Source organism: Drosophila bipectinata, chromosome 3R, assembly GCF_030179905.1.
Source record: "Drosophila bipectinata strain 14024-0381.07 chromosome 3R, DbipHiC1v2, whole genome shotgun sequence".
NCBI classification, from domain to species: Eukaryota; Metazoa; Arthropoda; class Insecta; order Diptera; family Drosophilidae; genus Drosophila; species Drosophila bipectinata.
The window spans coordinates 2,756,784-3,039,812 of NC_091739.1; the positions used below are offsets into that span (position 1 = coordinate 2,756,784).

At 44.0% G+C, this 283,029-nt stretch overlaps 19 protein-coding genes across 43 annotated transcripts; 9 read left to right on the top strand and 10 right to left on the bottom strand.

Moving 5' to 3' along the window:
• Positions 1-14,857: 14,857 nt before the first annotated feature.
• On the top strand, positions 14,858-18,897 carry EndoA (SH3 domain containing GRB2 like, endophilin-A). 4 transcript variants are annotated; one of them, XM_070281058.1, is made up of 4 exons: positions 14,858-15,050; positions 15,109-15,180; positions 15,242-15,391; positions 15,531-18,897. In XM_070281058.1, exon 4 carries the CDS (start codon positions 15,633-15,635, stop codon positions 16,740-16,742), a length of 1,110 nt encoding a protein of 369 aa, XP_070137159.1. In that variant the 5' UTR covers positions 14,858-15,050; positions 15,109-15,180; positions 15,242-15,391; positions 15,531-15,632; the 3' UTR covers positions 16,743-18,897. The 4 variants fall into 4 exon arrangements, with proteins under 4 accessions (XP_070137159.1, XP_070137158.1, XP_017107854.1 ...); XM_070281057.1 differs by having other exon boundaries at positions 14,858-15,180; XM_017252365.3 differs by having other exon boundaries at positions 15,109-15,391.
• Positions 18,898-19,925: 1,028 nt separating this feature from the next.
• On the bottom strand, positions 19,926-21,717 carry Sgsh (N-sulfoglucosamine sulfohydrolase). Its single transcript, XM_017233685.3, has one exon. The coding sequence runs from the start codon at positions 21,600-21,602 to the stop codon at positions 20,025-20,027; it is 1,578 nt and encodes a 525-aa protein (XP_017089174.2). The 5' UTR covers positions 21,603-21,717; the 3' UTR covers positions 19,926-20,024.
• A 2,594-nt stretch (positions 21,718-24,311) lies between these two features.
• Xrp1 lies at positions 24,312-36,689 on the top strand. 3 transcript variants are annotated; one of them, XM_070282040.1, is made up of 4 exons: positions 24,312-25,271; positions 28,872-28,961; positions 29,776-30,658; positions 34,748-34,886. In XM_070282040.1, the coding sequence occupies exon 3, from the start codon at positions 29,787-29,789 to the stop codon at positions 30,627-30,629; it is 843 nt and encodes a 280-aa protein (XP_070138141.1). In that variant the 5' UTR covers positions 24,312-25,271; positions 28,872-28,961; positions 29,776-29,786; the 3' UTR covers positions 30,630-30,658; positions 34,748-34,886. The 3 variants fall into 3 exon arrangements, with proteins under 3 accessions (XP_070138141.1, XP_070138140.1, XP_070138139.1); XM_070282039.1 differs by lacking the exon at positions 24,312-25,271 and adding an exon at positions 27,644-28,066; XM_070282038.1 differs by lacking the exons at positions 24,312-25,271; positions 28,872-28,961; positions 29,776-30,658 and adding exons at positions 33,523-33,615; positions 35,521-36,689 and having other exon boundaries at positions 34,748-35,454.
• A 76-nt stretch (positions 36,690-36,765) lies between these two features.
• Mpc1 (mitochondrial pyruvate carrier) lies at positions 36,766-38,064 on the bottom strand. Of its 2 annotated transcripts, none has more exons than XM_017233689.3 (4): positions 37,877-38,064; positions 37,683-37,807; positions 37,520-37,620; positions 36,766-37,279 (listed from the first exon to the last, which is right to left on the bottom strand). In XM_017233689.3, exons 2-4 carry the CDS (start codon positions 37,742-37,744, stop codon positions 37,119-37,121), a joined length of 324 nt encoding a protein of 107 aa, XP_017089178.1. In that variant the 5' UTR covers positions 37,745-37,807; positions 37,877-38,064; the 3' UTR covers positions 36,766-37,118. The 2 variants fall into 2 exon arrangements, with proteins under 2 accessions (XP_017089178.1, XP_017089177.1); XM_017233688.3 differs by having other exon boundaries at positions 37,683-37,810.
• A 9,037-nt stretch (positions 38,065-47,101) lies between these two features.
• Positions 47,102-89,293, top strand: LOC108128145 (cubilin). Of its 10 annotated transcripts, none has more exons than XR_001773474.3 (19): positions 47,102-47,209; positions 52,015-52,077; positions 55,771-56,550; positions 76,317-76,343; positions 79,934-80,038; positions 80,754-80,931; positions 80,999-81,025; positions 81,094-81,302; positions 81,395-81,608; positions 81,877-82,094; positions 82,551-82,677; positions 82,752-82,853; positions 83,054-83,482; positions 83,544-83,947; positions 84,013-84,182; positions 84,242-84,426; positions 86,255-86,434; positions 86,507-86,545; positions 86,651-86,784. XR_001773474.3 is itself a non-coding variant. In XM_043212318.2 (19 exons), exons 3-18 carry the CDS (start codon positions 55,779-55,781, stop codon positions 86,515-86,517), a joined length of 3,351 nt encoding a protein of 1,116 aa, XP_043068253.1. In that variant the 5' UTR covers positions 47,102-47,209; positions 52,015-52,077; positions 55,771-55,778; the 3' UTR covers positions 86,518-86,545; positions 86,651-86,784. The 10 variants fall into 10 exon arrangements, 7 of the variants coding, with proteins under 7 accessions (XP_043068253.1, XP_043068251.1, XP_017101037.2 ...); XM_043212318.2 differs by having other exon boundaries at positions 84,242-84,419; XR_001773473.3 differs by lacking the exon at positions 86,507-86,545 and having other exon boundaries at positions 86,651-86,744.
• On the top strand, positions 58,698-80,867 carry LOC108128147 (uncharacterized). Of its 2 annotated transcripts, none has more exons than XM_070280934.1 (3): positions 58,698-59,058; positions 70,677-72,211; positions 80,754-80,867. In XM_070280934.1, exon 2 carries the CDS (start codon positions 70,739-70,741, stop codon positions 70,847-70,849), a length of 111 nt encoding a protein of 36 aa, XP_070137035.1. In that variant the 5' UTR covers positions 58,698-59,058; positions 70,677-70,738; the 3' UTR covers positions 70,850-72,211; positions 80,754-80,867. The 2 variants fall into 2 exon arrangements, with proteins under 2 accessions (XP_070137035.1, XP_070137036.1); XM_070280935.1 differs by having other exon boundaries at positions 70,681-72,211.
• A 256-nt stretch (positions 89,294-89,549) lies between the features above and the next one.
• euc (eucalyptus) lies at positions 89,550-90,169 on the bottom strand. Of its 2 annotated transcripts, none has more exons than XM_017245725.3 (2): positions 89,944-90,169; positions 89,550-89,872 (listed from the first exon to the last, which is right to left on the bottom strand). In XM_017245725.3, the coding sequence occupies exons 1-2, from the start codon at positions 90,071-90,073 to the stop codon at positions 89,679-89,681; spliced, it is 324 nt and encodes a 107-aa protein (XP_017101214.2). In that variant the 5' UTR covers positions 90,074-90,169; the 3' UTR covers positions 89,550-89,678. The 2 variants fall into 2 exon arrangements, with proteins under 2 accessions (XP_017101214.2, XP_017101213.2); XM_017245724.3 differs by having other exon boundaries at positions 89,550-89,887.
• Positions 90,170-90,289: 120 nt separating this feature from the next.
• Positions 90,290-92,264, bottom strand: Smu1 (Smu1 spliceosomal factor). The gene is made up of 5 exons (XM_017245723.3): positions 92,119-92,264; positions 91,992-92,058; positions 91,679-91,937; positions 90,542-91,620; positions 90,290-90,481 (listed from the first exon to the last, which is right to left on the bottom strand). Exons 1-5 carry the CDS (start codon positions 92,142-92,144, stop codon positions 90,383-90,385), a joined length of 1,530 nt encoding a protein of 509 aa, XP_017101212.1. The 5' UTR covers positions 92,145-92,264; the 3' UTR covers positions 90,290-90,382.
• A 224-nt stretch (positions 92,265-92,488) lies between these two features.
• On the top strand, positions 92,489-94,097 carry dnk (deoxynucleoside kinase). The gene is made up of 4 exons (XM_043212162.2): positions 92,489-92,653; positions 92,970-93,318; positions 93,373-93,643; positions 93,705-94,097. Exons 1-4 carry the CDS (start codon positions 92,602-92,604, stop codon positions 93,852-93,854), a joined length of 822 nt encoding a protein of 273 aa, XP_043068097.2. The 5' UTR covers positions 92,489-92,601; the 3' UTR covers positions 93,855-94,097.
• Positions 94,098-94,219: 122 nt separating this feature from the next.
• snRNP-U1-C (small ribonucleoprotein particle U1 subunit C) lies at positions 94,220-94,861 on the bottom strand. The gene has a single exon (XM_017245722.3). It carries the CDS (start codon positions 94,759-94,761, stop codon positions 94,321-94,323), a length of 441 nt encoding a protein of 146 aa, XP_017101211.1. The 5' UTR covers positions 94,762-94,861; the 3' UTR covers positions 94,220-94,320.
• Positions 94,862-95,024: 163 nt separating this feature from the next.
• On the top strand, positions 95,025-129,986 carry gukh (NHS actin remodeling regulator GUK-holder). Of its 2 annotated transcripts, XM_017245436.3 has the most exons (6): positions 95,025-96,162; positions 116,206-116,573; positions 119,059-119,405; positions 120,478-120,756; positions 123,306-126,046; positions 128,381-129,986. In XM_017245436.3, exons 1-6 carry the CDS (start codon positions 95,529-95,531, stop codon positions 129,523-129,525), a joined length of 5,514 nt encoding a protein of 1,837 aa, XP_017100925.2. In that variant the 5' UTR covers positions 95,025-95,528; the 3' UTR covers positions 129,526-129,986. The 2 variants fall into 2 exon arrangements, with proteins under 2 accessions (XP_017100925.2, XP_017100926.2); XM_017245437.3 differs by lacking the exon at positions 123,306-126,046 and having other exon boundaries at positions 128,381-128,534.
• Positions 129,962-131,491, bottom strand: LOC108128070 (WD repeat-containing protein 91). The gene is made up of 3 exons (XM_017245438.3): positions 131,170-131,491; positions 130,969-131,109; positions 129,962-130,902 (listed from the first exon to the last, which is right to left on the bottom strand). The coding sequence occupies exons 1-3, from the start codon at positions 131,411-131,413 to the stop codon at positions 130,319-130,321; spliced, it is 969 nt and encodes a 322-aa protein (XP_017100927.1). The 5' UTR covers positions 131,414-131,491; the 3' UTR covers positions 129,962-130,318.
• A 621-nt stretch (positions 131,492-132,112) lies between these two features.
• On the top strand, positions 132,113-175,214 carry eIF4EHP (eukaryotic translation initiation factor 4E homologous protein). 3 transcript variants are annotated; one of them, XM_070281289.1, is made up of 4 exons: positions 132,116-132,635; positions 133,944-134,403; positions 173,975-174,123; positions 174,266-174,458. In XM_070281289.1, the coding sequence occupies exons 1-4, from the start codon at positions 132,598-132,600 to the stop codon at positions 174,342-174,344; spliced, it is 726 nt and encodes a 241-aa protein (XP_070137390.1). In that variant the 5' UTR covers positions 132,116-132,597; the 3' UTR covers positions 174,345-174,458. The 3 variants fall into 3 exon arrangements, with proteins under 3 accessions (XP_070137391.1, XP_070137390.1, XP_017100910.3); XM_017245421.3 differs by lacking the exon at positions 174,266-174,458 and adding an exon at positions 174,478-175,214 and having other exon boundaries at positions 132,118-132,635; XM_070281290.1 differs by lacking the exons at positions 173,975-174,123; positions 174,266-174,458 and adding an exon at positions 170,207-171,672 and having other exon boundaries at positions 132,113-132,635.
• LOC108128055 (UV excision repair protein RAD23 homolog B) lies at positions 132,731-134,557 on the bottom strand. Its single transcript, XM_017245416.3, has 2 exons — positions 134,539-134,557; positions 132,731-133,761 (listed from the first exon to the last, which is right to left on the bottom strand). Exon 2 carries the CDS (start codon positions 133,752-133,754, stop codon positions 132,783-132,785), a length of 972 nt encoding a protein of 323 aa, XP_017100905.1. The 5' UTR covers positions 133,755-133,761; positions 134,539-134,557; the 3' UTR covers positions 132,731-132,782.
• Positions 136,644-171,672, top strand: Syx1A (Syntaxin 1A). Its single transcript, XM_017245419.3, has 3 exons — positions 136,644-137,924; positions 139,272-139,962; positions 170,207-171,672. The coding sequence occupies exons 1-2, from the start codon at positions 137,053-137,055 to the stop codon at positions 139,291-139,293; spliced, it is 894 nt and encodes a 297-aa protein (XP_017100908.1). The 5' UTR covers positions 136,644-137,052; the 3' UTR covers positions 139,294-139,962; positions 170,207-171,672.
• Positions 175,215-175,350: 136 nt separating the features above from the next.
• Positions 175,351-179,961, bottom strand: SMC1 (structural maintenance of chromosomes 1). 2 transcript variants are annotated; one of them, XM_017245415.3, is made up of 11 exons: positions 179,450-179,960; positions 179,245-179,393; positions 179,021-179,189; positions 177,942-178,964; positions 177,311-177,880; positions 176,992-177,247; positions 176,635-176,939; positions 176,484-176,578; positions 175,907-176,410; positions 175,665-175,842; positions 175,351-175,603 (listed from the first exon to the last, which is right to left on the bottom strand). In XM_017245415.3, exons 1-11 carry the CDS (start codon positions 179,846-179,848, stop codon positions 175,541-175,543), a joined length of 3,711 nt encoding a protein of 1,236 aa, XP_017100904.2. In that variant the 5' UTR covers positions 179,849-179,960; the 3' UTR covers positions 175,351-175,540. The 2 variants fall into 2 exon arrangements, with proteins under 2 accessions (XP_017100904.2, XP_070137389.1); XM_070281288.1 differs by lacking the exons at positions 175,351-175,603; positions 175,665-175,842; positions 175,907-176,410; positions 176,484-176,578 and having other exon boundaries at positions 176,815-176,937; positions 179,450-179,961.
• Positions 179,962-181,894: 1,933 nt separating this feature from the next.
• Positions 181,895-217,224, bottom strand: Octbeta3R (Octopamine beta3 receptor). 3 transcript variants are annotated; one of them, XM_017245605.3, is made up of 9 exons: positions 217,026-217,224; positions 191,395-192,379; positions 190,108-190,308; positions 188,631-188,906; positions 188,377-188,554; positions 186,217-188,116; positions 184,757-185,173; positions 182,701-182,809; positions 181,895-182,577 (listed from the first exon to the last, which is right to left on the bottom strand). In XM_017245605.3, the coding sequence occupies exons 2-9, from the start codon at positions 192,021-192,023 to the stop codon at positions 182,367-182,369; spliced, it is 3,921 nt and encodes a 1,306-aa protein (XP_017101094.2). In that variant the 5' UTR covers positions 192,024-192,379; positions 217,026-217,224; the 3' UTR covers positions 181,895-182,366. The 3 variants fall into 3 exon arrangements, with proteins under 3 accessions (XP_017101094.2, XP_017101093.2, XP_017101095.2); XM_017245604.3 differs by lacking the exon at positions 217,026-217,224 and adding an exon at positions 216,341-216,392; XM_017245606.3 differs by lacking the exons at positions 184,757-185,173; positions 217,026-217,224 and adding an exon at positions 216,341-216,392 and having other exon boundaries at positions 181,899-182,577.
• Positions 195,782-198,016, top strand: Hug (protein hugin). The gene is made up of 3 exons (XM_017245607.2): positions 195,782-195,959; positions 196,774-197,092; positions 197,455-198,016. Exons 1-3 carry the CDS (start codon positions 195,876-195,878, stop codon positions 197,712-197,714), a joined length of 663 nt encoding a protein of 220 aa, XP_017101096.1. The 5' UTR covers positions 195,782-195,875; the 3' UTR covers positions 197,715-198,016.
• Positions 217,225-219,593: 2,369 nt separating the features above from the next.
• Positions 219,594-231,376, bottom strand: Octbeta2R (Octopamine beta2 receptor). 2 transcript variants are annotated; one of them, XM_043211889.2, is made up of 6 exons: positions 230,025-231,376; positions 226,512-226,610; positions 223,923-224,021; positions 223,486-223,844; positions 222,777-222,954; positions 219,594-222,316 (listed from the first exon to the last, which is right to left on the bottom strand). In XM_043211889.2, the coding sequence occupies exons 1-6, from the start codon at positions 230,600-230,602 to the stop codon at positions 221,995-221,997; spliced, it is 1,635 nt and encodes a 544-aa protein (XP_043067824.1). In that variant the 5' UTR covers positions 230,603-231,376; the 3' UTR covers positions 219,594-221,994. The 2 variants fall into 2 exon arrangements, with proteins under 2 accessions (XP_043067824.1, XP_043067825.1); XM_043211890.2 differs by lacking the exon at positions 226,512-226,610.
• Positions 231,377-283,029: the final 51,653 nt, after the last annotated feature.

Below are 283,029 nucleotides of genomic sequence, written 5' to 3' on the forward strand. Positions count from 1 at the left end.
ATATACATACATATACATAAATACATACATACATACATACATATACATACAGTCGGCAAAAAAAATAATTTGGACACTGAAAAAAAAATTTTTTTTTAACTATTCTAAATTTAAGGGAAAAAAAGAAATTTTTTTATGTTAATGACAAATGAAATTTCATGTTATAAATTTTATATTAACTAATTAATTAATATGAAATTTATAATATGTTTTGAAAAATCAGTTTTTAATAGAAAAACATAAAAACACTGCCAGGAATTTCATTTTTTCCCAGAAATAAGCCTTTAGTATAAGTATATTTCAGTGTCCGAATAATTTCTGTGCTGACTGTATGTATGTATGCATATTTTTAATATGCATCTTTCTACGCAATATATTAACACCCTTTTTTCCTTTGCAGATATATAAAGTTATATGCCGATCCAGTGGCGATCGAAATGATGATTCTGACATCGAGGAGTTACTCGAATCGCCCAAGCGCAGACCTGTTACAAAACCACCCAAACCCAAAGCCGTGGCGAAACCAGGTAAGCCGCAGACTGAGGCAGACCAACCGTCTACGTCTCAGTCTGGGCCGGACCTGGATGAGCTATTTAGGGGGCGGCCATAGGTGGTGGAGCGGGTGGCAAAGAAAAAGCCTTCCCTGAAGAACGTAAGTATGAAAGTGAAAAGTAAGCCAGTGCCGCCGGTTCGGGAACCTATTAATATCGTGTCGAATATTCCCACCCGTCAACTTAACATTGATATGCAGAAAGGTGCCATTTCCACTTGGCATGCAGATGCCAATGGCGTGATATGGGCGACAAAGGGGCCACAATGCCCTTATTGTTTCCGCCTTTTCAGATCGAATAATCAGCTTGAGAGGCATTTCTTAACTTGCTTAACAACTCCCAAATTATACCACTGTGATTTCTGCCCCTACTCCAAAGAATTGCCGAATTTCGGCATGCATTTGTACCACAAACAATGTTCGGGGGTGAAGGGCAAGCGATACCAGCCGGCAGGAGTTATGTTATACATACAGGCGCAATGGGATAGACTATACCGCAACAGAGGGGTCACCACACCCTCTGGCCCATCAACCTCCGCTGCTGGTATCTGCAACCCCTTCACCCAAGAAACTTTTGTGTAGGTTACGAATCATGTTGGAGTTCGGCAATTCCTTAGAGTAGACTCTACTCTACTCAGTAGAGTATTAAACTTGGCTTTGTGATATAATTTGGGTTTTGTGATGCAATTTTTGAAATGCTTCTCAAGAAGATTTTTTGGTTAAATTTAGGGTCATTGTCGTCCCGTTGTCGTCCATGCTACGTTATTGGCTCTTGTTTCTTTTTAATGCCAGGTGGAAATGTCACCTTTTTGTATATTTTAAGTTCATTTGCCAGGTTGGGAAATTGGACACGATGGTCATAAGTTCCCCCACCGGCTGCACTGGCGCACCTTTGACTTCGTTCTCGGCCACACGCCCCGCCCCGCCCCGACCATTCAGAATTTTCTTCCAGGACAGTTGGTTTCCTTCAAATCAGTCGACACCGTAATGAACCAGGATGACGTAGTCAACTATCCCACTGAGTTTTTAAATTCACTGGAATTGCCTGGATTACCACCTCACAATTTGCAGTTAAAAGTGGGATCAGTTGTCATCATGCTGCGTAACATTAATCAACCTCGACTATGCAATGGAACAAGACTGGCTGTGAAAAGACTGATGAATAACGTCATTGAGGCGACAATCATAAAAGGAAAATACAAAGGAGAGGATGTCTTGATCCCGCGGATACCGATGATTCCAACGAACTTACCATTCGATTTTAAACGGTTACAATTTCCAGTGCGTCTGGCCTTTGCGATGACCATAAATAAATCGCAAGGACAGTCGTTAGAAGTTTGTGGAATCAACTTGGAGTTTCCCTGTTTCGCGCATGGACAATTATACGTCGCGTGTTCGCGCGTCGGAAAACCGTCTTCTTTGTTTATTTACGCACCACAAAACAAAACAAAAAATATAGTTTATGAGAAAGCTTTAAATTAATTAACAGACTGTATTTTAACAGTGTGTGTCTGTGAATATCAAATTTAAACCTTATAAATAGCCAGTATTTCAGGAAAACTCTGTTTTGTAAGTAAGCAACATGTAAGTAAGATGTATCGAAAATAATATAATAATGCTTTTTTATTAAATACGGATTCGATTTGTTTGTTTTAAAATCATTTTATACAAAAGATTAGGTCTTTTATTTATCGATGAGGCAGTACGAAGTCTGCCGGGTCAGCTAGTACAAAATAAAAAACAAATTGCAAAAAAAGTTGCGCCAAAATCAAAATCAAAACAAAATTATAAACAAGGTTGCCAAATACGTAAATATTCGGTCATTAAAGGGTTGCCAACGTGGCAATTATTCTTTTAAAAAAAATTCATCGATTGCAAGTATCGTATCGAGTATCGAGTAAGTGAATTAAATTATATTAAATTAAAAAGTGAATTAAATTGAAAAGTGAATTAAAAAATCAACATGATTAAAATAATAAAGTTTGGTGTAAGTATTTCATAAGTATTTTAGTAAGTAATTTAACTGTTTTTTTTTTTAGTTTTTTGCCAGAAAATCAATGTTTATAACAAGAATATTTACATGTATGTATTTACTTGCTTATATTTAAGATTAATCATTTGAATTGAAATCAAATGAAAAGATTAATCAAATGAAAAGAAAATCAAAATTGCAAGTATCGATTCATCGATTGCAAGTATCGATGTATCAAAACATTCAAAGTTGAAATCAATAGAAAACATAACCTTAAAAAGAAACTTTTGAGCATAAAGGTTAGAAACATAAAGGTTTTGAGCATAAGGTTGAATCATGATTCAAATTTTTAACTTTGGTGTAAGTATTATTTTAGTATTAGTTTATTAAATAATTTAACAGTCTTTTTTCGCAGAATATGACTGTGTACAACAAGGACGAGTCGACGGGAAAAACTGCCGACAACCATATCAAAATCACCAAGGAGGAGGCAGTGCCCCCGCCCCCACCAGTTTCGATGACGCCCCCGCCCCCACCAGTTTCGATGACGCCTCCGCCCCCACCAGTTTCGATGCCGCCCCCGCCCCCGCGCCCGTTGATGTTGCTAGTGCCCGCTCGCGAATTAAACTTAAATCTCAGCGGTGCCGCCATGCCCACCTGGCACAACGACGGGCAAGGGGGCATCTGGACAAGTACAGAGAAGCAATGCCCCTATTGCTACAGGGAGTTTAGGAGCTTGAGGGCCCTAAAAACGCATTTCGAGGGGTGCCTCAATGAGGGCAAGGGGTACCATTACAAAAGATAAGGCAAATTTTGCAATGCACATTAAATTTAAATGTAAAGGCAGGGTGGGTGTGCCATATGTCCCCGGCCCCAGGATGAGGGAGTTGTGGGCCCGGTGGGATGGGCTCATCAATCCTCCTAATCCTCCTCCTAATACTCCTACTCCTAATACTGCCTATTCCCAGCCCGATTATAATTAATTTATATTTAATTTATAAGAGTAATAGTATTAGTAATAGTAATTATTTATTTTGTTTTTCATTTATAATAGTAATAGTAATAGTAATTAATTGTAAATATATAGATAATATTTTTCCAAAATTTCCTTTCATATTTTAATTTTCAGCACCCAAGAAATTCAATTCAAATTTTTTCCAACATTTCTTTTCAGTGAGAACATTTAATTTCTCGTTGTCCGGAGAATTTCTCTCTCTCGTTGTCGGGAGAATTTTTTTCAAATTTTTTTTTTTAACCGTCAACCTTATTTATATATGTATAATATTTAAAATATGTTGATTTTTCAAACCCCCATAAAAAATAAAGAAATAATTCAACTACCAATTCAAATGCCAAAAGTAACAGGTGGTAGCTGGTGTTCCAGGGCATAAAGATCATTTCTTGTTTTTTATTTTTAAAATATTTTATTAAAATAAAAAAAAAAAATAAATAACTATATAAGAACATATTTAAAAGTTAAAATGAAAATTCAAAAATAAATTATCATTCTGGGAGCTGATGTTAGCCGCAAGGCTCACAACCAACTGACCAGAAAACGATTGCTTGGTCTATTTATATGCAAGTTCTTCTACACTAGAGGATATATCGATGTTTACCGATGTATAGATGTTTGGAAACGAATACCCATCGATATTAATATCGAATAGGAGGAGCGACAACACGATAAGTACCAATAATAATAATAAGCACTATTGCCAGTGGTGCCCCTTTACAAAGGAGAAGCCTTCTCAATGCATCTTAAATTTAAAAAATGTTGCGGCAAGGTGGGTGTGCGATACATTCCCGGCCCCAAGATGAGGGAGTTGTGGGCCCTGTGGGAAGGGCTCCTCAATCCTCCTCCTAATCCTCCCGCTAATCCTCCTCCTAATCCTCCTCCTAATACTCCTCCTACTCCTAATACTGCCTATTCCCAGCCCGATTATAATTAATTTATATTTAATTTATAATAGTAATAGTATTAGTAATAGTATTTATTTTGTATTTCATTTAAAAGTAATAGTAATTAATTGTAAATATATAGATACTATTTTTCTAAAATTTGTTTCCTTTCATATTTCAATTTTCAGCACCCAAGAAATTCAATTCAAATTTTTTCCAACATTTCTTTTCAGTGAGAACATTTAATTTCTTGTTGTCCGGAGAATTTCTCTCTCTCGTTGTCGGGAGAATTTTTTTCAATTTTTTCCGTTTTTCATGTGTTTGTTTTCGCCGCAACGCTTCACATGCACAAAAGACTTTTTGAATCGTCGATCGCGAGCAAACGGTCCGAGAATGAGCAGAGCAAACGAAAACAGAAAAAACTGTTCTTCGGCTGATCCCGAGCAAAATTTGTATACGAGCAATTCAATCGGTTGCTCTCAGACTTTTTGCTCAAAGTCTCAGTGACGAACACTTATTTTGAGACCGCACGAATCGGTTAACAGTTATTTGCAAGCTATGCTTCCAACTAATTATTCGCATGCCGAATGACTTTTGACTACAAACTAGAGGTGGGCGCGGGCTTGTATTTTAAGGCCCGGGCCCGCACGAAAAAAAAATCTTTTTGGAGAGGCCCGGCCCGGCCGCACACCAAACTTTTTCACCAAGGCCCGGGCCCGGCCCGGACCGGCACGCCAACTTACTTACGACCAACTTATTTACACACATAAGGAAATTTTAAAGACATGTTATTTATGTATACATATCGGCTATTCCGGCGGATGGTCAACCAGGATGGTCTTTTTTTAAAAAAAGACCAAAAAATGAAAAAATGTAATTTTCACCCTTTTTTTTTACTTTTAAAGACATTTTTATGTTTATTTATTTCTCAAGAAAAACATATGATGTGTTTGCTCTTTTTGTACTAAATCGCTTAATAACAATCTAATAAGACGAGAAAAATTCAAAGAGAGCGAAAAAATGTTTAATTACTTCTTAATTTGTATTTTGATTCTTATCTATGTTCTAGTCGTATGTTCGTGACCCAAAACATAATTTTATTTTAATTGCTTCGCATTAAGTGAAAGCAGGTGGATAAAACTTCATGTGTTGTCATTTTAGTGTAAACTATTGAAATTAAAAAAAAATCACTTCTTCAAGAATTTTTTGTTATATTGAATTTTAATTCAATAGTAATTAATTCAATTCAATAATTCAATTCAAAGTATAATAATTCAAAGTATATTTCAGTGTCCGAATAATTTCTGTGCTGACTGTATGTATGTATGCATATTTTTAATATGCATCTTTCTACGCAATATATTAACACCCTTTTTTCCTTTGCAGATATATAAAGTTATATGCCGATCCAGTGGCGATCGAAATGATGATTCTGACATCGAGGAGTTACTCGAATCGCCCAAGCGCAGACCTGTTACAAAACCACCCAAACCCAAAGCCGTGGCGAAACCAGGTAAGCCGCAGACTGAGGCAGACCAACCGTCTACGTCTCAGTCTGGGCCGGACCTGGATGAGCTATTTAGGGGGCGGCCATAGGTGGTGGAGCGGGTGGCAAAGAAAAAGCCTTCCCTGAAGAACGTAAGTATGAAAGTGAAAAGTAAGCCAGTGCCGCCGGTTCGGGAACCTATTAATATCGTGTCGAATATTCCCACCCGTCAACTTAACATTGATATGCAAAAAGGTGCCATTTCCACTTGGCATGCAGATGCCAATGGCGTGATATGGGCGACAAAGGGGCCACAATGCCCTTATTGTTTCCGCCTTTTCAGATCGAATAATCAGCTTGAGAGGCATTTCTTAACTTGCTTAACAACTCCCAAATTATACCACTGTGATTTCTGCCCCTACTCCAAAGAATTGCGGAATTTCGGCATGCATTTGTACCACAAACGATGTTCGGGGGTGAAGGGCAAGCGATACCAGCCGGCAGGAGTTATGTTATACATACGGGCGCAATGGGATAGACTACACCGCAACAGAGGGGTCACCACACCCTCTGGCCCATCAACCTCCGCTGCTGGTATCTGCAACCCCTTCACCCAAGAAACTTTTGTATACGCAATATATTAACACCCTTTTTTCCTTTGCAGATCTATAAAATTATATGCCGATCAAATGCAAAGGATGAAGATTCCGACATTGAGGAGTTGCTGTCGGACACCGAATCGCCCAAGCGAAAAACTGTGGCGAAACCACCGAAACCCAAAGCCGTGGCGAAACCAGGTAAGCCGCAGACTGAGGCAGACCAACCGTCTACGTCTCAGTCTGGGCCGGACCTGGATGAGCTATTTAAGGGGCGGCCATTGGTGGTGGAGCGGGTGGCGAAGAAAAAGCCTTCGTTGAAAAATGTCATGAAGGTAAGAAGTAAGCCAGTGCCGCCGGTTCGGGAACCTGTAAATATCGTGTCCAATGTTTCCACCCGTTAACTAAACATTAATATGCAGAAAGGTGCCATTTCCACTTGGCATGCAGATGCCAATGGCGTGATATGGGCGACAAAGGGGCCACAATGCCCTTATTGTTTCCGCCTTTTCAGATCGAATAATCAGCTTGAGAGGCATTTCTTAACTTGCTTAACAACTCCCAAATTATACCACTGTGATTTCTGCCCCTACTCCAAAGAATTGCCGAATTTCGGCATGCATTTGTACCACAAACAATGTTCGGGGGTGAAGGGCAAGCGATACCAGCCGGCAGGAGTTATGTTATACATACAGGCGCAATGGGATAGACTATACCGCAACAGAGGGGTCACCACACCCTCTGGCCCATCAACCTCCGCTGCTGGTATCTGCAACCCCTTCACCCAAGAAACTTTTGTGTAGGTTACGAATCATGTTGGAGTTCGGCAATTCCTTAGAGTAGACTCTACTCTACTCAGTAGAGTATTAAACTTGGCTTTGTGATATAATTTGGGTTTTGTGATGCAATTTTTGAAATGCTTCTCAAGAAGATTTTTTGGTTAAATTTAGGGTCATTGTCGTCCCGTTGTCGTCCATGCTACGTTATTGGCTCTTGTTTCTTTTTAATGCCAGGTGGAAATGTCACCTTTTTGTATATTTTAAGTTCATTTGCCAGGTTGGGAAATTGGACACGATGGTCATAAGTTCCCCCACCGGCTGCACTGGCGCACCTTTGACTTCGTTCTCGGCCACACGCCCCGCCCCGCCCCGACCATTCAGAATTTTCTTCCAGGACAGTTGGTTTCCTTCAAATCAGTCGACACCGTAATGAACCAGGATGACTTAGTCAACTATCCCACTGAGTTTTTAAATTCACTGGAATTGCCTGGATTACCACCTCACAATTTGCAGTTAAAAGTGGGATCAGTTGTCATCATGCTGCGTAACATTAATCAACCTCGACTATGCAATGGAACAAGACTGGCTGTGAAAAGACTGATGAATAACGTCATTGAGGCGACAATCATAAAAGGAAAATACAAAGGAGAGGATGTCTTGATCCCGCGGATACCGATGATTCCAACGAACTTACCATTCGATTTTAAACGGTTACAATTTCCAGTGCGTCTGGCCTTTGCGATGACCATAAATAAATCGCAAGGACAGTCGTTAGAAGTTTGTGGAATCAACTTGGAGTTTCCCTGTTTCGCGCATGGACAATTATACGTCGCGTGTTCGCGCGTCGGAAAACCGTCTTCTTTGTTTATTTACGCACCACAAAACAAAACAAAAAATATAGTTTATGAGAAAGCTTTAAATTAATTAACAGACTGTATTTTAACAGTGTGTGTCTGTGAATATCAAATTTAAACCTTATAAATAGCCAGTATTTCAGGAAAACTCTGTTTTGTAAGTAAGCAACATGTAAGTAAGATGTATCGAAAATAATATAATAATGCTTTTTTATTAAATACGGATTCGATTTGTTTGTTTTAAAATCATTTTATACAAAAGATTAGGTCTTTTATTTATCGATGAGGCAGTACGAAGTCTGCCGGGTCAGCTAGTACAAAATAAAAAACAAATTGCAAAAAAAGTTGCGCCAAAATCAAAATCAAAACAAAATTATAAACAAGGTTGCCAAATACGTAAATATTCGGTCATTAAAGGGTTGCCAACGTGGCAATTATTCTTTTAAAAAAAATTCATCGATTGCAAGTATCGTATCGAGTATCGAGTAAGTGAATTAAATTATATTAAATTAAAAAGTGAATTAAATTGAAAAGTGAATTAAAAAATCAACATGATTAAAATAATAAAGTTTGGTGTAAGTATTTCATAAGTATTTTAGTAAGTAATTTAACTGTTTTTTTTTTTAGTTTTTTGCCAGAAAATCAATGTTTATAACAAGAATATTTACATGTATGTATTTACTTGCTTATATTTAAGATTAATCATTTGAATTGAAATCAAATGAAAAGATTAATCAAATGAAAAGAAAATCAAAATTGCAAGTATCGATTCATCGATTGCAAGTATCGATGTATCAAAACATTCAAAGTTGAAATCAATAGAAAACATAACCTTAAAAAGAAACTTTTGAGCATAAAGGTTAGAAACATAAAGGTTTTGAGCATAAGGTTGAATCATGATTCAAATTTTTAACTTTGGTGTAAGTATTATTTTAGTATTAGTTTATTAAATAATTTAACAGTCTTTTTTCGCAGAATATGACTGTGTACAACAAGGACGAGTCGACGGGAAAAACTGCCGACAACCATATCAAAATCACCAAGGAGGAGGCAGTGCCCCCGCCCCCACCAGTTTCGATGACGCCCCCGCCCCCACCAGTTTCGATGACGCCTCCGCCCCCACCAGTTTCGATGCCGCCCCCGCCCCCGCGCCCGTTGATGTTGCTAGTGCCCGCTCGCGAATTAAACTTAAATCTCAGCGGTGCCGCCATGCCCACCTGGCACAACGACGGGCAAGGGGGCATCTGGACAAGTACAGAGAAGCAATGCCCCTATTGCTACAGGGAGTTTAGGAGCTTGAGGGCCCTAAAAACGCATTTCGAGGGGTGCCTCAATGAGGGCAAGGGGTACCATTGCCCGTGGTGCCCATACACAAAAGATAAGGCAAATTTTGCAATGCACATTAAATTTAAATGTAAAGGCAGGGTGGGTGTGCCATATGTCCCCGGCCCCAGGATGAGGGAGTTGTGGGCCCGGTGGGATGGGCTCATCAATCCTCCTAATCCTCCTCCTAATACTCCTACTCCTAATACTGCCTATTCCCAGCCCGATTATAATTAATTTATATTTAATTTATAAGAGTAATAGTATTAGTAATAGTAATTATTTATTTTGTTTTTCATTTATAATAGTAATAGTAATAGTAATTAATTGTAAATATATAGATAATATTTTTCCAAAATTTCCTTTCATATTTTAATTTTCAGCACCCAAGAAATTCAATTCAAATTTTTTCCAACATTTCTTTTCAGTGAGAACATTTAATTTCTCGTTGTCCGGAGAATTTCTCTCTCTCGTTGTCGGGAGAATTTTTTTCAAATTTTTTTTTTTAACCGTCAACCTTATTTATATATGTATAATATTTAAAATATGTTGATTTTTCAAACCCCCATAAAAAATAAAGAAATAATTCAACTACCAATTCAAATGCCAAAAGTAACAGGTGGTAGCTGGTGTTCCAGGGCATAAAGATCATTTCTTGTTTTTTATTTTTAAAATATTTTATTAAAATAAAAAAAAAAAATAAATAACTATATAAGAACATATTTAAAAGTTAAAATGAAAATTCAAAAATAAATTATCATTCTGGGAGCTGATGTTAGCCGCAAGGCTCACAACCAACTGACCAGAAAACGATTGCTTGGTCTATTTATATGCAAGTTCTTCTACACTAGAGGATATATCGATGTTTACCGATGTATAGATGTTTGGAAACGAATACCCATCGATATTAATATCGAATAGGAGGAGCGACAACACGATAAGTACCAATAATAATAATAAGCACTATTGCCAGTGGTGCCCCTTTACAAAGGAGAAGCCTTCTCAATGCATCTTAAATTTAAAAAATGTTGCGGCAAGGTGGGTGTGCGATACATTCCCGGCCCCAAGATGAGGGAGTTGTGGGCCCTGTGGGAAGGGCTCCTCAATCCTCCTCCTAATCCTCCCGCTAATCCTCCTCCTAATCCTCCTCCTAATACTCCTCCTACTCCTAATACTGCCTATTCCCAGCCCGATTATAATTAATTTATATTTAATTTATAATAGTAATAGTATTAGTAATAGTATTTATTTTGTATTTCATTTAAAAGTAATAGTAATTAATTGTAAATATATAGATACTATTTTTCTAAAATTTGTTTCCTTTCATATTTCAATTTTCAGCACCCAAGAAATTCAATTCAAATTTTTTCCAACATTTCTTTTCAGTGAGAACATTTAATTTCTTGTTGTCCGGAGAATTTCTCTCTCTCGTTGTCGGGAGAATTTTTTTCAATTTTTTCCGTTTTTCATGTGTTTGTTTTCGCCGCAACGCTTCACATGCACAAAAGACTTTTTGAATCGTCGATCGCGAGCAAACGGTCCGAGAATGAGCAGAGCAAACGAAAACAGAAAAAACTGTTCTTCGGCTGATCCCGAGCAAAATTTGTATACGAGCAATTCAATCGGTTGCTCTCAGACTTTTTGCTCAAAGTCTCAGTGACGAACACTTATTTTGAGACCGCACGAATCGGTTAACAGTTATTTGCAAGCTATGCTTCCAACTAATTATTCGCATGCCGAATGACTTTTGACTACAAACTAGAGGTGGGCGCGGGCTTGTATTTTAAGGCCCGGGCCCGCACGAAAAAAAAATCTTTTTGGAGAGGCCCGGCCCGGCCGCACACCAAACTTTTTCACCAAGGCCCGGGCCCGGCCCGGACCGGCACGCCAACTTACTTACGACCAACTTATTTACACACATAAGGAAATTTTAAAGACATGTTATTTATGTATACATATCGGCTATTCCGGCGGATGGTCAACCAGGATGGTCTTTTTTTAAAAAAAGACCAAAAAATGAAAAAATGTAATTTTCACCCTTTTTTTTTACTTTTAAAGACATTTTTATGTTTATTTATTTCTCAAGAAAAACATATGATGTGTTTGCTCTTTTTGTACTAAATCGCTTAATAACAATCTAATAAGACGAGAAAAATTCAAAGAGAGCGAAAAAATGTTTAATTACTTCTTAATTTGTATTTTGATTCTTATCTATGTTCTAGTCGTATGTTCGTGACCCAAAACATAATTTTATTTTAATTGCTTCGCATTAAGTGAAAGCAGGTGGATAAAACTTCATGTGTTGTCATTTTAGTGTAAACTATTGAAATTAAAAAAAAATCACTTCTTCAAGAATTTTTTGTTATATTGAATTTTAAAGTGGCGTACGTTAGCGACCATATGTACTGACGTACGTATAAAAAATAATATTATTTAAAAAAATTTTTAATTTTAATTTTAATTTTTTTTTTTGTTTAACAAGCTTAATATTTTTAGATGGATAAAAGAAGTGACAATTGAAATTAAATGAAATTAAAATTAAAAATAAAATTAAAATTAATTTTTAATTAAAAAAAAAAAAAAATTTGGTGAAACATGATTTTTTAAGAAAATATAAATTTGTTTATAAAAAAAAGAGGTAAACCAAAAAAAAAAAAATGTTATATGTGGAAAATCTTTACGTTCGCGACCCGTACTTAATTTAATTTAAAAAAAAACTAATGGAGATATTTAATATGGAATAGACTTGATTGAAAGCTACATGCCTCTTTTTGAAAAGTAAAGTTGTTGCATTAAGGCACCTTATCACCTTGTGGGGTCAAAAAGTGCTCTTTTTTTAGGAATTTTTTTTGAGAAAACGGTTAAAGATACAGCGCTGAAATTTTCGTCAGAATATAAACATATATTTATTCAAAGAATACAAATTTTGAACTTGAAAAAATCCAAAAAGGGGGGGGAGGGGGCGCCCATTGGTGGCGGCATGCATTTTGCTCCCGTGCAGGATTGGCTGAGAACCCGTGATCTGAAACAAAAAAACCGAACACATTCTTAATTAGTATCGTATCATCTATCAAATGACCCTCTATCATGAAAAAAAAATCAAAATTCCAAAAGTTATGAGGTTTTGAAAAAAAAATGTCAATTTTCGCATTTTTTTCTGTACTGATTATTTTTTTAAATAAACAATTTCCAATATTTTTGGCTGGTCACGGGTCATTTGTTAGAAAAAACCCTAAGGAACATTTTTAAAAAAATTTGGTGACGATTGGTTCATTGTAGCGTCTTTAATCCTGCACGTAAGGTCCAAAAACATGGTTCTGAGAAAAACGCGTTTAAAGTTTTGGCTTCAAAAAGAAATGAACAAATATCGTAAAAAATGATGGAATGACATGAAAATTTACATTCTGGGGTTTTTCAGGTCGCTGATCACGAATCCGGCGTTATTTTTGCAAAATTAGTTTGTTTAAACAATTTTTTAAAACAATTTGACGTATAAAATGAAAAAAATTTTTTTTCATTTTTTTTTAATTTCTTCACTTACGTTTAATCTGCAATACCAGGGCCGTACAATCCACCTTCCTCCTCTTCAAGAAACTCGTTCAGGGCCGACCGTTCCATTCTTCGTGACAGTCTCTCCTCTTTTGATGCGGCGGTGTGCGCGATTTCCGCCTGCTGCACACGAACGTGGTCCCTCGCATCGGCAGCTGCTTTTGCTTGGGGGCCGATCACGACGCCCATAACTTCCATCACTCGCAGTATAGACGTCCATCCATCGTTGAAAATGATAACACTCAGAAATGCCGCCAACTCAATAGTCTGTTTCACCGCGGGAGAGCGCCAAAGCGCGCTCGGCAGGTGCTCGACAGTGCTCTATGTAACGGGCTATAACTTTCGAAATTTTTCAGATTTCGATCTGAAACTTTTACAGCACATTTTTGGAACATATATCTACACGATAAGACAAAAAAAAAAAATCGATTTTTTGGACCCCACAAGGTGATAAGGTGCCTTAAAATATTCCATTCCAATTCGCAGATTTTTTGATTTTGCTAGAGCAAGCCAAAACCGACTTCCATTTCGCGTACGTTCGCGACCTCATGTTTTTTGACAATATATTATAAATGAAAAATCCATTAGAATCATAATTTACACTAAGAAAAGAACTCACTAAATGCTATCGGAAACAAAAAAAAAAAGTATCAGAAAATGTTTTTTTCTTTAATTTTTTGGCACTAATTGCGTACGAACGTACGTTCGCGACCTTAGGAAATGCCCATATATTTATGTATATTATACACGTATACATATTTATACATACATATAATTTCATATTTATTAAACCTAAGTCATGTTTTTATTTAAAAATACATTTTTTTCTAAATTTTTGCTTTTTAGCGTAGTGCGTTTTTATGTAACACATGGCCCGATGTAGAAAAAAGCCTTTCGCTCGTAGACGAACTGGCTGGAAAAGCCACAATGGTTCTAGCTAATTTAAGAAGGTATTGTAAGTCCCTTGCATATCTCCAAAATTCTAAAATATGTGTACCAGGAGCTACTGGATAGGCCAAATATTTTTCAAACTCTATGTCGATATCGTTTTTCTCAACTTTTCTTTTTTTTACATAACTTAGATCTTAAAATTCAACAAACATTCCATTTTCGGAATTTTTTGAGCCTATGTTATTAGTTAGGTTATCAAAACTACTTTTTTCATGATTTATAAATTAGCAGAGCATTGCTTTTACCGTAGCTATCACATTTTCCTTTTTTTCCTCTGAGAGGAAATTCATCTCTCCATAAGAAGGGTTCAAGAAAAGTCCAACCAATTGCCGGAAGGCAACTGACTGGTTGTAATTCGAAAAAACCAAAACAATCGCGCGATAAAATCAAAATTGTTTTCAGGTCTATTTCGGGCTTTTACGGGCCTAGTCCGGGTTTCGAATTTTCATTTTAAGGCCCGGGCCTGTGTAAGCTCGCGGACCACGAAAAAAAGCCCGGCCCGTGCCCACCTCTACTACAAACTCACCACTCGCGCCAACTTAGTATTAGTGTGCCCGATTAATTCATAGGGGCACAATACCAAACGATCAGAAAATACTAAGCTAAACAATTGGAATCTTATTCGACCCTTATTCGATATTTATTATTTCGTATGTTTAAATTTAAAAAAAGGTATATCACATTCAGACACTGCGTCCTGTAAAATTACATATGAATGTATGTATAAAAATTGAAATATTACAGAAATAAATTTATGGTGCCTTCATGGCTGTTGATGTAGACTCAAAAGCAGCAAAGGTATATTTAAAATTGTAGTCATATGTATATGTTGAACTTCAGTATTTCGGCAAAAATATCATGTTTTAGAGTGACGTTCCTTTCAAATTTTAAATTGCGCCAAAACAGGGTGCCCATAACGCAACAAATAATAATGTACAGTGTGGCCGTTCAACACTCATAAGAAAATACTTTCACTTTCGGGGGGAGGGAGCACGCCCACTAAATTGTTGTACACAGTCGAGATATTGATTTTGCAGGCAGCCGAGAGGAAAACCAGCAACCGAGCACCCCCGCGCGCGCGCCACTCTTACGTATGTACATATAGTAGTAGTAACGCGACGGTCCTTCAAACATTACGCATCGCCCAAGGTTCTGGAAGAAAAAATCGAAGATTGCCGTGCAGCTGAAACGCCAAAAGGCAGAACGTGCGGAGCAAGCGAAGCGAGTGAAAGTGCCAGCGAAGAAGTAGAATTGGAGCACTAATTTTCCATTTGTGCCACAGCTACCCCGTGACACTAAACACCAAAGAAGTAGCGTAACCCGCGCAGGGCAGCAGCAGCGCACCCCCAGAGGAGCACCCCCGCAGTAGCAGCAGCACCATCAGAGGAGCACCCCCACGCAGCAGCAGCAGCAGAGGAAAAGTGCACGCCGCGTAAGTCTTCCAAACGTTAAAAATAGAAACGCAACGCCATCGTCGTCAATTGATATTGACATTGAAAATCGGTGGAAAAAAAGAAACCCAAACCGAGTCTTGATTGGCAAGTCAACTAACTCAACCAACCCGTTCACAGCAAACGCGTCGCGGCACCACCCAGGCACCACCACCCGACACCACCAACACCACCTCCTTAATTCATTCACGTTAATTGGAGTAGGAAAGATTCAGCATCACCATGGCTTTCGCTGGTCTGAAAAAGCAAATCAACAAGGCCAACCAGTACATGACCGAGAAGATGGGCGGTGCTGAGGGCACCAAGCTGGACATGGACTTCATGGAGATGGAGAGGAAGACGGATGTGACCGTGGAGCTGGTGGAGGAACTGCAACTGAAGACAAAGGAGTTCCTGCAACCGAATCCCACGGCCAGGGCTAAAATGGCAGCTGTGAAGGGCATATCGAAGCTGAGCGGGCAGGCCAAGTCGAATACATATCCGCAGCCGGAGGGCCTTCTGGCGGAGTGCATGCTGACTTATGGGAAGAAGCTCGGCGAGGACAACAGCGTGTTCGCGCAGGCGCTCGTCGAGTTCGGCGAGGCGCTAAAACAGATGGCCGACGTCAAGTATTCGCTGGACGACAACATCAAGCAGAACTTTTTGGAGCCACTGCATCATATGCAGACCAAAGACCTCAAGGAGGTAATGCATCATCGCAAGAAGCTGCAGGGCCGGCGTTTGGACTTTGACTGCAAGCGTCGCCGGCAGGCCAAGGACGATGAGATTCGTGGTGCCGAGGACAAATTTGGCGAGTCCTTGCAATTAGCGCAGGTCGGCATGTTTAACCTTCTGGAGAACGACACCGAGCATGTGTCCCAGTTGGTCACCTTCGCCGAGGCACTATACGATTTTCACTCGCAGTGCGCCGATGTGCTGCGCGGCCTGCAGGAGACGCTGCAGGAGAAGCGCTCCGAGGCGGAGAGCCGGCCACGCAACGAGTTCGTGCCCAAGACGCTGCTCGATCTGAACTTGGACGGCGGTGGCGGCGGCCTCAACGAAGACGGCACGCCGTCTCACATCAGCTCGAGCGCCTCGCCGTTGCCCTCGCCGATGCGTTCGCCCGCCAAGTCGATGCAGCAGGCCGTGACCCCTCAGCGCCAACAGCAGCCCTGCTGTCAGGCGCTCTACGACTTCGAGCCAGAGAATCCTGGAGAGCTGGGCTTCAAGGAGAACGACATCATAACGCTGTTGAATCGAGTGGATGACAATTGGTATGAGGGCTCCGTGAATGGCCGCACCGGCTACTTCCCGCAGTCCTACGTCCAGGTGCAGGTTCCGCTGCCCAACTAAGCTAATCCCGATCCGGTCTCCCAATGCTACCCCCTATCCCACGTCCCCCAGACCCATATATCCCATATAAAAATCGTATCGTACTGGCTGAAGAATGAGATATGTAGTAGTAGTAGATCGCAGATTGGAGAACAATAACCTTACATGTTGGTTTCGCCATCAGAGGCGCAGTTGGACAGCAGCAGCATATGCAAATATATAAATATATATATAGTTGAATTAGAGGCGGGTTACTACGGTTACGGATTGCGGATTGCGGAAAAAAAGATATTACGGCTTAGCTAGCTAGCACAGCAGCACGACAGAAGATTGATTCATGGTGGCCATAGAAGCATAAAGCAAGCTAACTAAATTTTATGTGCGAAAATTTTACCAGTTGGCAAAACAATAATTAACAAATTAATTACGAGTTAAATTAATGTACGTACGTATAACTAACTAAATTTACAAAATGTTACGCGCGCAATGCAATGCGACACTTCCTTGCGTTTCCAATTTTAATTCTAAAACGTCAGCGTTCGAAGCAACCTCTTAGTGCTAAACTGAAAACTAATTCAAGGCAAGAAGTTATATATATTTAATTCAGAATCAGCAATAGGTCGGCAGAAGCAGCTCTAGCGTTCTTGCACATGTATTAAAAATAAAAAGCAAAAAAAAAACAAAAGATACAGAAGCTAAACTCTCTAGTTAATTAAACAATTACCCCCCCTACAGGCTCACCCACGGGAAGTGCGTATTTTTTAGCCGTCTTTTGCCATTTGTTGTACCTTCTTTTCCAACGCCTACTCCTACTCCCAACTTTAATCCTGCCTTTGACTTTTATCCGGTCTCATCGTTGTGTATTCAAACCCTACCTAAACCTACCTTAGTGGGCTCTCTATAGGATAATTGCTACAATACCTATCCACGTCACTCGCCCACATATACATCATATATATTTATTGTATACCCGAATAAGAATACCTACTCTACCTACGTATATTTGTGCAAAAACAATACTCCCACACTCTATTTCAAAATGGCACTCGAAAGTGTGCCGTTCTCGATGTTCGTTCGTTGTAAAATGTAAAGATACTTCAGGATTCAAGGATAAGCAGGCGACGAAGCGCGATTTGTATCCTACTTTTGCTCCTTTTTATGTGTGTTGTTTTTTTGTTAATTATATACATAACAACTATATATATACGAAAAAGAAGAAATCAAATATATATAAATATATTTATTAAGCGTATTATCTACATGTATATTTATTATTATGTATTTATTATAAATTATACTGAGCAGCAACGTATAACAATATATTAACGTATTGAAAACGATGATAAACCAGAACTAGCGGCAAGTAAAGTAACAGAATCCTCCTAAACAATACCAACAAGCATAAACTAGTTAAACGATTTCCAGAAAACATGTTGATAATAATTGATAAACTGTAAACTCTATACTGTAAGATGCAAAGCCAGTCAAGTCAATCGAAGCATAGCAGCTCTTGGAAAACAAATGAAACCTACTAACTAAAGCGTTTACTAACCACAAACTCTAGATCAAATATTATGTATTCAAAGAGGAACCCAAAACGAAACACAAATAAATAAACAAGAAACAAATAAACGATTAAAATAGTCTCATGTTGGCATATAACGGAACAGCTATGCAATATATATACGATTGTATATATTTTATGGCAAAAGATATATACAATAATAACAAATAATATGTATTTACGTATGAAGCGAACCCCAATTCAGATCCATGCAATTTGTGTTGATAATAAATTAATTTAAAAATCGAAAAGAAAGAAAAAAATTTACAAAATTATATTCGCGACCGAAGATAAAAAACATTTGCCTCGTGGATGGACACAGAACAGAAATACAGTCCCGAACATTTCCAGAGGGCCTGCCCTCAGTATCTATCGGCTGTACTATCTATTTATCTTTAAACACACACATTTCGACTCATCGGCGAGGAAGAGAATTGTTAACAATAATAATTGTAATTATGCATTTGTGTGGGCGGAACTTAAATAATATACATTATTAACTATACACATATATAATACAATTACGCTAAAACTGATGAACCTAATTTATGCAAACCAAATTAATAAATTTAATTTTTAATGTGTCTTTCGTTCAAAGTCATAAATGAGAAATCTTGCGTTTTACTCTCTGGTATTTGCACGCTGACCTTAAATAGTTATTTACACTTACCTTCCAGTGTCCCCCACTTCGTTCAACAGCCTTGGCCTCGCCGTTTGGTCTGTGTTTCGTAACACACTGACTGGGATGCTGCAAGACCTTGGGGAGTTGGGCTTAGCAGCGGCGCCACCAATAAACCCGAGAAGCATTGAAATTTTCGATTTTCCGCCCAGCCACACACACTTACAGGAGCCACTAAAGCGAGAGCCACCCCCAAGCCAGCGGCAGCTTCCCCCTCTTTGTGTCCCCAATGGGCATGACATTGAAACGTGACGCATCCACCCCAAGGATTCCACCCCAAAAGTGGCTGAGGTCATGCTGTGCCAGGACATGGGAAAGTGATGCTCTGGCTGATGCAATTGTTGTGCGAATTTGTCATAATTTCCGTCAATGTTTTCAAAAGGCATTATATGAAAATGCATTCAAATAAATATAGCAAGGCAATGCAAAACACTACCGCTGTTCAATTTTTTATATTTAAAACTTTAGAAATCTTGATGGATCAGTTAGCTAATACCTGAATATCTGAAAGCCTTTAGATAATCATAAAAAGAGATCTGGAGTGAAGGATATACAGACATATGTAAACTGCTGGTCTTAGGTCTCAGGATACATCCACCAAAGTTATTTTTTAATAAATTGTTATAATTTTAATTAGCCTTAATCTTATTTTCCAAAGTGCTCTTCTATTTATATTGACATAGTTTTATAAGTTCGCCAAAAACTCACCCTCAAAAAGTTAGATTTCCAAAAGACTTTATCTTTTTTAAATTCTAACATACATACATATGTATGTTCAGAGTTCATCAACTTGGTTCACTGTAGAAAGTACCCAAGTAATAAGTACCTCACCGCCAACTAAAGTAATTCAGGGATAGTCTTATTTTTTGCACACTTGAAGAACCTGACCCTACTACCTACAAGGCTCCTATATTTGCGCCCAGAATTGTAATCAATAGGGAAATGAATAACAAAGAAATACTTGTGTTATCAGCACTTAAGGGTGTTTTTTATTGAAGGTGCGATAAGACAGTAGCACTCATTATCTCTAGAATACTTTAGCAGAACTAGGATAGGAAGCCTAGACCAGCACATACTCCTCATACTGACTTAGAATCCTAGGGTGCTTTTGGTACGTCTTCAGAGCTTCGTGCCCCAAAGTGAGGCAGACAGGCTGCTCCTTGAACACGCCCTGCTCCTGGAGCACAGCGTGCGGGGCACAACGCCAAGGATCCTTGGTGGCCACCTGCCAGTCGAAGAGCTGTTGTCGCAGCTGCTTCAAGGCTCCACTGTACTTGGGCTTATCGGCCAGATTGTTGCGTTCCAGAGGATCCACCTTGATGTCGTAGAGCTCCCATTCGGGGCGCTGGTAGTACTGCAACAGAGAGCGGTACCAGGGGATCGGTGTCTTATTGATGGTGGCATTTAATATCTGCTGGAAAGTGGGCGAGGTGTAGAAGTCCTGATCGATGGGGAAGTCCGCCCAGTAGTTGAGATTGTGTATCAGCTTATATCGCCTATTCCGCACCATTCTCATTGGATAGGCCATGGTCACCTCGTGGTAGTTGTGGCTCCCGAAGACTGCATCGCCCTCCTTTACAGGAGGCTCTTCCTTCAAGACAGGCAGGACGGATTTTCCAAAGACCTTTGTGTCATTTGGTTGCGCTATCCCCAGGGCGTCCAACACACTCGGGTATATATCCAGGAGACTTACCATGGCGGCTGTGGTTTCATGTCGACGATCCTCTGCTTGCGGGGAACTGACAATCAAAGGCGATCGAATTCCATGCTCGTAGAGGTTGGTTCGACCTCCGGGGAAAGGTGGACCATTGTCGGATGTGTAGATCACGAGCGTATCGCCAGCCAGGCCGGCCTGTTCCAGTTCCTTAAGCATCACACCCACACCCTGATCCAGCCGGGAAATGGTCATGTACTGAGCAGCCAGTTCCTGGCGCACGACATCAGTGTCCGGCAGCCAAGGTGGCACCTCCAGGTTCCTCCAATCGTAGTAGATCGGATGCCAGTCGGGAATGCTTCCCATCCCCTCCTCACCACTGCCCCAACGCTCGCAGAATTCCCCGAATTGTGGTGTTATGTGACCACAGCGGTGGGGGTCATGGAAGCCCACCAGGAGGAAGAAGGGCTTTTGCTCATCTTTGGCTTGCTTGAGGAACTGTCGGGCGTACTCCTTCATTCGGGTGATATTCCGGCCGATCTGATTGATCGAGTGCTGCTCCTCGGTTTGCTCGAAATCGAAGCGGAAGTTGTTCGCCGCGCCCACATGTTTCTTGCCAATGATGCCGGTCAGGATGCGGCCGCCACTTTGGTCGCGGAGCCAGTTGGGCAATGACCCGGTGTCCGGTAGAACATTAAAGTTGTGAACGCCCTGGTGGAGTCCGTACATGCCGCTGGAGTGACTGGCCTGGCCGGTCAGCAGCTGAGCGCGGCTGGGACTGCAGCTGCTCACCGAGGTGAAGGCGTTGTTGAAGAGCAATCCGCGTTTGGCCAGAGCATCTAGATTCGGGGTCTGACAGAATTTGTTCAGATAGGCACCCGCCTCGAAGCCCGCATCGTCTGCCAGGAGGAGGAGTACATTCCGGGGCGTAGAGTGGGCTGCTCCAATTGCCAGAAGCGGTATCAGGCACGAAAGCAACCCCATCCTCAGTAAATAAATTATCCAAGAAATCCAATTCAAATACACACGAACCCGAGCTGGAACCAGAGTACCAGGCAATTCCTCTCGACGTCGTCACCGCACTGAAGTCTGGCTTAGGTGAGTCCAATTCTGTTTAAGTAAACCCAGGCCGTGTCTCTCATTTCTCCGCTTCAGCTTAAGTCGCACTCAGTTCCATTTCCAGTTTTATTCCGACGCTCTCACCTCAATAATGGCTCAGCGGGAGCGCGGTTTAGGTACACATTCACTTTAAGCGACTTTCTATGCAAGAGACTTGGCTACAGGAGAAACCCGATATAGGTGCCACATTGCAGTACACGGAAATATTTGTAATTGAGCGTTTGTTATCGTTTGGGATCGTCATTCAAATGCAGGTTTGAGAATTTATTTTCTTATGTTTATTATATTTTTATTTTTTCAGCCCACCTACAAGCGAATCGAATTAGTTTTTGGTTTAAATTAAAATCATTATAGAAGGATGGACTATAGATATTTATGAACATACCTTCAGTAAATAAAAAAAATCTTCAAAGTCAAAGTTAATGTACCCTTGAAATTAAGATGTAAATTATTTCGGATCGGATAATTAGACGATCCTTATGAGAATTTTATTATCAAAACAATATTTTATGTAATAAATTCTTCAAAAAAGTCCCAAGCTTCTATCTTTAAAAATATGATATAATTTCAGTTATATGGCGGTTATGGGATAAAGCCGATCGATCCTAATGGAATTGAGCTAAAAAAAATTCTTACCTTCTAAGTTAAGAAACAGCAAAGTTATGGCATTTCCGATGCCAGCTATAGAATATAGTCGGCCGATCTCTGCGTTAAAAGGAAACAAGGATTTGTGCATAATTTTAAGTCGGTAGCTTTATAACTGAGAGACTAGTTGACGTAGAAACTGGCACGTATAATATCCTATGCAAGCTATGGTCTTTCGATGAATACTTTAAACGACAAAATCTTGGCTTTATATATTAAATATTTTAGTATTTTTTTAAAATCAAATAACACCATTTATAGTAGATGGTAAAACTTGGTAATAACCCTTTCCAAATCTGAATTAAAACTTCTGAGTTCTTCTTATTCGAAATCTTAACTTATGCTTAGGGTACCAAGGTTGTAATTTATCTAAATGTGGTCCTTTAAAATCCTATTTTAAAGCCTATTTGTTTTGACAAGCTTCCATAACATATCATATGTGCATTAAAATTAAATATTGCTGTCATTGGCCATTAGCAGATCAACACGTTGCCTTTCAGATGATATCGTGCCACCACAGAAAAGATAAAAGCAGGCCCAGTGCCCAGTGCAAACACGTCATTCTCTGTTCCTACGCCAATCCCAAAGTGCGATACTACATGTGCATATAAAGTGTATCTGTTTGTATAGGATGTGCCTTTCGTATACTCTGTATGGCATTATGTGGAATAATGGCAAAGCTCCAGCGTTAGAGCATTATGTAAGCGGACAACCCCTCGAAATGAATCATGCACCGACTAATTTTAGCCGGCTCAGTTACGCTAAGGCTCTGACCCCTTCGTGCCACCCATTTCTTGTTGACATTTGCTTGGGTAACTTTGCCAGAACATTCGGTGGAAAATGAAATCTTTGGCAACATGTTGTGGATTTTCCTACACTTTCCTCAGCAGCACGTGACATACAGATTGGCAACATGTTGCCAAGAGATTTCCTCTTACTTTGCCGCGAATCAGCTGTTGCAATACGTGGCAGGTGTTGCATCAGCCAATTTGCGGAGAGAGTGAGAGTAGCAACGAGTTCAGAAAAGAGAGAAACAGCTGCGAATGCTGCACGCCGATTGTTGTTGCTGTTATTGCCTCCCTCGGCAAGCCGCCAAACAAGTTCCCTACACATTTCAGGTCGGATATAGGCGACTTCATCATCTCGCCATCGTTCGTTAAACTCTCCAGATTATCAGCCATTTTCTGAAAGCAAAACAAGTTCGGGGTAATTTACAAATATTGCACAGATATTTGCAAAATCCACAATATGAAGGCGTCTTTAATCTTTTTTTTAGAGCCTCTTATCTGGATTGTTTTTGGCGGAACTTGATAAGACTCAGTGTGGCCAAAACGTTATCTATGCCTTTATTCCGTACCGCCTGAGGCACGAGCCAGGGCAGTGTTTAGGGTTAGGAATAATTTTACAGTGATATTCACACTATGTTATGATCATTATAAACATATAAGGTATATATTTAAATAAACTTTGTTTTTGGGTTATATAAATATAGAATAATTTATATATTATATAAATATTTTAAATATACAAAGATGACTATATTTTTATTTAGGTATGAATAAGTGTAAAAAATTCGTGAGTTAACTATTAATAGGATAGGATTTTTTACGCCTCTCTCTGTCACTTAAAACTAAATGAAGCCAGTTTACATTTCAATTTCAAATAACCTAAAAAGGTGCCTGATTATGTTCATGTGGCCTACTCCTTAAAATCAAAAATAGGAAAAGAATCCCATGTTTTGGGGGCACGGCCACTGAAAAGACTCGGCAGCTGTGAGAGACCGACCCACTGGTCCATAGACCAAGAGAAGGGTATATAGAAAAGAGGGGTGCTAGAGTAGAGAAACCAAAACGACGTCAGCAAATTTTTATATCAGCCCCGGACAGACGACAATCGTCCAGAGCTCTCACTGTCGAGTCAGTTAGTAACAATACTTCGGCCGCCACGAACAGAACAACACATTTTGAGTCAGTCAGTCCAATCGAAATCCGAAAGCCTCTTCGTGTTTGCAAATCAGCGTGGAATTTGTGAAATAGTGCGTTTCCAAATTAAATCGACAAAAAACATCAAAAACCCAACCAAACCTAATGATTCTTAATGGCATCTAAAGCTGAACATCGTTATAAAGATTTCTTATTCATAGAACAATAATTTCCACTCGTTCCGGAAATTATCAAAACTCCATTTTGAGTGCAAAGTGCGAAGCGAAAAATTGCCCAGAGTCGCAATAAATCATTCGTGAAAAAACAATCCATTTCTATATACTTTTATACCAGTATCTGAGATAAGAGTTGTATCTAGATGCTGTATAGATAAGCGTGTGTTTAACATTTGCGAATCTTAACAAAAACATTGTAGCTACACCCGGTTGTGCTATCGTGCTAATAATATTAGTTTCAAAGGCTCGTTGCCGAATATTATGTTCGCTGTGTCTGCGGTACCAAAAACCACAACAATAACAGCGAGGAAGGAGAAAAACTGTCTCACCGTGCTGCGCCCCGTCATGCAAGATTCGCCTGTCGTCTCCCCCATGTGTGTGCAACAGTCGCAGCAGCAGGTTCCCATGCTCAATAATTTGATGTGTATGCGTATGCGTCGCTGGCATAACAATAAGATTCACTGCACCAATTGCTTCACTACCACCTCGACCCTCGGGACAGGTACTACAAGTACGAAGATCCTCAAGCTAAAGCTGAAGCGCTCCAAGTTGCTACGGAAGAAGCGCGACGACATTATTCGGGGCACCATTTATCGCCACCGCTGTGGTTTTTATCGTTTTTGAGGTAGTCGCCGAAAAAGAGGAGCCACCAACTAGAGTGTACATCAAGGAGCAGTGAATTTTAGTCTCATCAGTGGAACCTGCTTACCAGGGCAGCACCATGATGGAGGGTAAGCACCAAAATATACCTATATAGCCTATAGATTATCTTTCAGTTACCAATGTTGAGATACTATTTGTCTAGCCTAGCAACACTTACACTAGCAACTTGTTGCCCACAGTGTCATTGACATTGGCCCCACATTTTTACAAATTACATTGAGGCCTATCACCCACTGACGAGCCCTCTTTATGAGGCCTATTAGGCTTACACTTTGATAGGGCAAGGTAGGGCGAGATTTGAGGTACATTACTTAAATTAAACAAATTATTGTTTTTGTTCATAGTGGTGTGTTTCAATTTAATAATTAACAAACTTAGATAAATGCAATAATTCTATGTAATTTAATATTTTTTTTTATACAATTTTAATTCAAAACTTTTTCAAAATGTTAAGTATATTTTTGTTTGTATATATATGTACATAGCTAGTAGTTATTCTGAGGGACATACATTATTTTTAACCGTTTCTAAGCTCAAAAAATTCTTAAGCAGCCTTTAGTAACGAGAGCACCAATATGGTATCAAATAAATACCATATATGGAATAAGCGTATATTAGTCATTAAAAAAATTACACACTCTTAGTCATATATTTTAAATTGCATACATACATATGTACATACATATATGTTGAAGGAGCCTATGGCATATAGAAACCCTAAAGATTAGATAGCAAAATCGAACAAGGAAGACGCTTTATGCGCCGATAACTTAGCTATACATATGAGCACTATCTGATCAAACCTTTTGGGGTCTAATCTGCGCAGTCATTGTGAAAAGGCTAAAAGGCGTTTGCCTTCACCTCGTATTCCCACCTTCGGCTAGCAATTTGGTCATCTGCACAAATACACCATAGAGTATATTTTTTGGTAATTTGCCAACTTAGACCGGCCATGGTTGGCGTGGGTCTTCGAATCCAAGATCTCGTGCCAGCCTGTGCTAGCTCGGCGCCAGAAGATTAGCATTTGAAAGTCTGCGTGTGGCTGCGCGTTTTGGGGGGAAATTTTCCACGAATTTTTAGACCCACGTATGTGTGTATTTATAAAATGGCAATTAGGCCGCTTAGCTTTGGCGGATTTAACTCATACGTGGCCCAAACATGAAAAACCCACGCCGGGTACCTGTTGTCGGTATTTTGGGGCCCATTACAAATATCACATGATGGCAGTTTGTTCGCCAACTGCTCCAAGCTGAAGCTCTTTTTGCACTTTGGTGATTTCTGTTTTTCAGCATGACTCATGAATTTCTTTAATTATCAATCCGAAAGCTCGTGTATGTATGAACAGATGGTTGAAATATTCGTAAATATATATTATTCCAAGAATTTACCGAGCTTTTATCTGAGCTTTTTACGCAACTCATACATTGACAGGAAAGCTCCGGCTTTTGGTTGTGTGGGAATGCAGTTTTTCACTAAACAGAGATGGAGATACAAAAAATCCCCTTTTCGAATTCACAACGTATTTTAAATTGTCTTTGGATTTATATGACTTTCCTTAATGAAACAAAGTTATTCAAATAAAGGGGTTGCCAGTTGATACATACATCTATCAAAGTCAGAAGTCACCCCCTCAGCAAACCAGGAATTAAAGTTTCAAGAAACAAAAAGATTCTCAAGAACACATTTTTGAGACGAGGGAAACAAAAAATTTAAAAAATAAATACATATGCTTAAATGAGTTTCAATATTTCTACGTATGTATTATACTTATATATAATCATGATTTATAAAGACAAATTATGTTACAAAGTCTATAAATAATGTCATAATTTAAAGTTTTTGAGCGAGATATCACTTTATGAGTCAGATTTATTAAATCTTTTTAAAAACTTGCCACTATTTTATTTAAAAATTAAAGTTGGCAACTTCTTTACTTTACATGAAAAGTTTTAAAGTTTATGCATATTTATCTTTATTTTTGTTTGGATATCTAGATCTCCTCTATCTCTTCCCTTAATTAATTTTGTCCTAGGTCAGTTAACAAGTATCTATTCCTCCGTAATTTTTATTTTTATAAACCCAAACAAGCGGTGACTCATGTCGAAGAGACCAACAATAGAATATGAATATTCCTCAAAATAAAATTAAATACAAATTCCTACACTATGTAGAACTTTGACAAGGTTTTTTCTAAAAAGAAACACCGGCCGGCGCTGCCGAGACCTTCAACTTGTGAAGACATTTCAAAAAGAGGCCAGCTGGCCCAGGGAAATTATGCTCGCCATCCTGCTCTACAGCAAAAGTATCTGGATGTGCTTGTATCTGTGAGGTTGTGTGTAGAAAGCTCGACACACCGATAAGCAAAAGTATCTGGCTATGGCAAACCGGTTCTGGGGTGCTTTTTGAATTTCACAACAAATGAAATTCACTTTGGGTCTGGTATCGCACAGTTTCGATTCTGTTTGTAGCTTGTAGGTTGCAGACGTCGGTTTAGGTATTTCAATTCGTAGTGACTTCTACAAGCGGTCGGTTGACTCACTCAGTGAACTCAGTTTCTGCCACCCAAGTGCCCATATAGTATTGGGACTCAACCACAATAGTAAAGCGAATATTCCTGCCGACAGGAATTTCAGTGAACAGAACATTTTGCAATCGTTGTTGTTCTTTACGGAGCAACAACTGGACATTTGTCAGTGCGGAAAAGTATCCATCAGATCCGAGCAACGGCCGGACGTGACCAAATAACCAAGTGGTGGTGCGAGGAACCACCCAACCTATTGCGTAGCAAGAAATACAAGTGAACTTTGGTCGGGTTTTCTAAAAACCAGACCACCGCGCTTGAAGACACATTCACTAAGTTTATGTAAGTAGTCAAAAACCAATCGAGTCGAGTTAAAATCATACAGAATAGTACCCAAAGTGCATATAGTATAGGTTTCACAAAAGAGCTTTTTCTTCGAAAAACCGCCATATTGAATCGCTTAGTTCGTTGCTGACGTCACACCTCAGACACAGATACAAATGCAAAAAGAAATCTACGGTTTGCACTTGCCCATCGGCTACAAGGGGGTTTTTATTGTTTTTTTAATCATTTAATTATATGCCGGATGTCAGTGTGTGTGTCGTGTGACATTTATTAGTGTGTAATTAGCCGAAGCTCGCGTGTGCTTTTTGGGGGGAATTTTCCATCAAGCCGGTAATTGCTTTCTGGTGTTGTTTTTAGCGACCACCCGATTTTCTGATATTCGAGGCAGATAAGGCAGTGACACGAGCCGAGGGCTCAATTATCTAAATGCGACAACCGCGATATAAGGGCGCGGTGGGGTGCGGGGCAGTTGCCAACCACTGATTGCCGCCCCCCAGCCCCAAACCCTGACGCCGAGACCTATTGATGGGGCTTCCATTTTGTTGTTGCTGCCTCTGCCGCGGCCTGTTGTGAAATTCAGAAAAGCTTTCGGGCGGCAAGAGCAAGAACGAAAAACAACAATTTGGTGAAGCCTTTCGGGGCTCTTATCAAACAGCCCTATCGAATAGGGAAGCAACTTTTTGGGTAGCGAAAAATAGCATTATCTCTAATTGTAACTGAAGAGCACTTATAAATCATTTTTTACGATAAACCAGCTGTGGGGCCTATAAGTAATGCGCCTTCTCCAATTCTTTGCTTACAGCTTAAAGGGAACTTGTGTCGACGACTCTTTTAGAGCTTGTTTAGAGGGACCCTAACAATTTCATTGTTTCTTTCTAACGGTCAATTGAAAGTGAGTATAACAGATCCTTTTCATGGTCATGCCTTCTAGTCCTTGCACTCCACAACCTAGCCTCTAAGAATGTTTTATAAAAAAAGAAAAAAAAAAAAAAAAAAAAAAAACGAAAACAGGAGTAATTCCATCTAAAAAAGGAGCAATTCCAACTAAAAAAGGAGTAAATCCAATCAAAAAAGGAGTATTCCATTCAAAAAAGGAGAAATTCCAAACAAAAAAAGAAAAATTACAAACGAAAAAAGGAGTAATCCATGTAAAATACTAAAAAAAAAAAAGAAACTAACAAAAAAGAAAAAAAGATTTTAAAAACACAGAAAAAATGGGAAAAATTATGGTGGAAAGGCCCAAAAATATAAAAGAAACTAAAAATAACGGCCTAAAAAAACATTATTCACCAACAAAAAAAAACAACCACAGCTCACCTAACCATAACCAAACACTGCATCAAGCTAAGCTGTTCAAATGTCGCTTAAAATAGGGGCCCCCAAGGGGATCCTTGATATCCCCCTCACAGCGGGGCCCCTCGCCAGAACATGTACATTTGCTAACCCACCAAATGAATCCTTGAGACCGGAGCCTCGTGCTCCTGGCCCGTCCGTCGATCTGTGTAATAACAAAATCTTTTTTCTTTTGTCTATTTTCTTTCACATAAAATCAAAAACAAATATTACGAAAACTCTTAACTGCGCTTGCTCCACTCATCCAACGAAATCCTGTGCCGATTCAAAAACCTGCCCGAAACCGATTGAAAACGAACCGTACACCTGAATTGCCAACTTGCCAATATTGCCACGTCTTCGAAACACAACAGCCACGTTCAAAATGGCATTCTCTGTCGAAGCCCATACCAGCCAAGCCCGGCCCAAGAGCGAATCAAACAGCAGCAACGCAACCCCACAAGAGCAGTGCAACTCCAGCACCCCCAAGAACACCCCCAAGAGCAACAACCACTCCGATCGTATTTGCGGCGAGAACTCGAACCAATCCTACTCCGAGAAGAACCGAAAATCTCAGAGATATAATATTGACGATCCGGGAGCCAGCACGAGTAGAGCAGCAGGAGCAAGTGGAGCACCGAACATTACAGTCCCAGGATCAGACGGCTGGCGCGACAAATTATTGGCCCAATTGCTGTTGCTCTCAGAGGAGAACAACGCTAACGGCGCCTACGACGGATTCGCATACGTCCACAACGATCACCACAATACCGATTGTGATAAACAGCCATCCCAATCCCAGAATCCTGCTGATCAGGGTGGCCACAAGCAGCAACAGCAACAACAGAAGCAACAAGAGTCCAAGCGGGACAGAGCACAGGGCGCCTCGAACTCGCGTTATCAGAATACCCTTTTTACCAGGGTCGGTACCAACTCGTCCGCCAGCCAACCAGGCTCCGCCTTCGACGAGCTCTTTAGTAAATCCGATAGATTCGGTGACGCCAACCACTATCTCAACTTACTCAATGACTGGGACTGCAACATCCCAGCCAGTATCCCGAGTGGCAGCAGGTTTACCGACTACGGCAATGGTGAACCAAACGGTCCCGGTTTCGAGCGCGCCTCCGACACAGACCCTGGCCTCCATGGCCGGTCTGCAGCTGGCAGGTGCGGACGAGCCGCCATCCCGCCAGGATTTGAGTGGGGCAATGCCTTCTGCCACAGTTGAAGAGATAGACGTTCCGGTGTTCATTGATGGTGAGTACTGTGTTTTGTGTGTGTGTTGCCTAAGTACCCAGCACTCTCTCATTACTGTTCGAAAACGGGAAGAAAGCAAATGCAATCAGTTGGAGAAAGAGTCAGATAGCAGGCATGGAGCGCGGCCAGGATCCCGGCAGTCCACCCACTCCCGGGGACCTGTGCCGGCGCTCTGCCAAGGACGTCGAGGTACATTCACCGCTTGGCGGTCGATGGGCGAAAGATCACAGTGCAATGACCCATTGAAGAAACGAGTGGAAAACTTGAGGGGGGCGTGGTGGTGGTCTATGGTCCCAGAACACAGCCTCGCCCCCCGTTGTTGGTAAATGGCTACGTAATAATCCGTATGTCCGATATCTGATCGATATTTGATCTATGTACTTCCCATTTATCGACCTCTTTTTTCCAAAATGTTTCCCTAAAACTTTGTATTATAGTTCAGTATAAGATATAATTCAACATAGTATACTTGGTTTCATAATTGTTACAAGCCTTTTAGGGTAATTTCCTCAAGTATCTATAGCAAAATCGATAAAGCCAGTCTGTTGTCACTTTTTTTAAAACAAATCTTTTGATTTTATTAGCTCTCCAATCTACTATTTTTCGCTTATTCCTTTATGATTCCCATATTTATGTGTCTGATATCTTTTATCAGAAGCATACATTTCTAGTATAGATACTTTAGCCCAACCTCGGAAGGTTGTTTTATGAAGCTCCCCCTTTTTCTGGACAATTTTTTTCATATATTTCAAATTAAAGATATACTTATTAAAGAAAATTTCCTTCTTTATTCCTGGACAAAAATAGACAGCCTATTATATTTTTTAATCCTATCAAATTCCAAGCCTTTATCCGATGGATATCTTTTTAAAATGTGTAGATACAAACTATCTTGTAGAATTTTCACCCCTTAAGATTGATTTGCTTTATTAAAGTTATACTCTTTTATTAAAATGACTCTCGGTGCTGTGATTATGAATCATTGTGAAATGGCACCATCTTCTAAATTAATTGCGCAGTTTCAACTTTATTTTTTAACATTTACATGCATATAATCGCTACCAGGCTAAATTTGCGATAAGCGCAAGAACTATATATGTACATATATAGTGCACATATAATATCTTTGTATCTGTTAGCTTTCAATGACCAATCAGAGGGAGTTCAAATCACCCCATTTATTGTTTTCATACCGTTGTAATTGGCCCACCTATGGGTTAACTCTCGATGATCTCATCGTTTCAATCTTGGAAGCCTTTGTCTTGAAAAAGAAATGGAACGTCAAGCTCTTCTATAGAGTTGGGAGATATTGAATAATACATGCCTGTCTATGTACATATGTACTTACAAATGCACATAACTAAAGTTATATGAAGGTCGTCACATGATTAAAAAAAGTCTAAGATAAATACGTATCTTAATGTATACGGACAATATAAATATGCACTTTCTTGCAATATCCAGCAACAATCTCTATATTTCAGTGTCTGAATCTTTAATTTACAAAAATCACAAGTGCAGTTTAGTTCTTTTAAGGCCATTTTTATGATTTTTAGAGAAAAAGTCAGCTTATAAAAATGAATAATAGCATGTTAAATAACGACCATTTCGTAGTTCTCAATAAACTCTATATTTCCCTAGATGGGCATTTTTTTATATGCGATTTAACGGGTGTCTCGGCAGTGTAAAGGTTATTGCTATTTTCGCACAAGTTTGTTAAGATTTTGTATCAAGAGGGTGGGAGCGGCGCAATTCGCTTTATTCGAGAGAGACAGGCCCCTCAGCTGATTCATGACCTAAATCCCAATAGCACGTGTTGCTAGCCGGCAGTTGCAAGTTTAACTATCCAATGCTGCGTATGTACCAGCATATACTATATGATAGACTGTTTACCATTAAACTTATTAAATATTTTTCTTAAATATTAATGTGAAATATGGCCGCCCAGTTTAACTTTACATTATTTATCTGTTATGTTACCGGCGAAGCATTGCCACGGTCATATTATTTTGTTTGTTGTGAAATTCAATAAGAATGATCTGCAGAAAATTGAGAGAGAACTCTTGAGAGAGAGAGATCCACACATGTGGAGTAGTGTGCCCCCCACACACAAATACCTGCACATTCGATGCGCGAGCTCTCATCTCTCATTTCCGCTTTAAAAAGCGGGTGCGGGAAAAAGATAGCAACTTACCGGTGTTTCACTAACACAAGAGCCAGCGAGTTTCGACTCCTCCACTCTCACACATACACGCATAACATAAGTTTCCGTCTCTTTGCAAAAATGCATCGCGTATACGCAGTGTTGCGGTTAAAAATTTGTTAGATTTTTTAATTTTTAGAATTACATATCATTTTTGTTTTTGTTGACAGTAGTTTTCATAGTTTTAATTTTTTTAACTTTCGTTTTAAAGAAAAAAATTGGTATTATTACACTTTTTCGATAAATTTTTTGTTTGGGATCCTATGGTGCATCCCTTACTAGCCAAACACACTTCAGGCCGACTGCCAAATAAGGTTACAGTTTTTCTTCGCGAAGCTTCTTCGTTCTGGTGAAATTATTGTGACATTGGTGTTGGTGCATTCCAAACATTTAACTTATTTTCGACGGCCTATGGGCGGTCAAAAATCTATGTAATTGGCAAAAGGAATAAATCGTTTGCGCACAGTCTCACCAACACAGAAACATGCACATACGTGTACAGTGGGGGCAGAGAGAATAGCCTCTCGCTCTCTCCACCGGCGTCAGCTCATGTGTGTAAGCGAGATGGCAAGACGACGCGATCACTTGTTGTGCAGTCAGCTGTTGGTAGGGCCGGCTCGGCTATGAAACAACACTGGCCCTCTAAGTCGCTCACAGTTAGTTTGAAGCCGTCGCCGTGGTAAGAAGTGCATCTTCAGATCAAAAATCATAGCGGATAAACCGAATTGATAGCGCGGCAAACAACCAGCGGAAGGTGAATATTTTCTGCTTAAAAGCATTGTAGCAGTAACATAAATTCTATAAAATTCAGAAATTGTTTTTTCTATTTTTTTTGTTTCTTCCATTATTTAGATGTTTTTTTTTTTTTCAATTCTATAATTATATTTATGTTATACTTATACTTTTGTCTCTAAACATCCCCTAACTTGGCTCACACACGAATACGCACATTTGGATGAGAACTCGAACACGATCGTTCTTGTTCAAATTTCCTACGTGTTTGTTGTTGGAAGTCAGCCGGTGGGGCGAATGCGTCATTCTGGTTCTGATGTCGGAAAATAATACGTTTTCTACGTTAGTGTGTGTTTGGGGGAAAACTGAAAGGGATGTCAAATTGTCCAAATCTTAAAAGGGATAACAATTTATTTTATGTTTAGAATTTTATTGGCAATAAATAACATTTTTTTTTAAATTAAATTTATAAATTATATTTTTATTTATATACATATATGTATATGTATATATATACACATATATTTTTTTTTAGCTTTATTTGGCATACACGGCCAAATATATTTTTGGTTTGTTTTTTCTTGTCAGAGAATATGTATTCAATTGAATTCCTTAGTGTTATTTAAGCCGGCTAGACACATTTTCCTCATTATTTTTATTCCATTATTCCTTTTCCTCTCCTGATTTTTATTTTCTTGTTGCGGTTTCACTTTTCGTTGTTTTTAATTTCACAACAAATGGTGGTGTGTAGTTCCGAAAACAAACTACATGCGATACATACAAGCGTGTAGAAAAGTAATAGCGTGTAAAGCAGATCATGTCGAGTAAAATTAGCGAGTGGCAACACCGTTTACTGAGTGTGGCGTCGAGTAACGTTGTTAGGTAAAGTAAATATGGTGTAGATAACAGTTGTGTAAATACCTGTGAATAATTTCACACAAAGTATGGTTATTTGAAACTGATTGTATTAATTAAATTCCAATTATCATCAAATAATTTTGAACAATTGGTTAAAAAAATAAACACTAAAACACAAATATTAAAAAAAAAAAAAAAAAATGGGTACCTAGAATTAAATAAATCTTAACACACACTCATCTAACAATTTTAAAACTTTAATATTTCCTTACTAATAATGCCTTTTTTTGCCACAGAATACCTGCAAGATATAGAAGCAACGTCATCGACTTGCCCCAGCGAAAACGGAAAGGAGATTTTTACTGAAACGGATATACTTGACTTTGATATAAACATGTTTGCCGGGGATCAACTTGAACTTCTTGAGGAGAAGAAGATGGATCCCTTTAACTCGGCGATGGACGAGATGAACAACGACAACGTATACGACGACACACAACTTATGGATGACTTCCAGCAACTGGCTGGCGAGGAGGAGACTCTGGATATGGCGGAAATGTGCGGCGTTGACTTCAACCACGAGGAGCTCGACCTCGCCAGCTTTCTCACCAGTTCTCAGGACCCCATGCTGGGCACATGCTTTTCCCAGTCCCAGCCCATTGCATCATCATCCTCATTCAGCCAGACCAAGTACATCACGGAGGAGCCTCTGATCTCCGAGGAGACCAGCTACGCCAGCAGCCATTATGGCTGCAGCCAAGAGTCTCTCGGCTTCGGCCTGGAGGAGGACGTCAAGCCCAGCGGCAGCCATGCTGTTGCTTGCGGTGACGTCGCCGTGGCCATCCCTGTTCACATCCCCATCGGTGTTAAGCGCTCGGCCCCGGCGGTCGACTCGGTTGCCCAAAAGCGCAGCCGACTGGTACTCAAGATCAGCCAAGAATCCAGCCACTCAGCGGCCATCAACACGCCTGAAATCATTGAGCAAGTTTTGAACTTTGATTCGGTAAGTCAATATTTATACAAGGCCCATTCAACATGTACCAATCAGGATACTCTTTGGACCTTACAGTTGGAGACCGCCACTCCGAGCATCAGCACCAACTCCACCTTCACCACCCTAACCAGCACCAGCATCAGCCATGAAAACATCATTGAGGATCTACGCAGCGCCGAAGAGGACACCACCACCGACTTCTCGGCGCCCAACACACCGCACAGCAACTACTCAGCGAGCTCCAGCAGCGTGGCGCCCACCTGTCACTCCAGTTTCGGTGGAATCCTCACTGCCCCCGCCTCACCTGCCTTCTCCGTGGCCAGCACCTCCCAGTTCAGCACATCGGCCACCGGCAACAGCGGCAAGCGGAAACGCGGCCGCCCTGCCAAGGAGCATGCCGACGGACCCGATCCGGAGCTGATGTCGCGCATGAGCAGCGACGAGCTGAAGGCCTACCAGGACAGGATTAAGAACAACGAGGCCAGCCGCATCTCGCGCCGGAAGACGAAGAAGCGCGAGGAGGAGGAGAAGCAGGCGGAGGACGAGCTGTTGGCCGAGAATCAGCAGCTGCACGAGCATCACGCCCAGGTGATGATGGCGGAACGCAAGTTCAAGAAGTACCTGATGGAGCGCCAGCGAAAGAACAGCACCTACGTCAAGAAGGAGCAGCACTGAGATTCTCACAGCCACATAGCCATATAATTTAGATCAACTGTCGTTACACACTACTACCAATTGTCGCATATTGCGGTGCATAGCCTTAGTCTGAGGACACACATCCCTCGTCATCCATTCGTTAGTCATCTAAGTTGTCGTTGAAGAAGTCGAGAAGAAGATCCAATTTCCAGTACTTGGAGATCAATCCTGCACGATTGATGTAAAACATAAAACAATTTAAGCCACGTTCTAGGCATAGAAAGGAGGGCGCCTTACAGAGCGCGAGACGTTTAACTTTAAGTGTATTTTTTATTATGTTTGAGAAAACTTAAAAATTTCTACATGGTTTTTACCCAACTTATATGTTTTGTCCTAAGTGTAATATCAGAAAAACAAGAAAAGCACACAAAAAAAACTTATGTAATGATTACGATTTTGTATTGTTTTAACCCCTTATTGAAAACAAAAAAGTTATAAAAATGTCAACAAAAAAATCATATTTGTTAAGGAGCATTGATATGAATGTATCATATAACCGTAATCGTTTTAATAAAACACATGTTCCAAGGAGCATGAAAAAATCAAAACACGAGTCGTTTCTTATTCTTCACAGTTTTTTGTATTTTTACTTTAATGTTTAAACCATATCCACATACAGGCCAATTTTATAAAAAATATTTTATTCGTAATTAACGATTACATTGCACCAAAACTTCAAATTTTGATCAGCTGCCGAGGGAAATTATTTTACAAGTGGGAGGGCTGTTGGGGGTTAGACTCTTTTGGAATAGGGTACAGCAGACCAGCAGAAACGATGACGTTGCTTCGCAATTCGAGATTCAGCCGATTGTGCGTGTGTGGTTTACGGCAATTACCCCACCACATTGTCTTTCGGGTGCTATCGGGGCAGTGCAATTTGCTAGATTTTCGTCGCGTGTGGTGGCGGTAAATTGCTGTCGCTGCTGTTGGGTAAATATTTGAAGTAACATCGCGCGCCGATCCCAGGGAGTGGAGGATTACGTCGATTGCTCCTTTTCGCCATAGGTGTAGTGCAGGAAGCGGAGCCCCTGAATTGATTGCGCGGTAGCGTTGGTAGCGTGGCAGGCAAAGAGCAGCCAGTTTCGGGGCTGGACCTTGTAGGCGAAGCGCATAAAGACACACGAATACAGGGTCAGTGCTGGAAGAGAAAACAATAAATTATTAGAATCTGGGGCTAAAGAAATGCTGCACACATTCATTTCCTCGGCGAGGTCTTATCGGCAGCCGCTTCGACAGTTTCCGTATCTGGCTTATCAGGCAGTAGTCGGGAGTGATTTGCTTTAAAACCATATCACAGTGGCTTTGATTACGACATCTCCGACGGAAACTTTCGATGCTAGCCCCATTTTTTGTAGATTGTTTTAGAGATATCCCTTACCTAGTGTCATTTTACCCGAAATGAACTTGGGACTCTTCTGTGTGTCGGCCAGAGCAGCTAGTGGAATACCCCAATTGGCGGCAGGTCCCCAGAAATGAGTGCTGAGGGATACAAAATATTTTAAATTTACTTAATTATCCAAAACCATAAGCTATTTACGAACCTCATGAAGTAATCCCTCCACTCTTTGCTGGCCACAGATGACATTCCACGGCGGATCGACATGATGCTTTATTAACTTCTAATTGAAAAAACCAACAGGAATACTAATTAAGAGCGCGACAACACCTGCTGGAATAATTTAGATTAGATTGTCTGTCGCTCATCCAATCCGAAAAAATCCCCTCAAGGTCTTACAGGTTGTTTGTGTTATCCAGCTGTTGTTGTTATTTTGTTTCTAGTTCTGCGGTGCCACTTCAGCACTGGCTAACCTTGCTCCAACCACAGCGAATTTTGAAACTTTAGCCAAACGGTCGTCCTCTAAAAAACGCTGCAAAATTTTAATATTTTTAAAGACTTTGATTTGTTTATGTGTGGGGACTGACACTCACAAAGTTATATAAATTTAGGAAACGAGAAATACGCAATAGACCAGTGTGGCAGTGCTTGCGAAAATCGAAAGAAAATGTATATTCGTATTTTTTGGTATTTTTATCCAAAATGTTTGTTGCCAGTGCCCGGTCACACTCAAAGATAGCCGCAACATTTAAAAAAACATTACTATATTGTTTAAATTTTGATTTGGTTTTTATTTAAAGTATTTTATATTTAAATTTATTCACATCAAAACAATGAGCTTTTGGATTTTTTCATTGTTTACCAATTACTAGTTTTTTGCTACTATGGCTTGCTAATATATTATCGATGAGGAATTAAAACTCGACTTGTTTGATAATTATGTTTTGATTGTTTCTTTTTTATTTGATTATTGATAAGTAAACGTATTATGTATATGATAAATAAATATTTGGAGTTTTTTGTTCTTTTGTCAAAAAACTTTTTACTTTCACGTTGTTTTTTCTTGGATTTTAAAAAAGTTAGGTTCTTTCAAATTGACTAGAATAGTGGCTGGAACAAAGGATTACTTGTTCTGGAGAATAATTCGTTATCAAAGCCAATCTTTCCTTAATAAAACATTTTTTAATATATATGTATGTGGGTATAAAGAAGCTATATTTTTTTACATTTTAAAGCTTTAGATTTCAATATACTATAGTACAATTACAGTAATAATAATGATTTAATATTTATATACAAAGTGGAATCATTAAAAAAAAAATATTTAAAAAGTACCCTAATTGGTTAAACTATATCGTTTTCCGCCATCAAGTTGGAAAATATTTCGCATATAACTTGAGTAGGTAATTCAAAAACGCACTCCTTGATTTGCGTACTAAGCTGGCCAATTAAACGTAATTTTAATGTGCATTTAGAACACATTTGCTGAAGTGCGGCGCCACGGTTTTCAAGTGTTTAATCCACCACGCGAGTCCGCTGGGCGCTCTTCAACGCCGGACAAAGAGAATTGGGGACGACGGTTTCTGCGCCGATGTCCTGCGCCGCCGCTTCGAGTCCTTGGCCGCTGTGGCAGCAGCATCAGCAGCAGCATCCGAGTCGCCCGAGGACCACAACTCCGGCTCCGGCTCAGTGTGAATTTGCGACTCGAGAGCGACGGCGGCTCAAAGGGACTTGGCTCGGTAACTGCTCCCAATTCGACAAAAACAAAACCAACAACAAAAACAGCAAACACCAGAGCTAAAGTAGCGGAATAGGCAAATGGAAATGGTCATGCTAGCTGTCGCTGCCTCAGCCAGCATGTAATCCCCGTGTGCGTGTGGCTGTATGTGTTGGTGTGCGTGCGAGCGAGTGTTTATGTGTGGTCAGTGTGTCATTTTGCGAGCATTTTCCATTTTCCATGTGCGGTCTACCAAATATCCAATGAAATTTCGAGAAAGGGCTTAAAAACAAAGAAAGAATTTTCCCAAAGAAAGAATAAACACCAGTAAAAAATGTAACCCCCAGCATGTCATCATTTTCCGCTTACTTCCTCGCCGGAAAATCAGAAAAATCAATCCCCGAAAAATGTGGGAGTAGTGCTTTTGTTGGGTATCCTCCCCCACAATTTAGTTTCTATTAGAAAAGGCGTGAAATTTTTGTAGGTTTTTCCAAAATAAAAAATCAAGTGAACCACGAAAAGCAGCACTTTTCTTGGCGAGAAGAAAAAAGAAAAACATTTAAGAGAAAAGGCAAATGAGCCGCTCCCAAAAAATCCCAAATTACCAACAACAACAAGAGCAGGAGACAAGAAGAAGAATGTGGCCACAAAGAAAGAGCAACCACAACAACAGACAAAGAAACAGGAATAAAAGTCCTTCCAAACAAAAAATATATTAAAACAAAAGGAGTTTTATAAAATATACTATTTTTTAATTTATTTTTATCATAAATAGTTGCGTTTAATTTTTGTTTGTTTCTCAATAAGGCCTTATTCATAATTAATATTTGATATCATAAAATGTGAGGTATTTAAATTGTAATAAAAAACAAATAATGAGTTCCTTAACTTGGAAAATTATTAGCTTTTTATAAATGTTTACCATATTCGTTAACAAGAATAAAATAATTATACATACATATAGAATATATAGAATATATGTAAGACGACCTAGTTCCCTTGAAGGTCTTTGTCATTAGCTGGACCTGCTTTCTGGCCAATAGTAATTACTCGCTCCTGGTGGTGCAGCGCAAAAATGTCCCCAAATGTAACGGCTCAATTGAATAAGTGGCAAATAGAGCAAATAGCTCCTCACTTAAGCGCACTAATCCGGGGCGACTAGTTAAAGTGTCCGAGTCCTAAACTAAATCTGTTCACTTGTTTGCTGTTGATTCAATCAAGCGAACACAAACACAGACACCAAATGCCCAAACACACACACAATGACAAGTGTCTCAATGCAAATTGAGTTTATTGTTCGGTCAATTGAGGAAAATTTGCTTTGCTTAGGTGCTCGGCACTCGTAAGACATTTTACGGCCCGCCAGCAGATGAGGTGATTTGCTTTTAGTTGGTCGGTCGAGTTGGCCGTGCGGAGGAGATTTCCAAATCCGATAAATAATCAAGTGCGAAATCCTTTAATTCTTTAAACCCCACCCGCCCTCAACCAGGAAAGTGTCTCGAGTGCGAACAAACAAAAGCCCAAAGAGTGCAAAGAGTTGAGTTTAAATTTGCCAACAAGCTGGATAAATAAAGTACGAAAATAAGCACAAGTGTTCAGCAACAAACAAGCCTCACAGGATCGGAGGAGACAAGGAGCCAGACTTGCAGCCTAGGCAGTCCACATACACAGATACGGATACAGTTACAGCCGCAGATGCAGCCCTAAGTAAGTACGAGACTAACTACAATTAGCATTTGCATAGCCACTAAGTCGGCCGCCGAGTGTTCCCAAGCCAGTCAGCTTTTCCGTCCAAAAGGGCGTGTGTTGTATCTTTGTCTCTCAGCATCTCTTTTGTATATATATTGAGTGCTTGTGTGTGTGTGCGTGTGCTTCGCACTTTCTCTCCTTCGCAGTTTTGTTGTTGTTTTTGCCTTTGGCGTTTTTCATTGATGTTGATGGCCTGGTACATCATCAACTTGCTGCTCGGCTGCGCCTCTTTATTTTGTGTGTAATAAAATTGATGATAAAATAAAAATGGATAATGGGCGATTTTCGGTCTTCGTCTTTGAGAGTTCCCCACCATCGCGAGAGAGCCATTTCCACAGCGAGAAGTCAAGAGTCTGTTGTTTACCGTCTCTCACTTTTCACTTTTGTGGTAATTCGCCAACGCACACACTAACACACTTGCGTCGGCCCGCTTTCTCTTCTGCCTCTTTTGGTTTCTAAATTCCGACATTAAAATCCTTCTCTTTGATGCTCTCTCTTTGTGGGGCGCTGTGCTTGTGTGGGTAGCGCCTGAGGGGCAAGACAGTGGGTGGTGGGCGTGGGCGTGGGTGCGAGTAGTGGGGGTGCATCCTGTGGCTGATAAGAGCGCTGCACAGTTGTTAATGGGCTTGGAAGCTGGCGATGACTTGCCTTAAAATTGCAACATTTTAATCGCAAAAGTGCGGAAAGTCGATAAAAAATAAACAGGACACACCCAAACATACATCCATGATAACATGGTGAAAAAACTTAAATTTTGTTTGTAATAAGAGTTGTATTAAAACGTTTATACGTGACATTTTATTTTTATTAACGATGATTACTGCTTATATGGTGATAAAAAATTAAAAGATAACTTAATGGAGTTAACTTAATCAACTTAATACTTAACAAGAAAAAGTGGAAATACATAGCATCCTTAACTTTAAATTAAAAACAGGCCCTTTGACTTCTTATCTAAGCTTTGAAGATTACATCTGACTTCAGCCATATCTTGAAATATTTCTTTGCGAGTCCTTAGCATGATTTTTTTTAAAGATTAATGTAAAAAATAATACATTTCCCTCCAGTAAGTCCCACTTTGTTCACGAACGTTTTTGCCGAAACTGGATGCTCATTATAACGAATAGATAGTGTAGTTGCTATTTAATAAGGGAGATACATAGGTTAAGATAAATACGTGGAATTACTGAGAGATTGGGGCCGGGGTGGCCCTGCCCTCCGGGCCGAGCTCGTCAGGTCCTGTGCCTAGGACATTAAGGGAGCACACGTTTCGTCTTGGCCTGGGCCTGGCATAATTTGGCCGTCGTATCGTATTTAGCCGGGTTAATTACCGAACATTGTGTTGATGGCTTAAGCGTTTCATGGGGCGCCATAATGTGGTCGGCGTGTCCTGGAGGAGCTTTTTTAAACATCGCCAATTGTTGTCCTGCGAGGCATTGTTGTTGCTGCTGGCAATTGCAGAGCAAGAAGGCTTCAATGGCTTCTTGGCCGCATTGAGACTTCCTCCTCGTCGCCGTGGAAATGACTGCGATAAGGTTAAATATTTAATAGGTTTTCCGGTTTCTTCAACTCTTCCTCTCCGCCTTTCAAAAAATTTCACCAGCGACAACTGTCTGTCTGTCAGTCTATCTGTCTGTCTGTCTCGGTCTCTTTCTACTCCTATTCTTGCCGTCTCTGTCATTGCTGCGACACACTTTGGGAAACTTTTTCAGCTGTCTTGCCTTTTGTTTTTTGTTTTCCCCCTTGACTATTGTGGAGGGCAGCATTTTAGAAATAAATTAAAATTTCATTTAAGTGCCTTTCAGCTGAAAACTTTCTTAATTACAAATGTTTTGTTGTCTGTTTCCGGCCATGTCCTTGCTCTCCACGATCCCCCAGATGCCTGTCAATCGATGGGCGTTAAATGCCTTTTATTCGGACTATTTTTTTGGCCATTCAAGGTTGATGTGAGGCCCATTACGTTGTCGTGTTTCGATCTGTTAAATGTGTCAAGGTGGCGTGGCTTGTGGTGGTGGTCGGTGAAAGGCCCGAGGATATGCAGCAGCGTTTTGGGCCAAAACCGCACTTGAGATAAATTGCCTGCAAATGGCCCGGACTGGCTTGGCCTGGTCTCATATTAAAATACCCGAGAATATAGACAAAGGACTCGCTGACATCTCTTAGTCATGGGCCAGGTGCTCCTGCTCCCCCGACTGACATGCAAAAATAATCAAGCGCAAATGGCACAGCATCCCGCAGCAACAAGCCATGCACTCAGCCCCACAAACGCACACATACTCACATGTACGTACAACCAGAAAACCAGAAAAACAAAAAACAAAAAGAAAACAGACCAACTGACAAACACACTAGGGAAATGGGGAAAGAAAGAACTTTTGGAGCGCTCTTCGCATGCACTTAGAGAAAAACGACGGCACCAGCAGCGTCCACAACAAAGAGCAGTGGAAACAACGGGTCGAGTAATGACAGCGGCACCCGCCCAACAACAGCTGCAACAACAGCAACAATGGCCAACAGCCACCAGAGCTGGCCACGCCCCTCACATGCTGGCTTGTCTGGCTGCCACTGGCGATTCAGGGATTCATTCATCCATTCATGCGCTCTGGACGAGGAGGACGACGTCGCCGGATGTGTGGGAGTCTCACCAGGGGGTGTCTTACACAGGGAAAAGTTCAGAAAGTGCACCATCCCAACAAGTTGTAGTTTTACTTTTAATTTTATAAAACTTTCTTATGTTTATATAATATTTAATAGGTTTTAATCAAATTACAATTTGATTGTAACAATTTGACAATTTAATAGGTTTAATCAAATTACATTATTTATTTGACTGGAATTGGACATTAATTGCATCAAGTGGAGAACACAATTATTATAACTTATTACTTTGCTTAAAAAATCATTATAGCATTTCTTAAAAGCTTGTTTTTGAAATCTTAACTTTTGACTTTATTCCTTTTTATTTCAAATGTTGACAGTTTTAATCTGTATTAATCTTAATCTGTATCACCCATAATTAAAAACACACTATATCTACTTAATATATTAGTTATAAACATATATTTCTTCCTGTGTAAGGCTTGCATCTTTGCCACATCGTTGTTGCCACTGATGATGCTGGCTCGGCTGCTGTGCTTGTTGTTTTTGCTTTTGCTGGGAGAACACACTTAAGTGGTCGTTTAGAGTGTACCGCGCTGTTGTTGCTTGTTTATGAATAAAAAATAGTTTATTTGCAAAACGTTTAGCCCAAAAGGGTGCGTTGGGTGGGGGATGACTAGGAGGGGCCGGCGGTGGTCAATTAGAGAGTTTCATCGAGTTAAGCTTCCGTTGGTAGCTAATGGACTAGAATCCTTGGGTCCAAGGAGTTGCTACATAATTGAAAAACTTTTCAATAAGGCATACAGTATAATGTGAGGTCTCTAAGCCATAATGTGACATATGTGGGGGTGGGGGAAGGGGAGGTGTGTGTGTCTGTGGCAATTTCAATTGGCAACCTCAGGCTGCAGTAAGCGCACCCATGAGTGCCATAAGCATGCGTCCAAAGATAATTGTTACGTCATTAAGTGACTGCCAGTAAAAGGCTCAGAACAGCAAACAAAATAAATAAATAAAAGACAATCACACACGCACACACACTTCTGCAACACAAGCAAGCACACACACGAGTCTCACACAAAACGAACACTCATACGCACTGTGGGCTTGGTAAGCAGAAATTATCGTTGCCTACTTTTGTGCGCAGTTCACAATTAAATACATTGGCAGCGACATATGCGGCAAAGCGTAAACAACAAGCCAGGCCAAAAACAGAAAAAAAAAACAGAAAAGAAAAGATTCCCCCAAAAAAAGGGCGGCTCAGCGTTGGAGAGGAAAATATAAGTGGAAACGGAAAATCCTTTCTCTGCGTGTCTATCCCAGCGACTCTTATTCATTGTTGAACGCCACCAGGCGCAGGCGTGATCTCTCTCTCTCTTTCCCATAAACTCTCTTACCCGCTCACACACACACTTGAAGAACAGTCACCCACACACAGAAAGGGACAAAGAACGGTGGGCAATGTCAATGTAACTTTTATCCAGCTGCCGCTTCACTGGTTTCCTTTGGCTGCAGCCAGGGCTCGACGGGATTGTGTCCTGTGTGTTAGGGTGTGTGTTTATGCTCTGATTTGAATGCCACTGATAAGGTGGCATTACGCATTAGGGGCGGGTGGTGCGGCGGTGGAGCTGTTTTTGCATTATAATTTGATCTGCCTTGGTCACAATGCCTCTGCTAAAGTATGCTGCGACCACTTCACAGGCCCAGAAAATATAAAATATGATTTTGGCAGTTGCAGGGTTTGCTTTTACAAACTCTGGTTATACCCTGTAATGGTAGAGTACACAAGGATATATTGTATTCGTGATGGATTCGGGTGATGGATTCATCTCTAAATCCCATAAAGTATATATCGAGTCCATTGCGTTATAAAATTTCTGTGACATAACCAACCAAATATTATAGATACTAATTCTAAAAAACTTCACTCAAGAAAATCTTCTATTGCAAAGATCTATCTTTGCGTTGAATGCGTTGATATATTTTAGATCTGTTCCTAATACCTAATCCTAAGAAAGGTTTAATATAAAATTCTGCCAAATCAGACGATTTTATAGATATAAAATAAAAAAGTCATTTATTGTACTTTTATAGTGTTTTGTTTCAGTGGTTTATTCCAACGCAGCCAAAGTATGTTTCCAAAATAAGCTTGAGAATCTATATCTATCTATTTTATTGAAGATATTATATCTATCTATTGAAGAAGTGAAGAACCTTTGTTGAAGAGAAGGATCGAAATATGTTATGTATGTTAACATCACATTTCAAAGGTTACTTCAAAAAATAACCTTCATGTATATAGTGTATATAGTCAAGAATAAATAATGTTATGTCCTTTTATAATGCAAAAGGATAAGCAATAAATTCAATGTTATATCTAAAGAATCCATATTTAGAGTTTGTGAAACCAAAAAACATACCGTTCATGTCAGTAACTAATTTGCTTAAGTGGTAATGTTTACAATAAATTTCGATTTGCTATGTTGTCATTTATTTGTGAGTACACTCTTCCACTGTTTCTGTTGAATAATTTTCTTGCCGTGTGCCAATAGTTGTAGATTGTAAGTGAGCCTGCCTTTGGGCGCGCAAGTTTACAATTGACTTTTAACGATACGACTGGCACACACACTCCGGCACATGCGGCTCGCAACAAGACAAACTTGTGTGTGCGAATTTATGTGTTATCATTTATTGTGTCTTTTGTGTGAAAACGTGCGCTTGGCACAGATAGAAGCCGATATAGCCCTGCCACGCCCAGAAGAAGCCGCACCGCCCCCTGCCAGCGCCAGTTTGTGATAATATGCTGCGCCTTTTGTTTTCGCAGCAATAAAAATTGGTTGTAATTTAGTTGCCTCCCTATTCCTGTGCGCCTCTGGTTTGTATCTGTATCTGTGCCTGTTTTTGTATCTGTATCTGGCTGTGTGCTTTGTTGTGATTGATACGGAGCCTGTGGGAGGGCTTTGTTTGCTTTCTGGCCCCGTTTTCCTTTGCCATTTCCTTTCGGTTTTTCTACTAGCTTTCCAATTAACTTTCGTTGATGCGTGTTTCATTTTAATGCCATTTGCGGTTCAACTATTTGTATGCCACACTCTGCGGCTGGTCGCAATTTGCATAGTCATAGGCCAATTATGGACACATATACACAAGTTTACGTGAGCCGCATAATTGGCATTCGTACGGGCCAAGTCGGAGCTAATGTTTTATGGATTACTGCACGTGGAGTCCACATACCCGGGAATGCAGTGCCCGAGTCCCATCAAAATTGCAAATACATAATTGATGATGTTTGAAGGTAGCCGCGGCGCAAAACAAACAACAAATAATTGTTTATTAAAATAAGTATTATATAGTCTTAGCAATGTTTTTTAATAAAAATTAAATTTTCATCTCAATATTTTCTGTATGAATGCAGTTCCCTCTTATTCCTCTTTTTTAATTATTTTGAGCCCAACATCCGCTTAAAATATGATTTCCTACGAGTGCAATTACTTATGAAAAACACCGGCTTAGAACTCAGTAACCTCATTCCCGCTTTCTATGGTTTCGTTGCAGCGCTGAGAAGAGAATCTCGTCATCGTCGCCCAGCTGAAGCAATTAACTGAAAATGTAGCCGGGGAAAGAACATGGCCCAACTGGAACAGCAAATGCCATGCGATGCAACTAGCATAAACGTGAGTACAGAAACAAAAACCAAGAAAATGTTAAAATGCTAAAATGCGAATGCGAACGAGGAATGTAAGACCATTCCACTCCAGCGCCATTGAGGGAATGGAGAACTAAAATGGGGTCTGGGTGTCGCGGCTAATTGCTCGAGTCGGGATCTTGGCTTTTGTAAGGTTCCGTTCTACGTTCTCCGTCCTTCGGCCTCGGTCCTGGCGTTTCATTTGCTTTCAATTTGGCTGCCATCTAATTGCTTGGCACTAATTTGGCGTCTCACATTTCATTTGCAGTCTGTCCGCCATCCGTCCCTCCATCCGACCATCCTGTCCCGGACATTATTAAAGTTTCTCCTTGGCAGCGTCCCCATTGTGCTCGCTTTTCCCACTTTCCCGCCACCACTAATCAACTGATATGAAATGCAGCTCAGACTTGCCAAATAGCCGGAGGACTCGCAGAGGCTCGTAGAGAAAAAAAGCTTATTGAATCGGCAGCAAATAGAATCTTGGCACAAAGGAATTGGCCATATTTGCCTGGCCCAAAAATGGTAATTTGATGGCCGAAACGGCAGGAGCGGCAGTGCATCGATCCAAGTGCCAAAAACTAGATTGATTTATAGGCACCTTTGCACTGCTCTCCTCTGGTTGTGTAACCCCATGAATCAGAGTGTTTAATCATCAAATCCTGACGAATCCTCTGACGCGTCAATAGCTGTCATAGTTTTCTCTCAATCAGGCAGGATTAAAAGTTTTCTGGGAGCCATCAGGAGATATCATTTTCATGTCATCTCCAAGCACCTTAAATTTTAAGCTGGAATTTGATTTGATTTTTAATATCCTTGTGCCCTGTCGTGTCAATCTCTATGTGTGTTCATATGTATGTGCCTTGGCCAAAATCAGTTTTACAACTTTTATGTGAATCCTTCACCTGCTTTATTGTTGGCGTTGTCGTCGTCCTTTGCCGTTGCTGCTGCCGTTGCCTCCGAGGAGTATAAAAAGCCGTGTAACATTACCGGGGACAACGGCAAAATGGCAATGACAGCGGCAACAACAGCGCCGATAGTTAAACTCAAGCGGGCTCCCAAGTACAAGATTGTTAGCATAGCACAGGACCCAGCAGGAGCGAGGACAGCGCTGAGCAGCGCCACAAAGCCAAACACAAATGCACAACATTCTTTACTGGTTGCACTGTCAGAAAGTTGGGGAAATATTTAATTTAGAAGAACCCTAACTTAAAATTGTTTATCCTTTGGATATCTTTGACTTAATCCTTTACTCATGCATAAAAAACAATTTCCTCATGTTTTTATTTCATTTTTTTTGGAAGTGTACTGTGATAAAGACGGGAACGTATAGCTTAGCCCGCTGGGCATCATGTTGGCCAGGCGCAATGAGGATGGCAAATGCGGTGGCCTCGACTCCTGTGGCTCCTTTCAGATCCTTTTAGGTGATGTTGCTGCATCTGAAATGTGGGGAAATGATGCATTTAATCGAGACGAGGCAAGGGGCGGTCTAGGGACTAGAGACCAACAAACGAAGGTGCGGCACCTGGGCGTGGTCACACCCGTCCTGGAAGTTGACACAAAAGCATTGGCCACCTCTCCGCTGCAGGATGCTGCAGGCTGGGGCGTCTTGAGCGGTAACGAGTCCAGGGGCGTGTATGGGTGTCACCTGCTTTGCATGTGACACACGCCCCCAACGTGCCATGGATACCTGAACATGAGGAAGCCGTGCAGTTTCCAGACACTGCAAACAAAAACCGCATGAAACGAAAGAGAAAACATTTTGACAAGTTTCTTAAATTTGAAGGTGCAGTGGGGATATCCTATTTTGAATATGTTGACAGGAGACTTAGATATAAATTACCTCTTAAGGGTTATCATCGTCAGGAAAAACCTATTTGGGTTTCAGTGCAAACAACACAGGAAATATCAGCCACCAGGCACCTCTCCGAGCGAGAAGCACTTCTTCTGAAAGGTTTTGGGTATTCCCTTTCATATCGCACGACACGTAAATTCGTAATAAATTTGGAATTATGTGCACATTCCGTGCCACAGGCTGAAGGCCAAGCAATTTGCAACCTGCACTTTGATAATTTATGTTGCAGGCGCGGTGGCAACGGTGGCCAACAGCATATATCACTCGTGCCTTCGTCCTTTGCTCAGGATTCCGGTGTCATCCAGCCGGCGGAGGGAATAGTGCAAACTACTATTCTTTTTCTTTCATTTTTCAATTTTCACGAATGCTCGGCACAAAGGACATGGTGTCAGGATGGAATGGATTGATTATGCCGACTGTCAAGGACAGACAAGCACACAGGACATGCACACAAACCCATATGTCACTTGCACACACACAAGGCAGCACGCACTTGTCTTTACGGGGCTTCAGTTTCATTTTCAATTGGACATCGCCTGTCATACGCTCTGTCAGCTGACCAAGGACGAAATAAAAAACAATGAAATCAGGATGCGTAGGGAATCGGGACTATAGGCAGCTTTTTGCCCTAATCGCCCGTATAAATCGATGGTCAATGGGAGTGACACTGCCGCCCAAATAACGCTCATTACGGGGCTTCATTTATCATTCGCTGCCACATTGCATGTGCCACTTGCCACTCCCTGCTTGTCCGGCAGCTGCTGCAACTGAAAGCTGCAATCGATATGCATTTGGCTCTTGATTCGGGATTTGATTTACATATTGCTACGGGGCTAGGTGTAGCTTTGTTTTTGTTTCATTAGCCTGACAGGTAGCTGCCAAAGGGTGTCAATTAGGACCATCTCTTTGGTTGCTCTACAGGACATTTCACATAATTCAGTGATTTATCAAATCATTTCTATTAATTAGCTGGCCAGGATTCCGTATTGAATACCCAGAAGCTGCCGTGTATAGTTGCGCAAAAAGTTGATTCAATTCGCTGACTTCGCATTGGATTCATTAGTCCTGGCAGCGGGTAATTGCCTCGTCCTGGCGGTAAATCGAGTTCGGATTCGGTTGGGTTTCGGTTTTGGTTGTGGGGCACTGCAGCATATGCATATTTTATGTGCAGTCAACTTCGTCATTATTATTCCACGAGCAGGGCGAATCGAAAAACTGTTTCGGGTTCTGACCCGTCCAGGCCCAGGAACGGGTCCAGGTCCATCCAACAGCCACTTCCGCTGAGCCATTGATTTTTGCATGGCAATGGAATTACGTTGGTATTTGGCTTTCCACTTTTTGGCTTTTCATACCCAGTGAACTTGTGAAGGTTCAGAGGTATTATAGGTTATAGGTTAACAAGGTGCATAGTATTTTAAATAATGAGTAAGAGTTTCTGATGTTTAATCATGTATAACGTCAATAATGTGGTTCTCTTCGTTGTTTTCTTTTAAAATATTTAATTTGAACTGAAAATCTGGGAAATATTTCCAAGGGGTATTACAAAAGGCAACTCCCGAAAATAAACTTCATGGGTTTGTGCTGCAACAACAGTGGCAATCGTAAACAATTTGATTTTGACACACAGGACTACAGGGCAATGGATGGAAAGGGGATTAGGGGATGGACGGAAAAGTTAGGGGCAACCGGAGGGGCTATGCAGGAATTCTAATCGGATTTCGCTGCAGCTGCGGCCGGGACTGGCAGAGAAACAAAGCTTTGCCAGGAAATTGATATCGAAAGCAATTTGGCACTGCTGCCCTCTGCGGATGAGAGATACGGGCTTACTCGGGATGGTTGTGGGCGTTGCGGGGGAATGGATGGGCTGGCTGGGTGGATTACGGTCCTCTATGGTTGACATTCAATTCAATTTTCAGAGCGTCGGTACACGGTGCGTATGCGCAATTGCAGGCGAGAACATAATCTTTGCCACTTCAATTTGATCGCCAGGCATTTGTAACGTCTTCGACGCCAGCTGAAGTCCTGCTCCTTGGCTCCTGGCTGCTCCTTACGGCTTCTAACTGCTCCTTGCACTGAGGCCAACACTAGCACTGACGTTGATGAATATTGCTACAGCGATAAATTCAATTACAAGAGCCGAGTGGGGCCAAGTCGAGCGCTATAACTCAACTGACAGCGGCAGAAGCCGGGCCGTCTTTGCCGCCTTCGCCACTTTATCCACTCGACTTGGCTCTTAAAGTGCCTGCCTCGCCGAAAAGGGCTACGGGCTGGGAAGAGGGGCTAGGACGCTAGAAGCCAGCGGCAGGGCGAACAGTTAAAAGTAAACAAAAAGGAAACGACCAAAAAATACGTAACGCACAAAAACAACATAAAATAAATGTAATAAATTTTAAACATAGAGATGATAAATTGCTCTGGGACTCGACTCAAGGCGCTGCCAATGCCTTGCTTTTCTCTCAACATTTTTTTACAATTTGTTTGCGGCTTCGCTTGTCTTGTCTTGTTGTTGCCACTCCCCCTTGCCCCGGGCGTCGTGCCACACCACCCCTTTTGGCACGTGTGTTTGGCATTTTTATCTATTTGGCAGCTGCTTTTGCTTGTCGTTGTTTAATTTAGTTTGCTTCGAAATTGATTTGCTGCAAAGTTCCCTCTGCTGCTTCTGTTTTTTACTCCTTTTTTATTGGGTGTGTACTTTGCAATCTTTCTGACACGCCCACGCCACGGAGGCAAAGTTTGCAACTTTCTGTTGAAGTCGCATTAATGCTGCAGTTGCAAATGTAAGGCCCGTAACTTTTGCCTAAGTCCGCCCGGCTTTTGGTTGTGTTCCTTTCAGGAAAAATAAAGAACTGCATGCCAGAAACGAAACTAGTCTAAACTAAAACCCAAGTCCCACCCGTCTGTCACCATGTAAGTAACATTTCCCAACGCTCTTCCCGTTGCAGAAACTCAGAAGATTTCGTGATTAGGACGTGTTGTACCCTAACGCTCTAAATGCAGACGATATGGTAAGTTAAGGGACCCTTAATAGAATTTAAGATGCATAAAATGCTTAAATCCTTTAGTATTAAGATTCTGTGGCAAGCCAATTTATCGCCTCATAAGCAAAAACCACTTTTGTTTGCCATAGAGCTTAGCTCAACAAGTTTGGCTCACGGCTGATTAATTTCAAATGCATCTTTCTGTTTAGGATTTCACACATATCCCCGTACGTGTGTGTTTGCCCGCACACACATACACACATAGTCGGAAATGCGCATAAATCATTCATTGCGTATACGCCGCATATGCCCAGAACTATTAACAAGCGCATTGCATATTCATGGAATGATTTTGATGCGCTGGAGAGCACGCTGCAGTGCTACTTGCTGCACTCGAGAGGGTAGCAGAAATAGACACAGACGAGCTAAGTTTTCTAATTAAAAACTACAAATAATTGTGACTCGTAATGAGCACACGCACCCACACCCTTTAAGCTCGGTGCACCATCAAAAGCCGAATTTAAATTGCAATTTGTCACTGCGGTTGCACCGAGCCAAGGTTCTATCTCTGGTACTCGCTCTGGCTCTAGCTCGGGCTCTGGCTGTGGCTGCGGGTGTGGGGCTGGCTAATTTCCATTCCACCAGCTGCGCTGCGTTGACGTTGGGGCCACAACGATGATGAAGTTCCCTTGCCACAACACCCCTCCCCCCCAACTAAAGGCAAAGGCTCGCCGCGCCCCACAAAATATGCAACAAAATGCATGAGCACAGAACGTGCGACAGCGCCTTTGTTGGTGCTTTTGACATATTTACACAAAAAACTTTAAAAATTAAACTCAAACAGAGTGTTAATCAACCCAGTGAATGCATCTTGTTGTAGTCCCATGGAGGCTTTTGTACATTTTGTATCTGGAGTAGAGAGTTGCAGATACAAAATACTCGAAAGGCGAAATTTATGCAACCGACTCGTGGCATTCAAGTGCCTTTTTTCTGCTGCCTCTGCCTTTGATGATGACGATGCCACTGCTGGGGATGGGAGCTTTTTGCGCTGCTGTTGCAAGCGCCATTTGTTTCAGCCACCCATTTGGCGGTTGTGGCCCTTGGCGAGGGCCTAATAACTATTGTGGAGTTTTTGGAGCTTCCCTAAAATAGCTGAATTTAGAAAATATTAAATTTGAAATACCAAGTCTGAAAACTTGTAAAAACCATCAATATTATTAAAGTTATTATAAACTATTGTATGGGAATCCTGCCACGAAAGAGTTCTAATAGGTGGCATGCCCTTTGATATACTCTCCGCAAAATATCCCGAAAGACCATCGCTGCTAAATAGAAGGGCTGTCTCGTTGCGGCTGTCCTCTTTTTATTTTCCACTTTTGCCATTTTTTGCCCACTTTGAAGTGGTTCCTGCTCTTTAGTTGCTTCTAATTGGCTTCGGCTGGCTTTTAATTTTTTCTCGGCTTTATTATTTTCGCATTCGCTGTCTTTTGAACTGAAAGCAGAGACCGGAGAGAGTAGCTCACTCATTAAACTGCCCGGCCAAGTGCACAATTACCAGGACCGCAAGGATACGGGTCAAAGTATCCCGAGACCGAACAAACTGACTAATTGCGAGAAAAACAGAAACAGGTCAACCGCAGCCACAATTACACAGGTGTCTGTACGTGAAAATAGAGAAAACTATTTGAATAAACATTACCTAGCACCCGAAGACAAAGGCAGAAAAAACAAGTTGCAATTTGGCCATGTTTGTTACTGTTGCGGTGACCCATTACTTTTGACTGCAATTAGCATTTTATAGTTGTGTCATGGTGCAGCAAATAATTTCCAATTATGTGGCCACCCATCCATGGTTCTGCATTCGCATTCGTATTCGCAACGTTGACAACTCAGCGAAGTTCCACCAGGCAGGCAGTCGAGGCAGCTGAGTCAGCCAACCAGCCAGTCTCCTTAATTATTCAGCAGGATACACACACACACACACATGAGCACACATCCTTTGCTGCCAGCTGCCCGGAATTAATGGATACAGCTGAAACGTAACAGAAAACACCACTCAGCCAGCCGGTTATCCCATTCCCTCGGTTATCCCCCTCGGCCGGAAGAGTTCGGCCATCCAACTCCGGTAGCTTCCGCACTCGACATTCACCTAGTTACGCATACGCCCTGATGACATTAGTGCAGCATTGCAGACAATTTTCGTTGGCGAAATGGGAAAGCCACCGACCAGCGGCCAGTTTACGGCACAGCCACCGGTGACCGAAATTCGGTTAGGGGCCAGACACTGAAAAAAAATGTTTCCAAAATGATAAGACAGTATTGGGTAATAATAATTTTAGGTGCAATTATATTACTTTTTTTTACCAACATAACCTTTTGCATTCAACATAAGATTTCCATTTTACTCCTTAAATTTTTCTCAGTGCATTGGAGAGTCGAAACGTGTGTGCGTGCGTCGCAGTTTCACGTTGATTACGAGCACTTTATGGCTCAGTGCTACGTGTGGGCGTTGCTCGCCTGTCCTGCCGACTGCCAGAGACATGATGCCTATGCGTTCATTGTTGCAATTTTTACTTTATTATCAGCGTCTGTAATCACTACAGCAACAACAATGATAGAAGCCGAAACAACAAGGCCAGCAAAAGCAACAGAGCAGCCCCTTCAGTCGGCGTCTGTTTTTGCGGCCAAAAAAACAATTCGAGTGGCGGAAATTTGATAAATGCCCGGCCTGACCCAATGGGCGTGGCATTTGTGCCAAGCGCTTATCTAGTGTACTTGTTAGGTTATTTATGATTATGCCACAAATTTTTATGGCTTGCAAATGAGGAATGTGTTTTGGGCACAGACCAAGAGGCTCATCCTCTAAGGATTAAAGGGATCCGCCTGTGTTTCCTTTAACTAAAAAAGTGTTACATATTAGAAAAAGTAAAGAACTTGTTATCATTTCTTGTTATGAGAGTTTATCCTTTTTGGTATGTACACTGGACTGTATCCTGAGATGCTTTTTACTTACATTTACATTTACATGGATGTAAGAGCTTTCCTTTTCCCGTTACAGTAAAGTTACGTATACGCAATGTAGGGCTTACAATCCTGCCGTAAGCTTCAGTTTCAAAGCTTTCCCTGCTTTACAAGATACAACAAAAAATAAAAGCTCTAAAGGGTTTGCTATAAAATATATGTACGTTACATGCCATAATACACGGCGTATACTTAATATGAGAACTACATGGCCCTATTAGTCAAAACAAATTGTTTATACTTTTGTTTATAGAATACTAAGAAACAAATAGTCTATTTGTTTAAAACTTTAACTGTTTATGTTAACTGTTGACTTCTTTTACGAAAAATGAACTAATTTCGAGAAACCTTGAAGAGAAAAAACCAACTATAGGGACCCTTTTGAAAAAAAAAGGGGTTGGGGATTTGTTTGTAGCTTGAAAAAACGAAACCCAAAAAAAAGGACTGTCCGCTGGCAGAGGCATTAACAGAATGGGAGTGCCAGTGGAAATTGATTAAAACGACAAGAACCCGAAATGGTTCGCAATGTTTTTTGTTTCCTGTGGCGTGTAATCCTTCGAAATCGATAATCAAAGCGATTGGATTATCCGAACTGGTCAACTCTATCCTTTGTGTCCTTTTCAATTTGACATCACCATAAACTTATTGCATTTTAATGTTTGTTTTACGTCCTTCTTGGCTTTTGAAATCTCATTTTAGGGCACAACATGGCCTCAGCACAGATACGACATTTCTATAACACACCAACAACAATTTCTTCAACAACAACAACGACACGCCAACTTTTACAACAACAACAGAAGCACACAAACAACAAGCGGAAGCAATTTCAAAACGATACGTTTCTGTGGCACACACAAACACAAAGCGAATCGGTGGCAGCAACAACAACCGGAGCAGTCGGAGGAGGAGCAACAGCATGGCCCGAAACAACAACTGGAGCAGCGGCAGCAACGCCAGCAACAGCCGCTGCAGCAACATCAACAGCAGCAGCAACATCAAAACCAGCAACAGATGATGCACCAGCGAGTGCAACAACAAAATGGCCAAGAAGGACCACAGATGAGATCGCTACCAAGCACCCAAGGATGCAACATCCATTGGCATACAGCAGTGCTGCTGCAACCTGCAATGCTGCTGCTGCTACTGCTACTGAGCAACAGCAATGCATTGCTTCTACTGTTGCTGCTACTACAGGGATTTCGGAGCAGGATTGCCGCCACACCACGAGCACTTGCCTATCACGTCTATCTTCCAAAGTCAGCCAAGACTCTACCAATCAACAAAAACAGCAACAGCCACAACCAAAACAACAACAAGCGCAACGAAGACTCCTTCAACAACAAGGTGCCGCAAGGGACTCTGATGCTTTCACTTCAACGACTTCGGGAGTCGGCATCTTCACGGATATGCAAAAGTTTGCACGCTCTATATTTCCGCTGGTTATCATCTTCAATCTGCTGCCTTTGTTCTATGCAGGTGAGTTTATATTTGTTACTTTTAATACAAAATTAAAAAATATATTGATGCAAGTAATGGATGTAGTGATGGAGAAAAAAAAGATAGAATTGTGTTTCCGGAAGACAAGTCTTAGTGTGTAGTGGATTTTTATGAAAAAAAATAACGAATATCCAAGGCTAGGCTATAGTCTAGTGAACGATTAACTAGCCCATCCTTGTGGTTACCATTTAAATACTCAAAATATATATCAAATCAACTAACAAAACATTGAACTTTACATATTTAATTGAATAGTAGTCCCAACTGTATCTTGTATCTGAGTATCTTTATCTTGTAAATAACACAAAGCACTGCTTTATCCTGAACAGAAGCTCTAGTAGTAACTCGAGCATAGCCACTCACCTTTAGCGCTAATTGGCTCAGTCTGAAGGGTTCCGCTCTATCCTGCACGAGGGCTTACTGTACTCCCATCGGGTTGGTAAATAAATAATTGAAACTGTCGAAGAACATTCGCAAATCTGGGCAACAACTGAGCTCATTATTTATGTACGCTACAAAATATGTATTGACTGCCAAAGGCGATGGGAAAAAAATTTAATGACCATCCTCCGGCAGGAAGGAAACAATCCGGCACCCAGCCACACCCCCTGACTGCCGGGTTTTCCTCTTTTTATTTGTTCTCCTTTTTTCCTTTGCAACTCTTTGTGTGACAGTTTTTTAAATATTTTCTTTGAGACTCGGGTTTTGCATTTTCCGATGCTCATTTTTCAAAAGCCAAATTATTAAAAAGTTTTAGGGTCAAGCGAGGTTGAGTTCGTGGAAGACAATGTCTTAATTGCTTCGGAGCAACAACAATGACAGATTCTGGGCAGCCCCTTCTGCAGGCCAAGTCACTGGGCCTGTCCTTTGTTATGGCTGCAAACTTATTAATTAAATGCGCCCATAATTGTTTGGGACAATCTGGCGACGCCGGAGCAAACTCAATTTGTGATCATGGGCCGATAACCAGGAGCCAGGAGTTGCAGTAATCAGCGGGAAATTGGGGAAGCCTCGTTGCTGCTCAGCTGCCTAATGTGGCAGAAGCGAAGGCAAACAAAAGCGGCGCCATTTCAAAAGAAATCAATGACAATTCGTTAAAGGTCCCCCAGCTAGCTCCACCCGCCCCAGGACATGCCACCTCGGTCCCCTGCTGCCCCGGCCAGGACATCATCATCGACGTTTGAGCAGCGATTAAAGACAATTGAAGCCACAGATGCAGGCAGCGGCACGTCCTTATCAGTTCAGCCAACAGATTGGAACTTTCACTCTCTTCTCGCGAAAGCTCGCGCCTGCGCTCCTCCCTGTTGGCCATGTTATCACTTTGGCCAAAAGAACAGCTCTTATCAGCCCGCAAGAGTGCGAGGCAAATGTTCACTGGGTTATGGGGCTATCCGGCTATTGTTTGGCCCCAAATAAATCGCTGACTTGGGGATATATCAATGGAGGGGGCCCGAGACGGAAAGAAGTCGAAAGCCAGTGCCCGGGGCACAGGTCAAAGCATCTCCGAGCCCATTCGCACATTTATCTTGTCAAGTCGCGTTGCTCTAATGAGATTTTCGCCAAATTAAATGAAATCGAAAATTAAGCACCCCGAAGTTTAGGGCAATTTAAATTAGCAAACAGGCGGGCCCGGTAATTATCCTTCCAAGGAGCAAACAAATTTTTGGGTTACAACTGCCAGACAGCCGGGCTGGCGGCATAATGAGCGGAAGCCAAAGTCAAACAAGATTCTCACCTGTCAGCTTTTGGCTTCCATCTGCCAACTGCCATCCACCGTCTTCCAGCTGCCACCTGGCGGCAGGTGTCTCGAGTGCCTCAAGGTGGCCACTCGAACAAACAGAACAGAGTCTGCGGCCCAATGAGCCGCGTTATCCGAATCGAAATGAAATCCTCCGCCCACTACTCCAAGGAGGCACCTCAGAATAAATCCAAGAAAAAAAACAGGAATAATATGAAAAGGAAAAAACAGAAATCATAAATTCAATTTGATTTATTTCACTTGTATTGCCGCCTCAAGACCTCGAGCTGATAAGTTAGGGAAAAGCTTTCTCTCCCAAATTTTCCCGAGCCGGAGCAGATTTTCTCTTAAAAGTGCCGTGCCACTGGCCGAGTCCGTTCAGTCGATTTCTGTCGGCCGTGCCGCCCTCACGCAGTTCGCTTTGCAGCCAGCAGTTTTTAGCCAACTTTCTTCAGAATCAGCCAGCTTCTACAGTCGAATCGCGTCCTTAATCGCATCGTGTGCCAGGCCCCCAAACATACTTTCCCAGCAACGCGCGCACTTTTCCGGATAGCTCTGATTACGGCTTTGTGTTTCCGCTTTATCGCTTCGATTCGGTGCTTTTAGTTTTGAATATTTACTTTTGCTTAAGCATCTCGTTTCGGTGTCAAAAGGTTACTCCCAGCTCCCAGTCCCGGCGATAAGCGGGAATTGTACGACAAGAGTGAATTACAAATCAATTGAGAGATAGCCCTGTCTGGCAGCAAGACGTAAATATTCAAATGGAACTCGATTTGCATATTCTTTGAAATTGCCGCAGCTCTGGTTGTGCACACTTGAGATATTTGGGTTGTATTTAAAGATAAATTTCTGGGTTGTTTAAAAGTCAAAGAGAGGGTAATCGACTTGGGGACTTGATTGATAATGAAAAAACCAGGGAGTGATTCAAGTTGCAGTGCTTCAAAGAATTGTATTTTTGTTCATGAACCATCTATAGTTTCTGGAATTTACCACAAAATAAGTTTTTCTGAAAAGCAGAGATTATTTGCATTGGATGAAAAACATAAAAATTTTTTTTTTTTTTTTTTTTTTTTGTAATAGCAGGGTAATGTTTATTTAAAACTGTCCATTAGGGACAACCTTTAAATTTTATCACGTAAACTTCACGTATAGATATTTTTAAATATTAATATGGTAGAAAAAAAAAAATTAGAGTAGTAAGGGGAGGTCCAGCGGGTGTGTCCTTTTAAGTCTTCTGGGTTGCTCGCTGCTGTCCAGCAGGGAGCTGGCCAACCGGTTCGGGTGATTATGAAGCCTCTGCATGTAACGTGCGCTGCTTCTTTGTATCTCGTCCTTGACCCAAGGGAAATTGAGAACCTCGTGGATAGTGCGATTGTCATGATAGACGTGGGCCCCAGTGGCGATTCGAAGGACTCTATTTTCAAAAGCTTGCATAGTTCGGACATTCGTCTTGCTCGCAGTTCCCCAGAGCTGTATGCCGTACGTCCAGATAGGGCGTATTATTGCCTTGTAAATGAGGAGTTTAGTGGAAGTTCTCAGCTTCGATCTCCTACCCATAAGCCAGTTGAAGGATCGAAGTCTTTGAATAGCCTGTTTCCTCTTCTTAATCAGATGGGGCTTCCAGGTGAGCCTCCTGTCTAGGGTGAATCCCAGGTACCTGGGATTGTCTACCTGTGGGATTGGAGAGCCGTTAAGGTTAACTGGAGGGCAGTTGCCTTTGCAGAGAGAAAATGTGGAGGCAGTGGACTTCTCGTTATTGACGGCAATGTTCCATCGCTTTTGCCAGTCGCTGAGCAAGTCAAGTTGCAATTGCATCGTATCGGCTGCCCCCAATGCGCTATCGGCGGTGGTAAGGAAGGCGGTGTCGTCTGCATAGGTTGCTGCGAGCAGGTCAGGCCTCTGAAGAACAGGGAGGTCGGCCGTGTAAGCATTGTACATCAACGGGCCAAGAACGCTGCCTTGGGGTACACCAGCGTGAGCTTCTCTAATACCGGAGATGGCCTCGCCACATCTAACAGCAAATTTACGGTCTTCCAAGAACGACTTTAGGAACTGGAAGTATGGTCGGGGTAGGCCAGTCTTTAATTTATATAGAAGACCGGGATGCCAGACTCGGTCAAACGCCTGCTTCACGTCCAGCATGACGGCCATGCAGTACTTCTTGGTTTCAAACGCGTCCAGGATGCACTGCACTACCCGATGGCACTGCTCTGGCGTACCGTGTCGCCGCCTGAAGCCAAACTGGTGGTCAGGGATCAGTCCAGCCTCGTCAAATACTGGCAGTGCTCTGCTTAAAAACACTCGTTCAAGTATTTTGGAGAGCGTTGGTAACAAACTTATTGGTCGGTAGGACGAAAGGTTTGCTTCGGGTTTCCCGGGCTTAGGTATCATAGTTACCTGGGCACGTTTCCATGTGGACGGGAAGTACCCTATCTCCAAGCATCTATTATAGATCCTCGTAATTAGCTGAATGCTTGGAGGTGGTAACATTTTTAATGCAATTGCATTGATACCATCATCGCCCGGGGCCTTGTTGTTGCTCATGATGGTTATAAGCTCAGCTGTTTCCTCCTCAGTCACTGGTGGTATTGGATCGGCGTCCCTAGAAGGCTCGGCTAGCAGACGGGCAGTTTCAGCAGCATCCTCCGGTGAGCAGCGATCGAAAGGCGTAAAGACACCTTCGAGGTGTTCGGCGAAAGCGTTGGCCCTGTCCATCTCCGATCTGCACCAGCTGCCGTCGGTTCTTTGTACAGGTGGGATCCTTTTCAGCGGCTGTCTGATAGATTTGGTGACTCGCCATAAGTTATGTTGAGGGTCGCCTGGCTCGAGTTGTTCGACGAACCCGTCAAAGGCCTGCTTCCTTAGTCTTGCCAGAGTTTCTGTCAGACATTTGGTCGCTCTATTGAAGGCGGTTTTGTCCAAAGGATTCCTTGAGAGCATCCACACTCTTCGGAGTCGTCGCTTTTCAAGTTTGAGTTCTTCGACTTCTGGGCTCCAAAAATGGATGTCCCTGTCAGTGGCTCTTGGGCGGTTGGAGGGCCTTGGTGCTGCTTCAGAAGCTGCCGCCTGAATATGGGCTGTTAACTCTTCTACAACGGTGTCGATGTCAACCGGGGAGTCAAGTGTCGGGCTGGGGTCGGTAACGTTGTTCAGGTAGGATTGGTACTTGTCAACGTCTGTTGTCTTGTAGATCAGCTTTTTGCGGGCTGACCTGAGCAAGGCTGGGGTGAAAAGTGACACGGCAAAGGCGCTGTGGTCCGAGAAGAGGTCTTCTACTTCTCTCGCTTGAATTCCGGCAGAATCCAGTCCTCCGGAGATGGCGAAGTCTAGCACATCAGGGATTTTGTGGGGATCCGTAGGCCAGTATGTGGGTGCACCGGTTGCGTGACAGCTCAAGATTCGGGACTGAATCTGCCTGTATAGGGCCGAGCCCTTTGGGTTTGTAATCCTGGAGCCCCACCAGGGGTGTTTAGCATTAAAGTCCCCTCCGATTATGAACTTGGGGCCGAGGCAATCCAGTAGCAAGCCGAATTCCTGTTCGTGGATGTTGTGCCTGGGGGGGCAATATGCTGCGGCGATTGTTATGTCACCGTTGGTAGTGGAGATTTTAATTTGGGCACATTGTACCCAGTCTTCGCACATGGCTGGAAGTGCCTCATACTTGATGCAGCTGCGAATAAGGATGGCCGCGCCCCCGCGACCTCTACCGTTCGGGTGGTTAGCGGCAATGAGGTCGTATCCTCTAATAGTCAAGTATGATCTGTTGGTAAAATGCGTTTCTGATATGAGGAGAACGTCTGCTTGGAGGGTCTTGCAATATAGCTCGACCTCTGGCCTTCTTTTTACCAGGCCGTTAGCATTCCATATGGTTATATTTAATTGCGTATGCACAAGGATTTGCAAACGGTGGCCATCATTTGGGCTATTTGGCTCAAGACCTTCTCCATCATGCGCTCAAACATAGATTCCATCCTAGCCGTTAGGGCGTCCATTGGATTACTTGAAAGACTGGGATCGGGATTGGGGTTGGAGTCAAACTGTGGTGCTCCGTTTTTGACTGCGCTAGCATAGCTGATGTTAGGGTTAATTTTGCTGAATTGAGGTTGCTGGCGTCTTGGGGCAGCCTGTTTGGGGGCGAACGTGCTCTTTGCCTTTTTGTAGGCTGGACAGCCCTTGTAAGAGGCCGCATGTGATCCGTCGCAGTGGAGGCAGACTGCTGGTTCACTGGCAATTTTGGTGCATTCGGACGATGGGTGCCTATCTCCACACTTTACGCATCTGTACTCCAGATGGCAGTACCGTTTCGTGTGACCGAAGCCCTGGCAGCGATGGCATTGGGGCACATCGTCGAATTTTTTTGGTGGCTCAACCGTAACCATCGTGCTGCATAGCCGCTTGACTTGAAAGGCCTCCTTGTTGTTTTTGGCTGGCTCGAGGTTAATAAAGAAAATGTTTAGTGGCTTCTTTGTACCTTTTTGCATAGGATTGTGTATATCCCTGACTTTGTGTCCATGGCTGCTGAAACCCACCTTAATATCCTCCGGGTCGGTGGAGAAGTGGAGGCCTTTAACGACGATCCGATAAGCGCGCTCGTCTCGGGGCTGGAATGTGTGGTATCGATGGTTATTTTCGCTCAGGAACTTTTTCAGAGTTGAGTAAGTATCCTTATCTGGAGTCATGACGCGAATTGTGTTGTTAGTGCTTGCTTTGTAGGTCACTTCAACATCCCCGCCTAAGAGGTGGGAAATGTCTTTGGAAAGGCCCTTGATGCTGGATACGTCCGGGATAAAAATTGGGGGCGGTTTGATGATTTTCGCCGTTTTTACCGCAGATTGCTTGGTTTTCTTATCATCTTTTTTCTTCATAACGTCAACCTCCATGTCGCTGACACGATCTTCATCGTCTAAATCAGAAAGAATTGCATAATAATTTTTTTCAATATTAGCTTTAAGTGCAGCTCTGGCTGCTTCGCTGGTGGTAGGTTCGTCTTCCATAATGGGTTTTTTAGCAGACTTCCGCTTCATTTCTCCATGCTCGGAGTCGCTGGAATCGACATCTTGAAAATTAGAATAGGCTTTCTTTTTCGAAGGCGGCTTGATTTTGATGGAACTGGGAGGGTTTTGCCAGCCCATTAAGTTGGTTTTGCCCGAGAATGGCCGCAAGATTAGGTAAATAAGAGTGGTTTTATATTTTTTTGGTGGTTGGAAAAAAAAAAAAATTTAAATTTTTCTTTTTATTTTTTTAACAAACAATAAAACGATGCTTTCAGTTCAAAGCCTACCTCTCAAACATAAAAATGAATTCACATTCATTCGCCGCCCCTTTGATATAGATGCGTTATTAGTTTTCCACCCACAGCATCTACAATTTCCTAATCGCTGACCCTGAATGCTTTTCCTTGGAACGTCCTTCCACAGGACACATGATAACATTCTGTGTGTGCTGCGAAAGGTTGCAAAACGAATCGGAGACAGGCAATTGTTGAGGGATTTACAACCTGCTCTCCCTCGAATTGTTTGCATTGCTGCAATAAAAGCCCGCCTACACACACTCCCTATAGTTACTGGAAAAAATGGGAGGAGGGGAGGCCTAAGAAAGGCCGAGATTGTGAAAGATAGATGTGTCCATGGCAGTTATGACAAAAGGGTGCTCAGCTGCTCCTCAACTAAATTGGAGTCAATGTCGGGACCAACTTTCCAATTTCCGTACTTGCAACACTTCTGTCGCTGACAAGTGTCAACTTTGAGAAAGGTCCACCCTCCATTTACCTCCGGAACAAGCTTTGAAAAATTTTGGGATTATTATAAATATTAGTTTGCTTGAGATGTTTAAAAAGGGGATAAAAAAAAGCTTGAGGTTAAGGAGTAGAAGTCAACTTTGCAATGGTTGCTTTATTGGGAAACAAAAATATCCGAGGAAATAGTAATCAAACAACCACCCAGGTACCTATAATAGGTATTAATAGTAATAGTACTTCTAGTAATACTATCTGAAGTTCAACACATAATTAAATTTTATTCCTTATAAAGATAAATATCCATTAGGAACCCATTATGTCCCCAGGAAAGTATGCTATTTATGTTTCATCTGCAGAATATTTACCCATTAAGTCTTTGAAAACGTTGCTGGTTTGTTTTCTGATACATCTGCAGGTTATCACTTTTCTCGCAAAGGTGGGCGTCATAAAGAAAACTCGAATAAATTAACAATACGATACCCCTTGCAATCTGCATGCAGTTGAGCTATTTTTGCGAGATTGAATCGTGCCAAATGTGCAAACATTGAGCCAGCAATCGTTTTCCACTTTGTTTGCGAGAGCAACCAGGTGATAAGCAAACAGAACCCAGCGGACTAGCAAGTCAGGGGTTGTGCTACGGCTTCTCAACCCTTTTCTCCTTGCTGGGCCACCACTATGGTGGCCCCTAAATCAGGCCCCACTGCCAGGTAATAGAGAGATAAAATTTGCTACGTGTGGAAAATGTGTAAAAAAAATGAAATAAAATAAAAGCGAAAGGAGCTGAGTAAACTCGCAAATAATGTGGTCCTCTGCTCCCTGACGGCAGCCACTCGAGTGTTTAGGACCCTCACGCATAAATTATTTATTCATTTGCCGTTGCCGGGTTTTTATATGCATCATTAAAATTTCTTTCTGGGCCTCAAAGTGAATTTTTCGAGACCGATTCGGGCACCTTTGACCCGTTCGCTCCTTTCCCGAAAACAGGACTTTTTTTGGATAAACTTTGGCTATTTTATAATGAGCTGCACTGACTTCCCGGCCAAGAAAACCCTTTGGCTCACTCACACGGGGCTTTTCCTAGCTCCATTGTTCGGCTTTTCCTCCTCGCTTTTCCGGCGGTGGCAGGGAGAACTAAGACGGGCGGAAGGCGTGGCAGCTTTCCGCTGAAAGTGTTTATTTATTTTTTGTTTGTATTATTTCCTGAGCGTTGGGCCTTTGTGTCGGCATTCGGCAAAAAAACCTCTCATTTCTATTTAGCTGTTTCCGTTTTCAGGCAGTTTGCTTCGAAAATTATAATAATACCCCATGGTCGCAAACCAACGTTGCGTATATTCCGAGTTTTTTTTTGTATATAGTACGTATATATTTTTTATTTAGATTCCAACTCGAAACTAATTAGCGCCCTGTGCAGAAGTGCTCGTTGTTTTGAAGGCTTTACGCTTTTTGCGTGTCCACGTCATGTGATATGAGATGGGAAATATTGTAGAGAAACGCTGCAACTTTTTCATTACATCAACTTGACGGCTGCCGAGTGAAAAGTTTTCACCCAGCAGCCGGCTGGAAAAGGGGGAAAAGCGGGCCCTACCAGCTGTGGATGCTGTTTCTTTAATTTGTATTTAGTTAGCGGACGATGCTAATGAGTTTGCTGATTAAAAAAAGGACTGCGCCTTTTGATGTCCGACGACCTCTGCGTTGTGTTGAAATTCCGTTTCCAAAGGGGACTTATTAGCCTGGCCACTAATTAGGCCGGACTCTTACCGCTCTAAACTTGACACAAATTGGCCAAGTCAATCAATTACCACATAGTGGAAGTCATTTTCGTTTCATCCATCAATCGCCTAATCAATCTGGGCAGAGCAAATAGCCAGGGAAAAACTTTTGCCTCTGAATTATGAATTTATGGAGAAAGCCATGCGAAAACTGTGCCGATTTCAATAAAAATCATTAACCGAGCACTCAAAGAGGTTCTAAAACCACTCGCATTCGGCACGGAGTGGGAAAAGTTTCCGATACATTAAATATGAATGAGATGTTGGGGTAATTAAGCTAAACAGATCCAGAAACAATAACGAAACTCGAAATAAATATCTTGGATAAACAAACCGCAAAATGGGCAGTCATAAAATGGAACGAGGTGGCGCCTCCACTGCCGTGAACTTCTTTTTGGCAAAAACACATTTCCAATCGAATTTAAATAAACAGCGCCCGCCGTAATCAAAATAAACCTCAACAGGAAGCCAATTCAAATAGCTCACGAATTGCTAATGTACTCTTCGTAGTAGGTACAATAAATGACAAACAGAACAGTATGCCTGCCATTATGGCTGATTACCCAATTTGAATTTTCAATATTTCCGGGAAATTTCATTTCGGCCTGACGAAATTCGCAAAATATGCATTCCTAGTAATGGCAGGGTTTTTTGGCTTTCGTTCTGCGCAACAAATTGTGAATCATTGTGGAACAAGCTGAATTCACTTACCCGAAAAAGACGACTCTTTAAGACTGGAATTTCATTAATCTCTGTCGCACGTTCTTGGGCATATTAAAATATGTCTTTTGTGGCGAAACGTGAATATAAAAAGACCAGAAGCGACAGGCGAATAAACATCTTTGTGTAAGCTTTAAAAACCTTTCTCGTAAAAGTCAAACGAGAAGCATGCAACAAGCTGGGCCAGGAAGCGGGCCAGGGAGAAGGTCAACCCAGTGGCTTCTGTGTCGAGGTTGCACCCACCCGCACACGCACACCCAAACACACACTTGCTATAAATCTTCCATTCATGTGGGGCAACAATGAGGCCCAGACGCTTTCTTGTCCCACAACTAAGACAAAAGATACACAGAAATCAAGTTTAAGTGCAGTTGAAGGCGGAAACACGATGCTCGCTCTAGGCAGGAATACACTAGGGGAAAAGCTTTCATAGGAAAAAGTATTTTGAAAACGTTAAAAAAGGGTATTATTTAAGATTTTACAAGCTTGATAGGTTTTTATATAGTTATCTATTATCTATACTATTTTATTTAGTTATATTGTTATTAGTTTTATAAAAACTTTGACTTAAAGCTTTGAAGTACTTAGAAGGAATTCTCCACAACTCGTTAATCCTTTACTTATATGAATTAGTTTTGACAGTTGTGGTTTGTGCTAAAGCATCTCTTATTTTATCGAACATGACCAATGACATGAAAACAGTTTTATAAATGTTAAATAACCAATTCCATTTTGGACTCAAATTAATGTTGGGATTTGTGCTTGTCATGTTATATCCCATATTTTTTGTTAGTGTTTAAAAAGCGGAGCTTCACCTGACTTGGTATTGGTACGCGATTATAAATCACAAATGTTGGCTGGCATTGGCCGTGTGCCTCCTAAACAAGTGCAATTATTTTAATGCACTTTTGACTTTTGACATTGCAAGGCAGTGTGGCAGAGGCTTAAAGCACTGTTGAAGCATTTATGCTGTCATTGTCTCAACATACACACACACCGACACAACCAAAGGCAGGTTGCACTTGGCGGAAGAGAAGACTCCTTGAGTCGCATCACGTCCAAGGTCATCCAGTTGAACTTGACAAAGGATTCATGCGTTTTCGTTTTGGCTTTCGCCATGGCGGTTGCTTTAATTTTGCATGCAATTTCATATAAACGTTTTTCCTCGCCATTCTGCCCCTGCTCCTTGAGCTTTGAGGCCAGCAGCAATTTTCCATATTTTTCCCCGCCAAGTTAACCCTTCAACGTTTCTTTCTGCTGGCGAAACAAATTGAATTTATGTTTCAGCGCACAGCGATCGCAGGGAAAGCAAAATGTTGCCAACGTCATTGTGGCGCGTTGGTGGATGCCTACGCACTCCGGGGGGCCATTTGAATACTCAACCGAACCCATCCCCTGGGCTTTCCCCTTTTTTCGGAATGGTGGCCACGTCATGGCCCATTTGTTCTATGACCTCTCACACCGCCCGCCGCCGACATCACAGCATAAACAAATTTTGCAAATGTGCGCATAAAACTTACGAAATTGCAAAAATTTATTTTATTTCACAGCACCACACACCACACACGACGTGGCAGTGACAAGCTCCTTTCCTTGGCGTTTCCTTTGTTTTGTTTTCAACACAATCTCTGTGTTGGGGCTGTTGTATGAGTGTTGCTGGTATCCTGTCATCTCGGCTTTCCGTTTATCTGTGTTCGTGGCCCGTCGCCTTCTGGCGCTAATTTAATTAAGCTTCATAGACCGAGCCAGAGGACTGTCTGACGAGCCGGCAATATGTGTCAGTGCAATGTGTTGTAAATCTATTCAAGTGACTCACCCGCCCACTCACTTCGAATATTTTCGAAGGCAGAACAATAAACAAATATAAAATATCGTTTCGGCCTTCTCGGCCTGTGCGCCTTTTATGGCCATATAGCCATAAAACACAAGCACACGCAATCGAGTCAAGTAAAGTGACTCTCTCGGCCACAGCGTTGCGTATACGACGCGTTGGCTGCATTTCATTTAATTTTACGCCTGCCGCTCGGCAAACATAATTTGATTGATGCCCCCGCGGCTGTGGCTTACATGTGTAAGCCAAAAATAAAACTGATAAATTGACTTATTACAACTTAATTCGCCAACCAACCGCCGCAGGGCCACATTTTAAGTTCTGTTTCTGTTTGTGGGCTTACCAAAATTTGCAGACGTATGTGGAGCGCCAGGAACTCAAAAGGGAAGCATAATTTATTCCTGGGGCCAGGTAAAATGCTTATGAGCGTAAAGGAGGAGGGCGGCATTTCATTAATATTAATTGACCAATTCAAAGGGACAGGACCGGCCAACAAAGAACAATTGAGTCACGAAAATGAACTGGCAATAAAGGCCGCAAGAGCAAGCCAAAAGCCAGTTAGTTGCCGGCTTATTTATAACCTTTCAACCGCGCGCGGAGACACAGCCCAGACAAATGGACCCAAATAAATAAAGATAAATATTTAAATAGCCAAGCTGTTAAAAAGAGCTCGCAGCGGGAGAGCAAAATCAAACGGAAAAATGGAAACTGTCACAAACATTGACAAGGCCTGGCCGTAATGCCACCGAAAAAAGGGCAACAGATATTTTTCGTGAGCCGCATAATTAAAAGGCTTCTGCTTGAGAACCTTTCGGGTATATAAAATAATAAGTGCTAGCTTAAAGCACTTCCATATTTATGTTCCGAGTCTTTTCCGAAGTCCTTTCAATTTTTGTTGCCTTTCTATTGATAATGTCGATGAACAGCAGCTGTGGCCATTTGTGCGAGACCCACTGGGGGCGTCTGCATTAGTTTTTATATTCAATTCCGTTCACCTTCCATTTGGCACTGCAAAAACTTATCAAAAGTTTCCCGTCTGGTTCCTGTTTTCTTTATTTTTTTGGCCAGCAATGTCAGCAGCGATTCAATGGGCAAAGCCATTTTCACTTTTGCAAAAAAATAAAAGAAAATTCATTTGACGATTTTATTTCATACTCTTTCAAAAAGCTACAGAAAATATTTCTGCTAGTCACAGAGTTGGTATAAAAATAAAAAAATTGTCGTTGTCATCTACTTTGTCATTGTTGTAACCTTAGGCGAAGGCGAATTTTGGTTGTCATTAAAGCTGAATTTATTTTGTCATTCTTGTCAAATATATTTTAGGGATTGCTACTATTTTCAGAGGGGTTTTGGGACAGATTCTATCATAGATTTTGTTAATAATGAGAATTATACAAGTATTTTGATTCTTTCAACTAGATTGAAAGATTTTTAAAGAGTAATAATAAATTGTATTCCAACAACAATATACTTTTCAGAGCATTTTGTTGTCGACTTTGATGCTCAAAGTTCTTTGGAAATCACTTTATTATTTTTGTATGGTTTATTTTCGTTTTTCATTGAATCGAACCGATGTTTCGACGGCTTGTCGAGCTTTGTTTCGATGTAATTGAATTTTCTTCAGCCCACGACCACGGGGCGGATGAACAGCACCGCCGATAATTAAGTATACGTGTCGTGCGCCAGCCTGCCATGTCAGGACTCATAATGCACTGGCAATTATCGGCAGAGCGACAAGAGGGCAGTAGATGAGCGGCAGCCGGACTATTAGACAGGATAATAGACACTTGAAATTGCATTCAGCTCCGAGACACACTGTCGGAGGGCTACAAGATCCTCGATGGCAGGAAGTGCAAGGCCCACACTCCGGCGGACAGCATTAATCATCTGTCAGTGGCAGACAAAAGGCCCGGGTCCTTATTGGTTGTGATTTTTGGGCAAATTCCCACTCGAGGGACACTTTCTGATGAAGTGAGTGCCACGGGACTGGGGCTGTTTGTGTGGGTGGTTTATGGCCGGGTTTCGAGTGTCACACACTCGCACACAATGCGGCAGAGGCGACAAGTTTTGGGCTGTCCACAGGCTGTCGGGCATTTCATGCACAGTCGAGCGACTGATAGGCAGCCCTCGCAATTTATGGCAGGCAATTTGTATTGGTGGGTGGTGGGAGTTCGGCTGAATGGCTGAAAGGGCATTTGTCAGTGTCGGGGGGACAAGTGACGGCCCAGTGGATAGACCGATAATCTCAACTGTGCACTACAGAGACGGCAATATGTAAATTCCCACATTCACACCTTTCTTCTCAACCAGACAGACTCGCAGTTGAAAAGTGAATCAGTAGTTCGCACGAAAACTTTATAAAAACAGCCCGCATGAGTAACAGCGCCATGGTGGCTGTGGCCATTTGCTGCATCCTCGTCCTGCTGGCCGTCTTCATTGTGATCATCATAGTGGTGGGCCAGACGATCGAGGAGCCCAAGTGAGACATGCTCCAGCTGGGACCTGGCAACTTCCCAGATGGATAACAGAGGCCTCAAAATTGTTAGTTGCCGCCACCCCGAGCCTCCATCATCATGACCTTGGCGATATCATCGAAATTTACCGACACACAAGGAGGTGACAGGAACAAAGAAAGTGACAAAGGAACAGGAACAGGAAGGGGAAGCCGAGGGAGAGGAGGAGAAACAGGAACCAAAGGAGCAAGAAGCCGGAACAGTGGCAGAAGGAAATGCGTCCCATCGTCAGTATCCATTGGCTGTGATGTGAAATTTTTAGAATTTGTGAAGCAAAAATATAAATAGAATCAATCGAGAAATCAACACAAACACGGATCGACTAAATTTCGGAACATTCCGCATCCCGAACATCTTCATGTAGCATCTTTCCGACTACTAAGTGTTGTTAATATAAATGTATATACACGCATTCAAATTATATATATGAATATGAATATATTATATGAATATCTGAATATATTATATACATACGTACCGTTTAACAAGCAAGAAATATGTGTAACCCAACCGTCGTAACGTTGCGTTCTTTTTTATAAAAGTGTTGTTAACAAAACCGATTTTTATTAATGTTTTATTGATGTTGAATATAACGTATACACACTCACACACCAGTGGAATAAGTTTACATTAAATGTCCAGAGATGTCAAAATTGATGAGCAGAGATCCCAAAAGAAATCCGAAAAGAAAAAGGATTATTCGAAGGACAGAACAGAAGCAGGACAATAGGCAGGCAACCGGAGAGCTCAATTGTTTAATATATATACGATATATACCTTTAGATCATATCAGGAGCGGAAAGCAGTCAGCAATTGCACTTGTTAATTGCACAGGAGGAGAGCAGGCGAAGCAGGAGCTGGAGGACTTAAGTAGTTAAATATATCTACGTATACATAGGAGATATGAATTATATAGCGGAGATATGCATTTTATATATCAAACAAAACAAAACAAAACAACTTTTTGGATAAGTTTTATGTGTGCGTGTACCTAGACCGTAGCTAACTCTTGTGTATACAAAAAACAAATGATAAGGCCGTTATCAAAAATGGACATAACCAAATATATTCGATATGAGAACTTAAATAACCGATTGAATGTAGTTAAACAAATTTCGAGCCCCGAAACCCAAGTCCCAAATTAAATCAATGCAAAACGTACGTGCGCTGTAATGAAAAGAACCGACTTTCACTCAATTAAATATGATTATTCAATGCAAATGCGAAAATCAGAGAACCCAGCACTCGTGTGCACCATAAATTAATAAATAAATTAATTAAATATAAATATCAACAACAATGGCTGGCAGCAATACAGAAACGGAGAGAAAGGTAAGCTTAAAGGATGTTCTTGGTGATTTCCTGGAATATTCCCCACTTTCACTTCAGTTGCAGTCCAGGGAGGGAAACACAATAAAATTCAATTTGAATGCCCAAGAACCCTTCAAGTCTGAAAAGCAGTTACAAATCGTCGCCTATCGACATTATTTCCCAGTTTTTTGTAGCCTGCGAGAGTGGGTAATAAAGTTATATTGGTGCAGGCGCCTGTCAACTTGATTAAAATTGATATGGCCACTTTTGCCGGTTGTCCGAGTTACCGAGTGTGAGGATAAGAGCGGAGCTCCCTGGGGGCCTTGGACCACATTTGGTTGCAAACGAAATCCAGACTACTGAATGCAGAAGCCAGAGCGGCAAACAAAAGTCAACTTGATGAATTTCTCCAAGTAATCATAAAGTGATGGAAATTCAATTTACACAGCATTAAGTATGGCAGAATGGGGGAACTCGGCTGTCCTTCACACGGGTGTGTGCTTGTGTGGTTTATTATTATGCAGATTAGGGCAAGTTGCCTTAGCTTTAGATATGCCGTACCTTTGGCTCTACTGTTGCCTTACTTTCACCTGAGCCCCATGATTTCTGGCATTCAACGAGCAGACTCGTGTGAGTGAGTGTGCATAAAACGCCGCCCCTAGCTCCCTGTATGCAAATTACATTTCATTTTGAATTTTCGCTACCTTTTTGGCACGCACACACACTCGTATAGAGGCAACCTTTATGGGCATTCAATGCCTTGGCCAAATTGAAGCTGACGGCAAATGTCACGTTTTATGACTGCGTTTGCATATCAACATGTATGGCCCCTTCGAGTGGGTCGAGGTGTGTGCTGGAGTGCGATTGTGCCCGAGTGTGAGTGTGAGCTGCATCCGCCCAGCACGCTCGAGTGCTCATCTAGCTCCTCACTTAGTCAGCATTATGCAAATGCCCCATCGCCTGCCAGACGCTCTTTGCAATTTCAATTTGTTTGTTTATGAATTGCTACTAACACAAATTAATTGCCCAATTCCAGGGCAAGCATATTGTTTGTTTGCGATTAGTGGGCGGCTGGGGCGGGTGATTGGTGGGCGCGGCAATCACCGTAAGGGAAATAATTCTGATTCGGACTCGGATTCTGATTCTGTATCGGAATGTGAGTGCGAATGCGAATCCGAAACAGAATCAGCAACGGAATCCGAATCAAATCCAAATGCGAAATCCGTCAGTGCGCAAAAGCAATTATCTAAAGGAAATTGCTCAATTAGAAAGTCCAAATCGAAAGCCAACTAAAATACACAAAAAGGATAACAGAACAGATGGAAGAAGAGAAGGCCATCTGAGGATATATCAGCATAAGTAGGATTAAGGCAGAGAAACAAACCCATAAAGAAGCTAATCTTAAATAAGGAGAATCAATCTGAATGAGAATGGAAGAGTGGAAAGTACAATTTTAAAATGTTAAAATTCTTGTAGAATTTAAAAGCCATTCTCTCATCCTTCGATGATTGTGCATAAGTAGAAGTAGCTTTTTTATTATTCCTCCTAACATTTGCATTATGAACGCCCCACAATGGCTGCGAGATGGGAGATAGCTTCGAGAATTGCAGTCAGCGATGTGTAAAGCCCAGATAGAAGATGTCCAGCCAATGTTGGCAATAGTCAGAAATCAGAAGGACATTAGAGGCAGCGGAAGGCTCTGTCCGGGCAGAGGCGGCAGTTAGAAAAGTAAACTGCCTGCCTAATGACTCGAAATTTAATGCAGTTTTGCGAATATTGACCGCATTCCCACCAGTCATGCCAGAAACGCAAACTGGACTGCTGACTCAACTGTCAATTAATCAATTTAGCCAGCCCTCCAGCCGGTTCCAGGCCCTCAAATTAATGTGGCCACGTTAAGAACACAAAAACAGGATGCGTTGGTGTAACAAATGTTGGCGTTTTTAAAACCAAATTACATTCCATGGAAATGGTTCGACAACAAACAGAGATTCTGTCCTGAGCCGTGGCATATTTTTCATTTGTGGCATTTGTGTGCCTGAGCCGAGCTACTTTTTGTGGCACTTCCTGCTCCCATGTTTTTGTTGTTCTCGGCCTCCCGATTCGGCCGTGTCGCTACGCATTTTAATGCCGCCAACGAGTCGGTCCACAGATTTATGGCCATTTATTGAGCATAAGTGTTGGCAATTTATGAACCAGCCGCGCCCAGTTCCCCCACTCTAAAATGGCATTTTAATAAGCGACTAAGAGTCTGTGTGTGCCGGAGTGTGTGTTGGTGTTTGTCTTTGAGCTTGTGTGTGTGATGTGGTGAGGTCTTTGTGCTGAAATGAAGATTTATAAACCCGGGCCCGGCCCAGGCCCCAGGCTCCAAGCAGCTTCGTCAACTCCCAAAATGGCACAAGTTGTTAGTGCGGGTTCAGAGTACCCATAAATCTCCCACAGAATCTTGTTTAGTTTATTGAATTATCAAACGGGTCGGATGTGTGCGGAGTATGACATTGTCTGACATAAAACTAAAAGAAATATCAAACACGTGCGGCAGTCACAGGGCACTTATGTAAATACACTCCCCCCAGCAGCCACCCATCTATATTTATAGTTTTATTTGTCTAAGGTTTGCTGGAGCGGCATTAAAATGTGGCCCGATTCGACTTATCTACATCTCGCGTATTTTCCTCATTTCCCAAAACCCAAACTCACACACCCACGTGCCACACGCATTTCCACTTAATTTTCCTGACTCATTTAAATAAATTTGTTTGGTTTCTGTGGACTTTTGGCATGCGGAACACGTTTTTGGGCAGAAATCTGAGAAAAATAATTTTTGTAGCATATTTTTTGGGCGGAGGAGGAGGGCCTAGGAGCACATCGACTTGCCATTATGGAAATGTGCGTTTAAATTTATTAATTTCTGCTCTGGAAGTCCTAGAAGAGCCCCCCGCAATAGCTCCGACTTTCTTCCATGAGAGTTCCTCGAAAACAAACATTGATAATGCCGCAGAAACCTCAAGACCACATACAGGTGAATGAGAATCCCATGAAGTGCTGCTGCATTTTGAACAACGAAAGCCAAAAAGTAAACTTTCCACCTACAGGAAGGAAGGAAAACAACAAATTACAACTTTAAGCTTCAGGGCGCCACAAAAGAATAATTTCAATGTCTAAAATCTTAACATTGACAGCAGATGCTGGCAACAAAGTGTGGCAGTGTGTTGCAGCAGAAAAGGGCCACTAGATCAGGGTTACAAGCCAGCGCAGGCACTTCAGAAGCAGAGTGCACACCCCCGTTCCCAACGCCTCCCTGGCCACGCCTCCTCGAACACCCCTTTCTATGCATCATCGTTGTGCACTTGGCATCAATCAATAATTGCCCATTGAGAGCAGCTGCTGGAAGAGGACTCTGCTGAACCAGACACTGCACTGGGAATCCCAAATAGTGTGATTTACATAACAGACATCCCAATTCTTAGACTATAAGCTTTATTAAAGATGTATATAGTCCTCAATAGATCTATTTCTCTTATATTATTATATCTTATAAGGTATTAAAAGGTTGAAGGTTCTACATTTTGGTTACTGTGTACCTGGCCAACCGATGCCAGTGCCATGATTGATTAGCAGCATGCAACACGAGGTGCTTCAGCTGAAACCCGACTAGACAGCATAATATGGCGCTTATTGAATTGAGTCCTTTGGCTGCCTTTTGCCTCTGCTTGGCTGCCTTCCTCTACTGCCTGCCTTTCCTTGGCATTTTTGCTGCATTTTCCGTGCCATGGCCACCAACAGAGCACTGGCTGTTAATGATATTGCATTGTATCTTTGGAATCGCCGTGCCTTTCCGAAGGCAAGCAGGGCGCTCGAGAAGGCAGCTCGAGTGGTGGCAGTCGGTGTTTTTATCCACTCTCCTTTCAATCTCTTTGACTGCCGCCAGCATTCTCGTTTCCATTATGTCAATTTAACCCAGCGCCTCCCCCAGACCACTGCCGATCTGCAATTTAATTGCCACCCCTTATTAACCCCTGTCGACCGACAGCCAAGATGCATTCAGCGCCTTACCCGTCTACTTTGAGTGCAAAATAACGTTTAAATCATATTGACATTTCTGCGCTTCTCTTTCTCGTTGCAGGTACGTTCACAAGAGTCGGCCACAATCGTGAGTAGCTGCCACAGCCAATTTTATTATTTTGCCACTTATCGATAAATATAAAAAGTTCTTGGTTCAATATAGTTAAAAGTTCAAAGTTGAGAAGGGCGCTTCAACTGCAGTTCTGGGTCTTTTTCTGGGCGAAGTGCATAAATAAATGCAAAATAGCTTAGGTCGAAAGCAGAACTCTCCAGTAAAAAGTCAAAGAGGATTCTGAAAGGCAATATGAATTACAAACTTCTTAACTGGCCGGAACTGAGTGTCCGTGGGGGCGTATACGTGATCTTTATTATAAACATAACCCCTCTCAGGCCAGTCAGGCTATTAATGAGCTATAAGTATAAACAGTTGAATTTAATAGCCCTGGTAATTGGCAATATATTAGACTCAATTTACCTGATGGCTAACACAAATATGCACTTAAGACCCTGCAACATAATATGCATAATTATGCCTGCCACCCAATCCCCCAACCACCCAGCCAGCCGACCGGCCAAACTAACCCGAAACCAAACGAACCGGTGCTCAGGCAGCAGCTGTGCCTAAGATGCCTATCCATAGATCCGCAAGGACTCATCATCTTCCTGCCACATCCGTGTCGCCCACCTGCCATCGTCTTAATCAACGCATTTTATCGCCATGATTTTATTTTCCGGGCCAGAATAAACTATTAGGAAAACTCATTTTCATGAAAATCCACTTTAATTGCTGTTACCGTTGCTGAGATGTTGTTTTTCCCCATCTGGGTGCCTGTGGTTATGGCATTTAGGCAGGCAGTGGTAATACACTGACAAAAATAGCAACTTTCTGATAAATAAATTTCGAGCTACAACCTAAGATGGTAGGGCCCTGACAGCCATGTATTCTTTTAAGTGCTCTACCCACCAAATATCTGGTGTCGGCTGTTTCTGAACGGCATGCCAGCCACCAATAAAGCAACGCAAGGCGTTGCGCCGTCTCTGGTTTTGGGCCTGGCATTTGGCGAGCGGTGTTACTTGTAAATTTAACGCAAATTGTCTGTAACATGAGCTCCCCACGACAGGTGTCTACGGCAGCGAGGGGAGTGCTGTGGTTGGGTTGAGCTTTTTGGTGGCCGGGAGCGCAGCGGGTGGTGGTGCCAGTGTAAGTGCCAACAGCAGTGGCAGCCATTAAATTTTCAAGAAGTGTGTGTACTCGAGCAGGAAACCCAGACCTGGCAGACATCTTAAGGATGGAGAAAGAGTGCTGTCGACAGACAGACAGAGCCACTAAAGATTATGGGTACTGGAGGGCGACAAAAGTGTCGCATTGGTAACACAAACTAGGCGAAAATTTGATTTCGGAAGCGTAGTTATTGCTAGTTGGCTTATAACTTATAAATGAAACTAAAAGTCTCTAAAACTTTCACCCAACAATCTGGCTAAAGTTCATATAGATGGTTTAAAGTTTGAGTTTGAGTTTGAGGGCGAAAGTATGTAAAGTTTAAATAAAACAAACTAAGTGAATAGTTAAGTAGAGCGATCATAAGTTCTAAGGACTATCAAAGGATTTCAAAATGTTTTTTTGAATATTCTTCTGTGTAGTTTATTAGAGAAATTACGTTACGTGTGTCTTGGGGACTATCGCGGGCATCTTGGCATCGTTACGCGTCTCGGTTTCAGTTTCACTGGAAGTTTCTGGTTACGGTCGGGGAGCATTTAGTGGCAGGCCTCCCCGGGGTGCCGTTACAGGTGATGCTGCCACAATTACACCTGTTCGCAGAGCGGTAAACACGTTTAGCAGGCAGCTTGTTTCCCCCAATGGAAATTCTGTCATTTAGCAGCCATTTTATTGCATCCATTTTGTTTTACGAAGCCGCAATTAAAATGCTGCTGCATTTTTGCAGGCATTGTTCCGAGCTCCCTTGGCATTGAAAATACAAAAGGTGTAAATTAACATAATGACGGGGCCTGAGTGGGCCAGAAAAACAAATGCCGGAGCAAAACAGCAAACGCCGTCGTGCTTCATGGCCCAACAAAAATATTTACGGCAATGCAAATGGCGTCTGCATAAAATTTATTGACACTTTACTGCGCATTGTCATTGCGGTGGCGAAACGGGAGTGGTGCAGGTGCAGGTGCATGGTGGGTGGGTGTGGCGGCTGACATTGTTACGCACCCCACTCGAGTGTGTGTGCGAGCTTGTAGCTGCGTCCATGTGTGTGTCATGCAAATCCGTTCTCATTTTAATGAGCAAACTTTTCTCGGGCGCCATTTATTTGCTGTTTAGTAAACTGCATTTCAGATAAAGCGCTTGCCTCTGCCTGTCAGAGTGTGTGTGTGCCTGTGTGGGCGTGTTAGCGGGGTTTTCGGAAAATTAATTTAAAATACCCAACAAAAGCGACAAACGGGGATAATCGCTCGGATCGCTTGCCTAAAGGGATTCTATTCTGGCTGCGTGAATAATTAAGTGGAAATTATGTAAACGGCTTAGTTGGGGCTTTTGGCTAACACAAAATGTTGACAGGGAATTTTGGTGTGTAACATCATAAAATCAATATAGACGGCATAGAGACCGAGGCATTCATTTGCCCGAATTTGATTTCCGCTGCCGCACCATGCCCCGAAAAACACAAACTACAGTTACAGCAACTTTAGACCGCAGCTGCAGCTGCGTGGCTGCCACAAAAGCCAACACAAAGCATGCCCTCCCCCAAAGCCCTCTGACCCCTTTTTCCTTCAGGCCCTCACCACCCCCCTCCCAAGAATCCTGGCCAACATCAAACACATCTTGGCCGGCTCATTTATTATGTACCAGAAATGAATTTAATTAGAGACAAAGCCGCAAGGCATTGGTAAATTTTCAGCCAAAGTGGCGAGCATTTATGCGTATTTTAAAGTTCCAGATGGAAATAACTATCCATCAATGGAGCATAAAGTATTAAATTTTTCATAGGATTTTCAATTGCCCTTCATTTTATAAACTGATCATTAAAGAGGAACTTCTAGAACCTCTCCAGAGATACATTTTTATTTAAAAAAATCAATCCCTTTGATAGAGAAAGTAATTAAAGGATTAAAGCCAGAAGAGAGTACACAAGTGGAAGCCGCTTCCACTGAAATCACCTTGAACAATGCCTCGGTGTGGGTATGCTGTGTGTTCTGATGTGTGTGTCTAGAAAAGCTCTTAATAATTTCCGCTGGCTTTGGCGCACACGTTGCGTATACGCCATGGCTGCCGGCACGAGTCGAGTACAGTACATGGATTTCCTTTTTGAGTTGCACTGGATCAGTGGGATATGGAGCTCCCATATCGCCAGGCCCCCACCCAGAGCCGAACCTTGGATGATAGATAGACGTAAACGAAAACGAAAACGAAAGCGAAAGCTTGTGAGCAGCTAAACGTAAACGTTATAAATGGACAGACGGACAGACAGCTTGTCATAAAGTCGGGGGAAGCGCATTTCCTTGTTATCGTGTTGTGACTTAAATAGAGCTGCAGGAACTACAGAGCTACATGCAAATCAAAATCATTAACACTGTGTATTTGTCTTCCCCCTCACATTTCTACCCCCGAACAACCTGCTCACCCCACCCACCAAACCTCTAACCACGCCCCCAATCACCCCCAACCCAATTCAGGGGCAGGCGCTGCTCATTTAAAGTCGCCCGGCGCAGATGGGGAGCCTTGGATGCAGCCGGTGGTGGCCTATTTGGAGGTGTCGTCGCGACCCACAAAATCGCCAAGTAGGTGGCGCCTCTTCCTCTATTCTCTCTCTCTCTCTGTCTCTCTACCTATATTTCTCCTACACACACTCACACAATGTCACCACCACCAGTACCACCACCACGCCTCCGCCCACGCTCTCGATGTGTATCGTTGTGTATGTGTGTGCGTTCGATCGCCTTGGGCCGCGTGTGTGTATTTGTTTTAATTGGTGTGCGTGGTGTGCCCGTTCAGCGCGCCCGTAGTTAACAGTTACATTTTAGTGTCCACCCGTAGTACCTAGTTCGAGTTGCCCCAGTAGACAAAACAAAAACTCAAACGCTTAATAGATGTACATAAATATTGCGAAAACAGAACAGCAACCAGAAAACACGAGCACAGAGAAGAAACTAAATCAAAGACGGGTATAAACCTTTTAAATAGGTTATTGCATGTTCAATTAAAGAATTTAATAACGATCCGTTTTCAAAAAGAATTCACTGAAACCCCAAAAATTGATGGAAATTTCTCTCTGTACACCCCACACTTTCACACACACTTGCCAGATTGCGAGATGCCTTGTTGAAAGCTCTTGTTTCGATGCTACGTTCTGTTTATGTGTTCTTTATTGTTATGTGTGTCTATGTCTTATCCTATTGGCAAAATGAAGTATCCTTTGACTTATCATGCCCAACCGCAATGCAAACCCTTGCGTTTGTGCTGCTTTCTCCCCATCCTTCCACCCGTTTTTTGCAGAGTGTGATCAGACCTTCGTGTCGCGGATCGGCGGACCCCAGAATGGCAGCTTCTCGGCCCCGCTGCTGCATAACCATCGCAATCATTCGCGCCAATGCCTCTACACTTTCCTAGCAGGACCTGGACAGCGCGTCGAAGTAGTTTTTAAATCATTTAATTTAAGAGGAAGTCCACCAGAGTAAGTAACATTTAGAGCTTCATAAATAATCGACTATCATTCCTTGTTTCTCGTAATATTTTTGCAGTGGTTCGGCCGTCGGTGAATTACCAAGGTAAGCGATCTTTACTCTTTACTTATTTGTCGAATCAAATATATATATTATTTACTGATGTGTTGTAGCTGTGTTCATGAGTACATGGATATCTACTCGGAGGTGCAGTCGTCGGAGCCAGCGGAACTGATCAATTCGCCATTCGGGGGTCGCTACTGCGGCACAATACCGCCGCGTCGTCGCATTTCCATGTACCGGGCAGTTGCGATTTCATTTTTTAGCAACAAGAACGTGTCTACGGATCTGTTCGAGGGCACTTTTAGGTTTATAAATGCATGTAAGTAGCCTTATAACGTGAAAAAGATCCAGCTGCTGCCATATAGTAAGATGAATGATTAACCATTTTATAATTTTTATTCAATCCAAAAGCGGAATATGAAATTGGCATTCCCATTGCGGGATCGCCATGTTCCTACACGATAACGCCAAGCATGAGCGTCAACAAAACTGGTGCGCTCATATCGCCAACCTATCCAGGTGCCTATCCGAAGGATATGTCATGCACATATCAGTTTCTTGGTGAATCGAATCAGAGAGTTAGATTAGAGTTTCGTGATTTTGATCTGTTTTTTGGTGGACCACAGTGAGTACCTCTAATGCTGCACAGTTGAAACAAACACAAAACATACACATGCGAATACTGACATAACCGGTAACAAGTCAAGATCAAAGCAAGTTTGGCAAAAATTTGCTCTGATTGGCAGCACCCTCATCCACACACACACATACGATATACACTCTTATTCTGTAATCTTTCTGACAAAACAAAACCAATTCTTCTCTACCCAAAAATCTGCTATCCCATCTGCAAAATTTCAACAACTACAATAACCACACTGAAATATAAACAGCTGCCCATTTGACTATGTGAAGGTGTACGATGGTCCCGATAATTCGTCAGCATTAATCGGTACATATTGCGGGCAGCAAAGAAACTTAGTTTTGTATTCGAGCGAGTCGAGCCTTTTTGTTCATTTTTATACGTTACCGCGCACCGCAAATACCCAAAATCGTGGCTTTAAAGGAATTTATGAATTTAGCGAGAGTTTTGTTAAATTAGATTTTATACGTAAGTACTGTGAATTGTTGTCTACAAATGTTCGTTTGTCGTTTCAGTTGTTGACCATGTTACAAACGCATCAACAACCATTTTGTGGCCCATCCATCCAAAAAATGTTGGCCAAAAGCATTGCCTACCTTTGAGCGCCATAAAATGGTTGTCCTTGCGAATAGCATTTGAAAGCTAATTGTATGTGCTTGAACCAACCCATCCACTGGCTTTGTTGATTTTTGATGCAATTTTATTTTCCACCCAACTGTTCCAACTTTTTCTAACCACATCATACAAATTATAACCTCTCGACACTCTCTCTATTTACTTCACAACGAACCAAATCACAAAAAATACACTTTTCTGCGCTATCTGGTGATACTACTATCTGGCCCATCTGATCCGACTGTTCTATCGAAATTACCCACTAACCTCGCAATTTGCAACAACAACAACAAACCCTTGCCCCATCAGGTGAAAATGATGGCATTCACATACGTGGCTCAGAATGTGATCAAAAGATTTTATCGAAGAAGGAGTCTACTGGCTTTGTGCTCTCACCCAACTATCCCTATCCCTATATACCAAAAACTGTGTGTAGGTGAGTACCATTTCAAAGAAAAATAACTCTAATCTGTATATCATCAAATTTAATGTTAATATTCAAACATTTAGATATTTCATCTATGGCATGCAGGATGCCCAGCATCTGGAGCGTGTGCGTCTCGAGTTTAATGCTTTCAATATTCCAAAAGTAGAGCACAAGGACAAGAGCGAGTAAGTAACATTTTTTGATATAACAATTTTTAGATATAGAAAGAAAGAAATAAAAATTTTACAATTAAAACAATTAATTTACCTAATTTATAGTAAGTTACTCTACCCTTTCGGAAATATGGTCTTCAACTATAAGACTATACTATATTGTTAAACTTTTACCTTAATATTAAGCATAATTAATTTTTGTATTACCCAAGGTCCAACTGTACGGACGGCTATCTGAAGATCTATCTGAAGGGCCAGGAGACGGCCGATGCCTACGACAAGTTCGACTACGAACTGTGTGGCAACGAAACCCAACGCGTGATCAGCGAGGGGCCCCGGTTGGCCATGGTCTTCAGTTCCGGTGAGCTGCAAGGTCGGGGCTTCAAGGGCAAGTACACATTTGAGACCGAGTACAAGATCCCGGGCACGGCGGCTCCGGACGGCACCTGCAGCTTCACCTACGTGAGCAGCTCTAAGAAACGCGGCGAACTGAACAGTCCGCGATACCCCTCCAACTATCCGTCGGACACGAACTGCTCCTACCTGTTCCTGGGCGAGGCCAATGAGCAGGTGACCATCGTGTTCGATCACTTCAAGATCAAGGCTGATAACAATGTGAATGCCACAGCGGGATCATATGGGTAAGATTTTATAAGGGATTATCCTTTTATACTATATTTTTATACTACACTAATTTTATAGCTCCGGCGCCTGTTTCGAGGACTGGCTAGAGATGTATGTTGTCTATCGGGACAATAACGATCGCCTACTGGGACGCTACTGCGGGCAAACCGCCCCCGGACCCGTCGAGAGCCCGCGGGGAGCAGTGGGGCTGCGCATCACCCTGCACACGGACCAGGAGAGCGTGGCCAGCGGCTTCAAGGCCCGCTATTTCTTCGAGTCGGCCAAATCGGATGCCGGTGACTGTGGCGGCAACTTCAGCAATCAGGACTCGGGTATCATCACCTCGCCCAACTGGCCGGCTGGCTATAAGGCTCCGGGTCGGGGCATGGCCTCCAACGCCTGCAACTGGGTGATGACCGCCCGACCAGGCTATAAGCTGTCCATTCACTTTGAGCAGTTCGGTCTGGAAGGAGATCCAGCAAGTAAGTACTCTTAGAGCTGTTCTTTGGTTTTGAAGAAAACTTAACTGTTGTGTAAACCCAAATAGGTCGCGGCTGTCCTGCTGCAGTGCTGCGTCTGTGGATGAATGTGGACTCAGACCAGCCACCATTGGAGCTGTGTGGAGAGAAACCACCCGTGGAGCACTGGCACTACACGTCCACCGGCCAGACGGCGCGGATCAGCTTCACGACCAGCGACAAGACAGTGGGCGCTCAGGTAAGGATTCCAATGTGCTACACACTCAACACTTCCTAATTATTTCTCCACCATTACAGGGCTTCCGCATTGTGTGGACCGAGATACAAGACTCCGGTCCGGGCCCGCCGTCCGTGGGCCTGCACTGCGAGTCCACGTACCACTTCCAGTGCGGAGCCGGATACTGCATCTCGGACAAGCTGAGATGCGACGGCGTCAAGAACTGTGGGCCCGGCGACGATACTGACGAATTGCACTGTGAGTCGTGAGTGAGTCGAACGGTTCAGTTCAATTTTTATTTTCCTTCTTTTCGATTAAGTTTTTAATGTCTAACTCTTACTGAATACTGTTAAGTTTTTTCGTGTTTGTGTTTCCAGTGCGCAGCGTCCGCTGTGGGGCAAGCAATTCACATTTTCCACTTTCATTTTCTTGGTTTTGTTGGTATTCCTGAGTTGATCAGCGATCATTACATTCTTATTTGAAAACTTGAACCCGACGAAACACTTGCAAACCGTTAATCATTAAATATATCGATAAACTATTCTAATAATCCATACTAACCTAAAGAACCAACTAAAAAGGGTGAACCTGAATAAATATCTCTTTCTAAGTCTTTTTGCACCTTACAAGTACTCGTATGTTGTCCTCTAGATGTTCTTTTATCGTTTTTCTTCTTCATTTCGATGGCCAGACATCCTTTTTGTACATACCTTCTTCGATAGTCTAACGATAGGGAACATCCCGTGATCCCCATTCCCTGCTGATCCTGTTGATCCCCACCAATGCATTCTGCATACGTCTACTCCTCTCACTCTCACCTCGAATGGCATTAAACAGCACACTGCCACAGATTCAGAATCAGATTCAGATCAAACGCATATATCCTGTATCCAGTCTCGGGGACTTCTCCGCCAGCCACTCATCTTAACTCATCTTTCTCTCTTTCTCTCTCTTACTTGTCTAATTCTCCCTCTATTTCTCTCTGTTCTTTCTTTTGTCTCCACTTACTACAACTACTCGACTGTGAAACTGTAAAAACATTACAAACTATATAAACCCCCTCCTCGAATCTGATATATCGAACACCCCCAAACCCCATGGCACAGGTGACGCAAACTCCACGCATTTGCCCACATTTCTACAGACACTTGTTTTAGCAATTACGGCATTAGTGTTAAATACGTACAACTAAATCACATGACGAGAGTCACGAGAGATCAAAGCTCGAAAAATCAAAATTTTTAAATCGGAATTGGAATTGCCACGAGAATCAAAACGAAAGAAACCCAAGTTATAAGCGAGAAGCACTTCTAAGTAAACATGTTAACATAAATGAAACATTCTAATAGCGAGAATTTGTACTCATTTTTCTAAACAACAACGCCAAGCAACAAAACAAAACTAAATCTATTAACTCTAATACTTAAGTAACTAAAAACAAAACTCTTTGGTCACAATAAACACGTGAGTCCTGCATAAAGCTTGTCTACAATCGTTCAATACTCCACGCCACCACGCCCACTCGCTCATGACATGCACAGCGATCACCTCAGACACAGTGTCACCCCAAAGTCTAGACAACTCAAGCCCCCAGCCCCAGTAGCTTGAACAACAAATCTCAGTCAAATAAATAATACCTTTTGAGACTTATCTTACGTTGCATCTCTAAGTTTTAAGTGCATTTTGAGAGTTGATTTGAAAAGCATGCCTCAGTTTTTGGTTCTGGCTTCTTTATGTTCTTGCACCTTTCCCCTCCACCACTACCTGTCATGTGCACCACATCTCCAAGATGTCTAGTTCACATATTTATGTAAATGTATACCTTCCCGGTGCCTTTAAAAAACTCAACTGAAAATGTCTACCCTTAATCTATTGTAATGCTAAAATAGGTATAAAAAGTCCCGAAAACGGAAACCACAGCACACACACAAAACCAGAACATTAAGTTTAGACTCACCCACATGAGATCAGCTAACAACCGTCCAAAGATCAACACTCACTCCTAACTAAAATCGATTATTTAACTTTCCACTTTAGCTACAAGTTGTTAACGAATGCCCATTCTATTTCCCGATTAACTCAAATCAAAACAGGTACCACGGAAGCGGCCGAGGAGGATCACGACGTTCTAATTATAATAACACTCTTCGTCGCCTCGTCCCTAATCTGTCTCCTATGCATACTCTGTCACTCCAGAAGAAGCCGTAGGAACCATGTCCGCCAGTTGGGTCTCCATCGGAATGCGCATTACGACTCCCAGACCAGTGCAACGGGTAATTATATTCAATTTTTAGTAGACTTCAAGTCCTGTAACATTAAACTTTTTTGTTTGAAACTTATTTTAGGTTTCCTTTGATTTTAGTTTCCTTTTTGATTTTTTAAAGGTAATTTGTTACTTATTTTAAGACTTCTGAGATCTACAGATCCAAATAACAAAAAAATGTATACTTTTATCAAAAATATGAATTTTAACACTTTTCTTATCTCAGCGGGTCTCAGCTCCAGTCGGAGGCATCTGCAGAGTGGCGGGGCCAGTATTGCGGGCAGCCTGCATGGAATCAACAGTGGCACCCTGATCATACCGCCCGCTCCCTTGCCGCCCACTAGTGTGCCGCCACCGCCCCACATCTGCATCGCCGGGGTGGACATGGGACACGGACTGATGTCCAACGGGGAGGACGACGACGAGGACGACCTGGAGCTGGACGAGGACCAGCTGGACGCGGACATTTTCATCAACGATGTGCATTTCGATGAGGACAACATCGATCATGTCAACCAAATGGCGAACGTCTAACAAAGGTTAAGAGCAGTTTTAGGCACTTTTATCGCAAACTTCAGTTTCGGTTTTAAAACGCATTTAGAGTAAGGCTAAGGCTAAAACTAGGTAATGGCGAAAACAGAGCCACTTTGCAGGGCAAATGCAGTAGAATACACTCACACACGCACACAGAGGACACACGCGACCCACACAGATACAGAAGAAACTGACAGATACAGAACAAGATGGTGGAAGAGGCGATACAAGAGCAGAAACAGAAATTCAAAAGTTAACAATACCTAAAAGACAAGAAATTATGCAAAAATGCGAATTGATTAAGACATAAATTTAATAGAATCGAAGGGGCTGGGTAGTAGCACTTAGAGTTGATAGAACGGGATGGGAGAGCGTAAGCAAAGCTAAATAGGTACAGTAGGGCGTGCATATTGTAGTTGCGATAACACGACGAGGCAGAAGCGCTTCGCGTGGGCAGGAATGGGCAGAACGCTGCAGCAGAGGGCTGCAATAAGAAACAAATAATAGCTACATTTAATAAACTATATTATACACATAGCGAAATACGTATGGCGGGAGGGCAGCGTAAAAACACAGGGCACTAGGCGAATGTGTAATAAAAAGCGAATGTGAGGCCGTGCAGCCGAGCGGCCAAAGCGGAAACGGAAGCCAGCCGATAGTGCGGGCGGAAGTAAGAAGGAATCATTTTCGTAGCCACAAGAGACCGCAGACAAGACGATGAAATAAAACAAAGTTGTTGATTTTTATATTTGATACGAGTAATATTTAGGGGAAGCGTAAATTGAATTAATTATACAACAGGAGGAGGAAGGACGAAGCGTAAATAAAACAATACACCCATTCGCAGAAACCGACAGATAAACCGATAACGGATAACCGATTAACGGCAGACACACACTAAAGGGCATAAAACAATAATAATTACTACCTTTACATACGCGCATGACTTTTTATTTACACATTTTGTACAAACTAAATGAAAGAGAAGCATCCTCGATCCTCGAAGCTACACAAATCAAACGTAAAACAACAAATGGCAAAGGAGGCGAAGGACGAATAATGCATAATAAAAGAATTAGTGACTATCAAAACTGTATCTTCCAGCAAAGAATAAAAGCAAGAGTTAATGACGCTAAATCGAAAAGTTTATATGAGAGTAAAAAGGAAATTCAATAAATTAGAGGCCCCTAAAAACGGAAATGAAAGCGAGAAATGGAAACGGAATAATTCAAAGATTTTTGTCTATTTAAGCACATTTTTATAAACATTTAAGGCGAAAAAAAAATATTTATAAAAATGTATACGCTAAAGGGAACGATAATAATAAAGTAAATTATACAAGAAACTAAAAGCAAGAATCTAAACACAAGGAACCGAATATTTAATTCAAATTTTGTTGTGCCAAGTCGTATTTGGTGGTCCTGTGTATCAAATATGAGTTTTTGTTATTTTAACTACCTTGTTATCGACCTAAACCTATTGTAATTTCAATAACGATTTTAGTTCATATCAGTTTCCTCCGTGTTGGAGTTGGACGATGAATTTTTCCAAATTTCGTAAAACAAATAATAATTATTGGTTTCATAGCGCACGTACGTTTTGCAAAAGAAAATTGAGAAATTAAAATATACGGCTTAAATCAGCGAAGGAAACTTAAACCCGTTTAACGTAAAAACCATTTATAATAAACGTATGTAGGTGTTACAAAAATGCTAAATTAATTAAATAAAATAAAAACAAAAGATAAATAAAGCAAAATAAATACAATTACATTGATGAAGTAAAACGTTGTTAAATTGTTGCATAAAAAAGCATACTGATCAAGTAACTCCTAAGAATTAATTCATAAAAATAAACCTTAGTTTAAGTGTACAAATTTTGTTGTTGTATTACATTAAAACCAAAACCAAAAACAAAATGAAAATCAGATGCAAACAATTCAATTAGTTAATAAAACTCGGAATTTGTGTTCTAGCAATAAAAAAATTAAATATAAATTTAAAGCGAAAACAAAATAGTACTAAAATGTTCGACAAAAAGCGATTCCCCCACAAAACCCTACCCCAATAACCAAAAATGTTCTAAACTAACAAGCGTTTACTAAAGTAACACAAAGTTAAATTTAAAACACCCCAAAAAGAGCAAATGTTAAAAATACAATTAAACCTATGAATAAGCCACGCGACGGAGAGTCAAAAAACACGTTTGAATTGAGAAACGTTTTTCGAAAAATTGAAGAAGAAATCCAGAAACAGAGTCGAAAGAAAAGCGAATCTCGGGCGCACTAATTGGCACACGACTCGTCGCCGTTTGCCAAAAGGGAAGATAATGAAATCCGAATAACAAAATAGTTGAATAATAAAATGCAAAACAAAATTTCAAATTAAAAGGAAACACCTACAAAAACAATTCCATGTTAACATTAAATATAAATAAAGGTAATTAAATAAATGAATACTAAAACCAAATTAAATAGAATACATTTAAATCACAGCTAAATAAAGGGGCGCATAATCACTTTAATTTAATTTTAAATTTATATTCATATTCTTTGAAACATTTATTTTTCCTATCCCTTGAAACTCACATAGTTCTTTTCTTAATACATTTTTATTTGTTTCAAAAGCAGTCATTAAAGGGTTTCTAAAAGCAAAAATAAATCAACTTGTTTAAATCGTCAAAGAATAAACACGTCTTTAAAGGACACTCAACCATGCATGCTAGTTCTGAGTATTTATGCGAAATTTTTCAAGCATTTTGTTAATTGCCTCTTCGTCGCCATCGACTTTGGCCTTGTCTTGCTGTAGAATCTCCTGGAAAGTTTTCTGCTTGGTGCCCACCAGGTAGAAATCCTCATCGGAAATGGTGACCTGCCCATCGGCGCCAGAAGCACTGCCCTCGTAGATGTCCAGCGCTTTGAAATCAAAGACTACGATGAGACGGTCAACGACGGGGAGACCAACAGTAGGTCCAACTCCCACTCACCCATGCTTTTTATGAGTTTTCCATCGGCGTCGGTGAAGTTGAACTGAAAGGTGTTGACAACAGTGCGCCGGGCAGGATCCGACTCTTTCAACTTGCTGCGTATCTTCTCGATGATCTCGTCGCTCTTCATGGCTTCTCGAGTTGCAAGTGTACCGGCCGAGTGTCGTTGTTCGACTAATTTAAGCTCTGATCCCGCAATTGAGGCAAACTCTGCGGATTAGCGCTCTGAGAGGCTGGGGCGCTTTGCATAATGCTTAATTAAAGTCAATTTGTTTTATATAGGGACATGATTGAAGCTATTGATGTGAGGAATGGGTGAGGGCATGAGAAAACCCAAGAGTGCAAATCTTTGGGGGCATACTATATTTTGGTAGTAAAACCAAAGCCTATCAACTAAAACTAGGAGGGTGAAAGTCAATTACTTAAATATTGCTTAGATCTAGGGTTTCCAAAGCTTCAGGAGGCCATCTTCGCTGTAGCTGGCCAGCAGATTCTGATGTGGGTGATGCGTCAGTCCGATGACATCCTTTTCGTGAACCTAAAGAATCCAATTTTGTGAAAGACACATTCAAAAGAAGGACAAGCATCCAAAACTTACGTTCAAAGTACGCTCCAGTTTTCCTGAGGATACGGAGAAACAGTACAGCACCTGATCCTCCCCAGCACAATAGATGAACTCACCGCGGGGCGACAGAGTGGCGGATATAAAGGCTCCTCCTTCTCGCTTACCCGAAGAAAATGATCTTACTATCTGGCCCTGCATGTTCATGATAACCACCGTGTTGGACCTATTGCAGACAATAAAATGCTCTGGATTCTTGGGCAGGATGAGAACAGTGTTTACGGCGAGCTCGTTGCCCAGCGGTTTGTATGTGGCCACGCACTCTGTAGTTTTCAGGGACCAAACCTTCACTGTGCCATCCGAAGAGGCACTTAGAACACTGTGGCCGTCTGGCGTAAAGGTGGCTTCATTCACAAACGATGAATGGCCTTTAAATTCCTTTAGCATCTTTCCGGACTTGAGGCCGTGCAGACGCACTGTAAAATCGAAGGAGGCACTTAGTACCTGGCTGTTATCACGTGAGAACTGAAGACAGGTTATGCCTTTGGTGTGAGCCTTTTCAAACTTGCGCAGACATTGGCCGGTGATGATCCGCCACACCTTAATCTGACCATCCTGGGCGCCGGAAGCCACCATTTCGGAGTCTCGAGAAAAGTTTAGTGCCAGTACGGGTTGTTCCATCATCATAAACATGTCCTGTGCCTGGTACTTTAAATCCTTTCGCACCTTGCCGGTTGTAAAGTTCCATACTTCCAAGAAGCCATCGACACTTCCTGTAATCAGGTATTGACCGTCGGGCGAGAACTGGGCACACTCCACGTGCGATTTTTGGCCAAACTTAATCTGGCGGAACAGTTGCGTGGGGTACATTTCCTCCTCCTGATCCTTCATAGCAGCCTTGCCTCGGAACAAATCAATGGTGGTGCCAGGTGGTAGGAGACCCTGATGCTGTTGCCATTTCAGGGCCTGTCCTAGCAAAGCCAGTAACCTGGACGAAGGGACAACATGCACTTCTCCGCTGAGTTCCTGGGCAATGGCAGTGCGACGCTTTTCCTTGCTGCTTCCCTCCGCATAAGCTTCTCTTGGGTCGAAATAGGCGCGTTGCAACATGTTTTCTTCAATTTAAGGTACTATATAAGATATACATATATGTAAATGAGCATAATAGTTTACCCAAGTGGATGTATCTTTCTGGCTCCTGCTGTTTCAGCATGCTCATGGGATCTGTTTGTCTCAGCAATGACCTAGCGGCACCCAATTCACGGAGTTCTATTAATTCCAGGACGATCTGCTCGTAAAGATTGAGCAGTTTCTTATCCGGCAGCTTTAACGACTGCGTTACTTTTAGGACAGTGTCCCAGTGGCCATTGGATATATCCTGCACGAAGCCATCCACACTGTCGACTGTGTTAAGGGACACACCCGTTTCCTCCTAAAAAGGAATAATATAGAATAAATGCTACTGAGATGAACTCCAGTAACTCACCTGTAGTGTCTGCAGGGTCTTCATCAAATTCGACTCCTTGAGGTATTGCTGGATGAGCCGAATAACACTTTGGAAGGGTCGGATATTAGTCTCCTGACTCAACTATGGCCTAATTCTATTTACTTACTCGGCAGATTCAATTTCTATAGACATATTTATTCACGTTTTGCTTAAAAGGTATGCTTAAAATATATTTTATTTATGTTTTTAATAAAGTAGGGAAATCTTCCTGAAGTCCCAGCCGGTCCAGAGTTGCATTTACAATAGAGATGGGAAATGTTCGTGTTTGTAAAATAAAAATGTAAGGTATTTTTATATGAAACTAGCAATGATATATTAAATGATTCATTTTTATTAAATTAAATGGATAAAATATATCCAGAAAAATGTTTCTTTTAAGATTTTAAATGTTAATCGCTCAGTAGAAAAATATCGCTCTATCACGATATTTATCGGCCTGTGTCGCCCGCAACAGCTGATCGAACCTCATATAACGCGTTTTTGTGAAATTCGAAGAAAAATAAAAGAATAATATTACCCACTCGATCAATAAAGTTTGTGAGGGGAATTATTTGATATTTTTCCTAATTACAATGCATTTTAAATATCCATGACCGAAGACACCCATTTAATCATGAGAAGGAATATAGTCTCGTTTATTGGTAATTCAAACTGGAATCTATATGTGTTTGGTATATACGTACATATGTACATTACCTGATCATTCCGATGACAAATACATATGTACAAAATGTTGCCGGTCAGCTGGCCGAAAAAAACAAACAACACAAAGCAGTTCCCGCTCTTTTTCCGTTTCGGCGGCAAAATACGGTCGCTCCATTGCTCTTCGTGGGGTGGTTCATTTTAAGTTTATCCATCTCCATGTACAGTTCTCCTCCAGCTCATCGGGAGTTCGAAATCTGACAACTGTTTGACTGTACTTGGCACTTAATCCGCTCTTTCAATCTTCACACGCAGACCGCAGCTTGGCCAATCTAATGGCGGCAGCAGCATCCAGTGCCCGGCAGGGACGAAAATACGCCGAGGGCACCCAGCCCTTCACCGTGCTGATCGAGGGAAACATTGGCAGCGGCAAGACCACGTACCTGAAGTACTTTGAGAAGTTCAACGACGTCTGCCTGCTGACCGAACCCGTGGAAAAGTGGCGCAATGTAAATGGAGTGAATCTCCTCGAGCTGATGTACAAGGACCCCAAGAAGTGGGCCATGCCCTTTCAGAGTTATGTCACGCTCACCATGCTGCAGTCCCACACTGCACCCACGGACAAGAAGCTAAAAATAATGGAGCGTTCCATTTTTAGCGCACGGTGAGTGTGCGAAAAACTCGTTTAGTCAGATCATTATTGTGCACCCTCTTTCAGCTATTGCTTTGTGGAGAACATGCGCCGCAACGGCTCCCTGGAGGACGGCATGTACAACACACTGACGGAGTGGTACAAGTTCATTGACGAATCCATTCACATCCAGGCAGACTTGATAATTTACCTGCGAACCTCCCCGGAGGTGGCCCACGAACGGATTCGTGAGCGGGCGCGCTCTGAGGAGAGCTGTGTCCCGCTGCAGTACCTCCAGGAGCTGCACGAGTTGCACGAGGACTGGCTAATATATAAGAGACGTCCGCAGGCCTGCAAGGTACGACTTCCATTGGTCCTAAATGTCTAAAACTAATACCATTTTCTCTCGGGATCTCAAGGTTATTGTACTTGACGCCGATCTGAATCTGGAGAACATTGGCTCGGAGTACCAGCGATCGGAAAGCAGCATCTTTGACGCCATCTCGGGAAATCATCAACCATCACCAGTCCTGGTCTCGCCCAGCAAGCGCGAACGGATGTCCAGATAACCGCCACTGCTGACGAACAACTTTTCCTGTCGTACCTAATTGTGTTTAGTAACAGACCTAAAATATAATGTAATCGTAGGAGCTCCTAGCTGAGCGGGCGGGGGACTACCCACTAACACTTCAATACCACTATGAAACGCATTCTAATTTTAACAATTATAATCCCAATTATATTCTCTTATCACAAACTAGATTGTAAGCGAATAATTGTAATAAAAACTGTGAGTGTTTATGTTAAAGGCATGCATTGAGTTTTGTTTGAAAGAAATGTATATTTTTAAAGGAAAACATGTGTTTCATTAAGACCAAGCGTGGAAGGTGAAAGTGCACTCAACCCCCCTTAAATACTACAATTTATAGGACGATTTACGTTTTATATAAATTTATATAATTGGTTTGGTAGAAATTGAAGTTACTTAGGTGATACAGCTTAACTAGGACATCCTATTAGGTGCACGTCGTTCTGTCACTTGGGTCCGTTCATGATTGGCGGACGGACACCGGGAATGGTGCCCAATGGCGGTGGCGGACCCATCATGGCCATGGGGTTGAGGATGGGTGGCGGACGCATGCCCGTCATCATGGGATTCATCATCGGCGGCATATACGGCATTCCGGGCATGCCCGGTCGTGGCGGAGCGCCCAGATTCGGTGGTGGGATGGACACGCCCGCTGGCTTCGGAGGCGCCGCCGCGGGACCTCCGGCGAAGGGATTGTTTGTGATCTTGCCAGCTTTGAAGGCGGCGGTGGTGGCGTCAATCAAGTGCTGAGCCTGCTCCTCCATCCACTTCTGGTAGTAGAACTTGACATTGTCGCGGTGCTTGCGGCCGGTGCAGTGCGTCTTTCTCACCGAGGGCGAGTCGTGGGTCAAGTAGGTGTCGCAGTAGTCGCAATAGTACTTTGGCATTGTACTATTTTATTTAATTTTACGGAGAATCGAAAATATTTTGACTTTGTTTTATTTTCCGCAACCAATGTGACCCCCCGTTGAAATAATATTTTGAGTAGGTGAACACTGGCGATATCAAAACTTATCGGTTGGTGTCATTGCTTAGGTGAATCGAATAGACTGGTAGTGTGGCCAGCTATCGTTTGGCGCAGCACGGCACAATTTCGAAATTCGAAACAAGTCAAAGGGCAACACCTCCAGCTGGCGCGGCTTTTCGAAATTTCAAATTTTTTTTGACCGGCGAACGAGAAAGACGTGTGCGCGGACGTCGGCTCTTCGTACCGGCAAAACACACCTTCGAATCGAAGCTCGAACGACGTAACGACGGCCAAGCCGGCACCCCGAAGTCGAGTGCGGCGTGCTAATTGTGCAAGGGCGAAAAAATTAAAATTAAAATAATAATAATAGTAGTTCTGAGCCAAAGAGCAGAGCCCGATAAACCAGTTCATCTAAACTAGTTTGTGTATGTGCGTGTGGGAATAGCCAAAAATATACAGAAGAGGAAAGGAATTTGGGCCGACAAGCAGACAATAGCTAGGAGGCTGCGGCAGCGCGAGGATTCAACTCCAGAAGTTGCTCGACCAGTTTTCGGAGTCGTCATTGTGTGCGTTCGTGTGTCGCGGCTTAGTCTGTTTTGTGTTTTTATTACCCGTGCCGAGGGAGCGCAGGAGGGGCATGAGGAGGAGCAGCTAGTGACCACCAGATAGAGCGAGAGAGCCAGCGCGATGCCCTTCATCCAGCGCGTGGTGCAGCCGGTGAACGTGGCCCAGGCCACCGCAGCCAGTCTGGGCCATGCCGGCGGCCGTTTCCACTGCACGCCGGGCAAGTGCCGGAACAACAACTGCATCAACAAGCAGTCCCCGGATGCGGAGGCCGCCACCACCGCCCTGGGGTCGCCCACCTCCCTCACCCGGGCCCTGGTCCACAACCACCACAACGGGATGGACGACGCGGAGGAGCCCCAGCCGCCGGCCGCCGCGCCCATGAAGAAGCTGAAACAACACGTCGAGTTCCTCTCCACTTCGCCCACTCGCGTCCAGTCGCAGTCGCTGCCCAACTCGCGCCACCCCAGCCAGCAAAGGCCGGCGCTGGCCAGGATCGCCAGCGCCCCCCAGTCGCCCACCGCCGGCGGAGCCTCCTCCAAGGTGATATCCGGGCACGAGTTCGACTCGATCAGCAACATCACCCTGAGCAACGCCCTGCGCCAGCTGGCCAGCCTGGTGCTCATCGCCAGCGACATCTTCGACGACCTGCAGCGGGACCTGCAGGCGGTGGGCGAGCGGGCGGGCCGCGTCCAGCGCAAGATAGCGGCGGTGGAGCGACGCGTCTGTGCCTTTGACCCGAAAACGGTCACAGTTCGTAAGTACCACCCACTTCCTAGCGCCAAAATGCATAATGAGAGCCGAGAGTGGGGTCCGCATTACACATTCCCCTGGCAAGTCAAGTGCCTTATCGGCAGGGCTTATCTCCGTCATCTTCCGCGCTTTGTATGCGCGGAGCTTCTGTGTGGGTAGGTGGGGCTGTGGCCCACGAGGCGGCCGCGAATGCGAATGCGAACGTGCTCCAATCTTATCTGCCTTTTCGCGACTGCCAGCTCTTGCGGGGGAATTCAATTTGCGGAGGCGCGCAGGGGACGAGGCGGATAAGAGTGAATGGAGAGATACCCTAACCAAATAGAAGGGTTGATTAATTAACTTAATAAGTAATCTTAAGAATTACAAACTTAATCAGGCCTGCTTGGGTGATAACTTTCCACCAATGTCACACTAGCATATGTACATATCTAGTCTAATATAGGCCATGTATTATTTGGACTATTTAGCTAAAATGGCAGTAGTTTCCTAAATGATTAGTTTATTTTTATAAAAGTACTTTTGTTTACTATTTATTTCTCTACTTACTGACCTTAAAAGTACAATTTCTTACGAACCACTCTAGTAATTCCCCGAACATCTCTTTCTTGTAAACTCCAACTCAAGGCCTGTAACTTTTCAAGCAAGCTCTTCTAAGGAAACTGTGTTTTAATGTGTACCTTAAGTACTCTAATTCGAGTATAAAAAACCTTGAGCTTTAATTAAAATTTTAGGCAAACAAACCCATCTCCCCAAGCCACATACCCTCCACTGCCCTCAGCCTGGAAGGGAAGCGAGTGGGACTCTCAGCGTGGCAGTGAAAATTAACACCTTGTTTACTTTGTCGCCTACCCGCCCTGTGGACTCTGGACCTCTTTCATACTTTTCCCGGCCAGGAGGGGGCTGAAAGGGCCTGTTCACACAATTAGCTCCTTGGCCGAGACTCTCCTACAATTACGGCTGGGGCGTCTGAGCTTAGATAAGCGGGCTAAAGTCGTTTGGCCCATTGTGTTCGCGGCCTTGTGTTAAATAGCGGAATGGCCAACACGAATGGCCGTTTATGTGGCAAGTGCCGGAGTGTCGGGGGCCATTGCAACAGCAACAGGTTGTAGCCAGTGGCTGTCAAACCGCTCGGATTTTCGCTGGCCAGCCAGGTTTCGAGTTTTTCGCCAGAAAAGCTCAATATTCTTGTGCCAACAATTATTATTATTTTTCTTGCTGCGCTGTGCACTTAGCCGCTGCCATTTCTGAACAAGAGGCACCGAACGTGGCAACTCATTGTCAGCTGTCATTTCGCAAGAGCTGACTCTGTTTACTTCCCTGCTCCTTGGCAGCTGCCCAAGAGCCGAAGCGGCAGCAGCTGCTGGTATTTTCAGAGGACGTCGCTCACTAATTGCTCAGGTACTGAGGCCCGGGAGGAACCCGGGAGCAAGCTGCCAGGAACTAGAGCGCCGGCCCAGGGCTCGTACATGGGCTGTTAATTTTGCAATTGGCAGCCCCCGGCCTCGCCGAGCCCCGCTCACCTGTGGCCAGGGCCATTAATGCGTGCCCATATTAGAAAATGCCATTACATCGCGCCATTTGCGGGCAAAATGCTAACCAAACCACCATAGAGTGCTGCGAGTGCAGCCGAGCGTGAGGAGGGTTAATATTCCTATTCCAAGTCCGATTCCATGTCTGTTACCGTTCGCTGGGCTACGCCGAGTTACGCGGGTTGCTCCGCTCCGATCGATCGGCCATGTTGCCACCGAGCAACGTGCAACGTGACTGGCATGGAGAGCAGCAGGAAAATATGTTACTTTTCCATGGATTTTGGAAGCAGTGGGCGCAGTAGGCACAGCAGGCGCTTTTCGCGAAAGAGGAGTCCACTTTGAAGAGTCCGACAGTCCGAAGAAGGACTGTCCACTTAGGAGGCACTTGCCCGCTGGACACTCTTGATCCCGGCCCAGTCGGAGGACACATGTGCGTGGGCATCCCACAGATACGCAGATACAAACGAAGCGCACACATGCCCGGAGATTGTTTTCTGCAGGAAACGGGCATTTGTAATTACGGCCACAGTGGGGCATAAATAACGCGAGATGGTACTACGACCATGTATGTACGTACGTACAGACACTCGTAAGACCCAGAGATATGGCCCGCATCCAAAAAACAACAAAAAACGAAGCCAAAAACCTGTTCCCACCTGCAACATTGCGTGTCCGTGTCTCGTTCTGTGCGAGTGTGAGTGTGCCGCCTCGAAAACTAAACAAACAAGCCAACGAAAAATACAGCCAGCCACAGAATGCCTCGTCTACACAGCCAACCGAAAAAAGATACATACTGGTACTCGCAGGGAACCGACAGATACAGATACAGATACTGTGCCGCGTTGTGCGTCTGTCTTTGGGCCTTAAACAGCAACGCATTATTTTCAAGTGCGCTGATGAGCATTTGATTGTGCTGCAGCCAAAGTTGGCCCAGGGGCCCCACTCTTCTTTTTTTTGGGGCCAATCCACTCCACTTCACTTTTGCTTTGGGCTGCGGTCGGAATTCTTACTGGCTGGACGGGTGGATGGATGGATGGCTGGCTGGTTGGCTCCTTTTGTTTATTTTCCCAACATTTTTCTCTCACTTGAAGCGCAAAACCGAAATGTAAACCAACTAAGCAACCAGTCCTCCAGCCATCCAGCCATCCAGCCAGCCAGCCATCCAGCCAGATACAGATAAATAGATGCGTCTGTCATCGTTAGCAAGTAAACAGCTCGGCGCGAACCCGAACCCGAACCCAGACGCGATCTCAGCAAGAATCCCAGTTCTTGTTACTGAGAGATGGCAAATAATGCTGCCTTTATTTTCCTTAAATTTCAATTAAAATAAAGCAAAAATAGTCGTAGTCTCCTCCTGAAGTAATACCTTGTATCTCAACTTCTCAGTATCTCAGATACGGGCCACAAGCTATGCAAAATGGCCATTGCGTGCCTCCTCTGGAGTCTGCCACTGGCGGGCCATTGCTAGATGCGTCTGCTGGGCGGCTGGAATCTGGGGATTGATTGCCGATCGCTGCCGGGCGCTGTTTATGCCGCATTGTTGCACGTTTGGCCAGCGAGTGCAGAGAACCAAAACCACAGCCGAATGGCCAATATAAATGGGTTGCGAGTCAAAGTTGCTGACGGATTCCTAAGCAACAGCACACAGAAAACACAACGAGAACACACAAATATGTGTTTTCCAATAAAAAACAATCAAATTAAATAAACCAATACCCCAAGTAAACAAAACCAAGGAAGTACCTTATCAATTTTTAAACCAATAATAAAAGAAAATATCTACAAACAAAAAGCTAGAGCTTTTACGAGTTAGTTCAGTTTTCGATAAATATTTTCCATCTATAAAGTATCTTTTAGTTCTAGGATTTGTGTTTTCGGAATATCCAAGTTCTAGATGGTTAAACCCCAAGGAGCTAAGCTTTTTCTCACTGTGTACTGCACGACAGCCGCAGTCAGAACAACAACGCACCTTCAGTCATTGAACTTTAAGCTATGCGTTCGACGACTGGAGTGGAGAGGCCCCTCCACCGCCTCCGCCCTGGCCTGGTCTGGCCTGGCTCCACTCCACCGTTGCTTGCCCCCCCTTTCCACTTTGGGGCCCATCGGTGGGCTGGAAACTCAACAGATCGAAGACGATCGGCTAGCTTCGGATTTGAAGCGCAGCGCTTTTCAATTTTCGATTCTCAGCCGCCAGCAGAATGGGATGGACTTCACATTAATGGGTCTGTCTGGGCTTTGTCTGTCCACCTCATATACCTTTTACAGATATAGTGTTTATGTGCGAGGCCGTGGGCAGGTAATTCTTGGTGTTTTTTTGGTAACGATTGTGTCGCCGAGGTGCAGCGGATGCGATTCGAGGGGCCTTGATTAATAGCCCCAGGGCCTCGTGGAAGCCTCTTTCGGTTTTCAAGTTCACCGGCCGAGTCGTAAACACCTTTTGGTAACGCTGCACCCGCATTTCGACTTTTATTACTATGGTTCTCCACCCAGCTCCCAAGTGGTTCTCATCGAGCACGACTTTCTAATCTCCACGTGAATGGAGGAGGCCCAGGGCCCCTGGCTCCCCTCACAATCTCCTACATATTAAATGGCATTTAAATTTAATTTCCCGGCCAGAGAAACGTGTTTGCAAATACCAGACTCCGCAGACCCGGCCAGACAGATGTGAGTGCCATGCCGAGTGGATAAACGTGGGCGTTAGAACAAAAGCAACCCAAAGCAGGGAAAGCGAAAATGCGTCGGGAAATTCCATCCACAAACTGCAGGAAAACACAGGGCCAGGGCCAGGTCCAGTCCATTCGCCAGAGTCCGGAGTCAGCGTGTGATATGAGTTTATAGATTCGTTCCACAAACCTGTACAGCATCAGCACCATCACCAGCCAGTCCCCGGTGCAGGTAAACAGCGGCACTAATCAAGCACGAACTGCAGGAGCGGCGAGAGAGGCAGGAGGCGGTCGGGCCAGGAACCCTGGGAAGACCAGGGCCCATTACCTTGCATTACCATCGGAATTTCTCAGCAGCAACTTGTTTCTTGGAATTCTCAGCCCAAGAACTTCAAGTGTGCAGGGCTGCTGCCTCCATTCCTCTGGTATTTTTCATTATATTCTGCCCTTTCTCGTTTTGGGCAGCTTTAAGGTCTCGCGAGGAGGAGTCCGGGAGCCAGGGCACCGGGGGCCCAGAGGTCCGGACTCCGGACATTACGTAAAGCGAGTGTGTTTGCCGCAAACACAAATTGCACAAAGCGGGGAACTGGAAACAGTTTGTCGCCCATTGCGGGTCTCATAATGCGGCCTTAATATCCGCCTGTCTGACTGTCTGACTGTCTCGCCTGGAAGTCTTCCCTTTTCTTTGACTGCCTGTCTGAGCTGATTTCCGGACGACTGATTGCAACAGCGCGTGTTTCATTCATCAGGCAAACATCACGCAACACCGGGCGACAGATGAGGACCAGGACCGCTTTGGGCCTCGTTGCCGGGCCCAGGTAGGCATTTCGTTCCGGCCATCGTAAACCGCAAACTGTGAGCAAATGGTCCTGCCAAAATGTGCTCCTCGCTGCCAGGCTATGCTGCAATGCTGCCGCGTTGCATGCAACCCGTTGTTCCACCCTTAAAGCGGTCTGCATTCATAATTTACCCCTTTTAGGGCCGGCCGGGGTGAATACCACTCACCTGGATGGCTGAAAGAAGCGTCAGTGCGAAAATTGCTTTGTTTGTGGCACAAAAACAAGTTATGTTCGGGCTGGGCAGGGGAAGTAAATAAAGGGGAAGGGCTGCCGGGAAAAAGGCTACAAACAGGGACATGGGAAGGGGCAGGAACAGGCACCACAGCTGATGCGGTGATCAGATCCAGCTCATGTCGTATGCAAATTAATCAAAACTGGGTGTGTTCCCAGGCCTATAAATGCGATTGGGATTGAGCAGCTGCCTCCTGACCTTAGATTCCTCCATCGGATTCCCTGGTACTAGACCGGGTGACATAATAAGTGCGCGTTCTTGGCAGCGTTCCAGATAGCGTTCTTATCGGGGCCACTTGTTTGCACACACCTCCGATAGGGCCGCAGCCAAGGTGCTATGGTGGACTGACGTTTTGTAATACCTGGTACTAGGCACGGGTCTAAAAATACTGTCCACTGGCTCAGCGTATTGATTTCAAGTGTAGGCCGAATAATTTCAAATGGCTTTGGGTCTATCTATAGATCCCCGTTCCCAAAGAGATTTCAGGCCATTGATAGGCCCTGCAACACTCGAAATCCATTTATTAATCGCTTATTTAAGCAGGCCAGCGGATACAATGTGATCGGTTAGGGGTGCCTCCTTTGTGTTGTCACCTCCGAAGCAGGAAATCCTGCGTAGAGCCCTAGATGCATCCCCTAGATACATTCCCGCGCTCCGCAGAACAATCGCGTGATCTAATTCGTCGGTTTCTATGTTTTATTCATAGAGCGCTTGCCACCTCCGTGGCAGTTAGTGCGCTAAACGATGGCGGCAGGAGGAGAAACTCTTGCAACAGAGGCAGAGGCAACTCCAACAATGGAAGTCGCAATTCATTAGATGGAAAACACGTTGCTCTGATTGCCGTTCATGTAACATCTGAAACTACTAAGGGCTTCAGAGCTTTGCCAGCAGCTTCGCTTTCGGTCTTCGGTCTCTGTGTCGGTTCTGTCTGTTTTTTGTTGAATAAGTTTTTACACGACTCTGTCAAGAGCATGTTTGGGGGAATGCGTGGAGATTGAGATGGAAAAGGGCAGGCCGGCAGATACAGATACAGATACTGGCAGGCAGGCAGGCTGACTGACATGCTTTCCGATGTTTATCTCTTCATGTTAACAACTGTGGCGAGATGAGCCGGAATACGACATGAGGGATAGGCCGTTCTAATCCAGGAATGGGCTACGGGTCAAGAGCTATTTTCGCCTCTTAGCCTGGCTTGGACCCATTCCAAGGCTAGAGTTCTATTCTTCCGAGTGCGTTGACCCACGTCGGTGCCAATAAAGGAATATACATTCTTTTGCTGAGATAACTTGTTGCTGCTTTCACTTGATTTGCATTTAAACAGAAACCAAAGTGCCTGCAACGGTAAAAATCATTTTCCATAACCGTGGAAAACCTGAAACGCGACAGAGAATTGGGGATTTCGAGTGGACTGGGATGGTGGGGGAACTTGCGCAAGACAAGGCCCGAAAGCCGGAGACAGAGCCTCTTATGCAGCCGCCTCTCGTAATGGCCAATTAAGCCGCGTCATGCAGTCAACCGACCAGCCAGCCAGTCAGTCAGTCAGTCAGTCATTCCCTCAGTTAGTTAGTCAGTGGAGGCTGCAGTGGATCGGCTCTGGAAAAGTGCGTGGGACCCCACCATTTTCAGCTCGGATGCCGAGTCATGGCTGCCCCATTTGAAGCCGGAATCGGAGCTGAATTCCCGGGAGTGGGAGGCCACGCACTGCGATTTGTTGCAAGCTTCTCCCAAAAAAGAAAACAAACTGCCGGGGAAAGGCAGGTGGAACGAACGAAGGTGTGGGCGGCGCTTTCCACTCTTTGTTCGGTGGAGTCGCGGCAGGAACTTGCCCGGCCCGGGATTAATTAGGCACATGTGCGAGTGTGTGCCTCCGGGCTATCATTTACGCCGAATGCACACTGGAAACAGTAATTAGATTGTCTATGCCCGAAAATCCAGAAGTTGAGAGTTGAGCTGCGAGTTGCGGCAGCTGGAGGCTCGCTTAGGGGCGCTGCGCCATTAGGGGTTGGAATCTATAGTCTAGCTGCTTTAATGCGCTTAAGCCGAGGGCCAGATAGAACTACACTTCAAGTAGCAGATACAGATACTTATGCTCCGCACGTGGTACTGCGTACATCTGACAGATGTGAGCTCTGAATCGGAGAGATCCGAGAGACTCGATAGGCCGCAATAGGCATATGTTGCGGTTTCGAGCCACATTCCGGTCCGAGTTCATTCAAGGTTCCATAAACTTCACGAAAACCGAACCAATCTCCATCCCAAGCGATTAAAACCAAAGCTGGCAGATTGAAATCTAGTACGAGAGACACTGAATCCGACTCCGACTCCGACGGCCACCAAAGATGCCGACGCTTAGATACTGGCCACGTTGTGGGGCCATTGTATCGCACAGACACAGATACAACTACACAGCAACCACAAAGCAAAAAAGAACACAAAAAATAAAGCTCCCAAGCTGGAAATCGTGTTTGGGATGCTGGAGCAGTCCCTCTTATTTCTTGTGCCTTTGCGGAGTCTGATGTCTGCGGTGTAGGACCAGAAGTTCAGCACGAAATGCAATTACAATGCCCTGACATTAGGGCCGAATCGAAAAGCCCGGCTCAGAGCTGACTGGCAGGCGGAAGAGACGTAAATTATGTTATAACCAACAGCGGATATGGCGACGAGAGACAGGCCGGAGACGGAGATGCAAGTCTTCGGGGGGAATGCGATTATTTATCTGAGAGATACACACCACTAGTCGGCTGGGTGCAGCCTCGCAGAGTAACAGTTAAGAGACCATTCGGGCCGTTCAATTGGGTCAAATTCCTGGTGATGGCTATTGTGAGATTTAATTTGGAGGGGAATCTGCAGAACCGCCGTGAAACAGCTGTGTGGTTGCGCGGTGGCAGGGGAGAAATGCCTCATAATTGCTCAACAATGCGTCGCAGCACAATAATCAATTGCAACTCCTAATACCTCATCCATCAACCCTCCGAGACTCGAGTGCAGTTGCCCTAATTTTTGTTTAGCATCGAATATTGTTTAGAGTTTCCCTCGGATTTCAACGAGTCCCTGCCCACTTGGCACATCCGGCGGCGCTTGGTGCTTCAATTGGAAATAAGGCAGAACTGTCACAACCGGAAATGCAACCTGGCGCGTTTCGTTTCAATTCGACTCGACTCGAAATCGAAGTGCGCACAATGCCAGTCTAATGAGCAGTTTAGCCTCCCATTTATGGGCCGAAACATAAAAAACAGAGTCGAGCCACGGCGAGGGGTCAGTAAACATCGGAGGCAGCAGAATAAGTGCGTGCACTGCATTAATGAAGCCATTCCCCGCCCAGTTTGCTGCTCAAGCAGTCCAAACGCAACAAATTGTGGCAATAAACGAACGCCAGAGATCAGCGAAAGTTCACGGCTTCAATTTTAATGAGCCCGCTGACCCATTTCTGGCCGCTCGGAGGGGGCGGCCGGGCAGTTTGCATTGTTTTGCAATTTCGAGTGCCGGGCTGGGGGAGTGCGTCCGGGAGTTCAATAAACCCACCGCACCAGAAGTGCTCCCCAGAAATCTCCGCAGATGGGCCAGCTGTTGTAGCGCTTCAGCGGCATCTGCGTGGACTCCTGCACTGTGAGAAATCCGTTGAAACTTTATTCAAATATATTTTAAAAAGTCATATCATCTTTTAAACTTGATTCTTGCATAGTCCAATGCTTTGTTAATCATTAAAAAGAATTAAACACTTTTCCGCCCAGTGTACACATCCATCGAACACTCCCATTTGATCTGTGGGCTGCTGCCACCGCCCCCGTTCCGCCTGCTTGTTTGTCGCCTTTTTTATGTGCGATACTAAATGCATCTCACATCCACAATAAATAAATTCCCGGAGCCCCAAACATGTCAAGTCCACAAGAAACACACTCACCGCCCCCACCCACCCAGCAAGCTCCTCCCGAAAACAAAAATCAAACCATATAGAAGTCCTCCCTCGGCGGCGTTTGAAAGTGTAAATGAATTTGTTCTTAATTATTATGAGACTGCTCCGAAAGCCCATTGGCAATTTGGTGGCTATGGCCGGAAAAGACCAAGAAGACGTCCGAGAGTCGTTGGCATTGATTTACGGGCAGAGGAGGAGGAGAGCCCAGGCCAGCCAAAGGGTGAGGCAGCCTCCGCCTCGCGGAGATGCATGGTCTGCTTTTTATGTGGCGGCAAAAATTTGTAAAGGCAAACAGGGAAACGCACCAACTGGGAACCTAGGAGGGGGAAACATGCTGGAAATTTGTTCGTCGAGTTATCCAACGCCCTGGGAAAATGTTTCTTTGATGCCCGCTCTAGACTCTAGACTCTAGACACAATGCCGAATGATGGATTTGTTGGATTTCGACATTGAAGAGCGACGTGAGAACTGCCCTGAGACTAGCGACTAGCGGAGAAATTCGAGACTATTTGAGAGGCCGAAGAATGCCGGATTTGAGAGAATCCCATTTGTGTATAACTAAGCATAATTGGCACCAATTGACCCACTTGGCCCAAGACTCTAATACCGCGGAGTGGAGAGTATCCCGCGGATACCTAATGGCGTCTTGGGCAAGCCTGCCCAGCTGGATTAGCCCCAAATTTCTCAATTTTCATTAATTATCGCATCAACTCGATTTACATTTTCCTCTGTTTGGGGGTCTTCGCCCAGAATTTATGGTCCACTCGCTAATGTTTGTTTTATTGCTAATAGATTGTTCGTTTTATCTGCAGCACTCGGTTTCCCTGGGTTTTCTTTATTGATTTTCCCCAGAAAGCGCTCCTCTCCCCTGATTTATGCGCCTGGAAATTGATTTAGAATTGGAGATGCCCGATGGGAAAGCCATTAAATGGGACATTAGGGTCGGTTTCGAGTGTCCTTATCAACGCTGGTCCAGCCACTCCACCCGAACACTTCCAACAGTATGTCCTGTGTGTCGAGTCGTAAATTCAAAGACTGTTCACTGATATGACAAGTGACTGGAAATGTTTTATGGACATGTGTTGCCTAATTTATGTTTCAATAACTCGCGCCTCTCACTCCAGACCCACTCCAGTCCCACTCGAATCTCTCCGGGGACATAAAAATGTCATAATATCCAATGAAAACGCAGTCCAACAAATAATTAATTGAAAGAAATGGGGGGCTCTGGGCAGTGCAACTGTTTCCCCCATTAAAGCAACGGAAATTAGGGAAAGTAATCGACTTGACTGAAAGCTTATGCTGGTAGCCATGTTTGGGCCAATAAATCAAAATTAATTTCTCCATTGACTGCAGTTCTATCTTGTTGACAGAAGAGCTTTGTTCTATTTGCCTTGGAAATCGGCAATCCCCGCTCGGGACTGGGTGTGTGGTCTGATCGGCGCTTTGATCGCCACTTGATTCGGTCACCGGTGCAGGTGATAATAAACGCTGAACAAATCGCCGACAATAACAGGTTTCAGCTGCGAACCGGGTCTCTGAGCCAGCCAGCCACTTCCATGCCACACAGGCCCACAGTAAACCACGCCTAATGCAGCCATCAACTCGCTCTTATCGGCTCGAAAGCATATTTTAAAAGCCATTACAACTTTTTCGGCTTAATTTCGATTTTGTTTTCAATATTTTATGGGATGCGGCCGGTTTATCAGCTTATTGTTTGTTTGTTTCCCGTCCGAGTGGCTGCCATGGCTGTGATGGGAAAGGAAAATTGTCACAGTGCTGACAGCCCTCGCTGACAGAAGAAAAAACCGAAATAAAATCGAAAATGTATGTGTCGGAGCCAAAGATTATGCAGCCAGAGATACAGATACTGGCTGACTGCCTAGCTGGCTGACTGGCAAGTTGGGGCACAAATATTTGCGCTTGGCGCAGTCGAAATGTTTACAATTTATTTACAATTTCATTATTAACGCGGCTGTGTCGGCCCTCCATCGGATGCGCGTTGTTTGCCGAAGACATTAACGACACCATCGTCGCATAATGAGGCAATAATTATGTTTGAGATAGCGCTCCGCCTCGGAGACAAAGGCTTGTCTTGCCGCAGATAGTCGACCGCATCGCAGCTCATCCGAGGGCTTTGGGAAGAGCTTGCCGCAAAATGGAGCTCGTCTCAAGGACCCGACACTCGTGTGGCAGTCAGACGTGGCTGGGAAGGAGTTGTGCTGAACGAGATTAGCGCTAAAGACCGGGACTCCACTGGAAAAATTTACCAAAAGGCATAAGCTTCAGTTACTCTGATTTGGATCTTTTTCTTTCTCTGTATAGAACCATCTCGCCTGTCAACGCACCTTAACTGCAGATCTTTAGCACTTGATAGAGGCGTCTGGGGAGCCTCGGCACTCGTGGCTTCCTGCTGTCGCTCCTCTGGAACGCTTAGGATCTCCAGCCATCCCCCCATGCCGTCTGCCTGCCGTTTATCTCCGACATTGTCGTCTGCATTTAATGGCAACGATAAACATTCGCTTCATGGCCTTTCCCCGTCCTCTGACCTCCCGATAGTTTCCCTATGCAAATGGAAATCAAAGCCGTTTCACATTCTCGGACAAATTTCTGTGCTCCTCTCGGGAAAGTTGACACAGTTTGAACCCCACTGACTCTGAGACAAATAACATGGCTGGCTTTCGGGGCTAAAACCGTGAGCAGTGCCTTGCCTTTCACTTGGCCAGGAGCTGGGTATCTGGCCTGGAGGCTGAAACGGCCAACACCTTGCCAGTTGGCCAGATTCGGCTAATCGTCGCCCGGCCATCTGCGGAGGAGTCCTCCATGGCCACAATCTCGACACATTGCTCCTTGGAGTGTCTTTCCAGGCGGGGCGGGGGCGCGATGCGGAAAAACAACTTTCGCAAAGAGATTCTGGCCGAGAAGTGGGCTATCAGATATTCTGAACTACATACTGGGGCTCTTGCTGTTGCTGGATTTGAAAATAATTAAGTTGGATTCGGTTCTCGTGGCTTGGTTGGAGGAGGACTCTAATGACTTTCCTTCACGGAGGCCATGGAGGCCTCTTGGCGGGAAACTTTCTAATAAACAAATTGTCGGCGATGTCGCGCTTTGGTTTCATTCGACAGCCCGCTCCTCGGACGTTAATTAACCGCAACAGCTGCCGGCTGCTTACTGCCTGCTGCCGGCGAGGAGGAGTCCGCAAAAAGTGGCACATTGCCACATCGAGTGGCGGGGGAGGGTAACCAGATCCGCTGCGGTTTCTCTGTTAGACGCTCGACTAACTTTATAGCGCTTGTCGATTGTCACCTGATCGGATCATATCTCCGGAGGCCGCAAAGGTTCACAAGTTCACAGCGTGAGCAGAGCAGAGCCACTTTCTAAAACCAAAGAAGAGATATATTTGAGGAAACAGTTTCTTTGGCAATCACCAATTAGCATGGCAGTGCCCCCATCTCCCCAAGGATGCGCTCCTGCGAATGCAAATATTTATTCCAGCCCCTCAAGGGCTGACATTGACGCCGAGGACAGTAAGGATATGCCTGCCCCTCCTCCGGGCAGCGGCAGAGTACAGTAAGTGTGTAATTCAATCGCCTGCAAGGCTTCATCTTCCTCGACTCGAACGACTCGGAGCGTCTTCAAGGGTCGCAGGAAACCATAAAAATCCACATGAGAAATGAATGATGATGTGAGGAAAGGAATGCCTTGGATTTCATTCACAGGAATACATACATGCTCACGTTCCCAGGTCCCAGGCAGAAAGGACTCGGGACTGGGGGTAGCTCGGTATCTCGTGTGTTGTTTGCCGAAGGACTCCGCAGTTCCTCTGTTCCTCTGTTCCTGTCGTGTACCTGCCTGGGAAATATTGCCGGTTTTTGTTTCCACAGGATTTTGTCCATTCCCCCCCTTCTTTATTTTTTTGCTGTTGTTTATTTTGCTCTTAGCGGAGGTCCTGCTCCTGTTCTTTGCGTCGTCCTGCACCTTTGGCAGCGGCGGTTCATCGAGCAAAGTGTTGCCAAAATGTTCTGCAGCATTTCCTGTTGTCTGCCCGTGGAAAGTTCCTCCTTTAACTTTTTAGCACGTGTCAGGGAGTCAGGAAAAAATGCAGAACTCTTTCGAACAGAATAACTCGAAGAAACTGCGAACAGAAGCCTGAATTTAATACCCTCGGAGCCCACCCCTCGCCAGTCGGGCTAAAGTGTCCCTGTAGGCCCTCTCGGCCCGGCCCGGGCCGGCATTGTTGCCAGTGGAAAAATGTTAATGCAAAATGCATTACGCCGCCTGCTTGAACCCTGGCTGCCAGACAGCCCGGAGTCGGCCCGCGGGAGTTGGATGGAAGCCACTTCTGGCCAAGTGCTGGCGCATAATAGAAGCCAGGACATTCGAGGCTCAAGTCACACCGACTAAGCATTTAATTAGTTTTTTTAGGACTAGGAGTGGATGTGGAGCTTCCTCGCATAAATTCAGATGCAAATGGGAGTCGGGCATCAATCGCTGAAGTTGGTAACCCTATACATCCATTCAGGAGTGTCTGGCCAATTAGCGGGGCCAGAGTTAGTGGCCAAAACAGGCCTAGGGGGAAGAGGCCCCACTGCGGAGTAATAAACTTTATATAGAAGCCATTAAAGCCCCAAAGTAGGTGCATAAACGGCTGGGAAAGTGTTAATAACATAAACTACAAAACACTTGGGCAGGCTAAGTAATCGCTTCGGGGAAGAGAACTCTAACATAAAAGTGAGGTGGTGCGGAGGTGGGCTACACAGGGAAAAATTACTGAGCTACAAGAGCTGAGCCCAAGAGCCACGTTCTCAAGCTCCAGCAGAGTCCAGAGCCACAGTTCAAGGTTGGCAGCCCATATGTAAGTCCGCCTTTCGCTCCGCAATGATTTCCAATGAATAGCAAATAGGAAACCAAGCCAAACTCCGATCGACGGGGGGCACTTGGGAGAAGGAGGAGGCCCTTGACTCAAGACTCAAGACTCTTCCACGAAATGGCGAAACCCGTTTTGGGTCTCAGCCTCTTTCGGACCCTGGCCGGAGTGTCGTTCAATTGTATTCAATGCTAACTCAATTGCTCGGCATGGCTCTGTCTCTGGCCCCGGGCTGGCCCTAACCGTTTCCACTTACATCTGGCAATTGGCAGGGCAATTGAGGCACCCGCTCCGAGATCTCGGGGCGGAGGGCCATTTGTTTTCCTGGCCCGATTTGTAGATCTCGCAATCGGACAGAAAGTCAGAGGGAATCGAAAAGAGCAAACGACTTAGTTAGCGTCTCGGGCCTGGGAGTGGGAATGGGAATGGGATAGGTCCAGGACTGGAGCCTAAACCGGATGCGGCGCATCTTTCGGCTTTCACTTCCTCCCTTTCAGTTTTTTATTTCAAAATCAAGTCAAACATTGGCCATAATCTCCCAGCGTCAGCTGCGCCACTTTTTATTTGAATAAAAACCACAAAAGGAGCAGTCACTGGCAATGGCAGTGGCCTGAGGGGAAATCTCTGAAAATAAAAGGTGCCAGCGCTAAATGAGCTGTTAAAAATAAGGGAAATGCCGTGGAAAGCCGGAAAATGTCGCAGCGTGGGAGTGAGGGAAGCGGAGAGCAGAGGATCCCTACCCTCCATCCAATATCTAAAGTGGTTGAGCGAAGAGTTCCTCCACATGTGGACGGGCGGGGAGGGACGCGTGAAAAATTGTCGGGCCTCTGAGCATTTTTGGGCATCGACTTTAATTTTAGACACAAAACCCAATAAAATTTTGGGTGCCGAGGCTGCTGGCTGGGCTGGGTGCCTTTATTTTTAACTTCCGCAGCACTACCACCGCCCGGCCTGTCTGAGGATGTGGCTCTGTGGAGTTCCCTTAATGATATCAGTCGCGCTGATCGCGGGTTCCTCTTCGGGAAGCCCCCACCCCACGCCCTGTGAATAACCCCTAGGAATTTTAAGTTAACTTATCCCGCGGGTACTCGCTGAAAAACGCATGTCACTTAAATTTATTGGCCGCAGCAGCAACAACAACGGGCCCAGCCACTGGCAACTGGCAGCCATCAGCCAGCAGTTGCCCCGGGCGGCAGTTGGTGAGATGCATTTTTCATTCAATTTCCAGCCGGGCCAGGCCAGGGCTGGCTGCGTTTTATGTTCGCCCAGGGGCTGTAAAATCGATTGATAGACACGGCTCATGATTGAAATTGAACGGCAAGGGGCAGCAACATACCGGCAGCGGGGGCGGCCCTCAAATGTTTAGCAGCAAATTTTACGTTTTCGTTTAATTGCCTTACACGGCCGTAAAGTCATAAAGTCAGCAGGGGCCTCCCCGCCCCCCAAAAAGCTGTCTATATCTATATTGTATCATTATGCTCGGGGGCGGAAGTGGAGTCTTGCTTAATCAAGCTGCAAGCCCGGCTCTCGGCGGCTTATTAATTGGCCCGAAAGACAAAAACAAGCGTTCGCTAATTGCTATCACGACAAGTGCTTGGGGTCAATTAATTTAAATAAAAGCCAAATTGTCAGGCCAGTCGAAGGCATCTTAAGGCCTAAATAAACTTAATTATGAATGGCTAGGGGGGTCAGGCAAATGGCCCGCAAATGAATCATCTTTTCACGAAATATCTCATAATTATTACAAAAATAATACTTGGTTCTTGGAACTCTGCTATCACTTTTCCTGGAAATCCCTAATGTGGCTTATCATCCCACTAATCCAGTTCTAAAGCAGGTTTAAGGTCGAGATTAGTTCGATTGGAAGGTGTCCTATTCGAGTGATTCCCTCCGTTTTAATCCTCTTTAGAGCCCATTGAGTCGTGCGCTATCGCCCATTGCAACACCTAATGAGAAAAGAGTTCGCCCCGGCACATAATTCAGTTCATTAGTCCTGGGCCGGCTCACCCACCCTACATGTCAGCCCATAACCGAGTCGCACTTCGACCTTTTATGGCCGCGAGGGCTTGGCGGTTCGGCGGCTTGGCGAATCAGAACCACGTGACTGGCCCATTTTTATTGGCGAAATGCGTTTCTCGCGTGGGTGTGGCTCTCATCGGATGGCAAGATAGCAGGCGGGTCGGGGGGCATAAATCAGATTTAATAGTGCAGCTGGGAAAGTTGTCTTCGCCGAAAAAGGAGGAAGCGAGGGCCTGGGATACGCATACGGGACTTGGCCGGGCCGCTTAATGAGATTTCCAGGCGGAAGAGCAAAAAGCGAAACCAATTTTATTCGCCATTTCTGCTGTCAACATTATGTTTTTGCCTTTGCAGTTCTGCGTTCTGCGTTTCGGGCTTTGTTGTGGCAACAATTTTTAGTGTCGCATTACGTGCAACATTTGCCCGTTGATTGCTTTGGGTAGCGGCTGCTGCCGGCGGGCCCCTGGCCTCCTCCTCGCCGCCAATGCCACCCCAGGGCATTGCATAAATTTGTCTAGCTTTTGTTTTGTTGGCTGGCTTTACAATTTATGCTCTTGTGGCGCCCCAAAATGCGGCGGTGGCCCTTTGTTGGCCTGGCTTGGCGAAAATTTGCTAAAACAGCAACCCCCAAATCCGCCCCGCTCCGCCAGAGCCAAAAGCGAAAACTTTTCGGCCATAAAGCACATGTGACTCCCAGACCCACACTCGGGCACTTGGCTAGTTGTGGTCCTCATTGCGTATTACATGGCCATGTGGGCTGCCAGAAATATATTCGGCTATTTTGTTTATTTTGCAGTTTTTTGGTTGGCATTCCCTGCTTAAAGCTTTTCCTGTCGCCGAGGAAAGCGCTGCCCATAAATCATCCGAGCAGCTCAACGCTGAACTTGGTCGGTGATAAGCGCTGGGATTTCCAGACAGAGACTTGTATTTGTAAAAAATTGTATGCTTTTTGAGGGCTCTTTAAGGTTATCAGGTTGGAGCTCAGGCTTATAAATGAGTGCTGAGAATGGTGAGATCATGCTGTGATTGATGGACTTCATCTTCAGTGTTCCGAGGTGTCTTGTTCCATCAATTTTTGTGATTTCTTAAGCACTCTCCCCCCTTAAACGCTTTAATTAATTTATCGCTTGGCTGTCATTTTATCGCCGCGGATGTCGCAGGACCTTGGCCATCCGCTTCCCCCAAATGCGACCCGTAATTGCTTTAAATGCCATTACGATACTTGTGCGCAGCATGACCGGACTCGGGAGCATCCGTGCGAGTGTCGTCTGGCCGCCAGCCAGATTGCCAGGGCCAAGGGCGGACTCGGTCTTTAATTCGGCTCCGCGGCAGTGGCATCGCCTGCAATTGTTTTCCGCCTCAAATAATTAAGTTAAAGTGGCCAGTCAACTGATTCGAGGAGCGCTGAGCTCCGCTCAGTCTGAGGAACTGCACTCGATGCAATTATGTTTTCGGCCAGAGAAGAGTTGGGCAAACAAAGGCAAAAAGACGTAGACTCGAGAAACAAAGAACCGGCAACCGAGGGGCCAACGACCTCTAACCTGGTGCAATCAGCGTAATTAAGGCAGCCAGCGGATGGCTTATAAATCATTTATTGCCAAGACATTATCGCGGGAAACTCGTTTGGCGCAAATTATGCTACGGAACGCGTTAGTCTATGACAGATTGTATCTGCTAGATACCGCAGCTCTGCCGACGTGCCAGCGAGCTGCTATTATGCTGCACGTACCTCTCACCAGCCGCTCACCCTTGCCTCGTTCGGTGTCAGTTTATGGCCAGGGTAAGTTCTAAAAAGAGCCAGCTTCGGAGTCGAACACGCCGCACAGCCCCAGCTGGGTTGGCCAACATCTTGTGCAAATCTCATTTATTTGCGGCTTTGCCACATCGGCATCGAGTATCTGGCGAATGCCTCAGCATCGGCATCAGAATCAGCCGCATAACATCGCATTACATACGTGTCGATGCTCGATGCTCGGTCCTGGCCTGGTCTGGTCTGGTGTGGTGCCTTGGCAAATGCACTTTTGATATATTGGCTCAGGGCTTATTGGTTTTCCATCAACTGCGGCTGGCTGGGAGGGGAGGCTGGCTGGCTGGGAGGCACTTTGATTTGCGGCCTCCTATAAATTTCATCGCTTCTGACATGACAATCGAGAGATGTCAACAGAAGGCGGGCGCCAAGCTACAAACAGCCTGGTAATACAATATTTGCACATGCCCCTATCGCTGGGCTGCCATAAAAATAAATATTTCCCAATTCAGGAGAACACTACGTGCTATTTGCATAAACACGCTACCTGTTTGCGGAAGTACTGGCTCAGGGCTCTCATTACTTTATGAATCTTAAAAGGCAATTAGATGCGATTTAATTGGAAAGAGTACTGCCTCTGAAGATGAAACCAAGAAAGAGCATCCCATATTCGATCGATCCCAGGCCGACCGCATATCAGAGCCAGCAGCCTGACAGTTGTACTGGGATAGCGGCTAAATCGCCATAAAAGTGGATTATAGCCATATATAGATGGGCACTAGCCCTGGTTGTGGTTACATGACCAGACCATGATCTCCGTCTGTACTCGTCCTGGCCGCGTGGGGGAAATAGTTTAAGGCAATCTCTCGAGACGGGATTTGTGGCCATGTTGCAGCCCGGGACCGATTGCAATCTGCTGCTCCATGTACACAGTACGAATGTGCGAGGAGACATTCTTGTACATGAGTCATAAATTATGTGCAATGGCAGGGCCATGGCCGTCACCCAGACGTGACGACGCCTCTGCCTCTGGGCCCAGGTCCCTGGTCCTCCCTCCTCTTAAACGGGCAACCATATTTTGAGGAAAAACAATTTTTGCCAAGTTAATTTGCCATTTCCGGGGACGGCTGCCTGTCAGCTTCCGTTTGGCCAAAACAGAAGGAGCTCTCCTCCGCTGCACCTGAGCATGCTTAATTGAATTTCGCATTTCAGCGAAATGAACAGGCAACTGGGCAGATTGGAGACTGTTTATTTTCGCATTTTATTCCCAGAATGCCAGACAACGGGGGTCACTTGGTGCGTGCCAATGTCTGTGCACTTGAAATGGCTAATAGGATCCGAGGGCCGAGAGAGATTCAGAGCCATGCGTCTTCCAGTGGCGCAGTAAACGTCAGAATGCGGCCCGGCTGCCATAAAATTGCCTGAATTTAGCGCTAGGTTGCCGTCGTTTCTCTAGCCCATCTCCATCTCCAACTCCAACTGCATTTCCATTTCGAATGCCTCCTGGCATCGGTCCAGGTCCAGTCCAGGCCCTGTCTCCCTGTCATCCTGACCATCTCCCAGATGCAGTGCCTCCTCCCGTTTTTCTGTCTCCCTCTTCTGTGTCAAGTGTCTTTGCTCTGGGCTTGTTAATCTACGAGTGGATGCTTCGGCTTCTGTTGGCTCGCTTCCTGGTAGCGACTCCTCCTCGGGCCTTGTTTTCATTACCGACCAAGTCCACATGGCGGCGGCCTATTAAATGCAAAATGTACAGACAGCCAGAAAGACAAACGGTCGCCGGTTCGCTCCCTCCGCCCTGTTTTTGTCATGAAAATTAAATATGCAGTCCCAGTCCCAGTCCAAGTCCCAGTCCCAGTGCCACTGCCTGGGCATGTGGCTGGGTTATTAAAGTTAATTACAATTTTTCATGGCATTCATTTTGCTGCAAGTTGCAGCGATAACTCAGTTTTTCTCTCTTGTTGATAGTGTTTTCCGTGTCCTTGGTTTTGTGGCGATTTTTCCACTCTATTAATTTCCGCGCTGATTTATGGCCTCACCCTTTTGTTTACGGAGCAGCCTCGATGGCCATGTGGCCCAAATTGAAATCGTATCGAGGGCTATTTCCATTATATTGCACGAGAAGCTCTTTGTAATTATCCGCCGATGATAGCGGTGGGCGGAGGATTAAATGGCCGGAGATGAAAGACGAAATGCCAAGACAATGTTTATAATTAAGACTTTTATTCTCATTTGCAGCTGAAAGCGACCTGCTCACCTTCGCACAGCGCAAGCATCACTTCGAGACGGACAAGTCATTCCAGAAGGAGCTCTTCACCAGCGACACCCGACCCCTCAGCGTCCGCCAGCTCTACACGGAGGCCGGCAAGGAGCTGCCCGTCTCCGCCGGGGCCACGGCCGGAGCTCTGGCCTCCCTGGCCCAGTCCCAGGCCCTCACCCCGCCCCGCTCCATATCCTTCAACGACGAGGTCCTGTCCAGCGACAACGAAGTCCTGCAGCTGAATGGCTCCGCGGGGGCCGAGGATCAGCTCCTGTGCATTTCCGAGTTCGGAAACGCCAACCGCAAGCTGCGCACGCGCATCGACGCCGAAATCGAGATCCGCCTGGTGAGTAAAGTGCCATTTAGCCGGGCTAACTGCACCCAACTGGTTCCCGCCTCGCCGACCGTTAGAGGCCAGTTACGAGGCACAGGTACACTTGCCGCACTGTACACTGTGCACCGTTCGAGCATTACTTCCTCGTGCATAAATAATACTTTTGTTGGGGCAGTTTACCCAAAACGAAAACCAGACCATACCGCAAACTATGACGACCTCATGTGTGTGGTCTGTGTGGCTCCCGACCGCCAGCTGTGTTGCCTCAAAAGCTAATGCCAAATCGCCCCCTTTCCACCCAACTCTGGGGCAACTATGTGCTCCACATCGTCCGTGTGGCCGCCCAATCTTGGTCGTGCCTGTGTTATAGCGATGACGGCAATGGGAACGGGAACGGGTACCGGGACTGGTACTAGCACTGGAACAAGCCAACAAAGACCACACACAGACCTCATCCGTCGCCCATCAGCCATCTGCAGCCGGCTAATGGCCGGCGAGGAGGAGAGCCAGTCGCAGCAAATCATTCCGAGTTAGTCAACCCGTTTTAATTGCTCAACTGACGTCCCACGCTATTCTGTGGCAGCTTCGGCGGCCACGAGGCTAGTTAGCCGGAGCTGTTTCAATTGAATCTTGACAGACAGTTCGACTAGGGATCTTAATTAAGGGATCGTGCTTGGCTCAGTGCTGGCAGCAGTTGTCGTATTAATTGGGCTAAGAGATCCATAAATCCGAGGGCTGGTTCATTAAAGTCTTTAAATAGCTCTGCAGGATAATCCCCATTTAGAACTACAATACTTTCTACAAGTTTTTGGACGATTTCCTAACGCTTTTCTTTGCTATTCTTTTACCTCTTTTGTGTTGGAAAGTTCTTCCTCTCGACACAAATCGCTTCCACTTTAAGCCAACAAAATTGAAAAGAAGCTCCACAATGGCATTGCCTGCAGCCTGGGGCTGCTCATATCAGAAAATTGCAGTTAATTTGAGCCAACGCGCTTTCGCAGTCATCCCATTCGGTCTGTGTCGCGTCTTTGTCCTCCGCTGACGTCGGGGCTTGTTTATCTTTTGGCCAGGCCATTAGATAAGCTCCGCAAAGACAAACAGCCAGCAGCCACCAGCCAGCGACTGGGATAGACTGGGATGCCAATGGCAACTGCCGCGACGTCGACAACTCGGATCCCTGTTCAATAGGTTGCCAAACTAGTTTCTTTTTGGCGAAAACAAGCGCCCCGGCTGTCAATCCCAGTCCACTGGCTGGTACTGTCGCCAGACATCCTACCATTTCTGGCCGTAGCTCCATTCTGTCGTCTGCTCCTTAATAAAATGACTTTTAATCCTTTTCGCATTGCGTTTGACGTTAGTTGGCTAGTTGGCTAGTTGGCTAGCTGGCTAGATGGCCGTTGCTTTCCGCTCCGATACACCCCAAAAGATACTCAATACCCCCAGAGACGGTCCAGAAAGTCAAAGCCAAGTCGCAGACTTCTCCAGGCCGGCCATTAGCGCTCTGCGGTTTATTGGTTACGGCAGCAACTATCTCCAAGACAGCCCGGAACGGGCCTGTGGGCCTGTGGGCTGCCGTCTTGACGGCACTTAAATTGCATTATTATATACGGCTCGACATTTATGTGCAAATATTTTATCGTTAAAGTTGGCCCCTCCTGTCCGCTCACTCATCCCGCCATTGACAAGGCCCCAGCCCGGCTCGGCTCGGGAGTCTGCTTCACTTACTCTGGAAATCTAGCTCAAGTGCCTTTTTATGTAGATTTCGGTGGTGTGGGTGGCCTGGAAATGGCTCCAAAAAATGGAAATTGGGGGACAGTCACACCACCCCTCTGCTGGATATCTTCAATTATTACAATTGATTGGAGAGTCGAACCGAAAAATCAAATGAAAATATTGCGCTTTTCTCTACGAGTGTAATTCACTTAAAAACATCAGACTATTTCAATGTTTCTGGCGCAGACAAATGAAATTACATTATTTATGACTTGATTCCCAGATTGTTTTTAGATTTCTCTCAATTCTCTAACCCAACTAACTATGAGCTGCGGCCCTGCCCACTATTCTCAGCCATTCTCCTTTATTGTTTTTAATTAAACTGATTGAATTTCGATTTCGTAACAAACTGTAAAACGGGGAAAATAACAAAAATGAACTGCCACTGCCACTGAGCGGCCTGCCACATTTGGGAGATTTAAAAATCGCGTGACTTGCCCCAATTTGCGCAAAGCATAGAAAAATGTTTGGGCAAACAGAACACCAAGAGGCAGCTCACGTATCCCCATAAAGGGATGTATTCGTGACAGGCTGTTGTGGCGGCTCCTCTGTCCCACTGGCTAATTAAGGACCTGTCCGCCCGAACATGAACCCTGAAAGCCACATAAGCCCAACCACTCACACACTCGGCCCGCGCGAGCATAAAACAATATTTTTGCATGCCAAATGCGTTAATTAAGGACGATGTTTTAACTGGCCTCTCTGTTTTTTATTTTTTTTTCAGCCCGCTGCCATCGAGGATCTGCGGAAGTGGACATCCAGCGAGGCGCTGGGTGATGTCACCGTCACGCCGGATTGCATGCACCACGTGGACACCTCGGTGAGCACCTCCCTGGCCATCGGCGACAACGGCCTTCTGACCCCGGCCCTCTCTCCGTCCGTCCTCTCCGCCGACGCCGTGGACGCCCTGTACGCCCAGAACCTGAGCCAGGCGGCGGACAGCTCCCAGCACCACCAGTCCCGGAGCAACCACCACCCACAGGCCCTGCTGCCGAACGATATCAATAAAGACGTGCCTTTGAATCATCGCCTGCCCTCGCCCGAGGAACAAACCAAACTGATTGCCTTAAAGTGAGTATTGCGGAAGGCCCCTCCGGCGATCGGGTTTCTCGCCTTTCCGTTCGATAGCCGGTTCAGCATTAATTAATAGCCTAGAATTATTAAAATCATAATTAATTTCCCAACGAGTGCCAAGCAAGCGTTCTATGAATTAATGAATCATGAAAAAAAATAGCAGAAGATTCATTTTAACTTTGTATGATTTTAACAAAAAAAACCTATGATTTCCTTTTATTTACCTTCAAGAAATTAACTAATTATTCAAAATTTAAAAACTAGACAATTTTACAGTTTTAGTGCACTGTGTCACCGCTTACAGTTTTACAACGGCTGTGCCCATTTCCCATTTCAGGAGAATCTCGAATTTAAACACAATTTTAATGTGTTTTTTATGCAAATTTCACCGCGTCTATTGTTTGCTTTTGTTTTTCATGACGCACCAAACAAAAAAAGAAATAATAGCTTTTATAGCTATCCGTTGTTTGTTATTATTATACATTTTTTCGACGTTCGATAGCGTTTTTGCCCTGCCCGTCTGGAGCACGAGATGCCCGTTCAGCGAGCGCATCGGGGCAAAAAATGCTTAAATAAATTAATTCAATTACGTATGAATATTTACAATGCGGCCACACACATTATGCAAGTGTCGCCGACCCGGCTTGGCCCCAGAATGCACCTTCCCAGCCCCCCAGCCCCCAGTCCCCCCCAAAAGCCTATATTGGTATTGGGCGACGGGCTTTGGGCGTGCCCGTTGCGGCCATGGCTCATTTGTTCGGGGTTTTTAAAACTCCGAAATGGAGCAGCCACAGACCAGAGCAACCGAGCCGGGCATTCACGCTCCGTCGGTTTTGGAGCACAAAAATGTGGCTGGCTGGCGTATTAAAGCGTAAACAAATTGTTGTTTGGATAACCGCAGAAGTGCACTTCGGAGAGCCGTAGCCTCGCTCGATATTCGAACTATACACGCTTTCCGCATTGGTTTTGTAAACAAGTTTCTCCCAAAAGCGATTCCCACAAACCTGAGCCGGGGTTTAATTTTCGAAATGATTAATTGCTAAACAATATTCTCCTTGTGGCCCAACAGATACCCCGCCGAAGTGATTTCGGTGAACACCAGCGGGAAGCACTTCCAGCGGATGTGTGCGGCACGGAAGTCGACCACTGGATGCTACGCCGGCGGCACCACCGCCGCCGGGTCCTCGAGCAGCGCCTCGCCGGAGAACGGCGGCCAGCCGGAGGGCAACAACCTGGACGACAACGTCCAGACCGTGAGCCGGCGCTCCAGGTCCCGCAAGGTGCGCGGCAAGCGGAGGAACACCATAGCCGGAATCGACCAGAAGGAGATCCAGGACGCGGCCAATGGGTACGTAGCCGCCTCTTTCTGTCTAGCCATAGCCCTAGCCCCCGGTACATGTCTATATGTGTTCTGATGTATAGATGCCACCTGTTACTTCCTTTCCCCACTTTCGTTCGCCCTCGGACTGTACATAAGACCATACTAATTCTCGTATCCACATGTGTACATACTCTGCGGAGAGATCCCTCGGATCTGGCCGCCCAACACCCGTATTATCCGACTTATTATCCGAAAATGCATTTTCTTATGAGATTATTGTGATCAGCCAAGCTGAGCTGGACGATTTGTTATGCTGTTTAGTTTTCTTCGTTTGCCTAATTTTCGTGTGTATTTAATTGCCTCTTAAATATTGTTTGAACAAAGCGCCTGGCGGACTGTACAGATCAGAACTCTCAGCCATTAACTATTTTTTATCGTATCTTATATATTGTTTGCCCGATTAGCCGCACAACTTGCATGCCTCGATTGAATGTCTCTAAATTACCGATTAATTACGAAACTAAAATGAATGTTGTACAAACGAAAAATTGTAAATAAATTGTGTTATTAGCCTTGCCGTACGTAATTAGAAACCATAGCCAAACATGCCAGCCAAACTCAAATTTCAGCTATATATTTTCCATATTCTTTGCGAAATATTATTTTGAAAGCCTTCTGACATCGGAATCTCTAACCGCCTCTCTGGATGAGTAACGAAGAGCGCGCTTGCAACGAAACAGCCTAACAAATTAATCGATTTTCAGCAGACACAACCAGAACACTTCCATACACACATCCATCCATACACACCATCATTCACAGTCAGTCATACAATACATCAAGATCCATGAGCCATGATCCATCCAAGACACTCACCCCCGCACATTCTACCCTGCTCTCGAACCGCCCACACATGTTGGGCAACATTTGTTGCCAGCCACCAGCAACATTGGGCTGGGAGTTGCACCTCTGGCGTCTGTCAGTCAGCCGGCCCACTCCCGAGCCTTTTCCGCCTGTTGGCCGCCTGCTCATCATCAGCATAAATCATGCGCGAGTAGGACTGAGTTCCGTAGGATTTGGCCAAGACCGAAAAGCTGCAGTCATTCCAACAGCGACACTACTCCGCTCCAGCAACCACTGGGCTGCACAGAGAAAATATCCCTTGAAGTTCTGCAAAGTTTGGAATATTAGAAATAGACTTGTATTTTATCTGTTTTGAAGTTAAATTTTTGTAGATTTGATTTAAAAACTAACAAAAGATAAGACTACCAGATTCCTGGATTACATTTATTCTCAAGATCTTGAAGATTTTTGGCTTTTTTCCAAACTTTAGGTATCTGTTTTCTCTTTTTGTCAAAGTGGATAAGTTTTTTAACTTTGTTCCCTTGTTGCTGCTTTTCCTGGGCTTTTCAAACGCCATACACGACAACGACGACGCCTTTTGCTAAAAGTTTCATAAATCTTGTATTTTTTGTTGGTTTGTTGGCTCGGCGTCTGCCCACAAACTCCCGACTCCTGGCTCCCAACTCCCGAGTCCCGAAGTCGGAGACGGCGTCATTCCATATGACTGCGTTCTACATACCCCGTCGCACTACTTATTTGTGCAACTCGAAACCCCGACTCACTCATACAGTATTCTGTATGGGTATGGGTGAGGCATTATGTCAATGCTGTTCAATATCTGTGCGATCAGCAGTCGAAAAAATGCGGAGCAAGGCAAAAACTCTGAACCCATGTGCCGGCAGTGGCTGTCAAACTGTAAGTGCATTTCGTGATTTTTGTTTCTGTTGGAGCACTTGTGTGCGCCCGCCTCTCGGAGTGAGTTCGTTTTATTTGGATTCAGTAGAAATCTTTTAGCAATGACTGCACTTTGGGCCTCCCCTCCCTGCCAGACCGCTGCCAGGCCCCCCCACCAGACCGAATGGCATTCAGAAATCCCCTTAATTCACGTTGTTTGCTGGCCCAGAATCGAAGCGACTCCTCGCCTTCTTATCGCCAATTTATTTAGCCTCCCTTTGCCTCCCTGTGCCCAGGCGGAGGAGCCTCCCCTCCGCAGAGCACCTTGCATGCTGGCGGGCACAGTTCCCCTCGCGAGAATTTAGATGTTGTAATCGCCTGTAATAATCTCGCAGAGCCCAGAAAACGAAAAGTGTACTAATGTATGCTGGGAAATTAAACTTTGAACTGTGCCATTAATTAATTTCCATCTCGCTGTTGTTGTTTTTTTTTTATTGTAGTTTTCCCCCCAAACACGTCATGTATTGTGCATTTGTGTGTGTGCGTGAAATTAACCAGAAACAGAAATCCAAATCTAAATCAAAATCAAAAAAGAAACATCTTGACTGAAAATTCACTCACAATAATGTTCATAGAGGAAGGCATCTATCCTACTCTCTCGCCTCTATCTCTCTCTCTCTCTCTCTCTCTCACTCACTCTCTGCCCTCTGACACCTCCCACATGTTCCATTCATCATTACCAGAAATGCTAACCAAATACCAAACATATTTTCTTTTTATGTTCCCCCCAATATTTTGCAAATATGTCGAATTCCAAAATATTTCCAAAATGTAAACAGCAATGGGGAGTCGAAGAATGCCTCGAACGCCACCTCGCCGGTGGCGCCCGCCTCCAGCCACCAGACGTCCGTCTCCGCCTCCGCCGCGGCCTCGGACGCCAAGAAGTCGTCGAAGAAGTTCGGCCGGAGCAAGTCCAGCGACATCTTAAAAAAGGAATCTGCTGCCTTGCCCTACGACAAGGGCAAGAGCACCCTCACCCGGCTCAACTCCCTCAAGCAGTGGGGCCGCAACCGGTTCAAGTTCATGCAACGCACCGGGGACCTGGCCGCCGACCAGCTCGACACCAGCGGCTGCAGCTCCCACAACAGCAGCTCCTCGGGGGCCGAAAAGCAGGAACACCATGGGGAATCCGGACATGGCGAGAAGCCCAAACGGGACATCGACGACGAGTGTGTGGTGCACCATTTGGTGGCCCAGAAGAGTGAATCTCGGTTTTCGCACGAACGAAAGCCCTCGTATTCCTCCTCGGAGAAGAGCATGAGTGTGTCCAGCACCGGCCAGCTGAGAGGCAGACTCCAGCCGGTGGGCTCCGTGGCGGCGGCCCATGTCAAGATGCGGGAAACGGCCACCCTGAACCGCCAGAGGCGCAACGGCCTCCACGCCCTGGCCGGCAAGGAGGAGCAGCCGCACTCGTCCAGCGGCAACTGGAGTGCCAGCTCGGAATCCGGCCGGGCCTCCATCGGCAGCGAGATCACCATGCAGCCCAAGTCGAGTGCCTCGAGCACCTCTCTGAATGTCTCCAGCTTCCAGCCGGGCGGAGCAGGCAGTGGCCCGCCTTCGTCCATGCTGAGTAGGAGGCGTTTCCTGAACACCTCCGCCTCGAGCAGTGTGACCGGAAGCGAGGGAACTGCCACTCCGGAGCTCCAGGGCGAAGCTGGAGGCTATCCCGGCCATCTCGATGACGAGACAAGTTCCGCCTACAGCTGCGACACCGAGGGCTACTACACCTCCTTCCACATGGACAGCGGCCTGCGCACCCTCAAGGAGGAGGAGCCTTCGGCGGTGAACGGCACTCCGCTCCAGACCAGCCTGCACACCAGCAGCTACTCCTTCGGCAGCCAGTCCAACCAGACGGTGCTGAACGCAGAGAACGAGTACGAGCTGTTCGGCAAGGGGTCCACGTCGACGACCACCAGCTCGGCGGGCACGGTTTGCACGGTGGCTCTGCTGAGCGGAGCCGTGACCGGGCCGGATGTCCCGGAACGTAGCAGTTCGCTGGGCAAGCAGAGTGGGCAGAGCCGGAGCCAGAGCACCAGTGCCAGCAGCAGCACCCTGGAAAGGAGCTACAGCAGCAGCACCATAGGCAGCACCCTGGAACGCACCGGCACCATTAAGAGGAACGTGAAGATGTCCCCGGCCAAGGGTGGATCTACGGAAATCGAGGAGAAGGAGATGGAGGAGAAGCGGCAGCAGGAGCAGGACCAGCAGCAGCTGGAGTTCTCGGAGAGCTCCGACCTGGAGGGAGTGGAGCGCATAGAGCGCATCAAGCAGAAGACTGCCATAAGCTCCAAGAGGATACCCTCCATGTGCATCATCACGCCCACGACCAGCGACGACGACGAGCACCAGGCGAAGCGCGGCCAGGAGGATCTGAACCGCACCCTGACCATAGAAGTGGACCAGGAGGGCGAGGGCGAGGGCGAGGAGGAGCAGAAGACCCCCACAAACGCCAGCAAGGACCACAACCTGAACGAGCTTAAGCAGACGCCCACGAAAGCCCTGAGCGGGATGTTCGAAAAGCTGAGGGTTAAGCTGGCGCCCGGCAAAAGCTCGCCCACCTCCGGATCTGGTTCACTGCCAAGCCCCAAGCCCGCCAACTCGAGCGCCGTGAACAACGACGAGCTTTACGACTTGGCCGGCGAGTACGTCACCATAGCCGACATCAGCAACAACAACAACAACCAGAACCAACGACCCAAGGTGGCTGCCACGGGAATGGGCATTTACTATTCCAATGACATAGTTACGCGGAGAGCGCCAGTGGCCGTTTCCGAGTATGTGTCGTTGAACGAGCTGCCCCAGCACTTGCGTCGGCATGCAGTCTCGTCGGAAACTCCGCCGAGAGAGAGCCAGAGCCGGGCCTGCGCACAACCACCCTTCGAGCGCGCGCCGGCAGCAGCAGCTGTCGCCGTCGCGGGGCAGCCGGAGCAACCACCACGGCAGCAACGAGCCACGGGGGCAGGCGGCGAGGGTGCTGGTATACCAATGTACGCGGAAATCGGCGAGCTGAGCGAGGAGAAGCCGCTCGGCACGACGGCACAGCGACGACTGCGTCCGAACGCCGAGGGGAGGGTGGTCTACGACTCCGACAGTCTGAAGCGGCGCAAGGGTGCACACACCACCTTCGCACCTGGTCCGTACGTGAAGGAAACCGAAAGTGCGTACAGTGCAGTGCCAGCAGTTGCGGGAGAAAGTGCAACATCCGCAGCAGCATCCCAGAAAACCCCGAAACTCCTACTGTTGAGTGGCGGCATTGTCAACCGAAAGGTGGCCAATGTGAGGCCGATTGTGGCCAAGTCCCCGCTCAGCCGTATCAGCAGCAACAGTAGCGGCATGGCTGCCTACCAGGCCGCCGGAGCCACGTACCAGGAGCAGAAGCAGATCCTGGCCAACCGAACGAACCCCTTCTACGAGACCATTGCAGCGCCCGTGGCCAGCCTGATGATGCCCTCGCCCTCGGGCAAGTCCAACTCCTCCACCGGTTCCGCAGCCACCAACAGTTCCTCCTCCGGCGAAGAAGGTAAGCCCGCGCAGCACCAGCTTCATCCAGACCAGCCGATGGGCTGCCAAACCGAGTCCCCCGTAACCGTAACCCAAGTCCCAACCAAGCCCTGTTCCTTTGTCCCTGTAAATAACACGCTACTTTGCAACACTAAGAGCACCCTGCCACACAACCGTTCAGAAGGCAGCAAGTCAGCGGGCAGCATATCAAGTGTGAGGCAGCAGCATCCGCTTCCGAATCAGAGCCCCAAAGTCTGCGAGTCGAAAGTGAGGGTTGCTGAAATGGAAACTAACCCCCTGGGGGGCGGCCGGGGTGGTTCCATACAGCACACCATTCAGGGGGATGCCGCCAGCGAGGGGGAGCAACTGCCACCCCTACCGCCGAGGGCGAAAGTAAATGACATTCGGGGGGGAGCTGGCAGCCCCAACACCGACACCAACATCCACCCCCTATCGATTGACCCAATTGCGTTGCAGTTTTCCGTTTCCGTTTCGAATCCCAGCCAGCCTCGCGCTGTCCTGAAGCGCAATAACAGCTACAGGCTGGCCAACGACGAGCTGAAGCTCCGGGAGATTGAGATGAACAAGGAGAACCTCGCCGAGAGAACCCTCGCGGCGGCACCTACTTCGGGTGCAATGCCCCCCATGCAGCACGCAACAAGTTCCCTGAGGCTGCGCAATCTCAGCAACTTCTCCAACGGCCAGGGCTCACCTGGCGGGGAGCGCAGAATAGCCAAGTCCTTCGAGCGGCTGGTGGACGAGTTTTCGCTGTCCCTCACCACCGGCAACGACTCCTCCTACCTGAAGAACAAGTCCCTGGAGAACTTTGATGATTCACCGGCTCTTTTGAACGAAACCACCGAACAAAAGCCAGACGAGAACGCCTCAGACGAGTCTGAGGAGGAGGAGGACGAGCCTTGCGCCCCGCCTTTGTCCTTGCCAGCCAAGTACCACAAGTCCTTTGTGGACAGCGTGCTGCTGCGTCCGTTCAAGATTATACTGCCCAGCGACGAGAACGGCAACCGAAGGCAGCGCATCCTCCAGAAATTCGAGGTGACTGAGATATGGTAGTGGCCAAAGTTGCGGTAGTGGCTCCTCCTAAGTAAACAACACATGGTAATTACCCTCAGAAGCCAGGCCCTTGGGCGGCCCTCGGCAGGGGCGTACGTGTTCAATGGGCCAAGACGGAAACTTGTCCTTGGGTTCAATGTCCACCGAGACTCCTTCGCCGACACTAGATATGCTGCTCCTGATTCTGCCAAGAGGAGAGAATTCTTAGCGCTGACTTGCAAGTCCACAACTCCTTACACAGCTTGCACTTTTTTTATAATTTACCACGAATATCTCACACCCTTCCAGCTATCTGTTTGTAAATAACACCCGTGCTTTGTGACTAATTCGAAGTGTTTCATTTTGTCAGTTATTGTTTAAAGTTTAAACCCAAAGTCAAGCTGTGTATCAAGTCCAGGGACCGGCTAGTCCCATGATGGGCCAGTCTCTGGGTGGCCCAGACTTTTAATTAACCTTTTGTTTATAATTGTGCTTGTTTCTGTACTTAACTCTACACTTAAGCGATAATATATGTTACATGTTAATCAGAAATGTTTGTATCAAATTGTAATTAACATAATGCAACGCCTGTACTGTACATTTTTGTAAAGTTTTTTGCACCGTTCACGTCTTGTAATACTCAGTTATGATTTAAAACTAAGCTAAGTCCATGATGCTGATTTTTTAAATTCGATTTCCAAGTGTGAGGCGTGCAAAAGGCTTCTACTGCATCCTAACCAGAGCTTGCTTGCGTCCTCGTCCTCTCGAGTAGTGTAGTAGTAGTTTTTGCACGTTTCCCCCGAAATCACTAGCAGCACGAGTAGTTTAAAGAATTGGCACCATACCCTAACCACCTATGTATGTATGTAAGTTCTCGGCTAAGTTCAGTCCACATTCCATGCCCACCGATCGACAATCAAACAATAAATCGCTAAACAAAACACCCGCATTGACATTATCATTGGCATCTGGTAAAGGTAACGAATACCCGACACACTCTCAAACCACTCACCATCCCACCCACAAGCATCAATTGCATCCCAGCACCATTCCGGCACTTGTAAATACTCGCAAAAGTCATGGGGAGTGGGATTGGGCTTCGGATAAGCTGCCAGGTAATGTCGAGTCGCCCGGGAGACCTCCAGGTATGTAAGGAACCGCTTGCCTTGAACGCTTCTAGTAGATGGTTGCCCAAATTCTAACCAGCCGCACCCGAGACTGCTTACTAATCCTAAAAAGAGCGACTGAAGAGTATAAACGTTGATGACTAATCCCCTGTTTCCATTTCTTTATCGCCCTGCAGGGTATCAACGTTTCTCTAATATCTATGAGCAAGTGCAGCCAGCACCGAACACTCAGCCCTCGGAGACAGTTGAGACTGCCTCGCCCTTCCAGCGCAGTGCGCCCATCTACTGGACGCTGCAGAGCCGGCGCAGCCAGCCAAGGCCACAGCCCACGAGCGGCGTGACCTGCCGGGACGACCTCTATGCCACGCCCATACGCCGGGCCGACCGACTGCCGCGCCCAGTGGCGGCAGCAGCCGGAGACGGGAACCGCACCAACATATCGCCGATCGTGCCAAGGAATCGCAGCGGTGGCGCCTTCCTCACCTCCACGCCCACGCGAGGAGGCCTAGTCGGGGGAGGCGGCGAGGGAGAGAACTCCGGCGTCCAGGTGCCCCCCATGAAGCAGCCCTCGAGGAACTGGAGCGATGACTCTCCCGAGCGCCTGAATACCTGTGCCGACCGAATTGGTCAAAGCAAGACCACGCTGATGGACTTCAAGAAGCTGCTCCTGGCCAAGTCCGCCAAGGCAAGTCCGGTCCAGCGCAAGGTCTCTGCCGTGGAGCTCCTCAAGAAGTCGTCTGCTGGAGCCAACCCACCCCCTCCCCAGCCGAAGCCAGTGACAGCGGTCCAGAAACTGGCGCCTGGAAAGCCCACCCTGAACTCCAGCCTCAAGCTGTTGGACTTGAGTGGATCCCCCAAGACGTTTGCCAACCGGAGGATGCTGCGCCAGGGACAGTTCGGTTCGCCCTCCAAGACTTTCGCGCCCAAAATGCGGGGTCCCGTGAATGCGGTGACTGCTGCAACGGCGCCAGCACGGACGGACATCATGTCCACCACCATACCGGAGGCCAACAGCGAAGAGGACAACTCGAACACCAGCGGGGGCTCCAGGGCCAGTTCCGAGGCGGGGGAAACCAAGCCCACCCTCTCCACCTACGACTTGCGGCGGAACTTCTTCCTGCAAACCGAGGAGAACAATTTTATGCGCGGGGAATTGAAGTCGAGCTTTGCCAGGTCAACAAACGGAGCAGGAGTAGGAGCCACGGGAGCGGGCTCAGCAGCGAGTGGGGCCATCGGAGGAGCTGCCAGCGCGGAGAGCAACAAGTGCGTGCCGGTTCCGGTGACGAATCCAGCGCTGCCATCGTTTGAGACGGCTCTGTAGAGGAATCGGGTCCAACCCACTTCTGAAGCCAGGAGGCAGATAGATATACACATATACATATACATATTCCATAAGTAACGATCCGAGAATCGAGAAATGAGCAATTCCCTTCCGTAGCCACGCCGAAATTGCATTTATTGACAAGAGCGGAAGTCGAGTCAGAAGCGATGCTACTTTATGCAACATATACATATATCAGAATATATATATAGGTATATATATAAATATACAACACCTTTATAAAGTAAACTGTATTTTTTAAATTGTGCTGCTTGTATAAATCGGGATGATGTTTTATACACGAATACGAATCGTCTGTACACCTATACAACATATTTATTTGTAATTTTACGTTATTTATTGCATTTATGTATTACGCCACACGCATTGCTCTTTGTTTTGTACGTCTACGAACTAGGGAGACCAGCAAATAAATAATAAACATTGAATAACACTGACAATACTGGTGTACATCTTTGGGTCGATTTTGTTGGGTGGTTATAGCATGGGGTTTCATAGATTGAGTATGGAATTAGGTTTACATGTTCTTCAAATCTTCCTTTAAACGAAAAGCATTACTCTCCTTCATTTGAATTTTATATAAAAGAGACTTATCTACGATAAATTATACTTATCTAAACTAAATGTCAATTATAAAAATGTTTAAAAAAATCATAATTGCTGATAACAGTAAAAATATAAGGATGCAGGCCTAGTACTTTTGAAATATAAACTGATTAGGGAATGTTGTCGGGAATGCCATAACTATCGACCCTGAGCTCTACAGACTATATTAAATCCAACTACGGCCCACGCTTCCCGATCTGCGTTTGCTCGACTTGTCTCCGACTGAACCAGCAGCCTGATCCTTGCGACCCATCACGGGTGAGCCGCCAGACCCTATGTTGCGGATAAGCTGCTTAAGTCCCCGGGCCTGGGCGTCGCTAGCCTGGCTCACACTATTCGCCTCAGAGGCAATAATGCAAAAGTCGTCCACGATGTGACCGGGTGGACTAATGTCAAAGGGCAAGATGTCACTGAGGCTTTGTTGCGGTCGATAGACGCTCCTCCGCCGAGCACCCGCATCCCCACTAAGGGAACTTCCGCTGACTGCTCCCGTTCCCGATTGTTGCTGGGTCACTTGGTGGAGTTCCTGTTGCAGGTGAAGCAGTCGGGTGCGAAGACCAGCATTGTCGTCGCTGAGGCGTTGCATATGAGCCGCCTCCTGCTCGGCCCGCACAAATGTGGGTTGCGGCAGACATTGGTAGACGGTGGTTAGAAAGTTTTGAAGCGAAAGGAGCAGTGTATCCTGCCACTGCTTGGTGAAGAACAGAGCAAACGTGGGTGACTCCTCCGCATTTCGGCAGAACGGAAAATCTGAATTGGAAAGCATCGATGGGAATTAATAAGGGCGTTGCCCCGGCCGTAGCGTAGAACACTTACAGAACCAATCCTTCCACTCACTATGCTGCTGCAGCTCTCCAGCCATCTTTGTGAAGAAATCCGAGACCTTATCGTGTCGATTATTACTGTATGCCGTGACCAGATAATACTTTAGTAAGCTGTTCTCCAGTTTTTTCACAGCTAAAATAAAGTGAGTGTTTTATGAATCATAGCTTTGAAGTGCCATCCCTTAGGACCTACCCACAGCGTAGGTATGCTCAAGCTTTGAGAACAGGTTGTTGTCCAGGTGCAGCCAAAGACTGCGAAGGGCCTGAAGGTCGTAGGCCTGGATTGCGTTTTGGAACTGCTCGAGAATTCGCTCCGCCCGAAAGTGTTGGTCCTTCTCCGTGCGTTGCTCCAAATCAAGGGCCTTCAGGGTACTGGAAAACCCACGGAAAACTAGGTACTCCCTCAGCAGGTTGTCCAGAAAAGCCACCTGCGTCATTTTGGTAAAAATTGCAAAAATTCGTTCCAGGAAAACTTTGTTTTTGCTTTTTTAGACTGACCAAACTGCACAAACATGCTAGGGATGGCACTTATATTAAGAGTGTTCTTATACTCTAGGTATTCTTATACTTGTATAAGAAGTGCACAGTAGTCAGGTGTTTAAATTCGTTTATTAAAATTAAAATGTAATTGTGTAATTAAATTGTTAAAATTACACTTAATGTATTTATTTTTTTTATGAATTATTGCAAATTATGATAATTTACTTATAAAATCTATTCATTTTGTAGACTCCGAAAAATCAAAAATTTATTCGTCGTATTTCATTCAAAATCTGGACAACGAATAAGCTAAAGATAACAGTATATATTTTAATTAATAAATGAATATTTATGTTCCTACAAAAGAGAAAATATATAAACAATAATATTCTCGTTTTAATATAATTTTTAAAACTCTTACAGTCCAATTAGCCATTTATTCTATTTTTGACTGCCAAGTCTGACTGAATGCACTACTTCTTCGACATATTCATTTTATTGCTTTATTCTTGAAATATGTTTAAATAATGATTATTTAAAATGAGGTTTTTATTGATTCCTTGCATTTTTAAAGAAAATTCAAATTAATATTTTTAATATTTTCTTCGCATGCTTTTCAACACTGATTTCTAGATTTGACAGCGCCGCGTGGAATGTGGAATGCAAGTGGACCGTAATTGGACGCATGTTGTACAAAAAAACTGCAGTCGAGTGAACCAAAACGAACCAGGAAATAAATAATAAGCATACTTACTGGAAATCCACTGACATAAAGGACACCCACGGAGGCAGGATCATTGTTGACTAGTAACCAGAGGACTCGCAGAGCAGGAACCGCTCCCCAAGAAGCGGCGGCCCCAAAATCGCCAAAAAGCCATCGCGCACACAAACAAACAAACCCACGCACTCACACTCACACTCGCAACACTCGCGCAGCCAAGGAGCTGAAACTAAGGCAAAAGAGAAGAATTCCGCCAGAAGAAGCAGAAGCAGCACTACTAGCCATTAGCAATCACATAGTATCGTTCCCATTCTCGAGCGGCTGAAGCGGTTGGAGCAGCGGCAACCACAGCCACGGAAATAGCCACAATAACAGTCACAAAGTTTGCAAACGGATTCGGAGCCGGAAGCCATCGCCAGGATGAGCATGGAGAAAGTAGCCAGCAAGCAGTACGAGTCGTAAGTGCGGCCCGTAATCCCACTCACCTTCTACTTCCCCGTAGAAACTAGGCCAGCATCACCACACAACACACATCTTTGGGGCGATTGTTAGGTTATGTTCTGGCACCATTTACGTGCGCTTGCTTATTTTATTCAGTCCCGTTCTTATTGATCTTCCTCGGACTGGCGGAAAAGGATATCGGCAGCCAGCTCCTCGTTCTTGTCGCACGCCAAATACGCCTGCACGGCCAGGTCGCGGTGGAAGCCCAGCGAAACGAGGCGCTCCACGGCGGCAGCCTCCTCGCTGGTCAGTGTAATAGTGTGGACATGGCTGAGGTCCCCCTCGGACTCCTCGCTGAGCTCGCTACCTTCGCCAACGACGCCCGAGCCGCTCCCATTGATCATGTTCAAGAACTCCTCCTGATGGTTTCGAATCGCCTCGAAGGCTGAAGGATCGTCCTCAGCCAGACGCGACAGCACTACCTCGAGCAGCTCTGGGTTTCGGCGTATCATCTCACGCACCCGAGCAAAACGGGGATCAGAGATCAATGGCTGAAGAGTCTGGGGCGGCCCGCTGGTCCCTGTATTGGCCGGTTGCGGAGCGTTTTGGGGAATCCCGTTGATCAGATACTCTATGGCACGCTCCGGGTGATTGAAGCTCGCCCGGAGAGCGGCTCGCACCTCCTGCTCACCATAGCCCATGGCCATGAGATCCCTCACCCGCTGCTCGTTGGGCGCTATCGATGGCGGCGACGGTTCCAGTGCCGATGCCGGTGTCATTAGTGCCAAGGCAGGTGCCGGCGACAGCGGAGGCACCTCGTGGGTTTGGGTTTCACTGGGACCTGCGGTTAATGGCGGCGTTGGAGGTACTTGCTCCTCAGCCGACGTGCCTTGAGGCTTCGCCGGAGGCATCTTCTTCCCCATCAGCACAATGAACTTGTCCTCGGCTATTTTGTAGTCGCTAAGTGGCAGTGCGTCCTCCATTATTCGGCCGCCGTAGATCAGCTGCTGGCTGTCCACGGGAATGGCCACCTCCGGCATGCTGCCCAGGCGCTGCTTCAGGGCCCGCACATCCTGCGAGTCACTCATCTCGAGTTTGATGGTGCGCTGGTCCAGCGTGCGAATGGAAATCTTCATGACTGCTCTAGAAAATAGAAATTTTGTTATTCGAATTGTCGGCTAAGTCTGACAGCGTTTGTCTGATTGCTAGGGCGGGCTTGTGAGAAGTGAATGGATCTTGAAATCAAACCCTTGACATACTAATCAAAAACTTTTTTCTTCCTACTCCGTTCCCCTATGTGTGTGTGCCATGCCCGGGCCTTTCAGGAAAGTCTGGCCAGAAATAGTCGACAGCGACGACAGCGATGTGGAGAACGAGATAGACGTGGACAAGCTGCCGCCACTGGAGGTGGGACCAGGCGAGAACCGGCTGCAGCACACATATTGCCTTTGGTTCTCCAGAAAGGGGACGCAGCGGGCGGCCGCCGACTACAGCAAATCGCTGCACGTGGTCGGAAGGTGCGCCAGCGTGCAGCAGTGGTGGTCGCTCTACTCGCACCTCATCCGGCCCACCGCCCTCAAGCCCTACCGGGAGCTGAGCCTCTTCAAGCAGGGTATCAAGCCCATGTGGGAGGACCCCGCGAACAGCAAGGGCGGCCAGTGGGTGATACGGCTCCGCAAGAACAAGATAGAACGGGCTTGGGAGAACGTCTGTATGGCGATGCTCGGCGAGCAGTTCCTCGTCGGCGACGAGATTTGCGGCATAGTTCTCCAGACAAAGTATCCGGTGAGTTTAAGCTTTTTTATAATCCCCTCTGTTGAAGCCATGCCAGGCACTTTGGTCAGAAAATACTATATTCTCAAAACCCCATTTTTAAACCAGTGAAATTAGCTTTAAACTAGTGATTGTGGATATATTTACCGAAAAGTGATTTAATTAGTACTGGAATGTGTTGCCAAATTTGAATTTTGTCCCTAATACAGCCAGTGTTGAAAAACGCCAAAATATATTTCCTATTTCGTGGGGAAAAATTATTTTATTTATAATATAAATGATTATAAATGTCATACTCGTAGCTAGTAAAATATTATTCCAGCTATAAATATTCGTTTAAGAGTGCCGGTCGCGTTTCATTCATAAAATTTGTCGCGCATGACGGATCGCGTACCAAATGGAATCCACAAACAAACCATGGCTTGTTGTTGTTGTTGCCCCTAAGTGTTGTAAATCGTTTTCTACATCGTCTATTTGCAACACTGGTTTTGTCTGGCGTTAGGGTGTTTTGCAAGAAACGACAACAAAAGTGAAAACACGAAAATGCTGGTCAAAAGAAAAAACAAAACTACTTGCAATTATTACAACATTTAATAGGTATAATTAAGTTAAATAATACCAAAAATAAGTGAAAGTTTTCAGCTGCACAAGTGTTCAGATGCTGGTCAGGCTCTGAAGTCTATAAACGTATTTATAAAGTACAAAATTAAAAATTCGGAGATGACGCCAGGCAGGTTTATCTTAAAAAAACGATTAAAAAATAATTTAATTTTTGCCGGCTTTTAATTAAATACTGAGGTAGGAGTCACAAATGGAGAGAGCAAGCGAGAGTTATAGTGAGAAGCTGCGCAATTTTGCTCCCCACTTCACAGGCATACCCACACACACGCACTATAGAATCACGCAACCGGGCCCCTTCTATCCCCTGCTGTTAATTTTACAGGTCATGATGGTTTTGGTCTTCGCTGAAATAACATAATACTATAAAGAAATTTATATTATTCAGGCATTTATATTGTGCAGGTACGCGGAACTAATTTAAAGATTTAAGCCCCAATTTAAGCTTGAATATAAATTTGTTTGCTCCATTTAGAACCGTGAAACGGTTAAGACCGATTAGAAGCTAGATGTACAAGAAAATACTAAGACTTCGATTTGCAGTATAAATTTCGGCGGTAGAATTTCAATAAAAAGCTAGATCTGGTATTAAAGTAGCTAAAATGCAACGTTAGTAGTGTGGCCATTGTAACGTTATACAGAAAATACCGCGTCAGTGTGCCTGCCCCAATAGAGCATAGTTAGGGTATCAAAAATCCAAGTTCGAATAATTCCAAAAATAAAACTCGCACCGCGGACGACGCACGTCGGACGACCGTCGACGGAATAGACGAAGTTATCAGCGTTTCGCTCCGCGATAAAAATTACGAAAAATTCGCTAATCTCCGGGACTGTATTGGTTTCCTGTTAACTAAAAAAAAAATAAATTAAAGTATTAATATCGCTGCGCGTTCAGCAATGTGCGGGTAAAACAATAGGCGGCAATAACTCTGGCACCCAACATAAAAGTGCGAGCGAGAGCGAGCGAAGTGGCCGTGCGTCCCTTTCCCACCCACCGTACGCAACAAACGAAACGAAAATAAAACGCAAGCAAAAAGGAGAAAGAACAAATAACGCCCACCGTAACACCCCCAGCCCCCGCCCCCTCTTACGCTTGTTGACGAAGCAGCAGCAGTAAAAGAAGAAGAAGAAGAGGCATCAGCACAAGCAGACGGCAGAATTGGAGCTTTGCGCAGAAATCGATTTTTTTGCCCATTTTAAGAGATTTTCGGGAGCCTCTCCCACTGCTGTTCCCCAAAGTCGCCTCTGCGTCCGTGTGTGTGTGTGTGCTGGTGTTTGTGCGGGCGAGCGTGTTTGCGCGAAAGTGAAACAAACAAAAGTAGCCAGGAATTTTGCTAAAAAGAAGCCCAAGATTATTTTAATTGTGGTGATATCGGGCGTGTGGGGGTTTTGCCAGCAATCTTGCCGTTTTCTCGCCCCGTGAGTCACAAAAATCATTCAGCTTTAGCTTTTTAGCTGCTGGCATTGAAGAGGTGCTGCCGCAGCCGCAGCCACAGCCGACGTCGCCGCCCGCAAACACGCGCTCTCACTATCTCTCTCCGCCTGTCTCTCTTGCGAAAAACTTAAGAAAACGGGGCGCAAGAGCAGCACATAAAATAAAAATATTAACCGAAAGTTTCCAAGTGCAGGCAGCCGCATCGGAGGAAAAGTGAAAGAAAAGTAAAATATACTTAATAGCATCCACAAAAAAAAAAAAATAAAAAAGAGCGGCGCCCCTCAAGCAACGGAAAATCAATAAAAAGTCTCTCAGTGGCAAAAAGGCAAAAAGAAAAAAAAAACAACGTGCAAACAAGTTAAAAAGCAAGCTGCAAACTCCGCGCGGGCTTGCACGTGTGTGTGTGTATGTGTGTTAACGTCTAACTGCTAATCGCAAACCGCGTAACAAAAGCTTACGTAAAGCTTAGCGAAAAACACAAAAACAACGAAGCGAGAGCAACAAACGCAACAAAAAAAAAAACACAGAAACCCCAGAAAACCCACACCCCCCCAAAATCATCTAATAACTCTATCAAAAAAAAACCCAGTTAAGCAAAAGCAACAAAAATGACGAAAGACAGATTAGCCGCTCTGCATGCCGCCCAGTCCGACGACGAGGAGGAGACAGAGGTGGCCGTCAACGTGGACGGCCATGACTCCTACATGGACGACTTCTTCGCCCAGGTGGAGGAGATCCGGGGCATGATCGACAAGGTGCAGGAGAACGTCGAGGAGGTGAAGAAGAAGCACTCGGCCATACTGTCGGCCCCCCAGACGGACGAGAAGACCAAGCAGGAGCTGGAGGACCTCATGGCCGACATCAAGAAGAACGCCAATAGGGTGCGCGGCAAGCTCAAGGGCATCGAGCAGAATATCGAGCAGGAGGAGCAGCAGAACAAGTCCTCGGCGGATCTGCGAATCCGCAAGACCCAGCACTCGACGCTGTCCCGGAAGTTCGTCGAGGTGATGACGGAGTACAATCGCACCCAGACGGACTACAGGGAGCGCTGCAAGGGAAGAATACAGCGTCAGCTGGAGATCACCGGCCGGCCGACCAACGACGACGAGCTGGAGAAGATGTTGGAGGAGGGCAACTCGTCGGTGTTCACGCAGGGCATCATCATGGAGACACAGCAGGCGAAACAGACGCTGGCGGACATCGAGGCCCGCCACCAGGACATCATGAAGCTGGAGACGAGCATCAAGGAGCTGCACGACATGTTCATGGACATGGCCATGCTGGTGGAGTCGCAGGGCGAGATGATCGATCGCATTGAGTACCATGTGGAGCACGCTATGGACTATGTGCAGACGGCAACTCAGGACACCAAGAAGGCTCTGAAATACCAGAGTAAAGCGCGACGAAAGAAGATCATGATACTGATCTGCCTCACTGTGCTGGGCATCTTAGCGGCCTCATATGTTAGCAGTTATTTCATGTAAATCTCGAATGCAATTACTTACTACTCACACACTCATTATCCGCATACCTTAACATTACTATATACATGCATTATATACAAGCTCACACCCCCAACACTCGCATCGGGCTCGATCTCGGGTCTGTGTAGGATGTTGCGAAACCCACCCAGAGAAAATGCAAATGAAAATCGAAAGCGAAACCTAATCTGTAAACTGCAAACCAGTGACCCTGAAAATCTCACGAAACTAGGGATCGATTACACCAATTATAGCTAATATATATAGAGAACATTGTATGGTTAGTTTGATTGTACGAATTATGAAGAACAAATGATAAGAGTCTCTACATCTACACCTTACACACGAAACTCAGAATTGATATAGCTACCAGAATATTTAGTGAAAACAATGTAAACAAATTGCTAATTGAAATATTATAAATGAAAACTTACTTGAAAGTAATTGCAAAAAAAGAAAACATGAAATTTTATTGATTATTGTTATAATGCGAAGCAAAAAAAAAAACAAAAAAAGTTTAAATTATAATAAAAGATAGGAACACATTCACATAACACACACTACTCACTGCAAATGCTTGCAAGAAAAGGGAGATCTGTTGATTTCTCGGTTTTCGAACTTTGAAGATGCATTTAGTTTTTGTTTGTTTACATAGTTTAGTTTCCTGTTATAAGCTCTCACCTAAAGTAGCCCATCACCACACACTCACCCACTCACCGAGCAAGACGGAGGAGCAGCAACAAATCTCTAGTTAACTTTGAATATTCATTATAAAGATTGTTTATTATGCGAGATAATAACTATATTGACTATTTACTATAATGCTATTTACTTAACATGTTCATATTTATTGAATGCATATATATATTATATATAGAGATATACAAACACACCACAAATATATATACTAGTTGATAACTCGAAAATCGAAAATAAACTAAGACGAGATATGATCAGAAGCTGAGCAAGTCGATGGAATGCCACTCAGAAAGTAAACACAGCCACCTCACCAACACGAGCACGCGCGCCCTACCCCCCGCCCCCCCAGTCTCCCACTAATCGGCAAACATTTAAGTTTTAGTTCCGTATCTCTTTGGTTGTCGCAGACTTCCCTCGAAACTGGTTTTGTTTTCAATTGCTATGATTTCATCCCAACCGCCAACTCATGCCTCACCCGCCACGCACATTGTACGGCTTTTTCTTTCTTGATTAACCTAATTTATTTTTCGTTTCTTTCCTGCCCCACCACCCCCCCACCACAACAACTAACAATCGGAATGCAAATATGCATACTCCCCATAAACAAAATATGACTGGCATGCTAAAAAACCAATCACACATTGTAGTATTCAAGCCACCAAGAACTAGCATGCACATGCTCATCGAGGCCTGTAATCCGCATAATATTATACATTAAATAATTTGTAGTACAACCGAACCACACAGAAATGCCATGCAATATTATTTATGCAAAACGTAATGTATTGTAACACTCTCGAGAGAAAGACACGCGGAGAAACGCTTTCGCTTTAAGTAGGAACTGCCTTTTGTTAATGCACCTGGAAAGCCACCACAGGGCTGCGCCAAGTGGTGAATTTCTATCGATTACCCACCACTCGCAACTGTCAGAGTTGCATTCTGTGCACGTTTTTTCCACTTCCGTTTTCCACTTTTGATCTTTTGTCGAACGAGAAGAATGCCCCAATTCGCCACGACAACAGCAACAACCAGCACTTGACCACAACAACAACAACACCCAGCCAACACCGCGTTTAAATCAAATCAAAACCACTATCGTAATCGACGCCGACTTCGTATTATGCCAATCAATCAAACTGCATTTGGGTATCGAACAACCACAAAATGCAATCCATAAGCCCGATAACATATAAACAAATCAATTGTAACACGCGACTCCGCCCCGCCAGTTCCAGTTCGTCAGTTCTTTCCCGCTTCCAGTTACCAGTTACCCAGCGACAGCTACAGCTACAGCTTCCAGCGAGAAACAGCTGCAGTGCCCCATTCCCGTGCACCGAGGTGAGTAATATACAATAATTATTCAACATTTAGCATTCTTTTATCGGCAATTCTCGCAATTACTCTCTCTACGTCGGAGTTTCCCTCGCGAGTCGCGACTTGTCGCGGTCAACATTGAATAATGGTCGAAGGTCGCGTTTCATGTCCTCCAACTTCCAACGTCCACCGCCCCTCCCCAGCCCAGTCCCAGTCCCAGTCCCCTATTCTATAAATGCGTGCCCTTTGTGTTGTGACATTTCGAGTTTCAAGTGTGCGAAAGAGCACGAGAGGGGGGCGGCGAAACAAGATCTGGCGGACAAATGAAGCAAAACAGAAATAGCTAATTATACTCATTGTTGAGGGGGTATACCTATTTTTTATCCATCACGGCCTAAAAATGCCAATGACATCACTATAGACATCACCTGGGAATTAAATTTAATTTAAGGGAATTTAAGGGGGTCTTCGAATCTATAAATTTGAGAAAATTGACAAATTTAGTTTTTTAAATGTTTGACATTTTGAACAGAATTTGAACAGAACTCTCTGAACAGAATTTAAAATAAGAATTCATTTTAAAGTTATCGTCGTTGAAGTGTCGTGGAAGTAGACCGATAAGACGGACGACTGAAACTTAAGACGCGTTTTTTGCTCAAAACAACTTTTTATGATAAGGTCGTTTTTTTAAGTTCTTTGTATTTGTAGTTCTTGAATTTTTTGAAATTCGTCATTAATATTTATCGAATATTTCTATATCATACAGAAAAAAATAGAAGAGAAAGTTTGTTTTATTTTTAAAAATGATTCCAAAAGTAGAACAAATTGTGAAAAAATCGATTTTTGGTTTTAATAGGCGCTATGGTATACAAAAAATGTATTTTCGGGTTTTTTTGTTTATTAAGATTTAGACGACTCCCTCGTTTCTTTTTTCAAGAGTCTAATTCGTGTCAACCAGGACACGCCCTTTGTTCTCTCCGTTTAGTACTGCATACTTCTTTTAAAAACTATTATTCTTTTTGTTTACCTTATTGTGTATTCTGCTTAAATGTAAATAGACAAATTAGGAATCATAGTATCCATTAAAATGGGTAATAAAAAGATCAAACGCTTATATTTAGTGAATTAATAAAAAACTCTCTTAATTCTACTGTCTGATTAGAAGACCCCCTTAAGATACATACATTTGGTTAATGTAATTTAGAAAATGAGTGTATGTCTGGTTCTAAACTAGTCTGTCCCTCTTAAATATTAAATATTCCCATTCAGCGCGTTCTTCCCCCAACACAGCTGCCTGTATTCCCCATCTATTGGCCGGCTCTTGTCATCTACGGTCATTAAAAAAAGCATTAATTAGTACACACTCTCTCTGGCCTGGCGGAGCATTAAAACAATTGCCCAGATAACGAATATTTATGTAGAATAATTAATATGTCTATTGAAAGTTTATATTTAATTACTTAATACCCTGATCAGGCCCAGTAAAGTTGATTAGTGCATCCAGTGCAATAATTTGAAAAGTTATGGAAATAAACCACAGCATCTCGGCCGGCGATGATCTCATAGGATTCGTGGCGAGTTATTTTTTGGACTGACCCAATCACTTGAAAGCTCAGATCTGGTGGTTTTTGCGGGGATGTTTTGTAAGTGATTTCACACTTTGCTGTTTCGTGCTTTTAGGTTCCCCCTTTTGGGCTTCAAGACACACGAGCATGTGGAAATGTTTCTCAGTGATTTCGCTTTATATCACGAATTAAGCTCCGCCATTTCTATGGCCACCTTTCTACCGCTCCATTCATTAATCTTGGCTCTAACTTCTTTCGTGATGACCCCTCAGAAGAGCACGATATCGTGTCGGTTGCGTGTGTGGCATGAAAGCATTATCTGCACAAGTTTTCTATACTATGGATGTGTGTCGTTTATCATGTATCATTTCATTTTGTTTCCCCGCCGCTTCCTGTCAGCGGCAACTGAATAGGCTGAATGGGTAACGCCATCGTCAGGCCTCTAATGCGAGTCGAACATGCAGTGCAGAGTTCGCGCCTCCCCCGTTCAGAAATAAAAAGCTTGAATTGAGTCATCGTTGTCACCCAGCGACCTTACTCGCGCCTGCCCTCTGCCTGCCCCTCGTTTTAATTTTGCAATTTTCAATTCAATGAGTAATCTGAATATTACAAGGCTTCTAGATATCATTCGAATCAAACCCGATATATCCAAATACTATGACGGGTCTCCGATCAAAAGTTTATTTACACTCTTCCCCAATTAGTTATTAATCGGTTCGAGTTCAAATACAATATTCAGGTGCGCAGAGGCCTTTTCGCATAGATAAATGAGGCGATCAAGCCACAGGGTGAATCATCAATGTTATCACTTGATAATGAGTCCACAAGTGGGCGGAGATAACACCCATCCAGTGAAGCCAGCCAGTCACCCGTCCACTGGCTCTCTATTTGTTCCACCACCCATACACCCACACACCCAAATGCAATTAAAAAGTTGAACTCTCGAGTGACAAACCCCCTTGATTCTCGTGTAACCATTTTTTCAATGTCTCTTTGCCTTTTTACCTTGTTGGACTCCATCACATCGCCTTTGTGTGCCTTATTGTTTGCAGGCCCCCATGTGGTAGGAATGCCCGCAGCATTTATTACGCTTCCTAAGAGAGGGTATATCTTATGCTGTATTTATTTTGGCAATTCTAATGGATGATGAATTTTATTTAATTTGTTTTGCAGTCTCTGACTTTTTTATTGAAGTATTTGCGATGTCCTTCTTGAATCTATGGTCCTTCTCAAACCTCTCGTATTTGGTGACCCTGCTGCAGTGCCACGCCCCCTGCAGCAAACATCTGCCAGTCATGAATTCAATTTGTGTATTTATCTACATTTTTTGCTTCGCTTGTCAGCTTTTCTTTTTATTTTCGTGGTGGTGTCTGTCTATTACTTCGATTGCTTGCCAAATCAAACACAAGTAGTATCTATATATTTTTTGTGGTACAATGTTTTTATCTGTGTGGGAGTTTTTTCGCCAGTTCAACTTTGTCTGGTGAGTCACATATTTTGCCGGCTTATGACTGGCTGACTGGCTGTTGTTGCGTTTTTAGCTGTGGCTGTCAGCCTACGGTTTGATTTATTGATTCACATCGGGAAGCTTCAAGCTTGTCTCTACAAATCGAAGTTCGCCGGGGTTCGAGGGCTCTTCAAGCTATTTCATACGTTCGTGCGAAGTTTTTCTATGTATTTGTTGAGACTATCCATTGTCTTGTTAACTGTTGAAACTTGTCTGCCAAGATGTTCTCGACAGCGCTCGTTCTTCCTTTAAAAGTTTGTGATTTGCCGCTGCATGAGGGGCCAAAGTCTTCGAGCACCGACCATGTAAGAAGTTGCCAAGCACAAAGTAAAAGGAAGCCTGCATCCTGCGTTCCGTTTCCTGCCTTTCCCCATCGGATGCAGGCGAATTCTTTGAATTTATCTACGGAATAATAAAATCTAGAACCAACTAAAGCACAAAGTGCAAACTTGATTTAAATTTGCGAGTTTCTAGCTTTGGAACTCTGTGAGGAGGTCCGTATTTTTAATTTCTTCCCCACCTCGTCGGCATTGAAATCAATTTGCCTAAAACTTGTGTATTCTGCCAAACAGGACGGCAAAAAAAGGATAGGATATCGATTTTTGGCCTCGCTCGGAAACAATTTGTTAATTGAAAACCAAAATTTCATGCCTCGGAAGATGAGTTGGCTCAGAGGTGTGTTGAGAAAACGGGCACGGTCCTTGAAACGGCATGTGGGTTGTGGGTGGTTTCATTTGACCCATGGGTCCCATATAACAGGAAAAAAAACACACACCGGCAGCCCGGTTTTCAGTGTGAGGGCGTAGATTTTGTTATGGAAGCAGAATTAATTTTCAGTTTGCCAAACAACAAATTTTCATGGGCGATAAAATGTATAAAATCCCCCAAAACTAATTAAACTGCGACAAACTTTTCGAGAATTCAAAGCTCAACAGAAGCTGGGATAAGCTCAGGTAAAAAAGAACAAAATGTTTAGATTTTATTTTATGAAATACAATTGTGTATAAAAACAAGCTTAATTTTCTACACAAAGTCATATTCTGTTTGATTATGCATTGGCCCTGCGGGTTCGTCCCTTGATACCTGTGGTTTAACCCTTTCTGGGTTGCCTTCTTCCCTTCGAGGCAGGAGTTAATTTGCCTACTTTTATGTACTTCCCCGGCTTGACCACGCCCACCTGCCCCTTTATGCCAAATTATATGTGTATTTAATGCTGCTGCAGAAAAACAAAGCCGAGTATCAACATATAATGTGTTCTGCCGGGCATTTACGAACGCTACCAGAAAAAGGCTGAAAACCTGACCCAGAAACGCGAAGCGGGTGGAAAAAAATGGGTCTTGTTGGGGGGCTCTTCTCGTTACCAAAAGGGTTGAAACTGATTTCGAGTCCCAAGGTTGAGCCAGGCTTCTGGCGAATTTTCATATTTCTCCCTTTGTTTTCTCTGCGGTACAGAAAAGTACAAAAAATGAAAAGAAAACTGAAATTCGCACATTTAAATTCCGTGCGCCTCGCTTCATCTTCAATTTCCTTTTAAACTTGGCTCACAAAGACGAAGAAATGGCAGTTAACCAAGCGTGATGCCAAAAGAAAGAAGAGTGAAAAGGTTGAGACCATAAATATTAATGATGGCAAGGAGGGTATTTGCCTTTAATTAAATGAACCTCTTATGCGTATGGTTTTAAATGGCTGAATTGTTTTCTCTTTCACTTCAAGATTAAAATCTTTATGTTGTAAGTAGCTTTTTTTGCAAAAATAAAATGTAAGAAAATTGAATTTTTTGCCAGCAATTCGCATGTTTGAAACATGTCCTGGTTCAGTTTACTGTACTAATAAAAAAGACACAAGAGCTTCAGGTGTAGCCGAACATGGTATACCTTTGTGGATAAAAAGTCATTTGCTTTTATTGATATAGAATATATATGATATAATATAATATGATTGATACTTGCATATGTTCTGTAATAACTTTAATAACTAATAAGAACTTTAGTAGATATCCTATACCTATAATATACTATTGTTTTGATATGAATTTCAAATGAAGTTTCCAGATTCTATCTAGATTCTCAGTTCTTAGATTCAAAAACACTATTTGCATAGTTCGATTGGACACACGGACAGACATACATACAAGACAAACATAGTATATAGATTCTGATCCTTCATCAGAGTATCTATATAGGATCTGAGGATCTCTTTAATTATGACCAAGATATACATAGATATACTTTTATAGAGCTGTTCCCTTTACTGCATTATACACTTTTTAAGTAAAACGTTAATAGCCCCTGCTATTACAGAGTGTAAAGATTCCATGAGGCACAAAGTTTTTATTGCGTTGAAACTTTCCGGGTGCAGGCCTGAGCGGCAAGTGAGTTTTGCGTAATTTTATTTGGGCGTTGATTGACACCTTTGTTGGCCCTCCCAGACCGCCCTGTTCACCTCCAGCCCGCATAAATTCACCTTTCCTCTCAGCTGTCTCTAATTAAGTTGCTCACGAAATTCTGCTTGCACTCGCAGGCGAAAAATTTGCATCTTGGAGGGAGGAGGAGCGAAAGGATAGTGCCCCGAATTGCAATCAACGAAAAGGCGCTGAGTAATTACAGTTGTCGAAGCGAGAATGGAATGCAGAAAGCCGAAAGGCTTGAGAAGCAACAAGGGCGGAAGCAAGGCGAACCATAAAGCTCTGGAGAAAAAGAAAACGGATAGCCGTCCGGGTGGAAAAGCACAGCTGGCCAGGATCCCAGGCCATAGTCCCCTGTTCTCGAAGGACTAGGAAGCCAGTGTGGAAGAGTGGCGAGCAAAGTGCCGAGCCAGGGGCACTGCCAACTCCTGCAAGTCACTGACAAATGGGCTTGACATTGTTAACCCTAAGCAAATAGAAAGGAGAAAAGTCCTGCAGCCTTGTTGGGCTAACTAGGTGATGGAAAATAAGAGACTACAAATTTATGGAAAACTTTAAAGTGGTTGGCTCTGCAGTCTCCCTGGAATTTTCCATTGCATGCCTCGAGACGTGCCGATAATTTCATTTGCCATAATTTCAACCTTTGCACTTTGCCTTTTTCCGCTGCCCCTGCCTTCTGCACAGCAGGATAATAAGCAGCAGGAGCAGGATGACAGCAGCACACCAGAAACATTAACTAAACCGCATTACGGCAATCAGATGGAAATAGCAGCAGTCGGAGCAGGGGAGTCGGAGCGAGCTCCTAGTGGGTCTTCAGTTCATTCAATTGCAGAGACGACTCGCCAGTGGCTTGTCCTACCGCCCTCTCCTTGTACTTTTTTCAGTCCCCAGTCATCGCCAGCATTTTCCTCTGCCTGGGGACCCAGGTCTGGGCTGGCTGCTGGAGGCGTCGTTTTCCTAAAAGGAAAACTGCCGGTCGTGCTCTTTTATTTAGTTGGCGGTCTCTTGGATAAATTCTTGAAATACATGTACTTTTTAAATAAAGCTTAAAGCCTCGGGTTACAGGGAAACTCACCTGTTCTAGACACTCTCTAGCATTCCGTTAACACGACTTGATTTTCCCACAAAAGCTTCAACAGCTAACCCCTTTTTGGGATATCTTCTGGTACCCTCTGGTATTGCAACACCTTCCAGCTGTTTCCCGAGCACTTTTAGTAGAAATCCCAAGGTTCTCGAGAGGTTGAGGGGAGCTGAACTGCGACCGCGATTTGCAATAAAGGGAAACAGCGAATTGCATTGCTGCAACGGGTGCTAATGGCTTCATTGTTGGCGTCGCACCCCGTGATTACTGCCACCCCCTGAGGGGCTCCCACCGGCCTTCAAATGTCAAGAGCAATTGCAAATTACCGCCAAAGTCAGACGGAAAGAGGACGAGAGCTAATTAGATTGAATTTGAATATTAAATTGTTGTCGAGGATATGATTAACTTGGCCGGGGGTATTAATTAATTGCCAGGAGATGTTCCCTGGGAGTGCAGTTATCCTCCGGCCAGAGGATGTCCACGCTCCCTACCCGCCCTCCCTCCCCGCTATCGACCGCAGCTCGTCCTGCTCCACAGCCTTGTGTGGTTTTAACGAGCTGCCCTAAGCTATTTAAGTCTGACCATGGAATGCTCTTATGCGCCCCTATTGTAAGCGAACATTATCGCAGGATATGAAAGGAATTTCTTCAATTAAACTATGTTCTAAAGCTTATAATTTGCAGTCGCCATGCAAATTTTTCTCCAGCCAAGCTCCCATCTAAGGAAGAGGTTGCAATATACCTAAAAGCCTCAAAGACGCCACATGTAACCCCGGAGTCCTCGCTTCAAATCCCATTTCATTCCCCGTTGCGTATACGCCTCGTTATCCTCGCAACCACATGAATCCCCATAAAGGGCGAACTGTATTTTCAGCAGCATTTTTGTATCTTATTTATGAAAAGCTACATTTTAAGTAATTTTTTCTTTGCTGGCTGTTGTGGTTTCGGCTTCTTGGCCCCTCCTCCGACTTGTGGGACAATTTGTCCAAGGCGTTTCCTTCCGGGCTGGTGGAGGCGTGGCAGCAGCAGGGACATGCCAGTGTCGACTTCCTTCCTGCGTTCCTTCGAGTTCTTTGTGCGTAAAATAAAAAAAAATAATGAAAGGTGAAGGGGATGGGTTGGGTGGTCAGCATACTGGGTGCCGTCTTAGGAGTTATGGATACACTGCAGAATGACCTTCCAGGGAAAACTAAAAGTTTTATTTGCCAACAAAATAATACATTTATTTTATTATATTTTTTTTTTTATTAAAAACGGTTTGAGAAGAAAGGCTTCTAGGGATGAATTTCTTTCTCTGCATTCGTACGAGAGTACGATTTTTGGTTTGTGGCTTACGTCATATTTTATTGTTGCTTCGCACAGTTGGCCTGAAAGGATTTGGCTTCTTCTGGAGGCACGTTACCATGTTGTAAAACTCATTCATATGACAACACAACACATGTGCAGGAAGCAGGAAGACAGGAAAGCAGGAAAGCCGGAAAGCAGGAAGGGAGTGTAGGTGAGTGGGACAGCATCATCATCGTCGTCATTATTGTCGGGTGGACCTCAGTCGGTCACAATGTCAAACAGAACTGTACACCACAAGCACACACACTCACTCGCACACACACATACCAACAAAGCAAAGCTCAGTAAACGCCGAAAAAAAACACAAATGAGCGAAACAAAAATGGCAAAAACAAGCCGCACACATACACACCCACCTACTCACTCGGCCTCTCCGCACTTGGTTCCATTTTTTCTTGCCGTCTTCCGTTTCCTCTTTGCACTGCTCTTCCTTCCTTCGCTTTGGGGCTTAGGCAACTAATCCATTTCGCTTGCTATTTTTAACAGCGGCGCGGACTCCCAAGGGTCCCAGTAGCAACAGTAGGAGCTGGAACAACAAAGAGCGTCGCCGTCTGCGTCGCAGCTGTGGCAAATCAAAAGCCGCTCACACCCACACCGCCTCACTGCAGCGGCAATCGAATAAACAGTGGCGTGCAATAATGTGTGGTTGCGGGGCTGAACCTAAACCCTTTTAACTAAGTAGTTGGGAACTGTTGGCCGATTCCCAGTGCCCCCTGACACAATGTCGCTGACGCCACTGCCTCACACACACGCACTACCCCTCGGGTTAGGCTACAGTATTTTGGTACTCGCTGCGCAAGGCGCTCTCTCTTCAGCCTTAATTCGCTCTTTTGGCTTTTCCTCTCTTTGGGCTTCCTGAAATGTCACTGCTGCTGTGGGCTGGGTGTTTTATGTGGCACAGTGTTAATTTCCACACGGGGTACACACACACACAGGCATACACAGGTCGGAAGAGGAAAAGGCTGGATCTGAGTCTGAAACTGAAACTGAAGCCCGCCTCACGCAAAATAACTTTGTCTTTAGCGCCACTGCTCCGCCTAACCTCACCACGGCTCACCTCGGCGCCCAACTTTGCCGAAACTCACCACCTCGCCTGAGCCCCATCGGCTTTGTCCACATCCTGGCTTTGCGTGTGTTTCCATTCTGGTTTTGTTTCGTCCTTTTGTTTTTTCAGTTTTTTTGATGTTGGATTTCACGTGTGCTGGAGAGAGACGGAAGGTGGAGCTTAATTGACGTTCTCGAAACTCCCAAAAAAGAACAAAATATCTGTCAGCACGTGTGAGCAGCGCAAAGGGGTTGCTGAAGTGCGAGCTTCTTAATTAAATATAAATATTTTAAAATCCCCTTATATGAAAGTTTATTTGAAAGTTTGCCCCTCGTTTAAATATTTATTTCAAAAAGAACTCTAAAATAAAATGCCTTTTCAAGTCATTACTCATACGCACCGTGTGGAATAATTATTACTCATACGCAGTGTGGACCATAGAAAAGTTTTATCTATTTAAAGTATGTTTTTTCTCTTATAATAAAAAATGGCAGTTACTTCTAAAAGAGTAACATATTACCTACCATTTGACAATTTCCCATTCCAAGAATTTCACGCTGCGTTTCTCTAGTTATGTTGGCCAATTTAACTCAACTAACCAACTACATCAGATGGGTGGGTGTATTGCTCCAAAAGTGGCCACCCCTCCCACAGCTGAGCACAAAATCGCATTACTGGTCAGCCAAATCGATGCGACCTCCATCCTGGTAGCGCTATTGTCTGAACTGCTCCGGTCTGCGTCTGTCCCTCGGCACTGCTGCGGCTTCGGATCGGGCTGGAGATTACCGCTCCCCGACATTATCCCATAAAAGCAGATAGAACACAACACTCACTTATCGCCGCAGGCATATCATTTAATTTCAACATTATTTGTCATATATACGGAGCAGGAAGGACGCGGCCAGGGTGTGGCAGGCGGAGCGAGATGGAAACAGTGTTGTTTTGCCATTTGGGGCAGGCACCAAATAAAATGCGCTATTAATTAGTTTCCCCAACATTGCTTTTCTCTCTCTGGCTGCCAAAAGGCCTCAGGATAGATAAAGTTCCACACGGAAACCGGCACTGAGAAAATACCAGCAAACGATTGCTAATTAGGTCCTTGAAGGGACTTAAAAAGGGGGATATCTAACCCAATAAGTTGCATTTACCAGCCATGGCCCATTGAATAAAAAGTACTTAAAACTCAATTGCTAATTGGCTTATTTCATTTTGGAAATAGTTTTTCTCAGTGACCACACTCTTAGGAACTTTTATTGTGCTTCCCACAAAAGTTGGAAGCCCACTCGTCCTTCCTCGTGCTTTCTCTCCGTTCACCACTCGAGTCCTTGTCGGAAATTTTTGTAGCCTTTTCCGTCGCGTCATTCCAGCTATCTGTGTTCATGACTTGTAATTATTTTGGCTGCGCTGGCTATCATTGGTGTGTTGTTGTAATTTTTGCTCCTTCTCCTCGTCGCCTTGTGCTCGGCGTGTCCTTTGGGCACAATTACTTTTGGCACTAAATTTATTTTTATTTGCCCCTGGGCCGCCAAAGGCTGCTGCGCCGTTGGAATTAATCAAACCCTGGGCCGCCATGTTGCTGTGGCAGGCCAGCATTATGTTGCGACAGGACTGGCGGGGGCGTGTGCTCTATCCACACATAGATCACGCCCCGATTGATTGGAGCAGCTGCCGCATTGTGGACTGCACGTCAATATGTAAACTGCAATTGATTGATTGATGGATGGCTCGAGTGTGGGCGGGCGAGAGGCCCCAAGGATGAATGACCTGCAGGGAGTCCACACACAACTGCCGACAAAAGGTATTAAGTTACCTCTATGTGTAAAGTCGATTAAATCGTCGACGGCCGTATTTGAGAAGTCAATTAGCTTTAGTTTTTATCAAAACCATTAAAGCTAGAAAGGTAATATTTTTTAAATCGAGTTTAAAGTTGGGCACTCCAACCCTGGCAACGGTTTGTTGAACCCTCCTGGCGGTGGAGGAGTTCAAACGCCCGTCCTTTGGGTGGCTCAGGTGAGCTAGCCCACCTGCCACGGTTCATTCAGCTCCGCGGCCCCTCCCATTCTCGCTCCCGTGCCTCACGGGGTCGGGCATTATATAACGAATTTCTCTTGAAATTGGAAGTTCGCTTTCGGGTGGGCCCTTTGCGCTCAGCCACTACACTCGCCGTCATTGTCGTTGCTTATCTGTTGGCCATTTTTGTTGTTCTTCTTAATTTGCATTTGTTTCAGGCCGAAAGAGCACACACCACAACTCAAAACACTGAAAATATATGTATGGAAACAGAAAGCAAACAAGAAGCGAGAAATTTGATGTCATAGACCCGGTTTAGACCCCAGCGACTGTTGGCCAAAAGCTGGCGGCTCTCTTGTGTCGCTTCTGGCTCCGGCTGATTCCACCTTCATTTCGTTAATGTTTCAGTTTGCTCCTCAAGGCCAGGGCATATCAAATTGTTTAACGACTTTTTCTTTATTGTCTGTCACCTTAGACTTGGTTTGTTTTCGTGTCTATTTTTCTTTTTTTGTAATTCGGTTTGATAATGTGCGGCGATGACGGCATTGAAATGACATGCCGTTGTTGTTGGTTGCCCCGTTTTATGGGCTTTCTCGGCGGGCTCTCTCCTCTCGTTTTGGCCAAACGACTTTCAGATGTCAGCAAATGTAAATCTGCAGCAACCCTCTGGAAGCCCCTCGTTATAAATGGTTTGTTCATTTGCCATCCGACCAGTTTGCACGGCAGTGTATGAATCCTGAATCAGAATCATTTCTTGAGTTACTTTCCCGGCCGAGTGGAGGGTCTATTTATATTCATTTTTGTAATGGGGATCTCGTGGTTGGGATTTGCGAAAAACTTCAAATGGTTTCTTGTTTTAAATATTTGATTCTGTTTCTTGAATTGAATCTAAAGAGTTTTTCCAAATGAATTCAAACCAGCCTTTGTGCTTCCCTTGCCTTGTTGCAGACCCCTTGGGCATTAAGAACAGATTTCCATTTTTGTTCCCGTTTGTTTTACTTCTCTGGGGGCTTGCCGGCATCCTCTGGCTCTGGCCTGCTACCAAAGCTTTCTCCCGGATCTCGAGTTGCGAACTCTGGTCTTAATGGAATTGTTAATGCTAATCGCAGTTGCAAGACCCTCCTCCTGTTGCATGGCGGAGTTGCTCCTCGTTTGTTGGCTCTCAAATTTATGCCGAAAGTAATTTGCAGCTACAGGCATTTGGGCCAAATAGAATTCAGTGCTGGAAGAGTGCCATAAAGCTGCCTCCAAGTGCAGTGCGAATGTGGGGCCCGCCTTAAAGCTGCCTGGGGCGGGAAGGCAGGCATCCGTTCCTCCAAAGCGCCACTTGTGCATCATTTGCAAACCGTCTTCGCGGCCGTCAGCGGCGTCATTAAAAGCACAATTGCTCCCTGCTTAAGTTTTTTGGGGCAGCGAGGCGCAGAAGTTGTTATGAGAGACACTTAAGGCAGGATAATCATTTAAAGACCTCTTAGGATTGCCAAAATTTCAGAAATTCCTCGCAGAAAAGTAATGGCTTTTTGAGGAAGAAAAAGTTTGTTCCGGGAGATTTCTGGAAGTGAAGCGAGGTCTTTGAGCCTGAGGCCCTTATTAGAAATTCAATTTAATCATATTTTCAGGCACAAACCCGCACTGCAATCTCGTTTTCTATTTGCCTATCTATTTATTCATACATATTAGCAAAGCTCTTTCCCCGTGTTTCGTGTTGTTTGGGGCCGTCACATCTAAATTAATAAATTACATTGGCGAGCCAACAGTTTTCGAGAACTCTTGGCGCTTTATTGCATTTGCATTCGTTATTTATGGCCGCCCGGGGCTGGAAAACGGCGGGCCGGCGTCTTGTTACCATGTCAATCATGATTATCGAGCGTTTTTCCTGCCTTGACTTTGACTTTGGCAATTTGTTTTAATTTAAAGACCACAATGAATCCAGCGCCGCGTTTATTTGGGGTTCGTCCTAACCGCCCAAATCGCTGTGGCAATTCGTTCTTGTTCTTCGTCGTGATCCCAGGCTCTTCGCTGGCTTTTAATCAGGCATTCCTGGCTAGATTTCGTTGCTGGCCTCCTCATCCACTGGTGTTTTTCTATCTGGCCCACGTCATCTGTTAGCTGTTTGTTTGCTCTCGCGCCCTGAGCCTTTCCCTGCCCCCATCTCGAGTGGCCGGAGTCTTTAATTTGGTCTCTGGGCTTATCTAGACCGGGCCAAATCTCTTGGTTTTCCTTTTTTGGGCTGGGCTGCTGACAACGCCACTTTGTGTTGTTCCGAGCGGGTAATAAAAACCGCTTGCCCCTGTGGCCTGCCACTCTTTCAAGAACATTTATTTTGGCAGGACCGCCGCACGCCACACACACCGCACACACCAGGAGCCAAAAGCAGCAAAGAATTCTCCTCGACAATTATCGCATTGGGTTTTTGTAACTGCCCCTGGTCCCCCTGCCCCGAGTGTGACTCAGCCACAGAACCACGCACCAAAGTCATAGCTAATAATAAATATATATATTTTCTTTCTGGCCCGCATAAACACGAACCAAATTTCCCGAAGACGTCTTGGCGTTGTTGTTGTTTACTGCTGACGTGTGCTTGCCATAAAAATCCGGCAAAGTAAGACGACCTTGCCCTGGCAACAGAGCGCCCCGAAAAGGGACAGGGTCGCGCGCTGCCCCCAGAAGTTAGGGGGCGATTCCCGAGCAGATATTTTGGCTAGAGTTGGATCCACCGCCGAAGGGACCCAACGGGAACGGAACTCAATTTGCATTACATTTACTTTGTTCGCATAATATTTTATAGTCGTACTTTTGGGCCACACACTCCTCCCCCCGATATGTACATACAAATTGGGGGTTTCCAACGGAAAGAGTTGTGGGTGGAGCCTGTCAAGTCGGAGGAGTGGTGATGTTTTGGCGCAGGGAGGATTTACAATGTAGGGCAATAAAGAGATTGAATACTTTTTTAAATAATTCCACTTTCTCTAACAAAGTTTCTCTATCATATTTTACTCCCGACAGCCGCCTGACAATAAAACACAGCCATATATAATATTTGATTAGCTGCCACCACTGTCGATACACACTTGGCGCCAGTTTAATGAAGCAATCAATCCGCTGGGCCTCTGCCTTCGGACTGCTTTGCTTTTCAACCCATTCTGATTGGGGTTGGCTGGGAAAACAATAAAACTTCGCAGTGACCCATCGTAAATCTCGCAGCGGGACTGAAACTGAGAGATCCGTATAATTTTGAGCATCCTTCCGACGGTCCTCTGCCTCGACTCGCCTCAACGGATGAAAGAACAAAGCCGGAACCCGAAAAGTGTTGCCTACTTCTTTGGGACTGCCTTCCGGGGAGCCCGAACAGAAGCCTGACCTTTGACTCGGGTCCTGTTTCTGCTGCTTTGTATACACAGCGAGCGGCGGCAAGGCAATGTGCGTGTGCTCGTTATTAAGGTGACCCGGAGCAGGCGGAAAAAACACAGAATTTCTCAAAGTTCACCGCTCGAGGCGCACTTGTAACTTTCCACATAAATTAACTGTCAAAAGAACAGAGTCCTGCCGCAGAGGGGAAGCGTTAGCTGTGGTATCCTGCCGCCCAGAAATTTCCTTGTAAATTTGTCTTGTAATTACATTCGCCAGTTGTGTTGTTCCTGCCCCTGTCTTCGGTCTAATAACAATCATAATTAATCAAAACTTGAAACAAACGAAAATATTTCATCTCGAGAGTGTTTGGAAAAAAAATTGGCACACGTCATGGAGGCTGCCACGAGGCGAGTCAATAAATCGCCCTTAATAGGATTACCGGTATAAATTCCCGGGATAATTGTCCCTTTATGCCATTATAACAATAAAATTCATTTTCCACGCTTTACAATTGCAGACGCAATGAATAAATTCATTTCGAAAAGAAGGAAATATAAACCAAATAATGATATCCCCGTGACCTGTCATAAATTATACATTTGTATGCGCATAATGTATGCTGAATGCGCCGCAAGGACACGGTCTACGCTCTAAGGATACCTGTGATGCCACGAGTATCACGGGTGCCCTGCGTAACCACTTAAGCCCCGTTTTGACTGCGCCGAGGTCAGATCTATTTGCGTATCTCTGGATTTTCTTTCTTTTGTTTGCTGATGCATAAATAAATCCCCAAATTAGTCAAGTCAGATGGGGAATTTGTCAGGTTTTGGCTGGGCCGCCCTATAGAGATAGTCACTGTTCCTCGGGCCTGTCCCAGTCGTCTCCTCCTGCGCCCCGCCTAGTGGCTGCTTCGATAAAACATTTTGATTTATTTAGGAGGTCAGCCAGGGCAACAGTGTTTGCCTTCTTACAGACAACGCGACATACTCGTATCTTGATACACGATGTGGATGTATGTATATCCAGCCGTGCCTAGATCCCCCCAGAGGTGTACTGTGACAGCTTGCTTAGGCGGGGATACACATAGCCGAGGGCTTTGCCACACAGCGTTGACCTTGTCGTGCAATCGTCTTTTTCTATGCAGTTGGGGGAGGGAGGGGCGGGTCATGATACATCGCCGTATCTTCAAGTTGTTTGCTAATTAGTAACTGGCAACATATCACACTTAGCACGGCGCCCGTAATGAAGTTCATTATGAAAAATGGTTCCCTTTTCGTTCTCCTCAAAAGGCGCCCTAATGATTAGTCATAAATTTGTTAAACTTTTCCCCGTCGCTCTCGAGGTGTTTGGCTTAATATCTAGCCAATTTATTGGCAATTTCTTTGCCATCACCTGATGCCACGCCCTGCTCCCAGCTCCCAGCACCCAGCTCTCAGCCAAAATGGCTTCAAATAAATTGTCTCTCTCGGCCTATCTGAGGCCTTAAATTTGACATTTCTCATATCGGCATCGGGCCGACTGCCATTCATTTCCTTTGGCTCTAGCCGTGATTTATATTCGCCGGTTGGGTTTATTTTTTTGCGATTCCGTTTTTATCAAGTACATACACCCAAAATCAGTTGGGTGAGTTATCTGGCAATTTGGGGCCCGAGCAAGTGAGAATACTCGTCCACTCGGGCTCGTCGGTGCACAGCCCGTCTAGCAATAATGATAATGAGAGCCCGATAAGATTTGCGGCTTAATGAAATTGAAATGGGGATCTGTTAAGGAACAACATGCTTGGTTCATGACTAATAGTCCCTAGTTGAGTTTTTAAGGGCTGCTTGTGAATGGAACTAGATTATGTTGAAGGTCAAGCAAGAGGGCAAGAAACTAAAAAACACAATCACTTGTAGCAGATAAGGATAATGCATCTTATCAGCTGTTCTCTTATCAGTCCTTAAAAATGCTGTTTTGACAAACTACTTCGTTTCAGTTCATTCATTCAACTCATTTTTCATGCATTCTGGCAATTTTTCGTCCATCTGGGGATGTCGACATCGATTTGCATTATTCTTTTGCGAGAAACATTTCATATTTCACAACGTGATAGTGCACAGCATAAATATATTTGGCAGAACACGTAGTTCTAGAAAAACAGAGCGAAAGTGGCCTGAGCGGATTATGCGATATCCATACGGCAGTTACGTGGTGTTGCTGGCCTTCTCCAACAGTCCAAAAATTGCTATATTCCAACTAACTTAAAACACCGAAAACGGACGGAAAAGTAGGTTGGGCCGGGGGCCAACAGCAGAAAGTTTGCTGCTAGGAGGTTGCCTGCATTTTTCATAAAAAGCCAAAGCCAGGCAGTGAAAAGCAGCATCATGCGCCAGAAGACGATGAGAAGGAAAATCCATTTTGCAACAGATAGGAGCCAGTGGGTGCCCGCCGCCCAGGCTGGGGCGTGGAGGAGGGGATAAACATCTCTCATTTGGCCACAAAAAGTTTGGCATTGTGGTCCGGGGAGCAGTTCCCCTCCATTTCGCCTCCATGTCTATCTATCGCTCTGTTCTCCTCCCTCTGTGCTCCATGAAACAATTTTAAATTTCAATATGAAAAGCCAGAAGCCAGTCCACCCACCCAGACCCTCCTCTCCGCCGCTTTGGCCATTTGTCGGTAATTAATTTTGTGAGTGGTTTTCCATTAATTCCAGAGGATTTTAGATCATCTTCGGCCTGGCGATGAGCCAGTATCAATTAATTTCCGGTTTGTTTCCACTTTGGGCAGAAACTGCAACATGTCGCACAAGATGACTCGATTTTGCACTTCAAAGGAGTTGAAAGAGGATGCATTATCTCTGACTAAGCAGTTACTGGTTCAGGCACATTATGAATAGCAACAGTGGCCCAATAGAACAGGAATTAGTGGCTATAATTTCATTCTCTCCACTAATTGAATATTGTCCTTCAATATTTGCTAATATTGTTTGCTTTAATCACTCGAACAAATCCGTTTTCAGTTTTGGTCACAACTTTGTCAGCTTGTGTATCCTTCATCCTGCCACACAGCAGCAGTAACTGTCCTTGTTGCAACTTCGTTAAAAATCACTTGGCGTGTCCATAAAATTCCCTTCGCCATATCCTGCATCTATCTGTCGGATACTGGGAGACATCCTTAATAAATTTCCAGCTCTGAACCACCGAAATGGGGAACTTTCGATGTACGACAAGCAGCAAGCACTGGGAGAGGGCGAGGCAGGGGGAACTGTTTCAATGGCGGATTTTCTGCTTGTCTGGTTTTATTTTTTCGTTGCTCCCTTTATGCGCCGAACTATGTTTGATCGCCTGACTGAATGGCTGCCTTTTGCAGTTACTGCATCCTTGACAGAGCGCAGATGGCCCAAAAATCGTCCTTGTATTTACGGATTCAAAAGCACTGGGACTTTTCTGCTTCGCTCTCTATGTGCGACTCAATTTGCATAGTTGGCATTTAGTTTTAAAGGTTTTATGGAAAAACATCCAAAAACTACCAACCATTTAGCTTTAATGTCGCAACAGTATTTTGGTTTATTCTTCCGAACAGCCATGTGGTTCGTTTATGAACCACAGCCGTGTCACTTTCCACGTGGAGCTCAGCGGGAAATGGCTGACACGCAATTTTCCTGCAACCAATGTAAAATTCATTATATAAACAACTTTCGCTAATTTGTGTAATTATTTATATTTATGGGACAGCTGCAAATTTCCGCACGTTTCGCGCTCATCCTGTCTGTTGCTTTGGGCGCGTCCCCGCCGCACACGCGTATATGGGCACACATCCTGCGAAAGGTTGCAAATTAAATGAGCGCCCATAAGTAGGCAACACATTTCATATATTTTCAATGATTTTCGGGCCACGCACACACCTACACGCCGGCCCTCTCACGCACGCGGCAAGCAGTTTTCAGCTTCGCCTCCCGAGGCCTTCGCCCCGTCGCCATGGCCGCCATTCCTTTTAAATGGCTGCCATTTACTTTCCGTTTCCGTTACATTCTGTGCACGACTTGTGTTGATAAGATATCACGGATATCGGGGTTGCTGCGCGGGTGGCCTGTGTGTCTGTGCGAAAAGAAGGGCGGGCTCTGTCTCTGTCCTTTGTGTCTGTTCGGGGGGCTCATGTAATTTGATTCGCTTTTGCCGACGTCGTTTTTAGTGCAAATATGGGCTAATGCGATTTTTATGTCATTTATTTTACTGATTTCGGGAATAGGTCTGGCTGGCTTGGGGAAAGGATATTATTCCAAGGATTTTATTCTCCCAACACGAGAGGCAAATTGGTTAAAAATCAATAATCCGATTTGCAAAGTAAATCAAACTATTTGTCATCTGTCAATGCCCTATATATGCAACCTCCTCCAATATCCAACTGACCACATGTCGTATGCGCAATTCTGTAGATATCCAAACCACAAAACACAATCTGTCAGCCATGATTGAAGCATAATTGTCCAAAACTGGGGATAAGGACTTGAATCTTTTGGGGGAGAAAATCAATAGCGATTCATTAAAGTTATTAACGAGCGACAAGTGCCAAAGCCAGGGCAGCACTGCAATGGGAACAACTGCACTCGTGTTATGTAAGACACGCACAGATACAACAGAAATATGTGCCACTGCATGCCACACATCGCCCAGATATATGGCGAATGTATATGCCAATATTGAGCGCGTCTCCCCATATATGCATGTCAAATGTGCGTGATGGCAGCGCCAGAAGACGTGACCTCATCCACAGTCCAAGCCGCCCGCACTCGTCACAACTTACTCGCCCACAGAAATCCACTCCCTCTCGGTGGTGCGGCATGTGGAAAAAACCGTGAAATGTTTGTGCTTGTTTAACAATTGCTAAACATCGGAACCGCTGCAAATAAGCACGAGCACGTATAGTTGGCCAAACAGCTCACGAGAAGCACTGACCCACTACCAGACAGAGATACATAGATAAAGCTGTCTCCAGATATGAAATGTTAATTAAATCAAAATAGTATTCATGTTCAGATGTTGTCTTGATGAATCATTTCACTCTACATCGCCCGAATATTGGCTGGGAAAAGTTCTCAGTATCATTTATCGATTTAAGCGGGCGAGTAAAAGCTAAAAACTATTTTTATTGCGGGGATATTTTTCCAAAAACCACTCCGAATCGTAGAAAAGTTTTAATTGCTTTGCACTCGGGAATTTATTTATATATATTTATACCCTTGCAGAGGGTATTATAATTTTGTCCAAAAGTGTGCAACGCAGTGAAGGAGACATCTCCGACCCTATAAAGTATATATATTCTTGATCAGGATCACCTCCTGAGTTGATATGAGCATGTCCGTCTGTCCGTCTGTCCGTCTGTCCGTCTGTCCGTCTGTCCGTCTGTCTGTCCGTCTGTCTGTCTGTCCGTTTCTACGCGAACTAGTCTCTCAGTTTTGAAGCTATCGTCTTGAAACTTTGCACACACCCTTCTTTCCTTTGCACGCAGTATATAAGTCGGAACGGCCGGGATCGGCCGACTATATCCTATAGCTGCCATATAACTGATTGATCGGAAATGGTATAACTTTGGTGTTTTTAGAGTTAGAGAATTCAAATTTGACATGAGAGCTATTTTTGGCAAAATAATATGACATGCCAAATTTCATATGGATCGGCCGACTATATCTTATAGCTGCCATATAACTGAACGATCGGAAATGACCCAACTTTCGTGTTTTTGAAGATAGAAAGCTAGAACTTGGTACACATTCTATTTTTGGTCAGTTAATCCGACCTACAAAACTTCATTAGGATCGGCCGACTATATCCTATAGCTGCCATATAACTGAAAGATCGGAATTGACCCAACTTTTGTGTTTTTGAAGATAGAAAGCTGGAACTTGGTATAGATTCTATTTTTGGTCAGTTCATCCAACCTACCAAATTTCATAAGGATCGGCCAACTAAATCCGATGTTTGCGATATATATCCGGTTTTAACTGCAAGGGTATATCAACTTCGGCTCCGCCCGAAGTTAGCTTTCCTTTCTTGTTTTAATTTATTCTCTTTGTTCCCGAGCCTTCGAATGAAAACTGAAACCGTTCGGCTTAAAGCCGCAGATTAGTTCAGAATAGCAAACAATTGAAATTTGAATTTAGCATCCAGGTAGAGAATGAATATTTTATCGCATATGAGCAAGCAATTAGTTATTTAACGTGGCACTCTGCTTTTGTTCTGTAAGCTGGTGTTTAGCTGCTGCAGCGTATCGATTTTGCTGAATTCCAGGCATCTGCTCTTGCACCGATAAAGATATGTGGCCATGTGTCTGGATCAGGGCTCTGGGGAGGCGAACATGGTCGGTGACGTCAAACAGTGTTGGCAGAAAAATGCCTCTTAATGGCCGTTGGATGGTGGGCCTTTTCAGATATTCACGACACATTGCCTCGTTAATTTACGCTTTCCGATGAATCATTTTCAGTCGAGTCTATATAATTGTATTTAACTAGAAGCTAGATGTTGTTGCCTCAGTTGCCAGTCACGCAACGGGCTACCCTGGGATCGATTGTGTTCAGTGAAGGCATTGCCTGAAATTAATAAAACTATTGGTTCGTTTTAAATCATCCATCGATCAATTTACATGATTTACTGAATCCCTTTGGCTTCTGTTGTCGGTGAATGTAAATAAATGTATTTTTTTCCAATGAAAAATGTAATATGAAACGGCTGGTAATTTAAAGCCGCGCTAAGGACGATATGGAAATTCATGATGGTATGGCAGCTTTTTTGTACACGGTACACGGTACAGGACACAGGGTAGGATCATTCTGTAGTGCCAGTTCACATCTAGAAAATAAAATTCAACCAAATCGGGCCATTTTTAGAGAAGATATGGACTTTTTATTGTGGCTGTCTTCTTCCAAAGCACCCAAAAGTATGCAGCAAGAATGGAAGGCCAAGAAAATAGTACTGGGTATCATGTAGCTCAGAAATATCTTTTCGGGTATCTTTTCCTTCAGTAATCCCTTCGGCATTTGTCTGACTCACTGGCATCGCATTCGCACTCGCACTCGCATTCCTTTGTGAAGCGGACAATCGGGCGTCAGTTGATTGCAATTTGTGGTAGTTTTCGCCATTTTAATGCTGGCTTTTTGCCGGCTTTTTGTTTTTGTTTCCAGCAATTTCACGCCAGCGCGGGCATATTTGCAGTCCCATTTTAATAGTCCCCGCCCCCGCCTCGCCCACGCCGAACAATGGGCCAAGGAAGAGGCGGCAGGCGGCGGAAAAGCAGAGCACAGTAGCCATGAAATATTTACGCCTGCTGTTTGCGAGTGTCCGAGTAAATAAACGCGCCACAAATGAGGGCGCGCGTGATGTATTCATAAATGATGACAACTGGCGAGTGTGACGACCTTGTCACTGCTGCAGGGTAGTCCATCTTCCAAATCATTTGGGACTTCCTTGGTCCTGAAACTTTAAATAATTTAACAAGCTTTAAGAAGATAACTTTCCATAAATAAAATGCATTTCAATCTTTATTTACCTGAAAAAGTTAAGCCCGCAGATGCTCTCCGTAAATGCGGTCATCGCTGTCAGGAAAGTCAATTAAAGTGCAAGGTAAACACTGGATCTGTCACGTCCGAACTCTGACAGCTTAAATATGTCCATCAGCCCTAAAAGCTAGTACCAGTTGGGCTTAAGGGATTAACCTTTTCAGTTTATGGCTATAATTTTTAAATGCTTTTCAGCTTTCAATCGTCCAACTAGCAGTTACCATTTTCATTTTAGAAATAAATTGATTTGCGGCCATCTGATAATTGTTTAATATTTGCAGTGCTTTAGCCACTACAAACCACCGTGTTGAATATTTACTGTCAGCCAGTGGAATCTGAAGGCCCTCCCCTCGCTGGGCCGGGGGTTTAAGCCGCATTATGCTGTTGGCCAGCTGGCCAGCCCACGTTTCTGTATAGTTTCCATTACAATTTGTTTGCGGTGGATGGCTGAACAAAAAAGTGGAATATCCTTTTGCGTGGCGGCGCATCGATTTTTCTCTGTTGTTGTTTGCCCGGGCTGACCACGCCCACTTGATTGCATTAGCCCCAATCGGCGGGTTGCATGCAAAAGCCTGAGAAGAGGTTGCTGGCTCGGTTATGGCCAAGTTAGACCCGAGCTCCCTCCGGGCTTTTGAGTTGAGCGAAATTTCGCAACGACGTTGTAGAGATTCTCTCTTTGTTCTTTAAAGTGAATTACTCTGCAATGTACATATAATACACGCCAAGACAAATGTGTGTAGTTCCATGCTTATATAATACGTGACAGAACAGTCGCAGTAACGCAAATAGCAACAGCTTGGCCTAAAATAAAAGGAGGCGGCGCAGAAGCAGAGGCTGAAGAAGCAAAAATACGTTGTAAATACGTGCGGCTAACATGTGTACTTGACTAGTCAGCCATATACGGCCCCGGCCCACACCTTCCTTGATTCCGATCCCAATCCCTAATAGGGGTTGGCCCCAATTCGGGGCACAGATTGTGTGTTGTGTACACATCGTAAACCCAAGCTGGAACCGGAGAAATGGTTGTCAAGCCATCAAGGGATAGGTAATTGGGTTGGGGAATAAAATATATGTGTACCCATAATATGAAAAAACATAACTTGTTGAATAGACAATATTTACTGTAACTAATATTAACAAACTACAACAGTAAGTTTGAGACTTTGTAGCCTTTGTCTAAAATACAAACTTGTCTTGTCTCAACCCCAAGGATTTCTCGCTGTGCAGTGTCACATCTCTTCTACACAGTTGAGCACTTTGTCCTTAGGTAATTGAGCCGTTTCTGTTGCTGCTGCTGTTGAATTTCCCACTGCATTTCCACCTTTGCAGTTTGCAAGGCCAATTACTCGCCTTTGTGTTTGCAGCAGGTCGCAGGTCACAGGGCTCGGAGCAGAGTGCTGGCCCGACAAAGAAGGACATTGAACCACGGCAGGCCCGGACAAAAGAGCACGGCGGGGCCTGCCACCCGAGATTAATCAGTCACTTGATCGCTGCCACACATCAGTCTCCAACGAGTGGCAAGAAGTTTGAGCTTTTGACATTAAACCGTGCTGCAATTATGCAAAGTGCTTGGCACAAGATTTCAATTAGAGATTCTAAAGGTTTTATTTTCAGGAAAGAGCGGGTATTATACTAGTCCTCTCACAACCTCTGAATACACTCTAGCAGCCCCACTTAAATTTTCCTATTTACGATCTCCTCCGAGCACTGATTACGCAATCCTGTTTTATGTATTTCTGGTCTGCCTCTGCTTCCTGGTGGGTGGCTGGCTTCGCCGCCAAACAACTTGAGAAGCTTCCGCCTTCCACCCGGAGTGTCTAATGAAAGTTTTCGCCCAAAACTTTTCCCGATTAACATTCTCCACATTACGCTCGCTTCGTTTTTCGGTTTTTGTTCCGATGAGATGGATTTTGTTACTCAATTTCGATTCCTTTTTGTTTTTTCTTGGTATCTGGTTGTTTTGTTGGGTGGGACGCCATCTTGCGCTTTTTGTTTTTCGGAAACTTGCATTTAACACGCAACTTGACAAAAGTTACACGCGGAGAACAGAGTGGTGGGGCTCTGCCCAGGCTCTTCATAATTTGTATTTTATTGGCAGCCAGTTTCTCTGCACATTAAGGAATGGGAAAATTGAAGACAGCCGAAATGCCTCTGTCGGATGCGGATGAGGAGAAGGAGGCACATTTCTGAGAGCTATACGTGCTAAATTTGGAAATGGAAATTAAGTTAGCGCCAGGGCCAGGGCGAGGGCGAGGGCAGGGCCACGGGCCTGGGCAGGACTCGGGCCCAGGCGCCTCCAGAGTGGCGCCAGGTGGTGGCCCAACGCAGGGTGGTAGGGGAGGCGATGGTGGTGCTGGTGGTGACGGCTGCCGGGTGGTTCTGGCCGGGCTGCGCTGGGCTGAACATAAATTAAACTCCACTTGACAACAAGGAGCTTCGCCGAGCGCTGCTCCAGCAGCTCCTGTGGTTGCTGCGGCGTTTTTGTTGTGCTTGCTCATTTGCGTTGGTTTCTCGCTGCTATTGTCGCTGGTGCCCCCAGTCCTTGTTGCTCCTGCTCCTGCTCCGGCTTCGGTTCTTGTTTTTGTTTTTGTTGTTTATTGTCGCTCGCTAAACAAACAAACAATTGACTACACGCACGTACGCCCACACCCGCAGGGCTCCCGCCCGCTTCTGGCATTTGCGCTCCTGCTGTGCTAATGCTCACATTTACATTTAGTGTTGCATATTTTTTGGGGCGCCTTCGCTGTGGTATCCCTAATAACAGCTGAAAATCGATCCAAGTGTACATACTCTGTAGCTTTAAGAGAATTATGACCAATAGTGTAAAGATTCTTCAAAATCTTTAAAGAATTGTCGAGAATCCCCTAAATTTAAAATGCAATCTAGGCGAGCTAGAAGGACCTGCTTCCAAAATCGCCCACGCTCATCTTGCGTATAAAAAGCATTGCGTAGGAGCTTAAATCAAATCGCATAAGTTGGCTGCTTTTAATGAAGGAGAACAAGGACGCCGAGTGGGCGGAAGGGGCGTAAAGGGATGAGCTCGGATGAGTCTTGAAAGTCCCCCCGAAGTCCCCGCCCCCAGCTAGATTGCCCCTCCCCCAGCCTCCGCCACTTCATCAGGCATTCAAAATCCCTAACTTTAGCAGCAGAGTTAAGTCGCTGCCAGTTTAATCCCCAAGTGCCTTCGTCGACTCTGCCTCCCTGCCACCCTGCTACCCTGCCATCGCCTTCCCGCTGCCCCGCTGCCCTGCTGTCTTTGGCTTTTTAGCCAACTCTCCCAGTGCGTTTGTCGTTATGCTCGAGTTGATGAAACGAGCCCGGCCCAGGACCTAAGTCCATGTATTTATGTGTGCCGTAGGTTTTCGGGAGCCATGAAACTTTTCAGTCTGCACGGATATCAAAATTTTAAAATTGTTTAAATTTTACATTAAAATTAATGAGTAACATAGGTGTTTTTTATTAAAATAAACTCTTAATTTTAAGAGGTCTAGAAATATTTGAATAAAAGTACAATGACAAGTTTCAACGACAATTTTCCTCGGTGTGAATTCCATTTAGCATAGAATTTGTCCTATCCCGAGCAATGAAAATAGGAAGGACATGAAGGGAATTCCAACCCCACACGGGTTGTCTATTTTTAAGGGGCGTCTGTGGGGAGGGAATGGGTCCTGGACGGAGTACGGCTGGCTTTGAGAGTGTCGCTTGTCTCTCCGACCTCGAGTCATAAATTGGGCACAGTGGCAGCATAACAATAAGTCACAAACACACACTGGAATACAGCTTCCCAGGCTCCTCTCGTTTTTTTTACTTTGCCGCTCCCTTTCATGCATAAATTTAGGAAAGCTGTGGTGCTGAGGAAACGCTTGACTTGGCAACAGTTCTCGGTTTACTCCGGGCTCCGGTCTCGGGTCCAGACCAGACCCTGTGTCCGAGCTGGTGTGGGGCGACGTCATTTGTGCAAACATAAAAGCATTGTAAACAAACATGGCCAGCGCTCGCCTAATGCCAGCACACAAGCACATGTCCCCGCACACTGCCATAAATACGCAACACAGGACCCTGGCATAAGCTGTAAGTTAAACCGTTAAAATTGGTTTACACAGACGTGGGCGGAGGGGCGGGCAAGGTGAGGATGGTGCGTCCTTCAGGGTGTGTGAGGCGTGTGTGTGCCACTGACAGGAACCATTGTTGTCTGATAGTTTTTATACCCGATGTCGCAGCTCCGGCTGTCTTATCGGACTCTCTGCTGCTGCTCACTTGGGCAACAAACAACACGAAGTTGGCCAAGTACTGGAGCACCACTCGACCACAGTGGTAATCCGAGAAGTTAATCCAAAAGTATGGCATTTCCAGGCAATCAAAACTGATTCTGATACTAAAATACTATCAAAATTGCGTATACGCACTGTAAACAGTTTCTATAAGCAAGTCTGCTTATTTCTCATATGAAAGCTCTGTATTACAGTTTTCAAGCTCGCCAAATCGAACGTATTTATAAAGCCGAGAATCCACCCTGAAGTCCGACTCTCGCCAGTTGTTTCTACTGCCTTCTCCCGGCAGCCCAGCTCCATCCAGCCACCAGCCTCTCCTCCCTGTCACTTAACCGCACGCGCCTATAAGCAGGCAATACATTTTAACGGTAATGGAGAACGAGAAAATCGAGGATGAAACAACACGTACACGTGCAGGACAGGAAGGCCGGAAGCGGGGGCAGTGGAGATTGGCTTCGGCTTGGGCTTGGGCTTCGGCTTGGGCTGGTTGTAACTCATCACTTATGGCCATTATGTGATTGTCGTTGCATGGCAGGCACAGAAATGTATGGAAATCCATCCGCACACACCAGAGCATGATGATGATGGCGATGACGATGCCAATGCCAATGCCGATGAGGACAATGAACATCTCTGACGAATACGATTTGCATACGTGAGTCCCTGTTTGGGAGAGATGGGGCATGCAGGATAAACTGCATTCAAGGATTACCTTCAATAAAAAATACTTTTTTAAAGAGTTTACATTTCAATAATTAAAAAATTCTATTTATCTAAAGGTTTATATTCTCAAAAATGTGTAATTTAAAGATTAAATGGCTCAGGCCGTGTACTTTTTCCATCACCTTTCACTCTTTGTCGACTGGCGAGCACAATTTGCCATTCAACGCAGAGTCCTTGATGGTTCAATTTGATGCCAGCAGCCACACACACACTCTGGCACTCTGCTGCCCAGGCTGGGTGGGCGCAGGGGTGTGGCTACCACGCCCCTGATTGAGTTACATGCTGCATTAGCCTTGCATCCGCCCCCGTCAGCAGCCCACACAATTGAGTCCTGTGGGGGGGCCCGTGCTGATGGTGGTCAGTGCTAGAACGCCCGCTTTGCGTAAGCGAGCCGAATAAATTGTGATGGAATCCCAATGCCGCCACATGCATCAGGACCCGGCCCTGTCCACCCACCTGATGGTGTGTGTCGGGGGCTCAGACGGACGCACCACAAATCCCCAACACGCGCAGGAATCGTAGGTGGGCGCTGAACAGAGGTCCTACACCGGCTCTGGCAATTTGCTCCTGCGGTTAGTACTAATGCTGTGGCACTGCCACCCTTCCTTCTCCCGCATCTTTGTAGTCCCTGTCTGTCTCGTTGCGCTGATGGATGACCGTCAAAACTCCCCACATTATCACCAGCTCAGCCCTTTGTGGTGCTCTTTGTCCTCGTTGGCGGCCTCAAGTTGACCGATTAACTTCCCGTCGCCGTGACACAATGGCCTGCCCTTCTTGGCCAGCTTTTCGGACTCCTTTTGTTTACAATTCCGTAAACAAATTTAAGTTAAATTTAGGGGAAGCGGCTATGGGATGAGGGCTAAGATTTTCCATTTCAGTGAGGCCTTTACTCCTTCCCAGTGTCCCATTTAATTGAATACTGTTTTCGGTTAGGGCAGGGCTTGGTATTGGTACTATGATAGGTACACCCTTCTAAGTGATGGGGCAACTTGTGTTTTAAAGACTAAAGAGCCTCAATATTGTTTTATAAAATCCCTAGAAAATGAAGATAGTTTCAAAATCAAACATCCCTGCTGTTCATTCGTTACTACCCGACTGGCGTCATAAATTTTAAATTTAGTCAAGGACTCCTCCCTTTTCGGGTTCCTCCCCAAAGGATCTGAAGCGAAAGGCAAACAGTTCGGCTCGTTCCAACTCCGCTCTGCTCCAATCTCCATTTTCGGGACGTCGTCTCCCTGGGAGTCGAACTAATTTGCATATTTTTCGAGCGCCCTGTCCCCTCTTTGTCTTTTCAGTGGGGTTTCGGGTTGAGGGTGGGCACCCGGGCTGTCCCTCAATTAAACTGTCATGTCAAAGTCAGCTGCGTCGGCGGCGGCATTGGAGATTGGCGATGGCAATCGGGGTTATCCTCGTACGCTCCATCTCAGTTTCGTCCGTTCGGATTGTCTCTCTGGCTCGACTTGTCGCTGGGTTGGCTTCTATGGCCCAGCCAGGCTCGGCACGTCACTCGGATTTTAAGTGCCGGGCCTCGAGGGGAGGTCCTCTTGGAAACACCGGGAAGAATATATTTAATACTTTGCTTTTATACTTTGAAGTTTATAATTAAATATATTTTATTTTATTTATCATAGAGTGGAGTTCTTTGAATTTTAAAAGAGTGAACTCAACTCGAAAGGTATTTGTTTCTGTGTACTGCGCCCACCCACCTTTTGCTCAATTCAATTTGCTCTTCTGGCTGTTGCTATTTCAAGCCTAGTCTCCAAATGGAAGGCAACAACAGCCCAGCCACATCCTCGACAGCAAAAGCAACAGCATCAGCGTCAGCATCAGCAAAACCAATAGCAACATCAGCATCAGCATCAGCCGTTTTGCCTTTTGACATTTCGAATTGATTCTGTGCGATTTATGTATATCATTTCCTCCCACACATAGACGAGAGTACTCCTCGAACGTGGGCAGTCCGCCAGATAATGGGCGCTGCAGCCAGAGCACAAATTATCCTGTTTTCGCAGGATTTATGAACTTCCAATGAACAAGATACCCACATCCACCCACCCAGAGAGACACAAGTGGCGAGTATTCTGCCATAATTATTCCTAATTGAATTTTAATGTTGGTATTCCCCATGAAAGCCATTCCTAACCTGAATCACTGCTCTTGCGAATTAAACTTGAATGCAAAAACCGCTCCGGCCGCAGTTCGAGGGAAACGGAAATGTGGTTATTCGTTAACCACATGCTGAGCTCGGCGAGCATTTATGAGTCTCTCTGAGTCTCGGGAACAAAATAATTGAATACTTAACCCAGTTTCGTGTCAAGGACATGCGGAGTGCTTCTTGTATCTTCTGCCTGGCTTGTGGCACTAACCTGTAACTGTCTACATCTGCCTGACATCTGGGTGCATCATTAAACTCAGGCTTCTATTTTAAAGCATTCATCGTCTGGGTCGGGTCAAGCCAAAAAAATGGCAACAATGAGTGTGGCTGCCAATGCAGTGACGCAAATTACGCGGCCAATCGGCGGGTGGTGTGGGCGTGGGGCATGGGGCGTGGGTCGAGGGGCGGACTCGATGTCAATGGGTCCTTGGGAGGCAGGATATCGCGATTCTAGCTGATGTCATCAGCCAGACGACGAGGACTCGTGGCTTCTGTTTCTCTGATGGTCTCGTCTCGCTTGCCTAAAGCCAAATTAAATAAATAGAAAATGTTTTTTGTTGCCTGCCATCGCTCTAATGAAATTCTAACACGCGCCACATTTCAAGTAGGCGACGAACGCTGTCCATGTGTGAGTCTGGTGAGTTTTTTGCTTTTTGTGGTGTTTGCTGGGTTTGCCAATGTCTGTGCCTGTGTCTGGGTGGATGTGTGTGTGAGCAGCTGCTCATAATGAGCCACTTGAGTGGCGCACACGCATGCAAAGAGCCTTGGGGGCCAAAGCCGTTCTATGGTCAGTCGGTTCGACGATTTGACCTTTGGCTAAAGACAATGCCACGGCACGAGGAGGTGCTCGCTCGGGCAGCGGGGGCGGGTATGTGCTGACGTTGGCCAAGGCTAGGATTCTGTGGGGCGTGGCCGGCAGAGTGGCAGCCAGGCGCTTCACTTCCTGTTGCTAGTAACTACATGGCGAAAAAATGTTTAGACTGGACCTCGTCCTTGAAAAATTAATAGGCATTGGAATATTTAATTCAAAAAGGATAAAATGAAACCGCCTGAATAGGTTTCTCTCCCTGCTCTCCCCGATCGTCTTTGACGCATGCATTGGTAATTGTGTTTCCGCTCCTCGTTTGTCGCATTGCCACTGGCCGGACGTGCCTGCAACCTTTAGTGGCGAGGGCAGGGCCGGAGTCGCCAGGGAAATCCGTAGAGAGAGTATAACAATTTGCCGCTAGCAGAGACCAGTTGATAATCATTTAACACTTTTCTATATTTCTCGCTCTAGATAAAGCCCGAACGCAGCCGCACAATGCATACAAATGAGCGGAGGAGGCCCGGAGTCACGTAGCTGCCAGGATGGAGGAGGCCCCGCCTCACAAGCAACACCAAGAGGTGGCTCTAATTAAGACGGGCCTGGTCTGGTTAGGTCTGGTCTGGTCTAAGGGCCCGCCTGGCCAAAATTAATGGAACCCACGAGTGGCAGAGCATTTTCGGCGTTCACACAAATTAAATTCCATCAAGTTTATTTGCTGAAAATGAAGCGGCAGCATAAGCAAGGCCAGGACAAGGCAGGAGCAGCAGAAGCAGAAGAATGGAGGAGCAACAGCCGCCGCCACCCCAGATGGTCTTAATTTAATTTCCCCGCCTCCCGAAACCCTTTCTCCAGCTCAGCCCCCAACGCTGAGAGCTAGCACGTGTTGCCATGTTACCATTTACAATTTCCATTTAGAGCCGAAGGAGTAGAAACACCGTTCAGGGCCACGACACACGACAGGACACTACAAAACAAAGCAAAGAGCTAAATCAGAGCTGGCATGATCTGTACGGTTTATATTCTTTAAATTCTTCGTGTAAATAGTCATTATAATTATTATTGTGGTCTGCAGTAAGCCCCCAAACGTCCTTAAGGATGCGAGAAAGAAACAAAAATAATATTTATTAAAAAATTTCATAATTGTGCATCTCCCACAAATGCTATGATTATAAAATTAAAAAACAAGGAGACGATGATTAGAGGGAAATCTATTAATTAGTAATTATTATAATGTGATGTTAAATATATAAATCAATCGATAAAAAATAAAAACTAAAGCAAATTGAAAAGAAAACAAAAATTGTTAACCAGCATAACAGATTTCACTAAGTAGATTTTTCGAATTAAATTAAAATTTAAAGTATAGAAAAACGAGAAAAGCCAGAAAAAAATCTTTCCTGTATACACGAGATAAAACTGTGTTTTTCCACGTAACTAATGAACATGTAAAATGATTTTTCAACCTTAGATTGCCCTATATACCTTAATAAACAAATATATACATAAACAAAATTATACAAATATAATTACACTTTCTATGTAAATGTTGTGCGTATATAAAGATTAACGAAAGTACAGAGCCCGATTTCGAGACCTTTTAGTTTGTTTATGTGTGTGCAATATATCCTCCTCTATTCGCGCTTGGCTTAATCGACAGCATTTTGGGCCTTAAACCGACCTACTCAAGCCTTACTTATTAGCCAGAATTCTTCAGATCAATATAACCAAGTATATATCCCCGGGGGAGGAGAGCAACCCCCTCACAATGATTGTTCTACTACTACGTGAATGTGTTCGTTTATAATCTTGTATAAAAGCACGCTCTCCTCCCCGCTCAGACACGAAATGTTTGTAAAATATATTCGACAAGGCAGAAATACGAAATTAACTAATAATAATAAATAACACCTCTGGGAGTACAGAGGGAAGACACTTTAGTTTTTCTTCTTGAATCGCATTTCTTCCACTTTTTACCAATCAAAGATACTTGAAATGATAAATTGAACGAAAGGAGAAATGAACTTTGAGTCTCTTCGATGATACCCAAGCTCAAAACAAACGACCCCAAAAAGCTGAGACGAAAGTAATGTTTAAGAAATGATAGGTTCTATTATTTAGTTGTTCTGTTATTTATATGTTAGACCTAGGTTCTGTATAATTTATCATTAAGTTTTGGCTCCGCAATAAAATCAGAAAACTGCATATAATTTCTATAATTTGTCTTATTTTGTCATTTTTAGTTTGACCTAAACGTTTGACAGAAATTGATGAGAAGATTTGCTAAATTTAAGCGCAAAAGTTCAATTAATAAAAATTAGAATTTTAATATTAACATAATTTGGAATATTTACATATATACATACGCATATATATACAACTCTATATATGAATAATTAGTAACAAATCAAATCAATTTCCATAACAAACCAACAGAAAAAGCAAAAAAAAAATGATAATATTATTAGTGACGAGTGCGACGCAGGCACTCGTGCAATTGTACTTTAAAATTGAATAAAATTCAAAAAACAAAAAATAAAAATGAAAGTGGAATGGAACGGAGCTTCACCGTCGTCGAGCCTCTAAAGACCCGAAATCCGCGACAGTAAGCCAAGAGGGAGGTCCTGGTGAAGACCAGAACCTAGATCGGGAGCATCGGGACATTGAGATCGTTAGAGTCAGACACCCAGGGACACGAGCAGACGAACTCACACACAGACACACACTGCGGCGGAGGTGAAGAGTATTTGATGGATTGATTGATTGACGATTATTATTGGTAAACGATGATGGGTCATGCATTGGGAGCAGCAATAGCAACAATAATTCCAGGCATATCGAAGCATTTTTACTCAGCCCTCGAGGACGACAGCAATCAGCGAAATCGGCAACCAAAACTGATGGCAATAATAAACAAAAAGAAACCAATACGGGATCAGAGAGCGAGGACGGACAGGTAGACGGACACAGGACCCTCGACACACTCACACACAAACAAAAACACACACAGTTAATGCACAATAAGGACGAAAGCTAACAAGAAATATTAACGGGATTCACATATGTATATTCAAGAAGCAATAAAGAAAATATATTTCCAACTATGATGATAGAACAAGATGAGAACAAAGAAAGTCAGCAACTAACACGAATAAATATTTATACATATATTTTAATTATAGTTACAAATTAGCATATATATAATTATACATACATACAAACCTATATATATATATATATACAGAAGATAGTCCAAATAAATTAGCAAGAAAGTAAACCAAACGAAGTAAAAGTTTAATATTTACAAAATATTAAAATATCAATGTGCAATTTAACAAGCGTTTAAAACAAACCCAGACACTGACACAGCCACACAGAATAATGCTACACCTATATATACACACCTACATATGTAAACCGATTATAACAGTATATAACAAGTCGATGCATATAACGAGCCCATTTATAAGACAATGTTGAGTGGCGAATGCGATTTAGTTTTGTGTGCACACCACAAACACCACAGTAAGACCCAGCTTAGAAGGAAATCAAAATTCAACAAACAACACGAAAGAACCCTTGCCAATGGCGGGAAGAAGAGGTTCATGTCAAGTTTTTGAGCTAATACTCATAATTGTTAAAAATGTTTAAATAATATAATAAAAAAAACCAAAAGGAAAAACAAACAAAAATTAAAGCTAACAAAAATCCGTAACAAAAACAAATTGCATATTTCATATATTTTTTCTCTCCTTAGAAAATTTAGTTAATTATGAAAAGTAAAACAAACATTATACTTAAGTGTTAGTCTTATATATATAAATAAAAAATAAAAACGATTGAAAATGAATTCAGCTAATGAAAATCACGGATAAGAAGCAGCCGACGAAGAAACGTGCAAAGCAAATTAAAAGAAAAACTGAAAATATAATTAAAACCAGCAAGAACAAAATCGAAACAAGAAAACCTAAGAAACTTAAATTAAGAACTTAGATTTGCCTTTGTGTTAAAATCAAGTGTGTTTCTTATTACCATGATTATTATTATTTTTTCATTTCCAATTGGTCGAACGTGAAATGATTTCCTTAAATATTGATTGAAAAATAAAAATTATTAAACAAAAAAAATGCAGATCGTTTATTTATTCGGGTGTTACAAGACGGGCTTCGTGTATCTGGTATCTGGCATGGTTCTATAATTTTACAATCTTTGCACTTCACTCACAATCTAACTCGCCCACAGGAGGATAGCTTATCAGTATGGAATCGGACTGCCACTGATATGACCAGTACAACACGTATCCGAGATACGTTACGCAGGATATTAAATATACCTCTAACAACGGCAATGGAGTATAAGATACACTGTGATAGCCTTAAATATGTTTCAATGTAAGTATTTATTTTGAGAATCTCACCTTCGTTCAAACCTACGAATGTCTGATGTGGTGTAAGTTGTGATAATTCATCGTAATGAGGCATTTGTAGGTTTTTTTTTCGATAACCCTGAGTATCCATCCTGTACCTTACCCAGGCCCAAGTCACGAAATCGCAGGTGGGGAAGTCTATTAACTCGCGCCCGAAACTCGTTTCTTGCGAAAAGCGGATTATGAATAATATTTTTTTTAATGCAAAACTAAATGGGTTAAAGCGATGAAGGGAAATGGATATGGCCACCTTATACTAAGATCCTTGCACCATCCAAAGCACTTATTAATTATAAAATGTTGCTATCTTATTTTTCAGTAATAAAGGCCCATTGAAAAGCTGAAATTCAGCCAATAACTATAAACAAAAGAAAAGCAAAAACAATAATTACACAAACAGATAATATAGGTCGCTAGTGAAAGCCAGAGAACGAAACACAAATACTGCACATACAACAGCCACAGACAACAGACAGACGTCAGAGCACAAGGATTTAACACGGACTCCAATACAAGATCATTCACCCCCTCGAAAGGCACATCAACGAGGCCCGGACTGGCTTAAGCCCCCAGCCTTCTCAGAACACCAACCCGAACCCGAACATGAAAACAATAGCAAAACAAATTAATATTTAAGCGCTAATAAGACAAATCTTTGTATTTAAAACATGGTTACAAAGTGTGTGTATATATGAAACGCCATAAATATTTTATTTTGTATGTATAAAGTTTACATTAGGCATTCCCTATTATCGAATCGAACTCCAACTGCCTCTAAAAGTAACGCTTCTCCAACTCAGATTCCTCTATTCAGTTGTATTATTTTACTCAACACAATTACCTTAATTCTCCCTGTATGTATTGTAGCATAAATAAGCATCTAGTCCATGAGATGTATCATTGGTACCGACACACTAACTAGCCGATAATGTATTCATCTGTTTGCAATGATTATTTATTAATTTTAAAACTGAATAATCAAATTGTTTGTTTTTGTTCTTGAAATACAAATAGTTTTTTACGTGAAGAAAAAATGAGAAAAACTAAAAGCATAAACCTGTTGTTTTACATATACCATTACCGATACGCCATCAACGCCAACATTTATTTATTGAATTCTCCCATAAACTCCCCTCAGTACAGAAAAACCAACGCAAGCCTAAATAAAGGAAACTATTAAAGATGCAGAAACTATTTTCAATAAAACCGACTTTTATTTGTTGGGAAGAATTCAAGACGTGGAAAGTATGGTAATGAGAATCCAACGAAGAGATATTATTTTACAAAATGAGGAGGTAAATAATTGTTTGGCTGGAATTTGAAATATTGACATAAATTGAATCTTAAATCTAAATCCTTAATTTTATTTAAAAATATGTTCTCTACTTGTCCTCGAACATAGTTAGATCGATTATATAAACATTTGATACGAGACAATCGCCTTCCTGCAGAAAAAACAAAAGAATATTACGTGTTTGCCAACTTGAAACGAACTCCAATACGAACCCCGGGAGTAATGCCCACGAGTGCATCCGCGTGGCCATAGAATTCCTCCTTCAGGGATATGACAATGGTCTGCAGGTTAGTGGTATGATCACGAATATACGACGCGACCTTGCCGATGTTTGTGTTGTCCAAAGCGGCATCAATCTCGTCCAGCACAAAGAACGGTGCAGGTTGATAGCTATAGAAGTTAAGAAGTCAATGATCAGATAATACAATTTACCTAAATCTAAATATCGCCATACCTATGGGTGGAAAACAACAGGGCCAAGGCAGCTATCGTTTTTTCACCACCACTCAAGTTGCTCATAGGCTGGAATCTTTTGCCGGGAGCCACACAATTGTAGTTAATGCCGTCCAGATAGGGTTCCTCTGGATTGTCGGGGCCGATGTAGGCCTGAGCCGCTTCGTTGCGAGCCAATCTTTTGTAAATACCATCAATGGCATCGGAGATGTGCTGACAGCAGGCAACAAAACGAGAGGAACGTTCGTTCTTGACCCTCTCGAAAGCAGCTTTTGCCTTCTTTGCCTTTTTCCGTGCATTTTCGAATTCCTCGTTGGTGGACTGCACCTTCTCCGTCACGGCATCCAATTTCTGCATGGCCTTCATATTAGGTGTCTGTATGCGCTCCAAGACATCCAATTTGCTTTGCAGGTCTTTTTGAATCTGCTCGTGGGTCTTTTTAAAGGAGGAGTCATCCTTTAGCTTGGTATATTCTCGTGGAAGTGATCGGTAGTCAACCTCAATGCTAGCAATATATATTTTTTTTTTAGTTTTTTTCAAGATCTTGAGAATGTTCTCGAGTATTTACTTATACTTACAGATTTTCCAGAGCCGTCGATGTGGAGGGATCTTCCGTTTGTCGCACAGCGTCGTCCAGCGAGCCACGTAACAAAGGTACCACTATGCAATCGGTCTGCAAGAAGAAAAGTTCTTCTTGATCAGGAATTAAAATAAAAGAACAAGCCTTACCTTGGCCTGCAGCAGTATGTTCTGACGCTCGTTTTTCTTTGCCTCAATCTTGGATTCTACTGATGACACGTGGCTGCCCACATTGTGCATCTCCTTGGCCAGGTTAGCCACATCCCGGCGTGCCTTTGAGATGTCCTCCTCCATGTCGTCAACAGCTTGTTTCTTCGCCTGTTTCTCCTGCTTGAACTTCTCCATCTTCTCCTTATCCTCGTCTATTTCCTTAAGGTAACGCGCCTCAGCAGTCTTCAGGCCCTCTAAAGCGTCCTCTTCGTCCTGCACGCTTCGTTCCCAACGCTCAACGTTCTCTGTGGGGAAAGTCGTTAGAGTTGTTTACTTTGCGCAAATAAAGTGACTTACTTCGCGTGTCCTTTTGTTTCTCGAAGTCCAGCTGCGAGTTAATGGAATCTATCTGCTGCTCAAACTCTGCTCGCTTGCGTGCCCGTTCTTGTTGCATAACCAACTCCCGCTCCTCGTACTGGCGGATGTTCTTGACACCCAATCGACGGCAGAAAGCAGCGAACACTTTATCCTCCACATTGTTCATGTTCTCCTTGATTTCCTGTATATGCTCCTCGCGGTTCTGCATTCGTCGCTCAATTTCGTTGATCTTGGGCTACAGATTATTGTAAAATAGTGAATGTTATCTATAATTCAAAGGTATGTGGCACAAGCTTACCCCAAAATCATCCAGCTGCATTTGAACTTGGCTCAATTGATTGTCGTATTGACTAATTGACTTCTTAGAGGACTCCAAATCGACCATGCTGTACTTAAGACGGTTTTCCAGGCCCTTAATCTGCGACTCCACCGTGGCCAGTTCGCTCTGCTTGCGTGACTTTTTGACCAGCTCCTTTAGCTCCTCGTTGAGACGCTCTTTTTGCATCTTTAGCTGCGCCATGTGCTTTTCGTCCCAACGTTTGGCCTTTCGGGCCAAGTCGTGACTGCCGCCGGAGATGAGGCCAGACTTCTGGTAAAAAGTTCCGTCCAGGGCCAAAGCATCAAACCGCGAGCGATCGATTTCGTAGGCTACCTTCATGGCATCTTCTGGGGTTTCGCAAACAAGAGCATTACCCGTGGCAAAGAGCACGGCCCGCTCGATCTCCGGGGGCTCGAATTTAAGAACATCGAAGACCAATCGCACGTTTCGTGGATCGCTAATGTTGCGCAATCGCTCTTTTAGGGGCTTCACCTGCAGATAGTCCAGTGGAAGAAAGGTTTCCACTTCCAACATTTGTTCCTTTAGGATCTGTAGAGTAAATATTTCCATTAAGCAGGAGGAAATATAGAAAAATATTTGAAAAACCAACCTGAATGCAGTGGCGCGCAGTCTTCTCGGTATCCACGATAATGGCCTCCATAAACTTGCCCAGCACTTTGGTAACTGCCACATTGTACCTCTTGTGAGTAGGCTGACACATATTGATCATACGGTCGTACACTCCAGGGACCTGTTTCTTGAACAGCTCTACGACTTCCTGCTTTTTTTTGCGACGTGCATCCTCATGCTTATCACTCTTGGCGTCACCCAACTGATCGCGGACGTTTTCCAATTCTCGCTGCTTTTCAGCGATCTTTTCTTTGGAGCTGCCCACGTCACGCCGCAGTTCATCTTTGATGCGATTTTGCTCTTCGAGTGCTGCCTGGGAGGATTTTATGTGATCCATTAGCTTGTCCCGACGCTTAACAGCCTCTTCACGCTGCAGAGTAAGCTTCTTAAACGACTCCTCGACGGAAGCTCGCCGATTGGTCTCTCCATCAAGTGTGTCCTGCTCGGATTTTTGTTCACGGTTCACCGAATCCAGCTCAGACCGGTACTGGGTGGCAGTGGCTTCCGCCTCCTGCTTCAATCTGTCGTATTCCTGTACCAGACCCTCCTCCATATTGACACTCTTGCCACGGCGATGCGATTCATTCTCGATCTCGTCCTCAAATCGTTTCTTTAGCGCTTCCACATCGGCCAACTGCTTCTCCAGCTTTCTGATGTCCTGCTGGTGGGCGTTGTCCGCCTCCCGGGCTGTTTCGAGGGTTTTTTGCAACGAAGCCAGCTTCTTTTTGCAATGCGTAACCTTCTCCTTCGCTTTAATATAAAGGGGTCTCCGTTTATTCATCTGGGTTTCGAACTCGCGAATCTCCTGCTCGATCTTAGCCAAGTCACGAGTTATCTTTCCGGCGTCCTTTTTCTTCTCTCGTAGGACTTCATCGGCAGCTTCCTTGCGCTGCTCGACAGCCTTCACATCCTGCTGTTTGACTTCCAAATCAGTAATGTACTTTTGGATGTCTCTCTCCACGTGAAAGAGGCGAAACAACTGGTATTCCACTTGTTTTTCATTCTGTCAGAAAGAAAAGGATTTAAAAATTACCTTGTATATTTAAAGAAATAACTAACGTATTCGTTTTGCAGGCGAGTATAGCGCTCGGCTTCCATTTTCTCATGTTTGGCCTCCTTTCGTTCAGCTGCTATTCCCTTCTTTTTTTGGTAGGTGAACTGAGTCTCCTCCTCCGCCACAATCATATCCTGTTTCAAGCGATTATAGGCATCTTTGAGTAGACCAGACCTAAAAAAAAGCAAAGTAATTTGGTTTTTAAGACACTTAAGACGAAAAAACATACCCGCTTATTTCCTCAAACAAAGCTGTTCTTTCCTTCGGCGTTTTCATGGCTATGTTTTCGACAGCTCCCTGGAACACGAGAAAGTTTTTTGCCTTTACGTTGATGCCAATCTTCTCCAGCTTGTTTAAGTAGGTGCTACTCGAAACGCTCTGAAAAGGAAAGAGTATGAGCCTTCTGGGAAGAATGCTTAAAATCTGGAACATACTTCTCCGTTTATCCGATACTCCGAGGAGCCACTGATAACTGCTCTTTGGAAGTCCATGTGCTTCTCTTGATTCAGTATGAACTTGGCAGTCACATAGCAACTTCGGGACACTGGTTTTCCAATAGACGAACCGTGGATCAGATCATTTAGCCGCTTCACTCGCAAACTGCTCGTCTTTTCACCCATCACAAAGCTGATGGCGTCCATGAAGTTGGACTTGCCGGATCCATTGGGCCCAATAACAGCGTTAAATTGCTTGAGCGGACCAACGACTATGTGACCACGGTAGGACTTGAAGTTCTCCATCTCAATGAACTGCAGGAAGGCAATATCGTCGTCCGGTTTGTGCACAGGCGGTAGTGGCACTCTTTGGTTAATATCGTCGTCATCGTCGGCCATTTTCGTGGTTTTTTACAATAAACTATTAACAAATTGACAATTAGAGCGGGAAATTTATGTTTTTTCACAAATGTTCCACTAAGACGCGCAAAATTAGAGAAGCTAATAAAACTATCTTTTCAAAGCGATGTATCGATACTGTGTTATAACGTTGCCACCTAGGCAAACCAATCGTATGGTGTTACCATACTTGGAAAATAAAGACTTATTAAAATAGAGGGAAATTTAAGGTCAGGTAACCTTTATAAAAATAACGCATTTTTGTATTTTTAAATAAAAAAAAAAGTTTTGTCAAAGTAAATGTAAGAAAAACACTGCGTCCCCCAAAAATAAAAATGAAAATATCCCAAAACAAAAAATATCCCGCATGGTTCGTGATCATTATGAGTTTTATTTTAACAAGAAAGGAAAGGTAACTTCGGGTAGATTATACCCTTGCAAAGGGTATCATAATTTTGTCCAAAAGTGTGCAACGCAGTGAAGCAGCCATCTCCGACTCTATAAAGTATATATATTCTTGAGTTGGGGGTATATGAGGCAATAAATATACTTAGATACAGAGATCTTCATATGATTTTATGTTTTCTGGACTCAAGGGTCAGTGTCATTCTTTCAGGGTCATTAAAGTGAGTCCTCTAAAAATACAGAAAATGTATCGAATGTTTCATATATTATTCTTGTCATTAAATGTTTCTTATTTTATTTTTAAGGCAATAAAGAGCTCTTATATTAAAAAAAAAAAGAAAATAAAGTTTCCCAAATCCCAAGGGTTTTTCAATAAACGTTTTACATATTCGCGATTTTAAATTTTGACGATTTTCAATGGGCTGGCAAATGAACATGAATTATTTTTTAGGGTTGTAACTGTGCATACATATATTAACAAATAAAAAGGAAGAAAACCATTTTACAAAATTTTATTTTTTATTTTGTTGTTTTTTGCAATCAAAAAAATTGTTTAAATTATTTTAGCCACAAATCAAGCTGAAAAGCTTCAAATCTTCACCGATTGGATTTATCCTAGTTCATACCAGAGCTATATATGTATAGAATAACGTGTTAAAATTTGTAACCGATTGGATTAATAGTTTTTGAGTAACTTCATGCGCCAGTCGTAAAAACACTGTTTCGAGAAAAGCGCGTTTAAAGTTTTGAAACGGCTCTCGCCGTCGCCTGAGGCTACCACCGTAAATCGGCTATATCTTCGATTTTTAAATCGATTTTTTGAAACCGTGAATGGGGGGGGGGGGGGGGGGGGCCCCCTTAATGGAATCAAAAACTTGACTTGATTATTATGCAAAACTTATTTTTATTTTTAGTTTGTTGTTCCTTATAGCGATATTATTGACGTCTAGTGTAGTTTGATAAATATGCAGCTAAAGACGTTTAATTAAATGATCCAACAAAAATTTGAACACCTACATTGCGGTGCTAGAATAAAACAACACATTTTCAACTGTTTTAAAACACTTTAGTTTTACACTTTAATATACAGTAGTTTTAGTTCAGCAAGTACATTGAAATACATAGCGATACATGGCCTTAGCTTAACATTACGTATACACACGTACACATTTATCGTACAGACACTTAGACAAGATGCACCTACTCGAGGCAAACCAATTCAACTAGAAATACAATCAATTTCCTTTACTATCACAAAAGTCGTCGCAACTCAGGAGAGAGGGTGAAGGGCGAAGGGTAAAATGGAGTAAAACTAAGTTGAAATAACTGAATCGATTTTGCAGCGAATGGCGAAATTTTCTACAGCTTGCCAATTTTTGGTTGTTTCGAAGTTCATCCTTGTTTGCACATTTGTAGATTGTCATTCTGCTTGAAAATTTCTAATGTCCCTACTCACAATTCATCGCCACACCGTTTTTCTTTTTTACTTTAATGGTTACATAATTTCGATTGCGTAACTTTTAAAATTTTTAATCTCAACACGATCTTGTAGATTTGGTTTTCTAATATATTCGCTAGATTACATATGTATGATACTTAATGCTATAGTGGTTTCTGCCGGATTTTTACCAGGTTATGGAAAAAGCGATTAACCTTCTACTTGCCGAGGAAAGTTTTCATTTATCTTACAATTCTTTTGACCAGTTTCTTGAATATGAAATATGTTGTTTTTTAATTGGGGTTTACTTTTTTCATATGTATATTTTTACGTATATCGACTGTTTAATTGGACAAACAACACTTATATATTGAATAGTATAGATCCGGAGCAGTGTTTTATTGTTCCAATATCCTCTTTTTTTTGGGGCTCAGAACACCACTTTAGTTTAAATTCCCTATCGTTGCTTAAATGAAAAGTTACACGTATACATAAACACACACTGAGTATTGCTTAGCTCGAAGGATTTTGCTAGCTAGATGCCTGCATGAACTTATCTTGTTTTTCCCTTTCATTGTTTTCATTATGTTTTGTTCTATTTGTGATTTGGTATATCGATTCACTCAAGTATTAAATATCACTTGTGGGGGCATTGTTCCACATCCGGAGTCCGGTCTAGACGTAGTAGGCGTTGTAGGGATTGCGTTTCTCCAGACAGGGCAGCACACACTCCAGGGTGTTGCGGAACGCCTCGCGAAAATCCCGATTAAAGTAGGCATAGATAAGCGGATTCAGGGTGGAGTTGAAGTAGCCGATCCAGAAGAGCACCACCACCAGAACATCGGGGCAGGGGCAGGCAGGTCCGCACAGCGAAGTGATGACATACCTGCCGGATGGGAAAAACAAAAAACGAGATTGTCACGAGGATGAGCTTGGTGAAAAATATTGTAGGCCTGCCGATTACAGATTACGGTTTTCGGTTTACGGATTACGGACTACCGCCACTCACCACAGGAAGAAGGGCAGCCAGCAGAGCAGAAAGACGCCCATGATGATGCCCAGGGTGCGGGCGGCCTTGTGCTCGGCCTTCCATCCTTTCGCCGGTCGGACGGAGCCGCCTGTGGGGTTGGATAAAGAGTTTAGGGACAGAAATGAAAGAAGGCAATTGGCTGATTAAGTTCAATTCGATTCGGTTCGCCTCGCTGCAATCCAGTCTTCGGGCCTTTGACCAGAATCAAGTTCTTTTTGCGGGCTAAACCATTGCAATTGACAGGTTTCTGGTTCAGTTCAGTGTTACACTCAGAAAAATAAGTATACCAATAAAAATGTATGTATTAGAAATGCTAAGAAAAAGCCATTCGAAAAAAGGGTAAACGTTGAGCACAAAACAAAAAAGCCCCTTTGGGAAACTCTTTAATCAAAAATATATTGAAAGAAATTTTAGTTTATAATTTTTAAATTTAGTTTTAGCTAATACATGTATTACCGTTATTTTTCTGAGTGTCAATAGAACTATTTTCTAGGTTGAAAATGCAAAAAGAGCGTTTGTGTGCGTCTTCTTGTGAGATAAGGAGAATGCCGAGCATGTTGCGTATACGCCGTGTGTGTGACGAGCTGTGTCCTAGCATGTTTAACTTTGACATTAGTAATGCTATTGCTGTTGTACGAGTATCGACGGCATGCTGAGCCCGCCCCAGCCCCGTATTCCTGCCAAGAAACTGTCATTAAACCGCTGGAAGGGCCAACATGTGTGCTCGTATGGATTTGTGTACTTGTGTGTGTTCCTTTGAGTGGCGAGGAGTGGGTGCGGGAAAAGTAATAAAAACGAGGCAAACAATTGAAAATATTTACACAGGACACTTGTTATCACAAAGACATACAGTCCCCGCACGACCACCCCCACAAACATAAACATAAACATCACGGGAAAATGTGCAAGATGGTAGTCGAGTGAAGGACGAAAGAAAAACAAATCAGACAGACGGACCGGCAGACAGTCGGCACAGGAGCAACAGAAGCAACAGGAAACGGCGGACAACTTTGGCCCCGCCCCTCAAAACGTTGGCCATTATCCGCTGACGGATCTGCCAGATGGAGGTGTCCAAGGGCAGGAGCCAGTGAAATCATAATGCAAAAACGAATGGCAAGGTGGGTGAGCAATAAAGCAAAGCAAACGCACGTGCAAACGGAAGCAATTATGTATAGCATGGGAGCACCGAGCGGGTGGGGGAAGCATGGGGCAGGTGGCATGAGGCAGGCGGCAAATGAGCAAACGGTCAGGTGGGCTAGTGTTTAAGTGGGCGGTACGAATGACCCTCCCACCGGATTTAGTTGACTAAGCTGGTTAGCAAGGTATTCAGATGGGTAGGTGTCAAAAACTGGTGTTTCTGTTGGGATTGGTGCCAGTGAGTTTGGATCGAGTGGGCTCTTTGAAAATGTTGTGCCTTTTTGATTTGACTTTGGGCTTAAATTTGTTTAAGCATCTAAGCTTTTAGTTGGATTTAAGCAACCCATAAATTATGTACGCTGAATTAAGTTTATAAAAGATTATTTTAAAGTTTTGAGTTTATTGGGTAAGAGAATCTTCCTTTCGGAAATAAATAATTTTGATAAGAGTTATAGTGCCGAAAAGAATATTGAAGTTGTCGGATAATGAAGCTTTTCAAGTGTTATTTCAGAAAGTGTGCGAGTAAATTATATGGTTCATAGGAGCTACTAGAATAATAATAAAGGTCGGCTTCGATGTGAATACTTGGAATTGGAGTGATATTCAAAATAAAAAATATACAAAGTAAAATGAATTTGTTTTCATATGAATAGTTGGAGTATTTGAAATATAGAACGTGAAAAAATGATTTTTATTGAATGAGAAATAATGTAAATGTAAGACCGTAATGGAAGTATAATACAGATGGACATGATTGACACGGAAACTATTCGTAAAAAGGATCCAGAGGCGTGAGACATGAGGCATGAGGCAAGTGCTGAAGCTGAGACAGGCAACAGGGTAGAGAGAGCAAGAGAGAAAGCGAGAGGAAAAGGATGGGGGATACGACAAGACTCACCGGTTGCACCGCAGTGACTGCATCCGGTCTTGAAGCGGCGCTTCCGGTTCTTGCTCTGCTGCCAACATGCCGTGACCGCCGCTGTACGTTTGTGCCAGAAGCTAGGAGTGGACCCCTGGCCAAGATCTGGAGCTGGATCTGGCGCGTGACTACTACGTTTACTACTTGCAGTGGCGGTGGTGGCTGTGCCGGTGGCGGTGGTGTCAGTGGTGCCGTTGGTTGTGGTGCCGGCGTTCGCATTGACGGTGGTGGTGCTGATGTCGGCGCCGCAGAGCGGGCACTTGGGCAGCGGACTGGGCACCGGGGCGAAGGTGATGCCTCGCGGCCGTTGCTCAATGATCTCCGCCTCCTCCTCATCCACAAAGATGCAGATGCCGCCGCGTCGGATCAGCGAGGATTTATTGGAAAACTCGGGCTCTGCCACGGTTGGATTTGTTTTATTTTTTGGTGTTTATTTTGGATTTTGGTTTGTTTTTTTGGAGTAGAAGTATTGGATTGGTTGGACATAATTTGGTGATTTAGATTTTACATATATACACGTACAACACACAAGAAGATATAGATAGAGATTTGGAGAAAAGAGAGAGACAGACAGATAGAGACGAGTAGTAGACAATGTACACACGATTCTCACAGACAGGACAGGATCTTTGGATCTCATGCACGTGCCATGCACCGGCAAACGCAAAGGGATCGGGACAGGAGGATATGGACGTGATTGGGCAAGGAATCGGTCGGTTCTCTGACCATTTTATTACACACAAGCTCTTGGCGGTCCCTTCGGGTCTTCGTCGTTTGCAGGTGCAACTAAACTGGAAGCTTGCACTATTCTAAAGCTAGGCAACTAGGATTTCTATCGATTCGGATAGCTATGGATAGTCACGGAATGTATACATTTTTACATCTCCAAAACTTTGTTCTAGGCTTCAAATATGTTTAATTTCTGTTTTATTTTTTGATTCATATTTTTGGTAAGTAACCAACTCTACCCCAATAGTAAAATTCGAAAATATAAAAACAAAGAGCTTATTTCCCCTTTTACACATTGAATTTCAAAAATCGTAATTTCCCTGGACTATCCAAATTAGTTTACTTTTTATTAGAGTAAATAATCGTTATAGTAAATTGCTGTCCTTTTATAAAATGCAAAAGTAAAAACAGAATCTCGTTACATTTATTATTGGACAAAATAAAATAATTATTTTCTTAAGTTTTTAGCTAAACACGGTTGTTAATTTCCCTTGGAGAATATATGTAAAATGTAAAACTGATATTAGTAGTAACTTTGTAGTTTGTTTATTATTTAGGATGTTTTATTTATTTAGTGTTTTATCTATTTCATTGAAATTTAAATAGTCAATGAATTTTTCCTAAGAGAATTTAAGAACTAGCAAACATTTATTTTAAAAGCCTGAATTCCGCCCGTTATTCTATCAGATTTTTAAAACAGGAGTACTCACTTGCTGAACTGGTGGACACGCGACCCATGGGGATATAGCTGCGACTATCGCTGTTCTCCTGCGAAAAGTTGATGACATTCACGTCGTAGGTCACCACGGAGGCCTGTCGTTTGCGTACAGTTTGGATGCCATCGTAGCCGGTCAGGATGCTGCAGCGCTGCTTGCCACCTCCTCCGCCTCCGTGGAGGCCTCCACCTCCGCCGGAAACGCTCACGTCCGCTTCACCGGCGCTATCTTTGCGCTTGAACAGCGGCGACGTGACGTCCTTGTCGCTGCCCGTTTCCATGGGTGACAGCGTGGAATCGAGTATGATCTCCGGTTTGGGTGATATATTCAGGGGCAGCTGCAGCTGCTGCGGCACCTGGGGACTCGGGGGCTGGGGCACCGGCAGCGTGGTGACCACATCCAGGGACACGGTGGAGGTGTCACTGGGCGTGTAGCCCGGACCAGCGGCATGCGGTGGCGGCGACAGGAAGTACACATTGATGGACGCCGACTGAGCATTAGATGAGTCCATTCCCATGGCACTGCAGGGCGAATTCGCGGGCGGCAGGGCTGGGGCTGGCGTGTTCGGTGGGGACATCAGATAGTTGGGGCACACCTGGTCGCTCAGCGTGCTTAGCCGCTGGGGGGCCCCGGCTGGTCGTCCCAGCGGGAAGCTTAGCGACCGAAAGATCTCCGCCAGTTCCGAGCTGCTTGCAATAAGCAGGCCATTTGGCTCTGGCAGCTCCGGCGGCGAAAGAGACGGCGGCGGGGTGGCTGGCTGCTGCGGGGACTCGCCGAAACAGTCCGCCAGTTGGGCAAGCTCGTCGTCCCCGGTAGACACCGGATGGGGTGCAGTAATGTCGCTGAAATCGATCAGTTGAACGCCATCGCTGAACTGCTGGATCACGCTGCCGCCCCCGACGCTCTGCTCGCTCAGGACATTGATGTCCAACAGGATGTCCGGCTTGTTCGGTGTGGAATCCGTGTCGCTGTGCTGCCGATGGCGTCGCTCAAGTTTGCGTTCCTTTCCACCGCCCCCGCACCCGTTGTAGCTGTGCGACAGCTTCCGGTTGCGGGCCCGCCGGAAGAAGCTGGACCCCTCGGAGTTGGTCTGCTGGCGCTTGCGTTCCAGAGCAAAGCACTCGGAACTGGTGCGCTTGGTTTTCGTCAGCAGAGAGAGGATATTGAAGCCCTTTTCGCTCTTTCCCACTGGCAGTTCTTGTTGTCCTGTTGTGGCCCGGGACTCGCTTATGGTCTTCAGGAACTCCGAGTCACTGGAGGCGAAGGCCTTCCGCCCGCAGGCCGCTGCACCTGCCTTTAAGCGTATGAAGTCCGTTTCGCTCAGGGCAGCGTACTTGCCACCTCCCGGACCACTCAGAATAGTTCCCCCCGTTTGGCGCTTGAAGTAGAGGTAATTATCCTCGATCAGGCGCTTCAGCTCCTTGTTGTCCTCGGCCAGAGGCAGGTGGGTGTCGTAGACGTCGTTGCCTTCGCTCTCGTCACTGTTCAGGCCAAACACCCGGTATGCCGTGGACTCTGGCTCCGGCTCGCTGTTGCCACTGCCGCTTGTTAGGCTGTGTTGCTGTTGGGGCGCCCCCGGATGTGGCTTCTTATCCGACTCAGTGGTTGATGGGGGAACTGTTTTGCCACCCGGAATGGACTCTGTCCAAATCTGAGGGTTGAACACTGGCGCTGGCGGCTGCAACTGGTTGTGCGTGTGCCCCGGCTGCTGCTGCTGCAGTGCCATCATTGAAGGGGCACTGTCGGTGTGGGTGACCTTCTCGTAGCGCTCCTGCTCCAGGTCCCGCAGATCGATGCTGCTACGGCTGAGGCGCCTCGGCGGTGGCGACGGCACCCGCAGTTCATCGCACTCGTCCCTGTCGTCGTCCTCGTCCGTGGCTGGTTGCAACATGTCCTGTGAGCCGGGAAGGGGAGAAAGAAATTGTTTGGATGCATCAATTACGCAGCTTTACAAAGGAAATGCACTAGTTGCAGTGCTCAGCCCTCGGGCCTTTAATCTCATCGACCCGGGACATCTATTCACTGTAAAGTAGGGCTTTGATGCTGCCTGGCGGTGGAGCCTGAATTTAGAACCCATCTCTTTCAATTTTTAAATGAAACTCTAGCAATACTCGCTGTATCCAAAAGGATACCAACTTCCTTCATCAAACTCACCTCCAGGTTGCTAAGGGCGCTGTGCGTCTCCTCCCGCGTGGACGCCGCATTCAAATCGCAGTCGCTGGGATGCAGATAGCTCAGGTTGGTCGGCTGCTGGGTGTGGCCCATGTGGACGCTGTTCAGAAGGATGTTGGAGCTGGTGCGGCTGAGGGCCTTCCGTTGGCGTACCGCCTCCCTGGAAAACCACAAACGGAGAGAATCGAACAGCAATTAACTTGGCAATAACCAAACCCGAAACAGCGCTCACTCACTTGAAAATGCGCCAGTACATCACGAGCATCACGATGCCGGGTATCCAGAAGCTCACAGAGCTGGAGATGAGGGCGTAGGCCTTGTTGACCACAAAGGAGCACTGGTCGGGGTGCAGGGACACCTCCCGCAGGTGCTCCTCGGTGGTGTACCAGCCCAGGAAGATGGGCGTGAACGAGATGAGGGCGGGCAGGATCCAGACGTTGGCCAGCATGAAGCACACTGTTTTGTGCGTCATGTTCAATGGATACTCCAGGGGACGCACAATGGCATAGTATCTGTTAAACGGTCGGATCCGGAAGAGATGGAAGACAAAAGAGGGTGTTGTCGAAGTTTTATTAATGGAAATGGATTGCGGACAGTTCTGGTGGCAGGTGCTTTTCAGTCCTGTCGTAGTTTCTTGTTTTTTTCTGGCCCACAATATAATTGATTATCGTCCTTTGGCTGGCAGAATAATCAAAAACTGCGAGTACACTCAGTCAGGAGTGGCTACATAAAATAATCGGGAGCTCATTACCAACCATTTTGGACTATTGTTTGCTTCCAAATTAAAACTGATTGCATTTTATTCGATTGCTTGTTTGCAATTATTTTGAAACTACAAAATTAAACCAAATTTCATTCGATTATTTGTATTGTTTTTTGGTTTAGAAACAAACCCATTCGGTGGATGCTTTTGAGTTTAATTTGGTTGCAGGACATTTTCCAATCGTTAAAAATTTAAAGCGAAAACTTTGTTTTTATTAGAATTTGAAGGAGCTAATACCCCCATGATATACATATATGATCTATCTGTATAATCTATATGAGCTATCTACTAATGAGGTAGCTAGATTTACATCATAAATTTCTGAATTTCGATTTCACGGCTGCTCTAAATTAGCCAAATGGTGTGCCAATGTCGGTAACGAAATCGCAAACTTTGTCCGAGCTTCTCGTTCTTTTTGAACTCATGTAGGTGCCTTCTTTTGTTTGCGCCGTGTTTTGTCGGCCATCGAAAGGTGAGCGAAACTCGAATTAATTAAAACAGACAAAGGACCCACGCCACTGTCCATTGGCCAATATCCTCGGACGGTGTTGGCCCATTGTTTTTGGTCAGCTCTAAAGAGGAGCAGCAGCTGCTGGAGCTTCCAGTCGGGTAGGGCGCCAATTAACAGCTTTTCGGGATTGCTGGGGGATTTAATAGGCGGGGGAGGGGTACGTACTACGTATATTCGAAATGCCCACGCCTTGGCCGGCTGCAAATCATTTGGGCCGCATTTATCATACGGGCCCCGCCTAATGTTTGCTTTTGATGTGCGCGAGCCTTTCACAGTAATTAATTGTTTCTTCTGTTGGTATTGAAAGTGATTTGGATTTGAGCGCCGGGCATCTGGGCAAGATTAATGATTTGTGTTTGGGGAATTTGAGGGAGAGCTCTTAAACTATTGGGATTTAAATCGCTGGCGTTTAATAAAGAAACCAGTTTTATGTACCCACCTGTCGACCGAAATGCAGCAGAGGTGCAGGATGCTCGCCGTGGAAAAGTAAACATCCAAACTGTTGTACACGTTGCACATGAACGGGCCGAACATCCACTTTCCGCCGGACAACTCCACGGAGGCGTTGAATGTCATCGCGCAGAGGGCCACCAGCATGTCGGCCATGGCCAACGAGACGACAAAGTAATTGGTTATCACCCTGTGAACGAAACAATAGTCCCAGAATTTGTTAGTATCCCCGGTTTGGTATTTGGTTGCGTATTCCGTGTGGATGGCACTGTTCCGGAGTCCGGACCCCGTCCCCTTGAACCGGACCGTAACCTTTCCAAATGAATGACAAGCGAAATATGAATCATATGTAGATGATCCCAGTCCTGTTGTGTGTGTATCCTTTTTAACCCCACTATATCCTGGCAGCTAGCATAGCATTGCATTTCCATTTCCGGTCTTCCGAGGCCAACAGTTCACCTGTATGCTGCAATTTCCACGCCTGTCATAAGCCATTCGACTGGCGAGCCACCTTTCAACTCTCACCTGTCATCCACAGCTAACCAGTCGTCCCGGCAATGTGCTAAGGTATTTTATGATTATTTATTTTATTTCTATCTTGACCATGTTTCAGTCCATTTCAGTACCTGAATTAAATGCATCTCTTTAAGTCTGAAAGAAAATATCTTTTATAAAAAAGCAACCCTAAGCTCCAGTTAATATTTAAAAAACTCTCTCTTCGTAATCTCCTTGTTTTGTTACCTCCTTTAAGCTTCAGATATTTTTAATCTTTTATTAGAATCCTAAAGAGATCCCTGTATGCCAAGCCGGTTATGTCCTGTAATAATGTTGTAAACGGTAAGCTGAGCACTTTAAGGTTTTTAGTATAATGTCATAATAAACTCTTTAATCAACATCCGCGATGTGCTCTGCTGCTGCACGCATATACGTTGAGCAACATTAACGGGGGAAAGAGGGCTAGGGGCGTGGCAAGGGACGGATTCGAGCCCTGCCCTGAATGCTATGCTACACTTATTTGCAGTGCACTCTGGGGCGTCCTGTCATCGCGCCACTGTCATGGCAGCGATGGGCTTGTGTGTCGCATTTAACTTCGTTTTGTGCTTTATTATTCCACTTGTCGCTCATTTAAATTACATTTATTACGCTGGCACAAAGGACTCTCGCAGCCGGTTACCTGCATTGTCCTTGCCACTGGCAATGCCCGTCAATTAAATTCAGGCGGTTCGGTTGACTCACCAGGTTCACAAGGTGTAAGCAGGTGTTCTCAGATACTTACCGCAACTTGCGATTTCTCTGCACAGATATGATGACCAGTGCGTTGCCCAGGACAGCCGCCAGGATGATTGACGAGAAGATGAATCCTTTGAGCACCAGCAGGGATACATCCAGCCAGCTTTCCTCGTCCAGATCGAGCCCCTCTTCGAGAATGTGGCTAGTGTTGTCGTTGGCAATGGCTTGTGCTGTTGTGTTTGTGGCAAGAAAATCAAACGGACTCTCGGAGGACGCAAAGGACGTGGACGACGCCGATGATGTGGCTGTTAACGATAGCGAAGTCAACGAGGCATCTAAAAATTGCAGTGTTGTAGGCAAACTCGATGTTGCAACTGCAGCTGTTGTCGCTGTCGTTGCCGTTGCAGGTGGCAGGGTGGTGGCTAATGTTGATGTTGCTGCTGCCAGCAGTGGGTTGCCATTAGTGGTGGCGGCTCTGGTTGTTGTCGCTGCTGTTGTTGCAACGGTGGCATTTAGGGCTGCGGCACTACCTGTGGCAAGTGCCGCTATCGATTTGCCCAGCCTGCTGCTGGTGGATGCCGATGTTGCTGGTGTGCCTGCCAGAGCCAGGGGCAATGTCATTGTTGTGCCAAGAAGCTCAGAGACTGTGGCCCCCGACATGTCTTTCAATTTCATGGTCACTTCACACGGCGCGTCCCTCTTGAAGGGCAGCTCATTAAAGTCGGGTCCATAATGATGACGTCTCGTCCTCGCAGCAGTTGGGCTTTACCTTTGGCTCCGTGAAATTTAAAACTCCAGTAATTGCAATCTGCAATGCAAACAACCAGTCGGCCAAAGTTCGTCGTCATATTGGTTCTTCTTCCTGTTGCTCTCACTCTTCAAGTCGGCAAGTCGGAGTTCCCTCCCAGAGCTCCGCTTCATTTCAGAGCCTCTGTGGCAAAGGGTGAGAAGCCAGCACCCGGTTCGATTTCGATTGGAATCCAGCAGTTTTCGGCACTCGAGCGAGCGCAACAGTCGGCGACAGTCGGCAGCTGCAAATGAATAAATAAATAATTTATGAAATAATCGAAGGAGTGTGAAGGCTGTGAAATTGCATGAAATTGGCGAAACGAGTGCTAGCGACGCCCGGGGGAGTTTTTATGTGAGCGCACATACAAAATTCAGGAGCCATAAAACCCATTGGCTGGCATATTGATTTGCCCGGCAATTTGTGCACAGCTACACAAAAGCTCCAACCCCCTATCTTCACTCGGAGACTGTCAGCTGTCAGATCCGGTATGTCCGACTGTCCGCCAGTCCACTAGTCCACCAGTCCGCCAGTCCGCCAGTCTGCCAGTCCCGGTCGTCCTTCGGTCTATCAACTTTCCTCTGGAACATTAAAATAACAGAAATAAATTGCGTATACGCAGTGTGAGCACACGGCATGCAATGCATTTGCGAGGGAGCACTTCCACGCATCTGCATTCGTACTATACGAGTATATGTGCATATATATGCCATGCTCTCATCCCCAGCGACTGTCAAGTGCTGACACTTGTGGGGAATTGCATATAGACACAATGTTGTTGCTTTAAAACAGAGATTAAAGCCAGATTATTGAAGCTCCGAGAGTGGCAAGTTTTTCCGAGTCAGACTCGCTGTGGCTGTACTATCTGAACAGCCAAATCCCCTATTCTTGGCTAAATTCCTCTCAGAAAAATCAGTGGCGCATCGAAAGGAAGTGCAGTCCTTGAGAGTCACATAAATCGTTGGCTACAAGTCGTTATCCAGGTCGTATAACGAATTGGATTTTCCTGTTTCTCTTTCTTTGAACATCCTTCACCGTTTTGATTTTAATATTTGTAAAGGATATATATGGACAGAAGACAGAGACAATCGCAGCCTTGGCGAGTCGATTACATGACAGTTACAGCTCCTTGCGTTGTCCTTCGGCTGTCGGTTTGTTTACTCGGCGACCGACCAGAGGATAGTATCTGCCAAGATTGGCAACTAAATGTTTTAATACTCGGATTTTCGAAGGATAAAAACCACATCATAGCCGCGCTCCCCAGTCTCATTTTGCTTTGTTCTGTGGCTTTATAAATTTCATTATTTATTGGTCGCTCGACTGGCAAAGTCTTTGGTCCCAACACTCACCATATAGCTTAATTATGGGCTCTTGCCCGGGCCGGAGCCAGATCCTGAGCCGGAAACTTTATAAAGCCGCTGCCCTTCCGGCACTCGAGTTCCGCTTAAGCGCAAACGTCAACAGAGGCAGCTTCGTGGGTCAACAGAGAGTCCTGGAACCTGGGATACGGGGTCGTGGCTGTCAGGCGTCGCGGAGTGGGTGGCGCAAGGAGGCGCAAAGTGCAAACTTCAAAGCGCCTCGCGTACTGTACACGACTAATTCAATTAAATCCCTTCGCCAGGACGAGCCGTGCCACAGGGACACAGGACACCAGTGGGCGTTAAGGGCATTAGATGCGCGCCACTTGAAGGCTTAACTTCGGAGAAGCATTAGCGGGCTGATAAAACGCACAAGAGCAAATAATTGAACCGCTGCAGCTTCGATGGCAAACAACTTACTGGATGTCCTTGGCCAGAGCTTCCTCCCGGCAAACTGATAACCGACAAGATAAGTGCAGATTACTGACTTACCAATAATTGACAGAGAAATATCAAGCAAAGCATCTGCATTTGAGGTCATAGGTTATTCGATTGCCGGAACTTTTGGTTTCATGGAAACAAAATGAAACTTTTAGGAATGCAAGGGCAGCTTTTGCAGTCAAATTAATTCCATTTGTACTGTTTTTGACGTAAATTGACAATTAAAAGGGCTGAGCCAAGTTCAGTTCAGTTTGTGTTTCTGTTTCAGGTTTTGCTGAAATTTGTTACAATATTTCACAATTATTTCGCAACGGATGAAGGTCATACAATCTAAACTAATCACCACAACATTTTTCTCCCATTTTTGGCTGCAAATAAATTGTTTGTTACTTTATTGCTGTTTATTTTTTTTCGTTCAAGGATATACTTTTAAGGCTCCATTTTCAGCACTCTGGCAAACAGATAAATCCTTCTGAATCCAGGCAGGGCCAGGACAAGAGGTTGCCCCACATTGAGTTACTAAATAAATAAGAGCCATCTGGGGGTCGTCAGGTCACCGTTGTCGGGTTCAGCTCTGGGTCGACGTGTCCGGGTCATGTTTGTGTAAATTAGTGGCACAAATAAACACTCAACCAGCAGATTTGCAGTTGCTGCCCCAGCTGCACCGGTTGCAAGGGCGAGACCAGGAAAAGGCAGCGGATTGATGGATGGCTGATGTCCGAGTTTAGTTAATTGAAAATGCTAGTGATTTGCAGCATTGTGACGCTATTGAAAGGCGGCAAAGGGTTTGGGATTATATTTCCCACATAGTGTAAATAATTTCACTGGGCTGTCACCTTGCTGACCCGTTATTCTGATGTGACAATCGACAATCGGAGCTTCTGGAATCGGATTTAAAATGCTTGCTGACAGGCCCGAACCCAGTGTCCCGGGGGCCTGGATTCCCAGGTCTTTCGGTCCAGGTGTGGCAGATGTTTACCCAACAAATTGAACCTAATGCGGCTCAGAAATGGCATTTAAATAAGCCAACAACGGCAGCAGGGACATCCAAGTCACCCAAGCCACCGAAGCATCCTTTCCCCAACAAGCTTCGGCAGGCCTCAAGCTGAGATACATTGCGCAGACAACTGTCAACATTTAAATAAGATTGATCGATTGGCGGCGGCACCGGCATTGACATTGGCTTCGGCGTGGGTGTTGTCACTAATGCCCACGCCCTCTGAGTGCTGAGGCGTGGCGTTTCACACGCTCTGATTTGCTCCAATCCCATTGCGTTCCTAATACACAGGGAAATAATACTTATTTCCCAATTCCTAATACTTGATCGAAATGTTACTTACAAGTTAAGGGACTCTTTTCAAGCTAATGAATACAATTTGGTCGTAAAAAGAGTACCTAGGAAGAACCTATCCTTTTTTTTTATGATAACCATTAGGTAAGAATCCCTAGAAACTCTAAGATATCCACCTTCTAAAATTATAATACAAAACAAGTATTCAACTCATTTTCCTTAGTGTTTTAAGCCCAACTATATTGATTGCCCTATAAACACTTTGATTTTCGACCCTCAATTAGACCCCCAATCGAAAAAGTCCCTCCCATGGACTGTGCCCTGTTTACCATCGCTCTGATTGCAACAAATTGGTGGCGCTTCCGGTTTGGATTTGCCGCTTGATGCCTCGATGCCTCGACCAGCGGGCAGTCGATGCAGATTAGAGTGCATAACAAATCACTTAGCGCCTGTCATTCGCGGAGCTAATCAGGCTTCTATGGACTGCGGGGTGTCCGGCCGAGTCTGGGCTATAAAAATTCAGGATCGCCGGACTGCTGGCATCAGTTGGCCGGCAAAGTGTCCGGCAGAGAGTCATTAGGCAGCACCGCGTCCCCGAGTGTCCTTAGCGGAGCACAGAAACCGCCCCGGGCAAGCCAACCAATCGAGTTATGTGTCGTCCGAGTTATTGCACACTGCTGCTAATCGCGGCGTCCTTCTACGTCCTTGTTTGCAGCCAGGCCAAGTCCCTGCAGGTGAGTGGAGGCGGAGTGCGGGTAACGAGGTGAAACGAGCCGAACAAGCGCCACTTAATTAGTGCTATTTGCCCAAGCGCAAGTTCATTCGTTAGCCAGGTACGATAATTTGCTCAAGCTGCTGGCTCCTAAGTTGTTTGGCAGTTTTACGTTCCTAGATTTCAAGTTCAGGATTCACACCCGAATCCGTTGCGAAAGACGCAGTTCTTGGAGTTCTGCACCTTGCGGTTGCCTTCATTTCCTGGCTGTCAGTAGCATTTTTCAAGTATGCTACCAATTAAGCTGCAGCCGGATATCGATTCGCATTTGATTAACGAACGCAAGTTAGGGCCCCTCGGGCCGTATACGCAACATAAAATGGTTTGCCAAAATTGGGGTTTAATGCCAGGTTGGGAAAGGGCAAGTGACGCCCTCGGCGAAGAGGAGCGTTTATGGGCGAAGTGCGATTCACAAGCCGATTTCAGGTGTCGGCATTTCAATCTACATTGAGTTGTCTAATCAAGCGGCACACTCGCTGCCTGCCGGGTTGTAAATTGAAACAATAAAGTGCTTGACTCGCACATTCGCACACACCAAACACCCACACAGTCGCAGAATCACCCACCTACACGGTGTGGTAAGATGGCTGTGTGTGTGCGGGGCACGTACGAGTATGAGCATAAATAGGCGGCATAAAAATAACTTAACACGTGTCGACAGTTTGGCAGCCTCTCCAGCCAGGGCCCCCTAAAAAAACAGTCTCCAAGGAAATATTTCAAATATTTTCTTTTTCATTTTTTCGTGTGCCCTGCTTTGTGGCACTTTATTTTGGCAGGGCACGAGCAAACTGGATTTGGCAAATCACATCAGCGCTACCTCTGGCAGAGGATCATCAGGACCAGGAACAGGACCAGCATCAGCATCCGCATCAGCAGCAGCAGCAAGGACATCAATGAACGAGGCTCGGCATAAGCGCGCCATGGGCGAGTACAAGGAGCTGACTGACATCATTGACGAGCTGGAGGAGAACAGTTTGGCCCAAAAGGCGAGTGCCACTCTGCCACTGAACGCCGTGCCGCCGCAGGGCCAGGAATTCGACTTGGAGAGCATGCCGCCGTTGACCTACTACCTTCTGCTGCAAAAGCTGCGCCAGCGTAAGTCCTTCATCCTACACTGCTTCGCAGGCTCACACTGCGTATACGTTATGCCGCGTGGAGATGGTTGCGTGACGAAATGTGTGGAAAATAAGACGATTCGAGGCTTGAGCTCTTCTAATTGGATTCCAAATCACGTTCACGCAACCATCTCCATTACTGGGGCTTACTGTTTCCATAAGCTTTTTACTATATTATGCAGATAGAAAAATATTATACAAACGGCTCGTCTTTTTGAAAAGATATGTATCCATATGAGAGTCAGACAAAGATAAGATCTCAGAAAAGTATCATTTTGTGAGCTTAATTTTGGTCAAATTGTAGTTTACCCTTTATCCTTTTCTGGCATTTTTTGTTTAAAGTGCAGAGCAGCGGCGAGCCCGCTTATCGCGTGCGCACGCCACGCCTTGGCCGCAGCATTGACTTTCAGCAGCTACTGGACGGCGGCGACGGCGGTCGCAGCTCTAGGGGCTTGGAAGTGGGCGTGGCTCTGGCGGGCAGCGAGGAGGCCACTGGCGGGCAGTTCATGTCGCGCATGATAAAGAAATCGGTGCCGTTCAAGCCGCGCCTGGGAAAACGTGCTCAAGTGTGCGGCGGCGGTGGCGGCGGCGGAGGAGATTAAGTCACGACAAGGACGCCAGGACACCACACTGCGGATGCGAATGCGGACACGGACATGGAATGCGGAGGACGTTCCCAGGACAAGGTTGAGGCCAGGCTCGAACCAACTTAGACATACTCCCACAGACACTTATGACGGCAAGCGGAATTCGATGCGACGCAAAAATAATCCACCTATGAAAGTAAATGACTAGTTTATGCTGTTAGCTACCTACAACCGTGTTTTGAGAGGATCTAATGATGTGTATATATAGTGCATACAATATATTTATTATTTATTTAAATAAATTGCAGCTCCCAAAAGTTGGCGTTGTTTACTCGAGAGGCGGGAGTCCAACCACGACTCTAGCGTGCGGACAAATTTGCATTCTAAATGAGCCAGGCGACGCTATAAACAGCCAAAAATTAAATAAGCATGGGAATTTTATTTACGCTGACCTCTCTCATGGAATTATTTTTACAATTTTCCAGGTCCTTTTTATTGGAAAAATTAATACAATTTTCATAGTCACAGGGCGCGCTTAAATTGGAAATGCGAGGCACTCTGGGGCAGGGAATTGATGTACCGGCTGCAGCAGGATATGTGTGCTTGTGTGCAAGCTGATAAAGTATCCTTTTCCCCCCAGAAAACCTCACATCGCCACAAAAAAGACCCTCCCCAAAAACCAAAAGCTACTGGCTTTATTCGGCCTGATGAAGCATAAAAATATTTTGCGGGGCTTGCAGCCAACATTTTCAAAAAAAAAATCTCAGAACAGGATCCATTTTCGATGAGTGCGTGCTCATCGTTTACCATTTGAAAGTGCAACCACTTTCACAATACATTTATAAAAGTTGAATATTTTACCTAATTTGAAAATGTTTATTTCGAGGACTATGAGTTTAAAATTTTTCCCTTTTAACCATTTTTGCTGGGCAAAACTTATATTTTTCTGGAATTTCTGTAATTGGTAGTAGAAGTAAATTAGAAAATGAAATATTATGCTTTTCAGTTGCAAATTAAGATTCAAACAGAACTAAGAAACACTATCAATAAGAATTATCCTCGGGGCTTGCCATTCATTTGATTTGTATGAGTTACGACCAGATGTCTTGGCCGGGCTAAGCATCGAGTCATGGCTGACGCAGCTGTTTTTACTGCCCCAACTGGCTCTGAAAGTTGGGGCAACTCATTAGAAACTTGCCACATGCCAATTAGTTGGCTTAACCAGGCGTGCTCCTGCCGTCCGCCCCAGTAAGCCTTATCCACCGGTTAGAAATCCCCCAGTTAAAGTCAGGAGCAATTATTGACCGCAGGTGGTTGAAAAAGCGCCTGGAAGTTATCCGTTCGATGGTCGCTCTCCATTTAAAGCCGGTAGGCTCGCATGCATTCTGGATCCAGGCTACGGTTCATACATCACGTAGTCTGGCAAATCTATGGAGCCGCTAGGCGAAGGATATATATCTGCCTCAATCGGGCTTAAATTGCGATAATGGGCACACGGGCCAGCCCTAGTACGGTGCCCTCTTGGAAATATTGAAACATTATAACTGCAAAATGGTAATAAATTTTCCTCCACCTCTTGGGAAAAATGAACCAAAAAAATAAAAAAAATGGAAAAATAGGAGAGAGGCAGAAGGAAAGTCGCGAGCCAGACACGCACATGAAGGCTCGATATATGTCGGGACTGCACTCGGAAAAAACTATCTAAAAATTATATTTAGTTTTTATAAGAAAACATATCAAAAAGTTTATATTTGGGTTTAATTTGGATATTTTCTTGAAATTTTAAGGTGCAATTTTCAATTTTTTATTTCCACTTTCCATAAAAACAATAATCTGTCTGGAAAAATATTATTACTATGATACTACATAAATAAGATCTAGCTTGTATAACTTTTCGGAACTAAAGAAGTCTACATTAAGGCAATCTACATTTTTAAAAAGATAATTTCTCAAAGAACTGTTTACAAACTACTTAACAACTAAGCTATAGATTTTTCGATGAAATTTAATACAATATAATTACTTATGATTGGTTTTTTTTTTAGAGAAGGTTTGTCTCACAAATATTTCTTTTTAATTCTGCAGCTTTTCAATATATTTTTTCCAGTGCAACTCCGGCAGTCGGCAGGAACTTTGCATGACAGCGGACGTAGATTTACAGTTAGGTCGTTGCGTAAGGTTAAACTACCTTAACATCAGCTGGCACTGGATGGGCTTCCTGTCTACGTGGGCCTCCTCCTCGCCAGCCTTAGATTTTGATTTTGCTCCTGCTCCGGCTGCTTCTTCTTCTTGTTCTTGGTTCCGGCTCTATCTGGCTCACACATATGCAAAATGATAAGTTGATTGTACGCACACCCACACAGACCCACACAGGCTGGCGAAATCACTTTGCCTGATTAAACGGCGCCATTCCGCTTCAAACATTCATTTGCTTGCGGCGTGTTTGTTGGCATGTTTGCCGGTCTGGCTGTCTGCGAGCTCACCTTGGCCAAAAGCGATCTCGGCCATTAGGGAGAATTGTTAAAAATGCCTGCTAATATGGCGGGCGTCTCGCAGCGCTCACTCAGGTTCGACCGCAAGCCCTGTTTATTGTGGCCCGACCGACTGATTTGAATTGATGGCCCCATTTGCGCCCCTCTTGCGGCTCCGGCGGGTGTGGCACTCACTTAATCAAATTTCAGCCATGCCGAAAAAGGCTTCAAATTGGCTTTGTGTATTGTTTGCTGCGACCGGATTATTTATGGGCCAAGTATTGTGCTTGCGGCCACTTTGATGTCGAGCACACCTGCATAATGGCTGCGACTTTATCGTCGCTCCTGCATCAAATATTAATTACTATAGACTCGAGAGCCTACCTGTCGGGGTGATTGATAAGATGCGATTAGGGGCTTGCTTAACCAACTTTAAGGACCTGGTCAGTGAGTGGTAAGTTGGCTTTAAGTTCGACCGAAAACTAATTAAAAACTTTTCGAATAATCTTCGCCAAGGCACAGATACCCGTACAATTTTCTTACTTGAGTTTTCTCGAAAATTTAAAAACATTTGACCAACATTTATGGGATTTCCCAAACTTTCTCCCTAACTATTTCGTCTCGAGCTGATAAAGTTTTCATACGGGTTTTGGCCATTTCTGGTCGACAGACTTGCAAAGTACCTACACACTGAGTGCGGAGATCCATAGCCAAATACCAAATAGTAAAAGTTGAAAACGAAATAGCCAGGCCAGTCCCGGGGCCAAAATGCAGTGGGAGCAGCTGAAGTGGTAGGTGGCAGCGTTGTTGGAGCTCTTGGCCAGAAACCCGTGGACAGTGACGGCGGTAATGATGGACAGGTGGGCCTGGGGGCTGCTAGTTTTTGTGTTTGGGGCGTTCTATTCAATCTTGTTGCCACTGTAATTTTTGCTGCCGTTGCATGGCGCCGGGAATTTAGAAATTGCAAATGCAGCAGCCACATTACCAAACACATCGGCTTGGCCACACGGCAATGCCAGCACAATATACCTCCTGCTGCTACAATTGAGGCCTTCCGAAGGGCACGAGGACGAGGACTAGCCGAGGACGAGGTCAGAGCATAAAAGCAAACGAATTCAAATCGAAAATCGAGTTTTTGGCCAAATACGCATCAGGGGCGTTGGCAGTGGCACTGGCAATGGTAGTGGCTTTGTCGTTGCTACTGGCTGTTGGCACTGACATTGGCATTTGAAAATCTCGGACTTGCTTGCAGTATTATAGAATTTATACAATCAAGTTAGCTGAAGTGAAAATATTTACCGAGAACAGCGAAATGTGGTTGATAGACTGTATAGTGTACTCCACAGTGTGTTCCCTCCAAATGTAGTTCACTTGGAAGGACGTTTTTCTGATGGAGTCTCTACTGTAACTGGATGAGTATCACCATGTCAGTGTGCAACACTTTTGTTGATTTTTATTTAATATGAGAGTGACGCTGCATGTCCTGTCGGCAACACCAGCACCACCAATAATCTAAGCCCGCACGCATGACTTAACCGTTGTCCTGTTGCTCCACGCCCTGGTCGCCCTAGTCATCATCCATCAATTTGGCTATGACATCCAGGCTGATGTGGCAAATTTGTTGCCACTCGGGCTCACACTCAGTTTATCAGGGGAGGGCATTCGTTTAATTACTGTCAATTAGACAAACATTGCGGCAAGGCTGGAGGCCTCATCCTGCATACCGACTGGACCACACACCATATATAATCAAATTACATGCCAGGCCAGACTGAACGTAAACGCTGGAGTGAATAGTGGCCAGTGGATCAGGGCCAGCAATCAGATAATCGGTCTCGGACTCTAGACCGATTTCAATAAACTGGCGCCAGCCGGATGCGAGGATGCCCTTGAGAGGCACTCGCAAGGAAGTCGCTTTCAATTACGCCAGTTTACCCGGTAGCCGTCCTGGCGTGACTTTTCCTGCCACAGTCAATGCCACGGCCATTTCCACTTCACTCCGGCTTCATGTGAGTGACAGACTGGCAGACGATTGCCCCTATACTTGTATATATAGTGATTGGGTTATAAATATTTGTTCGACTTCAGCCGCCCGGACCCGGTGGGTCCTTGGTGGAAATCTGTTTCGTGCCCCGCCTGCTCAATATAAATACAAATCAAATGCGGCCCGTAGACGTTGTGCCTCCTGACGGCCATTAATTGTATCGTGAATTCATGTATCGCGCATCGTGCCCCCCCATGCTTCCCTAAAGTCCCACTCCGCCCGATACTTTGCCCCTGGGAGCCTGCCATGGCGTGCAACATTTGTTTGGCGCGGCAGCCGCGGGGCGAGTAATGAAAAAATTAAATGAAATAACACGCAGAGCGGTGTGTGTGCTTTCCTTAAATCCTGGCTAATGAATTAAAGGAATAAATGCTTTAAGTCCCTCTGCAAGTAAAAGGTTTGGGGTTTGGGGATATATTTTAGAATAGCTTTAGAGGGTAGAATAGTTATAATAAATTATACATAAAATTATATTGAAAAAGAAAAATTTATTAATATTTGATTTATGCAACCATGCAGATGTTTACAGATATTATAAGATTAATGATTAGTGTGAAAAAATTTGCTCAGATAAAAAAATAAAGATATAATTCTATACTATTATTAAAATTTTTTATCTCATAATTTAATAGCATTAATCAAAAGTATACTATTGTATTATTGTATAGTATTGTATTCAAAATATATTTATTGCTGCTAATCTTAGTCAATATATTATTTATTAATTTACTGTGAACAATTTGCTATAATAACCATATCTCAATTCTGCCAAATCGGATGCTTTTAGAGGTGTTAGGTGTTATAGAGAGTCTCTTTATTTTGTTACTTCTAAAGGCCTATTCCAAAGCACCAAAAATTAGGTGGTTTGTCTACAACCATTTCATCATTTACGAAAATTTATAAATTTCTAATAATAAGAAAAAAGTAGCATCTAGTAGATAAACTCTACTCCTCACTTTTTCCGCAATGTTCCTTGATTAATTACACAAAATAGTTAAGCCAACATATGTTCTAGTGCTTTTATAAATAATAAACTAGAGGGCAATAACTGATGCAAGGGGACATTCCCCTAGTGAGTGAAAAATGCACTGGGAAAAGCGCATTAAACAGGAAAAACGGATAGCGTGACAATGTGTTGGAGTGCACACGGCATTGAACTTCTGCGGCACGGAGGTCGTCGCTCAACAATTGGGTATTATTGGAAATAGATGGCCCTGCCATTCAGGCCAAATTTCGTTAACTGACATTTATAATTGACATCCTGAATTGCACGATTTCCGGATTGCGATTGCCAGCGTCATCATTCGATGGCGTGTCGAGTTTAGAAATAATTAAAAATATTATCGCAAGTCAAGTGTGCAGGACGGCACACGATTCCGCTGGTAATTAACTTTTCAGCTCTTTTGAACTGGTTTTGGTTGTCCTTTTTTCTGCAGTCGAATGGTGCTGGGGTGATGGGCCTGGGCGTGGGTGATGCATGGCAATTATGACGTAATTATGACGCTGGTCATATGCAAATGAGCATTCGACGCGTCGGGGTCGTCCTGTGACTTTTAATTGCTCTTGTGCGAGTCGATGGGTCACATCCGTTTGCAAGGGCGGCGGCGGCAGGACGTGAGTGTGTGCGGCTGCAGGGTGGCAGGAGGCGGACATTATGGCCCACAGCTCGGTTGGCCACTTTGGTCTCGTATTGACAGCTGAGTCGAAGCGTTTAAAGTGTCAAATTTAAAATGCTCAGCTAATTGCACTCAACGTCCGGGCGCCGGACGACGGACTAAACAACGGGCCAAATTTGTTGCACTTAATGAGAAAATGTACGAAACATTTGAGCACAATTACCGAGCAATTTAAGTTAAATGAACTGTTTCAGATTTTGTCTTGGCTTCCTTTTTATTTTTTCCGCCGCTGCCCTAAATTATTTATAAGGCCTGGGTAAATACACAGACGCCGCTGATGAGGCCGTAAAAAGTGTAGGCAAGAGGAAAGCACAAACTCGGAATAAATAAAACGGAAACGCTAAAAGACAGCTAACCGGATTAGCGTGATTATGTTTATATATTCCGTACATTTTGGCAGAATGATTACTTCATTAGCCCGTGGAACGGTTGCTTATTTGGAAACAGTACTACAAGCCCTGGTGTGATAATCTGCTATAACTTAGCTTAAGATTCTTTTTCCATTTTAGTTTGTAAACTTTTAAGTAGTATTCACTAATATTTATCAGTGGAAACTTTCTATTATATCCCTTTAGAAAACTTGGCAGATGCTCAATAAAAACCTTTCTGCAGCTTCAGCAAGAACTTTCTTTCGCCTTTCTTAAATAAAATCAATAAGTTTTTTAGCATCATGATACCAGACCTACCTATATACATGTATAATTATATGAGTATCAAAAAACCAGTCTCACCCTCAAAAGTTGTCTTCACAGTTAACTTTTTCAATGGGATTATTTTTGCCTCTTTTTAAAAAAACACATAAATTCAAGCTTGAGGGAAACTTTTGCTTTCTGTTTTGTTTCAGTCGGCTTTGGCAAAGTTTATTATATAGTAATCATACCTCGTGGAACATAAATATATGCACAAGTATAGGCAGTGTGTACAGGGGATAAGTGGGAGGGCTCAAAACCAACTGGCTGCCGAGTTGGGAAAGTGGCTTTGGGGCTAGTTTTCATTGCTGGCACTTGATGGCAGTTTTATTGATTTGTTGTTGCGAACTTTTCCTTTAACATGGCTTGAATTTATGGTCCCAACATCAACAAACAATGCCCGGCAGCCCGCCCCAGCGTTTGTTCCGCCCTCCGAGGCCGCCAAAAAAATTTGCATTCGGCCAAGTCAAGGCTGCTGTAGTTTTCCCTCTCTATTCCCCAACCTGGTGTTTTTTGTGCTTTGTAATTTTCATTTTGTTATTCCCATTTTGTTTATAGCGGGCACCACAAGAATGTTGACCACCGAATTTAAACAGCACACGGCCATTTACTTTCTGGCTCTTTGATATTCACCGCCCCACCATCTCGCACCACAAAAACCTTAGTCGGAGATCCCCTCTGCATATAATGTTCATATATTCCCATTCATATTTTGTGTTTTTTGCGTTTGTAATGGGCGGCACAAGACAAAAAACATTAGCATAAGCGCTTGTGGAGCTTTCTGCCAGAGTACACTGGGCAAAAAAAATAAAAAGGCGTTTCAGAAAGTGCTGGGAAAGCGAAGCGGCACGCGTCAAGACCGCACGCGCTAATTAAAAGAAATAACCAAACAAAAAACTATGAAAACAAAGGGGCGGCGCTGAAAAGCGAGCACTGTTTTCAAGCAGAAATTACTCATACGCCTCGTGGTGCGTGTACGTGCGCCTGTGCGCCTGGCTGGCAAATTGTTTTTAATTAATTTTTATGACCTTAAACTTTATTCAACAGCCTGAAATTCAAGGAGCTCCCTTCTGCCGACTTGATACGGCTGCTCATTATATTAAAAATAGAAAGCAATTAGATCTGTTTACCGCTCAAAATTATAAAAACCAAAAGACTAAACAATGGGTGGACTTCGACAAAGACTCTGTTCACCATTCAAGTTCAATTTGACTAAAGTGTTGGCACTGTCCTGTGGCCACTCCAAGTGGTACAAAGGAAATGGAAAAGTCAATATGAGGCAGCCATCGAAGCGTTAACGGTGACAGACAAGGACGAGATCCGGAGCAGCAGCCCAAGCCCTTGGCCAGCTTCATTTAACTTTCACTCGGTCCACAAACACAAGCACACATACCCACACCCGCTCACTTTCACATCCACTTTCCACTCTCACATTGTCCGCTGGCAGCAACTATTGCAATAAATATGAAGGCCATAAATGGCTCAGCCGCAAAATGTCACGTGTTCAGCGCGTTGGCGTTGACGTTGGCTTCCTGGCTAATGCAGCAAAATCAGAGCCCGGGTCAGGATTAAAGGGGCCAGAACAAGTCCAAATACATACAGTCTGCCATCCATAAATCATACAATTTCGTGCAAGAACCGATTTGGCTTTGGTTTACCATTTTTTTTTTGTTTAAAATCTAATGGTTATAGACTTTAGGGATAGTCTAAGGGTAGAAGGATAGTCTTTTATTTCTGTAATGAAGCACTTTTTCCCAATTCCTTTAGACTTCATGCCCGTTTATTTGGAGCAATTTAAAAAAATTGTTAAGTTCAGGAAATTGGAAATATAGAAGATGTACTGTAGTGGGGTTTTTTGTGGGCATACTTTGGCCTTAGAACTGTTCATTTCACCCAAGCCAACTGGCTTTGGCCCTCCGTCCGACAATGAGTTGTCCTGGTTGCTACCAGGTCCGCCAGCTTTTTAATCTGTTTCCCTTTTCCGGGTTGATTTTGTTATGTATTTTTTGTCGAGCTGTTGCCAGGCGAACGCCTCGTCGGGGAACTTATAAAAAATGTAGGCAAGGGCGCCGCCAAGTGGCCCAAGTTCAGTGCTGCTGCCAGGGGCAATTGGGCAACGCATTATTTCGTAGATTATGGCTTATGCATTATTTATGTGGGTCAGTCAGTCCGACGATGAGCGGCGAAACGGCCTTTAATTGGATCGCAAGTGGGCCTTAATGTGCAGTCCGCTGGGCCGCGTCCTTCCAGCGGCTATTTTTAAGGACTCACTCGCACACTTCATCCGCAGCCTTCGTCCGGCCGACCCGGTAGATGAAAAGTAATTTATCCCCGTGTAATTCTGGATTAATGTTAACGCCGGAGTTCACTAAAATTTAATTCTTTACACTGATTACTCCCTTAAAGCGAGCCGAAATTAATTCAGCCCAGCTTATTTATTCAGAGTTAACTCTGCTCGCAGTGAATTTTTGCGAAATGAAAAGGCATTTTCTATGCGGAATGCACACAACTTGCCGAAAGCTGTTGCCACTCGGGGGCTGAATATGTTTAACCCTTTGTAGAGGGAAAAATGCTTCATATAAAGGGATATGTAAAAAGTATTTAAAATATTAAAACTGTACAAAATATTATCTATAGAATTTATAAATTGAATGATGGCAAAAAAGACTGCAACCAATGTTGCAATGTTTTTCAGCTTAATGAAATTTATTATCGGAAAAAATGCGTAAAATAACTATAGATTTTTACCTCTAATGGTTTTTTAGCTGACGAAAAATGTTTATGGATGAATACCAATAAAAACATTAATAAATTCCCTTTAAAGGATATTCCGTTTGGTTACCATCGTCTAGTAATTAGCTCTTTAAACGTAGTTTAAGCTGAACAAGTGTGGCCCCAAAATGGGTTAAGTTGCAACTACATCTGGCACAATGCCAAGGTAAAATAGCTGCCTTGCTTTTGAGAGAGAAAAGTGGGCTAGTGGGTTGGTGGACTAGCTGGGTGGTGGGCTGGTGACGTGGCCTAATGGAATTGAGAAAGGCTTGCACTACAAAGGCTAACAAACAACGAGAGTTCCACGCATATTAACACAGTTTCCTGCACACGCCCAAAAGGAACAGAAAGAGAGAAGGACTTGGAAGGACGAGAGAGACAGAGCTAGCGTTTTACTCAATGAATCATGGACAACAGCTGATTTATATTTTTGCAAGAGCCAAGAACACAAATACCAAGACAAACAGAGGGACACGGACTGGGCCAGTGTGCTCAGCAGTGTGTGTTGGCAGCGATTGGTGTCCTTGAAACTGTTCAAGTACGCTCGACAAGTGCACCGAGTGTCTCATTGTGCATTTCCCTGTGCGAGTGTCCGTATGTGTGTGTGCGAAGGCCACTGCCAGTGGCAGCGGCAAGGCAATGCCATTAGGACCTGGCCAAAACCGACCGAAACGGAACTGGGCGAACGAACGGACAAGGCAGACGGCGGCGGCCCTTGGCAGACCAAAGCCAGGTCCCGGTTGAATGGGCAGGGAAACAAAAGTCCAAGCCAGCGAGCCACTGCAGATAATTGACAACGAGCTGCTGAAAATCAATTGAGTGACTTTGCATGTACGACTTTAACCCGGAGCGGACCCGGACCACTCGCCATTGTTGTTGCCATTGTGGTTGCGGCGGTTTTGGGGGCGGTGGGTGGCTTGCCATGGTTTGGCGTTTTTTACTGGCTTTGGTTGCGACTGCTTGGGGGCACTAATCAGTGTTGACAGCTTCTTAAAATGTTTTCCCGCAAAACTGAATTTCTCACTTTGCTCAAACTCTTAGTGTCCTGATTGTGCGTTATTGGATATTGCCTGGAATGAGAGGCCGCATGTCATAGTTATTTATAAAACAATAAATCAGTAATTGCCATTTAAGCCTTTTTGATTAGTGTTCATTTAAGTTTTCAGAAAGCTCGCATTTAAAAAGGACATGGACGAGATCCTCATAAACTGAGAAAGTGTAATGGTATGTAAACTTGTTTTTGTTTATTTATGGGCCTTTGTGCTGTTTTTCATTTACTATTTTTTTTTTTCCTAAGAGATAACCTATCTCGATATTTTATGGAAACAAAAAAAAACAATACCTTAAAAAGAGCTTCAAAAGGACCTGATGTATCAGGCCAATTGCTGATTTGTCAGAACTGGTATTGGTACTTGGGGGACCATTGTTCTCTCGGCCAATACATTGCTACAAAGACACAAAGGAAAGCGGGCTAAAAGTGTATAAAATCCCTTTGTAAATATCGCTGGCATCCTGCGAAACCCTCCGTTGGGCTGAGATCCTGTATTTACCCCCGCCCGCTGCGGTTTTGTGGCTCACAGCTGGCTGGCTTCACTTAACCAGCGGGGTGTTGGCTCAAGCCCTGGCTCAGAATAAGTCCCAGACTCCGGCGCGCTGCAGCACAGGTGTTTCTGTGTCCCGGACTCCGGACTCGGGACTCCGGTTTCTGGCGTGGCCAGGTGTGGGCGTGGGAACCCATTGTTTGGCGCCGTGGGCTGTGGAGTAAACAAACCGGGCCAGAACAGAAGACAACAAGAGCAGACGGCGTGTCGCCTGCTCTCTTTGCTGTTTGATTAACGTTTTAACGATTTGCGCAAACAATTGTGGCAGCAACAGCAATCACTAACAAGCGGCAACATATACGCGGATTACCACTTGCGGCATGCGAGCTACATGGCTGCATGTGGGGAATTGTGTTTCTGTTTTTTCAAGTCGTCTTGAAAATGTTCTCGTGTTATTATTCCTTGTGCTGGCGAAGCAATTTTCGACATAAGCTCAACCCCATGGGACGAAATTATACCCTTGCAGAGGGTATTATAATTTTGTCCAAAAGTGTGCAACGCAGTGAAGGAGACATCTCCGACCCTATAAAGTATATATATTCTTGATCAGGATCACCTCCTGAGTTGATATAAGCATGTCCGTCTGTCCGTCTGTCCGTCTGTCCGTCTGTCTGTCTGTCCGTCTGTCTGTTTCTACGCAAACTAGTCTCTCAATTTTAAAGCTATCGACTTGAAACTTTGCACACACCCTTCTTTCCTTTGCACGCAGTATATAAGTCGGAACGGCCCGGATCGGCCGACTATATCCTATAGCTGCCATATAACTGATTGATCGGAAATGGTATAACTTTGGTGTTTTTAGAGTTAGATAGTTCAAATTTGACATGTAAGCTATTTTTGGCAAAACATTACGTCATGCCAAATTTCATAAGGATCGGCCGACTATATCCTATAGCTGCCATATAACTGAACGATCGGAAATGACCCAACTTTCGTGGTTTTGAAGATAGAAAGCTGGAACTTGGTACAGATTATATATTTGGTCAGTTGATCCGACCTACCAAATTTCATTAGGATCGGCCGACTATATCCTATAGCTGCCATATAACTGAACGATCGGAAATGGTACTTGGTAGAAATATCAACTTTCGTATTTTTGAAGATAGAAGTTTGGGATTTTTTTTAGATTTTGTATTGTAAAATATTGGATTATATATTCCTATTCCCATAAGGATCGGCCAACTATATCCGATGTTTGCGATATATATCCGGTTTTAACTGCAAGGGTATATAAATTTCGGCTCCGCCCGAAGTTAGCTTTCCTTTCTTGTTGTTTCTCATTTCGTTTTTTCGTTTGCGCGAAATGAAATATATTTGCCATGTTGTCTGCCAAATGAAAAATACGCCCGAAAGAGGCGGATTACCAATTGTAATTCTGAGAAATGTTTATGGAGAGTGTAATGTTTCTAAGAACACTTCATTCTGTCGATTTACACCATCAAGTTGATGTAAATTGAATTAAATTCAAGGTTCTCGAATCTTATGTATATACACAATGGTTTTCATATAAATTTTAATTGTGCAAATTAGTTCATCATCTGGTCAGTGTTACAAATAACATCGATTTGTAGCAGATAGAAGAACTTCAAGTTTGGGAAATAAATCAATTTTGAAGTCATTAGTCTATTGGCAGTTTAAGAAAACTACAAGTTTCAAGAGCTAATCTTCAAGAGCGCGTTGCAGTTATTTTCCTCCGTCAAGGATCGGAGCAAACAGCAGGATTACTGGCAATCAATAGTGGCTTCATTATGCCAGAGTCTATTTACTAAGCACACTCAGTTAGCTAACTGGCTTCGAGTTGGTTTCTTTGCATATTCTGAATCGGAAGAAAGGCCCGTGGGAGAAGGGAACGGAGAAAAATGGAGCATCGGGCTGCACTTTGGCTTATTGCCTACGCGCACTTCGCCGTCATTTCAGCCATTCCAGCCATTGTTGACTTGTTTGCAAATTGGTTTCGCCAAGCAGAATTCTTCGAACCATGTCCTTCGGCATCGGCATCCGCGACTCCTTCTGTCGCTGGCAGCCTTCATTTCAAATTACTTCGCTGCGTAAATTAGGCAGAGACACACAGAGAACCTAACATCAAAGAATATGTGGGCTTTCTCTTCCTGCCCTCTGTACAACATTGAACTTTTCTCAGTGTACTTTTGTTGACATTCCGCCGTGTACCCTCGCGTGTATAGTATTGCAAATGTATGTATATTTTTCATCTTCTTTGTAGTACAAAATTTGATTTTGGTTTTGTTGAACGCGGCTAATTTCATTTTGTCAGGCCTCGACCCGGCACTCGTTTGCGCCTCGACCCCAGGCAGGCCCTTCCTCGCCCACTCCGGCCCCCTCTAATGCTGACTGATGTGGCAGGCCTAATTTCATTAAAACCAGTGGAAAAAAAGAGAAGAAAAAAAGTCTAATGAAATGTTTAACAGATTTTTCGGCGGAGACAAAGGAGCGAACCAAAAACAAGTAGCACTGGCAACCCGGCTCATTTTTAACTTTTCCAGCGCTTTATTTAACTTTAACCTTTTTTATGAGCTCTGTGTGTGTGTGTGTGTCGGCTCCTTAATTAGAAGCCATTTTCACTGGCAGCCCTCCACCTCCTGCACGACCTTAGCCCCGTTGCTCAAAAAAGAAAGAGCGCGAAGAGCCTGAAAGCCTAATGAGCCTGTGCCCGATTCGGATTCTGATTCTAATTTTGATGTTGATGCTGATTCCTTTGGCTGTTCGCGCCCCGTCGCTGTTAAACATAATCAGGGTTCAATAAACACACAGCCCGAGCCAGTCGGGGCCGGGCTGCAAATGCAAATCAACAGCTTAAAATTTAATTTAGGCGTTAGCAGTGTAAATACATAAGCCACGGCGCCCCGCGTTGTGTACTTAGGAGCCGCTCTCCGGAGTGACCATTTATGACTTGGGCCTCGTCCCAAATTCAATTCCGAACATTTGGTTAACTTTGTTAAAAAGTCGAAATTAAAATAACGCAAAAAAGTCGCCGGCCAGCTCGGAACAAGGGAAAAAACAAGGGCAGCGGCAGGGGGAAAAAAGTCAAGAAGCGCGTTGACCGCATTGAGGTTTTGACCGCCGCGTGTTACAAAATAAATTGAAAGAAGAGCACCCCTAATCTGGTCTCTCGCTCACCCGGTCGCTTTTCTTTATTTTCGTCCTCCTGCGAGTGTTTTTCTGGCCGAGACGTACAAATTGCACGGCTCAAAGGGAAGTTGATGAGTTCGCGAAGTTGGTTATAAATTTCGCCGAAGAATGATTTCATTTCGTGCGCCTGGCTTTGGCGTTGGCGACACGTTAATCTGCAGCGACGCTGGCAGCCCCCAAAGGGCGCGTCCCGGCTCTATTGAACCCCCATATATAAAATCAATAATAGCATAAATAATATACGTGTAGAAAAATGAGGGAAAAAATGGGAGGAAAACGCCCCAGAGACAAAGGCCTAGGCCCATGGGCCGGGCGAAGGACCCGGGAAAAAGGAGACTCCTCCCGACACATGCCTGTCACAACACAAAAACGAGACCTAAACCAAAAAAATATTACAGGGATACAGCCCTAGAGAGCTGGCGCGAGAGAGAGGGCTATAGGGAGCAAGAAAGGGACGGGCAGGCAGGACCTCTAACTAGCACACAAAAGGCTTTCTCAATGGTTTCTAAAGTTGCAGGCTGCGAAGACAAAAACGGGTGTATCGAGGCAGTAGCTTTTGGGGAGGTGGCCTGGTAGGGTCGAGCCAGTAGGGCGAGTGCAAAGTAAACATGTCGAATGAAGGATACTTAAGCTGCTCGGCGAACGAGGGGCGACCCAAAAGTTGACTCTTTCGTTCGCTAAGTGACTTTGAACTGGCTCACGGCTATTTTTCAAACAAATTGTTTTCCTTTGGTCCTAATATGCACACAATCCTCTTACAGACATTGGCTCCCCGAAGTTGGAAGTTTCTTTTCTCTGAAAGGGTTTGGGGTGGTAAGCTCTCTTTTGAATCGCCGCAGATTTTTAATTTACATTCGCAGTGGGGGCACAAGTATTTACTCTTTATTTGACAAAATAAATTAGTACCATGATGTGTCTAGTATTTGTCAGTTGGACCTCGTATTCCACTTTGTCTTTGACATTGCCGCATTATAATATTATAAACACTAATCCATTCGCAAAAAGCGAAACACAAATGTAACAATTTCGGGGATGCCTTGTGGCACAAGCACACATCCTCAGACACACAAGGGTGTGTCAGGCCCACACCCTCAGATGTCTCCGGATGTTGAGCGCCACTTAATGACATAAACACTGCCACTGGCCGTTTCTCCTCCTGAGTTATGGCATCTCGGGGCCTGAACTCCGGCGGAAGTTGTCCTAATGAGAAAACCGTTGAGCCGCCAATCCACCATTGTCGCCCCAGCTCACGAAAGCCGCAGGAGAAACAGGGTGCTGTGAGCTTTTGGGGAAATTCGGTAAAGCGGTACAAAAGCAAAGCTCTAGAACGATGCGAATCCCTAGCACTAATATTATTAATTTGCAACTTTTGTTGTTTGAAGCGGCGGGAGCCAGGGCAAGTCATAGGCAAATATCATTCGTGCCATTTAGTGGGCAATAAAATAAGGCGAAAAGGAAAACTGGGAATTGCAAAGGATCAGGGACTTTCACTTCCATTTCCAGCCGAGTGCTCGGGGAAATGCGAAACTGATTTAAATGCTTTCTTAAGCGTGTTTCCGGCTACGGTTGTAAATATTTGCTCAACTGATTGCACAGAGGACCGAGAGTGGAGTCGAAACACTCTTTCGAATTAAGTCCTTGCTGCTTGCTGCTTTCCAGATTGATTTTTGTGGTTGCTTTATTTTTGTCCTGCTATTCCCAAAAATGAGTCAGCTTTTCTTCGATTTCTGGCTCTGTCCTGACTCTGTTTTGTGGCCTGTCGCTGTGTGTGACATGTTTTTATTAAACTTTTCATTGATTGAGCAGCAAATGGTGTGCAGTATGAGACACAAGTTTTGTGGTCAGCCGAATTGAATTCCAGTTAAGCAAAAGCTTCCATCAAAGTGCGAACAATTTGCGGTTAATTAAAGCCATTATAAACGATATAAGCGATGCATTTTAATAATTGGTGGGGGGTATAATCGTTAAAACGGATACATGACATTGTCTAATTCCTTAATTAAATTTCCAATCAGAACCGACAAAAGTGTTTCCAGCGCACAAGATACCCGGGACCAGGAAATCATTATGCCAGCCATGAATTTGATTAGCTTATGGCTAAATCCGAGCAGACACGCCAATCGGAATGGCAACAAGAACACCAACACTGCCCCGACCCGACCGCCTTCTATGCGAAAGGCAAACACAAATGCCTCAAGACATTCATTCTATTTATCATTTATCCAGCAATTTATCGAAAGACATTCGAGATGCCGTCGAGGCGCCGAGAGGGGTTCGATGAGATATTGCTGGAATAAATGGAGGCATTTACATTTAAAACATTTATGCGTAAATATTTGCCAGCTTTAAGGGCATTAGCCGCTTTGCCAGGACGAGCGGGGAGTCCCAGGACATATTGTATTTCAGTGGGGAATGGGTAGCTGTCGGTCTGCCACTGTGTCCCCAGAATTCCTCTGAATTTGAAACCATTCGAAAGTTTCCAGCAAATAAAACATGGCAACACGAAGCACACGCATGTATGACTAAACAATCCAGAGCTCGACTCTATTAGTTGAATTCAAACTTTTTCGAGCGTAACTTGAAAAGTTTCAATTTGTGCATGACAATCTCCGTCTGTCTGGCTGTCTGTCAGTCCAACTTTCCACTGTCTCAATCCAGCTGTCGGCACTTGTACGTGTATTTTGGAATGCATGTCTCTCCGACACACTTGGGAAAACTAAAGATTATTAAATATTCAAAAAACACTACGGCCTGGTAGAAACAAATGCTGAAACTGAATCTTAGTCCACTTTGGACAACTGATTTATTTGCATTTTCAATGTTAAGGACTTAATGTTTTAAAGAGATAAATAGTTATTAAAATAAAGTCTTTTGACAAGTGCAGATACACATACTTTGCAAACTTGGCAATAAAGTTTCAACCCTCACGAAGAATCCTAAATTATCATGCCAAAGGTAGCTGAAGTTTTCTGGCTTTCGCTAAATTTGATTTCAAAAGCGGACCTCTAGGATTTCAATTAAATACAGGTGCACTCGTAGGTGCAAATTGAAGGCAGGAAAATCGATAGACAAAGTCAGCTTGTAGTTGAAACTGGCGAATGCAAAAGAAAAAGTCGAAAGGATGGCGGCCCGAAAGGTGAGAGTGTCACATTATTAGGGGGCTGCAGGATGCGGGCGACTGGATCTCCGTCTAAGGCCGCTGTGAAGCGAATCATGTGGCAAATGCCAAATGCCACTCTGACCCAGCGGCCCCAACGGCCCCCAGGAATCCTGATCCTGGCCTTTCTCAGTCCCTCCATACACACTGTGGCCTGGGATGCAAGAACTAACGAGGGGAAATTGCAAAAATGCAATGAAAAATTGTTTGCTGAGCAACTAAAATGGGAAACTGCATTTTTCACTTGGGACCCAATAAACTGAGAAAGCTCCTGTTTACAAGGTTTTCAACTTTTGAAGGTAACTGAAATATAAAATTCCCTTTAAGACGAAAGTATTTGCAAGTCCTTCAGAGTAATTTTTAGTGTGCTTCTACTTTTTTAATAGCACATATTTTAGCCATTTTAGGAGATGGCTTAAAAGTATACACTACTTGTGTAAACTTTTTAGTGAAAGTTACAATATTTAGTGTATTTATGCAGAGTAGTTTGTGAGATCGCTTTAAGCATTATTTTTATCAAATTTTTAATATTTAAGTAACCTGCCAGGGCTCCCAACTATTTAACCTCGCAAACTACATCCTTAAGTTCTGAAAATCAGGGCCTAATGAAATCCAAACCACTGTTCATTGAGAGATTTGTATCATTAGAGACCCAGACAAGTCAGGACATTCCTGGCAGCTGGTTGTTCTAAGGGCCCGGCCGACGGCTGCTAGTGTACATATTTAAAGTGTCAGACGGGTAACGGTCTTAACTTTATTAAAAAGGCAGCAAAGGCCAGACGGAGATTGGTAGTGAATGTTGCAGCAGAAAGAGGGCAGGGGTGTTGGGGGCTGTGAGGTTAGGTTCAGGTTATTCTGGGTGACCCCCAGTGCCGTTCAACTAGACACCGTTTTCCAGTTTACGTAACCACTGAAAATGGCGCTCAATGTGTTTCCCGTTTTGCTGTGAGTTCCGTCCGAGTGTTTGTGTGAAAATTCGTGTGTTTCTGTGTGCGCTTTTTTGTGTCTGGCTGTTTCTTTTTGTGTTTCTCTTTCACGTGCTGCGCCTGCAAGTAGGCAACAGAACTTTTTATTGTTTGGTTACTTGCTCAACACGCGCCGTCCATCCGCCGCGCCGCTTCTACTCCTGCAGATGGGCGCCTGAGGATGAGGGAGCGTGGCGGCGGCAGGATGGGGCCGCGAGCCGCGACGCCTTCATTGTCCTTCTTGATTTGCCTTCTGGTGTCGCTCAAAATGAGCAGGGGGCGTGGTGCCGTACAAAATAAAGAAACTTTTCCCGCTTGTTGTTGCTTTTATCGCAGTTTATTGTTAATTTTTGTTCTACTTGTTGTTCCTGCTATTGTTGTTGTTTTTGTTGTTGTTGCTGTTGATAACAGTCCAAACTTTTTAACACGCGCGGTTCGTAATTTTTTAATGTGTGTGCTGTTGTGTTGTTTGGCTTTTTGCTTCTTCTATTTTTAATTTGTTATTAGCTTGAATGTTTCTAAAATTATATTACTATGGCTAAAGCTAAAATAAAAAAACAAAGGAAGAGAACCAAAATCGATTTGTTAAAAGGGAATTTCTTTTTGATTTCTTTTTGTTCCCCCACTCCTTGACTCCTGGCCAAGTTACCAGCACGTACGAACAAGAAAAGTCGGCCTATTGCCTGCGGCGGACACACATAAATGGAGTTTCCTTATTGTATCGGTTTTTTGGAGTGCCGCCGAATGGAAACACGCACACGCGAACTCCGACTGCCCAGCCGGTCTTTTTTCAAGTAACTTTACCGTTAGAGAACCAACACTTGAGACGGCTTACAAGTCGCTAGAACAACTGTCACTGGCACTTTCGACTCTCCACCACTGGCGCTGACAAGTGGCCACAGGTTTTGAATGGCTTTCGTTGCGGTTCCTCAACTTGCTGCCCGCCAGCAGAGTGTTTATATATTTGCTGCCGAGAGGCGTTGAGATGAGCTCTTGCTCTGGAAACTGGCCACCGACTGAGCCTGGCCAAGAAGTCGAGGAAGTCCTTTGGCGGCAAACCAACACAAGCTGCGGCGAATTGGCCAGCAGAGAGCGCTGAGAGCTTCTGCGCAGTGGCTTTTTGGCGGGAAGCCGGAAATTCGAATGCTGCCCAGGGTTGCATGGAAGAGGAGTGGATAATATTTTAACATTATGACTGAAAATCCTTAAATTAAACTTAGTGATTAGGGATACATTTTTAATTTAGTATATATAGCCTTTCAATAGCTTTATTTCTCTAGAAATCCCTAATAAACACTTACTACTTTTATAGTACTGCTACTACTATCAGAAGCAACCCTGTGCTTGCTAGCCCCAGATCAGCTGATGAGACACATATCTCCACAGCCCCCAACCCCCATCATGGCCATGCCACCCCTGTGGGAAATAGCTGACTGCCGAATTTGCCGCACAAAAAAGGAAAAGAAGGCGCTCAAGGCACTCGACAACTATGGAGCTCGAACCGCCTCCCCGCCCGCCTGCAAGGGCGTCAATATTTGCATTTGTAATAAAAATATTTTGATGCCAACCAGTCGGGGAAAACGCGTGCGTAAATCTAAAAAAGATTTGTTATTTCAGCGCGTGTTCATGTCGTGCAAATCAGACAGCACTAACAAAAGCAACAATGCGACAACAAAGGGGCGGGCCAACACAACATGCACAACAGCAACATCAGGAGCAACAACATCAGCTGACGATAGCAATACTCCCGGTGTCTGTGTCTGTGCCTCTGCACATGTCAAAGTTATTAAAATTTCATAAAAAATACGAAGGACCGAATTTGATTTCTCGATTGTTGTGTCACCAACAGCAGTTGTGTGCTTGTGTGTGCCAGATATTTAAGTGACGCCCTGATTGACGGCCTGCCTGATAAGGTGCAGGACTTGTCTCCATTTTAAATATTGAAATGCTGTTGCTGCTGCTTCTGCTGATGATGAGCAATGAGGCAATGAGGCAAGCGAAACCAAAACCATCTTTGCCCTCCGATAGGGGCCAAAGGGGGCGTGTCTGTCACTTGTCATGGCCAAATTGGCGGGAGCCTTATGAGCGATGATTGCCGCGAAGGCATCCCTGCATCACTCACTTAGTTCTGCGGAGGATGGGTGCAATCTAGGATTCCTCTGACTTTGATGAATTAAGTTTGATTTTGATTCGCATTTATTATGCGTAAAAGCTTGCTTCAAAGGCCAATTTAAAAAAAATATCTGGTACACGAGTACATAAATAGGCGCTGGAATAGCTTAATACTCTTACAGTCAGTTACATAATCATGGTGTTTTTATATAGAAAATATATGACTGGCAGACTCTCACTTAAAAAGACAAGAAAGTAGTTGGAAAGAAAGTAGCGTCAAATTTTTGCCATTGATGGATAACAGGTTGATCCAAATGGATGCTGAACAAGTGGTCATTATATTTCGTTCACCACACAGAAAATTTGGAAGCTTTTTCCTCATTATCCAGGATACTATCTGGTGGGCATCTTCAAGTCGAACGACGTTTTCTTAAAAATAGCTGTGTTTTCATAAATGATAGAATGCATATATGCATATAAGATAGGGAGTAGAACTTTTAAAAATATTCCGTAATTTTTAGTGAAATGTTTTAAAATACATATTTGAAAATATTTTCAGCAAGGAAGGTCATTAATCCAGTTATCCAATTAGAATCTCCTACTTTTTCTTCCTTGCCATTTGGAGCAATATTAGCTGCCATTTAAAACTGGCAATAAAATTGTTGGCAAAACTTTCAAAAATGTTCTCAATTAAATATGAGGAACAAGCCATAACTCGTTTAATACTTCTTAGAATTGACTTCTTTTGAAGAAATTCGAATACCTTCAGCTGGAAAATAAAAACTTTTGCAAACAGGTGCAAGAGAACATCAGCTATTTAAAGCATTTCAACCTTCTCTGTAGCAGGTCTTACGATAAATTACTTTTCCGAAAGAAAGGACGAGGGGCTGAAAGGATGGGGTAGGTCTGTATCATTGCCATGGCGCCGGTTAAATTACACACGCATTTGCCAAATAAAAATCACTCATTCGACGCGTGTTCCCGCCACGAAGCCTTCGTTGCCACGGGGCTTTCGAGTAAATTTTGTAATTTGTCAGCCAAGTCGGGAGACTTGACAGTTATTTAGAAGTTTACAACTGTCGCCGGCAGTAATCAGCTTTACTTTTGTTCCGATAATATTCCGTTAATGTACTTGGCCCTGTCCCTTCCGAGTAATTGAAGTCCCCATCGAGTTTGTTTACTTTTGGGTTTTCGGCCCAGAAGAACTTTGCCCCCGGGTCAACATTGGGTTAGAAATAAAAGGAATTCGTTTGGCTATACTTGTAGTTGATTTTTTGGTTTTAATTTTATTTTGCTTTGCTTTCTGCATGTTTTCCAACTCAAAGTTCGTTATGTTACTTTATAATACATTTGCATTTCGTATTCACTTAGTTAGTAGCATAGTTTGCCATTTATGTGTTCTGCATGTCAGTTTAGCTTAATGTTAGAATCCTATTTTGTTTTGCATAGAAAATTGCACAGCAAAACGGAAAACAATGTAACAAAAAGTTCAGTTGTCAGTAGTAATAAATAACTCACACATCCTCTCGTTTGCACAGACATATCAATATACTGTACAAATATAAATTACGTACACAATTATTAGTAAAGGTAGACGCTGTTTATAAAAATATAACAAGTTCTTTGGGGGTTTGGTTAACAGGTTTTGTGTTTCCGATTTTCAGATTCAACTTTATTAATTCTGCTGCTTTATCTTTTTAAGGAAGGTCATACAATAAATACTTACTATGTATGCAACATTTATATAGACATCTATTTATACACTCTTTATATAGTACATTGCGAGCTTTGGCTCTTAATCTTTCTCCGCAACTCCCGACAATAGTTTTGGATTATATTTTACGATTTGTTCTTTGGACTAGCATGGGAAATCGGCATGGAGTTCGTATGGAACAGTGGCTGCTATTTTATTAAAATTTATTTCCAAGAATTAAACTCGCTTTTGTGGCTGGTTCTACTTGACAAATGCTTTCGAGGTTCGGCCTGCCTTTGCGAATTAGTGGGAAAATCATAAATTGGTTAGTTTCGCAAAACTGTTGCTATGCTGCTACCATTTCATGGAGTCCTTACTTATTTATACAAAGTACCTACACAAAATGCTTTGTGCGCATAATTTGCTTTATTTTCCCCATTTGCATTTCATAGTCGTGGAAGTTCTGTGGCGTTCCGGCTGGATTTTCATTGTCGTGGCATATTGAACACGGTTCACGGCTCTTTCTGCTGTACTTGGGCCGCAATTGCTGGAATCAAGTTGCTGACTTCTGAAGCAGTTCTCAAGCCTTGCCCTCACAGGCTACACAGTCAACTTAATTCCAGGAACTGCAACGCAATTGCCTTTTGTTGGTAGCACTGACACACCCACTAAACACTTCGGTTCGACACTAAACACGTTGGAACGGAAAAGGATACGGAAATGGATACGCACTACACATACTCGTAATTTGGTTAGTCTGATATCGATGCACTTGAACTATATGCTGGTTAATTTAATTCGACTTTAGGTTTTACATTCCGACTGCCACCAGAGACGGCTGGATCGTATATATATTGATTTGACTATATATTTCGCTATATACTCCATATACTTGTTTAAATTTAATTTACGTTTTTGAGCATTTCTTATTTATGCGATTGTCGATCAAATAACAAATTTTATATTTGGTTTTGGGTTAGCTTTGCTTTAGCATCCATGGTTATTCTTAGTACTCTTTTTTTGTTTTTTTTTCGGAATTTTTAATTGCCGTGTTGCAGTGAGTGCGTGTTTTTTTCGCGTTGGGAAAATCTCAATTTTTGGGGGGTTTTTTCTGGTATCTGGTCTTCGCTCGAGGGCTTCTATAATTTGCGGTCACTTAATTGGCACAGTTTTAGCTTTAGCTCTTTTGGTTGGCTTTCGTTTTCGTTTGTTTTGCGAATCCCTATTTACACGCATAGCTCAGTGAGTTGCAGTGATTGCCATTTTAATTATGTATATTTTTTTGTTCTTTTTTCATTTTGTTTTTTGCGATCAAAATGCTTTACAATTTTCCGCTTGGCATACATGTAGAAATGAGTTTACAACCTGTGCTTAATTTAGTCGTACAAAAATACTCAGTATTTACAACGCGAAAGCATAAAAAAATAATTACATTCTAGGGGCCTGTTCTTAGCTCGGCTCGAAAGCGTGAACTGAAATAAAAACGTGAATTAAGATTAAAAAAAAAAAAATAATAATAATAACGAAACAAAACAAAGTGCAGCAGGGCACGCTCCAGCGATTGATTGATTAATGTCAACATTACGAGTAAATCAGCCGATGCATGAGCCGGCATATTAATTTTACAAATTAATGGAACATTTTAATTGCATTAAACTGATTCCCTTTCCGGCTCCCTCATCGATTTTACACATGACTCGAGGCCGTCGAGGCGGCGGCATTGTTGTTCTTGTTCCATTTGTTAATGTACTCCATGGGTATTTCGATCTGTATCTCCTGCACATCGTCGCCATCGAGATTCGATTTATGGCTCTTGCTGGCTGCTGCCGCCGTTGTGGACGCAGACCCGCCTCCGGCGCCGCCTGCCTGGGGGCACCCGGTGACACCCAGACGGGCCGGGGTGTCCCCGCCGGCCGCCAGACGCTGCTGCTGCTGGGCAATCGGTGTCAGCAGCGCCTCGTCCCTGTATTATAAGTTGTCAACCATCTGTGACTGGCGGCGGTGCGAGGGGGTCGTCGAGTTCAGATAACTCTCCGAGTAGACGCTCTTGGCCCGCTGGTCGTAGCGCAGGCTGGAGCGTCGGATGTCGATGTCCAGGGGCAGGTGGCGGTCCTTCCACCAATTGCAGAACAAGCAGAGCAGAGTGTTGCGGAAGGCCTCCCGGAAGTCCCTGTTGAAGTACGCGTAGATCAGGGGATTCAGCGTGGAGTTGAAGTAACCGATCCAGAACAGGATCGAGACTACGATGTCGGGCACCTGGCACACGGCGCATGTCATGGAGAGGGTGTACCTGTATAAAATGAAAAATAAATTATATTAATAACATAGCATATTCTTATTTAATATGAGCTATCTAAAGTCATCTAAAATTGTGATACAAAAATGAAACTTTTTTAGTGCTATTACTGATAACCAAATTATCTATAAGGAGTCTATAGGAGTTAAGACCCTTATCATTGGAATCTGTCATCTCATTTTCTTTCGGTGTTGGCCAAGTTGAGAGATATCCATAAATTCTTGATGCATGAATGAGCCTGAGCCTTGCATAAATGAGATTATGAGCGCGGATGTGTGGAAAAACAACAAACCGCCGAAACAATGGCAGACCCGGCCCAGTGTCAGGACCGAGGGGCCTACAGGGCGTATGAGTAATATTTAATTATGCATGCGTGACATTAGATAAATTATGCCTCAAATCCCATGTCAGCGGGACTACGGCGATGCCGATGCCACGCCGCCAACACACTCACCAAAGAAAGAATGGCAGCCAGCAGAGGATGAAGGTACCCATGATGATGCCCAGCGTGCGTGCGGCCTTGTGCTCCCGCTTCATTTTGATTAAGTGCTTGTCCTTAGTGGGGGTGTGCTCCTGCTCGACCTCGTGTAGTGTCAACGTTTTCGAGGACCCAGAGCCGCTCATCGCCTCGCCTGTAGGGGAGAAGATGCAGATTTGATAAATGTCCAGGTTGCCAGCCCATTTTATCATTTAGAACTAAGAGAGACGTATAGTTCGCAGCGGTAATTTTATAAAAGCGGTAGCTACCAAGTGCATTGTCCTTGCGATATACTTATGAAAGGGGCTACTTTAATTCTATGACCCAGTTTTAAAGGAAATTGAAGTATAATAGAAGTACTTCAATAGCCTTGATGGAAAATTATCTATTAACTTTAAACAAAGAGAGTATGAACTAGAAGCACTTTTTATTTATTATTTATTTCAATAGCCTGTTACTTAAAAAGACCAACTAATTAATTCAAGAAAACAAAATGGAAAATTAACATACTCTTTATTGGCCTTTAAAAGAGGAGAACAAGTGTCTTTTATAATTGGTTGAGATAATTTCAGAGCAATATGCAAATTTCTATACTTTGTCCTTTGTCGAAAATGTACCCAATATTAACCCTGAGAATGGCTATTGAAACCGAAATAACCAATAAAATTTGAATATCAAGACATACCCGACGGCTGCATGGAAGGTCGGTGCATCAGCATGGCGTTTCCGTGTCGCATCATCAGCTGCTTCTCCTGGCGATTGGCCTCCCGGAAAATGGCAAAGTACGTGAATATCATAATCGTGCAAGGGATCCAGAACGAAATCGAGCTTGAGATGATGGCGTAGTATTGGTTGACCACGAACATGCACTGCTCCGGGTGCTGAATGACGAACACCTTGTGCTCGTCGGTGGTGTACCACCCGATGAAGATGGGCAGGAACGAGAGCAGGGCAGGCGACACCCAGGTGTTCAGCAGCATAATGCCGACCACGCGTTTCGTCATGCTAATCGGATACTTGAGCGGCTTAACAATCGCATAGTATCTGGAATCAAAAAAGCAGCGACAAATTCCACGTTATTGGTGCTCCGAATATCGAGGTTTTCATATCAGGGGACATTACCTATCCACAGATATGCAGCATAAATGCAAAATGCTCGCTGTTGAGAAGTAGACGTCGAGACTGTTCCACAAATCGCACAGGAAGGGGCTGAAGTTCCAGCTGAAAGAATCCAATAAATATAGGCATCAATGTCGTAATATCGCAGTGAGGGGGCAATCAAGTTTCGACTGTGACTCTGAGAAGTCATTATATCTGATTATCGAATGCATGAATGGGCAGTTTTCGTTTTGATGAATCATTTCTGGTGTGTTTTTCTTTTATTGGCTTATTTTACAATTGCCTGCGGAAATGTGTTTTATAAAGTCATGGCATTAAAACTTGTTTTCAGCTTTTTCTTAGCAGATAAAATGCTCTGTGAAAACGACCCATCATCGCCTTTCGCGCAAAATGATATGGTAAGCGACAATAAAGGTCCCATGCTTGTTCTAAGGATATGATAAAAACAACAGCCAGTCTTGTAAACTCATCTTTATTCGACAATTTAAGGCATCTCCTCAATTTCAGCGATGGCATTAAAAATTTCATAGCCCCGGGAAACAGTGCAGGTATTTTACAGCCGACCCTGAAATTTGGGCCACTTAAAGCCCCACGTCTCGTATCTTGCCAAAAAAAGGACCCACCCGCCCCGCTGCTAGACTCTCTTATCAGCTTGTCTGATTTATGGGCTTATCGATTTCATCTTAGTTTCGGTTGCCAGGTGACATTGCCCCTGAACTGCCTCTGGTGGGGGCCAAATTAAAAGCTTAAATGCACTGCGAGACCAGAAAATAGGCCATCTGGCTGCTGGCTGGAAGGGCGAGGTGGCGGGACGGAGGACCAGGGTGTGGGCTGTTGGGCTGCATGAAAAACTCATTAAAACTTGCGTCGCTGTTGCTGTTGCCTGTCGCCGTCGCCCTTGGTTGCCACTCCGACGAGGTGGCTCAGTGGCACCCCGGCTCGGTGGTTCCCCGGCCAGGCTTTTTTGGCCAGAAGGCAGTGGAATTTATTATCGGGCGCCCCGTTTGGCATCAGTTTCAAAAACTTTTTGACTATTCGAGTGGGCCCAAAAGCAGGCAAAACAAGAGGGACTACAAAAATATTTCAAAATTAAAAATTATATTGTTTATGAAAAGAATCTTGTATATTTTCTAATGAAATAAAATTAAAATATATAATTTATCTTGGAAAGATATTATTTTGGATGAATAGTATTTTCTCTCTCTGCCTTTTTTAGGCTTTCACTTTTCAAGGGGCGCCATTCTTCTTAGTGCCTGCCACGAATTGACGCTTGAGCCCTGAAACGAGTGGCAACTACGGCGACAGCGCAATTATGCAACAGCAACTGCAACTAGTGCATCTGTGAAGGTAAAATCGCTAATGAATGCCAAGTAGCAGCGCCAATTTATATGCAACTCTCGCGGCCAAGTGGCTGACGTCTGGAGTTTTATTTTTTGGCCTGGCTGTAAGTGCACATAATGTGACTTGACTGCTGCTCCTGCCCACTCATCATCGTCGTAATTGTCATTGTCATCTTGGTTATTTTGTGACATTGCCAACATTTGCTTTGGCCCCTCGGAGGGCTTAAAGCGCGGCCTTTAAATCAGCCTCCATGCATAATTAACTGGGCCGAGTCGCCAGTCTCCTGCACTTGGCACCTCGCATCCTTGTGCACAGCCACATCCAGATCCACATCCATATATTACATTACCCACAAAGGCGGAGTCGGACCGGAGGAGGACATTCGGCGTGAAGGATGTGACCATGTCACACTCTGACGGTTTTTGTCCTTTAGAATAGCAATTCAAAGATGTCGTTTCTCTCTCGTTATGCTTTCCAAAGGAGTCTTTTAGACAATTGGTTGGCTTGGCTTTAAAACAGGATTTAAATTAACAGTTTATGGCATGGAAATTAGCTAGTATGATTGGAAAAGCTTAAAGTGGCTAGCATTTAAAAAGAAGAAAGTTTAGCTTTAACACTTTAGTAATAGAAGGTATAAGATTTAAACAGAATAGTTGAAAGAAATTTAAATGTGGAAAGAATAATAATAAAACCGATTTATCTGTTTTCTATAAATAAAAGTAATGAGTATCCTGATGGCCTTTTTCCTTACAGAGTACATTTTTGTTTGTCCTATTTTTACTATTTTTTACATTTTAATTCTTGAGCACAAATGCACGCACACGAGCGAAGGGCGGGGGAGGGGATGCCTTTCTGCATTTGCATTTAACTCACACAACCGCACAGACATCTGCATACACGAATACATCCTGGCCGTAAGGATAGCACACACACACACAGGCGGGCGACATTCACAGGAGCATAAATAAACGTTGCTTTCATTTTTCAGGGATTTTTGTTTTCGGTTGTTTGTTCTGCCACTGCCACGCCCACGTCCATGCCCAGTGCCACAGCCGACCAGCGGACCAGCCGCCCACCCACCTTGGACGTGCTGGCATTTTGTTTGGTCTTGCCTTTGGTTGCAGCTGCGATTTTTGCAACAGTTTTGCTTACTTTTGTTGCTCTGCTTAGGCCTTCACGGGGGGAGAGTGGGTGTGTGCTTTTGTTGTGAGTATGTGTGTAGGTTTCTATGGTAGTTGTTTTTGTACTTACCGCCCAGTTACTTGCACACTAAAGTTAAATGTCATGGCCATAATAGCGACCATTATATCAGCCATGGCTAAGGAAACTACAAAGTAATTCGTTATAACTCTGCAAAGAGAACGATGGGAAAACGAGATGTTAGCAATCAGAGAACAATATCCAACAATAAGAGGGCTGAGGGACGGTTGGGGGAGGTTCAAATGAAAATGGAAATGTAGATGGGGATGGGGGATTGGGGAACCCCCGGGGTGGGCTAATCAGGATATCGTATGGGTGAATGCGTGAAAGAGCGGGCGAATTCAAGGATATGACTGCTCCGTATGAGTTCTTATTGGACGTGGGAAGGACTTCTTTTGTGTGTGATGGTGTATGTGGGCTGACAGTTGCCTGCCCCTCGGGTGCCAATGTGGACTTTTACGTTGCACTCGGCTGCCTGCGGGGGGATATAATTGAAAAGCCAGTCAAGAATCGAGAACGATGTCGAACCAGGTTCGTTCCACTGGGTCTCTAACTGAAAGAGACAGAGACCCCACACGGAGGGCGACTCAAACCGCAATCCTCTGGGTAAACGCTTCTCGGTTTATACCTATTTTCTTATTTAAATTGAATTTCAAGCCCAGTGCCAGCAAATGCTTTTGCCAATTAGAGTTTCGCATTGGTTGTCGACTGAGGACTTCCTAATCGGATGTTGTCAGCCAGCCAGTAGCTACTCCATTGAACTCCAAGCGGTCGCCTTTCAGCTGCCATTGCCAATAGACCAGATGGGGAGAGTTCATTTAATCGAAAGTGAGCATTAAGTACACTTGGAAAATGTATAAGCTTCCAAAAGGTAAATACTGACATAATAAATATCTACTCATTATTTAACACCACAAAATGCTGACAAAGCCAAGAGTTATTTACGTTTTTTATCCACACCGTTTAAATGTTTTTGGGGAAATGATTTAAAACCAAACATAAAAGTTTAATCGAAAACAGACAAATCTGTTTCTCGTTTTTATGATATTCTGTGGTGTGTTTGGATTAAATTTATTGGTAGGTATATTTAATTGCCCTAATATACTGTATTAGATTTCTACTTTATCCAAGTTTCCTTAATGGCTCTTAAGAAGTTTCTCTTGTAATTACAAAAACTGCTCCGCTTTAAAGACCCTTCTTAATTCCAACTTCTCAGGCTATTGTACTTGCCTTGTAATCTGTTTTGCCCCAGGGCCACTACTTAAATAACTTTCAACATCCTAGACGTTAATTGCAACAAATCGACGCCATTCTGCAAATGTTCGCCCATTACTCAGCTGCTCCTAGCACAGCCCGAACATCCTTTAGCGATGAACTGCAAATAATTTGCCTGCCATTTAAATTTGAGGCAAAAATAGCAAAAAGTGCGGAAGCAGCATCCGAGCAATAGCATCCTTCAAGTGAAGGCGCTGAGCGTTAATGAGCTTTGTCCTCCTCCGGCCCAGCCCTCTTCCATCCACCGCGATGGCAAACACATACAGCATCCGTATATATAGAATCTAGATACTACACGTTCTATAGGTATCTGATGGGGGACTCTATCTAGCACACTTTGCGATGCGGCTCATCTCGGCCAAATAATTTGGGCGGAGGGGCAGGGGCGCAATTTTATTGTTTGGCATAGAACATTTTAAATTTATGCTGTCATAAAAACCATAAGCTGCCTTAATTGCCAAAGTTGTTGCCACTGCTCTGGTTCTGGCTCTGACTGCCCCACCTTCCCGCCCCAGCTGAGATACTTTCGCTTCGGCCTGCACTTTGTTTTTGTTCCATTTCCCTTTGAGCTACACGCTCGCACTGTTTAATTGTCATTTCTTTGGCGGGTTTTGGGAGAGTGTGTGTGGCGTGTGTAAGCGTTTTAATTTTTTCTTTTCTCATTTTTTGCCTTTTCTGTTTGTAAACTTTTTCCACATTTTTATACCCATTGCCTTGTTTCACGCTACGTATGCGTAATATTTTCCTGCACAGAACAATAGAATTTTGTGCACTGCCGGCAGGCTGCAGCTGACCGCGCGGATGAAGTTTTTCCATTTCGTTTTTGTTGAGCGGTTTTTCCAAAATTAATTATTCTACTGTCTATTTTAGTAATATACCCATTTTTTCGCTCTAATGATCATTAATCGGTCGCATCATTAGTGGAGCTACCTGACACGCAAGTCACTTAAAACATAAAGCGCCTCTCATTAGTAGTCCCGGCAAAAAAGGGGGAATTAAGCAAAGTTGAGCCTTAATTATGCCTCGCCCCCCCTTTTTCTACCATTTTTTGCATTGCAATATTTTTTCCCGCCTCGCCGGGCCATCAAAGTTTGTTTGTTTCGCCTTTTGGCTTCATTGCCCTTTGCCAACTTCTGGCTAAGAGCATTTAAAGTTTCTCCTCCTGCCTGTTCGGGATAAAAACTCCTCGTGCCGGCGTTTGTCATCCCGGGATGGAACTTTTGATTGTGTTGGAAGGTGGAGGTGGGGCTTTATGAAGCGCTAAATTGATTTGCCTGCCAGTTATTAGGGCATAACTGAAAATATTAACGAACCAAAGCCAGCTGACGTCTCATCATTTATCACTACAAACTTTTTTTTATGATAATGTGATTTTGTCCGAAGGACACCGCCCCCAGTTCCCCCCAAGGGCGGCGAGGTCGCCCACTGTGGAAGTGTATGTGAAAATAGACAAACAATTTGGAAAATGAGCGTTTATTTGCCCATTACTATTATGGCGGGACAGTCATCAGATTCCAAAATAAAACCAAAACTCTGCAAAATATTTTGATTAGCTGAACTAATATTTACGGCCACTAAATGCCGGAAAATTGTAAAGTATTTTCCATCGGGTGATGGAAAACGAGTTTTCACAAATTAATTCGTTAACGGAGAGTCCGTCCAATTAGGAATCTCTTAATATGCAAATTGCCTTCATGAATAAAGTAATGAAAGTTAATTTGTCATTAAAACAATGCAATCCAGATCTTTTGTTGTCGGGAATGGCAGCCTCGGGTGTGGGGAAAAATTGCAGTCTCATCTCCTAGATGGAACTGGTCTGTGAAATGCTCAATTATGAGCTAAATAAATAAGGGAAAAGGACTCTGGGTCTGGCTGAGAGCGAGCACCGAACGAGGTCCTGGCATAGGACTCGGGGACTCTGTGAAAAGGCCAAAATAGGGACGTGCGGACGTGCATGAATTTTATGCAAAGTTGACGAAAATCGCGCATAGAAAGCGAAGCGCTTTGTAATTTTTTTCCAGTTCCCAGCTCCCAGCTCCAACTGGCTGGATGGGCGAGGAGCTCTGCAAATTGGCAATCAAGACAGCCCGAGGACAATGCCGTTTGCTGCCAGGAAACAGTTTTATGCAAATTGCGAGTGAAAAACGAAAAAAAAAGAGAAATTACAAAGCACTAATTGCTTTTTCACTGATAATTAGAATGAGCTGAGCCAGCACAACATTACGTATACGCAGGGTGGGAAGAGTGAGCGGGGTGATAGGGGTGAGCTTAAATATTACGTATACGCACCTTAATTTTCTAACACGCATCACAGAAATAATAACAAGCAGATTGCCACAAATGGCTGCAATGATGATGAACAGCATGACGAAGGCCTTGAGCGCCCAGAAGATCTCGTCCAGCCAGTCCTGGCCAGAGTCCTGGCCGATGCCTCCGGCGTCCAGGGAATCGTTCGCGAGCAATCCTGCCGCTGTCGTGCTGCTCAGCAGTGAGGCGTTTAGTTCGTGCATAGCGGGCGTGGCGGTGGGCGTGGCAGTGCCGTGTAGCGGCAGTGCAGCGGTTGCCGAGGCTGAGGAGCCCAGGGAGCCGGTGGCCAGGGCGTTCGTTGTATGCAGCATGGCCGCCGCTGTCAGGGCTGCCGCTGTGATCCGCGCCAGATTAAGACTTTGGCTTTGACTATGACTTTGGTTTTGATTATGGGTTTGGGTTTGGGTTTGGCTATGACTTTGGCTATAACTATGGCTGTGTTGTGGCTCCTCGTTCGCCACCTTCGGCTGCTCTTCGCAGCAGCATCCCTGTCTTTTGCGTATCCTTTTTGTGGCACAACGCCTTCGCGGCTCTGGGCCGAGTTCGGAGCACAACAACATGGGTATTGAATGTCCTGGCTACTTGGCTCTTATTTTTCTCTATTTTGTTCACACTCTTAACTGTGTTTTTCTTTTTTGTTTTTGGGCTTTCTCTCTTCCTCTTAGAGGCAGGGGGTTAACACTCCGTACTCGCAACACTAACACCAATAGCAACAACAACGACCAAGGCGACCGCCATTTGAAATTCACGACACGCGTAGCGCCGGCGACGTTGAAACCAAAACTGAAACGGCCACCGCAACGGAAATTGATTCGCGAAAGTGGCCCGTACCGTGTGGCTGCTTCAGCTGCTGCTTCTGCCTCCGTCTCTGCCTCGGTCGACGTCAGCGTTAACGTCCACGTCCACGGCGCTGTCCTTGCCAGCGAAACGACGCCCACACTTTTTAGATGGCCTCGCCGCTGTCGCTGCTTGTCGCCGCCTCTTCTGGGGCTGGTTGTTGTTGCTACTTCAGCGGCTGGACTTTCGGCTATTTACTGGTGAGGCTTCTGTTATTTTTTGTATTTGTATCCGTAGTTCCTGTAGCTGTTCGTTGATTGGCTTTTTTTCTATTCCAGCTCCAAGCGGCTGCTTTTTAATTTTGTTCATATTTTTTACTGCGGCTGCTGATGCTGCTGTGGTGGCCGCCTTGTGTTGCTGCCACCGAAAAATCGTTGATTTCTTTTGGTTTTATTTTTAACATTTCTTTGGCTTCAAATTATTTTTAGTTTTTTTCGCTTTCAGCTCTGCGTCTCCACTAATTCAAATATTGTTGTTCGATGTTATTCCTTCTGGAACTGTGCCATAAAAAATTTAGAAAAAAAACCGAAAGTTAGTTGGAGGAATGGAAAACATGATTCCGATTTGCTTATTGTTGCCCCGATTATAATCACTTTTGTATTTTTGCATTATCTATTGTTGCCTCTGGCGTTTATATCGATTCGAGTCAATATTTGTTTATTTACTGACGCAGAAAGTTGAGTTGTTGATGTTGTGCGTGTTTTTCGGGCTTTTATGCGAATTAAAATGGGTGTTTTTTATTCTCTCACAGGGTAAAAAAATAGGTTGAAATAGGTATGTATAAAAATAAATAAAAGAGTCCTAATTAATGAGAAAATAAATACTTAAATAATAATAAATAAGAAGCAAAAATAAACAATAGCGAAAAAGCCTTTATAGTTGGCAAGGTGTCTTACTGGTATTTTCAGGCCTATCTCTATAAAATTTAATAAACTTTGATCTTGTTTTTACAGGCACAAATATAATTTTAGTTTAATAAAAAAGTTTATAAATGTTTTGGATTTATTAAAGCTTGTATTAAACATAAACAAACACCCTGTAAAAAGCCATGATTTATATGACAACAGCTGGCCCAAAGAATGTCACTCGCTTCAAATGACTTTTAGCATACAGTCGCCATATCTACATCTGAATCTGTATACATGTGTGTATTTCTCTCAGTGGTCGGTGTCTTCGGGCCCTCTCCCACCACCGCCAGGCAGCACCCAACCCAACCCAGAGCCCCCTCTGGTCAAGTGGGCAAATGTCCTATGCCATTTTTTGGGGCCGCCTCCTCAGTTCGATATAGACACATTTATTTAGAATATGGCGATGGCTATATGTGCTAGTCCATATATTTATTCATTTCGATGTATATTTATATTTATATTTTTTCCGAATTTATTTCCTGATGATGATGTTTTATTTTCATGTTCGCACACGCTTTCAACGCTCGCTTTTTGGCCGACTGTTTGATGTTGTTCTGGCCGCCACTTGTGTTTGTTGTACAACGAATTGACCACTCGAACTTGGTGGCCACGAGCTCTAAATTAGACGCTGTTCACTCGCGTAGGGGTTCTTGTTTTGTTCGTTTATGTTTATTTATTGTGCACTTCCTACGACAAATTTCCAAAGAGATTTCGGCGGTTGGACTTTCTCGAATTGCAAAACGGATAGACAGTTAATTAGAGACCCGAAGCTGTCCACACGCTGTGGAAGTTGCCACCGCGAGTGGAACCATATGGCGAAGGGTGGCCTCTCCCCTATTTTGTTGCTGTTGCGGCCCATGCCACGCCCTGGCGGTCTTCCAAGTTGAGCAACTGCAAAGAGTCAGAGAAAAAACACACATTATATATATAAGATAAGATATTATTTAAGCAGGCATAAATATTAGGAGCAACAACAGCAAACATTGGAAAACATTTGGCTGGCCGTATTTATTTTATAAATAAAATACATTTTCTTTTTATGAATGTTTCTGCTCATCAAAGTGCTGCCGCAGAGGCGTTTCTCGCTAGTTGTTTTTCCTTTCCCGTTCTAATTTTTTCCACTTTTTTTAATTTTAAAATTTATATTATTTGGCCGGACTGAGCAGCACTCTGGCTTGGGGACGCGTTGGCGTATAATTAATTTTGTGGCAAAACGAATTTCGTTCAGTTTCGAGTATAAATAGATTAAAAGTTTGATTTTATTAATGAGTTCTCCAAGTGATGGGAAGGGTATGCTACGTGCTAGATTGAGATACATGGAAGCAAGTTTCGGCAGTGAATTTGTCAGCCAAAGACGGAATTTCAAATGGCCAAAATCAGAAGGTTAACGGATGAATGACAAGCGATGACAACGGCAACGGAAGCACTTGCTATGGAACCCCTAAAATGGGGGCTGCGCCCGGCGCAGCTGTCTTGTATCTCTGTATCCGCAGCTGAATCTGTGTCTGTATCTGACTCTGTGTATCTGCATCTGTGCCTGTATATCCGCCCCCATCCTGCAGTAAACTCTCGAACATTAGCAGTCCCCGAATGCCAATGTTAATGTCATGAAAATCATTTTTTAAATTTTAATTCGGGTCTGCGTAATTTTCGTACATTCTATGTAGTTCGTATACCTAGTAGATGTAGATGTTCTTGCTCTTGGCATTGAACGGCCTCGCGAGTTTAGTTTCTGGTTGTTTGTTGCCAAATTGCTGGCAAATTACGTTGCACTGCCGACGCGCCTCTTCCGAGCTGCCGCACGATGCAACAGCACAAGTGTTTTGTGGGAAATATCAATAAAGTGAGTGCCCCAGTTTCCTTGGATTCTGAGGAGACCTGGCCCTCGGCTAATTAACTCAAAAAATACTTTGCAGCACAAGTTTTCGGGCATGCTCTATCTTATTTAAAGTTTTAATTAATTAACTTGCATTTATTTTTATTTAATAAACAGAACTTTTCGTTTTAACACGCACTCACGAAATTCTCATTTCTGCCTTGTCCTCCCTCCCACCCTCTTCGAGTGTGTCGCCCTTATTTGCTCTTGGCAATTCGCCACACCCCCTACCTGTACGCCCCCACACCTGGCGCACCTGCCTCGTCGGAAAATACATACACCTGCGCTGCAACGTATGGCTCCTCTCGTCTGTAAATTTTTTCTTTTAATTTAACTTTCATGAAATCGTTTTGAAGGATAACAAATAATTGTTGGGACTTTAAAGCTTAGGCAAAATTTAAAATATGGTAAATTAACTAAGTTTTGGAGTGCCTTTTGGCACTCTTGATTGATGGTTGAATGGGATCTTCTCCTCTTTTTGGTAAAAAATCTACCAATATTTGAAAATGTAAGGTGGGGAACTTAAAAGGCGTACGAGCTTTTGGCTTTGTTCATTTTCTCGTATTTTAGCAACGATTCAATCAACATCCAACAAACTAGTTAAGATAAGATCAAAATGGCGGGTCTTATTAGCATCTTTTCGAAAAAGTTCGTCCTATCTTAGGTCTCTTCTAGCAAAACGAGTTAAATTATTCATATTTAAATATTTAATTAAAATAGATAAATTTTCTCATGTCTTAAACCTACATTTAAACGAATTTAATTTTAAAAAAGCATACATTTTATAGACATCAATGGAAAATATAAAATTTTGTCTTTTTTTTACAATTAGGTTGCTGAAAAATCCAAATAAATATTTTTGTTGCCTATGTTTGGTTTAAGTTATACAAAAATGTACATACATACTTTTAATCTAAGTCTGATTCAAGAAAAGCCGATACATAACACTTGAGGTATCAGTTTATATAGTTTATTATTATTAGATATAATAATAAACTAGTAAAATAATATATTATTAGATATCAAGTTTGTGTATGCTTTGGAGCTTTTATTTTATGTATAAAAAAATCAATTTTTAAGATTTCCCCTTTTTCGATTTTTTTTCCTTAATGTTCTTGTCAATTTAAAGAAAATTAATTTTTGCATGAAACCCAACACATATACATATTTTAGATTTAACCAATGAATACTTACTAAAAGCCATAATATTCCAATTCAACAAATACTTTTAATTGGCTTTCTAAGCAAAAAATTCCAAGAGTTCGAACAATTTGTTCTATTAAATAAATTAAGGACCTAAGCTTCTTAATTAGACAGACACATTAGAAAACAATGTGGTTCTGCAAAGGCTTTATTTAATTCCGTGCTACTGGTCGAAGTGAATTGGTATTTTATAAAAAATATAAAATCCATTTAATTTAATTGCCCGCGTCACTTTGCTGGACCACACAACCAAATACATCCATCCATCTCTATAAATATGGAAATAAAAATACAGAGAAACACACATAAAGATGAAATGCCCGCAATGGTGCTTCTGCTTTTTCATCGGCAATGCGTAAACAATTTTAATTTCATTTAAAAATGTTATTTTGCCCTTTTTTCGGATCGGTTCGGCTCGGCTTTTTTATTTGGTGAATTCATTTGTGTTGACAAGGTGCTTGACTGGCATAATAACCCGTCAAGTGTCACCATAGAAAAAGCCTGGCAGCATCGAAGTGCCACAGACGATTGTCCGCCGGTGGCACTTTAATGCATAAATTTTCAACCGATTAAAGGCGATTTATTTTGATGGATACGTCATGATCGGCATTATGGTCATCATGAGCACTGTAATCAGTGCAGTCGGTGACACACTCGAACTGCTAATGGAATCCCAGTCCAATTTTGTCACGAAGCCTGCAAATAAATCACACGAATAAAGCCCCACACAGTGCCACCCTCCCCTTAGTCCCCGGATCCGTGGCCCATTTCTCTCGGCTATGTGTGTGCACTTTTACATATTTAATTTTCGCTTTCTCCGCTGCAAATCTGCCTCACAAACACAGATTCAGATTCAGACAGAGGGGCTTTTCAATTTCGAGTTCCATAGATAAATATGCCAGCCCGCCTGCCTGGGAGGGAGGCCGTATTGTACTACCCAGTACAGATATTGTAAGCATATCGAGGGACGCCCAAGGCGTTGCGATTTTATTGGCCGTAAAGTAGGCAGCCATGAAATGGGAGTCAGGGTACGAGACTCTGGGCCTGGGCCGGGCCCTAAGCGAAACACGAGCGGCCATTTAAAAGCCATTGTAGCTACATCCACAAAGTCCACACAATGAAAAACGAAACTTGGCTAAATAGATGGCAAAAAACGCGCGCCGATTGATGTCCCATTGTGTTGGCTTAAAAAAGAGGAGCGAACGAGGGGACGGGACATGTGGACTAGGCATTGGAGGGCTGGAGGGCTCTGCGTATCTGAAGGATAAGCCACACAAAACAAATGTCAAAGTCAACACCCAAACCAAGGCAAACACAAATAGAACGCCTTCTCCCCTTCTCCCAATTCTTTCCAAACCCTTCGCACACACTTAAGCTGCAGCTTCGATACAATGAGCAGGGTCGTCTGGACAGGGGGTTTCGGGACTGGGGTGTATATAGATCGATTGCCTTGATATTTCACGACCAGGCCACTTTAACTCTAACGTGCTCTATTCTCTTATTTCATCCTACACTCTAAGAAATATATCTTTGTGTGTCTTGATATTTCTGCCTATTTCTTTTTTTAAACTTTTTTATTTTTTAACGTTGTTTTTAAACTGATTTAACGTTGTTTTTTAAACTGAAAATTCAAATGAAAGAGTTATTAAAGAGTACAACTTCAATTAAAAACTAAATGCAATTTATTTATTTATAATTATCAAATTTATCCGTCTCTTAGCATTAAAACCTTCACCATAAATGTTCTACCATACATTTATACCTATACTTTTATTGAACATCCAACCACCTCACTTCTAACTTTGAGTTTATTTATTTTGCTTTCAATTATTGTTTGTATTTATTACGCAATGTAAATATTTTCTTGGGTAAATAAATATAAAAATTGTAATAGAATTTTAAATTTTTCGAGGTGTAGGGCTCCCCCGCTTGGCGAGATTCCATTGTTTGTCCCCCAACACAGAACCGCACTTGAGATTGTGGCGCTGAACACCGAGCGCCGAACGTCGAGTGGCGCAGCGATTAATGAAAATGGCTTAATAAGCATTATTGTCTTACTGGCATTAAATTATTTAGAGAAACATTCAGAGGGGAAAATGGATAGACGACAATGTCGCATTGTTTGGGAGAATAGAAAGAGTTGCCAGTCAGTGGGCACCCTGCTCCCTACACTCCGACCCTGACCAAGCACGGCTAATTGATTGGCGCAGAGGGGGAGAAAAGCCAAGCAAAGCCGGGCAAATGGAAGGGTAACGGCCAAAGTAAATGTCGAGAATCGTATCCTGGCCCACTGGCAGCATCTTGACAATGGCGGAACGACGTTTTCCCGCCAGGACGTTGCGCTGCCTGGCTCGCTTCCGTTTGTCATTTCCAGCTTGCGCTGCCTCTGACAGCAAACTGTCAGAAGTTCGGCGAGCATGGCGCTGATTGACGAACGCACGGATGTACCTCTTTTGCCAGGACCTTCCCCCAAGGACCCCCACCACGCTGAATGACGACTCAATGTGTCCGACTCCTTATCATTTCAATGCCACGGGTCAGGAGGCTTAATGAGCGCTTGTCTAACATTGACAGAACGGCTAAGTGCCTGTGAGCCTTGGTCCTTGGACTCTTATCCTTGGCCGCCGTCTCGAGCGAATCGCGAGTCAGATTGTAACAGTAACTTACGGCTGCCTCGCGGTTGTCAGTCAAGTGCCAGGCAGTTGCAGGCAGCTGGCCTAAATCTGTCTATTGCCACATCACTTGAGCCATAAGCTATCAGTCTTTATTTGTATCTTACGGATTAATGCATTCCAAGATATTTGTGAAACACAATTTGGGTTGAGGAATCTTTCAGAAATTATGACAGCCAGATAATCTGAAATGTATGCTTTTCTGGGACTCTTTGGTCTATTTTTATCCAACGAAGTTTTCCACTAATATCATTAGTGCTAATAAACTCGAAGTTCAGACGTCGCCTCATAAATCAGACCGTTAATTTGTCTTGGCCAAGTTCCAGTCATTTGTCAAGCCATCAGGTGAGAAACAACAAAGAAAGAATCTAAAAAGAGGGTGTTTACTTGCAGATATCAGCAAATTGATGATGCTGGCTTCCGGTGCAATCGAAAAGCCCCAAAAAAACATTTATGTGCTGCAAATTAATAGACCCTTTTGGGACCAGAGCTTCAACTTTCGCATTTTATTGGCTTGAACGAGCAGTCTCCTCTGCGTTCTTCTTCCGGGAACAAAAAAGTATTTGCCCAGCTGTGCCTAATGGCACCTGCAGCTGGAAAAGACAGCCATCGAATTCCTAAAAGGAATCCCTGCTCCTTCCGACCACAGGCACCTACCGCCCAGCTCATGCATATTCATGCAGGCGAAACTTCCGTTTCCGTCCTTCCAGCTCAACATCCTCGTGGCTGATGACTACCACGCCCTCGGTCGTGCCAGGAGCCTGGCTCTTATAAATGACTCATGGACCGGTTAGGTTCAACGCCATTTTACGAAAATTGAAACAATTTCAATTCGATTTTTCGGTGAAAACCGGAGAATGAAGTGTTCTTGTTTCTATCTGTGCAGACAGAAAAACAGAAACGAATCCCGGCATTTAAGGAATAGCATTGGATCCGAAGGTTATTCTATTCGATTGATTTGAAATTGGAGGAAGCAAGTGGCTTGATTTGAAAAATAAGCAAACTATCAATCGAAAACCAATTTGCATTGATAGACCCAACCCAATTTTCTCCATGTGCAGAGTACATATGTATGCCTCCGAGTTCGCATTCACTTCTTGGGCTCGCACATGCGAATTGCAAAGTTTGGCTAGTTGAGCTAAATGCCAAGTAGTCGGCAAGTGAAAATGCATTTGACAAGCACCTACAGCTCCCACGCCACACTTCCTGGGGATTCTCGTTTCAAGACAGGGGCAGATGGGGGCCCAAAGCCCCGACTTACATGGGAAATTAGACCCCAAATATGAAACATCCTCGAGCTGGCTGACATTCTTGGGCCCAGACTTTGCAGCCGATGGCATCAAATTATAGGGGCCAAGTCAGTTGAGGAAGGCAAATGAGGTTATCAAATAATTCGGGCTCCGCTCGACGCTCAACGCCAAGGAAATGCGAATTGCGAAATGGGGAATGCGAGGAATGCCGGAGATGAACATGGAGGCGCTCCGAATGTCGTGTACTTGATGGTGTATTGGGGTCGCCTGAAAGTATGCAAAGTATTTTTGGCAATGCTACCACTATGGCGGAATGGCGGTATGGCAGTATGGCCGCTCTGAACAACCCAACTTTATGACTGGCAAACAAAAAACAAATACGAAAAAATGCCTAAAAACAAAAAATTTCCATTGCAAAAGGCCCCGAAACAAACTAAACCAACTTTTGAGCCGACCATAATCCGGGCAATAAAAAACCGAAACGGAGAAATATAAAAAATGTTTCACATACATATGCTTACTTTTGTGACTGTGTGGGTACGTTTGGGTGTGGGTTTATGCTTCTCCTGATATGAAATAATCAAGAGCAATGAATTTATATTCTTTATATTATAATTTATGGCGCGTATTTCGTTAAATCTACGAGACAGCCGGCGAAGGCCGCACAGCAGCAACAAACACTTCAGCATCCGACTGAGAATTTCCACTTTCCACTGGCTTTTCGCATTCCACGCGTGGCCGGCGATTTTCGCCGCTCTGCGTTTCTGATTATTAAAAAATTTGTGTGCGCTGGCATTTTCATTGCGTTCATCGGGTCGTGTTTTAGACGCCCACCCACTCGCTGGTCTTCAATCCGATTTCATTTAGTTTTGCGCTTTTCGGTTTGAAAACTGGAAAAAATACGAGTGTTTGCATCCAGATAGCTGCACGGCCTTGTGTGCTCTCATCTGTGCTCCACTGCCGTGTTGACAAATTTAAAATAAACTGCCAGTTGAGGTGGGTTCCTGACTTTAATGGCTAACGGAGGGTTTTACTTTCAAAGGATTCATAGATATTCTAAGGTTAATACGAAAATGGAACAATGAAGCGCTAGAAACTTTCAAAAGATATTTCAATACATTTCTCAACTTTTAATGTTTAAATAAGTCATCAGATCATAAGAAATATTTATAATAGTAATAAAATATTTATCCCAATAATTAGGGCATTGTACATTCTTTTAGCGATGAGCACTGTTGAAATATGTCGTTAAACACGATATATCGATGTTCAAGCATTGAACACTATTTTGTATAGAAATTCTTAAGGGGTTATATACAGTTGTACCGCGCAAAAATATGGATTTTTATCGATTTTTTTTTGACACCATAGAAAATATTTATGAAAAATGTTTTACCCACGGTGTTTAGTACATGTTTCTGGGTACTTAATTAAATTTTTTCATAAAAAAATATTACATAACAAAAATGTTATAGCCGAATTCCCGAATCGTCTGTTTTCGATGGTGTCTTGCGGTGGACATGATTTCTCGAAAACGGTTCATCCGAAATCCAAAATTCAAAAAAGTTTAGTTAGTATATTGTATTATCTAGTCCGTGAACGAGGGATTTTTTAAAATTTTGATTAAAAAAAAAATGGCGACGTTTGAAACAAAAAATTTACTTTTTCAAGGTATAAGATTTTCGTTTTTTGTGCTTTAAAAAGGGAGTTTTCAAAAAAATGGAAAATCCCTCGTTCACGGACTAGCTAATATCATAATAAATATGTGGTCAAAATTTGGTGTTGATCGGATTAGTAGTTTGTTAGTAATCGTGTCCACCGCAAAGGTAATTGCCCAAAAAAAAGATTCTGAGATAATCGCGTTTAAAGTTTCAAGTTTGTTCAAGTTTTATATGCAGATAGTGTGCTATAAATAGCTACAGCTTCGGATCTAATGCTCCGATCGTTATCAATTTTTGTGGGAGTACACCCAATAGAATATACTTAAAGAATATGCAATAAAAAAAAAATCGATTTTTTCATATATCACAACTGTATATAACCCCTTAAGTTATAGTTTCAAGGGATCGGACCCATGAATTATGAGTCAAACAGATGGTTAAAAACCGATTCCCTGCAGCCTAACACAAACAAATACATAAGTGGTGCGCTTATCGCACTGGAGAAAGGGTCGCATAGCAGGTCAGCGTGCAGTGCGTTGACAAGTAGTTTTACATAGATTTAAGATTCTCATGTATCGTACTTATAAGAGAACTTTACTAAATAAAATCAGTTTCCATAAGGAGCTCATTGGAGTAAGACCTATTTATTTAGGGCTCCTCTTAACAATCGATAAAAGATTTCAGGCAATGGTATCGTGATCTGAAGAGCATTAAGAGAAGATAATTTACTAAAAATATACTAATCTTAATCATAATTTCAACTTCTGAATTGGTTTCAAAATTATAACGAACAACTTTAATTTTTTGAGCAATCTGTACAATTTAAACAACTTGTATATTATAAATCGTCATTAGGGGCTCCTTAATCTCTAAACTACACTTTAAAAGCACCCACTATGGACTTTATGGCGTGGTGTAATAAATTCAAGATTTAAACCGCCATTAACTGGGCTAAGATGGCTCCTCAACTGCTAATTTAACCGCACGGCCACCGCCACTGGCCGCGAAGGAGAACGAGCGGCTGAGGGTCGAAAGGGCAGGGGTCATAAAAACATTGGCACAATGGCGAGTTTACTTTCCTCTCCGCTGGCAGTTCGCGAATGAGTTTCGCAATTATGCATTGAAATGGGGATAAATATTTATGAAAGACTTGGACTTGGCTGTTGCCAATGTGGGCTGGATGGCCGGACCTTAAAATGCATAACAATTAGATGCAAATCGAGTTGCGGGCGAATCGAAATCGCAGGAGGCTACCGGTCTGTTCTCGAAGCTGTTTTTGGGAGCAGGATAGATCTTGCAGGACGTCCTTCGGCCAAATCAAAGTCCTTGCTAATGGCCTGTGCTTGTCTCCTGCTACGGTTGGCTGATCCGAATCGACGAAACTTTGAATTTTAAGCAGCTTATAGACAGTATAAGACTACACGGTAGAAAACTATTAGCAAAAAGCTAGATTTTGTTAAACATTTTATCAATAAGCTCTTTTAATGCAAGGAAGATGTAAGAGCTCTGCTTTCTAAAATTTTTCACATATCTGATTAGCACTTTCACATTTTAAAAATATCTATTCTATCCTTGGAGAGCAGGTCCTCAACGCAAATGGCTTTGTGCATGTATGCGTACTTAAGGCAGCTGTAGTTAAATAAAAGCGGATTTTCTGGAAACCACACACAGGCATACAGAAACAACCACAGACTACGGTCCACCACCCACTACCCACACATGGCGAACAAAAGCGAACACAAACAATTAGGAAAATCCTTTTTCTATGCTTGGCAAAATTTTAATTTCTAGCCATAAATACCATTATGGCTTTCGAGTTTGTGGGGCAAAGCCGAAAAGAGCTGCTGCCCGACCTAGGCCGGCCACGGTCTATTGCCCGTCGACGCACTTTGGAACCGGGTTAGCCGAGTTTTGATGGATATTAAATTTGGCACGCCACTTTGGAGCCACCATATACGAGAATTAAAAGCTTAAACAATTACTTAAACAGACATGCCGCAAAATTAGTTTGGGTCCCATTTCGGAGCAAACACGTAAACACAATAACCCGGCAGGATGTCCACCAGGCTGACATACAAAAGGACAATGCAATTACAGAAAACCCACTCGCACCAACATGGCTGGGAAATAATTTTAAAAGCATTTCAACAAAATGCAATGATAGAGTTTCGCAGGAGGGAGAGAAAGGTCCTTTGTTTTCTAGAATAATACAAAAACTCCATCGAGTAGAAAACTAACCCAGCAGGTTGCTATTTCAAGATTGAATACCAGCAGCAGCATCCAGGGGCTTAAATTTATTAACTTGGAGCATACACACTTTTCCCGACATCAATGATTCCCATTTTCGAATGTACCACTTTATAGTTCCTGAAAACCCAACAACTCCTCTGTGTCCTGTTTGCGAGTACAGAGAAAAAAAGGATTCTGAAAACTATTTCTTTTTTAGAAAAGCATTTATAAGTTAAAGGCTTTATTTCCTTTTATTAAATTTCTACGAAGATCTTAAGAGCTTTTACAATATTTTCGTAATGAATTACTATTTACTATATTTATACCCTTGCAGAGGGTATTATAATTTTGTCCAAAAGTGTGCAACGCAGTGAAGGAGACATCTCCGACCCTTTAAAGTATATATATTCTTGATCAGGATCACCTCCTGAGTTGATATGAGCATGTCCGTCTGTCCGTCTGTCCGTCTGTCCGTCTGACCGTCTGTCCGTCTGTCCGTCTGTCTGTTTCTACGCAAACTAGTCTCTCAGTTTTAAAGCTATCGACTTGAAACTTTGCACACACCCTTCTTTCTTTTGCACGCAGTATATAAGTCGGAACGGCCCGGATCGGCCGACTATATCCTATAGCTGCCATATAACTGATTGATCGGAAATGGTATAACTTCGGTGTTTTTAGAGTTAGAGAGTTCAAATTTCACATGAGAGCTATTTTTGGCAAAATAATACGACATGCCAAATTTCGTAAGGATCGGCTGACTATATCCTATAGCTGCCATAGAACTGAACGATCGGAAATGACCCAACTTTCGGGTTTTTGAAGATAGAAAGCTGGAACTTGGTACAGATTATATTTTTGGTCAGTTTATCCTAACAAATTTCATAACGATCGGCCGACTATATCTTATAGCTGCCATATAACTGAACGATTGGAAGATAGAAGTTTGGGACTTTTTTTAGATTTTTTATTGTAATAAATTGGATTATATATTCATATTCCCATAAGGAGCGGCCAACTATATCCGATGTTTGCGATATATATCCGGTTTTAACTGCAAGGGTATATCAACTTCGGCTCCGCCCGAAGTTAGCTTTCCTTTCTTGTTTTCAAATAGTTTTTAAAATTGTCTCTCAGTGTACACGTGTTTGTTTGCAGTAATGTGTCCCAAAGCTCGCTTTGAGCCAACAAACATGGACAAAAAGTGATTTCATGTATGCACAGGGAGGTGCAGGCAGAGCCTCCCCACAGGATCCCCAGCTCATCCCCAGTCAGTGATTTCCTTTCTTTCCATTTCCCTTTTTAAATTCGGTCGCAATAATGAAATGAAAAGTTGAACACGGCAGCAAACAAGTGCAACAAATTAAAGTGCATGGAAATCAAAAATGGCGACACAATTTTGGTGGAGTGCCAAACGGAAGTTACACAAGAGAAGGCGATTTCCGGGCCAGGCGCCGGTGAACACCATAAAAACACCCATAAGCTGCGGCCTCATGCTGCTGGTTTCAGCCCGGCTTACTCCGCTAATTGGCAGCAGAGCGGCGAAAACATCAAAGGCATCCACAGCAGAAAAAGCAATCAGGACTCAAAGTTCGACCTGTTTGCTCGCCTAGTTGACATCAATTGCCAATCGGCAATGACAAAGGCAGTGGGGCGGAACCTGAGAGGCGGGCCCTGATTAGAGGCTCATTGAAAATCCATAAAAGTCATGGCTGGAGCCACTTGCATAATCAGCGTAATTTTTATGTGCCGGAACCGAAGCGGTCGGTCATAAAACCCAGCCAATCGCTGGCAGGCAGGTGGGTGAGCTCACCAATCATCTCATATAGGACGTGGGTTGTGGGATGTGGGATGCTGGATGCTGGTGGAAATGCAATTTGGCCAAAAAGCGGGCTGACTATGAATGTGGCCTGGGGGAGCAATCAGAAATGGAGCAGTTATATTGAAAAGTCGCTGCCGCAAATTGGGGCTGCCACATGCGTTGTCAGCACTTTGAAATTCATTTGGCGAAACGAGACTATCCCTGCCTTTTCGTCTTGAAAATAAACAACGGAAACGCACAGCTAACAATGGATAAGCCACGCACATGAACACATGAGCACATGAGCGCATAAGGAGCGGAAAAAGCTGTAGCATACTTACGAGCGCAATTTACCTTGTTGTTTGCCAAAAAATGTTTATTGCTCACACAGCAAAATAGAACAAAAAGCAAGCATGAACTCACCGAAAGAACTCTACTTATACCTCCCAACCACATCTAACATCCGACATCCCACAGCCACATCCCAATCCCCATCCACATCGTACTCGTACGTCCATATGGAATGAAGTTGCGGGGGCTACTGAATAACGAACTGAGGTCAGCGGGTCGCCTTCCTTGGTCCTGTGTCTCTGTTTGCTCTTTGGCTAAAAGTTTTATTACCGTTTCGTTCCTGGCGAGGAGGATTCTTGTGTGCACCGGTCTCGTTATGTGTTTATTCAATTTGGCTGCCTGTCCTGCACTCCGTCCGGGAAGTGGAAGCCTATGTGCCGGGTTTTATGGGAACATTGCGGAAAACTTTATCAGAAGCAATGAGCGGAGAAAAGTCATGACCCCATCCTGGACGGTGGATGATGGAAATGGTTCACAAAGTAGGTTATACCGAGAAGCGGCCTTAAAACGAGAGTGAGCAGAGGTATTTGGCTAATCCTTGATCTTTTCAAGTCTATTAATACAAGTATTGCTGTATTCTGGTCTCCTCGAAAATTAAATTCCACTTCCGTTCCAGGAAAATTCTCCAATAAGAGATTCATGACTGCAACACAGTTTCCCAATTCGTGGAAGTCCCTAATCCGCCGAATTTTGGCTTCCATCTTTAAGCCGCCTTTTGTGGGCCACGTTCGAACTCAATACGCCTGCTGGGCCAGCAATTGGAATGCTCGAAGCCGAAACGGAATGCCTCAGCATAATGAAGGCATCGAATTAAGAGTGAGCGAGTGCCGGGGCATTACTCTGGGCCCTTTATGTTTGTTAACATGGCTGGTACGCCGCTTTACGGCCAGCACAAATGTGTGCTAATAAAGTGAAGGAGAAAGTGGTCGCCGCACGAAAGCTCGGGCAGATCATAAATGTTTATGCGACTACTTCATCGGAGTCCTGACACACTTGTCCGCCCACAGTGGCCAGTCGCCCGTCACCCGTCGCCCGATGCCCGATGCCTGGAACCTTGCCCGACATCCTTTAAGCTTCAAACGCGAGCGGATTTTTTGCGTCTTTGTTGTGTTTTTTGTTGGCCTGGAACGGCTTTTAGCGCTTTTACTCCCAACATTGCACTAGACCAGCCACGCGGCAGTGACGTGGTGGCGACGGTGGCTTTCCATCTTCGTTGGCGAGATGACAAGGAGCCAGACAAATGTCCTGCAAGTGCACGAGGTCGGCGGCGAAGTCGTAAACGGATTTTCAACGAGTCACATTCAAGGGTGTTCTTGGCTTTAAGCACATGAAACCCGAGCTGCTGATAAAGCCAGGAATTAGGAGTTAGCAGAAAGGAATTGCAAATCCTCAACATTTCAAGCTAAAAGGAAAGAATTAAAATTGCCAGACTATTTCATTTCCCATTTAATAAACGATTCTGAGGAGTTATTCTCTCTCGAAAACATTAAATTGTTTACCTAGAGTTGTCCACTTTTAGACGTTGCAGGTTGACAAGTAGGAGAATCCTTTGGAAAGCCAATTATGGAAATTTTTCCTTTTGCCACAATCATGACTAAGCTGCTCCAGCAGCCAAAAACCGAATTTTCATCCTCATCTATGCAAAGTGGAGGTGAAGTCTTTTTCCCCAAGATGAGACCGAATTCAAGCTCGAGTGCGAGAGGCAGGCTGGCACCTTAATTGCGCACTTTGAGCGCATTAGACGTCTTATAATCGATAAACCTCATTGCTGTCGGGTGCGGACCAAGGCCCAGGGCCAGGACTCGGGCCAAGTAGATGCCAGCCACACGGCAACTATGCTAACCTGGCTGTGACCCAGCCAACCGAGAGTCGACACCTGCAGGCGTGCGGGCAGTGCGGCCGCAAGACACCACTCGAACATGCAGAAACCCACAGAATCGGGAGGCTGTGGAATGGCCAGGATGTGTGGACTCGACGCTTACATATGTTAAGTACATACACTGCAGGGTGGTGCTCTGAGTGGGGGCTGTGGTGGGTGGCTGGGCGGGAGTATCGATGTGGCTGCACCCACTGGGGCATTGCGATAAACGCTCTGTTAATTATGAAAACTGTTTAGCTGTCTGGCCTGGCTGGGCTGCCGTGTCTATGCCTCTAATTAATGTTATTTAATTTCCAATTAAATATGTGCATACATTAAGTGACACCCACAAGTAAGCTGACACACCGTTTGAGGATGATTTGCTTGTATTTGTGTTTAACTTGACCAACCACAGCCCACGCCCCTTGTCATACCATACATGAATAATGCCGAACACCTCAAGCTGTCTCCGAGGTATTTTTGCACCAGACAGAGTCGGGCCCGGAGCTCTGGGCCTGGTTAGCAGAAATAGTCAACACACAGCCATTCTTAATCAGGAACTTGTCATTTCAAAAACTAATATCGAGTCACACATAGTTGGCTCTACTTTAAGCTCTCTGTTCTCTTCGAGAATGCTTTGTGGAATTTCTTATTTATGCCAACACCCTGCCTGGAACGTGCCACTTTAAGTGTCGGCAACTCGCACAGCACCTTCTGCGACGCAAACTTTTATGCTCCTGCATATGTGGGAGTGTCTGGATAGGTAGGATACGGACACGAACACACGTGAAAAGGACCTCAGCAGAGCTATTACCATACATCATGCGTTACACGAGCCTATTCCACATGTCAGGACCCGTTCCCGATTGGCTGGCAAACTAAAGTTGGCCGACGCCACTTGACGCAAAGTTGAATGTCTCACTCACAAATGCACAGACACAAGACACAAAGGAGCCGGCGGAATAAAAGGTGTCCTGACAGCTGGACACGGCCGGAGCAAGGACTTTTCACTCAATCTGAAAGCGTGTTCATTTGGGCGTTGATATTTTATTTGTTTCTGCCTTTGTTTTCCCCGGGCAGTGTTCGCAAGGAGAGCGATCCCCAGCCGACTAATTCCATTTGCCGGCCCCGAAATCCCAAAAAGCTCACATTGTTTAAGCCAACAATCAAATATGCAGCGGCCCTAGCTCCGGCCAGAATTCAGTTTGCATAACATTAAGCCCTTAAAGGGGATTCAATTTTTGTCCGCCCCTGCGCCTCGACTGACATGGAATATCAAATGTCGATGGCGGTTGAAACCGAACATTTTTCGAGTATTTGAATGGGAAATTGCATTTAATATGCGATCCGAGATGGGGCAACCTTTTGCCAATTGGAAAGCGTTTGTGTTTTTCGCAGATATTTTTCAGATCTCTCCCACCTCAATTACATTATCCGGGGATGCCGAGTCTCTGGCTCTGCAGCAGCATTTTCACATCATTCTCCATCAACTTTGGCCCCCTAGCAGGAATAGAAGGGCGGAACTACACACTCTCCTACATCCATATACTAGGTATACTCACTGTACATTATACATACTATTCGTATATAGGCCGTTCCGACGACGGCCCATTTGACTGCTGGGTTGGAACGTCGACTCCGTCGAGAAAAGCCAGAAAAGTGGATCAAGGCAAGTTACGGAAAAATGGCAAAAACACAAAAAACACAAAGGAGTTGGAAAGGGGAAAGGCGAAATAAAAAACAATCCGTACAACAGGCAACTGAAATCAGAGAGGCCCAACTCAAAACATTGCGAGACTTCAGCTTATGCTCATTGAACGGGCTGGTGCTGGTGCTGGTACTGGTCTGGCCTGGTCCTTGCCGGCGAAGCCTTCGCATTTATTACACGAGCTGCAAAAAGTTTTCCACGTCCTGCCAAGGCAATCGGGGGCAATTTTGCAGGTTTTATGATCCGATCGCTAAAGGCCTCGGTTCTCGGGTCTGGCCGCCTTAATGGGTTAGTGGGCGGGTGGACCGGCCGGTGGGGTATCACTTCCGGTCTATCAGTGGCCAGCGCCACGTTGACAAATATGCAAAGAGTTTTGGTCTTTTGGGCCACTGGAATGCGGTCAGTGTAACGCTAACAAGACATTTAGCAATATACCCTCGATTCTGCGTGTTCCGGGGGCCTCCTTGGGCCCAACTTTGGCAATAAATTTTTGGTTTTGCCAAGGAAATACAAACTTTTTCGGTTGGGGGAGGGGATGGCCCAAAAGGACGCGGCAGTCGGCTGGCATTAACAAAAGAAATTTAAAGTCGCCAACTTTAATTCGCCTGTCTGGCCTTTTTTGATTGTTTTTATGGCTCTTGGTTCGGCGAAAGTAAATGTATTTCTGTATCCCTATCCGGCTTTGTATCTGTATCTGCTGTCTATTCTATTTTTCGCCATTTATTGTCACGTTAACAGCCATTTTCGTGCATAAAGTTTTACTTTCGCTTTGGTTCCAGTCCTCAGTCCTCAGTTTCAGTTTCAGTTTCGGTTTAGCTTTCGGGTTTCAGTTTCGGTTTACATGTTTCATTGGCTTTGGCAGTTTGTTTGTTACTTTTTATTGTTCCATCAAAGTCCCGAATGGCGAATGTGTCTATACGAGCTTTGTGTGTTTGTGTGTCGCTGTGTCTAGTTGGCTGTTCGTGTCACTTAACGGTAAATTCAAATTACCATTTAATTTATCGCTGTCACCGTTATGGCTGTCGCCTGTCAGTATCCTTTCCTCCAGCCTTGGTTGGCTGTTTTCGGGCTTGCACTGAATTTATGGAGGAAACCCTTGCCGTTTGCCGTTTGCCGTTTACCGTTTACCGCCCGTTATCCTTGCGCTCATATTTGGCCAAAAAGGACATGCTACAATGTTGACAATCGGCCAGAGCCACCTCCAGGACCTGGCGAATCTTAATTTAATTTCTGGCCGGGCGATGGGGGCAAACAGAAAATGTTGCCGCATTTTGACACGTAGACACGACAAAATGGTTACGCGGGAGTGCACGTAACCGTAACGGCAACGGTAACAGTAACGGTGATTTAATACCAGGCCAGATTATCTCGACTCCGGGTGGCAAGTATTTGTTGCATCCGAACGTGCCAGGAGTTGGCAACTTTAAACTTTACACTCGCGCGTCCTACGCTTCATTTGAAAAAACTCGGCTCCTCGCTGCTCGGGAGAACACAACTAAATTTGAATGCATATACTCGAATAGACTCGCCCAGACTCGAATGCATATATCTGAATATTAGATCTATCGCTACGTGACACGAATGGCGTGTTGCAGCTGCAGAGGCAATCACCGTTCATCTCCCCACAGACGCGGCGCGCCGCAGGTGTTGATCTCACGCGCCGGTGGCAACGTGACTTTGCTACTCCAGCCCCCAGCCTAGTAGTGGGTGTGGGTGGGGGAGTGGCACGCCTCCATTGACCGTCGAATAGAGTGCCGCCCGAGTGACTCTGTCTAATTTAACTGCCAACGGAGGCCTACTGGCCAAACTTTTTCATTAAAGCAGCAGAATTTTAATTTTAATTAGACCCTAACAAGGATGCGAGGTGCCGACAATGCCGAAAAAGCTCCCCTGTACGCGTAGTTGTGTTTTCGTCCTGCGACTCTCTAGGCCCCAGGCAGAGTAGGTTGGTTTTTGATGGGCTCTCACTGATACACTTGCCGAAATAGGTGGTAAAACGGGGAGGAGGAGAGCCCTTGAGGAGAGCGCGAAAGAATGCCTTTTATTGGAACTAATTAGTCGCAGTCTTCAAAGAATTTAAGAAATTAATTCTAGGGGCCTGAGCTACAAAGTCAAGTGTTTAATTGGACTGTAAAATGTCTAAGAATCTAGGAGCTGCCTGACAATCAAATTAGGAATTAATCAATATATAAGTAAAGCTAAGTTTATTCATGAAGGATATCTTTAAGCCAAGATAGTCCTTGAAGAAGCCCTTCTATTTGGTTCAGTGCTGGGCCGTGGGTGGATCAGGTGTTACAGGTGAGCCTGCTGAGGCAGCTGAACGCAGCGCAGCGCATAAAACGCTGTCAAGCAGGGGCGTGGCGTGCTGCATACACAGACACATCCACCCACTGACACAGACACACAAGGACAAATACAAAAGCACAGAATGGTGGCACGGGGCACAGAATGCTCGGGCGCCAGCAGCAGTAGCTACATTTTGAATTCAGCAACACCTAGCCAGCCGTTGAGATACAAACCGGGAGATACGAAACGCAAAATGCAAAATGCGAGATGGGCGATGCGAGCTGCGAGCTGCGACGAGATACATTCAGGTGCGTTCATATTTTACAGTTTTGCAGTTAGTCCTGCAATTTATGCACAACAAGGGGGCGATGCCACACAGAGAGAGAGCCAGGACGAGAGCCTGGAGGGGAGTGGGGCAGGGAGGATGTGGGCCATTCAGTTTGCAGTGAAAAGCGTTGTACTTACATTGAATTGCGAGCCGGCCATTCAGGGCCGGGCCTTTAGAATGCTTTCGCCACCTGAGATTGCTGACGAATGCTTGCGGCTGGCCTCAGTTGAATTTGTAGGATTTTTCCAGCCTGGCTCTGCTTTAAATTACTTTCGACGAAGGAGACGAGACTCGTTTAAGCCGGATTAAAAGGGGCCTTTAAGGAACAGACACTCGTGTAAATTAAATTACTGCGGTTGCTGCGGCAGGCAGGTCCTTTGAGGACTGTCAAAGAAATCAATTTTATGCAGAAATAAAGTTTGAAACAGTTTGTGGGCAGAACTAACAACAAATCAAAGTTTGTTCAATGGTCCGTCGACAGAACAGGATAGGACCGGACAGGGAAGGACATGCTCTCAGCTTAATTGCGCTCCTTTGTCATCATCGTTTTGGCCATATTTCTCGGTCAGTTTCACTCGGCGAATTGTGGCAACCAGAAGCAGAACCAGAGCCAGAAGCAGAACCAGAACCAGAACCATAACCGCCGGCAACGCAATCAAATCATGAAGACGCTTGTCGAGAGTGTCATTTGCATGCAAATATAAAATTTATACATTTTCCCGGTGCGTCCTCGCTGGCCTGTCGAAGCGAAGTGCGGAAGCTGCCAGATCCCCAAGTAAGCGGAAATATTTCCAGATGAGAGCATACCGCGCGGCTTTCAGTTGAAGTTGAAATAAAAAGCCCTTGAAATGCTCTGCAGTCATCCCGGCGGGGAAAACGATCCGAAAATGGGGTGTACCGTGTACCTGGGCCGGGGGCCTTGGGGGGACGGAGTGTAACAGACGGGCCGACAGTTTGTTCTTGCCACGCCTGTTGCGGTGGTGTTAGTACGTGAAATTTAGTAAGTTAACGGCCCAGCAAGGACCCTCTAAGCTCGCACTCACTCTTGCGGTGTGCGTTGGTGTCGTCGCCATAAAAATAAACAAGCGAGCCAGCATCCTCACATAATGCATACAAAAGAGCAGCCAGGACACCCACTTTGGTGTTATCTCTTTGAATTTGAATACCCTGGGACCAGGTCCTTACAAAAGTTCATATGGAAGAAGTATTCTTTGTAGGGACTATGGAAACGACCCTATGATATCTAACTAACTCTCCTCTAACTAAATATCTGAAAAATATATGATTTATTTAGGTAGGCCTGATTAGTGAGTATCTCCTGTGTCTGGTGGCTCCTTATTCTACCACTCTTTTGTTCTAGCCACCACAAAACGGGGCTCATCCCATCTCAGCCCAACTCAATTCATCTCAACTCAACCAGCCACGACTCGTCTCGTCTCGGCTTGGCTCGGCTTTATGACGTTAAGTGCGGCAACGGCAGGTGATTATAACACTGCCAACCCGGCCCGGACTTATATAGTTGCTAGAATAATGCTGAAAATTATTGCAAATAAACAGCTCCCGGCAGTTGAGGCAGAGGCAGCGCCAACAAACAATATATCAAGCTGATGAATGCTGACAGCGCGACACAATTTTCGCACGCAGTTGCGCCCGACGGGCAGCCGACCGACGAAAATGTCAAAAGGAATCGCTGATCCGATCGGAGGCGGGCAACTCGAGAGGAACGTCTGCCAAGTTGCAGCCGTCCAAAAAATGCTGGCACTAATTAAACGACAACAAAGTCGCATATATACATTAAATGATTGAATGCGAGACTGTAGGTGGAAATGGATGAATGATGAATGCGGAAATGTGGTTCAAAGTTTTCATTTCGGATTACTACACAGGTAGTCCCTATTCGGTAGCCCTCCTGCTTATTTTCTCTCTCCAGATTTCATTTAAAATTTATTGAAAAATAAATTTGAAATTTTAGTGTTTTCAGTGATTCGAGCATCGAGTATTTTTCATTTCACTTATCTCTGCCCGGCATGCATAATATTTTCAGCTTTGTAATTGCAAAAATTAGTTGCCGTTTTCATATTTGTGTCGCACCCGCCGGCTGGGCATCAGCGGTCTGGCGTTGCAATAAATTATGTGCGGTTTAATTTTAGCTATCTTTAAATAAAACTTTGGCTCATTTTGGCGTTTGGTTTATTTATTGATTTTGCAGCTTTCCGACCAAAGCCATGTACATGTGTTTCCCTTGGCCACAGCCTCTGATTAGAGGGAGTCTCCTGATTGTCGGTTTTGTGTGCTTTGGCAGGAATTTCCAGAGTCTAGGGAACTCCTTTGACATTGTTGACATTGCCAATCGACGAATTCGGCATCTCTTTGCTTCTGACCCGAAATCGGGGTGCAAACACCAGAGCTCTGCCGAGGTGTTGGACTTTTTGTGGAATATTTCCATTTGCCAGGCTCTGCGGCTTCGCTTGTTTGCACCAATTAACCGATAACCGATTCGAGCGACAAATTGTTTTTTTAATGGAATTTATTTAATGATGTGCGGAATTCTCTATAGAATCAAAATAATTAATGCTGGCTACTCGTTGCCATTTATTTAACTCATTTTTCGCATCAATTGCAGCACGAACGTGGAATAATTCAATTCCAGTTCTCGACTGCCGATGGCTTCTGCAATCTTTTCCCATCAAACTAATTGCAGCATCAACGAGGGTCGGATGCGGTCACACGAAACTTTAATTTGATTACCATGCCACACTCGCAAGGTGGCGGGGAACGGCATGGGGCAGGCCACCGCCCGGCACCCACAAGTTGTCAGCTGGCGGGCCAAACATTTATTACTTGTTACTTCTAGACAAATTTCAAAATTTACGTTCGCATTCGTCTCCCCAGGGAGCAGGCGCGGACTCAAGACATTCCCAACCAGCCCCGAGAGTCCCAAGCCGGGAAAATGACTCCCGATTCCGGCCCTGAGCCCGGCTCCTTAATGAGTTTTTCGTGTCGAGGGCTGACAAGTGGATAAGGCAGCTCGTTAGACCCTGGGAATTAGTGTAAACCTTTTGCTAAACACCCGAGAAGTGGTTTCCGGAACACACACACTCGGCCCTTTCTCAATTAAGAACTCTCGGTTTCGCCCCGACAATTGGCCAGATTCACTTGCTTGTTGGCCAATACGCTTGCGAAGTCGTCTGAGGTGTTTTTGCATCTCCACTTAATGAACAGAAGCTGCTGGCTGACAGTGATTGAAGCCCCTTCGACACTCGCCGCTGAATTGCAGCATCAGCTTCTGGTAATGGCCGGAGCACCATCAGCTGCCTCTAATTGCACTAACCAACGGCCGTAACATTAAAATTATTAATATGTGTTTCATTGCACTCTGAAAGCCCTACGTGCTTTGTATGCTAATGCCACTGCCCGGCAGATGACTTTTCCAACTGCCCGGCCAATCGACTGGGAAATCTGTTAGTCATCGGGTGGGGCTGGGATGGATAATAGGCCAAGCGAGAAATACCTCCAAGGTCGCAGAACTCATATATACTGGGCCAAACACCAGGTTCTAAAACGCTAAGTAGTAACTAGAAAAGGAAAGAACAAACTTAGTAAAAATGCAATCATCTTCGATCGTGAATCAAAAGTTATTGGTTTTAAATTCTCACTTAGCGAGAAAAATTTATAAATAGCCAGCATATACTCGATATTTTATGTTCAAACTATTCATAATTTTAAGAGCCATGGGAATTTATTGAACAACTATATAAATTGGTTACTCAACATAACCTTTATATTGATGGGGTTTTAATTTATATTGATTTTGAACATATTGAATCAACAGTTTAAAAATAAATATATTCGAAAGAACGAATCGTTCGTTTTGGCTCCAGAAAGCAATACAATTTGCTACTTTAACTTAAAGTAAGGAAATGCCCTCCGATTTCCAATTATTTATTGACTATGTACTATAGATTTTACAATATTTTAGAATAATATATAGGGAAATATACTTTGAAATTTCCAATAATGTTTTATAGTTTTTTTTAATGCATCGCTCAACGAAATTATGCTTTTGAAGTGCAAGTATATATAGAAACGGAATGAATAGGTTACAGTATTTAATTTTACCTGTTATTACAAAAAACCCCTATTCCTCCTTTAAACATTTTTTAAATGTTTACGTTTTGTTATGCTTTTATTTACACAAATTTAAAATGTATGTAAAACCTAAGGCCAAACATATAAGAAAACATAGAGATGCAGAATATTTTGTTTCTCAATTTTTTTAGAGACACGCCACCCACCCAGTGGGGTAAAAAGCGTAAGAAGCAAAACCCATAATTTACGGCTCGGCCGTCGATTGTCGGTGGGAATCCAAACAAAAACTGAGCGAATTTCATATAAATCAACGCTCAATGCCAGAGTACCTGCTACCCAGTCTAATTAGAACCGGAGACATAAAAATCACTGCCTGGCTGGCTAACTGGATGGCTGACTAGCCGACTGGATGACTGGGTGGCTCAAAAGGTTTGCATGACGGCGAGTCTGTAGCACGGTTACAGAACCGTTCTGACAGATGCGAATGTTTGTTGCCGGGCTTGACTTGTTTGCAGCAGCTTAATTGATTGCTCAACTGATGGGGCCAGACAAAACGATGATTGCAGTCCATTCAGTCACTGTCCCTGCCCCAGCCCGTGTCCGAGCCAGTGCCCTCTATTGCCCTCCGCCCACTTTCGCCCAATTGCTTGTGGCCACCACCCCCCTGTCCTTATCTCGCTGTAGACTCTCCCCGTCCGCCCAGCGCAATGTCAGTGAGCAGCTCTTTGAATTGGCACGTGGGCGTTGAATTGAGCCGGGTCCGGGTCCGGGTCTGGGACCAGGAGATCATTGCATCTGACCCACTCTGCCTGGGACTCGCATTAAATTTACATGAGCGGCGTTGTGTCAGCAGCAGAAGTGCACTTGAAAAAATTATCCACATCTTGATTTCATTTTATTTAATTTGATAAAAACACAAAAGGCTTTTAAAGGGCCGAAACAAGGCTCAGTTTTTAAAGAAAACTATTCCTAGCTTTGACCATAACAAATACATATAATATGTTTTCTAAGCATTTTTCGAATTATACCAACATTTAGAAAGAAACTAATTCCTTCACCTAACCTAGGATCAAAACCTTTATTCGACAAAAGTTTCAAAGTTTGCATAAATAGAGATATTATTTATGCAAACTTTGCAACTTTTGAAAATCTGAATTCAAAGACTAGCAGATAAAAATACTTAAAACCATTAAATAACCATAAATAATACCTTTCATAAAGAAAGAGATCCTTGCCAATACTAATACCACTACTATCTAAAAATCCATAAATCTATAAAAGAAGATAAAATATTTTTCCGAGTGTCGAGGCAAACAGCATATAAGGTCCCTCAAATGATGCACAGTCGCCGGTCAAATGCACAGCCATAGTCATTACTGGGTCGCCGTCAGTGTCAGAGACCAGTTGTAAGTAAGGGGGATCCGAAGCTTCGGAAAATGTGGGAAATCACCTGAAATCGACATAAGGGGGTGGTGATGATGCCTTTCATTGGTGTCTGGCTTCTTGGGGCCATCGATTCAACATCGATTTGGAGCCCAGCCGTGTCAGCCATCAGCTGTCGGCAGATGATTTTATTAGCACTAAAAACTCAATGAATTTCGTCAAGAGCGGAATTAGTTTTTGGCAACTGAGAGCCGAAACAAAAATACGAAATCGTTAATTGAAATACAACAACAGAGCTGCTGCCGTGATAATAGAATAATGCAGTCGGGGGCCGGGACAGAGTGAGGATGCTGCTCTTTTTATTCGCATCGGCTATGGGGCTATGGGGGTATGGGGCTTGGAGGGCTATCGGGCCGTGAACTTGAACGAAACAAAATAAAACAATTTAACAAGAGCAGTGTGGCGCGGCCAGCAACAATTAACGAAATAAAAATAAAAATACCAAAATGTAGGTATATATTATAGAGATATACTTATATATAGGCATGTGCAAGTATTTTTAAAATGAGCGTTGGCCCCAACGCCAGCGTCGAGAGGTTGTTTCTGGTGTTTTCAATTTGAAATTCGAACGAAAATAAATCATTGAAAATCCACCGATAAATGACATGGCCTTGTTGACTCACTTAATCGGCTGAAAAGAGTGGCGAGTGGTGCGTGGAGAGCGGCGGTGGGTCTCTGGAAAATCTTCAGATATTTGATGCTGAACGGGCCTGCCCCTGATTGTTAGTTCATATTTTGATTGTGCTTTTGACAGAGTGTAGTGAGCTTGTCAAAAATATTTGATCTGGAAACTGTTGACTTTCAATCTAAACAAGTCTTGAGGAAATAATTGTTATCTGCACTTGAATATTCAAAAACCTAAAGCTGTTTTATAGGCTAACTTACTGTTGAGACTTTATTTTTAACCAAACTTATTCACATATTCAGCTAAGAAGCCTTGATGACAAGACTTATTGTTTTTTTAATACCATTTGGTGGTAAGTTTTAGTCTACTTTTTTAGACTACCGCTTTAGCTAAGTTTTTAGAACTATTCGTATTAGTTTATCTAAAGTACATTCATACTTCAGATACATTCATAAGGAAAATCAGTCTTGAATTTATAAATCCCACTAAAGGTGGAAAGTGTTTTGGGAACACACCGAAATAAGAACTCGATTAACGAGCTTCTTTGTGGATTAAATTTAGAGCTTTGAGAATTCCTTAGTTAGTAATACAAAATTTTAACATAGTTTCAACCAGTTTCATTTTTTCAAGTAAAGATTTAACTGATTAGCTTTAAACATTCCAAAAAACTAAACACCACTAAGCGTCTTCGAAAAGATGGGTAGAATATTAAACACATTACAAGTATTACTAGCAAAGTATTCTTTTACTTTATGAATCCCATTCAATGGAAAGTGTTTCTGAGAACACCCCGGAATAAGAAGTCAAATCAGTGACCCGCTTTTGATATCTAGTTCTTCCTCAGTTTCATCTCCAGCCGCCGAGCAGCTCTCATTCACACTTTGGAAGCTACCGCCACCGCCACCGCCAGCGACTTAATGCATAATTGTTTATGGAGCGGGCGCAAAAGAAATATTCTAAGTACACACTCGCACATTTTGCCGCAATATAAGTACACACCAGGCCAGACACACTCGCAGTTGGAACTCGCAAACAGAGGCAGCTATGATATGAATTTCAATTTAGAGTACGTGCTCATGGGGCGCTCGCATTTGGCGTCGCTCACGTAGCCGCCGTCGCCGTTGCCGTCTCAGCCACTGTCGCAGTCTCTGCCGCAGTCGACGGCGGCTGCAGCTGCAACCATTACACATGCACTTATTAATAACGAAAATAGACGCCTCTGTCGTTAAGAGCTGACCCCAAAGTCCGCTACCGCAAAGCTGCCGCAACTTTTGTGAATGAACGAGCGGAGAGATACTACGTACTACGGGTCATTCGGAGGCGGGATTAGTTTTGGATTCTGCGGGATCATGGGTGGGATCGGGAGCAGTAAAATAAAATCATTCACTTTCGCCGCGGGCTATTGCTGTTAATCCAATTCAATAAAAGGCCATAAATGCTACACACTCGTGCAATTTCCGCGAGGCATATTTTTTACTGCTAATAAAAAGTGGGCGAGTTAACTTTTAATGGCCAACTTTTGACAGCCTCCGAGTGAGTTCATTCAGCCAGAAATTAAACGTTTTTATGGAGGCCGATATAGACCGCCGTGGCTGAGTCATGAGGACGAGTAAATAAAACGAAATTAATTGATGAAAATTCCATCATATCATAATTGCATTCGCATTCACAGCCATTCCTGTAGAAAGAAAAAAAGACGAAAAGGTAACATCACTCATACGACGTGTGGTCCGGCAGAAATCGGCTTATCCCAACAGTATCGTATGTCTTTGAACGCAATAGATTCCCATTATTATCCACTTAAAGTGAACGTTTCCGTGTTAGCGATCGTGATATCATCAAATGAGATCAGAACAAAACTGAACAGCGGTTGTATCGGAGATATCGGAGACCCATAAGGGTTCGCCACAATAGAATTCCCGCAATTATCATATCTTTATTCCCAGAGTACATCGGATCCGATACGTGCGGATAAGGTAAACGCGCTGCATTAATATTTATGAAGCCGGTCAATCGAAAACAATTTTGCGGTTCGCACTTCGTAAATAAACATCCATCCAGTGAGTACGCATACAGGAATTAATAATTAATTTCGTGTTTATCGTCATGGGTCGTCGCAGCGAGCGAATATTATTATCTGAGGCTGGCGGCCAGAAAAAAGCTGAAGGCAAATACATTTTAGTGCCCGCGCAGGGCTTTCGTTTTCACTTTGTCCCCCAGGGCCGGCATTAGCATGGCCGCGACATCTGCCAATTAAATGTAATATGTTGTAGTCGTAAAACGTCGCTCATCAAACCATAAAGAGCCCCAACAAGTGCAATCGCAATTACAAACGATAACTATTCGCATAAACACCGGCGGGGCACCTTCCGCCCCACAACACACGGCACACGCCAAAAAAAATATAATAATAATAAATAAACCCACTAAGCTGTCGTCGTGCCGTCGAATAATCTTCGCATTACAAAGCGGAGAGCCCAATTTTATTATAATCTGGCAAGCAAATCAAAACACTTCACACCCAGTAAACAAATAGCGCTCCGCCCCCCGATTCGCCCAGTTACCCAAACACTGCCCCTCGGAGCGCACCGTCCCCCTCGGAATTCGTTGAAAATTCGATTCGACCATTAATGGGGGTCCATAGAATAGATAATTGGCCATAAAGCTCATCTGCGTCCGCCGCTGGTTAGGCATATTAAAATATTGTTTGCCCTGGCCTGGGCCTGGGCCTAGGCCTGGGACGGCTATTTTCGACTCTCTTGTCTAATGTACGAGACATTTGGCATCGACAAAGTTAATAAACACAAAAATTGATTTGTGTACAGACGTTTTGGCTTCAATTGCAGCTTAATGGAAACAAATAAAGACGATTAGCCAGGGCTCTGAATGAATGAGTGAATGCCTGAATGAAAGAAGCCAGCCAACTTCCTATGGTGAATAGCTTAAATATGGCTAAGAAATTGCCTTAATACTCAAGGTGTAGACAAAAGCCGACATTGATTGGCTTGGCTGGGAACTCAAATAATGAAATATAATATCACATTACTTGGCTAAATGAATCATTTAGGGTTTGCCGGCCGAACAGTCTACTGCTATGCCAATATTTACTTGTGAAAAGTGCCCGTTTTTAAAAGAATTTATGCTGACCTTATTTTTAGGAACATTTTTGGTTTGTTTTTAGAATCTGAATGGCAAATACTTTACACTGTTTTATAGTGCATTCAGAGCCGGCCAATCAAGTGTAAATATATGGCTGCAGAGTGGAGAGGCACTTGCAGCGAGTGCTTATATGGCACTCGGCTGGATGCAAATGGAAATTATTGCACTGCAAACATGGCGTATGCGTAATATTCAATTAATTTGATTTCGTTATTGCTGTTGCAGATGCTGACGCCGCTGCGCAAAGTCAATTAAGAATTTAGTGCAATTCAAATGTATGTTTTGACCTCCAACCTCCTCTCCCAGTAGGAAAAATTATTAGAACTTTTCATTTGGCTTGTTGGACTTTGACAGCAACCACCAATAACAACCAGCCCCCGACCAGAGTGTAACCAATGGCCAAGTATCCATCCAGAAGCAAATAGCGAAACTTAAATTATAAAAGGCCCAGCCACACCCACACCTCCTTCGTCCTTCCTGCGGTTGCATGGCAAACTAATTAAAACTTGAAAGATTTCCTCAGCCCCAGACAGCTTTGCGAAAAGTTTTCGTTTCTCCATGTTTTTCTTGATATTTTTTCGTTTTAATTTCGCTCATTTGCATTTGTGACTCTTGCTGCAGCTTTGGCTTTAATTTTTAATCCATTTCCTTGCGCCCGATCCCGACTTGTTTGCTCTCGTTTTCATTAGCATAACACTCCATTGGCCCACTTGGCACGAGTGCGGAGTTCCAAATTGAAATCCGAATCTGCGAGTCTGCAGGGAGTTGCTGCATAAATTATGAAATTAAGTCCGACCTTCGACACACTTGACCTGCTCTAATTGACTTCGCTTGTGGGGGCCTGGTGAGGCGTGCTAAGCCGCTTTCTAGTTATCCCCTTTTTGTTGTGTTTTTTATTCGAGTGCGGCAGATAGGAATCTGAATATCCATCACGCATACGCACTGTGTGCTCGCAAATCCATAGAAACCCGGGGCGATTCCTGCCACTCTATGTGTTCGTAAGCTGGTTTTGGCAAAAATTTCACTTTCCGACTTGTGCGCCTTTTTGTTTGCTTTCCATTGCCAAATCCTTTCTGGCAAGCACATTCAACTTGGCTTTTAGGCAGGCAAGCAGGCAGGCAGGCAGCTTCCCAGCCAGCCATCTCCATCTGGCTTTTGTGTATTTTGTGTATTTTTATTGACGGGCCAAAGGCAGGCAAACGGAATGGCAGAGCAAAGCGCATTTGCTGCTCTCTGTTCAGGTGTTGAGCCTGTCGTGTTATTCTTTCCGGCCTCTTTGCAGCTCCGACAGCCCTCTGATTTGCATACTTTCTCAACTATTTTCCATTTTCCACCCCTTTTATTCCTCGCCTCCTGGCTTATCACCCGCTGAGTGCCAGCCGCGTCCAAAACTGGGCAAAAAAATAAAGGGTTCTGGCACTGGTTCGGTCTGTGGCCCAAATTAAGCAGACAATTCTAGCCAGCAAGTGCAGGCGCTCACAGCATGAGAGAACCCTGGTCTGGTGACCTTTAAAAACTGCACAGTTAAAAAAAAGGACATCTTTCTACATTGAATTCTCATCTAATTCTTAAAAGGATTTTAGTCATCCTTAAATTATAAGGTAACAAATATAATTAGTCTTAACAACTAATTGAAAAAGGACCAAGATAATTTTTGTGTGTATCCCTACGGATAGATCTCTCCGACACATCGACTGACATTGAGGCAAGCGCAGTCACGCTGGGCCATTAATTGCGTTGCGCTGTGGCAACCGCAAAGCCGAGGCCAAGACCAGAACAAAGGGTTATCTTGACTGGGCCCAAACCGCAGCGGCAGAGGCAGCAGCGCACCCGGCGGGTGGGCAGTAACTGGATCTGAATGTGGTCATCAGATAATGTTAGTTAGTCGCAGCTAGTGGCGAACCATCTATCTTCGTTTCGATCAAAGTTTCTTCTGCCATGCTGCCTCCTGCCTCCTGCCGGCCATGCCACAAAAAGTGCCCCCGACAGGCGATTAACATGTGTCAAAGTTTGCGCTTCAATGAGCTTTAAATATTTGATTTGTTTCGTTTCGTTACGTTTTTATATACACACGTTTTTTTTCTTTATTTACGGGCCTGTGTGGGGGCGAAAGTGAGTGACAACTGTGTCAAGTTTCACCCACTTTTGGGCCTCTTGGTTACGGCGGGGGATGTTCCGGTTCCGGGGCACTCGGTTTCTGTGGTTGCTTTCGGGCGGGGCCCTTTAAACTGTCTCACCGCAGAATGTAAATACATTCAAGTCCCTGCGGCAATACCATAATTTCGGGCAAACAGGATGCAGCTAGGATCTGTGTCACATGAGCGTAAAATAATAGCTTTGGTTTCTATTACTAATCTTGGCATCGAGCCTCTTTGTCTTTAGTTTATCGCCTCAAGTGAAAATGAATACCCACTGACTAAACTGGTTTTCCAAACTCGCAAAAAAATGATTCATTAGATCAGAGTTATGAATTCAATTAGTGTATCTGTTTGTGATGACCACTCTGTATTTAAGATAACATCAAAACAATAGAGACTGATACAACTTCTCCCCTTACTCGAGTGCCCGTTTAAGATACCAGCTACGGATAGCAACTTTTAATTCCCACACCCTTGCCGGAGACTCTTTCTTGAAATGCTGAGCATGCTGGCCGAGGCGTGCGGAGTGACAGGCAATTAAAAACGCCGGACAAGCTGGAGCCCGAAAAGCGCAGCGCCTTCTTCTTGGACTCCGAGGCCCAATAAATCAGTCCCGGCGACAAGACAAGGACATCAAACGGACACTTGGCTGCGGGCTGCGGGCGGACTGCAGCCCAAGGAGTGTGAACTAAAAACAAAATGCAAAAAAGACAAAATCCATAGAAAAATAAAGGGAAAGCGAGTTCCCAGAACCAGAATCTGGGTATATAAAATTCAATTAGAATCCTATTTTATTTTTCGCCTCTTCGCCAGGACGTTCTTATCGCTTGCAGCTTTTCTAATCAAGCGGACAGACGGCGGGCATTTCCTTCCTTCCTCGGCTTTGTTTCGTCGTTCTGCGTCCTTCTTCCTTCGTCCTCCTCCTTGGCCTCTCCGGCTCTGCCGCTGTAATTTGAAGTTGGGCCAAAAAGCCGAGGGGACGAGTGCGGAGCGGGGAGCGGAAGCAGCCCAGAGGCCATCAAATCAAGCGGAAGGAGAGCGGTCCCAACACAAGATTTTCACACTGCTTCATTTGTTCCACGGGTCTAACTTTTATGTAGGGGGGTATATTTGTTTGGGGCTATCTGAAAGTGGTCAGAGGGTATATTCCCTATCTGAAGAATAAGTACAACCAGTATAGCTCCTTACTTTGCTCTTATAAAGTGAATTATTATCATAAGAATTAACCGTCACAGGGTATCCCATAGTCGACTATCCTCCTTATTTCTTTCTCAGGAGAGGTGTGCGTGAAGCTATGCAAGTGTGAGAGTGCTGTGGGCTTTGTCGATAATTTTCTGCCTTTCTACACATTCAATGGCTGCCTTTGACACAGCCTCAGCGACGAACATCAAGAAAATGCAAGAAAATGCCGACGCCAACGCCAACGCCGACGCCCCAAAGACATAGCCCAGCATCCCCGAGAAGTCGGCTTTTAAAGAAAGTTTTAAACACCCATAGTGCTGCCTCTGTCTCGCTGTTTCATCCCCTCAGTGTCATTAAGTATACGCCCTGTGTGTGCAGAGGCATGGGTGTGTGGTTGATCGGCTTGCGGTTATTTGCCGCTTTAACGTGTATTTCCGATACATGCCGCAAGCCATCGTCGCCACGCGAAACTCAAAGTATCATAATTAATGAGCCAGCCCAGAAAATTCACAAAGCCCCGCCCGAACTAGGCGTGGCCGCTGGCCAAAGTGTAATCGCATTTAAATTGCGCTTGCAGTCGGGCGGGGGGCAGAGGCGGGAGCGGGGGTCGGGCAGTTGAAATACAATTGCATTAATGTTGCAGGCAGCCCACTTGTGCCCGCCATTTTGAAGTTCTTGGCCATTCGTTTTGGCCATTTTGGAACGGAATGGAATGCAAATTTCGTACCTAATTCGCAGTGATTGCATTTGGGATGAAAGAGCCCAATCGCAATGATTACAATTCACCTTGATTTTTAATCAAATTACAGGCCCAATGAAATCAGCAGTGATAGGTGAGTGCTGTAATGCTGATTACAAGTCTCAACCTGAAACTGATTGCCCTTAAAGGGCTATCACGTTCGGAAGTTAAAGTAATATATTGATTATTTCAACAGTTTGATATTCTTTGAAAACTAATTGAGGTGACAGCTGGTATTCAGATCGTTCTTATGAAGTGAGATAATTGCACCTATAATTACCGCTGTAATAACACCTTTCGAGTCTTCTAATGACTCGAGTCGACAACTCGAAACAAATTGAAAAATAATTACTCTTTATCCATAGCCATAAACGACCTGATTCAGTAAGCTTTAATCTTAAAGCTGCCACGAAACAATCTCGACTCGACAGTGTTTCGGTTCGATTTATAGTAGCTGCGGAGTGATTTGCCTATAAGCTGATTGCGAGATTATTGTACAAGCTCTGCGGGTCCACATTGTCTGGGACAAGCGGTGACCAGACCATAAAATATACAATGTTAATTAATTGCAAATATTATTTATTGTGATACTCACCAGTTAGTGATTGGACGGTTGAGATTTATGTGCTGCCGAAATGCTGAAAGCCAAGTCAGCAGCCAAATAGCTCCCCCAAACACACGCATTTAGGACAGTCCTCCCGAAAGAGCTTTGCAGTGACTCGGAGGAAACTAAACACTAGAATTTGCATTGGAAATCTTGAGGGTTTCGGCTACGCTTCGAGGCAAGATGCTCGAAGAGTGGAAATGCAAATCGAATAAATAGAAAATAAATAGACGGCGTAAGCAAACAAAATCACTCAGTGCACACAGAGGCAGAGCAACTGGCTGGCTGGCTGAGAGATAGATAACCTTTAAAGAAATGACTTTGCCATCATCCGCCCATTGTCATCATCATCATCATCGCCATCTCTAGTCTAGTAGTCGTTGTCGTAGTCGGTATCCCATCCAAGATTCGTTTGTGGATGCGTTTGTTGTGGCTTCAAGTGTGTGAGTGTGACCCCCGGGGGCAATGGCAGTGAGTGCACAGAGAGAAAAAGATATATGTTGTGAGGTCATAGGATATAAGTATAAAATCATATCATTTTGGGATCGACTTTCTTCCTAATAATATTAATACTTTTGTATTGAAAACTTCTATACCCTTCTATAGACTTTAATAGTAAAGAAATTTCTTTGCCTGTTGGAAAGTGTGGGGCAACTAAGGGGACTTCGCCTGGGAGGTGCAGAAATGCTGACTACGCTGCTCAGTCATGTTGCGTGCCGAGCAGCTTAAGTCGTTATGAGATGACAATTCCTGCACCGCCTGAGCCAGGCAGCGGCGATATCAACACTTCCGTTCTGTAGCTCTGTAGTTCTGCAGTTCAACATCTCCAGCGGCGTTCGACGCCCCCATCTTCCCCCTCCCCTATCCAACATGGCATATATACATCCAACTTTGATTGCAGTGCCCTGGGCTTTTGGCATTACGAGTGCGAGTATGTGTGTGTTTAGTGGGCTAGTGGCTGACTTGGCTTATAGACAGCGTTCTGGGGCTGCCCCAGATGAGTGGCTCTGCCGTCGGTGATACGCTTGGCAATTCTTATTTATGTTATCGTTATCGCAAAAGCTACTGCTTGTTCGCCGATCCAAGTGCATTATAGTCTTTCTCCCTTGTGGTCGAGTGGCGGACTGGTCGAGGGCCGGGACCGATTGTTGCATTCGGCCACCGAGCACACAAATTACAAATAACTTTGGCGATTGCGATTAGCGCGTTTCTGTACAAGTGCAGTGTGTATATTGTACATTTCTCCGATGGCCGCTTGGCATGTAAGCCTGGCGAACGTGCGGCGGGTGGCTTTTTTGTTTGTTTCATATTTGCGCGACAATACTTTTATGAATTTCACAAAATAATCACAAAAACGAAACTGAAAACTAAACGACAACTGAAATAGAATCGAAAGCGGAAAACACAGCTGCAACATCAACAACAACCACATTTATTTTTTTTTTTCGAAATATTTTCCGCGAAGGTTGCTGCACATTTTCCTGAAATTTCTTGTTTTGTTGTAATTTCACACTAGATTCTCTTAAATTGGCGGCGAATGCATTTCACGGCCTTGCAGTTTTATTTTTTCCTCATTTCTGCGATAAGTGCAACGGAAGCAAGCAAGCAATGTCACACCGCGGCCGACGGCAACGCGGCGTATACGCAATGGCACGCGCCCGCCCCCGACGCGCTACGGTGCGGTGCGGAGATTTACCGTTGTACGCTCTGCTCGCGCTGTAAGCAATCAATGCGCTTGTTATCGCGGACAATAATCATTAATCTGATGTCGCTGCTTCTGGGGTGCTCCTGGCGTCCCGTCAGGAGTCCGATTTTCACTGCTCTGCTGGGAAAACGCGCCTATTTCCTCTCAGCATGCGACTGCGAATGCCAGCAGCGAACACCTAGCATCGGGCGGGTGGTGACTGCGACTGCGACGGTGACTGATACTGCGACTGGGACTGGGACAGCGACGGCAACGCACCCACCAGACGGTTGACAGACGAATGAACTGAATGAATGAACGAATTTCATGAGCGCCGCCCGAAGCTCGAGCTCGCCAAGTCGCTCGAGTCAAGTCGCTTCGAGTCACTCGGCTCGGCCGAGTTGGCACACTTACAGTTACACTGCGCCGCCATTCTCAGCTCAGAATTTGAGCAGAGGCAGCCCATTGCGCTGCCTTTGCGAGAGCTGCGCGTATGTTGCACTCAAAGCACAAAAGTGCTCTGTCACTCAATTCGACTCGCCGATTTCAGCTCAACTGAGAGTCGGGAAATGGAAAATGAGAAAATGGCTCGGCATCTGTTAGCCCGCGTGTAAAAGTGTGTTAATGGGTTACATTCCCACCTATGGATGCAGGGAGTTTTTTTAATCACTTTTGACTCAATGTGATGGGCAAAGGTGTAAAGGGAATTCTTTTGGAATAAGTAATCAGAATAAATCTTAATGAATGTAAAATGACTTTTAAGAAGTTTTATCGGTAAAATGTAACATCAAATATTTTATAGCAATCTATACTTTCTCATCGAGTTCAAATCAGCATTTCATGCGAAAGCTAATACATTACTAAGAATGTCCATAAAATTGAAAAAGTTTCTCGATTTCAATCAAATACGAGCAAACATATAACTTGGAATTATATTATAAGCTCTGACTGATGCAATAATCTTTATTGCTCTTCTGATAGCAACTTATTTATGTTTATGGCTCTGGTCTATATCCTGAAACTGACGGGTGACTGCTGACTGCTGACGGCTGGCGGCTGGGATGTACATAACGCATACGCCCCGTTGTCTTGCACGGATTGTGCGTGTAAAACAAGCGGCTCAATACTGGTGTGACGGCGCGGCTCGGCTGTCTAAGCCATTAAATGCATGACAAATTTGGCTTGTCAACAAGCGGAAGACGAGCCGAAACTTTTCCCAGCCATAAATTAGCGCCACCCCGCCCCGGTCGCCCACGAAAAAGTCGCAAAGTAAATTCCAATTAAAATTTCAGCGTAAATTCCGTAAAATGTAAATTATTCGAAATGAAGTCGTCGCCGGCGGTGGCAGCAACAGCGACAGCGACAGCAGGCCCTGGTGCTGGGTTGGTACTTTTATATTTGTGGTTGTTGCGGCGACGCCAGTCCACAAATAACACACACACACACAGCTTACACACCCCAACGCATACGTTACGTTGTTCACCCTTTTTCAGCGTTCAGTTAAATTGTTTGTCTTCGCTTGACGTGCTCGCAGAATCCCGTCATCGAAATCCGAACTTACGTCCGGGCTGAGGACGCCCCGCAACTTGAAATTGCTTTGTGGGGGAATCCTTTAAGTAGACTATAAATACCACCAACCCCAGTGCCACCAACACACACTAGGGCATTCTTATATACACACATCCAGGAGGGACTAATACGGGCACTGGTAAAATAACGCCTTGCAGCATTTTGACATCAAACGTCTTCACCTCTCGGAACTTGCATGCACACACATTTCACATATCCTGACGCCTGTCAGGAGCGTCTGGCAGCGCAGCAGATATGCGCGCACACGTGGGACTATTAGAGTTCAATAAATTCAATTTACACAAATTTCAACTCCAACCGCCCCCAAATCCCCAACCCAAGCCCCTTCCGTACGAGAAAGGCGCCCCGGGCCGAGACGCAACCTGCAACCGCAAACAAATCAAAAATAAAGCACATATATATATAACAAGAAAGCAAAGCTAACTTCGGGCGGAGCCGAAGTTTATATACCCTTGCAGTTAAAACCGGATATATATCGCAAACATCAGATATAGTTGGCCGATCCTTATGATTACATCATAATAAAACTAATTAACTAAAATAAAAAATCTAAAAAAAGTCCCAAACTTCTATCTTCAAAAATACGAAAGTTGATATTTCTACCAAATACCATTTCCGATCGTTCAGTTATATGGCAGCTATAAGATATAGTCGGCCGATCCTAATGAAATTTGGTAGGTTGGATCAACTGGCCAAAAATAGAATCTGTATTAAGTTTCAGCTTTTTATCTTCAAAAACACGAAAGTTGGGACATTTCCGATCGTTCAGTTATATGGCAGCTATAAGATATAGTCGGCCGATCCTTATGAAATTTGGCATGTCGTATTATTTTGCCAGAAATAGCTCTCATGTCAAATTTGAACTCTCTAACTCTAAAAACACCAAAGTTATACCATTTCCGATCAATCAGTTATATGGCAGCTATAAGATATAGTCGGCCGATCCCGGCCGTTCCGACTTATATACTGCGTGCAAAGGAAAGAAGGGTGTGTGCAAAGTTTCAAGACGATAGCTTTAAAACTGAGAGACTAGTTTGCGTAGAAACAGACAGACGGACAGACAGACAGACGGACAGACGGACAGACGGACAGACGGACATGCTCATATCAACTCAGGAGGTGATCCTGATCAAGAATATATATACTTTATAGGGTCGGAGATGTCTCCTTCACTGCGTTGCACACTTTTGGACAAAATTATAATACCCTCTGCAAGGGTATAAAAACAGGGCCAATATTTGGAAGGATAACAGGAACTTTAAATACTCTTCTTCAAAAATAAACAAATAATTCTAGCTATTAGAATGGCTGGGCTGGAAAAGTCTTGATATTTGAATTTTTAAATGATTACAGTTAGGATTGAATATCTCTTTACAACATTTTAAGCCCAAGCTTAATTTAATTTTAAGCCCAAGACTTTAGAGTATTTCAAGAGTCAATCTTTATGCGAAGCCGCATAAATAAGGCTCACGCTTCGCCGCCACATGACATACTGAAGCAAAATTTAAATTGGCCTCACGATTTGGGGAAAACATCAAGGGACTTCCCTTTGACTCTGCCCCAACGTTATTAGTAATATTTTTGCGAGAATCCAAAGCCAAAAAGTTTTGCTACAAAGCCTTCGGTTGCATCTGTCAAGCAGGAGCTCCTCGAAAGGGAAAGGCGTAAAAAGAAGGACCCTCGAACGGGGATGCACAAAGCGGATTTGTGTGGCAGCGGACCCGCCAAATTGTGGAGCGATTGACGCGTCCTGTCACAAGACTAGTGCGCTGTCCCCCACGCCAGGACGAAGCTGAAATGCAGCTCAGCAGGCGACAGCCAAACTGCTCCTTTCGGGCGAGAATTCCAACGGTGCGTGGCGTGTGGGCAGCATAGCAAATGACTTTTGATTGACATGTTTGACATTTTGCACGACTGCCAAAAATTGCTGGCTCGGCTCTGTCGCACTGCCGCACGCCCACATTTATTGCATTTTAAATGCGTCAGCATAATTCTGGGGCTCCCCTTCGGTTCTGCGGAAAATTGAAAAGCTTGCAGCTTTTCGATGGGGCTGGAGAGCAACTATCCCAAGATTGAGGCAGCCTCAATTGTTCCGAAAAGGAAAATAACTTGCGCATGCTTCTCTCTAGCGAAAAGAAAACAAAGAGGCCACCCACCCACATGGGGGTGAAAGGATACGGGGTCCTTATACACACAAACATTTGCACAGTTCAATGCACAATTGATGGCAACAAAGCGCAAATGGAACGCCGCTCGTGGAGCGCCGAGCATATGAGTGGATTATGACCTGACCCAGCAGGCAATGCCGTTCGATGCGATTCCATTTCGTTGGCCTCACCAAATTATGGCAGACATGCGGTCAGCCTCCTGCCTTCTGCCGGGCAGCTGCCAAAGGACCACTAATGATGGCCAAAGTCCATTAAGTCAGCCATGTCAGCAGCAGCAATAGAGTCTGGCCAAAGACAACAACCACAAGACTCCGTCGCAATTGGCTATCAAATGCGTCCAGAGGAGAGCTGGATGGCATCATTTGAATGCCTCGGGGTGAACGATAAAATAATGGAGAGCTTTACTTTGCATATATGCGGTAGTTCGATATGTACGTGCAGCAAAAAACCAGCACATCCTTCCATATTGATTTTAGCATCGGAATAATTTCATTTGATGGTTCAAACAGCATAACAAATATTTGTATTCCGATGTAAAGTTTTCTTTAGTTGGAATAATATTTGGCGTAAATAAAACAACTTGTGGCACTCTATTATTAAATCTTTAATTTCTTAAACAATATCTATATTACCAAGTGTTGGACATCAAATATCGCAAATTAATTAAATTTTCGCCATACAATCAGTTTCAGGCTCTTTAAAATGTTTGCGTAAATATTAGCGGGCACTTTTCCACTTTCATTTAATGTAGTATACTTTTCGGAGCTCCCCATGCAACAGCTGTTTGAGAGTCCTGCCGATGGCAAACATATTAAAATTATAATGGCATTCGCAGCCAGATTACTGGACGAAAATCATAATCGAATTACGAAACAAATGGTCGCTGGCCGCAAAACCATTTAATTGACTTTTGCAGGAGAGCGAAATGCAATAACAATAATCGTCATAAACATGGCCATAATGTAATATGTATTTCGTGTGGTGGGCCCAGGCCGCCTGTGGGTGGCCCACCGACTTCCTGGTCATTTGGGCACCTGGGCAGCTGGCTCAGATGGCTGGCTAAAATGGCTTGGGGAGGAAGGGCAGCCGGGCCAGCAACTAACGACGAGCAACAGAAAGCCATTTGACTAATGGATGCTGCTCCTAACCATTCAGGAGCGCCTTCTCCGGCCGCTGATGCCCCTCCGGGTGGCCCGAGCCGGAATCTCCGATGGTTTTCCCTGGCTTTGGCACGGCTTTTTGGTTTTGGCTTCTGGCCCGTATAGCCATGGGTGGTTACATTCAAGTATTTGCCAGGATGTGGGTGTGTGTGTGACTGGCAGGATGACTGTGTGATTTTGCGGATTTTACCAAAATTACCAACACGTGACAAAATCAACAAAATTAATTAATAAACTTTGCCAAGAATCTCCGTTGCTGTCGTCTCTGGTGACAGCTCTCATATTGGCGAAGCTACCTCTGCGGCTGAGTGTGTTTGTCTGTTAGTCACACGTACGGAGCAAATACTGTAGCACTTTAACTCAAGGTATTCTTGTTTGTCCTTCATTCCATTAGGAGATAACTCAATTTTCATGCGATGGAATGTTCTTCATTAAGTCCTTAGGCAATTAAATTCCAAATTCGATTAAACTTTTTCACCAGCGGGTTTTGAAGAAGAACTTACAGGCAGGAAAACATATTTGCGGTTTCCGTTCAGAGGCCGAAATTCTGGTAATTGCCCGGCTCTCTGGCCTTTGAGCCGACTTTGGCAACATTCTTATGGTCGAGCAAATGATTTGCTCAAGAGCTTTGCGCTGAAATGTACAAAATTAATAAAGGCTTTCTACTTGCCTTGTGCCACGATTACATCTGCCACTTTCAGGACACCGACTGTACGCATTACCTACTTAGCACCAGCAGCGTCCTGCCCGCCTGCCTTCGTCCTGCCATCGCCCTGTTCTGCTCATCCATGGCAAAACATAATTGTGCGCTTTTTTATGTGGCGTGGCCGTCTACAACATTTTCTATGGCTGTCATGTTGATATTACATTGCTTGTAAGCTTCTGCTTCAGCTCCTACTCCTAGTGCTCCTCCTTTGGTGTCAGCTCGACATTTTTATTTTATTATGCTGCCTGCATAATAATGCCACGCCCCCGCGCTATCCTGCCACTTGGCCAGCTTTATCTGCTGGCTCATAAAAATAAAGCGTTGCGCATTCTTTCACGCCATTTGCAGTTACTCTGATAAGAACTAGAGAGAGCTTCTTGGGATTCTGGCTCTTACTCGCTGGCTTTCCCCAGATGTGGGTATAATGGGGAGAAAATTTGGCCGGGTCAAAGGTCAAACGCAAATGCCTTTTGTTTTGATATACGCCTGTCAATGGGGCAGCGATAGCCGAGAACAGAGACAGGCCACTCCATGCACTTGGAAAAAGAACAGGCTTTTTAATCTCTGGCTTATTGGAGTTCTACTCTTGATGACCTTTCAACCTTTAATGTTTGCCAGATACAACCTATTTTCCAATATTTATTTCCTCTATCTATAGAAGTCGAAAAGATGTATACATCTTAATGATTTTTGTCCATGTAATCCACCCCTCCAGTCATATTCCCAGCTCCTCATATGCGTCATTATCAATGCAAATAATAAATCATGACAAGCTCCTGCCGCTCCAAGCATCCAATAACAATGGCAGAGCATAGGCGTAGCGAAAGGGGGCTGGGCAGCCGAGGCATAGATACACTTTTGCTTTTGTTTGCTCAGCAGATATGCGGGCTGGGATGTGGTGTGTGAGCGAGTGTGTGGTGTTTGTTGTCTTCAGCTATTGTGCGGCGTAATTAATCATAATTTGTGTGCGTTTTGCGGCAATTAATAATTTGTATAGCATTCGCAACTGACACAGCTCGAAAGTTGATACACAATCATAAGTGGTTTGAGCTCTAAACCCGCCGAGCAGCCAATTAAGTTTAAGCAGTCCCCAGAGGCTCTCTTGGGGTTAACCCACAAAGGACCATTAAAACTATGGAATATTATACATATTTGGCACATTTCGTCAATGTCATTGGGCCGGGCTCTGTTTTATTTCAGTTTCTGGTAGAAATAATTGAAAAAGTTCAAGTAGCAGGGGAGGTCTACACGCAGCACCCATAACTCATACGCAACGTTGGCTAGAAAACTTCTCCAGCCTGCTGGTTCTTTATTTTTTGCCCTGAAATGAATTGACTTTCAAGTGCGGGGGAGTAAGGCCCTCAATGTTTTGGCCATATTGTAGTTGTTGCAACAATGCAGCCGGCTTTTTGTTTTGATTGCAGTTGGGGAACATAATTTATTGCGACGCAGTGGAAAAGTTTGTTTGCTCCAAAAGCAAAAACAAAGGACAGTGATGTTTCAACAGGAAGAGAGTCGCAGTACGGCGAGCAAGTAAATTGGAAATAAACAAATTCCTACTCCACCTTTTCCGGCACTCCATCTGCCCCTTGGTTATCCTGGAAATTGTGAAAATTGCGTGCAACTTTTTGCCTTTATTTCTTGTTTTTTTGCACCCTCGTGTTGCGTTTTTAAGCTTCTGCTTGATTTTTCAATTTGTGCTCGTTGGGCAAAAAACTGCAGCAGTTGATGAATTTTTTGTGAGACGACCCTTCGGCCCTGGAGCGGGCGAATAATTGACTGATTATTTCAGCCAGCAACTGGCAGCCATGGACCACTCAATTACATGTGCACCCAAACAGGACTCTGTTTATTGTGGACCATGCTGCACCAGATGCGGCGTTAAATGAGCTCAAGTCAAGGACTCGCTTGGTCGGCCACTGATGGCCTGGCTTAAATCAAATGTACATACGCCAACTTATCGACAATGGCATGCGAAAACAATGGCCAATTCAATCAACAATAATTGCCACAAACCCCAAAATGCACCCACATCCGCACTCGCACACGAACACACATTTGAAATGTCCTGGAAATTTGTTTGAATGTCGCTGCTGGTGCTCCGGTTTGTTTGTTTACTGTGAAATTGGTCCAGCTAAGCTGAAATCAATGGAATCAGGACAATGCATTGTAATGAATATTCAACATCAAGACTATTGCACAATCAATAAAACATGAGACCGCAAACACTGAGATCGACATGGCCGGATAAGAAACGGGGGAGCTTATGAATGGAAAGATAAATTTGTCCTTTGTCAGACCATGAATATAATATTTTTCATGGTTTGGATTATTTTTAAGCCCCAAACATACAATTTAGATTGGGCCCAGGTGATTGTGTTCGAAGCCCAGACCCTAATTCTGATAAATGTTTTAAATTATTTTCAAAACACTGACTACTATTTCACAAAACAAAAATCCTCACTGTGTATCTGTTTTTTGCTAGTTTTTATTTTCATTTTATCCACATGTTTCTTGGGAAGAACAACACCCAGTTTGACCTTTCTGCTCCGGGAAGTGTTAACTCAATTTGAATAAATTCAACTATCAACCCGGGGCCGCCGCAGCCCGGAGCTCTTTGACCTCATAGAGAGGCAGTGCACGTTTGCACGTTTCCATCGCAGGATGCCATAAAAAGGAGATTACCAGCGTGCCGGAGTCGTCAGCTTTGCTGCCAGCCTGTTCCCATTAAGTTGCCAAGGAGCCAGCCAGGATCGGGCCAAAGTATCCCTGCCTGTGCCTGTGACTTTGCCTGCTCCTGTCATGTGCAAATGAGTCAAATGCCGGGGCACAACAAAATGTGGCCCAGGACCTCCCTTTTTTTATCGGGGGATCGGGGATGCCGGCAGCATCTCTGGGCCACCTCTCGGCTTGTTTATGGCGCATTTCTATTCATTATGAGTACTTAGGTCAGATCCTGGCCCGAACATTTCTTTTATTGCCCTGGCTGATGATGATTTCCATTTCTATTTCGGCCGTCCGACGGCCAGCTGCTGCCCTGATATATCCCCGCCACTCTAATCGTCGGAGTTACACGCAATTAATTTTGCTTTGTAATTAACCAAGGCTATCTAACACCCACCCTGAATGCTACTTTTTATGCATAGAAAGAAAAGTTGAGTTCAAAAATGTTTTCATACGTTTATAGCAATATACATAAGAAATTCAGAGATTACAGAGACTAGACTATCTTTCTTAAAACCTAAAAACAGAAAATATGTAGTTGGATAAACCTAAAATATGCAATTGGGTGTTCCTAAGGATATTCCAAAGCGACATGTATTTTTGGAGTAGTAAACAAAGTTGTTCGATTCTAATTTTCACACTTAGAATTAAATAATTAAATAATCAATTAATAGTAAAAAAAGAACCACTTCTGTCTATTTGGAGTAGTAAACAAAGTTGTTCGATTCTAATTTTCACACATAGAATTAAATAATTAAATAATCAATTAATAGTAAAAAAAGAACCACTTCTGTCTGTATTATACAACGGAAAATAAGTAAAAATTATTTTCAGACTTTAAAAGATTTTCACACTAATTAACAGATCTATCTCTTACTGACCTGACCTGACCATGCTATCCCTATATATTAAGAAATGTATGTATATTTTTTGCTTTTTTATATAAAAACATTTGGTAAACATTTTTTACACTCCCAAAATTAACAATAGCTTAGAACCTTTTTTGATTAGCCCATTTTTCCGTGTGTACTTCATCATGCACTCCACTGACTGCGGCTGGCTATGTGCTCTTTTTTTATGTCTCTGGTTTTTATGGACATGGCCAAAGTCCATATAATTTATTGACAAATTTGCACATTTGCCACGAGGCTCCGGCTGAGCTTTAGCCCTGCCGAACCGGATTCCTGGAAGCCTCCTCCTCGGAGCCAAAGGGGCAGTTTGGAGAAGTAAGAGGAGCCGGAGCCGGAGACGGGGGCAGAGGATGCCGGGACGGCGTGGGTGCCGGCGTGTGAAAATGTTGATTAGTACAGTGCCCCGGCAGACGCTAATGAGTCCGCCTCGGGGCGCAATGCCAACAAATTCCAATTCCAATTTGCGTCCCGAATCGCTTTGCTTCGCCTCGGATCGGATCGGATCGGTCAAGTCACGCAAAAGGCAGCGGGGCCACTAATAATAGCCAACGGTAATTACGCCCTAAGAGTTTTGTTACCAATTCGGCTATTGGCTCTGCTCCCCCATCGTCAGGGGCCTTTGTTGTTGCGAATAATGAAAATTATAAGCAACTTCCGAATTTCATTATCGAAATTAGATGTTCGGGACTTGGTGGCTGGCTGGTTCCCCTGGCAGGCTTTGGGCTGGATGAGGCTGATGGATTCTGCGGATGTTGCGCTAATTTGTCAACTGGCATAACGACGACAAACGACAAGCGACAAAGTGAAACTCACTGTGGGCGTAACCGGGCGCTTCCGAGCCTCTTGGCCTTGTCAAATTCAAATTGACTCATTAAAAATTAAGTTCCCCGGCTCCTTCTCTGCCCTCAACTCACAGCTTTTCCTTTGTGAGTCAGCAGCGGGAAAATCCAAAGCAGGAAAACCTACAGCAGCGCTAACCAAATGATAAATAGCAAAATTAGATTTGACAGTTAACTCGGGCCGCGTTTGGTTGCCAGCACAAATTGCAGCATTCATCTTGATTAAATTCCTGGTCTGCCGTTGAATCTTAATTTTTTGCCCATCCCTCAGTCGGCTTCAGCCGATTTGCTTAAGCCCGAGATTGCTTTATGATGTAGAGCCAGCAGTCTGGTCCTTAAAGTGGGCTTAAAGAGGAGACTTTGAATCAAAGTCACATCTAAAAAACATTTGCGGGGAAAAAAGCTCTGAGAAAACTTAGTAGGGACTAGACAACTCAAATTATTTCCAATATAATTTATTTATAGCACTCATCTATAGTATTTTTTGTTTATTACGGTTTGGGAAAATACAATTCAATTGGTGTTTACGAAACTTTGACTCTTTATCTCCTTGCCTTTTTAAAAGTTTTATGGCTTAGGGGCTACATCTTTATGGGGATATAAGCAGTTGTGATGGATAACAAATCTATTAAAAATGTGTCGAAATTATTCTTAGAAAGTTTCATGAGTTTTAAGCCGGAACTTATAGCTATGAATACAGTACTACCAGCCCAGAACCTTAAACTAATTCAAATTTTAAACCCAATTATCTGGGAGTCTTTCTTTAAAATGTCTCTAAATAAGTTTACACCAACTTGATAGATGACTTACTGATAGATCGATTTTTTAAAAACTTTTTTTTAGAACAATAAATTTAAAAATTTTCTTCTTCGAAGAAGTAAATATTTGTTTCTAATCGCAGACTTTTTTATCCAAATTGATCATAACAGTATACTCACAAAAGTTTTTATTTTGGATTATCCGATTTAATAATATCATAAGAACCATCGCAGCTACCTTGAGGAAAGGAACTCCTTTATAAACTAGGCCCTTAAACTAATGGAGAAGGCCCTTGAGAATTAAGTAGAACATAAAGTGTAGTTAAGGACTCATCTATTTTATTATTGAAATAAATATATTGGAAAATAGTAGAAACAAAAACCATTGTTATATACCAACTGTTATATAGTTTTAAAAGAAAGATGTTAAATACCGTTTTTCGTGTCAATATACATCTTGATTTTATCAATTATAATCATTTATAGCTATACTTGGAAAATGTTTACCTTGAATTATATCTCTTTTGAAAGTCTAGGACGGGATTTCGCCTCGATCTCCTTAATAGGTAACTTAAAGTTGCCAAAGATGTCCTGGCAGACTGCAATTAGCTGGCACTTCCGCCCGACGGCCCCCCCAGATGACAAAGTGATTCTGTTTCTATTATTCATGCTGGGTCTGGCCTTGGCAACTCATAAATAACATCTTTGCTGCTTGAGTGGCATCGCATTTTGCTGCACACTTGTGTGTGAAATTTTTTGCGCATATTTTTCACAGAGCACATGTTGCACTTTAGCTTGCAGCTGCCTCGCCACCGTGCCGCCAGCACCACCCACATGGCCAGCTCCTGCCACAGTGTGGCACATTTCATTGTTCAGAAAAAGAGAATGGAGAAGACGGAGCATGGAGAGGGAGTGGTGGCGGTGGGAAGTCAGACCTCTAGGACTGGCGTGTTAAATCAATTGGGAGCTTGTTGCTGGCTTACTTAGCTTCCGTTTCCGCTGGAGCTGCATGCAGCATGCCACATGCCTCATGCCGCATCCGCTTCAGGCGCCACATGTGCTCGGTGCGCATTTTGCTCTAGCCATTTTTCATATTTCCCCTCCAAATAGCAGACTTGTTATATGGCACTTTAATGATGCTCCTGGAACATGCCAGTTTACGAGTATATCCCCATTAAAGCACACCAAGGACCTTAAGGAGGCGGGGGCCTGGCTCTGGCGTTTTGGGTCTGTTTTGGGGCTCTGACAGTCTGAGATTGGCCGGCTCGTTTTCGCTCGATTTCCTATCAAATAATGCAGAAATATGCTCAGCCAAGTGAGCAAACTGAAACAAGGTCCGTTTGTTTCTCGGCCAGCCGTTGGCAAAAAATTTAAAATAAAACGGAAAAGCGACCGAAGACAGCAGAAAAGGTAACTTAAGCTGGATGCCATTAAAGGCGAAGGTCGTCGTGGCATCGTCATCGTATGCGCAATATTTTATGCCATTAGCTGCGGTCGTAGGAGGCAAGCCAGGCCGAAACAGGAGTTAGGGGCAGGTGGGGCACTTGAGCTCGCTTAAGTATCAGAAATCTTTGATTTTTCCCTCCATCCAACCATGCGACCATCCATCCCCTCGATTTCGTCCTTCCGTTTCGCTTGTACATATCCCAGGACAAATCGCTTCCTGTGTCCCACCCCCTATATCCTTTGTCACTGATTGCATTTATATTCGCTGCAATTGTGTGAGTGCTTGAGTCTGAGTGTGAGTGTTTGTGGGACGGCAGATTCCCACAATGTCAATCAGCGCCACGCAATCAGTTTATTCTATTTATCAGCCAAGCAGCTGACTAGAAATCCGCTCTGGGATCTAGGACCTGGGGTCCTGGAACGACAATGGCTCTGGCAAACACTGCGAATCCTTTGTGTACATAAGCATCGTCCAGGCAAATACATATAAATTCGGAATTGTGTGTGTATGCCGCCTACACTTGTGGTCACAACAATGGTTCAAACAAGGATAGTTAAAGGGTCTTTAAGGATGTTTGAGTTGGCAATTAGAAGGGCTCATAAGTACAGCAAACTTCTAATTTGAAGGCACTTGGATTTTATACCTTAGCAGCAATTACATTGTTTTCTTTGGTACAAAAATTCCATATTTTCCTTAATATCCTTGAGAAAAACACCGCTTTTTCTGGCAATTTTGTAGAGCCACTACTTTGTTGGCAGCTGAAAGCATGTGTGCTGGAATAAGTTTTTGTGACAACCGAGCCATTGTGACGGCCAAGTGTAAATAAACAAATGCTTAGCAACAGTCGACTGGCATCTCGGGCTGTGACGAGCAGCAGAGCACTCCGGACTCCGGTCTCCGGACAGGAGGAGCATTCGGCATTCAGCATCCGGCGTAGAGCACCTGAGTGGCGGGTAATAAAATGCGCATTTGTGCACGAAATTACGACAGTTTAGAGCTGTTGCTTCACTTGGCAGCTGGATTGGCCGTGCTCGGTTGAAAAGTAATTCCCAGTTGCTCTCCACTCCACGTAGAAGTTTCTTTACGCCTTTTACCTGCGGCCACAAACCGGGCCAACAACAAGTTTCGGGGCCAAGCAAAGTTATTTTCAATAAGCTACCTGGCGGCTAAAACTGCGAAAATCAACAGCAACCGTAAAGTTGGTAACTAGTTGTTATGCCCTACTTTTCCTGTTCAACAGCCGAATGCCCTTACGGCAAAATATTGGCATTGGAAGGTAACTACGCGCACCGTTAACAAGACTCGTTCCAGGGTATCTGCCCAGTTTACGGGTAATAAATATGCATGAGTCGCATTAGAGCTTCCTCCCCCTTTAAGTGTGGGCGGTAATCCAGCTCTCCGTCCCTCCGACTCCATTAAGTCCCCCAAACTCCCCCGCAAGTCCTGGCCATTCGTTTATGTTCTGGCAACTATTTTTATTGCATATTTTTCGGGGCTGCGGCAAAATTAATTGCACTTGAGCTATGTGCATTTACCGTAATGAGCTCCACAAGGCAGCCCAGGGGTCCTGCCAACTATGGGACATGGGCGGCGAAAGACCAAAGGATGAAGGGTGGAGGCTGAAGGGTAAAACTGAAGCTGAAGCCAAAGCTCTTGGCTGCAATTAACTTTAATTACGGCTACAATTGTCGCCGAGTTAAGGGGAAGTTGCTGTTGGTGTTGCTGCTGTTGCTGTTGCTCGACTTGTTTAACAGCTACTTAAATCCTGGATGCTTTTCAATTGTTGCACACATTGCTCATACGCCCCATTGTACCAAGGCAGCTGCAACGGTTGAACGCTTAGCACCGGCAGCAGCTAATGGAGTTATTCTGTACAGCATTTGGTGCTCAGCTCAAGTCAGTTGCTCTAACAGGATCTATTACCAGATGGAAGCTACTTTCTGGCCGCACTTAGGAAAACAAATTTTTAAAAATATTCAATAACAACCTACACTACTATGCTAAAAATTAAAGATGTTAAAATTTAATATAACTCTATATAGAAATAAAATATGACCATAAAAGAGTTTTCATTTATATTTTATTTGCTTTTTTTGGTGTAATCACAAACCGTAACACTATATATTATATAGAATGTATATAGAATATACAAATATATATATATACATATTTTTCTATATGTATATAGAAAAATAAATTACTCGAGTGGTTCTTTCTAGCGCCACCCGACCAAATAAATCACGAAAACAACCTCTTGAATACTTATAGTTTAAGAAGACCTGCCTGAATATTTTAACACGGTTGGAATAAAGAAATTCTACACCCAAATCCACTATTATTTAACTTTATATCCTTTTTTTCCAAAGTGTAAACCCACATCTAAAATCTATATATAAATGGCTACATGCACATGTAAAATCAGAGCTAATGATGCTGCTTTGCTTTTGCATCGCTGCCAACTCCAACTCCTGCTCCTTCTGATACTCCTGCTCCTGCTACCGTTTCTATTTCTGATTTTGCTGCACCGCGTTGCAGGTCTCCTGGCGGCTCATTAAGCCATAATGCCAATTGGGAAGGGTCCTGGAACTGCAACCAAAGCCGGAGCTTTAGCCCATTGTGTGCCTGCTGTCGCTTGTTGGCTGGCAACAAGTTTGAGAGCACCGGAGGTGTACTTACGTTCTGCATTTGCATTGTTTGCCGGCTTAATTAGCGTCATTTGTGGCAGATGTATGTAAACCAAAACTGATAACTTTTTGCATAAAAGTCAGGCTAGGAAAAATAATGAAAGGCTGAAATTTAAACACATTCCATGGTTCATTTGGGCAAATAGCAAGAAACATTGGACAATTAGTCAGGTCGCACACTGTTTCCGCTCTCACAGCAATTTATTGCTTGATGCCTTAATGTTTGTTAAGCGCGGCAATAAAGCGCGAGCCGGAATGCATTTGCATCTTGGACCTCAGCCGTCAGATCAGAGTGAAATTTTAATTGCTCGAAAATGCGAAAATGCCCGCAATCAGCGGCTGATGACTGCCGGCTTTTGGTTTCGTGGACGACTACATATTCCCGCTGGGCACGCTGATTGAAAGGCAAAACGGCAGAACTGCTACACTGAGATAAAACAACATAACTTTCAGAGCAAATTCGTGAAATAGTATTGAGAGTTTTTGACTTATAAATCAATTCAAAGTTCAACAGATTCTGCATTTGCTTTTCCATTTGCAGCCTCAAATCCCGAACTTTGTCTAACTTTTCAGGACACTTTCAAGTGTTTCTCTCTCGTATGTGGTTATATTCCAACATATCTGAATATGATATGACGACTGCAACCCGAATTCCTTGTCCAAACAAAATAATTCTCGTTTATTGCTTTAAATTGTGCGCGTTTTAATTTGATTTTATTCGTAATTTTAATTTCAATTTCGTCGCACATCTCGCCCACGTTTGCGATATTTATTTTTTCCCTTTTTGGCGAGCAAGTGGAGAGCTGAACAAACATCTACACAAAATTAAAAACAAATTAAATTCCTCCTCGCTACATTTCACTTCCGTGCACACGCGGTGGACACACAAAGGCCAGAGACGACGGCGAAGTCCGAGTCTCCGTCAGAGGCTGAGTCCGAGTCCGGCATGGGGGACCGGTTCGCATAGTTTCCAAATTAAAGTTTTCCACCAACACCAACACAAAAATCTATAGAAAATAAATAGAACAGTTGGCCAAGTTTAGAGAAGAAAACCTTTGGCCGGCGGCAACGTCATTAAAGCGATGCTACGCATAGTTTGCCAAACTGGAACCGGAGCTCCTCCGGAGATGGCGGAGATGGAGACGCACCAGGTCCGAAGCCAAGCCCTATGGCTGCCAAGAGGTCAGCAAGGCGATGGTGGTGGCCAGGATTTTATGAGCGCCATAGCAAAATTGAAACTTTTGATTGAATACAAACTACAATCTCGGCACCGAGCAAAGCCGGACGAACTTTCGTTCAACTCGGTCTGCGACTCGCACGGCCACGGGACAGGGTTGGGGGCCAGTTTGATTGCCGGGCAAGCTCCTGGTTT

Bases quoted from the DNA above. Each gene is read 5' to 3' on its own strand.
- EndoA (XM_070281056.1), top strand. From the start codon at position 15,633: ATGGCTTTCGCTGGTCTGAAAAAGCAAATCAACAAGGCCAACCAGTAC.
- Sgsh (XM_017233685.3), bottom strand. From the start codon at position 21,602: ATGGGGTTGCTTTCGTGCCTGATACCGCTTCTGGCAATTGGAGCAGCC.
- Xrp1 (XM_070282038.1), top strand. From the start codon at position 34,846: ATGTTTGCCGGGGATCAACTTGAACTTCTTGAGGAGAAGAAGATGGAT. The intron at 35,455-35,520 runs GTAAGTCAATAT...TGGACCTTACAG, and splicing joins AAGTTTTGAACTTTGATTCG to TTGGAGACCGCCACTCCGAG.
- Mpc1 (XM_017233689.3), bottom strand. From the start codon at position 37,744: ATGTCGATCCGCCGTGGAATGTCATCTGTGGCCAGCAAAGAGTGGAGG. The intron at 37,621-37,682 runs GTTCGTAAATAG...TGTATCCCTCAG, and splicing joins TGGAGGGATTACTTCATGAG to CACTCATTTCTGGGGACCTG. The intron at 37,280-37,519 runs GTAAGGGATATC...TTTCTCTTCCAG, and splicing joins TTCGGGTAAAATGACACTAG to CACTGACCCTGTATTCGTGT.
- LOC108128145 (XM_043212316.2), top strand. From the start codon at position 55,779: ATGGCCTCAGCACAGATACGACATTTCTATAACACACCAACAACAATT. The intron at 81,303-81,394 runs GTAAGTAGCCTT...TCAATCCAAAAG, and splicing joins TTTTAGGTTTATAAATGCAT to CGGAATATGAAATTGGCATT. The intron at 86,435-86,650 runs GTAATTATATTC...TTCTTATCTCAG, and splicing joins CTCCCAGACCAGTGCAACGG to CGGGTCTCAGCTCCAGTCGG.
- LOC108128147 (XM_070280934.1), top strand. From the start codon at position 70,739: ATGAGTAACAGCGCCATGGTGGCTGTGGCCATTTGCTGCATCCTCGTC.
- euc (XM_017245724.3), bottom strand. From the start codon at position 90,073: ATGAAGAGCGACGAGATCATCGAGAAGATACGCAGCAAGTTGAAAGAG. The intron at 89,888-89,943 runs GTGAGTGGGAGT...GTCTCATCGTAG, and splicing joins AAAACTCATAAAAAGCATGG to TCTTTGATTTCAAAGCGCTG.
- Smu1 (XM_017245723.3), bottom strand. From the start codon at position 92,144: ATGTCTATAGAAATTGAATCTGCCGA. The intron at 92,059-92,118 runs GTAAGTAAATAG...ACCCTTCCAAAG, and splicing joins ATAGAAATTGAATCTGCCGA to TGTTATTCGGCTCATCCAGC. The intron at 90,482-90,541 runs GTAAGTTTTGGA...TGGATTCTTTAG, and splicing joins AACTGGAGCGTACTTTGAAC to GTTCACGAAAAGGATGTCAT.
- dnk (XM_043212162.2), top strand. From the start codon at position 92,602: ATGACCGAAGACACCCATTTAATCATGAGAAGGAATATAGTCTCGTTT. The intron at 92,654-92,969 runs GTAATTCAAACT...CTTCACACGCAG, and splicing joins GAATATAGTCTCGTTTATTG to ACCGCAGCTTGGCCAATCTA. The intron at 93,319-93,372 runs GTGAGTGTGCGA...ACCCTCTTTCAG, and splicing joins CGTTCCATTTTTAGCGCACG to CTATTGCTTTGTGGAGAACA.
- snRNP-U1-C (XM_017245722.3), bottom strand. From the start codon at position 94,761: ATGCCAAAGTACTATTGCGACTACTGCGACACCTACTTGACCCACGAC.
- gukh (XM_017245436.3), top strand. From the start codon at position 95,529: ATGCCCTTCATCCAGCGCGTGGTGCAGCCGGTGAACGTGGCCCAGGCC. The intron at 96,163-116,205 runs GTAAGTACCACC...TCTCATTTGCAG, and splicing joins CCCGAAAACGGTCACAGTTC to CTGAAAGCGACCTGCTCACC. The intron at 116,574-119,058 runs GTGAGTAAAGTG...TTTTTTTTTCAG, and splicing joins CCGAAATCGAGATCCGCCTG to CCCGCTGCCATCGAGGATCT.
- LOC108128070 (XM_017245438.3), bottom strand. From the start codon at position 131,413: ATGACGCAGGTGGCTTTTCTGGACAACCTGCTGAGGGAGTACCTAGTT. The intron at 131,110-131,169 runs GTAGGTCCTAAG...ACTTTATTTTAG, and splicing joins TGAGCATACCTACGCTGTGG to CTGTGAAAAAACTGGAGAAC. The intron at 130,903-130,968 runs GTAAGTGTTCTA...TTTCCAATTCAG, and splicing joins TGAGTGGAAGGATTGGTTCT to ATTTTCCGTTCTGCCGAAAT.
- eIF4EHP (XM_070281289.1), top strand. From the start codon at position 132,598: ATGAGCATGGAGAAAGTAGCCAGCAAGCAGTACGAGTC. The intron at 132,636-133,943 runs GTAAGTGCGGCC...CGGGCCTTTCAG, and splicing joins GCCAGCAAGCAGTACGAGTC to GAAAGTCTGGCCAGAAATAG. The intron at 134,404-173,974 runs GTGAGTTTAAGC...ACTCGCCCACAG, and splicing joins TTCTCCAGACAAAGTATCCG to GAGGATAGCTTATCAGTATG.
- LOC108128055 (XM_017245416.3), bottom strand. From the start codon at position 133,754: ATGAAGATTTCCATTCGCACGCTGGACCAGCGCACCATCAAACTCGAG.
- Syx1A (XM_017245419.3), top strand. From the start codon at position 137,053: ATGACGAAAGACAGATTAGCCGCTCTGCATGCCGCCCAGTCCGACGAC. The intron at 137,925-139,271 runs GTAAATCTCGAA...CACACATTGTAG, and splicing joins TATGTTAGCAGTTATTTCAT to TATTCAAGCCACCAAGAACT.
- SMC1 (XM_017245415.3), bottom strand. From the start codon at position 179,848: ATGGCCGACGATGACGACGATATTAACCAAAGAGTGCCACTACCGCCT. The intron at 177,881-177,941 runs GTTGGTTTTTCA...TTTACTCTACAG, and splicing joins CTGCGCGCCACTGCATTCAG to ATCCTAAAGGAACAAATGTT. The intron at 175,843-175,906 runs GTATGGCGATAT...TAACTTCTATAG, and splicing joins CTGTTGTTTTCCACCCATAG to CTATCAACCTGCACCGTTCT.
- Octbeta3R (XM_017245605.3), bottom strand. From the start codon at position 192,023: ATGAAATTGAAAGACATGTCGGGGGCCACAGTCTCTGAGCTTCTTGGC. The intron at 190,309-191,394 runs GTAAGTATCTGA...TTTCGTTCACAG, and splicing joins CAGAGAAATCGCAAGTTGCG to GGTGATAACCAATTACTTTG. The intron at 188,117-188,376 runs GTGAGTTTGATG...CCCGGCTCACAG, and splicing joins GCGCCCTTAGCAACCTGGAG to GACATGTTGCAACCAGCCAC.
- Hug (XM_017245607.2), top strand. From the start codon at position 195,876: ATGTGTCGTCCGAGTTATTGCACACTGCTGCTAATCGCGGCGTCCTTC. The intron at 195,960-196,773 runs GTGAGTGGAGGC...TTATTTTGGCAG, and splicing joins GCCAGGCCAAGTCCCTGCAG to GGCACGAGCAAACTGGATTT. The intron at 197,093-197,454 runs GTAAGTCCTTCA...TTTTGTTTAAAG, and splicing joins GCTGCAAAAGCTGCGCCAGC to TGCAGAGCAGCGGCGAGCCC.
- Octbeta2R (XM_043211889.2), bottom strand. From the start codon at position 230,602: ATGTTGTTGTGCTCCGAACTCGGCCCAGAGCCGCGAAGGCGTTGTGCC. The intron at 222,955-223,485 runs GTATGTCTTGAT...TCTCCCCTACAG, and splicing joins ACCTTCCATGCAGCCGTCGG to GCGAGGCGATGAGCGGCTCT. The intron at 222,317-222,776 runs GTGAGTGTGTTG...CATTTTATACAG, and splicing joins TGGCTGCCATTCTTTCTTTG to GTACACCCTCTCCATGACAT.